This window comes from Siniperca chuatsi, linkage group LG10, assembly GCF_020085105.1.
Source record: "Siniperca chuatsi isolate FFG_IHB_CAS linkage group LG10, ASM2008510v1, whole genome shotgun sequence".
Taxonomy (NCBI): Eukaryota; Metazoa; Chordata; class Actinopteri; order Centrarchiformes; family Sinipercidae; genus Siniperca; species Siniperca chuatsi.
This window is the reverse complement of record NC_058051.1, coordinates 11,423,666-11,683,954: the sequence shown is the minus strand read 5'-3', so window position 1 is coordinate 11,683,954 and position 260,289 is coordinate 11,423,666. Positions and strand designations below refer to the sequence as shown.

The 260,289-nt window shown below is 39.3% G+C and overlaps 11 protein-coding genes and 2 long non-coding RNA genes across 18 annotated transcripts in view; 6 read left to right on the top strand and 7 right to left on the bottom strand.

The window, feature by feature from the left end:
- The window catches only part of nsun5 (NOP2/Sun RNA methyltransferase 5), a 7,688-nt gene extending 1,633 nt beyond the window's left edge, over window positions 1-6,055 (top strand). The window contains exons 2-4 of the mRNA XM_044210388.1: window positions 4,020-4,230; window positions 4,954-5,118; window positions 5,744-6,055. Of these exons, the coding sequence (XP_044066323.1) occupies window positions 4,020-4,230; window positions 4,954-5,118; window positions 5,744-5,927 (560 nt within the window). The 3' untranslated portion in view covers window positions 5,928-6,055. The remainder of the gene's footprint in view (window positions 1-4,019; window positions 4,231-4,953; window positions 5,119-5,743) is intronic.
- On the top strand, window positions 6,052-12,734 carry LOC122882711 (uncharacterized oxidoreductase At1g06690, chloroplastic-like). The gene is made up of 8 exons (XM_044210393.1): window positions 6,052-6,415; window positions 6,604-6,754; window positions 7,276-7,376; window positions 9,045-9,131; window positions 10,120-10,267; window positions 10,910-10,989; window positions 11,105-11,198; window positions 11,762-12,734. The coding sequence occupies exons 2-8, from the start codon at window positions 6,643-6,645 to the stop codon at window positions 12,184-12,186; spliced, it is 1,047 nt and encodes a 348-aa protein (XP_044066328.1). The 5' UTR covers window positions 6,052-6,415; window positions 6,604-6,642; the 3' UTR covers window positions 12,187-12,734.
- Window positions 12,735-16,897: 4,163 nt separating this feature from the next.
- On the bottom strand, window positions 16,898-34,029 carry LOC122882707 (transketolase-like). The gene is made up of 14 exons (XM_044210384.1): window positions 33,611-34,029; window positions 30,977-31,094; window positions 29,965-30,078; window positions 28,878-28,975; window positions 25,722-25,913; window positions 25,101-25,219; window positions 23,665-23,861; window positions 23,247-23,411; window positions 21,981-22,137; window positions 20,803-20,933; window positions 20,525-20,608; window positions 20,180-20,273; window positions 19,935-20,057; window positions 16,898-17,696 (listed from the first exon to the last, which is right to left on the bottom strand). The coding sequence occupies exons 1-14, from the start codon at window positions 33,715-33,717 to the stop codon at window positions 17,509-17,511; spliced, it is 1,887 nt and encodes a 628-aa protein (XP_044066319.1). The 5' UTR covers window positions 33,718-34,029; the 3' UTR covers window positions 16,898-17,508.
- Window positions 34,030-35,908: 1,879 nt separating this feature from the next.
- Window positions 35,909-48,205, bottom strand: dcp1a (decapping mRNA 1A). The gene is made up of 9 exons (XM_044210387.1): window positions 47,979-48,205; window positions 47,564-47,604; window positions 46,461-46,588; window positions 43,530-43,596; window positions 43,181-43,319; window positions 42,587-42,682; window positions 40,193-40,807; window positions 39,786-40,007; window positions 35,909-38,582 (listed from the first exon to the last, which is right to left on the bottom strand). The coding sequence occupies exons 1-9, from the start codon at window positions 48,108-48,110 to the stop codon at window positions 38,502-38,504; spliced, it is 1,521 nt and encodes a 506-aa protein (XP_044066322.1). The 5' UTR covers window positions 48,111-48,205; the 3' UTR covers window positions 35,909-38,501.
- A 117-nt stretch (window positions 48,206-48,322) lies between these two features.
- Window positions 48,323-167,414, top strand: cacna1db (calcium channel, voltage-dependent, L type, alpha 1D subunit, b). Of its 2 annotated transcripts, none has more exons than XM_044210380.1 (51): window positions 48,323-49,304; window positions 53,268-53,736; window positions 54,334-54,439; window positions 109,459-109,598; window positions 110,099-110,241; window positions 114,408-114,560; window positions 116,673-116,869; window positions 119,109-119,212; window positions 119,553-119,722; window positions 126,458-126,532; window positions 128,550-128,637; window positions 128,849-128,875; window positions 129,424-129,584; window positions 129,719-129,944; window positions 130,868-131,075; window positions 131,624-131,744; window positions 131,948-132,062; window positions 132,211-132,271; window positions 132,432-132,492; window positions 133,294-133,438; window positions 133,697-133,826; window positions 135,070-135,129; window positions 136,795-136,901; window positions 137,096-137,183; window positions 137,332-137,439; window positions 137,582-137,634; window positions 137,747-137,893; window positions 138,241-138,442; window positions 138,839-138,997; window positions 139,499-139,609; window positions 140,841-140,918; window positions 141,611-141,694; window positions 146,455-146,496; window positions 149,778-149,906; window positions 150,252-150,317; window positions 150,510-150,601; window positions 150,720-150,879; window positions 151,006-151,133; window positions 151,364-151,460; window positions 151,655-151,757; window positions 152,575-152,676; window positions 156,949-157,085; window positions 158,279-158,395; window positions 159,080-159,534; window positions 161,577-161,603; window positions 161,940-162,080; window positions 162,430-162,584; window positions 163,357-163,469; window positions 163,607-163,762; window positions 164,275-164,460; window positions 165,090-167,414. In XM_044210380.1, exons 1-51 carry the CDS (start codon window positions 49,271-49,273, stop codon window positions 165,393-165,395), a joined length of 6,843 nt encoding a protein of 2,280 aa, XP_044066315.1. In that variant the 5' UTR covers window positions 48,323-49,270; the 3' UTR covers window positions 165,396-167,414. The 2 variants fall into 2 exon arrangements, with proteins under 2 accessions (XP_044066315.1, XP_044066316.1); XM_044210381.1 differs by lacking the exons at window positions 48,323-49,304; window positions 135,070-135,129 and adding exons at window positions 50,040-50,344; window positions 135,216-135,275.
- LOC122882712 lies at window positions 72,095-73,264 on the top strand. The gene is made up of 2 exons (XM_044210394.1): window positions 72,095-72,542; window positions 72,643-73,264. The coding sequence occupies exons 1-2, from the start codon at window positions 72,095-72,097 to the stop codon at window positions 73,047-73,049; spliced, it is 855 nt and encodes a 284-aa protein (XP_044066329.1). The 3' UTR covers window positions 73,050-73,264.
- Window positions 96,663-102,737, bottom strand: LOC122882714. The gene is made up of 2 exons (XR_006379444.1): window positions 102,423-102,737; window positions 96,663-98,158 (listed from the first exon to the last, which is right to left on the bottom strand). It is a non-coding gene; the product is annotated as an uncharacterized LOC122882714 (long non-coding RNA).
- Window positions 167,415-169,354: 1,940 nt separating the features above from the next.
- Window positions 169,355-181,756, bottom strand: chdh (choline dehydrogenase). Of its 2 annotated transcripts, none has more exons than XM_044210382.1 (10): window positions 181,654-181,756; window positions 180,036-180,498; window positions 179,245-179,475; window positions 177,888-178,054; window positions 177,583-177,734; window positions 176,738-176,867; window positions 176,305-176,439; window positions 174,990-175,132; window positions 173,618-173,720; window positions 169,355-173,245 (listed from the first exon to the last, which is right to left on the bottom strand). In XM_044210382.1, exons 2-10 carry the CDS (start codon window positions 180,467-180,469, stop codon window positions 172,827-172,829), a joined length of 1,914 nt encoding a protein of 637 aa, XP_044066317.1. In that variant the 5' UTR covers window positions 180,470-180,498; window positions 181,654-181,756; the 3' UTR covers window positions 169,355-172,826. The 2 variants fall into 2 exon arrangements, with proteins under 2 accessions (XP_044066317.1, XP_044066318.1); XM_044210383.1 differs by having other exon boundaries at window positions 181,617-181,692.
- LOC122882710 lies at window positions 181,732-190,172 on the top strand. 4 transcript variants are annotated; one of them, XM_044210389.1, is made up of 11 exons: window positions 181,732-181,770; window positions 181,856-181,936; window positions 182,028-182,052; window positions 182,619-182,732; window positions 183,975-184,084; window positions 184,240-184,366; window positions 186,521-186,556; window positions 186,672-186,689; window positions 186,810-186,914; window positions 187,673-187,956; window positions 188,253-190,172. In XM_044210389.1, exons 2-11 carry the CDS (start codon window positions 181,871-181,873, stop codon window positions 188,679-188,681), a joined length of 1,314 nt encoding a protein of 437 aa, XP_044066324.1. In that variant the 5' UTR covers window positions 181,732-181,770; window positions 181,856-181,870; the 3' UTR covers window positions 188,682-190,172. The 4 variants fall into 4 exon arrangements, with proteins under 4 accessions (XP_044066324.1, XP_044066325.1, XP_044066326.1 ...); XM_044210390.1 differs by lacking the exon at window positions 181,732-181,770 and having other exon boundaries at window positions 181,777-181,936; window positions 186,524-186,556; XM_044210391.1 differs by lacking the exon at window positions 181,732-181,770 and having other exon boundaries at window positions 181,777-181,936; window positions 187,673-187,947.
- Window positions 190,173-191,077: 905 nt separating this feature from the next.
- On the top strand, window positions 191,078-198,902 carry actr8 (actin related protein 8). Its single transcript, XM_044210378.1, has 13 exons — window positions 191,078-191,452; window positions 193,058-193,228; window positions 193,334-193,444; window positions 193,888-193,992; window positions 194,158-194,331; window positions 194,838-194,931; window positions 195,096-195,228; window positions 195,774-195,927; window positions 196,128-196,223; window positions 196,394-196,534; window positions 196,656-196,965; window positions 197,799-197,962; window positions 198,155-198,902. Exons 1-13 carry the CDS (start codon window positions 191,318-191,320, stop codon window positions 198,296-198,298), a joined length of 1,932 nt encoding a protein of 643 aa, XP_044066313.1. The 5' UTR covers window positions 191,078-191,317; the 3' UTR covers window positions 198,299-198,902.
- selenok (selenoprotein K) lies at window positions 198,896-202,324 on the bottom strand. Its single transcript, XM_044210379.1, has 5 exons — window positions 201,995-202,324; window positions 201,265-201,355; window positions 200,573-200,647; window positions 199,907-200,002; window positions 198,896-199,671 (listed from the first exon to the last, which is right to left on the bottom strand). The coding sequence occupies exons 1-5, from the start codon at window positions 202,011-202,013 to the stop codon at window positions 199,668-199,670; spliced, it is 285 nt and encodes a 94-aa protein (XP_044066314.1). The 5' UTR covers window positions 202,014-202,324; the 3' UTR covers window positions 198,896-199,667.
- Window positions 202,325-206,119: 3,795 nt separating this feature from the next.
- Window positions 206,120-208,898, bottom strand: LOC122883452. Its single transcript, XM_044212163.1, has 2 exons — window positions 208,818-208,898; window positions 206,120-208,347 (listed from the first exon to the last, which is right to left on the bottom strand). Exon 2 carries the CDS (start codon window positions 208,123-208,125, stop codon window positions 207,451-207,453), a length of 675 nt encoding a protein of 224 aa, XP_044068098.1. The 5' UTR covers window positions 208,126-208,347; window positions 208,818-208,898; the 3' UTR covers window positions 206,120-207,450.
- A 665-nt stretch (window positions 208,899-209,563) lies between these two features.
- On the bottom strand, window positions 209,564-211,402 carry LOC122882903. The gene is made up of 2 exons (XR_006379492.1): window positions 211,270-211,402; window positions 209,564-210,849 (listed from the first exon to the last, which is right to left on the bottom strand). It is a non-coding gene; the product is annotated as an uncharacterized LOC122882903 (long non-coding RNA).
- Between the last annotated feature and the right edge of the window lie 48,887 nt (window positions 211,403-260,289).

The following is a 260,289-nucleotide window of genomic DNA, read 5'->3' as shown; positions in this document are numbered from 1 at the left end:
AAAAAAATAAAAATCACATGTACATGTACAAGTATTCACAGCCTTTGCCATGACACTCAAAACTGAGCTCAGGTGCATCCTGTTTCGACTGATCATCCTTGAGATGTTTCTACAACTTGATTGGAGTCGACCTATGGTAAATTCAGTTGATTGGACATGATTTGAAAAGGCACACACCTGTCTGTATAAGGTCCCACAGTTAACAGTGCATGTCAGAGCACAAACCAAGCCATGAAGTCCAAGGAATTGTCTGTAGACCTCCGAGACAGGACTGTATCGAGGTGCACATCTGGGGAAGGGTACAGAAAAATGTCTGCAGTATTGAAGGTCCCAATGAGCACAGTGGCCTCAAACATCTGTAAATGGAAGAAGTTTGGAACCACCAGGACTCTTCCTAGAGCTGACCGGGATCGGGGGAGAAGGGCCTTAGTCAGGGAAGTGACCAAGAATCCAATGGTCACTCTGACAGAGCTCCAGCATTTCTCTGTGGAGAGAGGAGAACCTTCCAGAAGAACAACCATCTCTGCAGCACTCCACTAATCAGGCCTGTATGATAGACTGGCCAGACGGAAGCCACTCCTCAGTGAAAGGCACATGACAGCCCGCCTGGAGTTTGCCAAAAGGCACCTGAAGGACTCTCAGACCATGAGAAACTAAATTCTCTGGTCTGATGAAACAAAGATTGAACTCTTCACCTCAAAGGTTCATCTTCCAACAGGACAATGACCCTAAGCACACAGCCAAGATAACAAAGCAGTGGCTACCGGACAACTCTGTGAATGTCCTTGAGTGGCCCAGCCAAAGCCCAGACTTGAACCCTACTGAACATCTCTGGAGAGATCTGAAAATGGCTGTGCACCGACGCCCCTCCATCCAACCTGATGGAGCTTGAGAGGTCCTGCAAAGAAGAATGGGAGAAACTGCCCAAAAATACAGTTGTGCTCAAAAGTTATATTAAATATACTTGTAAAGAACATGTATGTCATGGCAGTTTGAGTTTCCAGTAATTACTACAACTCTTAATTTTCTGAAACATTTTCTTTTCAAAAAGTCATGAAATTGACTTCATTTATGACTTTAATATAGGTCTTCTTAAAATGTGACCAAAACTACTGGGTCAAATATATATACGGCAATGTTAATATTTGGTTAAATGTCCCTTGGCCATTTTCACCTCGATTAGGCACTTTTGGTAGCCATCCACAGGCTTCTGGTTGAATCTTTGACCACTCCTCTTGACAGATTTGGTGCAGTTCAGCTAAATTTGTTGGCTTTCTGACACGGACTTGTTTCTTCAGCAAAGTCCACATGTTCTTGATGGGGTTCAAGTCAGGACATTGGGAAGGCCATTCTAACACTTTAATTCTAGCTTGATTTAGCCATTCCTTTACCACCTTTGTGTGTTTGGGGTCATTGTCCTGTTGAAACACCCAACTGCGTCCAAGTCGCAACCTTCTGGCTGATGATTTTAGGTTTCCCTGAAGAATTTGAAGGTAATCCTCCTCCTTCATTATTCCAGTCACTTTCTGTAAAGCACCAGTTCCACTGGCAGCAAAACAGCCCCACAGCATAATACTACCACCACCATGCTTGACGGTAGTTATGGTGTTTTTGGGGTTAAAGGCTTCACCTTTTCTCCTCTAAACATATGTCTGGTCATTGTGGCCAAATAACTTGGTTTTTGTTTCATCTGACCACAGAAATTTCCTCCAGAAGGCCTTTTGTTTGTCCATGTGATCAGCAGCAAACTTCAGTCGAGCCTTAAGGTGCCGCTTCTGGAGCAAGGGCTTCCTTCTTGCATGGCAGCCTCTCAGCCCATGGCGATGTAAAACATGCTTAACTGTGGACACTGACACCTGTGTTCCAGCAGCTTCTAATTCATTGCAGACCTGCTTTTTGGTGGTTCTTGGTCAACTCCTGACCATCCTGACCAATTTTCTCTCAGCAGCAGTTGATCGCTTGCGTGGTCTTCCTGATCGTGGCAGTGACACAACTGTGCCATGCACTATATACTTACAAACAATTGTTTGCACAGTGAATCTTGGGACCTGTAGCTGCTTTGAAATGGCTCCAAGTGACTTTCCTGACTTGTTCAAGTCAATGATCCGCTTCTTCAGATCCATGCTGAGCTCCTTAGACTTGCCCATCATAGTGTTTATGGTTGAGTCTAATGAGTGTATCAGACTAGCCCTATTTAAATGGACTCAGAAAAGTCACCAGCTGTAGACAATCAGAAGCACTCATGAGAAGTTAAAGAGGTCATGTCACAAAGCAAATTTGATTGACACAACTTTCTAAATCACCACAATCAATCGTTGAAGTTGCTGTATGTATATTTTTGACCCAGTAGTTTTAGTCACATTTTCAGAAGACCTATAATAGTCATAAATGAAGCAAATTTCATGACTGATTTTTTTGTGACAAAGAAGTATGTGCTCCAATGATTCCATCACAGAAAATTAAGAGTTGATGTAATTATTGGAAACTCAAACGGCCATGACATACATGTTCTTTACAAGTGTAAGTAAACTTTTGACCACAAATGTAGGTGTGCCAAGCTTGTAGCGTCATACTCAAAGACTTGAGGCTGTAATTGGTGCCAAAGGTGCTTCAACAAAGTATTGAGCATAGGCTGTGAATACTTATTTACATGTGATTTATTTATTTATTTTTTTCCCCTGTTTTTTAAATAATAAAAAAACATTTGCAAAGATTTCAAACAAACTTCTTTCACGTTGTCATTATCGGGTATTGTTTGTAGAGTTTTGGGGAAAATAATGAATGTAATCCATTTTGGAATAAGGCTGTAACATAAAATGTGTAAAAAGTGAAGCGCTGTGAATACTTTCCAGATGCACTGTACCTTGTGACCCGTCAGAGGGACCTTACCCCTAGGTTTGGAACCACCGGACAAAACTACCTGACTGCATCTAACGTAGATAAACAGGCTCCATGACCAGCTACAACAGTAAAATGCTGCATACATGTTGCATCAGTATTAAAAATCTAATGTCAAATATGATAATGTATTAGTCACAGGGGACATTTTACTGCAGAACAAGTACTGTCTTTGATACTTTAAGTATATTTTGCTGATAACACCGTAAATCTATAGCTGAAAATCGCAGTGGTAAATCAGGGCTTTTAAAAGGCTCGGAGAGAGTCGACATGCTGAAAGTTGGAAGCATCAATGCGTGCAAAAATTAAAATATCTGTTGCAGCTTCTGATGCTCATATGTTGCCAAACGCACATAGAGAGCAAAAGACAAATATAGGTATGAGCAACATGTTCTGAGCTCAGTATCAATGATGTGATACCCAATGTTTCATCCACTTTCTCTGGCTTTCGCTTCTACCAAAATGTTGATTGTAATATTAGGGCTGCAACTAACGTTTATTTTAATTATCGATTAATCTGCCCATTATTTTCTCTGCCCTGTGTAATTTCCGAGAGCCCGAGGTGATGTCTTCAAAAGTCATGTTTTGTCTGACAAACCGTCAAAACATCCAAAGCTAGTCAGTTTACTATCAAGTATGACAAAGAAAAACAGAATTTTCACATTTAAGGAGCATGAAAGCAGCAAATGTTTGCCTTATTTGCTTAAAACATGACTAAAACGATCAATCAATTATCAAGATAGTTGTATTGTATAGTAACTCATCTTCTGTCGATCGATTAATCGATAAATTTAATAATTACAGCTCTACATTTTACTTAACATCATGTTGTTTGTTTTTCTAATTGTTGTTCAAGTCAAAGAAGCAGGTGTGCAAAGAGGAAACTGATCAGAAACCTGTTTACATTCCACAAATAGTCTGAATATCCCTGCTAGCATATTGATGTTTCTCACAACCTGAATATAATGTAGGATTTGTCTGCATTTCTGTAACCAGTATGTGTAGTTTACATGCAGAAGCAAGGAATCAAAATCTGATCATAACCAGAATACTAGTGTACCTATATACAAACAAATTAGGATTTAAATATAATTTCTATAATCTGTGTGTGTGGGGTCCAGGTATGGTGTGTCTCCGGGACAATGCCTCCTCTGCTGACCAGGAGAAGGATCACGCTCGTCTGGCCGCCTTGGCCTCCTTCCAGCTGCGGTGCCTGAACCACGGCCTCCGGTTTCCTCGCTTGAAGCGCCTGGTCTACTCCACCTGCTCCATCCACAGCCAGGAGAACGAAGAAGTCGTAACGGCCTGTCTGCAGCAGAACCCCGGCTTCAGGTAGCAACAGTCCACTTTCACTAAATCAAAATAAACCTATCAATGTTTTTTATTATACCTGCAAATATTTGAGCATGTGCTTTTTCCAGTATTCTCTTTTTATATTGGCTGTCTGGGTCATGCATTTGCACCCTTTCCTTGATTCGAATTTGGTCTGTTTTAAAGAGAACTTCAGTCTTCCATGATGTTTCAGCAGAAAAATCATTGGGGAAACACTGTTGTACTGTCTGTAACTGTACACGCTGTGCAGATGGGCCAGGTGGAGATTGTATTCATATATTGATATTTGTTAGATAAATAATAAATTAGCTCTGATATATCATTTCTATAATCCATTTGGAGCTCCCTCATTGCTCTTGGAATACAAAAAGTACAAAAGTATATCATGAGAATTTCATTGAAGTCTGCCACTCTAGCATCTACAAATGTTGACCTGTTATTGGTCTTTCAGTACATTGATGATATTTACCAGCCAGTGTCATACAACATAGTCTTTAAAACTACAATTAAAACGTATTGTCTTTTCATATATATTTTTAGTTGATTCCCTTCAGTGATCTAAATGTTTTTCTGACTCTCCACTCTGCCATTATTATAATTGAAACACAGTTTGAGGATATGGAATCAGCTATCAGTCCCTGAACGTGCAGGTATTACTGTTGGACTTCAGAAATCAATTTCGGTGGAACTGTTCCCTGAATGCGTTTGGGTTTTCCCCTCCAGGCTGGTTCCTCTGCTGGCTCAGTGGCCTGAACGAGGCCTGGAGCCGCTCACTCAGTGTCTGCGTGCCAGCACCACCAAGACCCGCACACACGGCTTCTTCGTGGCTCTGCTGGAGAAACACAGTGAGGCTGGGAATAAGAAGCAGGAGCCATTGGTTCAGATAAGGTAAATACTGGGATGTCATGTAAAATTATTAATATGTAATAAATCCTACTGTTATAATTAAAAGTCCTATTTGCTCAGGATTAGTAATTCCAAAGGACATCCAATCATTTTATCTACATGCAAATGTGTCACATCTCTAAATTATAATGCTGTTTTAACGCCTGTAATTTGTAAAATGCTAATTATCTAGACTACATATTTTGGGCATTCATTCATATTCTTCTCTGATTTAATTAATTTAGCTATTTAGTTATTTGTTTTTGGTGTATGATTTCTACTTCTACATGTGTGCTTCAGTCATCATCCTGTCACAAAAAATGGAGACAGTTCATCCAAGAGTTGAATGTATCTTTTGTGCAATTGTTGTTTTTGTTGTTGTTTCGTTTTGTTAAAATCTTGAGCTTGAAATGGAATTTGTGTTTTTAATTTAGGTTCCTAAATTAGGTTCCTTTTGTTGCACTAGTCTTTTGAAACAGGACAGTTGTCACAATTTTTTACTTACAAATAAATATCACAAAACTTTATGAGCACAAACTATTTTTTTACAAGTTTTTAAAACATATGAACAACCATTGTATTCAGAAATTAGATGAGCAAGTTGACTTTTCTGTCTGCTCTGTCATAGCGACCCGGAGGCGACACCACACAGGCTGTCCACCTGTGAGAAGAGACCTGCATCTTCAGAAGAAGAGTCTGAAGCTTCAGAGACCGAGGACAAACTGACACCTGCAGAAGGGCGGGCTGACGAGCCTGGCAAGAAGAAGAGGAGAAAGAGGAAGAAGAAGAAGAAGGCAGCAACAGTGGAGTGATAAGAAATTTAAACTGGGACTGCTACAGCATGTTGTCTGGAGAGAATGCTTTATGTAGGGTGCTCTATTCATTTCTAATAGGGACGTGGAATGTAACTGAAAAGTAAAGAGATTTTTTTTTTATTGTATCACGTCTCTGTGCCTCATTATTGCCAGATGTTATGCAAGCTCTAGGTTTCTTTCCTTACATGTTTTTAATGTTTTTTTTTGTTTGTTTGTTTTTTGTTTTTTCCAGAAACAGGTTTATGTGTTTTGTGTTTATCCAGAGAAGTGACCGTTTTTATCCAGTAGGGGGCGGGAAACCAGCAATCAACCTGCTGAAGAAGAAGTTTATTTCCGGCTAAACAGAGTCCCCTATTGGTTGAAACACTCTTGGCTTTTGTAACACACTTACGCAAAATATTTTGTAACTGTTTGATGCTGTTGTAGCGACCTTTTTAGTTTGGTTTGCTGGTAGTGGGTCGGGTACATCTTGTAGGAAACGTAAAGTAAGTCATTTCTATTCATGTAGATTATTTTATGTTAATGCATTGACCTGAGTGATACTGCAGGGTATAAAGTTGACCGTCAACTCTAAAATGATGCGACAAAAACAACCCAAACACTTCAACTATTTTGTTTGCCTTTTATATAACATGGAATAAAGAGTTATTATGTAGCTGTGTTCAAACCGCAGGCCGCTTCTCGCAGCTTCTTCCCCGGCACTGGCAGCAGGATGTCTCCGGTGCCCAAAGTGAGACTGTCCGGAGGTCTGGAGATCTGCCGGGTTCTGAATGGAATGTGGCAGGTGTCCGGGGCGCACGGAGCAGTAGATCAAGCCCAAGCAGGTAAACATTAACCCGGATACCATGGAAAAATTGCAGGCAAATTGAAAACATCTAAGTGTTTTTGGAACTCTGTGGATTAGGATCACTAGCTTGGAATAGAAAACATGTTCTATAGACTTTTTCGTTTCTGATGTAATTTATGAGACATCTAATCATCTGGTAAAGACACCATGAAGTCATCAAATTAGATTTTATATCCTTGTCAAACCCGGGTGTGTCAGTTTAGAAAAGCAATTGCGAAAACACAGGAAGGAAATACATTTTTAGCTTATAGACTGCACTCCAGTTTGGCTATGGAAAATCATGGATAATTACACCAGGGCCATGTTGCTAGGATCAGTCAAGTTTCTTTGTAGTCAAAGGAGACAACCTACAAACGATTTCAGGGTCTCTTTTAACCTCAGTCAGTGAGTGCGCATAGGTGGTGCAGTAAAGCTGTGTCTTACAGTGTAACAGAGGCTGGAAAAAGTTTGAACAATGTCAGAAAAGTGTGTATAAATGTTTCCCTCTTGTCTCTCCAGTTGAGGCCATGCAGGCCTACGTAGACGCTGGTCTGACCACATTTGACATGGCAGACATTTATGGGCCTGCAGAGGAAATATTTGGACAGTTCAACGGCCAGGTTGCACAAATACACTCAGACATACACACGTTTCAAGGTAGCAATGTTTATGAGCAAGTGTGATCAAATAAGCACTTAATTTGCACACACATGCACACCGTCTTACGTGCTGTTTTGGTCAGTTTCCCTCTTTTCAATACAAGACATTATTATAAGGGTTGTATTCAAACGGTGACAATGTGGCAATAACAAATATATATTTTGAGTCATGTTTTTCAGTTTGGTTGTGAGGAATTTTAAATAAACCTCATTGTTGGGTGAAAGCTATTTAACTCCAGTTTTACCATTTAAATAAATAATTACTGTTGGTAACTGTAAAGTAATTAATGTCAACAAAGGTCCCTGACAAGAATTCTACTGTTTTCTCTGATTTCACTGTTTTAAAAATATGGGATTAATCCTACTCCATTGGTTGGAAAAAAGAATCCTTATAAAACTGAATTAATGAATTTGAAAATGAAAAGCTGCAATGCACAATTTGGAGATGCAACGTTTTTACTCAACTTAAGAAACATATTTCTAAATGAAGTGGAACATCACATGTTGATGTGTAACTGGCCTGCTAGTCTGTGACCACAATTCGCACGACTAGCGTTAGTTATTGTTATGGAGACTATAGTTTGCAAAGTTTAATTGATAACTAGAATAATCTGTAGATACATCAGTCATAGAACACAGTGGAGACACTACATCTTGCCTGATTATTATTATTTTTCTGGCCTGATTAAGCTGCCGAAAACACAAGAGGGAGCTGATGTACTGCTGTAGATTGAAGATGGCGCTCCACAGAGGCCGCTGTGTGTGTGTGTGTGTGTGTGTGTGAGTGACATTTACAAGAAAGAGGAAGCAAGAAACAGACAGAGAACAAGAAAAGAAAAAACAGGCTGCTGGTGGAAAAATCTTGTGACAGCATTCCCAGGATTATGTTTGGGAATAATGCTGAAGCAAAAACTCAGAAAAGCATTTAAATAGTTGAATTTTTGTTTGTTGGCATATAAGCCAAAAATAAATGTCCTGCTTCCTTGATTGAGGTAAGTGTGATGGACACAGTTGTCATTGTCATTCATATGGTGTATTCCTATAAGTTCAGTCCTGCCTGTTTTTCCCCCCATCCAGCTGTTAGTGTCTGTGTTCTCCACAGAGTTGCAGATACTCAACACACACACCTTAAGAAATGCTCTCATACTGCACTCACACGCACAAACATTCACAAAAGCATGAAAAATAGCTGATGCTTTCTTTCTCTGCCTTTCTTTACTACTCTCTCACACACACACACACACACACACACACACACACACACACACACACACACACACACAGGTCCTGATCAGATCAGAGTTTTTGTGGCTGATGTGCAGTGACAGTCTAATGGTATCGACTGTGGTCTCAGCTGTTCACCCGGAGTAACATGCAGAGAGCTCTTCTCTCATCCAACCAGCTTTTCTCTCTCTCACATTTTAACTCATTAAAAATGCTTTCCAGGTTTTTTGTAACTCCTGCTTTACATTTGCTTTACAGTATTTTTGGCAGTACAAAACCGTAAAAAACAATTGTGCAGTATTTAATAGATTATAATAGATAAGTAAGCTACAGAAACAAGATATAGCTCAATTCAAATGTTTTGAGTTTGTAATAATAATTTTTATGACTTTGTCTGGTCTGTAGCGGAAGTGCAAATCCTCTGGGAATGACATCCCAGCTCTGCAGAGTCTGACCAAATATGTGCCAAGACCAGGACCAATGGACCGCAAGGTGAGCTGCTGACAAATGGGTCAAGACAAGAGTGACACTCACACTTGTCTTCTGTGTTTTACAGTGAGAATAAGTTTATCCACTGGAGAACAGTGTGTGTCTTTTATAAATAACCGGGGCATCACCTTACCGGTCTACTTAACAAATGTAAAGCTACATTTGAAAATTCTCAGGAAATTTGAGCTCTTTGTTGGCGTTGTGTCCTCTTAAATTATTCCCTCTATGTCCTTCAGATTTTATTTGTGGTGTCATGTGTTCTAAAATGATTGTTCTGAAAACACAGTATCCATACAATGTATTGCAATTGCGTACAATTTACAGGATTTTATTTGCAGCTACAGTATACTAGACAATCAGCAGTAAACAAAGATAAGCAACCCAAGATCATGTTTCTTTTTATGTTAAATTATTTAGATTGTCAGATTCACAGCTAAACACAGAAAATGTATGCACATGTCAGAGCTATAACAATATGTAGGCCAGATATATTGGATATATCAGCTGATAAATAACAAGAAAATTGCAGTACAGAAATGCCAAACTAGGTTTGAGGTAGAAACAGTGTCACCATGACATAGTTTGTTGACCAGAGAGCACTGACATGTTGATTTTTCAACTGTAAAATGTCGTGCTCAGTATTTATCTTGGTCACACACAGAAAAAAAGAATCTATGAAATCTGTGTCAAGATTGTTTATGTTATGTGTTTATTTAAAAAAAAAAAGTACTATTAGCTGATATATCGGATTTTCCCAAATTCCCAAATATCAATATCGGTATCACCCTCAAAAAAATCCAGCATCGGTCGGGCTATACTTTGGTTTTGTCTGGCATTGTATATGCGTGTTGATGTATGCAGACTCTGAATCTGGAAATTAAGGTTGAATAAAACTCTGCTTGTTAAATGGGTTTAAATGTTTTTATTTTTGAAAGGGTCAGTTTTACTGTTGAAAGGAGGAATAGGGGTTGAAGTTTCTCTCTGTGTGCAGGTGGTGGAGAAGGCGCTGCAACGCTCCATGACCCGCATGCAGGTGGACAGTCTGGACTGTGTTCAGTTCCACTGGTGGGACTATAGAGACAAAAGATACCTGGATGCACTGGGACACCTCTCCGACCTGCAGCAGGAGGGACTTATACGTACGTATACACAATACATACTGTAAACATGTACAGATAAACATACAAAATAAGCTTAACTCTAGCTTTTTTACAGAGCTTTCAACTGCATCTCATGGTCTTCATCATCAGCTGTTGGAGTCATTATTAATGTTAACACAAGGTCCACTTACTTGGTGTTTCCAAGGCTTTTAACCACATTTCAACTACAACTCCATCTAATTAAGTTTACTGTTAAAAATTTGCTACCATGTATTCACTATTACGTCTACTTTTTTTGATAAAGTTTATTATTCATCTATGAAATATCAAATCATAATAATTAATAATAATTAAAGGAATCATGCCAGAAATGTTATGTGATTATGTTAAAAACAAAATCTAACCAATGTGTCATTATTGGATTAGTTTAACTCTTGAATATCAATATTAGCAGCAGACTTAAAAAAAAAAAAAAAAAAGTAAAAATTGGGCCCTAATGGTGGTCACACACACCTAGGAGGATTCACATATATTCTCTGACGGCAGTACAGTATGTCTCAAGTGTCAAAAAAGTAAAGTGGATCTGTTTCTTGTTGTTCGTTCCCATTATCTGGGATCTTTATTTTTATTCTGAGAAGACTTCAAGGTCTTCTGTTCACCTGTTTCCTCTTTTTTCCTCAGGAGAGCTCGCCCTCACTAACTTTGACACACAGAGGCTGGAGGAGATTACCAACAGAGGCATCCGCATCTCAAGCAACCAGGTAACACTTCCACCTGCATGTTAGTATAATACTCCATCAGACTCTCATGATTTCTCTCCTCACCTTCAGTGCATCTATTAACCATGTATCTGTATTTATTTTGTCTGTCATGCAGGTTCAGTACTCTGTGATTGACCAGCGACCCGCAGCGAAGATGGAGCAGTTCTGTCTGGCTAACAACATTCAGCTCCTTACTTATGGCACTCTGGGTGAGATACAACACATTTCTTTAAATCCAGTCATTATATATGAATCTTTTTATCTGTTTCATTACTTAAACACATGAATATCACTCCAGTAGAGGAATTACAAAGGTTTACTTCATGTTTTATGGTGTAAGCAGCACATTTACCATTATGGTGTAAAGATGTAAAATGGTGGGTTTCTAAAAATGGAGTCAGTCGACGTGACAACACATCCTCTCCTCTCTCCTCTGCCCTCCCCCTCTATCATATTTACTCCTTCCTCTCCCTCCATCTCTGCATCCCATCCTCCTCCCGACCTCAATGGTCTCCATATCTGCCCTCTTTTTTTCTCCATTGCTTCTCCCCTCCCTCCATGTTTTTTCTCTCCACCTTCTCTCGCATCACCCACTTCCTCCTCTCTGAGCTTCTCCATCTCATCTACTCTCTTACTTCTTACATCCCTTTATTACTGCTGCCTCCTCCTGTTCCTCCCAATTCTCCTATCACTCCACCCTGGATTCCTCCTCCATCTGCCTCTCTCCTTCATCCCTCCTTCCACTTTTTTTCCTTCATCACTATCCTCTTAGCTGGAGGTCTACTGTCAGAGCGTTATCTGGGGAAGGCGGAGCCTAATTCAAGGGCGGAGCTCTACACCGCCTCCCTCTCTAAGTACAAGAACATGATCAACACTTGGGGTGGCTGGAGCCTTTTCCAGGACCTCCTTGTTACCTTGGAGGCCACTGCCAAGAGACACGACTGCTCAGTGGCCAGCGTGGCAACGCGTTATGTGCTGGATTGCCCTGCGGTGGGCGGGGTCATTGTGGGCTGTCGGCTAGGCATCACAGGGGCAGGGCAACACATCAGTGACAGTCTGCGTAGCTGCAACCCTGACCTGAAGCTGACAGCAGAAGATCTCACCGCCATTGACGCAGTGGCACGGCGTTCCAGGGACCTCATGGCACTCATCGGGGACTGCGGGATGAGTACCGAAGCTGAAGGGGGGGCTGGCTGACTGGATGTGACAGATGGGGTGAGGAGGAGTAAAGTAAGAGAAACATGAAACGTCTCAGACAGAACAGCCCCATAGTAAAAAAAATAAATAAATAAATTAAATGCAACTGCTGATGAAAATCATTACAATTCTTTCCTGAAATATTTGCTGATTTTGATCCATATTTGTTTCTGCACACAAAGACTGTAGCTGCTGTTCTGTTATACATTATAAAACACTTTTCTCCTGCAGCGCATTCTTACACTGCTTAAGTGCTTTTTAATGTGGGAGAGAAGCTTTTCCTTCAGGCTTGAATACAGTTGCACTGCACTGCACAAACACACAGTAATCAGTGTTTAAGTGTCTAGTAAGTCTTTTAGTTACAGAATTAAGAGAATGTTCAGTGTCTCTCCTCAGTTGTCTTAACTATAATTTTAGGCTTTTTGCTACAATATAATTCTATATTATGTACATAATAAGATATGGTGTCAAATTAATGGAATTTTGAGCTTTTCTAGTTCGAGTTGAATTTAATGTTCAAGCTGAATTAAAATCACTTGTTTAGTTTTTCTCATGTCATTTTTCAATGCCTTCAGCATCAGAAATTATATTCCAGTCAGCTCTGTATTCTCTCAGTATTAGTGTGGTCCCAAATGTCTGAGCAGATATATCTCAATATGAGACAGTGTACTGTACATTGATATTCCTTTGTGTCTGAGAAACTGGCCATGAGGTAGACTGTTAATGAGTGTGTATGTATAGGGGGGCGGGGGCTCAGTGAAGTGAAGGAAGTGAGGAACCCTGTAGCACTGTCTGGCCCTACGTATGACGAGACAAAGTGTACAGACACACAAATGTTACAGAAATATTAGGCTCCAATCATTGTATAAAATTTACTTTTATGTGGGTGAGTGCATAAGTAGTGTGTGTTTGTTATGTACAGGCTGTATGTAATTAATTCATGTGCGGGTTTTGAAGGCAATGAAGTAGCAGCAATTTAGCTTGACAGGAGGTGTATGAGCCACTCCACATGTGTTCATATGTACTATAATGTGTGTGTGTTGGTTTGTCTGTGCATTAGCGGAGAAGAATACATATGACAGATTGACAGATATACAGACACATGCTTAGATGACCGTCAGACAGAAACGCCCAGCCTGTCTGCATCCCCAGCACCTACAGTGAATGTGTATGTACAGTATGAACATATACACACATACTGTGCATGCACACACACAATCTGTCAGTCCATTAAATGTTTCTCCCTCACACACACACACACACAGCTGACACACTGTCCACTTCAAAGACCAGACAGACTCTATCACATGCAATCTTCTGTGGTTCTTCTTACCACCTGGAGTTCAGTCAGTACAGTGTACAAAGGACTGTGAAGTACAGTAAGACAACACTGTTAGTTACAAGGACAAAGGGGATCTTATTGTAATCCTGCATATGGCTGCTAGACACTTAATATGCACACATTTAGAAACACTCTAAAACAACTGCTTACCTTTTCTGTCTACATTTAAGAAACATTTATATAAAATCATCCAGATTTCTCAGATCCAGGAAGAAATGGCAGAACTAAAGAGGTCTGCTGACATGAGAATAAACCCTGGCTAAAATCCAAAAATTCAGAAACAAGTAAAAGTATCAGTTACTTGGTTATAAAAATAAAAAACATGTATTTTATATCAGTATGTAACTGCTGACATATTTCTACCTCCATTTTTGTAGAGGTTGAAGGATTACAAGTTCCTCTACAGGTTCAAATAATTTTCAGAACTACTGTGTTTATGAAGGCATCAAAAAATCCACTTGAATATCTCAAAAATCACAATGATTAAGCTAGTTCTTGCAACACTTTGAAGATACAAGGGTAGCAACTAGGCAATTTAGCAATTAAATAGGAAAACTAAGTACAGTCAAACTGTCATTTTCAAATCTTGTTTCCTAATTTGTTTCCCATCTAACTGTCAAGAGTTTTTAGCCGTTGTATCATTCATTTAGGCAACAGAATATGGTATCAGTGATCATAAATGTTAACATTGAGTTACTGCTGAACCCTCCTTGGGAACTCATGTTAATTTGCTAAATTTCAAAGCCCAGTCTAACTAAATCTGCACACTTATTGGTGTCTCAGATGCTCAAGCACATGTAAGCGCTTTGAGTGGTCAGAGGACTAGAAAGGCGCTATACAAGTACAGTCCATTACGTACACTTGCTGCAGCCTGCGTGAGTCTTTCAATAGGCTTTTCAATTATTAACACACATTAAATATGCACACAGCATGGTGGATGTAGGCTTGTGTGATCCTACAGACTTCAACCAGTCATCAGGGCACATTAACCTAACCTTAACCAACACACAGACTGCATAAGGTCTAGAGCTGAGCTCTATATACAGAACTGTACATGTCTAAGGACCCACAAGTAATTTTCTGCTTACGGACTGTCCCTAAAGATTAGTCAGAGATGGTTAGAAAAGTCTTCAGGATTGCTGCTCCTGAATGGAAGACCTGCATTATATTTAAAATACTAATTATAGTATTATTAGTTTAAAGCAATTATTTGTCCTGCAGAAAGTGAACATGTTGGAGGTTCATTTTTTATTGTTAAAGTTTAATTCATAAACAGTAAAACACACCTTTGCTCAAGTCAGTACACTCAAGAGTTTCACTGCTACAGCCTTAAGTGGCCTGGTTATTATAGCTAATGTTGGATTATGTTACCAAACTTTACATACCATAAATACTGCTGCATAAGAGACCATACTAAGCAGTTTACCAAAATTCTGACTTTTCTGACTCTATTATTACACTATGTTTTAGCATTTATCATTAACAGTTATGGTCACTTGTGGGCACCATTCAGCTTAAGTTACATAAGCACACTTTTAAAGTGCCCTGTGGAGTTTTCTTGTAAACAAACAAAAGTTATGTTTACATTCAGTGTTACTCACAAAAATGCATTGTGTGCATCCTTTAACTAACAAATGTGTTGAATGCATTTCCTTCCTTATAAAACATTTGGAAAGCCTATTTTGTAAGTATTTAAATCCAGCAATTCCTCTTCCCTGCCTTTGTTGGCGAATTGGTGCATATCTTGGCATTGGCAAACTTTACAACAGTGGAATAGTGTGAAACCATAGGCAAGAGTGTGTGCCGTGTCACCCGCGCATGAAACGAATAAAATGGAGACCCACTCATAGATAAACTCTGCTGGAAACCTTTAAGTGTTCAAAATATAAAAAAAATGTCTTACACATGACCTTAAAGATCCCTCTATACATGTATTAAAAGCTACAAATAGTTTGCTTGGAACAATAATGTGTGTCTGATATGCTTTTTTCCGCATCTACTCCTTTTAGCTCATTAGAAATTCCAGAATCTATGAATATGCTAATTTTGTTCATTTTCCTGCTGGACACAAAATGTCTCCTACTTCACTGTAAAGTCCATTCTCAGTGTATGTGCAGTTTCTACATCACACTTGTATAAGTTGCAAATTGGACCAGGATTGGCTTCAAAACTATTTGTGATGTCAAATCATGCTCGTAGGCCCACAATTCGTAGCACAGAGAAACATTCCACTTTCAGCAGATGAATGTGAAAACAGCCTTCTAATATCAACTCTGCACAAACATCCAACTGTAGGAACAAGAAGAAAAACATATTTTTGAGTGTAGGGAGATTTCAAATTATAAGCCTTTTTACAGGAGAAAAAGCACAGGTGTTAATAAGATTAATGATGGCTCTGTTCTATTTATGTGTCCCAGTAAGTCATGACAGTGAGCCAGCATGCACAATACAAGGACCCTGAAACTGAACAGCTAAATGGAATTTAGCCATCATTAATTTTATTATTTACATCTGCGCTGTTCTTACTGTGACATTTCAAAATCTCTTGCTCTAAAGAAAAATGTTTTATTAGTTAAAACCTGATGTTTCTGCCAAATACTGGCCACACTAGCAGGCATCTTCAATTTGTATACACACCAAGTGAAGATGCTGTTATTCTTAGGTTGAGCCATGCGAATACTTGCATGTTAACATGTAAACATGTAGCATATAACTTTTTGCATGTTGTAATGCTAACATGCTAATTTGACATGCAAACTCCAATATTAGTTAGCGTGAAATACTGGAATTAGCCCTAGCATGTTAGCATTCATACAGTTAGCTAACAATATATCTGCTAGCATACCTACCTTATGCTATACTACTACTATACTATGCTGCCTGTGTTACATGTTAAAGTTAATTAGCATGTTAAAAGCACAGTTAGCATAGTGACAGGAATTTGGTCTTTATATTTTGAGGTATCTTGCAGTGTACTTACTTGTTTTGAATAATTGGGAATTTTGACCTTTAGGTGGCGCTGCATGAAAACTTTGTCATCATCACTATAGCTATCCCCTGCTAGCTTGACTAAAAATGAAGGGTCTTTATCAAAAGTTTCTGCCATGAGCTACAGAGGCAATAAAACTTCTTCAGTCCTAATATAGCTTAAGAAAATTATGGATGTGCAGAGGCAGAACATTATCCCCTTTGCTGAATTTTCTTGTACTCAGTACGCAACCATGAAAAATACATTGTTTTCCAGGATGTAAGCTAATAGGATGACATAAAAATACAGAAAGCAGGTTTTGTACAATGTTTCTTTCAATGTGAAAATTGACCCTTGTTTCATGCAACCACAACCCACAAGAAAGACCTCAAACACAGGTATTGTGAAGAAACCATCCCTTTATTGGAGAGAAGCAGTCCCATCCAAGTCAGGGTCAAAAGGGTTAAAAACAGTCAGTGCTCAAACAGACCAAACCAGAGTTTCTCCACACCCTGCTGGATCTAGTGGGGTGGGATTTACAAAGTCATACTGGGTGCAGACGTATAAAACGCCGCGCTGAAGTAGTGAGAGGGGTTCCACAGAAAATATAAAAAGATTTCACTTTACTCCAAACCACGTTAACTGCTTTTACTGGAACACTACAGCAGTACCAGAACTTTCTCAGGGAGGTAGGAAAGAGTTAGAGGGTGTGGATGTGTGTGTGTGTGTGTGTGAAGGGGAGGGGTGTGTTTACTGAACTCACAAACTGATGGGGTAAAAATCTGGGGTCTCAAAACCACATAGATGACAGTTAAAGAGAAAAACCATGTTATCTTTTAATTTTTTTTTTATCAAATGCTTTAGATCGTTTTATGAGGAGAGCGTGAGTGGGCCAGAAGTGCTTTCCCTCCTTCTGTGTTGGTTTATTTGTTTATTGTCTCCATGGTGATCACCAGTTAACCACGGAGTCCTTCACCACATTGTTGCCGCTACTGCCCCTGTTGCAACGTTCTTACTTGGCGTTGGCGGAGCTACTGAGCACCTTACGGACTGCCTGAGCGATGCCGTCACGGTCAATGCCAAAGATTCGGAGTAGCTCATGGGGCTTGCCGCTGCGGGGCACCTGGGAAACCGCCAAGCGGTGGACGGTGAAGCCGGTCTCATTCACTACCGCCGAGCACACTGCCTCACCTAGACCACCTGAAGAATCAGAATAAAGAGCAGTCAGGACTATGGATTAAAGGGTCAGTTCACTAAAATCCTACACACAAAATAGTTTTTTCTAGAATTTCTCCTAATATTCAGATTGATGTCTCTCATTTGTTCTTTAATCTTCCACCTTTCCTTCTTTTGAGTTCCACCCTTCTGTCATATCAAATCTCTCACACCTCCATGGGCGATTGAGCTCTGCAGCGATGTGATGTGGAATGACAGGACGGACGCGGCCCTCCCTTGGCTTTCTCACTCCTCCCGTCTCACTTTCACCCCTTTAAGACTCTCCTCTCACTCCATCCTCCCCTTCTCTCTGCCTGCAAGTCAATTCCTTGGAACAACACGCTTTATAACTATTTGTGGAGTTTTAAAATGTGAAATTTGCCGTAGTATTTTAAAATTGCAAACTGCTCAGATCTTGTGTCATAAATTGGTGTAGTACGTGAATTTGTTATATATTAACTAGTAAAACACGGCACTGTGAACATTAGTACAGTAGTATTGTAATGTACACATTATAGGGAGCATGTATAGTCGTGCATCATTTGGGCTAGCTTTGTGCTAACTTTTCTGTGGCTCCATCAGACTCTTGGGATATGTTGTGATCTCTCCAAAATGAAATCAAACAAAAAAATCTTCAGAGAGGTGAAAGGGTCTAGAGAGCCCTTCTATTGAGAGGAATATTACCCTCTGCATAACATTTACCCATCTGTACACCACATCCCCCAGTTCCCTGGATACCACGTGGTTTCCACCCTCTGCCAAGTGCCAGCACACCACCCCCCACAAATACACTCACACACACAAATACATACAACTGCCAAAAATGCTACGTTCTTGGACAGCTTTCCTTTATATCTGCAACTTGCATGAGCACGCATGGACATATCACAACTCCTGTTAAGCTTTTACATTTTTCTTTACATGTAATCAACTACTCACATGAATCTGAATATATGTGTGTGTGTGTGTGTGTGTGTGTGTGTGTGTGTGATTGAAGGTAGGGGTGCTAAAGCACTGATCAAACACCACTGTTGTCTCCCTTTTTTTGTTTGGCTCTATCATGGCAAGTAGACAAAGGTAATCTCAAAGGGCCGAGAAAGCAGCTACATGTAGGACAACAAAAACGCAAACAAACACAGTAAGAGAGAGAAGGGGAGAGAGAGAATAGAGAAAGCAAATTCTGGACACTCGTTTTTGTCATGCTGGTAATATATGTAGGTCAGCAAGAGCCCGAAGGCCAGAGCTGAAATTAAGAAACCCTGACAGGCTCTCCTAGGTCCTCCTCTTCCACCCTCCCTCTTCTCTTCCCCCTCCATATACTGTTATGCTGTTTATCTATTCCACAGTATATATTTATTCCGTCTCTCTCTTTACACCCACAACCTGCACCCAAAGTCTCTGCCACACACAGTTCCTCATGCTGTTTTCTCTCCTCCCTTGCTCAGAGTCCAGCCTTTCTCAGAGCTTCTCTATCTGCAGACAGACCTTTGTCCTTTTCTGCTCCAGGCATTTTTATTCATGAGTTAATACACAAGCAGCTGCATAATAATCCTTATGTCTGCTTGTTAAAGCTCTCTTGCTAATGCCATGGACTCCACACTGGTGTGACTGTCCCGATTTTAGTTGGACATGATTATAAAATTCAGATTTATGTAGTAGAATGGCACTTTATATTGCTCTATATTATTTGGACCTGTTGAAAAGTATCACGTTAACTTATTTCGGAATGTCATTATATGTGACGTAGCATCATGTAGCAACATTCTGCATCCAGAAATGTAAGGGTCACGGGAATTGAGATTACTTTGTTAATTTGCCATTTGTGACAATGCATTTCTGGCATTTTATGGTAATAGTATATCTATTTATGGGACAATATAAATCAATACCACCAATATCAAATCTTAATTTCAGGAATATACCGCAGGAAACAAATGGGGTTTAAAATGCGCTTTCATAATTCACACTGATATGGCTGAATTTACATGAAATTTAAATTTTTAAATGCTTATTTTGATCTATTGGAGGGTCTGCAGTGGAAATAGGCAGGATAGATAGACCGAGGATAAGGACATGTGACAAGTCAGAGTTGAACCCTGGATGTTGTAAGCTGAAATGCACCTTGCTTGATCAGGTTAAGAATATGTAAAAGAAAATAATTTAGCCATATCTAGATGTTCCAAATTTGTTTTGGAAGGGAATTTGTGATTCCAGACTCCTCACCTTCATAGTAGTGGTCCTCCACTGTGATGATGCGTCCTCTGGTGGCCCTGGCGTTGTCGATGATGGTCTTGGAATCCAGGGGTTTGATGGTGAACGGGTCAATCACACGGATGTTAATTCTTTCTGAGGGAGGAGAGAGGAAGGAGGAGGATGCACCTCAGTCAAACTGATTGTTCATTATACTTTTGATGCTGACATGGGTTGGCTTCTTTTGTTTTTGTCTTTCTTGCTCTCTTTCTCTGTACCTTTCTTCAGCTGTTCAGCAGCAGCAAGAGACTCATGGAGGGTCACTCCTGCTCCAATCACAGTCACATGGTCGTCATTGGTTTTATACACAACCTGAATGGGAAGGGAATTTATATTTGTATGTAGACTCGACACAGTCTCGCCAGATTAGTCATTTGCAATAACAATGAGGGATAAAATAGAAAAATAATGATGAGTTTGAAGAATACATTTAAAATGGTGTCATATCATGTTTGTCTTCCATCTTCTTTCCAAAAATCACAATTTTGGACTGCTGAAGGTTGTGCTGTGCATTTAGATCATACTGTGAAATAGGATGGTGGTGGGAAAACGCTGCTACAAACCTTAGCCTGACCAACATGGAAGTCCTCATTGCAGTTGTAGATGATGTTGTTCTCTGGGCGGCTTGTTCGGATGAAACACAAACCCTGAAGCAAACCAGAAATAATCTACATGGGTCTGTACTTTTTAAACACAAAAACTGTGGAAGGTTGGATCCCATACAACTCAATATGATAGAGCTTATCTGGCTTTTACTCTGCTCTGAACCTTTAGAATTTTTCTTTTCAGGATTTGAATTTTTAATTATTTTTTATTTCTTATTGCAGGCGACTATGGGTACCTTTGTGTTGGCAGCAAGCTCCACAGCTTTCTCAGTGGAGACACCGTCACTAGGGTAGAAGACGGTTGCCGTGGGAATGGCTCTAAACATGGCAAGATCCTCCAGACCCATCTGAGAAGGTCCGTCCTCACCTAAATATACACACATATCAGCACCAAACGGACAATTGCCAGGTAAGTAAGACTCATATGTAAAATAAATTCTGGTAGACTGGCATGCATTCAGTCTGGAAAGGTGGGCATGCAATGTACCTGAAGAGGTAGAGGAGAAGGAGAAAGGGGAGGAGGAGGAGGAAGAGGTGAAAGAGAATCAGGCCGCTCTGTCATCACCTCCATGAGACAGAGAGAGGGAGGTGGGGAGGAGGAAGAGTGCTGATACCAGGAGAGGAAGATGGACAACAGAATAACAGAGGAGGTGAGAAGATGGGGGGAAAAAGGTTTAGGATTCAGGATAATTAAAACCAAGACATACTGAGGAGAGGTTCAATTCACTCTAGTGAAATTAAAGAAGCAAAATGTGATAAAACAATAAAGAATGAAATATTTTCCACAGAGAGCTTGTTCAACAACAAAATGTCAGCTTGGGTTAATTTTCATTTGTCATGCATTGTACACATTTTGGATTTACTTTGACCAAGCTATTATAAAAATAAATAAATATAAAAATCTTATCAGTTTGACTTGTTTTTGTATCCTTCAGTGGGCTGAATCAATCCAAAAGCAAAACTACATTTAAGAAAAAGGTGTTTTGAGAGGAAAGGCGGGTCACAGTGAAGGTCATAATGAGTGCCGTTACTTCAATTTATGGGTCAAATATCACTGAGGCTGTGATTGGTTTAATTTGGAAGACCAGTAGAACATATAATTTGAATGTTAACAGGAGTGTATGAAATAATAATTAACTATAATATTGGTTACAGTGGCTAGCATACACGATCGCTCCACAACAGTAAAAACTCAGCACAGATTATGACAGCTGTTAAATGCTGACAAAATGTTCATTATCCTAATTTGTAATCATAATATCATGTTTATTTTCCATCTCTCATCTCAATGTCAATGTACTGTATAACAATGATACCAACAAGAAGGGGTTAAAGGACTTCAAAATTAATTATTATTAGGTCAAAGGTCAGTTCTTTCAGATAGTGAGTGTTGAAAAGAGAGACAGGAACTGACCAATAGAGACACCACAGTGGGAGCCGCAGAGGTTGATGTTGCTCTCAGAGATGGCGGCCATGCGGAGCTGGTCGTAGGCCCGGGTGAAGAATGTGGCGAAGGTGCTGGCAAACACCACATTACGGTCCCGCACAGCACAACCTATCGCCACGCTTACCTGCAGGAGAGCAGAGCGAAAAAGAAAGGAGGGAAAAGGAGGAGGTGACGAGAAGACAGAGTGATGGCTTAGAAAAACTTTGGTTTATGACTGAATGCTTCCAAAAGTAATCACATTGCAAGGAAAGGAATTCTGGCACAATTTCACCTACTCGCAAGGTGCATGGAGAAGGGAAAAAGTCTGAAGAGGTCACAACTCCAGCAAAATGTTTAGTATAAAGAACAACTTTACTGTGAGACCAAGGTTTCGGCTTGTGGCCAATTGTTGTTTATACTACAAGTGATGCTGGAGTTTTGACCTTTTAAAACTAATCACATCTCCATCAGCCTCCACTGTACTTTGTGTTTAGTGGTAATTAGCAATGCTCACATGCTAAACTAAGATGGAGACTATGGTAAACTAAACCTGCTTAGTATCAGCCTGTTAGCATTTAACTCAAAGTACAGTGTCACAGAGCTGCTAGCGTAGCTGTAGCCTCTTGTTTAAATAAGCCATCAAAAACAAAATAGTATTTTACATGTTTTACAGTTGCTGGACTCTACACATACTGCTGAATGCTACATTCTGTACATACAAAAATGATTTACTCATTCATGAGGTTAAAACAAAACAATTCTTTAAGATGTGATCCATTGTCAACAAGACATTTGAATATGACATTTGATAATGCAAATATCAAAATTAATACAATTCATAATATGAAATACTTTTTTAAAAATAGTGATCATTCAAGCTATTTATTTATTGAAAAGTTTCAATAGCCACTATGATGTACTCAAGGATGACAGACGGTAGCATTTATCTGCAGGCTGTAACTTTTTATTGTACTAAAAACAATCTATATTCAACTAGCAATTTAAGCATCTGGTCAATTTGGAAATATGCAGGTTGGTCGTGGTCTCCTTTTATTTTTAGAAAGTTTACTTACAGAAAAATAATAACTGGACCGATGTTAATGCACTAGACCTAGCTGTAAGGATTTTTTTGATGTATTGTAATTGTAATGTGTACTGTTTCAGCAACATTTTACTTTCACATACTTCTTCACAGTTTGGGCACTGGTCCAAAACCTCTCCAGCCATCTAATGAGAGAGCCAACATCTCCTTACCATGTTCTGCTCTGCGATGTAGCACTCCACGTAGCGGTTGGGGTGTTCGTTCTTAAAGAGCTCGGAGAAGGTGGAGTTCTTGGTGTCTCCATCCAGAGCCACCACATGCTCGTTGTAACGGCCTAGCTTGGCCAGAGCCATGCCATACGCCTTCCTTGTAGCAATCTGGTTACACAGGGACAATGAGACAACCAATCAATTAACTACAATCAATACAGACAGATTATTTGCTGATATATATTAGATACCCCGGCTTGGCTGAAGCTTTGTTGTATTCTATCTATAAAGTTGTGCCATTAAGTCAAATTTATTTGTTTTGGCCAATATTGCACACAATTTAAAACCTGAATGATTAAGTTTTTAAGATATTTCAAGACATCGGAGCTTGCCACCACTGGTCTGCCACCACTGATCATACCTTGTCTCCAGTTTTGTAGCTGGGTGCACTCGGCATGCGGATGTTGCGGAGGCTGACAGGTGATGCATCCTCATTGGGGGGAGCAGGATAGAGGCGCTTGTTACAGTTTATGATGCGGCTCTGCAGCTCCTTGATCACGCTGTCAGCCATGTCTTTGGCCAGGGGTTTACCGTGCCAACCCATCTTATCCTCAGCCGCTGAAAAACACACACAAACACAACTAAGGACTAGAGCAAACAAGTACAACTATAAAGTATAATACATGCAAGAGAGGAAGTTATAATAACAAACTTATGCACCACTACTATTGTTAGATTGTGGTCAAAGTTGCTGCATAAACTGTGCACGTGTGTCATCTTCACCCTTTCCATGTGTCCATGAGTTAAAAGTGGCAGATATAGTAGAGCTAAACTGATAAAACATAATCCTGTGACGATTAGAAATTAGGTTACTAATTGGACCTTCAGAGATGACCTGTATGTACTTGTGGTATTGAGGAAGTTTAAATAAAAATTTTGACCCACCTGACAATATAAAGTACATCTGCTCTACAAACCAAATTCCTCCTGATATCCTGCAAACTTATCTCCCCCACATGTATGTGCAATATAAACAAACATAAAAATAACATGGCCAGCTGTCGCACTGATAACAATTGTCCACTTGAGTGGGTCACAACAGGCTACTTCAAAAAGGTAAAAAGGTTAGAATCAAGAGGCCACAGGGTTATAACAACACGATTTTGGACACAATCTTATGTACATACTCATCTCTTAGACACACACACCTTGCTGTGATAACGACCGTCTTTTTATCTTTCTTTGTATCTCTCTGTCTCTCACACGAACACACGTGGTCACAAACACTCCCCTTTACTGTTATCACAACACAAGCACAATGGGCTGTTGCTGCGGGTGTATCCTACACATTCTGAGGGATTACTGAGCTGCAGCAGCTAAAGCACTAAAGCACTCCCTGGATTACAGCGAGTTGGGGCCCCTCTGCACTGATGGTGGGTCCCCGGGGGCAGTTAAGAAAACTTCTGACAGAAATATCATTCCCAGTTAGTTGTCACCATTTTAGCCAACATTTAGAAACAGGTTTGTGGAGCAGGTTAGCAATAAAGGCCAGATGTCATGGTTATGAAACATGGTGCATGTTATGGTTACTTTGAATTGTTCTGCTAGAAATACGGTATGTCACAGAGTTTGATATCCAAATTTGAAACAAAGACATCTAGACACAAAATAATGACAGAATTATGGCACTTCCACTATATACTATTTAGGAATTATTGAGTAACAACCAATTTTTTTAATCAAAAAGGAAAGAACACATTAGAACTTTACTTAAATTCTACGCATTACACGATAAAACCACACTGATAATTAACCTCACATACTGTGGATCAATGTGTGTGTGACTGATTATTGTACCTGGGATGCCTTTTCCCTTGATAGTCTTGGCAATGATGGCAAGTGGCTGGTGGCGAGGCTGACTCAGCACCTTACACAGCTCCTCCACACTGTGGCCGTCCACAATGATGGCATGCCAGCTGGGAAAACAGAGGAGATCAAACTTTAAATGCATGTTTTCTCAACTTTGATTTTTGCAGTATATGTACTTTTCAATGTTGGTGCACAAAGTTACACTATATCTCATGAACAAAGTCACATGCTGACAAAAACACAAAAAATATAAAACAAGGACACTATAACTGGAATGAATTATGTCATTATTGAGTAATCTGAAGATATTTTTTTGATTCACTGATTAATCATTTAGTCTACAAAATGTCAGAAAATAGTGAAAAATATCCATCGCAATTTCCCATAGCCCAAGGTGATGTCTTAAAAAGGCTTGTTTTGTCCAAAACAATTAAAAACCCAATTATATAAAACGGAGAAAAGCAATAAATCCCAATTTATGAGCCAGAACCAGCGAATATTTGCCATTTTTCCTCCATAATTGACAAGCAATTAATTGATTACCCTCTGAGTCCTCACCTCACCCTCTGACTCCCCCCTGGTCTCACCCTCTGACTCCCCCCTGCTCACCCAAAGGCCTCACAGCGTCGCTGGTACTTCTCCACATGGTGTTGGAGTGGAGCCGGGTCGCTCTGACCTAGGCGGTTGATGTCCAAGATGGCCACCAGGTTGTCTAGCTGGTAGTATGAGGCGAAGGCCATGGCCTCCCACACTGAGCCCTCGGACAGCTCTCCATCACCCAGCAGACAGAACACCCGATAGCTACAACAAGAGAGAGAGATTTCATGTTTTAAGTACATTTAGAGCCTATACAGATAGATTGTTAGAAAGAGATGAATAAATAGTGGAGAGGGGTAATTTTACATATCAGCTCCATTTTCCCTCTTCGCACATCTTCCCATCCTCTGACTCCCCTTATAGGGCTCAATGTGACAGCTGACCCTTACACCTAAACATACACAAACACCCCCCCTCCCCACTGAGCTCTGATCATCCTCACTCGTTGCCCATGGCGTAACGACTCCTGACAGCTTTCCAGTCAAATAGACACATTCTCATTAAAGCTGGAAGATAGGCCGAGACACGCCACATTACACCACGCATTCCAACCCCAAGCGCAAAGAAAAAACACACGGTGCAGAAAGAAAAGAGAGGAAGAAGGGAAGAAAGAGAAGAGAGGAATTCCACAGGAGGCGGAGAGGGAGAGAAAAGAGGTATATGAATAGTGCTGATTTCTAAACCCTGCAGGTTGGTTTCTGAAATATGTCCGCTCCTCCTCTGAAACCATATCCATAATGATATATACAGATGCATTGAACCAAAACTGGAAAAAGTTATTATGACCGATCATTTCAGCAACTGATGACTTTCCTTGATATTTCAGTTTAGTACTAGCAGGTGTTAAAGTACGATATACGGGAAGAGTGGGTGTTGAATTTTTCAAATGGCAGATAACTCATCTTTTAGATCTTTTTGAAATTTTTAAAATCTTTAACTGAGAATTAGGTCCATAACAAATGCAGTTAACCCTGTATTAGAATAAAGAAACAGCAGGGTTAGGAAGGTAAGGCTCCTCTCTGTTGATTTGCTGATAATCATCAAGTTTGCATTTAATGAATTATCCAATCTCAGTAATGTTTTGTAATCATCTTTAGTTGCTTTACCGTATCTGGAGGACATACAGTATAAAAGCACATCAAAACTGTGAAAAATTACAAAGTTCAGGTCATTTTCAGGTTTGTAAACAAAAATTTCTTCTGTCACATTTTTACTAAAATGTAGAATACCTACCACACAAGTCTGAAGGGCATCCAGTACAACTACAGCAGGTTGAGGCAGTGCTTTAGCTACAGGAGTAAAGTAATCCCTCATTAGATGTGAGGAGTGTGTGAGTGTGCTACTTCCTTTCATCCTGTCTTTGCAAGGTGAGAATAACAGATCAAGACAAGGTGATACTTCTCCTTGAAAATAGCCCGAACCCGTCCAACTGGCGTGCGCGCGCACACACACACACCTACACCTAACTCACATTTTGTGTCACCCACACCATGACACCCTGCCAACACAAACCCAACCAAGAACAAACTTCCACTCAATACACTGGGTGATAAGTTACATTATCCTCTGGGTTTGGTGCAAAGCCTGAACGAGCATAAGGAGGAACCCTGCATGTGTTTGATCCAACAATCTCATATTTACATGTTTGCAACTGCAGAATATTAAACCAGAGTCACATAAGCATGAAGCAATGAACAACGTCAGTTATTCAGTCTCGCTGATAAGTGTATTTGTATTTGGTTAATTCATGTATTGTATTTTAATAAACCCCACCCTCAGAGAAGCTGACAGGTTTATAGGAACTACAGTTTGACCAGAAATAATATAAAATGCAACATTTTCCATTACAGTTTGCAGATGCTTTTGTATATTTGCTGCTCCACTCCAGTATGTGTGTGTGTGCCTCTAGGAGGGGTTGATGTAGTTGCCATTTAGCAGTTTTTATCTCAGATTATGTTATGAACCCAGTGATGCAGCCTTCTAAGTGAATGTTGAGCCGTTATGTTGCAGCGAATTAGCTTGACAAGCTGTTCCGAGCATCGCAGGGGGAAACACATCTGCCTTTGTGTATGCACGCACATTCACATGTATGGTGTATACAATATAATCTACCATGTATACATAGATGCAACAGAAGCACAGCACAGGATTTTGCCATTTTTTGGAGAGAAGATGAGGGTAAAGGGTGAGGCAGAGTGATGGGGGAGAACTGTGCTCTTGCATGTGTGATTATTAGAGCAGAAACAATCGAATGCACACAGAATGCAGAGTGAGAGATATCAAGGGCAGCCAACTCAGACTGCAAGTATGGCATTCCCTGACCGCCTGTTTCACTGCATCTGTTGTGCGTAAAAACAAAAATGCCTTTGAACGATTTCATTGTGGACAGAAGAGAGGGAGACAGTCTCAAACTATGTTCCTGAAATTCAGATTTCAGCTTGGATGCTTTTGTATCACATCCATGTTCTATGAAAATGTGAATGGAATGTGTTGTGTCCCATGGCAGGACACACCCATGTTGCTCTCTCTATTGTTGGACTGAAAACCACGCAGGTCTTTCTAGATCACACTAGAACAAAGGAGACACATGAGGATTGATCTGCAACCCTGCTAACATTCAGCTGAGTAGTAGATGATCACTGTGCATTTCAGGCCTGTTAATCTACTGTGATGTAAATATGTTTGAAACCATTAGCATTAGATATAAAAGACACAGCTGCAGAAGTCTGCACTCTGTTTTTCAATACATTTAAATTGTTTTTTTAAATTAATCCCTATCACTGATTTCTTTTACGACTTGATCTCTTCTTGGAGTCGCTTCTGATCTCAGATTACTAAGCAGATACCCTCATTGATCCTGATATGAAGGTAACACTGATTAGAGGTCAGCTCTCCTGGCTTTCTGAGTGGCTGCCTAAATGTCAACGCAGACCAGGCCTGTCAGGTACAGTTTGATGCAAAGCTGCAGGTTGAAATGTCACGTCAGCACGGCTTGCTGCAGCGTACATTATGTCATGCATAATTTCATACCATCTACCTTAATATATGCAGATGCAAGCTGGGTTGCTGTGCTCCTTCATGTATGTCTTGTGCATGTTGGAGAGTCTCTGCGTGAGGTCATTTTCTTTTCAAGGACAGTGTGTGTGTGTGTGTGTTTGTGTATATTACCTGGCCTTGTCAAAGTATTTTCCAGTGTAGGCCATTCCACAGGCTGCTCCCAGCCCCTGACCCAGTGACCCAGTGGCCACATCCACAAACTGCTGCTTCTGTTAGCAAGCACACACACAAAATATGCAACTTACTTTACAGAGTGTAGGAGAGTTTAGGTTTGCAAACACAGAAAGCATGAAATAGTGAAGTAGTGGATGGATTATTTTTTATTTCTTAGTGTGCAAGACAAAACAGCGACGGTCATGTTGTCAAGACAGTAGCTACAGTCTGTGTCTAGCAGTGTTTCAGTATCTGGGTTTAAGTGAACACAGTGTCATTAATGTCTGCAGCAGAGGAGAAAGGAGGCGAGGACAGACCATCTCTGTTACACAAGAACATCTTTGTCACTATGTCCCTGCCAGCATACAGTTTGTTATCTGTGTGTTCATGTCTCTCTGTATGTACAGAATGTACAGCAAATATACATGTTATATTCTAAAGCAGTCATATGTCATGAGTCAAGCTCCAAGCAGAGTTTGATAGACGGCTATATGCAGGAAGAGGCCAGAAGTCAAAGTCAAACTTTACCTCAGTGTTCATTTACTGGTATAATCGTACATGTTTTAAATATTGGCTGTCACATCATCTGTTTACTGTCAAAATACCCCAAATCAACACATAGAATGGTAGTGTAAGTGTTTTAATGTATTCCTAATGCATGTGTTGATATGTCGGAATAAATTACTTTCGGACCCAGAACTTCCTGCAGGTCTGGGTTAAAGCTGTCATGATATCAGATTTTCACTACACGATTATCATGACCAAAAGAATTCACGATATCTATAGAAAATTTGAAAAAGAAAGTTAGCTAGCTAAAAACTAGCTAGTTACGGTGTCTTCTTTTTTATGCTGTATGGCGGGTGGCCCGCCACCAACTCTGACAAAGCCAGAACGGAAAGAAATGGAAATTATTTAAGAGGCGCTGGATTATTTACACGATATTATCATATGTGTATTATTAACTTATCAATATTTCATTTTTAAATGTCACGATTATCGTCAATACCGGTATATTGCGACACCCCTAGTCTGAATGTCACCTCACCGGCACAGGGTGCCCCTCCAAGATGGAGTCGACCTTGCGGAGGTTGAGGAGCTCGTTCTCTTTCAGGTAGCCCGTCTCCGCCCACACAGCGTACAGCACAGGGGCTGCATGGCCCTGAGGAGGCAGAGGTGAAAGATCAAAGGTTAGAGTGTAAGATCACATACTGTATACCTGATTTGCTGGTGCAGGAGCTACAAGTGCTATCACAGTTTATAAAACGCTCATCAATTTTAGGGAGCTATATGGTCCTGTTTTTATGCCTCCAATGCATTTTTTTTTTTAAAACTACCTTTCCTGCACACCTGAACAAAGAGCTTCCTGCTAAACGAAATATGAGAGAACGAACATTTTAATTCTGAAGTGTATGTGCTCAAATTAGGCATGACATTTGGTAAAGTAAAGTCTAGAATTTGTCACTGGCACCTATAGACATCAAGTGATTAATCACATCACAATTAAACATGGGTGAAAAATTTAATATGATCACAGATATGTCATAACCGTGAAAAAGCAAGTAAGTTGAATAAATACAGTGTGGAGTGAAAGAACAGGACATTTTCTGTTTTACCGAAGAGCTGAACAAATATACACACAAACACACAGCAAGAATAAACCCATATACTAAGGAATTTCACACATCAATGCACTGCTCATTACTCTCTACTACTAGTTTGTACAGTCTGCTTACAGACGTTTGAGCTACTTAAATCAAAATTTCCAGTCAGGTTTGAAACTTGTTTCAGAGCTCATTTATTAGATAACCTGGAAACAGGAAATCCATCAACTACACAACTTTAATTCTTATTTTTGTGGCAGAGTAATGAATGTAGAACAGCTTTATATAAAGATATTTGGACATTGGTGACACTATCATAAAAAAATATTGATATATGCACTTTTCTGTCACCTTATAATTGGTAAATTAATTGTTTTAGATGTCCCCTGTCTGTGTTGTCTCTGTGCATGCATCAGGATAACACCTGCCACCCATATGGCTACATGTGGATGTTACCTTGGAGAGGATGAAGCGATCATTGCTGGGGCTACGGGGGTTTTCAGGTCGGTACTTCATGGTATGAAAGAACAGCACAGACATGATCTCTGCCACGCTGCAACATGATGTGGGATGACTGCAACAAAATGATGCCGTGAGAGGAATTAGACACACAGCAATCCAATGAAAAATTTTATGTGACTCCTGATTCCTCTGTTCAAATCCATAAGCAGGGCATACTGTACATGCACACAGATGCAAAAGAGAAGGGAGACAAAAAGGCAGACATAAAAAAAGAGACAAAGTGGCAATCAGAAGTGGAATCTGACTCTTTGTCACCTTCGATCTAGTGGGTTAATTCATGCCAGACCAACTGTAGTCAGAGAGTTATGTAAGACAGACAGTACGCTAGTCAGACTGACTTCATCAGGGTCAGACAGTCAGTAAGTACATATACAGTATCGCTCTCTCTCTCTCAAAGACACAAATAAAGTGTAAATGTATTTGGAGGATGTCTTTCTTTCTTTCTTTTGCTCTCTCTCATACAAGCATACATTTAATACAAAGACATCATTCAATGTGTAGTGCCAAACTGTTAAAATCAAGACAATTGAACACAGAACAGGTTGTAGTTATGAGTTTTATGTCTTGACTGTTATTCTTCTCTTTATTTTCAAACCACATACCAATAATACCTCACTCAGGCCTCTTCCATGAAGGCCTTTTCCCTCACTCTCCTGAAATGGGATCAAATAATAAAATAAAACAAATAAAATAAAAAAAAATAGTAAGAGTTGAATAATCATAAAGTTATGTGGGATAAAGGATGTTCTATGAAAGAGTGAAAGGTGACTGATGTTATATTTATGGATGATACTGTTGAAACATAAACACTTGCTGTGATAAAATAATTAAGAATTTTTAAGAATTAATAAAAGCCTGGGATAAACAGAAAAGGGTAGGCTACAGTCACTGTTTATTCTGTGCATGTTTCAGTTATTATCAACTGTCCAACATCTCAATAGACCTATGACCAGTGCTTATTTTGTGTGTTTATGTAATTGATGAAAAAAAAAAAAGAGACAGATGAGAAATCAATGGTGTCCTGTCAAGAGAGAAGATAAATATTTGAAATGTATTTTTGAGTATTTTTATTATTATTAAACAAATCCAGTAATTTTCCTTTTTTCAAAAGTGCAGGGTTTACAGTACATCAGCCTCCTCATTACATCACTACTATCTCTCCTCCAATCTGTCACCAGACAGACTGTAGAAAGAAGAGCTGAGCCTTAGGAGTTTAAATGGGCCTTTTCTACACAGGACACAGCTATTCAAGAAACATTATTCTGTATGTGGTTTAAGTTTGCAAGCTCAAACTGGAAGTTCTTTAATATTTAAACCAACTTTGAATAAGCTACTTAAGGCTCAGTCCTACAGTTACTAGGAACAAATGTGCTTCAGGTTTAAGTCCACTTATTTGTACAGAAAGCTCAGCTACAGAGAAAGAAAAGTAGCCTACCTAGATCTCAGTCACCAATAATCAATTATAGGAAATAACTCAAATAACTCGTCATAATGCCAAGGGAAGCAAAACAAGACAATATATGGACAGTAACATACTGCAGTCATAACAGGCCTGTCTAATGTAACTACTCAACCCTGCTAAGTGTTTATACTTTGTGTAGCCTTTGGCATGCAGAAATTACAGTTTCACGTATCCTATGGTTTATTTTCATTTGAATCTGTTATTTTCTATCACTCCAAAAACGTTGCAGCGCGTTTGTCAATTCGGATTTTATTTTGAAATTTATCACCGGACGTATTTTATTTTATTGTATTTTTTTTTTTTTAATGATTGCTACTTGACATTTGTGTAACAAGCTGCGGGGAGAAGAAGCACGTCCGTGCGTTTCCCGGTTCCATTCTGCCGTCTCCACACACCACGTCGCCCTAAGAGCATGGATGTCCGAGCAGCACCACTGGCTGCACGGGATCATGCACCGATCCTGTCCCCGCTCCTCCTCTGATCACAGAGTACTCGAAGGGTTAGAGCGGAGCACTGGCGCACCTGCAGCAGTCTATGCAGAGCCTCCAAATCCGACACAATTTAATAAATGTTTTATGATTTGAAGGGAAGGTTGTGCAAAGCAAACACGCCTGTTAATTAAATGCATTAAGTCTAATTGCTGTCAGAAACTTAACACGCTAGTAGACTTAAATCCAGATGCGAAAATGACAAGTAAATAAACTCTGCCTCTACACCCAACTCCTCCCCTTTCTCGAAAAGTGCGTAAATTACACACAACGCATGTTGGCGCATAACTGTTTTACGCACAGCGAAAATAAGATAAGCAGACGACATTTACTGTAAAGATCACCAGTTTTGGCACACCATAAAGGGCGCAAATATTCTGCAATATAAAACACCCATTATGTAGCTTTATACTACTGGTCCTCTTCTGCGGACAGTCAGTTCATCAGGAAGTCGTCTTTATGTGATCCATTCCCACGTATCTACTTTATAATTTGTCCATTAAAGAGACAAGGGCGTGAATCATACAGTAACTGGCCCAGGATAGTAACCATGTTTTGTTGCGTAATACTATTTTATAACTCCAGCTCGGTTTAACCTCTCCATATTCCTCCTCTTACCCGCTGCCCGCTGCAGTTGTCGCCTTGATGGAGTTGATCCGAAGGCGGGTGGCGATGTTCCTGAGCGCCTGCACCGTCTGCTGGTCCGGTTTATGGTAGTCCTCCATCTGGCCGATGAACCGAAGAACACACGCACGCACACACAAGTCGGTTAAATGGAGTAAAGAGTTAAAAGTCCCCGGTCTGCTGTCCCGCGAATAAAGCCGATGTGCAGTGGACGATGGCAGGGGTTAAAAAGAGACAGTGTTAAACCTGAGAAGGAGAGAGAGGAAGGTGGGGGCGTGTTTGCAAGCAAATCCTACGAATATGGCTAATCTAGGGCTAAAAGAAGCCTACAGTTACTCCAAACTATCACGCATGAGCATAGCCAGTAAGAGAAAGGCTTTGGGACCAAGGCCACACGCACAGCCGTGCACGCTCACACACAGTCCGGCACACACTGGTCAGGGACGCTCAGCCTCACTAGCTCCATAATGTATCACGATATTTTTTGATGGAACTTAGAAAACAGACAGAAATTCAAGAGTGAAAATAAACAGGGAAACATCTAATAAAACAATCAAATGTGTACACTGTTGCGACCATTGCAAGATTAATTCATTATAAACAGCCCGAATTGTAAAATATTACAAAACCTTAGTATGTGGCTGCACAGTTGAGGCATGATTTGAAACTATGGATAAATTAAAGTATATATAAATAAATAAATGTGTGAATAAATGAATAATAAATACACAAATAAATCGAACATTTATATATTTAGTTTCTTATTTCATTTGAGATATATATATGCGCTCACTTCATACTATTGGACTTTCTTGTAGTTGCACCATGTGGCCGTATATCGGTAATGCCCACTGTAACTGCAGTACGTACTGTATACATCTTGGCTTATGCATATCTACCCCTCACTATTATTTATATATAACCTCTACATACATCACTCTGCACTTTACTGCCTTTTGCACATCTGGTTAGATGCTGAACTGCATTTCTATGCAATGACAATAAAGTTGAATCTAATCTAACCAAGAAACCTCCTTTAATAAATATGATGTTTGAACAAATTTGTATTTATAAAAAAAAGGAGGATAAGGCATTCAAATTTAGGCTTTTACAGTGAGCACCATGTAAATAAGGACTATGTCCAAACAAAGAATGAACACCCCTTTCAGTAAAAGCGCAGAATGATACTGTATGCTTGGCTTGAACATTACATAATAGTATTTTTTTGTGGATCTAAGTACAGGATGTTCAATGGGCTTCTTCATGACAAAACCTTGTCAGAGGAGAGTCTAATGTATATGTATTCTGGTGTTCTCTCTTTAAACAATAAAATTTACCTATCCTGTGAAGTTACAGCATTTAGATGAAGACACGCAGTAAGAGTGCCGTGCAAAAGGAAGGATCACAAATGACAGTAATCTCACCTTAATGACATTTTCCACTGAGGCTGACCTGATTAGCTGGAGTACCAACCAGCTACTCCTGCAACATGCACTTACATGCCATTCAGATAATGGCTGACACAGCTGGCAGAAGATACATTTTTACAATCCAAGTAGAGTGTTATTTTGCCTTTTGCATTTGATTTGACAGTTATAAATGTTCATTTGAGAAGACTAACCTTTTCTCTTGTGATCTTGAGAAATCCAAAGGCTGCCTGAGTGACTCTTGCCACTGGCTGAGACTAACTTCCTCATTTAGCCAGCAGGGGACCTGAGAAGGGTGATTCAAAGGGGAAATAACATTGTCCTGGCCAATCTAGTTAATCACTATCTCCCTACCGAAAAGGAGACACATTTGTTTTGTCACTTAAACCCAGAGTGATCAAGTTCTCTGATGAAATTAACCCTTGCATGGGCCAGATAGCAACTGATTACAATTTAATGTTGACAGAGATACAACCATAGACTGTTGAGTACATCAGATTAACAGTAAGCATCTAGTGATATCTGGTGGTCAAACAGAGAAACTACACCATTCTCCTGTACTTCTGAAAATTAAGGAAATGTCACGTTTGAGGAAACCATTTGTCGAAATGGATAGAAAAACAAAACAAAAAACAACAACTTCGTAATGTAGTTAGATTCTCTTAATGTGTATGGTACAAAACTGTTACAAAACAGAAAAAAGGAGTAAATTAGGAACCTTCGTTAGAAAATGCAAATTTTGACTCAAAATCATTCGGTTTATAAACATACAAAAATAAAAGTCAAACTCCTGTTTAATCTTTAAAGCTTATTTCCAAAGCTGATAAACACAGCAGCTCTTCCCGATAGCAAACAAAAACAGACACATTTTCAAATTTTTAATATCATAAAACAGCCATAATAAACCAAATAATGCAGTGACAACAAGTTCTTAGAAAATTAATGTAATTTGCAAAGACTTTCCCAAAATCTTATTTCTGGCCAAGAAGATAAATTATACCAAAGCGTAAAATAACCTTAAAATCTTAAATATGTGACCAGGATTAAAAAACTCTACATTTCAATCATTCTTCCTGTGTGCGTTTATTTAACCAACACATGCCAGAAGTGTTGGCAAGATGACCTCTGAAATGAAAAATTATAACAGGGCAATGAACAATGAAGTACAAATTATTTGCAAAATAAAAATGGAAAGAAAAACATGGTTAACAGTTAGTACTAAAAGCATGTGGATGTGAGTTCAACTTAAATATGCAGGACACAGAAGAAAACAAGATTGGCACATACTGCGAGTAAACACCAAATACATTCAAATAGCAGGACCAAATGCAAAGTCGTGGTGTCACACTCAAAACAGGTATTTACGCAAAAATTAATATTGTCCTTCAGCTATTAATAAATTGTTGATTACATGATTTTTTGCATGTTCCACGAGTGACATGAACATTTTCAATAAGAGCCGTAATTTCTGCAATTCATGTAGTTTACAAAATAAAAAAGGAAAACATCTACTTTCCACGTCTATTTCCATCTGGAATGACTTGATATATTGATCGCTTAGAGAACTATAGTATAGACATCTGAACAGTAACGTGTGAAAAAGTAACCTGATCATCAATGAGCTGACTACTGGTGTCAAACATCACTGTACCAGTTGTTAGAAAACCTTACAACTTAAATTTTCATGCTTTCACATTATTCACACTGTTTTAATGGTCTTGTATGTGCTGAACATTGTGACAACAGGAGTAGTGCCCTGTTGTGTGTTCAAAAATGCACACATAAACCTTTTTTCCCTCCTAAATATTTGAAAGCTGATTTTCCGATGTACATTAGATTTGTCATCAGTTTTCTTTGGTCACCAACAGCATCAATAGTCACTCAGCGTTGCACGAGGAGACAGATGTGCTTCTTCCTGTTCTCACTGCAGTCTGCAGGGTTTACAGTTCTGTGCTGCAGTAGTGTTTTACTGCAAAAACCAAAAAAAATACCACAATTTGTTTTGTCTTTAAGTCTTTGTGACTTAAGACATAACTGTGGCCTAGAATTAATTTTTTTAAAATTTAGAAACAGGAATGGAGGCCACTGATATTTTTCATCGGTAGTTTAGATTACTGGTAGGGGGAACTGATGACTGATATGCTTTTGATAGCTTCAGTATGTTCAATAGTGAAGCTATCAAAAGCATATCAGTCATCAGTTCCCCCTATTTTCTAATAATCCAAATATAGCAATTTTTGTGTTTTGTGCTCATATTTAAATTATAGATCAGTTGCAGGACCAGAACCCAGAGGTTCAGATAAACTTCTTCTACTGTACCATCTTAAAATATCCCACAATGCTGGTATACATAAAGGCATTGCGACTATTGGCTATTGCACGTTCCCCTCCAAGAACATCAAGTACTGTGAGCTCAGCTAGTGGCGGAGAGATGAACGACACAAACAAGGAGAAGGACAAAGAGAGAGAAATACGGAGAAAGGAAAGGTAGCAAATAAGCTGGTTTGTACGATCGTCTGTGTGTCTTTATCAACATGTCACAGTCTCTAACATAACATTAAAAAAGGCAGCCGAGAGGAACTCATTCTTAGTTTAAGCTCTAAGCTGCAAGTGCTTCTCCAAACAATCTCCTCCTTACTAAGAGACACTGACAAACACAAAATGCCACAAAAACTGTAACGGTTGTTCGATGTCTCTGTGGTGTTAGCAAAAATATACAGACCTCAGCATTATTTTAAGGGAGAAGGTTCAATAAGTGAAAGAAGGAAAATGAGTAGTCCTTTTCAACACCACACAGTGGGACAGTTTGTCTGCAAAGACCAACAAAACAGTTCTGAGGTCCTCAGCACAGAAGTCTTTTTCTTAATATGCAGTTGGAGTGTATGTTCCCATACTTTCGCACTGCGAGAACTCCAAAGACATGACATGAATAAGAGAAGCAGCATCTGTGAGTCTCATAATGTTCAAGCTGCAAAATCGTCTGTTCTCAAGGTCAAAAGTCAAACGATTTGAGGTCAACGAAGCTCCACTGTGGTCCCATCCTCAAGTGAATTAAACCAGCAGCAGCCAAACTTTACCAGTACGTATCATATTTATAAAGTAAAAATGAAAACTCAAGGCCACACTGGGAGGTTCTATCTCATCCTTCTCTCCCACAGTAGCTCTTGTTTGACATAAGCGGACAAAAAGTCTATCCAAGATTACGAGAGTAGCCAGGACAGCGTCAGTGTTCAGGTGAGAACTCAAAAAATAAGTTCTGAGTAAGGAACAGAGGGTTAAATGGTGTGTGCATGCTATAATAACCCTCAGAACACAGATTGGTTTTGAAGAGTTGTGACGTACAGTGTGTTAAAAACCTGTTATCTGCACTTGTTTTAACTCCCATTAGCTTCTGGATTCTTCACAGGTCATAAAGGGGTCGGAGCACTGAAAGTAACAGTGGTGATGGCTGAAGTAGACTATAGCTTCATGTTGCTAAAGTCCTGAGGCAGACTCTGCAGGTAAGCATCATGAATGGCACTGAGGAAGTCTGGGTCATTCTAGACAGGGAGGAAGTAAACAAGAGAGGAATGAACACCCTAAACCTGAGCGTGTTTGTCTGCACACAATAAGATAACAGATTTTTCACTGAAATTCAACCTTTTCATTGGAAACATAGAAATTGAAAACTGTTAATACATCTAAAATTACTTTGATGGTGGTAAATAAATCTTACTGATTCACCTTAAAACACTCAAAATTCAACAGCAGCATCTCTTTTCAGAATCAGGGTCTCCGTTACTCAGGATTATTCACACAACACCATGTCAATTGTTTCCTTAGCAGCAGTGTCTTCAGAAAAAAGGAGTTCTAAGGAAAACTGTAGATAGTGAGGTCTGTAGATTACCCTGAGTGACAGGAATATCGTTTCTCGAAAGACAAGTTGCTACTGAATTATCTAAAATGTAATTTTTCAATGATGTGAGCACCACAAATGAAATTTCATTCACCTCGACCATATTGGGGCAGAGGCAAAAGGCAGATCTCTCTAAAACTCAACTTTGCTGTTTTTGACCAAAAAGTTCTGGGAATTGTGGAACCAGAGGAACTAAACTCAGGAACTAAAATTCTCTTTAAGGCATTCTTGTTTGCGTTGCCACCGCATCTGAAGAACTGTGAAGATTTGGCAAAGCAGTCCAATGACGGATTAAAAACAGAGCGGCATTTGATACACAATTTTCACACATAAGAAAACAACAGAATTGTCATATTGTTTGCATTTACCGTTGTGCAACTCTGATGTTTGAGTGGATGTAATGAATGAGTGAAAAAGAGAAATGCAGACATAGAAAAGGAGACTTAAAACTCCTGAGGGAAACTCCATCTCCAAAGTAGTAAATCTGAGTGTTTGATGGTTAGTTTTACCCCTGGAACAGGGTTTTGCTACCAGGAACTATCATACAAGAACTAAATTTAGTCCCTGGATCCCCCAGTCGAAAGGCAGGGTTAGTTCCTGAGTTCCTCAAAAGGTTCTTGGTCCCTCGGGAATGTTCCTGCGGTGGAGATGCCCTAAAATGATACCAAAACTACAAACTTACTAGCTTTTCTTTTTTTTGTATGGGTGAACCGGCCCTTTAACTTTATAATAGTCTTTTCATTTGAAAATTGTAATGGTAAGGTAAGGAGAACAGCTTTAGCTTAGACTTTTTCCACTCCAACATGCCAACAGTATAGCTTTTTTGCATTTTATGCCCTTGGTGTACCTTAATGAGGTGTATCAGAGTCTCCTGTAGCTGTGATTTGCTGCAGGGGGCATGTGGAGACTCTAAAACTCCTACAGAGGTGGAGGAGGGCTCAGACGGGGCAGGAGGGACCACTGATGCTGCTGTTGTTGTCTTATTGATGGACTGCTGGAAGGCGCTGGGGGAGAGAAGCACAGAAATCTCCGGCCCTGGAACAGCAAGACCTGGACTCATGGGGACGGCCTGAGAATAGAAAAGGAAAGACAGGGAGAGACAAAGAAGAACAAATGACACAAAAAAATCTACATGCTGGATTATAATGTAATCTCTCTTGGTATAAAAGTATATGTGAGAGACATGACACTGGTGAGCGTGATATCAGCAAATAGATCCACAAAAACAGCTGGTAAGAAAACCGTTGAACTCACAGACATTGGTTTGATCAGGTTTGAAGGCTGAGAGAAAACATCTATCTCCTTGTTGTGCTGGAGAGGGGGTTTCCCCATGGGCTCTTGAAAGCTGCGGGGTGGGAACAGCGTGCTTGGCAGGAAGTTGGGTGCGAGGATGGGTTTGTGGATGTCCGAATTAACACATGGCACTGCCGGTTTGAGTGTGCTGAGTACCTCCTGTCCCAAATAGGCTGTAGGAACTGCAGATGGTGCTGCAGGACCAGAGGGAGCAGCATGAGGCTCTGAGCCAGCTGGAGGCACCATGAGAGGGGAGACTGAGCACAGAGGTTGGGGGTCTGACCTGGGGACGGCCGACTGGAAAACAGGAGTGGGGTGTAGTGCGTACTGAGCTGGGAGCAGGCCAGGGGCTTGGTGCTGATGCTTTGACCTGGGGTCTTTGGCTGCGAGGTGGGGAAGGAGTGGGTTTTGGTGGGCTGGAGTGGGATAAGACTGGTTCTGGAGGTAAGCAGTGGAGGGGTCACTGGAAGCAGTGGTGGTGTTCTGTGCGGGCATGGTGGGTATAGAGGGGTCCTTAGGGAGGGACGAGCCAAAGAGCTCCTCAACTGTGATCTGCTTCACCATTGTATGAGAGCTCTGGTGGGTAAAAAGAACAAATCTGTGAGCTGGATTGAAATCATGCACATATAAAGAGGTGCTGAAACACTTAAGTCAAATCGACAGAAAATCAATCAACAGCAGTTTCTTAAATGTGAGGATTTGCAATAACTACTTTTGTTGGATGATAATATTGCCCCAGAAAAATTGCGATAAACAATATCATTGTCATTTTAAGACCATTTTATGCCACTGATATAATGATAATATAATAGCATAATAATGCAAGTACACCGTTTCAAAGACCAATGAACTTTTAAGCTGCCTGAGCTCCGCCCATGGTGAAATTCAGACATAGAGAGCAGATGACAAGAGGACAGAAGCAGTGCAACCAGAAATGACAGCAAAAGGTGTCTCAGACTCAGCATAGTTTTTTTCTGTAACATTTGGCTTAGGCACTGTGAAAAACAAACAAACACAAACAAAAAAACGCTTAGGCGTTGTGCCCAAGTCTTATAATGTAAGGAAAACCCTGCTGTTTATTCTGGCATCGTGTTAGTTAAAATGTTGGTGACATTCTTATCAAAATAAACATGCATGTAAACACAACGGGCAATATCGTACGATATATGGACATAAACTTGATCATTTTTGCTGACCTCGATAAGTCGATAAAGTAATTATCGTGACAGGCCTACAGAATGCCAAATTGGACTCTGGGAATTTATGATGGGCATGGTTCACTATTTTCTGACATTTGATATATAAAGCAATTGATTAATTAAAAAAACAATCATAAGGGGAGGAAATAAGGGGAGCCCTCGTGGCTTAGGGGTAAGATGCCAACCATGAACAGTCTAATAATGGCATAAAAATGACAAGAGATTTGTTAGTGTTGGAGCTGATATTTTGCTAACTGGGAGCTGGATCCAAAATAGAACCACCTATTGGAACCCAAACAAAAGGGAGGCAAAATCAGTATCATCTATAAAATGTGGTGACATTAAACTACAAACTGCTGCCCGACACTTGTTACTGCGTGACAGGTTTGATGAGCTACAAATCAAAATTGAGCTGGCCTCAACTTCTTTCAGTGCTCCAATGACGCGGTGGAGAGGCAACCAATCATATGTTTTTGTTTCACCATTTCTGGTCCCCTTCTCTCTCCCCACAATTACTGTTCTGTTCCTTCTTAAAAAAATGGTAGAAAAACTTAACTATGTCAACGAGCACTTGAGCAACACTTCAACGGCGAATCTGCAACAATGTAGCTGGCCACACTTGGCCGTTTTGTAGCTTTGTCACCTTAATCTGAACACAGCATTAGACTCTCAGGCTTACTGCAATTTGAACATAAAGAGGCAGTGCTCAGCTCCTTCCCGATTGAATTCCTAGATATACATCAAGAAAATGCATTTTGCATATCATTGTATCAAAACACTGCCCTTATCTGCTCACATAAAGTAATCTTCGTAATCGTAGTCAAACTCAGTTGTCAAAAAAAGTCAGCCCCTCGCCTCATACAAACCATGGAGGTAAAATAACTTGCACTAGTGGCAGTGACATCGGTTGGATGAGTTATTCTGGCTGGCTGTTTGCAGCATAACCAGCAGCTTTCTGTAGCCAAATGCTCAAATGTATATGGGGTGACAGTGACACCTGAGATAAAACCTTGCACCTTCTTTTTGTCCTCCTCCACAGTCTCTGTATGTAGGAGTTAACAGGATGACAACGCTCTCAAAATAAAATGATGTACATAAATGAATAAATATCAGACCATAAATGTTTTTTGCACAAGTGCTTGTGTAATGTATGTACCTTTTCAGGTTGTGGTGTGCTGTGCGCATGCTCTGTGGCGTTGATAGCTGCTTTCACATTAGGCTCTGCAGACACATCTGTTTCACCTGCCTGAGCCTGCATCTCACACACACACACACACACACACACACACACACACGCAAACAGGCACAAATAAATTAAATGGTATTTAAAACTTTTCAAAAAGAGCCAGAGGATAAATATTTATGGAATAGGCATAAATTCAGATTTCACCTCTTGATGCTTAAACAGACGCCCCCAAACCTAAAATAATCTCTGATTTAGTACTACTGTAATCTCAGATATGCATGTGTGTGACTCATGAGTTTGTATCTGTTGAGTCAGACTTGTGAAAGTGTTTCAGTCAGTGTTTAAGAGGTATGGATGGAATAAAGAACCATCCAGAACTGATTCCTCAGATTCTAGGTTGGTGTTTGAGTGTGCAGTTTTACATGTACAGTCTGTGATCTAAATTCATGTTTTTGTAAGTATAATCGGCAATGAAATATAAAACATATATAAAACATATTTGCTCATCTAAGAACCCAATATCATGTTATGTTTGCATCTGCAAGTGTGTGTTTGCCTCCTCACTCTCTGGTATTCCTCCTTGGCTTTGCTGAGCAGTTCCAGGATGTCGATGGGCCGTGGTTCAGCGACACCATTGGTCCTCCGTGGCTCTGCCCTCTCTGGCGACTCTCTCTGGGCCTGGTCTGCTTCTTGTTTCACAATCCTGGGGGAGAATTAAAGTGCGACATATAGTCTACACAACTAACTGTCATTTGCTTTGTCAAATGTGTATGTGTATTTACATACTCCTTGTGACGAAAGCAGAGCTGCTTCTAAAGCGAACACCTAATGGGTGAAAAAACTTAGACAAGCTAACATTGAAGTGCTGTACTATCTCATCCAAACACAAATATACACATGTACGGCTACTTACTTGACCATCAGCTTAGCGATGCGTTGACAGTCGCTCTTGTCATAGAACCAAATGCTGTAGATACCCACTGCAAGAAAAACACAAATACTGCTTATTACACTGAGTAGCAGAAGCAGCATTAGACAAAATGTTTATAACCAACCAATATAACTATTTGTAAGATTTTACAATTTGTTTGAAATCATTAATTTAGTCTACAGAGTTTTGTAAAACAATACTCTGATCATACCATCCCAATACAGTTAGACTGAAAGTCAATATAAGATAATACTGAGTTATTGCCCAGGCCTACTCTATATGACTGGACCTTAGCATTTATCACTATTATTAGTCTCAATGCAGCATATCAACTGGGCAGCTTTCCCAGGTGCTGTAAGAAGCTGCCAGTTCAAATTAATGTAGTTTTAAAAACAATCAATAATTAATTCTACTAAGTGCTAAAAGCACAGTATAAAAACCATGAATCACTGCAACTATAATGTAGAGCATCTGTGCTCAATTTAATGATCGTGTGTCTGCCCAAGAAGAAAATGAATGGAAAATGTTTTCAATCTATTCTCGATAATCAGGAGGCTGTTGAACAGTTAATGGTGAAGTGTCATTAGTGTCATTAGCTATGTTAAGACATTTTTTGCTCAGTGGGCTCACAAAACGAAACAAACAGTAATAATTAACAACACATTCACCATCACCAGGCTGAGGACTTGTTGCACAAAAAATGTTAAATAAAAACAAACTGTCAGCAGTTTTTGTTGAAACAATAGTTAGCTCATTTTACATTGCTTGTGTGTCACTTGTGCGTGTGTGTGTGTTTGTGATGGAACACTGGCATATTCAAGGACCCTCAAGAGGTTGAGGTAACCTAGCAACCTGAGTGTTTGCCTCCCTGCAGCATCTACTGCTCCAAGGGGAATATGGAGAGATGTAAACAGGTTTGAGTGTCTAAGTACACTGGTCTCTCTAAACAGCATTCTCTAAGTTTGAGCACACTTGTCAGCCTCAGGCTTTGTGGATCTAGAGAGGCTTGGAGAAAGACACAAATAACCATTATTTATCAACACCTCTCTGAAGAATAACAACCTCCCTGTGTTGGACTCTTTGCTCTTCAATCAAACTTCTATCTTGCTCCTGATCAGCCTTCATCATTCCTTCTTTGCTCTTCCTAGTTCACAGCAGAGGGAGGAGTCTCAGAATCATCTTGAAGATATTTCTCTCTCTCTCTTAAGATCAGAAACCTGGAATCTACACCACAACAACCACACCTTCAAAAGAGGCGCACACACAAACAACAAACACAGACACTACATGCTGACCAATGCATGTCTGAGAACTACCAAAGGATCCTAAGCCAAGTTGCGTTACCGAAGAGCACAAATGGACTGAAAAAACCTGAGTGAGAGAACTACACAAGCAGTCAAAACCAACCAATGGAATAAAAACCAGGAGAGGACACTATCAGAGAAAATTTACTCCGACCAGTCTTCCAGAGGTGAAGCATCTTCAACAAAACCTGAGGAATATTGTCAACCAGTGTTTTACTTAACAACTGTACCCAATTTTAATCAGTCTGCAACTCAACTCACTCTGAGGAATTAAAATGCTAACACCACCACTTGTGCTTAAGTGAAGTTACCGGAGAAGCGGCTCTGGCCTGAACACTAACAAGAAGTTACATAATGTCTTCCATACCAGCAAGGCTGATGGGCAAACCAAGTCCAAAAGGGGAGCAGTCTACTTTTACGTTGACCCTGGCCATGTTATTTTTTCTTATAAGCAAACAAATGGGAAAACAGTCAAATTCCTTATTCATTGCCTTGATGAAACTCCTGTTCAGACTTATGATAGATTACCTCGGTGGCAGTGCTGTCAGTTACTTTCTAAAGATCTGAGGAATTTCATCACTCCTTTCTTTTCACCTTACTTCCTGTTGAACTCTTTTTCATAAGGGTAGAAGAGTCACCTCACTGGATAAAGCCATCAGCAAAAGCACAAGTTATATAATCAAATTTATATCAAGAAGTAGTCAGATTCATAATCAAATCCATAGGTCTTTTTGGCTGTTGCCCCAATGCAGAATGATATCAACGGTGGCCAAACCAAGCTGAAACTGTTGCCGTCTGGTAGGCCTGCATGAGGTCATGAGTGGAAAAAGCTCTCCAAAAGAAGTTCTCTTGATAAATGCAACTCCAAGATGCCAAAATGACTTCAAGCAAAAGGGAAAAGAGATGTTCCAGAGAACGTTGGGGAGGTGTTTGTTCAGCATTTTCAGAGGTACCATTATGTTCTGTTCCATTTAATGTGTGTGTGAGATAGTGAATGTCAAAAACACCTATACAGCTATCTACTTGCTAAGTATGCACAGTGTATACATTTCTTTGACAGAATCTTCTGTGATATAACAGTGTTTCATGGTAGTTAAGCAGAAACCTTGTAACATAAACAGATTCTGTTGCTAAGAAACTATGCATGATATCCCCACTGATAGAGGATTTCTGACATTTTGCACAGCATTTGTAATGGTGTAAATGGTAAATGGACTGTACTTGTATGGCAACTACTCAGAGCACTTTACACTATGACAACAGTTCGATAAGCATTTTCTTTTGGACGATATCTCACATTACTCATCATGCAGATTCTTAAAATTCATCTAGGATTGGTATGGGGCTGGGCCTCACCTGCAACTAGCCTTATATATTGGACACATGGCCCTTGATGGCTTGCTGCCTTTAACTTGCCTGGTAGCTCACCTGCTAGAGCATGTACCATTAAGGCTGAGTCCCTACCGCACCCTTTGCTGCATGTCCCCCCCCTGCCTTTCCTGTCTGTATCTACAGCTGTCACTGTCCAATAAAGGCAAAATCACAGAAATATGTCTGTACTGTGTATGACATCTACTGTTTTAGAGGTTCCATTCTACACAATACTCACAGTTGCCGTTCCTATAGAGCAGGAAGGGATCCTGCAGCTGGAACTCCAGGTCTTTGTTGATCGGCTCCACCAGGTTCTCCGTGTTCAGTCGGTTCATGATGGTGAAGCCATGGTGAGGCGAGGCAGACCTTAGATGAACAAAAATGACGAACACTGTAAAATAATACTCTGGCAGTACAAAACATAACCATTACCTCCCTGATCACACTTTACATTTCCCTGTGAACTATATTTAGCAAAAGCCTAAAAAACTTACTTTGACTTTTTAACTGATTGTTTTTCATGACAAAACACTAGCAAACTTTTTTTGACCCTGCATTACATTGAAATATAATAAACTAAATTACAATACTGAAAAGTAAAGCAATCTTATAAATAAATATATCACTGGTAACTGAAGAAACTAAATTGTTTGGTTATGGAAGATGACATTTGGACCCCTCTGTAAACTGTTATGAAGGACTGCAACTGACAGACAGATTTTTTCATTATTGCTTAATCAATTAATTAGTTCTGTAACTAACTGATGTATTATTTTAAGTTTATTTTAAAATTAGTTTAATAAAGAATGACATATGGCCATCATAAGTTACCAGAGCCAAAGCTGGTGTCTTAAAGTTGCTTATTTAGTTTGATCCACAGCCAAAAAACCTGAATGTAAAGAGAAAGGCAAATAAATCCTCATACTTAAAAGTCATGACTTAGTATATATTAATTGTTAAGTGTAATAAACGACTTAAACAATTGATCCGGCACGAAATTTTAAATTAATTTTAAATATGATATTAATATTAATATTTGAACATAATTGTTTCCTTTCTAATCAGTTTATGGTTTTCTTTCAATGTCGAAGCTATCACCTTAAGTCTAATAAAGTACCACCGTGTGCACAACGCTGTAATAAACAAAAAACAAGAGGAACGTAAGATACGTCTTTAAACGAACCGCAGTTAATGTTTGTTTACAAAGACTGCGGCCTACACACGTGCGCACTGCGTAGAATACGTCAAATGGCAGCGGAAACAAACGTAACTCTAAACATGTAACATAAACAACCTTCATGGTCGTCATATTAAATTATTAAAAACATTTTATGTGCTTACCTTGCATAAACAAACAGGGTGCCCTCGATTTCGGTCTTCTCCTGAAATTATAATTGACATTATGTGTCAAAAACAACACCCGCTAAACCAAAACGTGCTGAATAATAGCAACGATAGCTGACTGTTAGCGTTAATAGACAACTTATGTTAGCTCAGGTAACGTTAAGATAACGCTAACTTTATCGAAAAACTAATCAAAACACTAACATAATACCACTGGTATCAAAGCAGTATGTTTGTGAACATAAATAGATAAGTTGCAGTTTGACGAATATTAACATATTTCTTAGTGTTTTTTTACGTTTTTATCGAAGAGCTAGCATTAGCATGCTAGCGTTAAGTGAATACTTAACGTTAGCTAGCACACTTTTGAGGGCTATCCACGAAACAGTTTCGGGTGTTTTAACAAACTTACCCATTCGTTCGCTTTGGAATTGAAGTTATAGAGAGCCACCTGGCCGGTTACATCAAGCAGTTTGTTTATGTATGGGTCTTGTCTCTGTAGAGCTGCTAAGCTCATCATATGTCCAGAATTTACGGTCTCCATCTTGGATGTGATTGTTGCACCCGCACGGACGGATTTCTCCAGACACTTAACTATAAAACTTCCGCTTTCCCCGAAAATCACTTCTCTGTGAATATCATCTGTAACGTAAATTAGGTAATTTCCAATTTGTTAAAAACGAAATGTTTTCCAGTGTATTACAGATAAATTCAATGATTGACCTTCATGTGATGACAAAAATATTATTTGTTTTAAGGTGCAAACCTAGCAACAATGGACAATCATTTTGCCAAATGCTTATTTGCTGTGTGACTGTGTTCCTATTAAATTAAATTAAACAAAACCAATACAAACTAGCTAAACAACTGATTAAGTATTGCTACTATAGTTTAATTAAACGGTTAATTAAGAGGTTAAAGTCGTATTAATACGGGGAACAACTATGACACTGTAGACACCAGAGATGGGCTAGTTGTGATGATTATTAGTCACATTTGACTTTCGCAATAATAAAGTGGACCAAAGACTGTTATTATTTTTTCTAATGAAAGACCATTAAAGGCCATGTATCTGCAGAAAAAATATTGCCAGTATCTTCATGCTACATAAATACCACAGGGCTGCGCTGCAATACTTTTTTTGGAGCCCAATCTGACATGTGTTCTTTAATCTGAGAACCATGTCCATGCATGTTTTACTGAGTTAGGGTTTCACTCAGCGTGAAGTAGTTGTTTGCAGTTTAAGTGAATTTACAAGATTTCTGTAGTTTTGTTAAATCCTGATTTGGTTTACGCAGCCTAAACAAAATGACACACTGGTAGTGACTAAACAATTATAAATGATAGATCGATTTAAACTCAGTAGGCTATGTTCTGGAAGGGTCCCCTGTATAGGCCTATTTATTTTAATTATTGGGGTAGAATACTTTAAAACCATCAACTTCGAAAAAAAGACATAGGGCCTACAATTCTCTGATTCTAATGAGCTGCAGCTGCCTGCCTTTGTTGAGGGAACATTGGAGCAGGGATTATAATCGGAGGATTACGCGCTACCGTGAAACTGTTATCCTCCATACAGGCACAGGTAATCCAATCACTGGTAACCTTCCAGCACAGCTCCGACAACTCATTTCCTCTCGAATCGCCGCGGAGTGAGGGTAGAAGACGGCACTATGAGGCCCCAGAGAAGAGCCAGGTGACAGCATGCCGTTCATTATAAGGGGAAGACCCCTGAGGGGTAAGTCCAAGGACCTGGAATACAGTTAACTCCTCAGTAGCTTAACCGGATGGATAGGATGAGGGCATGGTGTTTATCCTCCTATTCAGAAATTACCCTGACAGGGGAAAGTCATAGTAAGAGACTGCCATCATCTGTGTTTAACTACTTTTCCACTGATCTGAATGGTTTCTTTTGTATTATAATGGATCATAGACTGATATGACTGCATTTAAAGCAATAAACTGAAACATGGACAGAAATATAGATTAGGCAGATTCAATAGGCCTACATGTTCATGGTCTACAAATGGCCAACAACATGTATGAGCCTACTCACTTTCCAATGCCAAGCTTTGTTCGCTTATATGATGTTCTTAATTTGCGGGCGTCTCTCTGTTTGTTTGTTTTACTGTGTCACATGCTGCTTAATTTATACAAACATTGTTAATACAATTTATGCAACTAGATCTAATTAGCAACAGACTGACTGCTTGTTGGCTTGTTGTTTATTGTCAGCTCCCCAGTTTTATATAGATGGATTTCTCGTCTCCACATAACATCCAATGTATTCGTGACTGTTGTTTTAATGCTTTTAAATCATTAGCTATAACTGCCTGAAAACATTTGGCAGTCCTGCCAGACTTCATTTAATGTTTAATACGCGCTTTTGACCTTTAATGTGCAGCAACAGGTGCATGTCCAGTTTGAATGTGATTCCAGTAGGCCTATAGGCTACTGCAACCCCTGATTACTCTAAATATCTATCCATCCCCAGCCATAGTGAGAATTATTGACAGCAGTGGATTGACTGCTGCTGTCAGCGCGTCCTCTCGGATCCGCCGTGAATCTGCAGGCAGGCACCCGGATGTGGCGAAAATGTTTGGTGCTCCTCTCAGGGTTTGCGCTCGTAAAACATTTTATAATTCAGGTTAACGCCTCGTTTCTGGCTCGCGCGTCGACACCACTGGATGTTTTTTTTCCCCCAACGATGAGTTGGATTTAAAAAGGATCTTTTCAATGTGGATTCGAGGATGCAAGAAGCAGATGAACAGTCTGAAGGTAAAAACCGTGCGTGGAGCGCAGGAGGAGAGTTGGAGCGCTGCGAGAGGGGGCGAGAGCGCTCGTTTGGTTTATTCTCTACATGTCCGGTCACTGTATGTGATTATATGCTCTGAGTCGTGTCTGCTTCTAGTTTTTTCCCAATTTATTTTAGTCCACAGATTGAGTAGCCTACTATTAACATTGTAGCCTTAGCGCTTGTTCTTGGCTGCATGATTGTAATGACAGCAGTCATCAAATCCATTGGGAAACGAGTTGCGGCTACTTCTCCCAAAAATAGTTGACTATGTTTAGTCTAATATTATGATCAAGTGGTCGTTTTGGAACCATGTGACAGTGATGTCTTGGATTTGTGCGCCCCCCCCCCCATGAACCGAGAGACGCTAATCAACTTTTCAAGTAAATCCCGTTAGTTTTATTAAAATCACTTTCTACGGTTCAGAAGTGGTCCAAACAAAATCTGTAGCCTACTGTTTTAAAAAGCCACCACAGGACAAAGTAAAGTTGAGAACAGCAACAGAGAGTCAACCTAGGTGTTATCCAGCAATGTGTGACAGATGTGTTGGGATAATTCCAATTACATCCCAGAAATGTCAGATCATGTTATTTTTTGATGGTATGATCATCATTAAACAGGCTGCACTTATTATTTTGCACCTGTGGTGATGTTATGTCATGGGAGGAGGGTTGGCTGAATTATGATCCTCCTCATTCAGATTAGAAATTGTGAATTTGTCTTGAAATATCTTTTCTAAGGATATCCCACCTGTTTGATCAGACTGACTTTGGGAAAATTCAAGTGAAGGTGACATTTTCACTGATAATAATTTTGATACATTTTCTTGCTCAGTATGATATTTTTATCTTTCAAATGCATGCTCAGTGTTATCTTAACATTAACCATTTTTTAATAAGAAAAAGCCTGACCTTAATTAAACGGTAAATATAATATAATATAATGAATAGCAAATCACTTGAATTCAGGTAACACATCAAAGATTAAAGATCAAGACTCTGACATGGAATTTGGTGCAGACTTTCTGTTAGCAATATTTTTTAAATCTCTGCTTTGCTTTGGTTTACTAGCCATTTATTCACCCTTTCTACCAGTTGTTTATGAGGGGCTTCATTCATCTTTCTCACTGTGTGTCTTTCTCCCTCTCACTCAATCTGAAGAGTTATGATGCTTTTAAGATACATTTATGGTGAATGATAAGTGTTTTGATTTGATCATCTCAGTGTGAGAGCTGTTTTAGGTGGATGACATGAAGTGTTGGTTAGCTGTGACAGTAGTCCCCGCTGATTCTCCTGTGGAGTTGCAGTGAACCAAAGTGACTGTGTCAAGGGCACTGTCTTCTTTTTCACTAGTGGTTTGCATTGATTTTAATGACTCTCTCTGCAGGGTGTCCTGCTCTCTCTCCCTGTCTCTTTCACAGTCCCTTTAAATCAATCCTTTTCTTCTTCTTCTTTTTCTTCTTCTTCTTCTTTCTTTTCACTGCCCAGCTTATTTCTACATCTTCACCTTCAAATTCAAGTTCAACTTTCATCTTCTTTTGTCCTGATGGACAGTTACATTCATTTTTACATTCATCATGGCTAGTATTAAAGTTGTACAGGCAGGCTTTTAATGTGAAATTACACTGCTCTTATCTTCAGAAATGACAAAATGAGTATCTCCAGTCCCCTAATTTAAACTATATATTTTTCCAGTTTTCCCCAAATTAAATTATGGCACTTCTCTGCTCACTGAAATTGAAAGCTTGTCATTTTAAGTTGAAATATAGATCATCTCTTAACTCACAGCAAGTGAGCACTCTGTATTGAGAAAGACTCACAAATTCTTATGTCTTTCCCCTTTGTTGTAAAAAAGCACCAGCTGTAGTACCACTTAAGTGTTTGTGCTGTTACCTAATATTATTACTCATGTTGTGTGATTTATAGGTATTGAGGTTTATATTTTCCAGTTATGTATCACTGCCATTTGTAGCCACCAACATGCAAAATTTCCCAATGAAGTTTTTAAAAACTGCATAAAGATGTACGACACTGATGAAAGGTATCAGTGCAGAGTAAAGACTGATTAATCAACATGGCCAATATTAGCTTTTTGCAGATATATTGCTATCAATATATCCTGTCCAATAAGTAACAAGAAATAGCTGTATAGAAATGCTAAAGATGTATTTGAGGTTATATACTGTAGAAACAGTGTGTCCATTACATAGTTTTACCACCTGAGAGCACTGATGAAAGTTTATTTTTTGACTGTAAAATGTCCCGCTCAGGACATTTCTTGGTCCCAAATTCTTTAAAAAACTAATTTATAGGATCTTTATCAAAAATGTTTGTGTATGTTATGTGTTTATGTACCATTCCCTCTACTATTGGTTATCAGTTATGTGATGGCTGTATATATACTTAGTATAACATTGTTGATTTAGCTCTTCTGGAAAGCATTTTGTCAAATATAAACTTATTATGTCCTTATAGGCCTATTCTAAAACAATTTCAGCAGTATATGACATTAAATCTGTGGTAAATTACACCTATAGTTTTGAGTTGTTAATGTTAAAGCTGCTATGTGTAGAATTTGAAAATGCTCAAATTTGGTGCCCCCCAGTGGTTGCATCAAAAACGACACAGTGACAGACAGCAATGTACGTAGCAATGACTGGGGGGGAATGGGCTGAGAGCAACACGTGGATTGCATTTTCATTAGGATTGTTTAATTATTTCTACAAATAAAAACTCAGGCAATCAGAAGAATGCTATAAAAAGCTAGCTAGTTTCCTGAAATGCACTGACACAACATCAGCTGTTGCATGGGGAACATGATGTTTGTAGGTATTTTTGTTTAGACTCACACGCACAGCCTCAAAATTTTATAACCATTTTGTCTCTGTTTCCCACCCTCTCACTCCAGGGGCACAGTATGCCAACAACAGAAGGACCACTCCCTCTACTGATGCCTCGGCGCTCTGGTCAGAAAGCCACACCCGTCTGCACCAGCTCCATCCACCAGAGCCCCTGCAGGCCCCACCCAGCACTGGCCAGCCCGTCGGCTCCTCTTATGGCCTCCTCGGGGCCAACAGTGGCATTCAGGGCCCCGGTGGCACTGGTTCCGGTGTCAGCCCAGTCCTCGCTTGGCATGCCGCCATTAGCGCTGCTCGGCAAGCACAGGGCGATGATGCAAAGCCCGACATGAATTCACGGCCCTCAGTTTGCACCACTGGACCACCTCCTGTGGGCTCACTGGCGCAGAGGAAGAGGCAGCAGTATGCCAAAAGCAAAAAGCAGGGAGGATCTTCCAACAGCAGACCACCCAGAGCTCTGTTCTGCCTCAGCCTCAACAACCCGATCCGCAGGGCGTGCATCAGCCTGGTGGAGTGGAAGTATCCTTTAGCCCAGAGATAGAGGCTCTGGTTGAATGGATAGATGGATGGTTGGGGGGGGGGGGTTAATGAATGAATGTATAACTTGAAACAATGGAAATGGCCTGAAGGCTGCAAGTGCTGGACTTTAAATACGTAGAAGGTAAAGCTGGGAAAGCTTAAATGAAATGTGAGATGATCGGTTCGGTTGATTGATGAATGATTTCATGAGATAGACAGATTAACGGATAAATGAGTAAATTAATAAATAATACAACAAAGATGCTTTAACTCTTTGTTATTAGCTGAATTTAGAGAAACTTAGAATCTGCCTAATAAGCTTTAAGCATTCTTAAATTGTTGCATTTAATTGCACTATTATATTACTGATGTGTTATTTTATTTAAGACAAAATGCAGGGATTCACCAAAAAAATGACACACTATAAGCGCACAATATAAGCACTATTGTCATCAACTTATTCTACTTAAATGTACAAAGCCCTGCTATGTCCAAGGATTCACTAACTTCTAAAACTCTGATACCATTAGCTTTTTTTTTTTTAAGTGTCTCTCTTTGAGATAACTGTGTTCCTTAACAGTCTGTGTCTCTTTTCAGACCATTTGATATCTTTATACTGCTGTCTATTTTTGCCAACTGTGTGGCCTTAGCCATCTACATCCCCTTCCCCGGAGATGACTCCAACTCTACCAACCAAGAACTGGTGAGTGGCACTGGAAAATACAGAAACAAGGATTGGTGGTATAATTGATAAACTGGGGTTTGCTGAAATATATTGTACATCCCTCATTACACTGTACTGCAATGTATATATCCCTGTTGTTGTAAAAAGCACACGACAGCAGAATATACTGTGTGATGGTACAGATCAGCATGTTCAAAGGATTTCAAGGGTTTGGTCAGGGGTCAGAAGTAACACGTTGGCCAAAATAGTTGGAATGGGCATAAGTGCACTTTATAGCTTAACCATAACCTGTACTATCTGTTAGAGTATTAAAGGCTGTTTTTAAATAGAAAAGACATACATGTAAAAACAGTGGAAATAGGGAGATCAGCAAAAATGTCTTTTTAGTTGACATTTTAGTTTACTGGTGTGAAACAACATGCACTTAGAAGCACAGAGAACATTCAGAATAGGCTTGGTGTTGCACCTGGTTTTGTTTGAATAAAAGAGATGCAGTCATATAAGGTTTTTCTTTTTTCTCTGCATTAAAATCAGGAAATTGTCTCAAAAGTCATTTCACCAAAAATACTAATGAACATATTTTCTTACTTAACCCTAGTGCATAACAAGCCATGCAGATTGTTTTGGTTTTATTGCCCAAGTTTTGAAATAGTCGCCCCTTAGAATTCTGCCTCCACCTCAATATCATGAAGAAAAAATTGATTTCATGTGTTGTGCTGACAGCATTTAAACATTGTTTTTAAAAAAATCTAAGAGCAGCTATTATTTTCAAATAATTAAAAACAATGTCCCTGTTTTTCTGGAAAATCCACAAACCTCATAGTCAGCAGGTTTCATTAGAACTATTTTCTACCACAGTTCTACCATTATTGCTTTGTGAGGAAGTATGTTTTTTTGTAATTTGGGTGAATTGGTCCTTTAAAAATACCTTTAATGGTTTACTTTAAAGGGATGAAGCAGCCGATACAAAGGTGGCTTTGATTTTTTTCATGGCTTTGCATATTTCTTTGCTCTGTAGGTGGTTCTGCAGATGTTGCTTACTGAATGTGCAGCAAAGGTTAAAGGAGTTTTTTTTAACACGTGCACTGTGCTGCTAGCTGCTCGTGCCACTATTTGTCATCAGCCAGATTACACACAAAGGCTAGTCACAACACCTTTGCATGAGTGTGATTGGCTTGACGTCTGGGTTGCGTCAAAGGGCTTTCCCGGCAATATTTGGATGGATGTGTCAGGTTTCATTGTTTTGTTGACACACAAATACTGGTGTACACACATACACACACAGCCAGCGGGGTCATCCCTCTGTGTGTCACAGCAGCTCCCCATGGTGCGAGAGCATCACTGAGGTGAAAAGACAGAGATGCACTGAGAGATTAAAACCAGATTTGATGCCTCTATAATTATAGTGTAATTTGACAGCATCAAACTATTAACAAAATGTATGTATGTATGAATCCAACTCAGATCTAAATATGTATTACGCTCAAATGATATTCTTGTTGAAATCTACAGCAAAGCAACAAGGTGATGATGTCCAATAGCTAACGGTTTCCAGTGCTTGAAAAGCCAAACAGAACAAAATGAAGTGAAGACAAACTGCAGTTTATTATTATATTCTCTTATTGGAAATGAAGTCCGGAAGCAACCAGTAGAGGCCAGAGGGCAGATCAGTATGAAGTAGAATGCTGTTTGGAGTCCCAACACATCACATCTTCACATCTGTTGAATTAAACTGAACTAGACTGTTAACACCAGAGAAGGTCAGTGAAGAAGGTGAAAGAGCGCAGATAGACAGGTCCATAATGCTCAGTTGAAGTTATGGCGGAGATTTAACCTCCCACTCCCACCCTCCATCTTTTCCCAAACTGTCAAAATGTTGTTTAATCCATTTGGAACAGCAGACAACTGGGCTTTTCACAGTGACTTTTCTCACTCTGTCTGACCTTTTCTGTTGTGATAAACCTCAGGCATCTGGCTGTTCAAACAAGTCAAAACAAATGCTAATAAGGATTTACAAGTTCAACGTATGCACAGGTGCAATTTCTGGATCTTTAACCTTAACAAAGTAATAACTTTAAACCCAAAAGTTGGCTTTGATTTCTTACCAGTCTTGTATTTGTAGTCAGAACAGAACTAGACAGAACAAATGAAGTCTGTATAAATGACAAACAGAACATTTTTAAATTGGCTGTGTGACTGCAGTATATAAATGGCGACAACCCAGAATTAAGATAAAATAATATAAGGAAAGCTTCTGCTCTTGTGATTTTTTGTGTTTGTTCAGGTCACTTCACTGAAAATTTTTTCACCTCAGATTTTATTATAAGAAGAGCAGTATAATTTTTTTGGTAGTAGCTTAATCATTTAAGTGTAGCAATGTCCTCAGTGGGCTTTGTCATGCAGTGCAAACATTTGCTTTTTTCTCTGAGGCTGGCAAGGTACCAATGTGTGTATGTGTGTATGTGTGTGTGTGCGTGTGTGTTTTTGTGTGCCTATGTGGAGTGAACGAGTGAGAGCCGGGGACTGAGAAACGTAACATGTTCCCTCAACAGATGGGGATTATTCACGCTGTCCAAGTCTACGCTCATCACTCACTGCCCAATGTACAGTGTGTGTGTGTGTGTGTGTGTGTGAAAGTATGAATGTTTGTGCAGCTTTTTGCTGAGAGAATGTAAGAGTCACACGTGACTGCTCTTTTCTGCTTTCAGAAATTGTCAATAACAACAATTCTATGTACTGTAGATAGCACTGTCCTCATTTCATTGTGGTTGTTGTGGTTGATATACTGTAGTTTTACCTAGAATTGGTAGTGAATGTGTGAGTTAATTTTGGTCATGACACTCCAATCTTCCTCAAGATGCTTTCAAAAGGCTGTGAAACTTTGTGCTCAAATTCTGTTCAAATTCTAAAAGCTCCTTCACTAGGTGAGGGAACTTTTACATTGCGCAGGTCTTCTCTTATTAGAGAACAAGCCAAGGCTAAACAGTTGGGACAGTTTTTTGCTTACTAATGAAGTGGTCCTTTGGTCCATGTTAAAGGATTACTCCACTGAAAACCAGTATTTCAATTTGAGAAAAGTATCAAAGTGTTCATAGCAACTTCTCAACTACTCCTGCAGCATAATCCATTTCTCCTCCGTCCACCCATCTGCTCATTATGTTCCAAACACTCATATCTGAGACCAAAATATGGCTAAATGCATTACTTCAATTTGTTAAGCAAACATAGTTGTGTGCGACATATACATTTAGAGAACATTAACAACATGTATTCTATAGGTCATAATAGGTGCTGCAATGCAAATACTTTGATACATTAGAAAGTGTTTTCTTTTCTTATTCATTCAAGTTCTGGAGAACATGGGTTGTCTTTCTCACCTCAGTAGTATTACTGCTTCACCCTTTTTTAGAGAGCGTGTAGGTGTTGTTTGATCGGCTCCTTCAAAGCAAAGGATGGGAAAGAGGAAGAGAAATAGGCAGCTGGGGTTCACAGCTACTGCCACTGAAATAAGTCCTCACATGAACTTGACATGAAAATCAGTAGAAAGTAGTGTTATTTTTTATTTTCTTTTGTCAACTCTTAGGAAATTATATCTATATGCACCTCAAATTAATAATAACAATTAATAATAATAACAATAATAATCACAATACTGTTGCACTTCAGTAGTTCTCCACATTATTAAATCAGTTGTGGATTCTGGTGTTTGCTGCTTAGCTCATTAGATTTCATGCTGCAGCTTTAAAATCACCATGCAATGGTAATTTTGTGTGTTTTAGCCTATTAAACATGAATTGGGTATACTTAACATTACTTAGCTCCCAACTGGATTACTGGAACAATGACATAAAAATAAACAAAACATTCACTGTGTTTTAAGATGAACCCAATGGCTGCATGAATCATGTGAAAATAATCTAAAAATGGGTGGGATCATTTGGAAAAAGTACTGCAGTAATGTAAATATATTTGATAAAACATGCCCCATTTAAACCGGCACCTTTCAAGTCTTTTTGCTAAGCACCAGTTCTGTCCCCTTGTTTTAGATAAGAATTTTCATCCCATTCATACAAGAAGAACATATCATTTAGGCCTGTTGTTGAACTCACAAGTGTTTTCAGTGAATAAATGTCACTGCTCGTAGTGGGTTTGTGAGATCTGTGTAATTGTGTATTTGAGTATGTGTTTTATTTTATATAAGAGCATGTGTGCGAGTGTGCATTAGAGAGTGTGTGTGTGTGTGTGTGTGTGTGTGTGTGTGTGAGGAGGCTGAGGGATTAAACTGGGCAGTGGATTAGTCGTCAGTAAATGAGTGGAGGTTGAAGAGAGAGAGGGGGAAAGAGAGAGATAGATGGGATGATGTAGGGCGGGAGCTTACAAGTGGGAGGGTCGACTGACAGAAAGGAGATTTTAATGAGCACTGTCATGTGACTGACTAGATTTCTAATCTATCTCTCTCTCGCTCTCTCTCTCTATCTATTTGCAAAATTAATGTCTTTTTATGTTTATTTTATTACATTTAGTCATGTCCAAAAAACATTAATCTCAAACAAAGAGCAGAGGTGCTCTGCATCAGATTTAGCTATGAGCTACTTTTCATTTGGTGTAAAACTGAACTCCAAGGCGCTCAAATTGATTCAAATCCCAAATTTAATATAATATGATCATGCTTGTGTGAATTTTTTCTTAGTTTTGACCTTTTGTTTGATCCTATATGTCCTGCTCTATCTTCATCTCTCCATTACTCTCAGATTACTAATTCTGTCTTTCTGTCTACTTAACTACCTCAATCTCTTCCTACGCTTTCCATTCTTGTTTTCCTCTCTGTTTTCTCTCCTCTGTCAGTTCTTCTTTTCTCTATTCAACCCACCCCACCTCCTTTTCTCTAATCTATCCCTTCCACCTCATCTTCCTGTGTAGAGTGGAGAATGATTAATATCATATTAAGGCTGTTAGTGATTTACCAGACTTATGACGGCCCCTTTGACCGCTAGCTGACTAACATACACTGCTGATCAGCTCATAATCCCATAAGAGTTCTATATGAATCTGTATGTATGAGTATAGGATTAAGAGGCGAGGTGTGTGTGTGTATGTGTGTCTCTGAGTGAATGGCTTAAAGGCATGTATGTACCTTAAAGTGGACATACTCAGTCAGTTCAGTGAAAACTGACTAGGACAATATGATCATGATATAAAGTCTATATGTGATTGAGGGTATAGTTATACGGTCTTTTTTTGAGAGAATAGCAACAAATTATTGGATAAATCATGTAAAAATGCTACAGACTAATCCAGGCAACCAGGTAGAGGTAAGCTTGCACAATTACTGTGGTGGCATCTTGCAGGGCATCCTATAGGACTTGATAGAAATACTGTCAAAAAATTGCAATATGTATTGTAAGCTTAAAAACAACTTTTCATCCAAATTTAGCCAGTTATAATCGATGCCTCAATGTCTTATTGGGCTGTGCTGTTACTGTTTGCCCCCACAATGGCAAACTTCAACTTTGAAAAAATAACAGAAAGTAATAACCACAAATGTCTGCTCTATGAAAATAATTTCCTATCATCACTGTGAAGTATTTATTCTCAGTCTGAAAACATGATGTTACTCTCTCTCTACTTGCAAAGAGGCTAATTCCATTCTTTTACCAGCCTATATGTTTCAGATTTCCATCAAATGGAAATATACTAGATGTCTTGTGCACAATTTCATAAACATTTCCCAAAATTTCAGCCTGATATATTTGGTATATTTGGAATCTCCGCTAAAGTGTAAGATAAAGTTCTGTGAGTTTGAAGTTTGCGAAGATGAGTTTGTAATGTCTAACCCACATGCAAGCTGCTGCTTGTTAAGGGTTTCTTAAGTCTTAAAATTAATTCTGACTAGGACCAAGTCACTACAAAGCACTGTTACATCTGTCCCATAGAGGTTATTTTTCTCCCAAAGCCACTATCATAAGAAATTTCAGATCAGTGTTTTTAGACTGAACAACATACACATTCACATATGCTACCTTTATCGGTAAGAAGGGGTCATCTGATGATGAAAACTCCAACCATCCATCCTTTCACTGTCAGTGAAACTGCATTCAGTTCACCTATGCCACTGCCGTAACAACGGCATCAATTAGTGACAGATTAGTACACAGGCTGAATTATATACAAGGTCATGTGTGTAAGAGTAAATCTGATCAGGGCAGAGTGTGTGTCAGCTTTTTGGGCCATTAGGTGTGTCATTGCTTAAACATTTATGATGCAACTGAAAAACCAAAATGACATACAGTACCTGCTTTCACCAAATCCTCCCTGCCTGGCTAGGACTCTAAACATGTCAAAATATTATAGGGGACTTTTGTCAGAGCAGTGAAAGGACTTCTGGTTTGGTTTATATCAGTGTTCAGAACTTGATGTGCCTATGTATCCTGCTGTCGAATTAAAGTGGGTGGTAATAGACAAAAATGCAACATTAATATTGTGATAATCTCTGTATAATTATGGTGCAATATGAACTAAACATCACATCATTTAAAATAAAATGCATATTCATTATAAAGAGTAAAATAGTTTCTCCAGTTTTTTTTCCTAGAACACAATCCTATAATTAAAAAAAGAGATATATTCTAAGGGCATTTTAGATCTCAGTGTTTTTTTTAGATCTTTGAATCACAGTGAATAATATGATAATTTTCTTATAAGTAAAGAAGATGTTGACTCATTACCTAGCTCTATCTGAGCTGTACCTGCTGTATATAGAGACTTGGCATGAAATGAAGGTAGAAGGTGTGATAGTCAGTACTAGAGAACATTTATTGTAAGTGCTATAGTGCTTGGGCAGTTTGAGGATATTTTAAATTGCTAATAGTCTGTGGATAATTAACAACAATGAAAAGAAGTGGACATATAATGAACAGACTATAACTTTATAGTATATAGAATATATAGAATATTATAGAATATACTTACTTATATATTATAAGCAGCATATATAAGCATATATATTATTTATATATATAATATTATACTATATCATAAAATGAAGTTTCCCATTGTGCTGACCCAGTTAACCTGACTGGTTGTGTACGCATTCTGTCCTCATTTTTGGAGTCCATTTTAACTGCATGTGGGTGAGCCTTCACATGAACAGCATGAGTCAGAGATCAAAGGGTAAATAATATTTTGGCTAATGCAGGGCTGGATATTGGAGTTGAAAGCATGGTAACAAGACAAATAATTTTCTGTTTAAAACCATAGGCAGACTCTGCAGCAAGGGTGTTGCACTATGCCTGAGCTTAGTCATGACATCAAGTCAAAGCACACGGCAGAAAACATCCAGACTTCACCCTAATGTCATTCACTTCAAATGTGAAACTGATTCTCATAAACCTGCCAGCAAAAATGAAATCTCCATGGTAATTCTTTCCGGTTTAGCTAAATTTCAGCTCCAGTTTTGTGATTTTAAATGTATTTCAGAGTCCTCGTGGGTTTAAGGTCTCAGGCTGTTTTGTTTCAATCAATTTGCAGATGTATCGAGATCACTGACAACATATTAAACCTTGTCAGGCAGAGTGCCTTTTGTTTCTCACTAGTTTCAGACAAAAGTCCTTTCTAGAATTTAGCCTTGATGGGATTCATTTTACAGGAGAAAGTTTGGAAATATACTTTTAACCACTATAATTATCTAATTTAGTGCAATTTGAGTATTTGCCCAAGAAAAGTACCAGAACCTTTAAACTGTTCTTAAACACAGCACTTAATGTGCCTGTACCTACTGTGTTTCATAAGTGCAATAGCTATTTTCTAATAATAAGAATGTATTTTTTTCAGACATACAGCTTATGTTTATAGTGTTATAGCATCTTGAAAGTGATATGGACAACAATCCATCAAAACAAATACATGAAGAGAGCAGGGCTCCTGTCATAGGTAAAGCGTTTTGTAATGTCACATAGTATAAAGTGATTCTTTTGTCTGTACATTTCTCTTCACTGTGATTCAGAAAGATGTTTGAGTTGGTTGTATAACAGCAATCATAAGACCTGAATGCTGTAAGGTGGGCAGGTTAATTCAAAACAGCAGTACAGGAGTGAGTTCATTCAGTTGTATGTGTGTGTGTGTTCATATGTGTGTTGTTTATCAGTCAAAGCACAGGCTGTATATTTGTGACCTTAGTGCATGAAAACATTCCCCAGAAGAAGATACATCTGCCCAAACTGTGCTGTGTGTGTACATGTGTGGGTTTTCATTTGTGTTTTTGCGTTTATGTGCATCTATTCATACAGTCTAGTATGCCTGTTTGTGTGTATATCTATAACTTGTACGCACAGTCTGCATACACTTGTGTATATGTGTATGTGCGTGTGTTGCAATCATGTATGATGTGTTTTTTTTCGTTTGCATGTGTTCGGCTCCCCGTTTGCGTTTGCGTGTGTGATTCTGAGAACAGAATGTCAGGTTGCGTCATTTTTCTCTCAGTAAGGGATTAAAGGTTTAGAGAGGAAAATGAGAGTCACACTAAGCAGCACACTGCTCCATCAAGCACGAGTGTGTGTATGTGTGTGTGTGTGGGGGGGTCTTTTTCTTTGCACGTCTTTGTTTGTATATGTGTGTTGTAAAGAAAGACAAAGAGAGAGAGATACAGACATGCCCCAGAATTCAGAAGTTGTATTTTGCAGTGAGGGCTGGGCAATAATTTAATATTACGAACTTTCCGTGAAATCGTAGTGAGTTTATATCATCATAACACATTTTAAAAAATTGTGTTGACAGTGGAACACATTGCATTGAACAACAGTTTTTATGTGATTCTGCTTACGTTTTCCATATTGTGATATATGTTAGAAAAACATTTTTTGATACCGTATTGGGTCAGCTGTCATTTTAAAGCATCTAAAACAAGAGAGAGAGAAAGAGAGAGATCATTTGATTGTATTGGTGACTACTAGGGCAGCGTGTGACTGGTTGTTGACCTAGCAAGTTGTCAGCCTTTAGGGCAGTATTTTGATACAACCATACACAGTAAAACACACTATATACGCATCCTCACACACACTCTGCACTTCCAACTGTTTGCCATTTTGTAATAATTTGTGTCTTCAGTCTGTTTGCACGCAAGTGTGTGTGCTTGTCTATACTGGATGTGTGTGTTGGTGGGTGTAAGGAAGGATGTAGGTGTCTTTATATGTGAGTGTGCAGTATGTGAGGTGAAGCCCTCTCATTAACAGCCAGGCACAGAAAAGCATAGATGGTGTGTGTGTTTGTGTGTGTGTGTCTGGTACATGTTTGGATACTGAAATGGATTTTATTAAAAGATTGTTCTAGGTAACGGTGAAGACAGTCGTGCCACACCTGTGAATCACAAAACTCATAAAATGAACACATGGCTCTATTCCTGTTATAAAGTTAGAAAAATAAATGAACACATCCCCAACACAATGTTTTATTTCAGTGGTCAGTGTTTTATTGTATCGTTCAAAGTTAAGGATTACATTCCTGCCAAGTGTCAGTTGGTTAGGGGTGGATACACATTCAGATCATTTGGCCAATTATAGTAATTCCTGATGACTGATTAGGCCATGTTGGACCAAGTCCATTCCTATCTGGGTCACTTGGTGTTGACAGGAGATAAAATCATAGTATGTGGTGTTAAAGGATTCTAACCATTTGCCTTCCAATTAAGTCATTGCTTGTTGTACCCTCTCAGATTATTATAAACACTGGAACATTTTTACGACTGGAATCAGGACCGTTAGCAGTTAGCCCATTAGCCCTAGAAATGACGTCCATATTGGACGATTCTGCCCCTCATGATATACATCCAATGCCAAAGCTTAGTGCAAATGGAGGAAATAGTGTGTCCTTTATATAGCAAAACAGAAAGTAAGGGTGTGGATGTCGAGGTGGTGAATGGGTGTGTGGCGAGCCTGACTTTTATACAAGGGACTGGAGTTTTCCGTCCCATGACAGTAATCAGCATTTGCCTTTTTATGAATCATAACCACAATCTTTCTATAACCTTAACCCAGGGTTTTAGTTGTTTAACCCTATAGATACCTTAACCATAGTCTATTTAACATTACCACAATCTTTCCCTAACCCTAACCATACTGTCGTTGCCATGCACAGGTGATGTAGACAGGGGTCATTTTAAAATGTTTGCATTGGATGTAAAAGAAAAACATTGTAACTTTAAAGTAGCTAAGCCACTAAATGTTGCACTAGAGCACCAGCATCTCAGACCAAAACAAATGGGCCCCACAGCCCACCAGACTCCATTGAGAAAAACAGTAATTTTACCCCGCAGCTCATCGTAAAACACATTTCATTCAAACTGGACAGAAACAAAATAAAACTCACGAAAACCGTCTTTGTTAGTCTTTCCACTGTTCCAACAACCACCAGCTCTGGTTTGGTCAACATAAACCCTTAATTCACCGAAATATTCTGGCTCTACACCTCAGCCGGCAGCCGCAAAAACAGGCTGTAATGGCTGCTGGGGACAAATGCGCAGTCAAAGTACGTCAACTAAAAGTGCTTATTTTTGCCACTGACATGCTCAGATTGTTATTCTTTGTCGGACAACATTATGGAAAGGAGCCCTACAGAAAGAAACCTTTTTGTTAAAAAGTAAGATCCTTTTTTTAATTCAGAAACAGCTGTTGTATTGCTCTTGCTCACCACCAGGCAAAGATAAAATAACAATAATTTTACCTTGTTGATCATCGTAAAACACACTTCATTCAAACTGGACAGAGGCCGGACTGGCTACCACAACAAAGAACAGAGAAGCTTGGATGACGAGAGATGGAGGTAGTGTGATGTCAATCTCTGCTCAGGACGCCTTAACTCCACTATATCTTTAAAATAATTGTTTGCTGCTATATTAATGTACAGAATCTCATTTACAGAACCTTTAATCCAGGGTTTTGCAGAATTGTCTGGCAATAGGATTGCGAGATTTTATGACCCAAACATAAATAAATAAATATATAAACATAACTGAATACAGAACAAAATGAGCAAACCACATTGCTTTTGGAATTTCACTGACTCAGACTGTAGAAAACAAGAATTTTTAGAGCTGTTTACTTCCTGTACAGTGTGGATCCACACAGGAACACAGTATGCTTTATTCTTCACTTCAACTTTTCAGGTAAGACCTTTTTGTCTATCATGCAACCTGCAATTAGACCATGCAATCCTCAATTAAAATTAAAACATGAAAATTATCAGGAATGCATTAGGAGGTTGTCACACATTTTCACACAGGAACAATTTGAATGAAATAGAAATTGTATAATAGAATAGAAATTAGAGAGGTGTATATACAATATACACTATACACAATAATTTAGACTATATCAGTGCAATGTGCAAATATTTGTGCAAGAAGTCCAGTAGTGCCACTCAGGCAATGTGTGAACTATAGCCTATATATAGTATAAGTATAGGTATGAATAATAAGTACAAAATACTGTACATATTAATATAATAAAGTATATAATGTAATGCGATATATGTAATATACACACACAATATACAGTAAGATTACAATACTATGAAGTATATATAATAGAAGTCGAATTGAATACTTTGATATAGCATATACTAACTAATATAAAGGCACAAACAGTTTCACAGTTGAATTTCTGGTGTAAAATTTCATACATTGTGAGAGGAGGTTTTATCCATATCATCCTACCCTACGCAGGCCAAAGTCAGACAGAGGGAACATAGTGGTTAATAAACATTTTAATCAAGTCTTCACACTGTTTTTCATCCAGATGTCCACCAAATGACACTTGGTGTTCCACTGTTTGTACCCGTAAAGTGAGGAGAATGGAACAACAGGCTGTGTTTTCTACACTGTGATCAGATAAAAAGTGATCACACTGGCCTTTGACAGAAATAGAACAAGTCCTAAAATTAGTTCATTAAAAGCATAAAATACGTTTTGGAGGATGTTGAATCAAACAGACTCTACAGGATATGAGTGGATAATAAAGATGGGACTGTATTTTTGTTTTTTTTACTACTTTGTTACTGTCATTTGATTATATTTCAACAAATCTATCTGTAGGAGACTTTTGAGCATTTGATCAACATCCCAAGGCTCACCTCTTGATTTGCCAGATTGGCAGATACCTGCAGCATTGAGGGACAGTGAGTGGGTGGGATAGTGTGAAGAAGACCATAGTTAATGTTCTTAAAGCTTCATTAACCCTGTTGGTTTACACTCTGTTAAAGCTCACTCACTTTCCACGTGTCAGGTCTGTGTATGTGTGTGTGTCTTCTGAAATGTCAACAGCAGTTTTAATGCTTTAGGATGTGTGTGTGTGTGTGTTCATCCTGGGTCGATTGCCATGCAGATAGACAGTGTTGTTGGGGCTGGGCAACCACACCATGAGCACGAAAGAAGGTTCATGCATGAATCTTGTGTAAATGTATTTGGTAATCTTGTGTGTTGTTAACAAAGGAAATGCAATATGTTCAAGGTTATCATCTGTTATGTGTGTATGTGTATGTATGTTGAAATGTGCGTGTGTATGTGTTAGTACTAAAATGATTAATCAATTAATCAATAACCAATAACGAAACACTAATTGATGACTATTTTGATAATAGAGGAATAGTGCGAATCTGTCGTTAATCAAGTAAAAACATTTTCTTGTTACAGCTTCTAAAATGTAGCAATGTGCTGCTTTTCTCCATTTTAAATCACTGTTAATAGAATGTTGTTAATTGGATTGAGAAGGGTGTCAGGGCTTGATGCTAACTTTTTTCCCAAGGCGCACATGTGCTCCTAAGTTGAAAAATGTAGGAGCACATAAAGAACTTTGGGAGCGCAATGAAAATGGATCAAATAATTTTTTCCTAAATAAAGGGATATGAGGAGACATTTACAAGCAAAATTATTTAATTTATTTGAATAAAGTACACTGTTTTTAATTATTTCTGCTTCAAACTGTATTTATTTAATAATCATGTAACTTTAAACTACTTTAAATGGTATAAATGATATGAACGGTATGAACACATCTATAACTAGAAGGGCACTTGGAGAGTGCAGACCTTCGCCAAGGCCAATAGTCCAGTGGCCTCCTCCCCCAAGGAAATTTGATGTTATCTGACTAAAAACTATTCATTTTCACATAAAGCCATGTAGCCAATTATTATGACAATAATTATTAAAAAACACACAGGTTGTAGTTTTCACATTACACTCAGACATCAGCAAGAAAATAAGTGAAACTGATGAACTAAGCCTAATGCCCTAAATTCTGTAATCCTTCACCATTTTGTGAATGATCGCACTGAGTGCCATAAAAAATAATAATCATAAAATAACACTGGTTAAACAAGGCTTATAGTGAAGGGATTTGATAGGATTGTATCTTTATCTTATCCATACTCTCATCAGCTCAGCTCTTTATCATTACTAAAGAAATGTTTTTCATTCATCATTTTTAATAATGCATAAATTCAGAAAAGGATTAGAATTGATTTATATTTTAAATATAACTAAATATTGTTTCTTGAGCAGCAACAGTGAAGTTCACAACAGAAAGTCACTATATACACTCAATATTATCTCACTGGAAACAAATCTAAAATGTCAGTAAAAATAGATGAATTTACCAAATTTTAAGATTCTTGATTAACTAAGATAAACCGTTAGGCTACATACCATGGATGTATAAAGAGAACATACAGAAAAGTTTCATTTTAGTTTGTTTGTAACAATTTGCTATTATCTTAACAAGCACACTGTAGTTGTAACAATAACCGTGGACAAAGCAGATGGAAATATCGCTTGGTTCACTGCAAGGGCGCTGGATTCATTTCAGAAGTGTGTGTTTTCACATCAGATCATTCAAATCCACACGTAGCCTACACATAAATCATCCACCCACCCAAACAAATTATATTCTTCGATTTAGAGACCCACACCGACATGGACATTTCTCTCCACTGCTACCGATCCCTGTAGGCTATATTGCCTTTTAAATTATATCAAAGGTGCAAGTAATGTCACAGCAAATATCGTGGGACATTTAGGCAGCATCACTAATAGGATAAAAGCACACCACTCACCTCAGCCAGTTGTCTGGTCTTGCTTGAACATAAGGACTCTACATGTGGACTTTTGCAAGACTTCCCCATTCTACTCCAGCTTTTACCTCTCTACTCTACTCCAGCGTATTCTCCCCATCTCTGTGCTTCATCTACTCAAACGGTCTACGGAACAGTAAGACTGGTAGTACAGTAGCAATAGCCAGTATTCAGCCTATTACTAATCCATATCCTCACCTGTTACCTGCATACCTGTTTACTCCGTGCTGTAATCCAATAAACCATTATCGTTTCCTGATCGGTGTCTCCTGCCTATCTGTACGTAACAGAAGACCTGACCCTCACCGTAGGATTACAGCATGAGCTCCACAGACCCCTTCCAAGAACTGGTGGATGGTCTATGACAATTACTATCCACCAATCCACCTACATCCACACCAGCCATCACTTCAGTCACTTCCGCAGTCACTCCTTCACCTCTGGTGTCTGCCAGTCCCATGGCCAAACCAGCGGTTGGGCAGAATCTATGTGGTCACAAAACGGACCTGTCACCCAATCTCTCCACAACTTCACCACACAATTCAGAGAGGTGTTTGGCATCCCAGCAGGTGATTCATTGGCCGGTGAGCAACTGTACCACTTAAAACAGGGTTCCAAATCCATCAACGATTATGCACTCCGGTTCAGGACTGCCAGCCGCGAGAGTCACTCATCACCACGTATCTTCAGGGGTTGGATCCCAGGGTGCGGTTGCATCTTGCTGCATACGAGGATACCATCGGCCTCGAACGATTCATCCAGCTCTCCATTCGTATGCAGTCGTGTCTGGAAGAACACCAGGAGCACCATCTCTCCGCCAGCCGGAATCCATCAGCCCTCCAGAACCAGGTCTCGAACCCATGCAACTGGAAAATAACCAGTTAATACTAGCTGAGCAGCAGAAGCGGCTGTCCCGGGGCCTATGCTTGTACTGTGGTGCCACGGGGCATGTCATTTTGACATGCCACATTCGTCCTCCCTGTCCCACGGTGAGTACCATCATTCCTTCCTTAAATAAAATGAAGCCACTTTCCACCATTGTGAGACTTACTGCGGTCGATGTCTCCAATCCAGCCCATGCTCTCCTTGACTCCGGGTCAGCCGGCAACTTCATCTCTGGTTTCCTCTGCCGCCAGCTCAAGCTCATGACAAAAACAACACCGTCCATATACCAAATCCATTCTGTGACAGGTCAAGCTCTCAGCTGTAAGCGTGTCCAGTAGAGTGCTGGCCCAGTCATACTTCAGGTTGGATTATTACACGTGGAACATTTACATTTTCTGGTTCTGGAGGATTCCACCACTGATGTGATCCTAGGGCGCCCATGGTTGGAACAGTATAATCATTTCTTCATTCATCAATCATTTCTTGGACCACTGGTGAAATCCTGAAGTGGGGCGACTCCTGTTTCCCAGACTGTTTCCCTCACCGACCTCAGCCTCCTGCGCCTCGCTCTGAGACGCTTCCACTGTACTTCATCTCCATCGAGAGCCTGGTTGAGAAGCAGTCAGTGGACATTCCGTCGTGTTACGCCCCCTTCAGTGATGTTTTCTGCCCGAAGAAAGCCTCTAAGCTGCCGCCATGGGACTGTGCTATCAACCTACTGCTGGGTGAGCCAGTGCCCCACGGGAAAATATACCCGTTATCCATCCCGGAGCAGATGGCCATGGAGGAGTACATCAAGGAAGCATTACAGCAAGGCTACATCCGCCCTTCTACTTCCCCTGCTGCTTCAAGCTTCTTCATGGCCAAAAAGAACAGAGGCTTGTGGCCTTGTGTTGACTACCGGGGTCTCAACAGAATAGCCGTCAAGTTCTGGTACCCTCTTCCCCTCATCCCAGTGGCTCTAGAACATATCCGTGGTGCCACTGTTTTTACCAAGTTGGACCTCCGCAGCGCTTACAACCTCATTCGGATATGTGAGGGGGACGAGTGGAAGACAGCCTTCGTGACACCTACAGGGCACTATGACTACTGCGTAATGCCTTACGGCCTGGTCAACGCCCCCTCCATATTCCAGGATTTCATCCATGAGGTGCTCCAGGAGTTCCTCCACAAGTTTGTCCAAGTGTAAATCGATGATATCCTGATCTACTGACGGAGCATGGTCGAACATCGGCACCACGTTGCGGAGTCCTGAAACGCCTGAGGGATTTCCAGCTCTTCCTCAAAGCTGAGAAATGTTCCTTCCATCAACCCTCAGTGCAGTTCCTTGGATACATCATTAGCAGCAGAGGCATCCAGATGGACGAGGGGAAGGTAGAAACCATAAGGACCTGGCCCACTCCATTCACCATCAAGGAACTCCAACGATTCCTCGGATTCGCCAACTTCTACCGAAGATTCATCCACGATTACAGCTCCATAGTATATCCACTCACCAATCTGCTACGTAACAAGCCCAAGTCTCTGTCCTGGTCACCAGCCACAGACGAGGCCTTCAACACGTTGAAAGAAGCATTCACCAGCACACCACTCCTCGTTCACTCAGATCCAGAGAAGCCTTTAATCGTGGAAGTAGATGCCTCAACAACAGGGGTAGGAGCGGTGCTCTCTCAGGAGGAGGGGAATCCAGCCAGACTCTATCCATGTGCCTTGTTCTCCCACAAACTCAGCCCGGCGGAGAGGAACTACGACATCGGCAACAGGGAACTTCTGGCCATTAAACTGGCCCTGGAAGAGTGGAGGCATTGACTGGAGGGTGCTAAGCACCCCTTTACAGTACTCACCAACCACAAGAATCTGCAATACCTCAGAGACACAAAAAGGTTAAACCCACGCCAAGCCCGTTGGGCATTATTCTTTACCCGTTTCCATTTCCGTATCACCTACCGTCCTGGTCCCAAAAATGTGAAAGCAGATATCAGAAAGCATTATCTCGCCTACACTCATCCGAGGAGATCAATGAAGACATTGAGCCCATCATCCCTAGTAAAGTTATTGTCAGTCCCATACAATGGTCTGAAACTTTGGTGCCCTCCTCCAATGCCTCTGCCAATGCTCCACCAGGCTGTCCTCCAGGCTTGCAATATGTCTGCAGAACTCAGCGCACTCCACTCATTCACTCCTCCCACACATCTCTGGGCGCTGGCCACCCAGGGGCCAATGAAACCCTCTCGCTGCTTAGGGAACACTTCTGGTGGCCAAACATGGCTAGAGACGTGAGAAGGTATGTACAGGGATGTCAGGAATGCGCCATCTCAAAGAGCCCTCGCCACCTTCCCACCAGCAAGCTACTTCCTCTGCCCATTCCCAACAGACCCAGGTCACACCTGGGAGTGGATTTCATCACCAACTTGCCTGCCTCTGACAATAATACCTGCATCCTGGTGGTGGTCGACCGATTCTCAAAATCCTGCAGACTGATACCCCTCAAGGGATTACCCACAGCCATGGAGATGGCTGAACTGCTGTTCAACCATGTGTTCCACTATTACGGAATCCCTGAAGACATAGTGTCTGCCCGGGGACCTCCGTTCATTTCACGAGTGTGGAGAGCCTTCTTCTCCCTCCTAGGTGTGACCGTGAGCCTCTCATCAGGATACCATCCGCAGTCGAATGGGCAGACTGAGATCCAAGATCCAAGAGCTCGGCTGGTTCCTACGTACCTTCTGCTATGGCCACCAGGACTCTTGGAACCAGTTCCTGGGTTGGGCCAAGTACGCCCAGAACTCCCTCCATCAATCTATTACTGGACTCACTCCCTTACAGTGCGTACTCGGCTACCAACCCCCTCTCTTCCCGTGGTCAGGAGAACCATCGGAGGTACCTGCAGTAGTCTACTGGTTCCGAGAGCGAGAGGGTCTGGGATGCAGCTCACCATCAGCTGCAACGAGTTTGTCGCAGACGCAGGATGACGGTCTACCTGAGACGATCCACTGCCCCAGTCTTTCAACCTGGTCAGAAGGTCTGGCTGTCGACCAGGGACATCAGAATGCGCCTACCCTGCAAGAAGCTAAGTCCCAGATTCATTGGTCCCTTCACCATCACCAAGCAAATCAACCCGGTCACTTACCAGCTCCAATTACCACCTCGGTACAGAATTCACCCAACTTTCCATGTGTCCCTCCTCAAACCTCACCACTCTTCCGTTTCTGTTTCCACAGAGCCTGGCGTAACAGCTGAACCCCCCCTTCCTCTCATCCTGGAGGATGGAGTAGTGTACCCGGTCAATGAGATCCTGGACTCCCAGCACTGTGGTGGTCTACCGGAATACCTGGTAGACTGGGAGGACTATGGTCCCGAGGAGCGCTCATGGGTAGACACAACATCCTTGAACCCTCTCTGCTCAACGCCTTTCACGCCACTCATCCGGATCGACCTGCTCCCCGTGGAAGAGGAAGACCACCAAGGCGTCGGGGTCCTCGACCCTCGGGAGCTGGCCGTGGGGAGGGGGGTACTGTCACAGACACGCCAGGCTCCACCAGTCACAGCGCACTCCCACACCAGAGTACTAATCACACACACCTGGTCCCTATCACACACCTGCTCGCCATCAGCACCTTATCACTAATAGGATAAAAGCACACCACTCACCTCAGCCAGTTGTCCGGTCTCGTTTGAACATAAGGACTCTATATGGACTTTGCAAGACTTCCCCATTCTACTCCAGCATTTACCTCTCTACTCTACCTTTTAATCCCTTATGAACCTTTACTTAGCTTGAGACCTTCGGGCAGGGGTCTGTTTGTTCCTGAGTCCAGGATGAAAACTAAGGGGGACAGAGCTTTTGCCACCAGGGCCCCGAGGCTCTGGAACAACTTGTCTGAAGAAATTAGGTTGACTGATATTTTATCATTCACTGTGGTATTTTATGTCTCTCTCTGTGAAGCACTTTGTACTTTGTATTGATAAGTGCTCTATAAATAAAGTTTAATTATTTATTATTATTATAAAAGCCCAGGTGCAATTAATAATATGTAACTGAGCCATCGTTAATGTAATTAATTACTGTGATTTTCCTGCTATGACATGTCAAAATGTCTGCTGTGAAAAAGGTCTGTTGATTAGTCATTAATAATATACTAATCATTAGTTTCAGGCCTAGGGACTGTCCAAAAAATATATAGTGTAAATATGTAGTGTGCTGTTAATGCTTGTGAGTGTGTGTGAATGAGAGTATTCAGTAACCTTTTTTCAATCAAGAAATTGTGATCTAACAGAAAATTTTGAACGTGATCTTTGATCACAAGTGTAAGTTTGCACATTTGAGTGTTTCGTAATTTTGTAAGTAGCATAAATTTTGTTTAGAACCCCTGTATCTGTGTGTATGTGTATCTGTGTGTGTGTGCTTGTGTGTGTGCAGTCACTGTTAGTGAGCCTCAGGACATCTGTGATCATACATCTTTATTAGAGTGCAGTCCCATCATTGTGAGTCATTTCCTTCCTTCTCTGAGCTGTCACTCCTCTTCATCATTATCATGTGTTAAATATAGACTCTCTGTATAACTACAGCAAACATGCTCACAAATATACTGTCTGTTAAATTGAAAAGAACACAAACTCTCATTGAAGAAGACTGAAATATTTGTTTCAGTGGATGAGAGCACAATACTCATCAGAAAATGTTTTTCTGATGTTTGCCTGTAACACCAGCTGGAGGGAAAAATGCTCCAGGGGCTTTACAGGTTTTTTAGGCCGTAAGGTGACAGATGCCCAGATGTCAGGAGGCCTGTTGGACTGAATGCTTAGCACCCAAAGGCCCAGGGACCACAGCCACTGCAGGGAATGTGGGACACAAACACATAAGCACACACTCTCTCTCTCTCTCTCTTAGTCGCTGTCTCACAGTCACACACAAACACACACACAGACAAACACATAGACACTTTGTATTCCAAAACCACACTTTGTTCAGACATTAGCCACAGAACAGAGCACACTTAATGAATGCAGTGTTAAGTTTTGTACACCAGGGAAAAAACACACTGGACTTGACCCAAATCACTGTCTGCTGAGTAGAAGCAGACAGATGAAAAGACAAGATGCAAAAGCAAATAATATTCATTTTATACACATTTAAGTGAAGCACAGGTTAGTATACCACATTCCACATGAGTCTGCATTTGATGTTATGGCCAGATATTGTGTTTGATTGAACAAAGGAAAAAAAGTAGATTTTCACTGCATCTGTCTTAAAATATATATCTAGTTATAAGGACATTTACTTCAGCAGTTTTTTTTTGTGTAGAAATAGCAACAAGTATTGAATAAAGTAAGAAAGTAAGAAACACTCAAACATTCAAAAAATGAAGATATCTGTTTTTAAATGCTATGTAACGTTTCATCATTCAATAACTGTGCAGAAGTGCAGATTTATTTGTTGTTATTGTCTGGATAATCATTCATCATCCTTTGAAAAAGTAACGTGATTCATTTTGCACCAGAAAACATTTTGTTCAGTTCTGTAGGTGTTCTGTGTTTCAAATGATACATGTAAATTATTCAAACTAAACTGTTCAAAATTAATAATGAAAGTGGCAGTAGATTGAATGACCAGGAAATGTGATGAAGAGATTATCTGTTAAAGCTAAGCAGGTTTATGGCTTGTGGGATAAATCAGAACTTCTCCTTTATGGCAGGATTCTTGGCTGTGCAAGTCAAGAACTAGCATTTAAACCTGCAGAATGTTTGTTTGGCTGAAATCTTTTATTGGCAAGTTTCACTGGAGACTGTGACTGTTAGAAAACTTTGATATTATTTTACTGATCTATCAAAGCAAGGCTAGCCTGGATGAGATTGTCACAGTGCCTACAGTGGGAGTACAACTGTAATTACTTTCTTTAGCGTTTCAAAATGACTCTAGCTTGTAGTTAAATAACTTTTAAAATTTTTGTAATTTAAAATTGCTGTGCCATAGGACTTTAAGCATTTCAAACATTTCAAATTAAAGGGTTTTCCCTCTATCACCATTACCTCATTCTCTTTACTTTCACTGCAACCTCAACCTAAGCCTAAAATATTGCAGACCCATTATATTGTGTTTTTCTTATGTTTAAGTCCCCTAAAATGTCAGACCTTGACTTTACTGACTTCTATTGGTGCAAAGTTTGTCCCTAGAGAGGTGTTTTCACATTCCTCTACTGAAAAGGGAGATGTCTTTACACTTCCCTAAAATCTGAGATTCAAATTTACTCCGGGCAAGCTAGATTTGGTATGTCCCAAATTCGAAAGACAATTGCAATGCCACCAGCAAAGAAACCTGAAACTTCCAGCGCAGAGTGGACTTTTCATTACAGAGAGTGAGAGTTAGCGTAGTGAAAGTTTTGAAAGCAAACATGTTAGAGTGTGCAGTTTTTGGATGTAAACCGGACCCTGGAGCTTCCTTCTACTATCTACTAACGTTATAAAATAACAATGTAAACACACTGTAACATTGTAACAGATATTATTGTATGTTTCATATCCACTAATGCTGTGTCAGCCATGGCCAGATACAAGCTAACAAACAACATAAACAAATATAAGATGCTAAGTACAATTACCATTCTGATATGTCTGCTAGTCGCCGATTTTGGTGCACAATAGACTCATCTGGGTCTGACTGAGGCTCAAACATGTATGACTGACTCTCACTGATGTTTCCTCTAACTCTAGCCATCCTGACGCGCACCGCTCTCTCACCATAGATGTATAGTAAGAACATGTCTCTCACCCACATCCATGCTCTCACTCACTGGTCAACCTGACACCGGTCAACCTAACACGCAGTGGTGGTGATCATGGCATTAACAGATCCAGAATTTCTCAATGAGGGAGAAAGAGCAGATTTTTTTTACTTTTTATATGGGATAACCATCCTAAACAAAATATTAATCATAGCAGAGTACTTTTACATACTTTAAAACGTGTCTGGAGGGGAACTTTAAGAATGCTCTAAAGATCCAACTTAGGAGTAAAAAAGTCTTTTTTATCAAGCGAAGTGTAAGCGTAACCTTTAAAAGCAGCTCTCAAGCGATGACATGATTAATCACACTGCTCAGAGCAGGAATAGCCACAAGGATTTGCACTACATTTGCCATATTGTTCATGATTTGTCAGTGATATGTTTTTCGCAAAAATATATGTACAGTAATTTAATTTTAAAGTTAATTTTATTTGTGTGAAAGCCTTAATACCTCCAGTCGCAATTTTCATGTGAAATTAAACACAATCTAATATATCAACAATGTATAAATATATAAATAGGGATGAAATAATAGGACTTTGGCTCAAATGAAAACAAAAAGAAATAAGCAGCTACCCTACATATTGCTTCAGCTAACATATTCATCATGATTAATGATATTTTGTACAATCACTCTAGAACATGTCTCACATGGTTTTTGCTCACCTGTATTTCTGTAATAAAGTCATCTAGGATCTTCTCTTATTACTAACATAAGAGATCTCTGGAGCTCTCTTGAATTGAAGAGCATTTTTAAGTCAAAAGAAAGTTGATAAATATGGAGCGCCTCCATTGGGGGTTAAGACACCGACCATGAACCACGATGGCCCCACTTTGTTTTCAGTTTGGGCAAACCTTCAGCTTTCATCATCAACATAAGCAACATTCGTGTCACAAAGAAAACCACTTACTTGCTTATGCCATGGTGCAAGTATCCTAACCAAAATTCAACATTACTGTACTTGCACTGGATCTGTGTTGTTTAAGTACGTGTCTTGTTAAATTGGGCTTTAAATATGTGTAATTTCATATGCATGTGCTGTTTTTTACTCATTTCACTCATGATGTAGGGGCTGTGTGGTTGAGATATGGTATGTGTGTTTGTGTATTATTTTGTGGAAAAACAACTGTGATGTGAGAGTGCGGATGCTAATTTGTGCTTCCTCCAGCCTAAATTGCCATGCATGTACTGTATATGTATTTTAACTGAGTGTTTATATTCATCGTGTTGCTCCTTCACTTCATTTTATATACAACACAGCCTGCTGCCGTGACAACTGTGACCATGGAGACTCGTGGAGTATCTGAGGAGGAGGTTCTGAACAAGAGTTAGAAAAGACAAAGAGCAGAGAAGAGAGATCGACTGAGAGGAGGAAGAGAGGAACAGGAAATAGAGAAAAGAGCAGAGATAAGAGTAAGGAAAATGGGATGACAGAAGGAGGGAGTAGAGAAGAGGTTAAGATTGTAGGTGATGAACGGATGAAGGGGAGTATAAGGACAGGATAAGAGAGGGAAGAATTAAAGAGGAGGAGAGAAAGGTGAAATTAGAACAGGAAGAAGAGGAGGGGCGTAAAAAGAGAGAAGAGAATGAGAGAGGAGGGATGATGAGAGATGAGAAGACAGAGGTGAAACGAGATGAACTTTGTTTTTTATCTCTTTCTCTCATCCTTTCTTTTGAATGAGACCTGCTGTTTATCTGTTATTAACATGTTTAATCTCACTCAACTGCTAATTGAATTAATGCTGTTTTGAGCAGCTTTGATCAGCTGCAATAATGTGTGTGTGTGTGTTCTGTGTATTGTCACTTACTTACGCATGTAAACTGTTGAAGACACACTACCATACACATGATTGTTTTCATTTTATAGCGAGGCAGATCTCTGATGCTGCTGCGGTCGTCGATCTTAATACCAACTCTGGATTATTAAGTAGCTTTTGGTGGTCAGCCAGTACTGATGCTGGCTTTTTTGACATTGGGATTAGGAATATCCACAACTAAAAATAGACACTAGCTAGTATGTGGTTAATTGGAAAACCAGTAGCGAGAACAGGAAGTCACAGAGGCCTCACTGAGCTGCTCGATAAACGCTGTCTGGACTGATGCTGCCTTAAAGCTAGGATACAAATAGACATGAACATGGATTGAAATACAAATAGTCTGATTCTGGCATTTATTTTGTTATTCACTTTCAAATGAACAAATAATGGCTACAAAACCTGTACCTATTTTCCTTTTTCATTCTGATGAATAACTAAGTAACTAAAATTGTTAGTTATAGACTCGTTAATAGTCAACTGTTTGCCATCAATCTAAACCAGTGGTATAGCAAGGTAACCATAGCAACAGTGCTTCATGCTACATTACCAGTAAGCCCATTTGTGACCTCAGCACAGCGTATGTTACTCCGTGATTTGGTCACATTGGGTTCCCTACGCAAACCTTAGGGGAAAAATCTAAATGTTGTTATCTGATCGTATCTGTTATCGAGTAGGGGGTTGAATCTTTAAAGGCATTTTCATGATCCCACAGATGTCTTTTGTCTGCCTGGAAATATAAAATTGTCCGGGGTGAAACTAACGTTTAAATCCAATATTTCCCCAGCTTGCCCCTCAACTGCCTCGGCCTGCACTGTGGACTTAAAGTCCCAGCAAAGAAGAAGAGCAGAGCGGAGCAGTGCAGTCTGTAGAAATGTTGGGTTTAAATGGTGATTTTGCCTCGTGAAAACTATTTTATCATTCCTGGCAGATAGTAGATATCCATGAGATCACAAAAATACCTTTGACGATATAACCGGCTGCTCGATAACAGGTAAAAAATAATGTTATGACTTCTCCCCTAAGGTTTGCATAGGGAACATTATATGACCACTTCATGGAGTAACGTGCGAGTACTGAGGTCACAAACCTTGAACTTGAACCTTGAAAGGTGGTTACGTTATCAGTTAATTTGTGAAATCAACAATGGGTTAAGCAAACTACGAAAATGGATGACAACTTCAACACAGCCTGCCTTGTTTTTCTTTGATTAGTGGCTGTGTTATAAGCACTGTGGCACACTCAAAGGTGTCCTAATGAGAAAAATATCAGGACAAAAGGCTTTCTTCTTTTTATCCATGGTGCTCTGCCAACAGAGTTGCATTTAACAACTTCACTGCACATCATTTTGACAGTCCATTGTGGCATCAAACTATAATTCTGATCCTTAAGAAGAGTAATGTACTGTAGGGTATTCATGCCAGCCTTGTTTTAAATCTCACATAATCTTTTTTATCACAATGTACCATTGTGGCTTGATTCACCAGAGCTCCAAATCTCTGGTTTTCTGATGACTCTTTAAATGTTTGAATGTTTTAGTGTGTCAAACTTTGATAAATCTAAAATATCTGCTCCCTCCATAAACCTCAATATCCTCTAAGTGGTATAGTGAAAGAGTCCATCCATTACTGATGGGTCAAGCTTTCTCTCGATGAAGTGCTTTCTCCTGCTTAGGACAAGGATTTACCATATTCAGCATTTTGGCAAAAAGGGAAAATATAAGGCCTCTTAAAATGGGTATTTCTGCAAGTCTAATCTGTTGCAGTTGTGTTACGGCCTTTTTGCATTAGAGAAGATGTCTATGTATTTTTACACAATTTGCCTTGCTGTAATAAGAGACAGAAGCTGATAATTCCCAGCAGCTAACAACCAGGCATCATCTAAAAAGATGGTGTTTTTTTCTTGAAAAGTTTTCAAAGACATTTATACAACCTTTGTACCATAAACAAAAAGGGTATTTCAAGTCTTTGGTCAGTAATTAGTTTATATCTGGGAATATTTAGTGTGTATGTGAATGGATTGGGTTTGGCTCAAAGGAGATGTAAAATAGACTTGATAATATATCCTGTCCATCAAAAATATACATATACATTAAATGAGTCTCAGGCAAGACTTATTAGTTTAATAATTAGCAAGTGGCAATTACAGTGTTCTCTGTATTCATATTGTATGTCATCTACATCGAACATGACATCACAAGACAGACAAACCTATATCTGGGGGTTTGAGACAGATGTGGAGATAGAGAAATGGGAAAAAAACAGAAACAGACAGGGAGAAAGATAGAGGAAGACAGAGGAATAGGGATGCCAAAAAGGGAGAGACATGAGGGAAGCAGACATGCTGTAGAAGAGAGGTGGTAGGCTGACAATATAAATCACATCCCTGTGTTTCTCTGCTCCTGTCCTACTGTGTGCTCCGAGACAAAGTAGGATTATTGACAGTCTTCATTTCTTTCTTCCTTGCTTGATTTCTTCCTGTCCTGGAAGACTTCAACAGAGGATAACACGGAGAAAGTGGCAATAGGCTGCATGTAGATTCAACATAAACCCAAATGAGCCAAACTTTTTCTGCAGCTTACAACAGCGTTGGAAACTTTTTCTTGGGTGAAACAATGTAGGTAGGAGCTATGTGGGACGACAGATTATTCATAGTATATTCTCATTTCTTTTTTCTGTCCTTCTTGCATTCTGTACATCCAGTCCTGAAAGTGACAGGTCGGATGTCAACCTGTTTCTCGATTAGACCAGGTTTACAGTAAATCAAACCAGAATGTTTTTTTTTTAGGATTTCATGTGACCTATCTTGTGCGTTGTCGTGCAGGATCATTTAGACTTTGTGTTGCCTGACACACTGCATTTTACCAAATTGTTGTGTTGTTTATGAAAATGACTTGAAATCCTCAGACTGTGCAGCTCTAACCTGCAGTAAACAGACAGGGGAGGTGAAGATAATTAATGTACCATTGAAGCATCTGTAATGTAACCAGTTTCTCATGAATATAACATGCAAAGAGAGAGATGGACAGACGAGCAAAAAATACCTAATTCCTCTATTTACAGGGTGTACTCTATGCATGTGTGTGTGTGTGTGTGAGTGATGATAATCCTACCATACTTTTGAAATTGACCATTTTAAAAGAAGCTTAGCATATATTATAAATTTAGATGGGTGTAAAAGGGCTTTTGCATCAAAGGAGAGATGCTGTAGATTTAAGAAAAACACTCCACTCTTGTCAGAATAAGAAGAGCACTAATGGTGGTGATACTGGTTGCTATGCTGTAGCAATGAGCAGCAAATCCTCAGCCTTTCTGGCACTCATTAATCTTATTAAGACCAATGGGAACACAGGCTAATAGGACTTGATTAGCCTGCTTCTGGCCGCCTGGCTGATTCACCTACACGCACCCGTTCAGTTGCACATGGCCGCACACACACTAGCACACTTTTAGAATCACACTGACACACTTTCACACACTCTCATGTGAGCATATGCAGACATCCACAAAAATATCTTCATGCATAAACACTTGCAGGGTTTCTCCGAGAAAGCTGGTTAGCAGAGGTGATACAGAATGTTTGGGCAGAAAGAAAGGCAGAGCTGAGGCACTGTGCGTCTCAGAGTCAGAGTCATTATATCAACTCGAAGGTACTGAGGTTTAAATAGAAGCCTAGCCAGCAAATATAAGTTGTAATATAACTTCAGACTAACTATAACTCTCATGCTTGACCGTCAGAGCTGCTTGTTTGCTCCTGTGTGCTGAGTTATTACTCATACATCCACAGCTGATTATGACATATTGAGTCATTTGCCTCCAATTTACCCAATGTTGCTCTGATTAATTACCATCATGTGAATATAGGAAGTATGATCAGTCACTGAATTTATGAATATATGGCTTTTGCTGTGTGAAATAGTGCGTGTGCTCTTTTTTTGGCCATGCTAGCAGTATGGCTCAAGGGATGGCAATCTCAGTCTGTCAGTCTGTCGGTCGGTCGGGCCACCACTTTGACATCAGCAGAGGAGGTTCTTGATTGCGCCCTGACTCCACTATAAAGAGCTGAAGGAAACCTTGATTTAACAAGGCAAAATATGACACACGTGTTTTACTGTCATCATTTGGTCCTGAGCAGAGAAGACATGATACCCTATGATCGTCTGGTCTTTATTAATGTCATAGTTAATTTAAGGTGCTGTAGGTGCTGAACAACGTGATTGAATACAAATAAAGTTTTATTTTAAAATAAAGTGCTATAAAAAGCGACTTCCTGTTTACATCATGTGACTCAGGCTGCAGCTCTTGGTCACAGACAGAGCATTATAGGATGCTACAACACCTATGGGGTGAGGGATGACCAGGGTTAGACTGAACGCACACACACACACACACACACACACACACACACACACACACATACACACACACTGATCTGAGCCACATGGCATTGAGTGTTATGTCAGCTCGTGTTATCGTCACTGAGGGTAGTGGCATAGAGTGAACCTGCATCTGCTCTGTGTGTGTGTGTGTGTGTGTTTGTGTGTGTGTGTGTGATGCTCCCAGCTGATCTATTTGGCAGGTCAGGCATGATGGTGGTGGCGGGCCAGCCCTTGTCTCTGATCAATTTAAGTACACACACACACACACACACACACACACACACACATATACCGGTATATACAGTTGTAACAAGGGGGACTACAGTCACCTGAAAAACACAAAGCAAATCCGTTACAGTACTGAACTCAAGGTGTCCATGAACAGCCAGACAGAAAAGAAAATGTGTTTGTAAGTACAGCAGTTATTTGTAGAACGTCACTCTTTTATTGTACAGCTAACATACAGTTAACAACACTGCCCCTGTCACCTCCTATCACTCATTCTCGCTCTCTCTCCCTGGATATCTCAGTCCTGCCAGATTATTTGCTGCCTCAGGTAACTGGGTGACTAGAATAGTCCCACACTTACTATGTGACTTAAAGTTGTTCACATACTGTGATCCTGGCTGGATTATTTGTTTTGTAAAAGTATAAAATATATATTGTTTATGGTTGCTGTTCTCAGAACAATTGGCACTGTTAACCCTGACGAGTTGACTTTTACTTACAAAAATCTAAGGCAACATATTGCCTTAAAAAATTTAACTAATCAATAATAGAGAAAATAATTTGTTTGTGTGAAATTGACTTGAACACTAATAGACTGAAAGTAACAATTTGAGTTCAATACATTAAAAGCCAAGTTATTTGTACTTAAAGTTTACCATTTACTACAGGTAAATGGTAAATGGACTATACTTGTATAGCGCCTTTCTACTCTTCCGACCACTTAAAGTGCTTTACACTACATGTTACATTCACCCCACTCACACACCTTCATACACTGATGGCAGAGGCTACCATGCAAGATGCCAACTGTTCATCAGAAAGAAACTAATCATTCCCACACATCAATTTGAGATTTGGTTGCCCAAGGATACTTTGTCATGCAGGCTGGGGGAAGGGATCGAGCTGCCGATCTTCCAATTAGTGGGCCTGCTCTACCTCTAAGCCACAGCCGCACCGGTAGGCTTGGACACAAAACACATCAAAAATTCTTCCTTAAAAATTCAAAACAAGCCAACTTTCAAAAAGCACCAGTTGAAAGTGACTAACGTTAATTACATTACTTAAATATGTTGATAATAATTGTGCAATTGTGTGTCATTTAGCTACAATAAAATTCACAGACATTTATATTTTTCGGACTTTTTAACTCATTTTGAAACAATTTGTCAGTTAAGCCTGAATATGAAAAAAAGATGAAAGGAGACTTCATTGCAGTCAGTGGTCAATGTTAAATAGAAAAAATGGTGGTGTTTTTGACTGCAGATAACTCAGATAGTCCAGACAACTTAGCCAGTGCTGATGCAAAAGCACCTTTAGTGAGATACAGACCAACAATGTGACAATGTGGGGAAGCAAACTTGGCAGTTGTTTTCTTTGTCATTAAACAAGCCCTGATCATGCCCAGACAAGTTGAGTGAATTAGCCAATTAGAAGCTTGCAAAGTGCTGCAGTGCTGATAATGGGGTGTGATCTTGGATAAAAATGTATATAAAATATAAAATGTATATGAAGTCAGTGTTCAACTTATAGATGCTACTGAAAACAATGATCCCTTCTTAATAGTACAATTGTCACACACACCTGCTCCCTATCACACTCCTGCTCCCCATCAGCACCTAATCACAGCCAGCATAAAAGCCCAACACTCACCTCAGCCAGTTGTCCGACCTTGTTGATCTAAGGACTCCACATGCAAGTCTTCATAACCTCTACAGTCCACTCCAGTGTGTTCCTACCCCAGCATGTTCCCCACTCCATCCTACACCAGCGAGGTATCCACTCCATTCCACTCCAACAGGCTTCCCCTTCTCCATACCTGCTTACCTGTCTGTTCTGGCTGTAATCAAAATAAACATACATCTGTCTCCCTATCGGTGTCTCCTACCTCTCTGTCCGTAACAACAATATACTAACATTGGTTAAGTAATGCAGTCAAACTCAATATTTTTTGGCAATATTAATTAAAATTTTTTCAGAAACAAAATCCGGGCTAACAGTGTGGGAAGGAATTTAGTGAGTTAGCAAAGTTGACTGAAAGATTTAACCATAAAATGTCTTTAAAAAAACTGCACTCATAGACATTTGTGCATTTTTTTTCAATAGATATGGGTTTGGTTAGCCATTTTGCTGGGAGAACGTATTCTACACAGCGACATGTAAATTTCTGATAATGTGATCAAATTCAGATCAAATTTTTTTGTATTTTTACTTGTAGAATGTGTACAGAGGTTGTATATGGACCAACTTTGGCATTTCTTTGACAGTAACATCACAATGAATTGATTTATTAATACGTATTCTTTACACATTGACTAATGAATTTATTTTATTTCAGTGTTTAGTCTCAAAAATTTGGTTCAAGCAGCACTAACAAAAGTTTTATTTCAAGGGATTTAACTTGAGTATTCATTTTATGTTGATCACAATACATAATATCTTATCTAATATCATATATTCATATACTGTAGATGCTGATATTTTTAAATCTGATATAGTGATTTTTATGTGATCACTGCTATTGCTGAGCTATACAAAGAAGTAGTTAATATAGAACAAAGTCAAAAGAAGGCAAGAAGATCTCAGTGGTCTATCAGTCATTTTATGCATGTTTGTTAATTTTTGTGTATTCATGAGTGTGTATCTGTGTTTTTATTTGTGTGTGTGCTTACATTTTAATGCACGACAGTTGTCCTCAGCTTCAGTTAATCTGTGGCTCAGCCTGCCTGATTCATGGTCCTGTTCAAGAAACTTTAACACTTACACATGTTTGTCCTTCCATACTTGTGAGGCTCCTCATTGACATAATGCACTCTCAAGCTCTAACCTTAACCATCACAACTACATGCCTAACCTCAACACTGCCCCTAAACTTAAACCTAATTCTAACATTTCCCCTAAAACCAAGTCTTAACCAAACAGCCCTTTGAAGAAGTGAAGACCCAACAAAATGTCCTCACTCTCCAAAAATGTCGTCTTTCTTCAATCAGTCCTCACAAAGATAGAAGTTAAAGATCACACACTTCTCAACAATGTCAGAATGAATATCCAAATGAAAACTATCTCCTACAAAGACAGTCCTAATTGAACACTCTTTTTTTATATTGCACTATTTTAGTAAACACAAATCTGTCTCGCATTCTTTCTTTCAGTTTGTTAAACAACAGCTGACTCTCAGTATGTGCTTAACATAAACAAAAGACCGATGGCAAGAAGGGATGGAGGAGAAGTAAGGGTGGCAGAGAGTATTCTCTTCCTTCAGGCTAACAGCAAAGCAACTGAGAACACAATTACAAAATTACTTAGAGGAAGATAATACACTCTTTATTAATAATCAATGGATGGAACAATATTGAGTATCTAAACAGCTTTTGAGCCATATAAACACTCATTACAACTAACTTGAAACTTTTTCACAATGTAGTCACAGTGACGTTGCTTTTGGTTCAAGTAATTTTGTTAGTCTTAATCAGTCTTTGGTTATAAGAGGACCAAATACATGTGGGTCAAAGCAAGCATAAATCTCAGCTGGTGAACTACTGTATCAAGTGCTGGTTGTCACTTTTTAGCCAAATCAAAATGTGTTATAGCTAATTGTGAAAGCTGGTCATCATCACAGCGCGAACAATGTTTTATAAGAGGCAAATAAACCAATTCAAGACATTTGAAATTGTTCTGCAAGAGGCTTTTCACCTCAGCAGGGACTGAAGCTGCTCTGGTTGCTTAAAAAATATGTTTTAATTTAATGTTGTCATTTTGTAAGACGATCTATGAGGCCATTTGTTACGTACAGAGTGGCAGGAGACACCGATAGGGTGACAGATGTATGTTTATTGGATTATAGCCAGAACAGACAGGTAAGCAGGTATGGTGAAGGGGAAGCCCGTTGGAGTAGGATGGAGAGGGAACCACGCAGGAGTTGGATCCCGCTGGAGTGAAGACTCGCTGGAGTGAAGACTTGCTGGAGTGGGAGATCGCTGGAGTTGGAGATCGCTGGAGTGGAATGTAGGCGTGATAAAGAATCGCATGTGGAATCCTTAGATCAATGAGGTCGGACAACTGGCTGAGGTGAGTGTTGGGCTTTTATGCTGGGTTCCAGCCCGGGAAAGGAGATGACTGCGATCCAGCGGCGACTAGGGGCTGGTGCTGCTGTGATCCAGCCGGGAAAGGAGGCGACTGCGATCCAACAGGGAGTCCAGGGGGCTGCTGCGATCCAGCCAGGAAAGGAGACAACTGCGATCCAGCAGGGAGTCCAGGGGCTGCTGCGATCCAGCCGGGAAAGGAGGCGACTGCGATCCAGCAGGGAGTCCAGGTGGCTGCTGCGATCCAGCCGGGAAAGGAGGTGTCTGCAATCCAGCTGCGACAAGGGGTTGGTGCTGCTGCGATCCAGCAGGGAGTGATGGTTGCTGCAATCCAGCAGGGAGTGATGATCGCCGCAGCGCAGGAACTGGAGACAGTAGTGGAGTTGGTGGGTCGCTGTGTGGCGGTGCAGGTGAGCAACTGGGCAGTGGGGCAGCGGTGAGTTGCTGGTTAGTAGGCTGATGACTGGCAGGCTGGGGTGTAGACTGATGATTGGCAGGCTGGAGTGCAATCTGGTGACTGCATGGACCACCTCGAGCCAGACCCCGGGTGCCCCGGTATGGATTTGGATCTGTGGGCTGCTTATCTAGCGTCAATAGATTCAACATTTTTGAAAATACGCTTTGCTTTCCTGCCTAGAGTTAGATGATAATGTTGATACCAATGTCTGTAGGTTAAATATGAAGCTACTGTCAGAAGTTAGCTTAGCTTAGTTAGTTAACTTAGCTTAGCACAAAGACTAGAAATGGGGAGATAGATAGGTAGATAGATAGACAGATAGATGCTTTATTGATCCTGAGGGAAATTTAGGCATCCACTAGCTTATACTTAAGTGCTGCGATCATGGCATTATTTTAGATAGACTGAGGCACTGGGTGGGCATATCTGGCATTGCACTAGACTGATTCTCATCTTACATTTGTCCAATAGGAAATTCTGTGTCACCATTAATAGCTACATGTCATCCATTTCCCATATCAACTACGGTGTGCCACAAGGTTCAATTCTGGGACCAAAACTGTTATCCTTATATATGCTCCCCTTGGGTGATGTCCGCATGTCCGTATTTCTTTTCATTGTTATGCGGATGACACTCAATTGTACCTCCCTGTCAAGCCCACTGACCTTAGTACGAGTTCTCTGCAGGACTGCCTGTCTGACATAAAAAATTGGATGTCGATACATTTTCTACAGCTCAACTCAAATAAAACTGAAATCCTTGTTATTGGGCCACAACATATCACTAGACTGCAGACTGTACAGAACTCAGCTACCAGGCTTTTAACCAGGACCAAGAGGTACGATCAAATCACACCTGTTTTAACCTCTTTACATTGGCTCCCTGTTTGTTTTAGGATTGATTTTATGATCTTATTGATTACTTTTAAGGCTCTTCATGGCCTGGCTCCAGATTATATTTTAGACCTTTTAATCCCTTATGAATCTTTACGTAGTTTAAGATCATTGGGCAGGGATCTTATGGCTAGTGTCCAGGATGAAAACTAAGGGGGACAGAGCTTTTGCCATCAGGGCCCTGAGGCTCTGGAACAACTTGCCCGAAGAAATTAGGTTGTCTAAGTCAGTGTCTTCTTTTAAGTCTCTTCTCAAAATGCATTTTTATCGGAGAGCATATCCTGATCTTACCTGAGCTGTCTGTTTATTTTATTGTTTTTATGTATTTTATTTATTTTATATTTTATCATTCACTGTAGTATTTTATTTTTCTCTCTGTGAAGCACTTTGTACTTTGTTTTGATAAGTGCTCTATAAATAAAGTTTTATTATTTATTTGTTATTATAGGACACATACCAAACACCAATACACACAAGAATATAAGAATAAAAACACAGCAGTGAAGTGATAGTCTAGCCACCAGAACTACTACAGAGAGCTGTCACTATGATAGAGTATATGCTAATGGTGATAGTGCAAATGTAAAGGTGCTTAACAGTACAGGTAGTGCAAATTTATAGTTAGTAAAAAGTAAAAACAGTGCAAGAATTGTGCGTAAGGCAAAATGGTAAATGGTAAATGGACTGTACTTATATATATCGCCTTTCTAGTCTTTTCCGACTACTCAAAGCGCTTCAACTACAAATCACATTCACCCACATTCATACATTAATGGCAGGTGCCATCAGTTCAAAGAAATTAAATCATTCACACACTCACACACCGAAGGCGCCAGCTCTGTCCAAAGATAACAAAATCTGCCTCCCAGCACCCCTAAAGCTCACTAAATAACACATTATAGCTTATACCTCAATGCAAAAACTATGTGTAAAAACTACAATTTGTGAAGTCTCCACTCACATTGACAACAAGAAGTCGGCGCTCTCAGCCAAGAAATAATGCCCGTAAAAACATGTAATAGAAAATGTTTATTTCTTGAGATGCACCTATGGACCTTGTTTTGTTGGGAAAACCAATAGGGAGGTAAAGCTCAGGATAAGTAAACATGAAGTGGATTTAGTGTTAGTGTTAAATTGCTATTTAGACACTTAGGAGTCAAGCACTCTAAGGTGTAGAGATAGTAAACTCCAGCAAACTTCTGCTTCAAAACTCTCTCTCAAGGGAATTAAATTGAATTATACTCAAAACTTAATTGTGGGGTTCCTGATAACCAATGCAAAACAATTAACAGAAGGAAATACCCAAAATAATAATATAAACAACCATGTCAATATCAATTGATGTCTAACACATGGGATCATTTGAGATTTATTTTAAAATGTCAACTATACACATCACAGAAAAACACACACTGGGGTTGAACATGAACAAATGTACACTACCAGTCAAATTTTGACTACATCTGCTTGATACCTGGTTATTCATTGTCCATGTGGGAGTATGGTGCTTAGCCTCTCCGGAAACACTGTAGCGACGGTGTCGGCGGTTGGTAAAACTCGAAAACCCGCCGTTGGATGTTACTGTTGTTGATGTAGCTTAGCATAAGCACCAGCTGGCAGTGGGTGGAAATGTCAGTTGTCTCGTCTGCTTGAATGGCTATAAAATCAGTGCTCTTTACTTACTCCAGAATGTCATCCTTTAGCACTGACAGCATGCAGTCCAGCAGCTCGTTTTGTACCGTCTTTGATGTGCCTTTAAAAACTCCTTCTATTGACCAGCCGCCACTGGGGCTAACATTGTATTCAAGTCAATCTAAATATGGCATGAAGAGGAATAGTTGTCATCTGTTTGCTAACATAACTAATTGTATTGTTTTGTGTTACTTCTCAATCATATTTGTGAGGAGTTGGTGTTTCTTTTTCTTTTTATTTAGACTGCTATGGACACATATTCAAACATTTAAATACACTGCATTGTTGTCCAAGAAGTGCCTTTGTCTATTTATGCTATAACTATGTTTTGTAAATGCCACATTACTGTACAAAAATAATAATAATAATAATAATAATAATAATAATGATACTATTAATAATACTCTTTATTTATAGAGCATAAATCCTTGTTACAAAGTGCTTCACAAAGGCAGCAAAATAAAACACACGTCAAGGTATCTGGTTTTCAATAGATTTTTGGTTAAGGCAAGTAAAAAGGCTGTTGCAGTAATCCAGGCGTGACGAGATGAAAAGTTAAGATAGATCGTATTTTTGAAATGTTTCTAAGATGATAAAAACACAATTGCACAAGCTATTACTGTTAGTATCCATGGAAGAAATTAGAAAACTAATCCTAAATCAGACAGAAAAAATCACATTCAGATAATTAATTAGGTGGTCATGTGTGGTGGGATAGTGCAAATAATTTCTTGTTAGTATAACTGCAAAGATTCACACAACATAATGTGGCACTTGCAGAGTACACCCAACTCACCACTGCTGCTACCAGTTTCTCTTATTGGAGAAAACAGTAATACATTCTTACCATTTTACAGCCTGATGCAGATTGTACAATACAATAACCACACAAACAACTGCATTATCATACAATCTGATTCACTAACCCTGCAATAAATCCTACCTTTGTGAAGCTTATCGTGTTCATTTTATGTTGGGAATGAAAAAGGTCAAAATGTTTTTCTTTTGAGGTTGCAGTTTATTGTGTTGTGTTGGAGGACAATGATTTTGTTTTTTTAGATTAGGTCTGCAAAATGCAAAACAAGCCTGGAGAGGATTTTTTTTATTTATTAGATTTATTTCTGAGTTCACCTGGGGTTCACAAAGGTTATCAGTGAGCTGATAAACTGCCATTCTTTATTTCAGACTTCCTATTTCTTTGTGTGTCCTTAAACCATCTATTACCCTGATAGTTTATTTTTTCAGTCCCTATCATTTTCTTTTTCTCCTCCTTTTTACTCTCCTCCTTTCTTCCCCTCACCTTTTCTCTTTTTTTTGCGGTTTCATTATCTGTTCCTCATCCTTCTTCCTTTTTGACTCTCTGCCCTGCTGTGATCTGGTAAAGGTCTAATCCTTTACTTCATCAAATGATTGGTTGCAGTTTTCCAAGCCAAGGTCAAAATCCACAAAATAGTTTTAGAAAAGGATAACATCATTTCAAACTGTATTTCCCTCCATCACACATAAACCATCCCGCGCAAACTTTACATTTAGCCAGCCTACATTTTCCCCTGATGAAAGACATTTGGTCAGATGTTATGTGGCAACTGAAAATGTTGTAATATCTCAAACGCAGTCCTTGATTATAATCACTATTTAAATGTTGTAAATATAATAAGAATGTGGTAATTTAATAAATGAAATCACATTAAATTAACTGCAGATTATGGCTTCTTTGGGGTCTAACATGTGTGCAACAATGATGTAACTAATAATAACATGGGAGCTGCACTCAAGCTATGTAACATCAGCATCACCAACTACGACGGCTCCACAGCCAGGTTTTGGAACATGAGCAATAACCCAGCAAGGAATTCATTGGCCCATCATGACTACCAATCCAACATCCCAGGCCGGTACGGTTGGATTCACCAGACAGTGCTACACGTCTAGAGATCACTTCCTGGGGACTTCAGCATGCAAACAGATTGTCACTACAACATGCAGCACCGGGTGGAACAAGGGAGCCCGAAGCGAATGCAGGGGACCTTAGCCATACATCGCTCAGCTGAATCTGACTGACACCACCAGCTTACACCGCCCAGGAAGCGACAATCCCATTGTCCTGATGCCTACGGAGGATGGATTTGGATCCCTAAGAGAGCACGTGTGGGTATGTGGACAACATGTTTATCAATCCCTCAGACCGGGGTGGTGTGGCACCTCCTACCTTGCTAAGCTGATAACATCTGTGAACCTTCTACCCACCATCACTCATTTTCACACCCACTATGCTCACTATTACTTACCACACAGAGCACGGCGATCCACTACGAGAGTGTCACCAGGGGAGAAAGGAATCAGTGGCATCCTCCCCTGGTGGGGGACTGTGAATAATGCACACAAGATAGACCACCTGGCCATAGATCTTGAGAACTTGACGGCACTGGTAGAGGTAGGGTTTTCCACTCTCACTCCTACCATGCAGGGGATCAAAAACGTGGCCCTGCAGAACAGAATGGCTTTGGACTTGATGCTGGCTAGTCAAGGAGGACTTTGTCATATTATTGGGACTGATTGCGGCACCTATGTTCCAGACATCACAGACAATATGACTCATGTTGTTTCCCATCTGAACGACCTACTGCATGAGGAGAAAAGCCTAGGCTCCCAGAGTGTGGAAGGATGGGATATGTGGTCATGGCTGACTATGGGAGGATGGAAGAATGTGTTGATGAAAATGCTGGCACCCGTGCTCCTAGTTATTGTGCTCTTCCTCCTTTTGACCTGCTGTGTAATTCCCTGCTTCAGATCAATGATTGCTACAGCAATTAAATCATCTATGGGTCAGTATATGAATATGCCAATAGAAACATCCAGCTCTGTTGAATGGATTCCACCGTTTGACAATGAGATGATTTGAGGAGAATAAAGCTGCATGTAGCCACACTGCTGCTTCAGAGAATTTAGAATAAAATGCTCATGTATGCTCATATATTACTGCTAGAGCTATTTACCTAATGGTTACAGTTATAATAATAATAATAGTTCTGTTGTTTTGCTGATTCACGCATGCTTATTGGTTATAACCTAGGGTTTTAGTTTAGTCTCATAAAATTTTTTAGTTCATTCCTATTTGTGTCCAGTTACAATGATAAGGATTGCTAATGACTATTGAATTGAAGTTTGCTGGATAAGCTAATGATAAGTATATGTGGGGTTTTTCTTCCTCTGACACTTGAGGTTTTCCCCACTTGTCTGGTTGTTAGATTTTTCCTTTCCTACCTAATGTTTGTTCTTAATTATTTTGATTAGTATTTTTAAGATGATTTTATGCTAAAAAGGGAGGAATTGTAATGGCAAGAACAAACAGACTCTCTGATATAATAGCATACAGATATTATTTTAATTGTTTGGCGTCAATACTTCACCTGTGTATGATTGTTTGGACTGCGAGATGAGAACAGTACACTGATAATGATGACATGGAACCACAAATTATCCTATTGACTGTTATGTCCAGACTTCAGGGACACTCTTCTCCCCGGGTTGAGGAGTCTGACCCTGAAGACTGGATAAATAACTAATGCTCCTTTTTTCTCTGTACTCATTCAGAGCAGATTATACTGATGTATGTTTTTGCTGCTGTGAGTCCGTCTGCAGACGCTTGAAGTAAACCTACAGAAAGACAAGTGATTGCCTTGAATGTTTCTTTATTCCGAAGGAATTGCCACTACACTACCAACTCAACTAATCACCCCTTCATGGAGTATCAATCACTGGTTAATGTGACAATTTGATTGTATGATCAAGGAATTTGTTTTTTGACTTATTCACTGCATGTTTTTGTTCTTTTAAGATTAAATTTATTATAGCACTGTGCATGAGCTGGTAGGTGTTTGGTGAAGGACACCAGGACACCTTGTTACCAAGGTCTTGAGTTAATGATTTAATTAGATTTCAGAGGTGCCATAATTTGTTTTTATTTTGTTTTAGCAGCCTATTTTGTTGAAGTAGGTGTTGCCTTGGTGGTGTTTGGTTTTTAAATCGCTCTCGGTTTAAACTCTGCTGTTTCACACTGACTTGGCTTCTAGTTCTACCACCAAGTGGTAATAATGGTAACCTGGTTAAAACACTCTCAAACTGTTGGCAGTCAGCACTGAATGCACATAATTAAAATTCTATATGAAAATGCTGCAGTGTATTGACTGTTTGTGCATTTTGAGATGAAATCAAAACTTGATTACATTAGAAGAACAGAATTATTCAATGAGGGAAAATAGCTGACACAGCACAGTGTTACTTTGGTTGTGTTTACATGCACACTCTTGCCTGTTTATGGTCAGCTCTGTGTGTTGTGAACAAACCAACTAGCCAACAGTTTGCAAGGCTGTGGTTGAGATGCATGCATTGCAAGCCCACTTTTTTGGTTGGAAGGAGAAACACACCTACTTTGAAACATTATGAAAGACTTGGATATCAACAGTTTTTTGGATACGCGCAAATATCGAAAAGCCAACCTTTTCGAGAAGGTGGTTGAACGAATGAAAGAGGGAGGCTGTGTTCGCACAGTCGAACAAGTCTGCCACCGGTGGAAAACTTCTATCCTATTTTGATGCAAAGAAGCATACTAAGATTCCTGAGTAGGAATATTGTCTTTTTCAGAATAAGGGCAAAAACAGGCAATCATTCATTCCAAAAATAATTTTAGGATTTTCAGTCTGGAAGAGGGTTGAAAATGTAATGCAAGACTAAAGGCAGCCCAGTAAGTTGTGCATTTGTCCTGTCAAGTGTAGGAAAGGTTCATGTTGATGTCTGAGTGCAGGAAAGACCTGTCAATCAACTATTGTACAGCTCTATCTCAAAAGTGGTGATTGTGGTTTAGCCAGGCTAATAGGTCAATCAATAAAGCCGTGATAATAGAGAGGATAAGGCTGACTGGCATGTAGCAGAACCCTAAATGTCTTCATATTCACGTCACACCTCTATCGGAGTGTTTTAAACTCAAACCGTAGAGACAGTTACCGAATTGACTCCTCCTGACTGAAAACATGCTCCAGAGGCTCTGTGTATCTAAAAACATCATGTAGAGCATTTTGTTCTTCTTCTGTACAGAGACTGTGAGTTCTCTTGACTTCAGCAAGCTAAATTTGTTATCCAGCTCCCAAAACAGGTAATTTGGGAGCTTACAGGATGCACTACTCCTCCATAAATCACTTAAGTTGCTTTGTTTTGTCTCTGCTTTGTGTAACTGGTCCTGTGTAGTGCTGTTGTTAGTGGCGAGTAAACACACCTTAAAGCCATGGAAGGTAAAGTTTAAGGGAAAGGAGGACAAATGCACTCAGTCCTCCTACCTTCACTACAAACGTAGCCAGTGGCAATTAACTACTGTATACTTTGAGCTGGGGTTGGATGGGCATAATGCAAAAACTGTGAGGCAAAGACCTTTTCAATCAAGGTAAACACACCCCTAAACATATGTTTGCACCTTTAAGGCTTTAAGAGCAATGATTTTTAAAATCACCACCAACCCACACATAAGAAGAATTTAAATTAGCTATTGAGACCATAAGTACTAGTAGAATGTAGAAAAAAATGTAGTGGAGCTATATTTTTTAAATTAAAACAAAATGTATAACGACTCAGAAATGAATGGAAAACTGATTTCCATCAAGTCCAAAAAACAGGCAGGGGGTCAAAAACCAGGCAGGCAGGCAGGCAGATCGGGAAGACAAAACCAAAGAAGGGTAGGCAAAGAATCTTCAGGCATGGTAAACACAGGGCAAAAAACATGAAAGATAGTCTCTATCAAGGTGGACTCGTGACAAAATGTGAACCTACTTAAAACATCTTTAATAATGGTCACTCACCTTTTACGTGTGTTGCTCAGATTTAAAGGCATTTGCTGGCTACGAAAGATTTGTAATGTATTTTTTGAAAATATTTAAGTTAAAGGACTGAGCATTCACTGGAGTGCATCAGTGGAAACTCCTCTTTATCTGACTGGGTATGCTGTACCGGAGGCAGTTGTCTTGAGTATCCCAACTTCAAGTCTCATTCTCTGCCCACACATGAACAAGCCTGATTTCCATGGCAACGTTATCCCTATCACAGCTGTACTACAAGCACAGAAGGAGATTATGCACAAGTGCAGTGTTCCTCACTGGGCTTGGACACAGGGAAAAAAGAACAGACCCAATAACTTTAACTGTTTCATTTATTCTTTTGGGGAGCAGTTTACATGAAACCAAACAAAACCAAACATGAACAGCTCTCTATAGTAGCTCTTCAGCATACCAATATGGGCATTGCATTTGTCTCCTCCCCAGTTCTAACAGAAAAAAAGGTTGTCTAGAGAAGAGTGTTTACAGGGTTCGGGTGCCACTTGTAGTCTCTCTCTCCACCTCCTGGTCAGCACTCAACCCCACTCTAATTCCATCTCACAGAATCAGTTTTAGGCCTGCGCCACGTGTTACTCTCACACTCTCTTACACTTACCATCCAGGGATGTGAAAAATAAAAGGGATTTAATGTTTATTATGTAACATCATGCCATGTTGTCAGAAAAATCTTACTCAAAGACAACAGAGTCACAGGAATCTTAATCCTCAAGGTATTTTACTTGCCGCAAGGAGTCAATACATGCACCTCAACAGTACAGAATTGACTGCCTGTAAGCAGTCAACAGTAATCTTTTATACACATAGAAAAACAAGTTACACCCTAAGGTTGCACAGCAGCTAACCATTCCAGCCTGAAGTCAGTTTGACCTTGTGTGGTTCTTATCTTCAAAGGTGATGTTCCGGTTCTGTTACTTCTCTGTGCTTTAATGATGTGAGGGGTTGGGAATACAGAGTTTATTGTGTTCAACAGTTTAAAATTTTGAATTTTTCCATCATTTTCCTGCTGTTTAAACTTTAGCACACTCAAGACAAACATCAGTTAAAAGAAAAGTTTTTTATTTAGGATAATATCACACATAAACACTTTTCTAGTACAAAATAAGTTTTATCTAATCTAAGCACCATATACTGTGAAATAAAAGGAATATAAATCTCACACGACACTGTGTACTTCCATAATTTACATCAGCATGTTACACTTCGATAGATTTTCATAACCTGCATCATTATTTGTTCACTTCAGTGTCAAATGAGGCACACTTTGTTTTAATTTGGAGTTTCTTCATCATAGTCATAATCCTTGGTTTGTATTTGTTGATACATTGTCTTTGTCATTGCTATATCAAACAATGCTGAAGGAGGCCTCTGATACAGGGGATGCAGCAACACCTACACACTGCCATCAGGGCCACGGCAACTGCTAAGGAGACTAGGAGAGAAGATATTAGCCCACTCCATTTTCTGAACCAGGATTCAAGGAAATGGATCATCTATGCCAGCGTTTTCAGCTAGTTCTTCTGAGAGGGCAGTGAGACCCTCTTAGGCCCTGGTAATGCTCCCATCAGGTGCTGTATTATTAGGAATAAAAGTACAGCAAAGTGTTCCAAACATTTCATAAACACCACCTTTTTCAGTCAACAACATGTCCAAAGCCATTCTGTTTTGCCACACCATCAGAGAGGTAGGGCCTGGCTGTTCAGCTATACCTTTTACTGCATCTCTGGTGTAGTTCACAAACCTCTGTTGATTATAGTACAGATAATTAATCCAATCCACATTATTATTTATTGTTGCCCACCAGAACAGGGAAGATTCAATTGAGGTCTGGCTGTTGAACATGCTATACAGTTGCTTATTCTTGTCTGTTGGGCAGTGTATATCATCCTAAGATGGGGTTTGTTCTATTGTTGTTCTCATCTCATACCATAAGATTGGAAATACTATTATCAGATCAACAGTTGTAAAACAACAGATTGTACCCCAGAGTTCCACAGAGCCCTGGATGCCTAAATGGATGCCAAGGTTTTTGTCTATCCATATTCTTGGGGTACCTTCTGGGGGTTCAGTACTGTTTTACTCTACAACTACGTCACCTCTAAATGACTGGGATCTTAATTGTTCACTGGGTTTGAGACGGCCCGCTAAGTATTTAGTAATGAGCCCCTTTGTAGCCTTTCCCCCAGTCACCGGCAGGCCAGTAATTTAAGAGCCTCCAGTCTGATCTGCCCCTTCAGGCAACCCAAATACCCTTTACAGTGTGACAGACTCAATTCAATTCTATTTTATTTATATAGCGCCAATTCATAACAGAAGTTATCTCATTGCGCTTTTCCTATAGAGCAGGTCTAGACCATACTCTGCCAGATGGATCCAGGTGGTTCTTTCAGCAACTTTGACAGCAGTTGGGGTGGTGAGGAGGACTTGGAATGGGCCTTCCCACCGCGGGCTGGACCAGGTTTTCCTTTTTATGACCTTAGTCAGCACCCAGTCGCCTGGCTGTACCACTGGATCCGCAGGACTTGGTGTTGCTTCTGGAATAGAATTAACAGAAGAGATCTCTTTCTTTGTTAACATTTGTACCATGTAATCAGCTAATGTTTGCTCTCTCTCTTCTTCAGGTCTGTCAAATGGTTTTAGCTGTGGTAGCCTGTATGGTCTTCCATACATCATTTCAAATGGGGTTAAGCCTGATGATGTTGGTGTGACATGCATATTTAGCACCAACAGAGGGAGACAGTACAACCAGTTTGTTCCTGTCTCTTCCATGGTTTTGTTTAGCTTAGATTTGATAATTCCTTTGTGTCTTTCTACCAAACCTGCAGATTGTGGGTGATATGCACAATGGTTCTTTAGTTTAATGTTTAGTGTTTGTAAATAGTGTCATCTCACTCATGGCACAAAGTGTGTTCCATTATCACTGTAAATTTTCTTCGGAATGCCATATCTTGGTGCTATTTCTTTTACTATTGCTTTTGCTACTGTTATAGCATCAGGGTGTGGACACGAAAATACTTCTACCCATTTTGTGAACATATCAATTATTACCAGGCAGTATTTCTTTCCCTCACACTTATTTAGTTATATGAAGTCCATACAAATGTGTTGGAATGGAAATTGAGGTTTTGGAAATAGCCCTCTTTGGTCTCACATTTCCTTGTGGATTGTGCTTCGTGCAGATAATACAGGTCAAACAAAATTTGAGTAATTGAGTAATTTGAGAAGCCATATGCTGTAAATACTTTCTCAATTGTTGCTACCATCCCTCCTGTTGAGACATGACAAGGTCCAGGGCTCAATAATGCAGCATATTTAAATAAGCTGTGTGGTAGGATGGGTTTCCCTTCTGGTCAAGAATAGGGTTATATCTCTGTTTAATTTTGCTCCTTTGTTTTCCCACTTTCTCTTTTCTGTTGCAGGTGCTGTTGTTTGCATGTCTTTCAGCACTTGGTGATCAATGTATGTGTCTTGAGGTTCTGTGAGGAAAGTGTCAGCTGTTAATGTGGCTGCTTTTTTAGCTTCTACATCAGCTTTGTTGTTTCCTATTGAAATGAAATCTGTCCCTCGTGTATGTGCAGCACATTTACAAATTGCTACTTTTTTAGGTAGAATAGCAGTTAGTAAATCTAATATAAGATCTTTGTGGTTTATTGGTTTTCCCATAGATGTAACCATACCTCTGTTCTTCCACTGCTGTGCAAAAACATGTATGATGGAAAATGCATATTGGCTATCAGTGTAAACGTAGGCTATTTTATCTCTAGCTTGTTTGCATGCTTCTGTTAATGCTACCAACTCGGCTGCTTGTGCAGAGTAATGTTTTGGGAGTGGTTTAGCTGTTAATCAGAATCAGAATCAGAAATACTTTATTGATCCCCGAGGGGAAACTCTTTTGTTACAGCAGCTCACTATCACGTCAGTGCACACAGGAATAGAAGTACTAAGCAAAAAATATAATACACTATAATACAGGTCAGAAAATAAATTAAGTACCAAGTGGGTATAAGAATAAAATTAAAATAAGTGTGAAGTACAAAGTGGATTTACTGGTTGATAAAAATAATACAGTATAAAGTAATAGTGCATGAACTGTCAAGTGTAGCTTATTAAGATTATGATGAGATGGAGGATATTGGACAGCAGTAATAGAGGTATGAATAAATATCAATAAATAGGGAATTTTAAACTGAAAAGAGTATATTGCACAGGAGTATTAACACAGAATATTGCACAATTATGTCAAGTTTTGCAGAGATGTTAATGATCAATGTCCAATTTAATGGCTTAGGGTCATATGGACTAACACTTAGAGGGAGGAGTTAAAGAGTTTGACTTCTATTGTTACTACTGCATAGCCTGTAGCATTAGTGCCATCTGGATTTTTCCTACTTGAACCATCTACAAACATTGTCATTTCTGGGTTTAGGTAGGGGGTGTCAGTCAGTTCTGGTTGTGGCAAGACATTTTCTGTTATATCTGTTAAACAATTGTGTGGTGTACCATCAGTTTCCACTGGCAACAGTGTTGATGGATACAAAGTGGTACATCTTTCTATCGTTAGGTGTGGTTGTGATTGCAACACAGTCATACACGAGAGGTGTCTAGATGGTGAAAAATATGAAATCTTATTTTGCAGTAGGATTACTGCTACTGCATGATGCACTTTCAGTGTCAGTGGATGGAACAACACCACTGAGGCTGAGGCCTGCACAGCCATTGATGCAGCTACAGCTTGAACACATGGTGGTAAAGCTCTTGCTACAGCGTCTAGTTTGGTTGAGTAGTAAGCTATTGATCTTTGTTTTTCACCATGGGTTTGAGTTAACACTGACGTCATGCAGCAATCTTTACAGGCTACAGTCCGGGTAAATTATTTTATATAGTCAGGTAGACCTAAAACTGCTGTGCTTACTAGTAATTGCTTTATTTTAACAAATGCTTCTTCTGCTTCTGGTGTCCAGTTTATAGGATCTGATGCTGACAGTGTGTCATAAATTAGGCCTGACAGTGGCGCTGTGACAGCTACATAGTTTGATACCCAACTTCTGTAGAAATTCTTCATTGCTTAAAAATGACATAATTTGTCGTTTTGTTTTTGGTTTTAGGAGCTTGCAATAGTGCTGTTTTTCTGGATTCATCCAAATGTCTTCCTGCTTGTGAGAGATTGTAACCCAACTATTTAACAGTTGTTTGCCACAATTATAGCTTACTTTTGCTGACTTTATGCCCTTGCTCTGCCAGAAAGTTTAGTAGAGCTAATGTGTCAGTTTTGCAGTCTTCATGATTTGGAGAAGTGAGTAAGATATCATCAACATGAGGCAAGATTTGGCTGCCTCTAGGGGGCATGAATTTTGCTAGATTAGCTGACATTGTCTGACAAAAAATAGTTGGTGATTCACAGTAACCTTGGGCTAACCTGGTATAAGTATATCTTTTCATTTTATAAGTAAATGCAAACCAAAATTGACTATCTGGGTGTATTGGGATTGAGAAAAAGGCATTATTATATCACAGACTGAAAAATACTTATTTTCTGGTCTTAGATCATTGAGCAATGTGTGCGGGTCTGGCACAGTAGGTGCTCATGGCATCATTGCTTTATTTACAGCTTGCAAAAGATCTTTTATAATAGGTTCTATCTCTGCTTCAGCTTCAGGTTTAAGTGGATATTGTCTCTGGTGTGGACGGAGTGATGACTATGGTGTTATTTTTACAGGTTCTACTCCCTTGTGATTAACTGAACCATTAATAAACAGTATACTCTTTTGATGAGCTTTACAGTTTTTTTTCCAGTACAGTGTTTATCTCTTTTTCTCTTCTCATCTTGTTCTCACACATACTGGGAGGGGAGGGATTTTCATTTACACACAAGCAATCACTCACACACACGCATGCACGCATTTTAGCAGCATAGAAAATACAGGTCTTTCAAAGCTGCACTATCACCAGCTGTCTTTTATCTTTTATATATGTATATATATATATATATACCGTATATATAGTCCTGTTCTTAATTCCTATTTCTTTTTTATGCCTTCCTTTTGCTTATTTACCTCACTCAACCAAGCTCTTGCCTCTGCATGGCCATTCTGCTTATGCTTTTTTCCATTTTTACCACATTCCTTCTCTATTTCCTGCACTAGTTTTGCACATTCTGGTACACTTAATTTTCCTGAAAACCCATACTTTTTTCTCCACTTGTTTAAGTATGTCACATTCCTTTCATTTTTCTGCAACATGTACTTCCCATCGCCTGTTAACTCTTCACTTTCCTCTTTACAACATTTGTTTCCCATGTTTTCATCTTGCTCTCCCCTTTAACAGCCAGTCAGTTTGTATGGAGTTCAGCCGAGCAACTGACCCAGTCAGTAAGACACTGTTTGCGTTGTCACCGTTATGTTTCCAGACACTGTTATCTACCTCCCACACTTTAAGGCACACATACACAATATGATTACATACACAAGTTTTTAAGTAAGTTATTCAATTTTTCTGTGTTTTTGTTCTTTTTTCCTGATCCAGAACTCTTTTTTTTCTCTCTATCTTTAATGTGCGCACAGAGTTATTTATTCCTGTAGTCTTCTCACATAGACTATGGACTATTCTTTGATCTTTTTCCGCTATACCAACATGGAGTAATGTTTCTCTGATTCTTTTTTTCTGCTAGATAGACAATATGTATAGCTTGTACATATTTCTAAAGTGGTTAATCAAAACATCATCACCGTTTCAGCATCATGTTTGGTATTTGGATCAGTAGTTTTTTTTCCGTATTTATTTATTTTATTTTTCTCTTACCTGAGAGTCCAGTGAGTCTGTGATGCTCTAGGATCCTGTCACCCTTCCCCCTCCAGTGGGTCCTGGCCTCTTTTCGACAGCAATTCAGCTGGAGGGCTTTTGTTTAAGGACTCCCAGACTCCACCGTGCACGGTTTCAGTTCCCAACCCTGGATGGAGGAAAGGTTATTGGTATCTGGCTCAAAGGACCAAGTTGTCAGAAAAATCTTACTCAAAGACGACAGAGTCACTGGAATCTTTATCCTCAAAGTATTTTACTTGCCACAAGGAGTCAATACATGCACCTCAACAGTACAGAATTGACTGCCTGTAAGCAGTCAACAGTAATCTTTTATACACATAGAAAACAAGTCACACCCCAAGGTTGCATAGTAGCTAACCATTCCAGCGTGAGGTCAGTTTGACCTTGTGTGGTTCTTATCGTCAAAGATGATGGTTCCGGTTCTGCTACTTTTCTGTTTATTGTGTTCAACAGTTTAACATTTTGAATTTTTCCATCATTTCCCTCCTGTTTAAACTTTAGCACACTCAAGACAAACATTAGTTTAAAAAAAAGTTATTTAGGATAATATCACACAACACTTTGCTAGTACAAAATAAGTTTTATCTAATCTAAGCACCATATACTGTGAAATAAAAGGGATATAAATCTTCACATGACACTGTGTACTTCCATAATTTACATCAGCATGTTACACTTCGATAGATTTTCATAACCTGTATCATTATTTGTTCACTTCAGTGTCAAATGAGGCACACTTTGTTTTAATTTGGAGTTTCTTCATCATAGTTATAATCCTCAGTTTATATTTCTTGATACATTGTCTTTGTCATTGCTGTATCGCATGTGTATTATAGCTATCATGAGGTATCTAATAGGGCAGAGTGCAAAGACGACTGTATTACTTTTCTGCCTATAGATATTAAATCCACTCATGTACCATGAATGGAGGAGGGGAGGGGAAGTTACATGCACATCATGTATCCTCATATTATTTTTTAGTTTCCTAAACTATGGGCTTAAATGCTAAATGAGCTTCTGATGGGTCAGCCTTTAGTTTGCTGAAACCCTGGAATACAGTGGACTTGGGCATTTAGGAAAGGGTCTACTGATTGTAAATGTGTGTAAAATTGAACTCTGATTTTTATATAGCCCTTCATCTCAAATACATTTTTGAAATTTCATATTTTTTTCTCTTTCTGTTGATTTTGTTTTTGAACACTTGGCAGTTTTGTTAGGTGTTCATGTAACTGCTTATTCTTCCATGTGCATTGTTTCTATTGTGTGTGTGCATTTCTCTCTGTGTGTTAATTCAGTATGTAAGATCATGTGCTTTTGTTTGTCTCCATTGTCCTGCAGTAATCTCCATTCTTCAGATACAGCCTTGTTGATTATCAGCTTTACTCCCGGGTCACAACCTGAATGCAGTTGACTGAATTTACCACAGACAGATACACACACATACGTACACACACTTTGTCAGCTGTTCATTAAGCAGAGGAGCGGACATTTCAGACCTATGTAAATAGGAGGTTGGAGCAAGAATGTTAAATTGGATGGAGGCAGGTGTGTGTTCAAGGCTCTTATCAGTGTGAAACAGCTCTGAGTCATGGCGCTTGTTGACCTTAACAGGTCATTACCCAGCAACTGTAATGGCACACTACTCAGCTTACACCAGTTAACAATTCGGAGCCAGACAAAGACAGAGCTATTGTAGAAAAATCAATATTTACACGACAGCTGAGTTGTTTATCTGAAGCATCTGGGGTATTCTGCAGTATAAAAGGACCATAGCAGTGATTTTGCATGCTTTATGTTTTGGCCCATTCACTAAGAATCAGAAATATTTTACATTACTGCTGAATATTTTGCAAACCACGCTGAAATCTTTCAGCTTATTTAGGTCTGTATGGTAGGAAAATCAAATGGCAGACTCTTGCTTGAATTGTCTAATTCATCATTGGGAGTTATAATTGTTTTGACGTAACACAATGCTTTGTAATCAGTCTGAACTTCAACTGCATTACTACACAACAATATCATGACTTTGAAAAACAAGAGTCTACAGCCATGCTAGTGGCTCTGTGAGGCTGTACTTAGCTCAGGCACACTGGTGCTTTGAGCCCAAAGTTAACGTCAGCATTCTAACATGTACACAATGACAATGCAAACATGCTGATGTTTAGCAGGTGTAATGTTTACCGTGCTCACCTTCTTAGTTTACAGTGTTTTCATGCTAACATTTGACACACCAATTTCATTACTATTCATCCTGAGGGAGATACGAATGTGTGTACCAAATTTCATGGCAATCCATCCAATAGTTGTGACATTTCACTAAAACACACAAATTTCAACCTCATGGTGGCGCAAGATGACAAGTCACCAAAGTTAGTAGGATTCATCCTCTGGGAACAATGAATGTCTGTACAAAATGTCATGGCACCCATCTTATAGTTGTTTGAGATATTTCAGTCTGGACCAAAGTTATGCCATCTCTAGAGCCAAGCCATTAGCATGGTTCAAAATGTATGCACACGTGATGTTCATTGTGATGGATTACACAACTCAAGAAAGTTTAAAGAGACCACAAATTGATTTTTATACTTTATGGAAATAAATGAAAATCGATGACTGCCTGAAAAGAAGACGACATTAAATTAAACTCCATGCAATGATAAATAGTCATGCAGTTATGGAGCTAAAACTAGCAAAAACAAACTGGTGGTAGCTGTTTATACAATGGCTGCTGTGTAAGTGCACAGCCAAACTGTGGCTGTGTCTAAGTCGCCATTGCCAGGACTGTCTATGATCCCTGTATGAAACTGTCTGTCTGGTCGGCTTGGCTTTCAGAAGTGTGTGTACTACTGCAGGTCTCTCTGTCCGCATGTGTGGGAGTGAAGTCTGAGTGTGCGTGTTACTGTCGTCGTCAGTGTCTTTCAGTGTGCATAAATGTGTCTGTGTGAGTCAATGTGCAATTTGTGTGTTTGTGTCCTTTAAATCAACAAGAGAAGTGCTTAGCTTAATGGGCCTTAAAACTTGCCGACTCACTAACCTTTTGCATTGAGGGAGGCAGTGAAAGAGAGAGAGAGAGAATGTGTGTGTGGGAGAGACAGAGAGAGAAAGGGAGCGAAAAGTGAGATATGTAGGAGAGTGAAAGGTGTGTGAGAGAGAAAGAAAGTGGAGGTGAGAAAGTGAAATAATGTGTAAGAACAATAACTAAATGTGTGTGGAATTGTCCAAATTCAGGGACTTGTTTCCATTACCAGACACATTGTTACCATGGAAACATGCTGATGATGCAGCAGGGCATACAGTATGACTGAAGAGTTTTCATCTTTGGGATGATTGGTTTTTTGGCCCTGAAATATATTCTAACATAACATAACATCTTTGTTGAGTTAAGTTGTCATTGCTTTGGTGTTTCTGCACTGCATTTCCCAGAGATCATCTGTCAATCAAATAGTGCCGGTAATACTGTAACATCTTTTACCTTGGATTTTGTTCTGATGAGTTTCTTTGTCTGTTGTTCATCCACTGTGACCATCACTGTTCATGCTAAGTACCTAGTTCTTAATTTATTGCAAACTTATTCCAAACTACTAATGTAAAATGCATCACTTCCTGTGCTGTGTTTATGAGGGTCATTGGAAAGCATCAAAATGTGGTCCAAGGCATAAAGGCTCTAATTTCATACAGGTCTTCTCCACCCACATCCCTCCAAAAAAGCCCAGTGTTACATGTTTCACAATGCTGCTGCTAGATGAAAACCTTGAGCTCATAAAAGGTATCTTTTGAGTTTTAGCTTTGCTTACAAAATGAAAGCCACGATTGTTCAAGTTCTTATATGAGGTTTGAATGGATTTTATCTGTGAACACTACAGTATGCCCATGAAACTAAAGAACCATGTAAATTTTTATATCAAGAAAAAATGTGAAAATTACATGTTTTGTGTCCTTCCAGCATCAGTGAAAAACTATACCCTCTGACTTTAAAACACATATCATATCTTAAAGTGGAAGACATGGACAGTATGTCAATGTATTTAACAACATGATATGTTCAATTGCATATATATGGATATTTTTACCCTCAAAACTGAACCAGAAAGTGTCTCCATGTCTTCAGAAAAAAATATTTCAAATATCCCTACAGATCTACATTAGTCTGTAGTGAAAAACTCATGGTGGAATGAATGCGACATATTTGTAGTCTACCTTTTATACAATATCTTATTCATGAAGTTTTGTGTCTTTTTTCTTTAATAAATAAAATGATTGCTTAAAGACCTTGTTGTTTGATCTCAAGTCTCAGAAACCTGGACCAAACCAATGTCATATTAAGGCTCTGACTCAGAAAATGGGACATGACACACATATACCTACAGCCAGACATTTACTCCACCCACTCATGAGATTCACTTCCTTCCTTGCATGCAGATTTCAGATCTGATATATTCATAATTTACCTCTCTTCCCTTTTGCTCCCTCTCCTATCTATGTCATTATTAAATTAATTCAGCCCTGCATTTTTGCTGCTATTCTTGCTACATCACTAAGCTTTATTATGCAAATATAGGGTGTGATAACATATGCATGCATTTACAAAGATACATACAAACATATTATACCAGGCTGCATTGGCTTAAAAGCACTTGTGCACTTACAAATATATACCTCAAATACTAGTCAGCTCTATCAGCATGTGTGTGTGTGTGTGTGCTTGCGTGAGTGTCAGCAGTACATATTAAAACATAATTCATTATTTTAACATTGTCACTGAGCTGACAATTTGGTCAATCAATCAATGCAGAAAATGTCTGATTTTGTATGCCCCAAGCACCCATGTTTGTTGTTTTTGTAATAAAAACAAATCTATGTTTTTGCTCTCATTTGCCACACAGCTGAGGAGGTCTGAGATTCAGTATAAGACATGGTGGACTAATGTTATACACTGTTTGACTGCTGCAGTCAATTTTTATTGACCACTAATTTATTTATTTTTTTTCAGTATTCCAGTCAGCATGTCCTCTAGAGGTGATGTGCAAATCTCAGCATGCAGGGGACATTTCTTGAAAGTACCAAACAGTGCATAAGTTCATGTTAAATTTTGGATTGGCATTGAAACTGTGGGTATTGTGGTAAAGCTCAGGTTGAGTGTGTCATACCAGGAATGCAATTTTTGACACTTTGTTGGAGACCTGATTTTACTGTAAGTCAGCAGGAGTCATGAGGCTGTGGATCTAATCAAAGTCTTTGACAAAACAGAAACCAGTTACCATGTCAACTGCTGTGGTAACCAGGGAAAATGTTATGTTTTTTTTCCTTTTTTTAATTATTATTCAATTTGTGCATTTACAGACAAGGTGCCACCACTCCAAAACAAACACAAGGTGTATAATAAAAGAAAACAAAAATTAACAAGAGAAACAAAAAACAAATTCAAACAAATAAAAAACAACCTCCCCTTCCCCCACCCCTGCATAATATTGGTCAGAATAAAATTATAGACAGACAGGGAGACAGACAAACTCCATGGGTTTATAATAAGTCTAAACAGGTATTGATGTACAACATGAATATACATTGTTATGTATATATGGAAAAAAAGAAAAGAGAGATGAAAAAGAGAGAAAAATAAATTAAGGTGTTTGAGGTTTTATTTCACTGGCAGATTTAGTGCTTTTAGAAAGGGGGGCCAGGTGTCATGAAATTTAGCTGTTTTAGCTTTTTGGTAGATGCAGTGATTTCTTCCACTGAGAGATGTTTTGCCAACAAATTAAGCCAATTTGACGTTGTTATTTTGTGTCTGTATTTCCAGTTGAGGAATACTGTCTTTTTTGCGGGGGTCAAGGTGATGAATATGGCATTGTGGTGTTTGTGTAGGTGGCTGATGGGTGTGAGGTCTCCTAAAAGGCAGAGGGAAGGGGAAGGTAGAATGGTGTGGCCTAGGATTTGGGAGATGATAGTTATTATGTTATTCCAGAAGTTGTGGGTTGTTGTGCAAAGCCATACTGAGTGAAAGTAGTTGTCTATGGTGTTGAGAGTGTACTGGGGACATTATATTGAATGATCTGTAATCTGGAGTTCATCAAGAAGATGTTATTGCAAATTTGTTTACAGAGGGTTGCACCAATATTAATTGATAAATCTTTTTCCCAATCTGTAGTGGGGACGGTGATGGTGGAGTCTTGGGTTGATGATTGAACAGTAGTACCATCATCATCCTCATCATAACCATTGTTACAACAATTGTTGACCTTGTGATTCTTATTTCAGGGTTTGGGTAGTAAATAACAATATTCTCATCATAATCAATGTAGGTTGCAAAAATCATAGTGTAATTGGTGCTGTTATACATAACCCTCATGGTTCATTGGAGATGGCTTCACCATATTGAATAATAAGACATAATAAATTCCTGAATAAACAGATACACAGACCCCCCGAGCCCCCAGTGCTGCCCATGGAATGGCATATAGTGTGTGTGTGTGACAGAGAGAGAGAGGGATAGAGACAGAGAGCCAGAGAGAGAGAGAGACTCGGATGCAGATAGACAAACTACATCAGTGGGGAAAGTTAGGAGACAGTACTTTCCCAGTGTGCATGAGCTTAAAGTGTCATTAACTATAACAGTTCATAAAGTTAATGAAATGCGGCTCGACGAGAGAGTGTACACACACAATGTGGGCCTAGATCATCTAGATTAAAAAAAGCCAGGGTGTAACTCTACAGTCATGAAAAAGTTGGCCCTGGATGTACGGTTTATCGACCACTAGTGCTACTTGTCGTCCATTATTCCGGTGAGCGGGCACAGTTTTTTTTACACCTTTCTTTTAGTTTGTTGTAATGCATTATACCTATTTGCCTCATTGCCTCTTATTTTGGCAACCACCATGCACATTATTTGACCCACCGGGAATCTCTTTGGTAAAGTTTAGGTAAACTTGGATGAATAAACTTTTCTTCTTCTTTTCTCTTTCTTTTATTTTCCCCACTTTCTCCCTTTTTTCTATTCTTCCTTTCCTCTATACAGGAAACAGTAGAATATGCCTTCCTGATCATTTTCACTATAGAGACATTTCTGAAGATTATTGCCTATGGCTTGGTCATGCACCAAAACTCCTATGTCAGAAACGGCTGGAACATGCTGGACTTTGTCATCGTCATAGTGGGGTGAGTTCATAGGTAGCACATAATATGTACATGCAAACACATGCAGTCAAAGGCATAAATACACACACAGTCACATAGTTTATTATTTCTAACATACACTTAAGCTTAAACCAAACACACTATCTCTCAATCCATCCCTCATGTACTTTGACACACAATCACACACACAAACACACACATAGCCATGTTGAGAGTGATGGTTTATCAGTAGACCACCTGGCCTTAGTAGGACTTCAATGTAAAGATGAGGTGTGTAAAAAACTAAAGGTAAATACGCACAGACATAAGGGACACACACATAAAGACACAAAGTACAAAGAGGATAGATGGCTTTCTTCTTTGCTTTCTGTCTCTTTTGCTTTCATCTCTTTTGCTCTGTTTTTATGACATCAATGTCACTGCTGTTTTCTACCTCTTTCTCTTTCTCTCTCAAACCTCTGCCTCCCTCTCCCTTTACTTCTCCTCTTTCTCTCTTCCCCATTTCCTTCTCTCCTCTCCAGGTTGTTCAGTGTGGTTCTGGAGATGATAACCAAAGACGCTGACTCTGGCGGCCAGTCTGGAGGCAAACCTGGGGGGTTTGATGTCAAGGCCCTCCGAGCCTTTCGCGTGCTACGACCCCTTCGCCTTGTCTCAGGAGTTCCCAGTGAGTTAACACGCAGCTGTTTTTAGGTCTTAAGCAGTTATAAGCAAGTCTCAAGTTAAGTCACTTGTCCTCATTTTTTAAACTTAAAATCCCTGCGCACCCACACAAGTGTTTAGACCTTCAATCAGGTTGACGTTGGGTGGAGCTATGCTGGGATTACCCCATTTACACTTAGTCCCAACATCTGTCTTGGGTGGATCAGATAGCTATCCAATCTCAAAGAAGCTAAGTTTAAATGCATCCAAGAAGCATTCAAGACGGATTGAAATGTGATTGCTCACATGCATTGACACATTTTAGCCAGATGTTGAAAAGGTGTAAATACATACATAAGAGATGCCAAATATGTGTACTGTAATTGTACAGTATATCCATTGAATGGTGGCATCCTTGCTGCAAGTGAAACTACCTTCACTAGAATTTCATTTGGACAAATAAGGCAATTCCGACCAGAGGTAGAGGTAGAGGTAATTCAGTGTGGAATCTTAGGTGGAAATATGGGATGCTCTTCTCTACTGATGTCCTGCATTGTGATTTACTGTAGGCTGATAATTAGTACAGTTTTTTAAGGTCTTGATTAGTGCAGATATAGATAGAGTATTTCTGCTGTACACAACTTAAGGGAACATGTGTTCCCTAATACTATTGAGCTGCTATCTTCACTGATGTTTAACCCATCCCAGCGATTTTGTGAGGAAATACTTTTTTAGTGTTCCTACTTCCCCTTAATCTAACTCTACTTCTACGATTTCTTACTTCAGTTGCATTTACAGTCTTGAAGGGGGTGCTACACTGAAAAAACAGATTTCTTATGTTTCCCAGAATGATTTATTTTTTATTTTTTAGAGTTTAATTTCTATAGTGCAGAAAGTTGGTTTTTTTTCAGTCAAGAAAAGCAAGTCTTGGCCACAAAACACATAACAGTAAGACACAAAACATGTCTTGTTGTATTGCATCTGTCTGTACTGAGGCTACTAAAGTATCTCTATATCCCTTCCCCTTCCATGATGCATTTGTCCCCTTATGATTTTTTATTGTTGTTATGTTTATCCATTGAGCTCCATCGACTGGCCACAGAAACAAGAGTGAGTGAGACATGTCATCCAAGAGAAATGTTTTGGTACTGCTTGATTTTTGAGTTATTGTGTTTTTCTGATTTTTGGTTCAGCTCCACTGAAGTCTAGTGCAAAGTCAGTCACTATGACAACTAAAATATCCAAACTTAAAGGACTGTATTTTAAACATTTGATAGGCAGTTGGAATGTTCTTGGCCTCTTTGTACATTCAATCGATTTAAATGAATCAATCCTGTTTTCTTCTACTTGAGCATACAGTATTTAAATATTTAACTGCTGTTTTGTTTTATTTTTATGGTTACATAATCACAGAGACTATATCAAATTATAACAATTTCCCCCTCTGCTAATAGGGTTGACAGGCTAACTTGGGAATGGGTGGCTGAGGGCAGAGCGCTGCTGGGGAATTCAGTGGGTGATCCTGAATGATGCACTTTCTGATTGCACTTTCTGCTTAATTCTGGTGTGACATTACCTATCACACGATTGGATTTTTGACAATTTGTAATACTCAGGTGAGAAACCGTTTACCATTTAATCTCACATTACCAGGATCAGTAGCATAACAAAGAAATGCAACAGTGAAATTGCTTAAATTCATGATTGTGATATTCACATGTCACATGTCATACCAGATTATTTGAGTGTTTGGTGAGTGTTAGTTTAGCAAAAAAAAATACTGAGGAAACAGATTTCATTGTTTTGTTATTGGCATTAGTGTCTTTCTGTTTATCATAACTTAAGCTAACTTTTAGCCAGTTACTCTTGGCAACAAATGCTGGGGCAGCGCGCCATATGACCATAACCTACCACACAAGAAACTGTACTTCTGTCTCTTAATGTTTTTGTTTATCCTGCTTGGAAAAGACAAGAACCGCCTGAGAAGAACAGAATGAAGCGCATACCTTTCAAGGACACAAATACTTTTGCAAAAATGTAAAGACTGCCGTTGGCAATGAACAGTAGTTCGTTAACTGACATAACTCCACTCACTTTTTGGCAGATTCTAACATTAGCTGGTTTAACTTAGCCTTATCTCACATATCCCACACCAATACAGTGCAGGGCAGCTGCATTTGTGAGAATGGAGGCTCCACAGGTAGCTAAATGTTCTTCAAAGTCAGTGGGAACAAGAATAAGTAATTTAACATTACTGTTTAATTTAACTGTTTTTATATACCGTATAATGATAATAGTATATCATTATTTTAGTGCACTCAAAAGACAAACATGGCTTGTATCTCAAGAAAACATGCAACTCAAAAGAGCCATCATGCAAAACATGTAAGCTATCGCCAGGCTGTCAGCCCAGTAGCTTGTACAGTAACTTTACAGTAGCTGTTTGTCAAGGTGCTTTGAGGAAGGCCATTCAGAGTGAGTAATGGGTATTGTATGGACAGTCTCAACACATAGGGTATTCTTGATAGTAAAAGCGTCTTCCTTAGCTAAGTCATTTTCATGGTAGACATTTCATTGTGTCATAAAAGGACAACCACAGGTGTAATTAAAAACATGAATAATGGCTGCATTTTATCGAGGGGTACCAGTTGTTGTCCATGCTGGGTCACTGGCATGGCTCATTGGAACACTTGGATAAACAATTATTGTTATCATTAATCATTAATATTATTAGTTACACCTGTGCTTTTTCTGATATTACAAGTGAAAATGTCTGGTTTGAAAAAACATATAATGATTCATTGTATTTGAATGATTTCTGTCTCTAAATACACATGTACACATTTGTCACACATGTTAAACATCCACAGTAAAATCAGTTTACCAAAATAGATAGATAAGATAAGAAAGATAAAAAGCAGTGATTAAAATCCAAAATATATCAATCTGCACATCTGTTTCCACTGTTATACATCTAATTTTTTTACCTTAAAAATTTTAAAACTTCACTTCCTGCAAAGAAAACATCAGATTAGTCCCTACTTTTCACCCAGGAAATACTGCTTCCTTCACTGTTGTCAGCACACATTTGACCTTATATGAGGTTGCCCTAGTGTCTGCATTATTTGAGTTGCCATAGCAACGTATCGTTCACCGGTCTCAGGGAGGAAAGGACCTCTGGGAAAGATGGAGTTGAACTGAGCTGAAACGACATTTTGAGTTCTATTCTAGTTTAACATTTGTCTTTGTTGGATGGTATATGCAGTTTAATTAAGCTGTAATATTTTGGCTTGTTTGCTGATGCCACAGAGGCAGATTTGTTGGCTTTCATGTCTATTCAGTGGTATCATGAGGCTTTGAGAGGTATAGATAATGTCATTATGATAACTGATAGATTAGATAAATTGCATGTGTTATTGCAGTGCCAGCTGCCAGCTACATAACCATCTACTCAACGCTGGCTGGTCTGCCACATTTATTAGAGCTGAAACGATTAATTGATTAGTCAGTCGAAAAAAGAAATCAGCAACTATTTTGATAATTGACTAATGTTGAGTGATTTTTCAAGCAAAAAATGTCAAACATTGCATAGTTGCAGATCTTCAATTGTGAGCATTTGCTGCTTTTCTTTGTCTTCTGTGATTATGTCTTTAGGTTTTGTACTGTTGGTCAGACAAAATAAGCAATTTAGTGACATCGCCATGGGCTTTAGGAAATTGTGATGAGCATTTTTGACATTTTTTTTTGACTAAATAATTTAATTGAGAAAATAATTGGAAGAAGAATCTGTTATGAAAATAATTGTTAGTTATAGGCCTCATTTTTATATCTAAATGACTGGAGTTAGAGGGGAAAAATTATTGCAGGGCTGTTGACTGACTAACAAAAAGAAAGCAGATGTTAATTTAAGTGAACGCTTCTGGTATTTTAGTTTGAGATACTTGTATCTGAAGATATTCTTCTCTTGATCTAATGTTACGCAACATATATGTTTTGAGTGGGCATAAATGTCTGCTAAGCACATATTTAAGGTTTATGGTTTGTTTATTAATTCAGATAAGGCACAAATATCCTGTTGTTGCTTTTCTCATATGGGTGGCAACTCAAATTTGGGAAACCCTGTGTCTGTGTGTGTGTGTGTGTGTGTGTGTGTGTGTTCCCTCTGACCTTGACTTCTGTGTATGTTTGCAGGTTTACAGGTGGTTTTAAACTCCATTATTAAAGCCATGGTTCCCCTGCTTCACATCGCTTTGCTGGTCCTCTTCGTCATTATCATCTACGCCATCATCGGCTTGGAGCTCTTCATTGGCAAAATGCATGCCACGTGCTACGTGATACAAACAGGTATGGTTTCTGTTGAGTCGTTTTTTCCCCACTGTTTGCCATGAGACTTGCCTGGGGAATTTGATGCAATTAATTCAAAGGGTGATTTTTACCCTTTAAAGGGCCAGTGTATAGGATTTAGTGGCATGTAGCGGTGAAATTGCAGTTTGCAACCATTAGAATACCGCTCACATCACATATCCCTTCCAAGCATGTAGGAAAAACTACGGTGGCCGCAAAACTCGCGAAAAATGCGAACTGCCATATTTAGAGCCAGTGTTTGGTTTGTCTGTTCTGGGCTACTGTAGAAACATGGCGGTGCAGCATGGCGATCTCCGTGGAAGGGACCCGTTCCCTATGTTGATAAAAACGGCTTATTCTAAGGTAATGAAAACACAACGATTCTTATTTTAAGGTCATTATACACTGATGAAAACTTACTTATAAATATTATATTAAATTTCTGCCAGTAGCTCCCCCATTTATCTTACACAATGGATTTTTTAAATTGAGCCCCACATCCAACCTACAGTATGAACAGGCGTATACATTTCATTCTAGGATAGATACAGGATTTAATACCTGAGAATGAATAGACACATGTACCTTGTATGTGAATGGTGACAAACTACTGAAAACAGGACAGAACAACAGATGGCAGATTAAATCCAGTGATTAAATGACTAATATCTGGCTATTATGTAAACAGGCTTGACCTTTACTCTAGCATTGCTTCCAGCATGGCAGAATTATTGAAGAAGTAAGGATAAATTGATGGATGGTTGTCAGTCATAACTTCAAGTACTGTATGTACATATATACATACACACATGCATAAAACCACATATCATATTCTAAAATGGCTGACGGACAGGAGCATAGCAGCTTAAGTTACAGGCAGTGGTGGGCTATACAGCAATACGACAGCAATTTTCATGGACTGTCACTCTCTGTTTCCCTCTCTCTCTCACACACCTTTCACCGAATCTCCCCCTCTTTCCGTCTCTTTCTCGCTTTGATCTGTTTGCATCTACTTGTGGACGTCAGGAGAAGCATTGTAGACTTACGTCGAGAGGTCATGACAGAGCGAGATGGAAGCTCGCTTTAATCCTCCCTCATTCGTGTCTGTACTGTTTGCCCTGAGAATAACACTTACCTTATGGTTTTTATGTGTGTGCAGGTGGGGGTGGGGGTGGGGATATTTGTTGACAGCAAAACAAGGATGGATGTGTGAATTTGTGTGTGTGTGTTTTGTCGATATTTTAAAAAGGAGGGGAAGTTTTACAGGTTGTGGGGCTCATCTACTATGCATATATGTGTGTGTGTGTTGGGGGGGGGGGTGTTTTCAGTGTCTCTGTGTATCACTTTCAGCAATGGTTCTATAATGCTCATATAATGACAGAAAATCTAGTAATAAAGTGTAACCTACAGTCTTACAAAAGAATAAAATATTAGCGTAATAGGAGGTTAATACAAGGTTTGGGATAACCAGTGAAAGGAGATGATAAAATAGTATGATTAAGACCAGTCTCAAAATGGCAGTGCTGTAACATGTACTGTAAGTAGCGAAAGTCTATTAGTAAGAAAGAAATTCAGTAAAAAAAAAGAGTTATGAGGTGAGATTTAAGAACAGAGAAAGGCGTAATTTTAGGCTGTTGCAAAGCAGAGGCATCAGTGCAGCAGAAGCACACTCAGCCTCAGACAGCCAAAAGACCTAAACTGGCAGAATCTCTGAAGACAGTAGGGGGTGAGATGTTCACTACACCATGTACATTCTTGTATGTAATAGAGATACTATAAGAAAGATTCTAAAATAAATGGACAACCAATGCCAAGATGCTAAGATTTTTGGAAGGCTTTTATATTGTTAGCATATGTGCAAATAAAGCAGTGTGCTGTTGTTTTTATGTCATGTCAGTGTTTCCATGTTGACTACACACCTCTCTACAATAGGATCAAGTCATCTTATATGACAATATACTTAATATGCTAGGCTTGTGAAGTGTTTTAAACCATGAATTAATGATATTAGTGTCATTGGTTTTAGTTCAGTTTTAATGTTTTGTTAGCCTTTGCCATGCACCAGTAGAAATAGTGTTGATTAGTAGATTCATCTGTCATCTGTGCCCCCAGGTGCCCTCATGGAAGAAGAGTCCACGCCGTGTGCAGTGTCAGGGCACGGCCGTCATTGCCTGCTCAATGGTACAGTTTGCAGAGAGGGCTGGCAAGGCCCCAACAACGGCATCACCAACTTTGACAATTTTTTGTTTGCCATGCTCACTGTGTTCCAGTGCATCACCATGGAGGGCTGGACAGATGTTCTCTACTGGGTAATCTGCCACTCTGAATCAAAATTACTCTGATGAAGCCCAAATGGGGCACCATATTTTTGGTTTATTAATCCATGTGTCTCACTTTTGAGATTTTTGATTTTGACAGAACCTTGTGAAATATTGTGTTACTTCCAGCATGTTTGAAACTATGGTGATTCTGGGAAATCTTGACAAAAATGATGCATGTCATCTTGGGAATTTTCAAGATTACAGATGAAAAGAAGGTAACATATTTGTCATGATTGCCCCCTATAGAATTGCCTTATTTGCTAGAAAGGGAATTTGAAGGTTTCTTTAGTTTAGATTATGAAATATGTAATATTTTATCTCAGAAATATTAAAGGATGGTAGTATTCCAATTGATTTAAGTCTTGTCTTGGCAAGTTTGTTATCAATTGAGTTGTTAAAACAAGACAGCTGAAAGTACCTTAAATAAGACATTACCATTGTATTATTAAATTCACATTGCAGATTACTGTAACATGGACAAAATTAACAAGATGACATACAAAAGTGTTATATTTCATACAGGACACAATCACAATGATGATGTCTAAAGATAAATGAGAAGGTTTGAGGCCCTTAATATATAAAATCATCTTAATGTACATTCTATTACTGTCTCTCCTACAAATTCAAGCTACATGATTTTTTTATTACAAAGAAGTCCTCATTGAGAGCTGTGACCTGAGCCTGAACCATCACCCTTCTTTTAGTTGATAACAAGTATTTTAAAACTAAAAAAAGGCAGGCGCACTTCAAAACCCTCAGCTTCTCATTAGCAAAATTCACCAACAGCTTTTAATTAGCCAAAACACTCAGCATTGAAGCTCAACTCAGAATTAGTTTTCATCACAATCCACCCATGCCCTTTTATTGATGGAGACCCTCATCTATGAAATAATAAACCTCTCTCCCTCCTTGTCTTTCTCTGTCATCCTCTCTGCCCTTCTCTCTCTCTCATTCTTTACTTATTACTTACTCTTAATGCAAGTATGTGTTACCATGGCAATCCCATGCTAATACTGCTGTTAAAATGGTGAAGGAAGGAGACTCGATAAACCTAAAAAAAGGCTAGATTGATGGACAGGTGGATAGATTAAATCTGACCTCTGACCTTTCCTATAAAAATCCATTAAGTATCGCCTCAGGGTGGGTGGCTGTGTATAATGCTGTTGCTGGAGACAGAGTTTGGACTTTGTGTAGTCTCTGCCGTGCCAGCTGGTGTGGTTTTTTTTAGTGTTTAAGCAGAATTGCATGCATGTACATAGGGTGAAGAAAAGCTACATGTCAAGTGTGTAGAGATTATTTGGACTGTGTAAAAACCCAGCTGTGTGGTTATAAATGGAGCAATTCCAACTATCAACTCTTAATGTCTCTTTGCCAAACAGCTCTGTTAAAAGGCTATTTAGCTCTGCAGTGTGGGCATTTTCCACAGCCACATTACTAATATATATCTCATCTTCTAATACCTCCTCTACTCATTACTAACCCAGTTGTCTCTCTCATGGTGCCCTCTAGTGGTCACAGTTCCGGCTCCAGTTTTAGTTGTAGCTCAGAGTTGAAGATCTCGTTTCTTTTGAATGACATTGATTCAGTTCATAGGTGATAATATGTATTGAATCTGTGTATAAAGGTGCAGGTGAGTATAGATGGTTTTTACTGGCAGAAGCTGTGAAAAATAGCAGGTACCCACAATTATCCCAGGCCATTAGTCATTAATACTTGAACAGCTGCAACACAGTGGGAATTGTTGGGTCTCTGAAAAATAATATAATAGTACGGTGTAGACCTGCTCTATATGAAAAGTGCAATGAGATAACTTCTGTTATGAATTAGCTCTATATAAATAAAATTTAATTAAATTAAAAACACAAAGCCACCTATCAAACCAAAAATTTGGTAGAATTATACTACATACTCATTTACACTGATCTTTGTGAATGTCTACAGAGTAAACGTAAGACCATCTTCTCTTCCTCTTTTCGTTTTCTGTCCTGTAATTTCCAGATAGGTCTTTGAGTCTCTTTGGATTTACTAGAGTAAAACAGTTCAATTCACTAAGACAAGTTTTATGAAACAGGAAAGAAGTGTATACATATGTGAATTTTAAAATGAAAAAATTTAAATAAAAAAAGAAGAGAATGTGCACAATTATGAAAACATGTAATATGAATAAACAAGGTCTAATATGTGTAATCTTCTTTTCTTCTTTTCTGCTTGTGTTTCTATTTAGATGAATGATGCAATGGGCTTTGAGCTGCCGTGGGTCTACTTTGTCAGTCTTGTCATTTTTGGATCCTTCTTTGTTCTCAACTTGGTTTTGGGTGTGTTGAGCGGGTAGGTTTTGAGTCTGCCTGTGTTTGCTTTTTGCTGTTTTTTGCCAATATGTTGTCCTTTTTTCATTTTATGTAACCTATGACTTGTTTTGATGTGCTAAACTCCACCAATTGGTTACAAACACTAGGGATATTTTCAGAAACTATCGGAAATGGTTCAATATGTTTTCATTTTTCAAATATAAGTAACCATATAACTGTCAGTTCTGTGAGCCTGAACAGGATAAGCAAGTTTAGAAAAAAGAAAAAAAAGATTGATTGTTTGGTGCTTGTCAGGCACAAAAGCATCTGTGTACAAATCTGACTCAGATTTGACTATCATTATGCTCTGCCCTGTCCAGAGAGTTTTCCAAAGAGCGAGAGAAGGCCAAGGCTCGGGGAGATTTCCAGAAGCTACGTGAGAAGCAGCAGTTAGAGGAAGACCTGAAGGGCTACCTAGACTGGATCACCCAGGCCGAGGACATCGACCCAGAGAACGAGGAGGAGGGCGATGCAGAGGGCAAGCGGAACCGTGAGTTACCTGGATATAATTAATTTTGTCCCTCTATCCTTGTCGAAAGCATGGAAATGAAGAATGCAATCAGAGCTATGAGTTTAAAGAGTTTCCCCTCAGGGATCAAGTATTTCTGATTCTGAGTTACCAAGCCTTAAAGGGACAGTTCACTCCAAAATCAAAAATACATATTTTCCCTTACCTGTAGTGCTATTTATCCATCTAGATTGTTTTGGTGTAAGTTCACGAGTTTTGGAGATTGTCTGCAATTTTTTTAATATAATGGAACTAGTTAATTCTGACTCTTTCTCTGGCAAAATGATACTTTACTACTATTACTGAGTGAAGCACGTAAAGGGATATTATTACAGTAGTCCTCTTAAGACATGTTCTTATTTTCTATTTTTTTGCTAGTTTACAATGCCTTTATATCTTACATTGCTGCCACAAAATTGAATTGATCAATGCAGACATAAACTCTCTCCAGGTCAGGGCAGTTGTGATCCCCTTTCTGTGGAACCACCAACCATGTGTGCTACTCAGAGGGTACTGTTGAACGTTGAAATACTGCCCATCCAGTATGTTTTTTTCCTGGATTAGTGCTACAGGATAAAAAAAAAACTCCTTGAGGTGGCGCAACAGTGCTGTGAAGTAAGCGACTTCAGCCATGGTAGCGACTTCAGAAATAGCACTAAAAAAGTGGGCGACAGCAGTGCTATGATTTTTGGTCTTTTCTATGGCGTGGCCTTGTGTGTGCTGGTCACCATGACAACACATGGGTAAATGTAGATGTTTGGTGTGTGTGTGTGTGCATATGAGAGAGAACATTTTGCTTATTCTGATCTGGAGGAGGCTTATTGTGGGAACAGGATGTTTTTACCCTGCTTGGTTTTCCAATGAGACAATCATTAATACAGAATTCAAATAACTAGACTCCATTCACACGTACATTTCTGTGTCTTTCTTTATCCTGTATTCCACAATTAAAGTCGTCTTCTCATCCTCATATCAGTTCAACCTGTTTCACTGATAGTAGTACTTTGTGAATCTGTAAAAGTAATGTGATTTGATTTCATGAAAATCTTTTTTGAACCTCTTTTTTGCAATACGATTCCTCTTCTTTGCCTCTTCTTTTTGTTGTAGAATGCTTTAATAATATATGTACAATGTAGGAGATGTGGGGCATGTGGTGTCAGAAAAAGTGTGGTTTTGTTGTAGCACCACCCTGCACAGCGAGGTTTAGGGTGGTAAGATCTTTTAGTTTGATTAGATGGAGGGAACAGGTGTGTGCTGCCTTACTGTGCACTCTGTAGCAGTTGACAGTCTCTCATTTTCTGTTTCTACATAATACATTTATTTGCTGTTATAGGTTACAGACTCTTTCTATGCTAAAACAATAATAGGTTTTGTTTTAAGTGCAAGTTTTAGTGTAATCTCATCTACTGTGTGTCCTCAAATTAAGCCTGTAATTTGCCTCTTTTGAATTTTGCTAGGCCATTTGTCGTATACCAACAGATGGAGCAGGAGCACAAGCAGCAGTTTGGAGTGACAGCATGCTTTGTGTTATTTAATTTACAATTCAAATATTTTACTTGTGTTTTTTTTTTTACTTTCAAAAACACTATACTTGCTGCAAAAATACACCCACCCCCAATATGTCAATTAATGGGCTGAAGGCAACACAAACTATTGTCTACAGCCAATTAGAATACTTTTAAAGATGCTAGAGTTGATCTCTAATCATGTGGCAGCATAACAATAATACATACATGTGTGTATATAATTTCCAATAATGTTCTTCATAACATTACACAAGAAAACAGCAAAAGAAAGAAAGAAAGACACTTTTGTATTTTAGATTTAAAAGATTCTACACAATACAGCTCCTAATTTTTGTAACAGCGTTCCTCTTCTTTGTTTACTTCTATTCCTTGTGGATGACTGGATGACAGCACAGACAGATGAGTTCACTCACTCCTTTGTTCTTCAGCCTGAGACACAAAACTCCTTAATATTATCACTTAGAGAAAATGTTTTCATGCTCATGCTCAACCACATCCTGGATTGTTTTGAATGTTTTCCTCACCCAGTCGCTTTGTTTTAGGTGCACTCTGCTTCACATATTGTAAATGTACAGTAGTTATATTTACCTTTCCAGTTCATTTATAGCTCCTTTATTGTCATTTGCACTTATTTGATATAAGTCTAGTTCAAATAATGATGGCATATAGATGTCCGCACTGCTTTTAGCATATGTAACTTGCTGTTAGGAGTCAGCTGGAATATACAAGTTATTTGGTTATTCTTTTTTGTATAAAATTACAAAGGCGAAAAATTATTTACCTGTGTCAAGATATCTTCCATCACAGCAGGGTCATTCAGATTTAGATAGGAGCTTTTTCTCACCAGACTCAGTCTTATTAATTGCTTTGTCATGATAAACATTCATTATCAAATTAAAATTTCTGGTCGACTGATAAATGGTACCATTTATCAATTTGAATAATAAAAGAGAAAAATTTGGTAGTTACAGCTTCTATCTGTTGCATCTTTTCAGGCAGCTATGGTGCAAGAAAACCTTAGCTTTGCTTACTGTGGACCTCTACTGTTACTATTTTATTACTGGTTATTTACTGTTACTCGTATCGTTCTTGCGTCAATAAGGCCAGTACTCCAAAAACACAAACCCATCGTCAGCAGTTCATCAACACTGCATGTTAACTTTCCAAACAGTTTCATGAAAATTTCAAAGGTGTTACATTTTATTTTCATTCCATAACTTGATATTGTGGTTGATACCCACATACATACATGCATACTGTACATACATACACACACACGTATATATATATATATATATATATATATATATATATATATATATATATATATATATATATATATATATATATATCAGATATATATATGATCAGAAGATTAATTTTTATATTTGTTTGCTTTTTGTTTGTTTTTATGTGTGACTTAATATTTGAAGCTATTGAAATTGCTTATTAGATTATACAATAGCTGTCAGTCTTTTCGGCTCATTTAATAAACATCTTGTGTATACTGTCAGTGAATTGAGAAGTATAAGGAATGACTTAATTTCTTGTGTCTGCAGAAGTTATTTAAAAATCTGTTCATATCTTGATTTTAGGGTATTTCATATACCATTCTTTGCTGCTCAGTTCTTGCTAATTTGTTTTGGCTTGTTTTGAATATACAAATTATTGAGAATAATGTAAATTATTAGTCATGCTGTGTAATGATTGGAAAATATACTGTGGTTTTGTTATAGTACCGGTTTGTGCTACTTCTGTAGGGGGTCTCCCTTTCTGTTTCATGAGATGAAGTAAACAGATGTGTGCTGCTTTGCTCTGCTCACTGCAACAGTCTCCAGTAGGGTTGGCTGATGGCTGACAGTCATCGACCACTGAGCCCTCTACCATCGTAACCTTGTGATTTAAAAGCCGCCGCCATTTAGCACCTTAGAACTGATGAATATGTATTTTAAGGAGTGTCAGCCAGAGAGTGCAAAAATGAAGGATGGGTTTATTCTAATTATTATAATAGCTCCTTACGCCTGATTTACTAAAGGAAAAACAGCTTATTTAATCACACAATTACGGCCCAGCGAAAGCATGCTTTAATGTAGGCGCAAACATAATTTATTTATTTGTTTTTTAAATCTACTTGGTTTGCGCCTGCCTTAGTAAATCAGGGGGTAAGTCTTTATAAAGTCTCTTGACTTTGATGATCTGTAGTGGTAGTGTCAGGGCACAGGTAGTACTGCAGAAATTATTTGTCATTGTGTCTAGGGGAATTAATTAACACTAAGCCTTGTGGCTATACCAGCTACTAACAGACTGCTATTATTCTCAACAAAGAAATTCCTTGTCATACCTGCAGCACTCTAACTTTCTTGCTTTCATGTTTCCTTCCTCCTCTCTCTTTCTCAACATTAGAGCTCATCTTTTTAGCTGTGACCAGCAGCTTTATAGCTCTCTCTGTCGCTTGGTCGGTTAGTTGGCCACAGTTTTCACCCTAGGAGGCTGAAATTTGTCATGGAGGTCAAGTGTGTGTGTGTGTGTGTGTGTGTGTGTGTGTGTGTGTGTGTGTGTGTGTGTGTGTGTTTGTGTTCATGATAGTTGGCTAAAAGGCCTGGCAATGGGAGTGGCTGAAGCTGTGCCCTATAGCAACCGCAACTTTCTGTCTATAAGGCTGAAATTTGCCATGAAGGTCAGTGTTTGTGAGGTTGTGTGTTTGTGAAAACATGAACGTGTGGATGTAGGTGCATACGTGGTTGCAGCTTTTGCGAAATCGCACTTGTTTTGTAATGTGTAAGAAGAGGTTCTTTGTCTCCTCTTCCTTGTAAAAGACCTTTGCAGTGACAGACTTGCATATTGATTAGATTTTAGGTAAAAATGACTTAGTTTGACTTTGTAACATTACATTTCAGCATATTCCGGTATATATCATTGTCTTGGCAGTAAAAGCACTTCACATATGGATCTCATGATTCATGTACATAAAATAACTTAATTAAGATTAAGATTGTCTGAACATCAATTAATAGAAAAGTATAGTAAACACTAGTGTTTACTCGTGTCACTCACAATGCTGTATATACTCTAATCACAAGGAAATCACGATACATAGTAGAAGAAATTATATAACTTGCATTGTATGTTCTCTGTTTCTGTCTTTTAGTCTGTGAGTAGATTTGCAGCTGTTGAAATTACTTCTTAGGTTACACATTAATCTCTTACCTCGCTTTCATTGATGTCATGCAAAGTGGTATCAGGCTTTTCAGTTTCATACTGATTGATGTATCCTCAGGCAGGGAGTTCCACAGCTGAGGGGCCCGGACAGCAAAGGCCTGGTCACCTTTATTGACAAGTTGAGATTTTGGAATCATTGGTAAGGCCCTGCCAGAGGATCTCAAGCAGCGATCAGGCTCATAGGGAGTTGTGCCACCCTATCTGAGAGCTTGTGTATCTTATAATTTAAATGTAGTTTTCCATACATTTAATACATTTTGAAGTACTACTATTTTTCATCAAATATGAGCAAGTAAAAATATATGTCTTGTAAGTTAATACAAGAAGTAACTAGTGACCATCATGCAATGGGATCACATCAGCTGCGCCGCCAAGTCGGTGTGTATGGTGCAGTGGTACACATGACATGAAAGAAGTGAGTTTGGCGAAACAGTTGAAATGTGCCAGATTTATTCTATGTGCCTAAGAAGCCACTGACTCAGCCTGACGTATTTCCTCAGACAGGGTGTTCCAGAGCCTCGGGACTCTTACTTCAAAAGCTCTGTCCCCCTTAGTCTTCAGCCGAGAGTCTGGAACACCTTGCCAGAGGATCAAGGTGCCAGCAGGGGATAAAAGATCTAAGATGGAGGAGTCAGACCATTTAGTGACTTATACATTTATAAGTTAAAAGCACCTTAAAATCAATTCTAAAACGTACTGGAAGCCAGTGTAAAGATGCTAAAACCAGGGTGATGGGTTCAAACCTGTTTACTCTGGTTAAAAGCCTGGCAGCTGAGTTCTGTACTGTCTGTAGCCGATCTACAGTTTTTCTGTGTAGGCATGTAAAAAGGCTGTTACAGTAATCCAGGTGTAATGAGATAAAAGCATGTAAAATAGTTTCTATGTCTTAAAACTTAACATAGTATGAATTGTGGCAATGTTCCACAGTTGATAAAAGCAATTTTGTAGTTTGCAGTTTTGTAATGTGCTGCTCAAATCTTTCTTACATTATAACTGAAAACCTGGACTGGAGCCTGGTTGTGTGATTAATGACTCACACAGTGTCCTGATCATAATCAATTTGAATGTGGGTAAATCACTAGAAACCCATCTGCTCCTTGTAAAGAATGCGTGTGCAGTGAGCCTTGTTGTGAGCCTTAGTTATAGTAAGTGTGTGAATAAGTCTATTGTTTTGGCCTGCGGTGCTGTTGTTTGCAGCCTCGCCTCTTTTATACTCCTACAGTGCCTTAAAACCATTCACAGGGTGGTCAGTGCATATGTACCTGTCAGTTTTAAATCCTCCAGTAATTGCCCTGCTTTTACCTTTTCTGTTGTTGTTGTAGATTAGACACCCAAGAAAGCACACTAACTTTCTCTCCTTGATTCCTGCAGTGTCTGTGTGCCTTGTAAAAAACTGTCTGTAGATTGCTGCTAACATTAGTTTTTTTCCTTCTGCCTCCTGCCAACAGTTGTTCTCTTCTCTGCCTTCTATCTTCTGTTTTCTTAATGAAGTCTTGTTTATTGCTAATCCTTTCTAGTCTAACATTGTATCAATAGTTACTCTGTCCAGAAATAATAGACCTGAACTTAGATACGACCGATATTGGATTTTTGAGGCGGATATCATTGAGAATTGAGTATGGTTACTTTTTTTTAAAGAATTATGACCACGATATATTTATTGAGCACTTTCCTGTTAAGTGCCAAACATGCCCTTCATGCTAGAAGTGAATATAACAGATGAATTTTACTGTAATAGGACAACATAGTCCAGGCTCAGATTCTGCAGTCAGTCTGTTATGCCAAGAGGATATTACTGTATGTCCTGTACACTCGTTTTGTAGCTTTACTGGACATGTTAGCTGTGTCTGTACTGTAGTTTGTATTGCAGCTGTCTCTTGCCGTACATTCCTCTCTCTCTTGTTCTGCTGTGTACTGACTCATTGCTTCTTCTGCTGTCTGGCTGTGTGAACTGCATGTTGGTAACACCAAGGGGTCACGCTGGCTGACCTCACTGAGAAGAAGAAAGGAAAGTTTGGCTGGTTCACTCAGTCCACAGAGACACATGGTAAATGTGTTTGCGTGTGTGCGAGTGTCTAGGAGTGTGTGTTTTTTTTACGCATGTTCACAACAGTTCATCTTTGTCCTGGAGGTTGCCTCTGCTTGGATGTGCTTTGCTAATGCTTTTGTTTGTTATTGCATTTTGTGTTTGTGTGCCCTTTGTTTCATTAATCAACATTTGAGCCTTACCATATCATAAGCATTCATATCATTTCATCTAACACACATACCTTATCATCCATTATCTCTGAACTCCTTTGGATTACATTGTTCCCTACTAGCAAACAAAGCCTTGTTGCTAGTGAAATGAATCAACACTTTGTACTGTAGAACAGATGAAAGGCATATAGGGGGAAAATCTTCTTGTCAAATGTCAGCCAAATGTCACAATGGAGGGGGATGTTTACCGAACAGCAACATCTTCTCAGGAAGCAACTAGGTTGATGGAAAATGGCTTTCAATTTAAGGAACAATAAGACTAATATTACAAATAAAACACTCATACAACAGAGATTGCCATTCATCTTGAACATAATTTAATTTTTTAGCATTTTACTGACGCAGAAGCACATGTACAGTAGCATCTTCAAAGTGTTATACATGACAAAGTCTTAAATAAATTATGCAAATGTATGTGAATTTAGATGTTTCCAGCCAATTCTTTGCCACAAGACATGCTTGACATGCTTTACATCAACATTTTTAAAATTTTGACCAGGAAATGAAACTTGTTTTTTTGCCAGCAAAATTTATTTAGCTCATGTTTATTTTAGTACCAGTTTAAATATTGTATCCTGACACACCTTGTAATATATAGTAATGTATAGAAATACATTAGTGTTTTCAGTTATTCTCATGACTGAATTGACATGAATTGTCAAAGTATTTGTTTTCAGATCTCTCATCCAATCATAATAATTTTGAATTCCTTTCATTTGTCACTTAAATACATTGTTATGCCTGGACAGTATGTATGATTTGCAATATACTGTATGTTGTAACCCTGTGACTATGTAACTAATACTTGCTGCAGCATACAGACCTGGACCAAATAGTTTGATCAAACATTTCAACTAGACAATGTAGTCAGTACTGAAAAGATTCAACATTCAACACAAGTAACCTTTACCAAGTAACCTTTAATCTGAGTAACAATATTTGTATTCCCATATTTGTGTTTCTAATTGATAAATCGTTTTAAAAAATGACAAGAATTATTTACAAAGTCCAATTTGACTCAGGTCTGGCAGCATGTACTCACTGTGACTTGATCTATGCAGAAACCTTCAAATTTATCATTTTGCAGTGTTCACAAAGCAGGACAGTTGGTTTCACATGGTTCAACTCCAAGTTTCAGGGGTCATTCCCAAATTGGGTACCCTCAGTCCCTATCTTTGAGAACCAAATATTCTGTAATTAAGGAATAACCTGTGCCAGAATTTCCTTTTCATTAATGTCAAACTTTGAGAAGGAGTCACCCCAGCATTTTCTATTAACGCCTTAATTTATTGTTTTTGTTTTCTGGTGGTTTGGCTTGGCCTATAATTTATGTGACGTGTGAAAGAAAGATTAAATTTTAGCTGACACATCTACAAGCGGAAAAGGTAAAATTGGAGACTCAGTGCTTACAATCAATAGCTAAGATCTAAAAATATGAGTTTATTGTATAGTGCTTAAAAGAACTGGTTTTGTTCATTTTGCAGCTCCGTTTTGTAATAGTATCAGTCGAATATGTGATTCTCCATACAGTAGATTATTTAATTGTTTCTTGTATTCTTTTCAACATCTTTTTCTTTCTGTATTTAAAAAAAATGCATTTGACTTAAAACATATTTCATCACGCTGGAACCAAGCCAAACCAAAAATGCATGGGTGTCAATATAAAACTCTATCATAATGTGAAATTTAGTGGTGAAACCTGTTTTACATCAGGACATCATTTTTATATCCCAAAGCTCTTTGCTAACTCGGCACCTTATCATCTCACGTTACTTTTTTGTGTGTATGTGTGTGTGATACCACAGCGAGCATGCCCGCTAGTGAGACAGAGTCGGTGAACACAGAGAATCACACTGGAGTGGAGGACAAATCACCCTGCTGTGGACCGCTGTGGTGAGTGTGACATTATTATTATGATGAGCTAATAAAAAGAGTTTGACCTCTTATTATTGAGCAGATAAAGGCCAGTTGATAGACACAATGGCTATGTTACATATTAAAAATGACTATGTTACATATTAAAAATGTGAGTCAAACACAGAGTGCACAATTGCACATGTTGTTACACGTTATTCAAAGTTGCCTCATCTTTTATTCTTCCCAGTCAAAAAATTACTAAGTCAAAGTGCAGGTTAGTACCTTGGTACTGTATGACACTGCATGGTAGATACCTCCTCATTCATTTATTTGATTCAACTCATCTTGCATGGCTCATTCTTACCTCGTATTTGAATTGCTCAGATCCCCAATGTTTTCATGTATTCTTTTTGCGGGAGATCTAATGTCTGTCATGTTATGTTTTATTTCTGACCAACCAGTCTTTATCCTCATCTTGCTGCAATTTCATCATTGTGTTTTTTCCCCCTTTTTACTCACCTAAAATCCACCCCAGTCCTCTTTACAATTAGTTTTTGTCCAGTTTTGTTGTGCTTTCATTTTATTTCACCACATGTACAACTATATACTTGAGAAATAAAACTTAATCAAATACATATATCTGAAGTCCAAAGTCAGAAGAGTTATTTCCAAAATGTGTTAAATTCAATAAAATTTTCCACTAACTCTAAAAGAAATATTAGGTTTTATTATGGCTTATTAAGTATTACTTAGGAACTAAACTCTTCTGAATATGGCCGTATACATCCTGGCCATTGATACTAAAGTGGAACTATTTGTCAGTCGTCAGTGGCGACGGTGGAACCGTTTCTGCCGCAGGAAGTGTCGTGCAGCCGTGAAATCGGTGACGTTTTATTGGCTGGTCATCATCTTGGTGTTCCTCAACACTCTCACCATCGCTTCTGAGCACTACAACCAGCCAGACTGGCTGACTGAAGTACAGGGTATCTATTTTGCTCTATTCTGTTCTGTTTGGTTGTAAAACACTGTATTCAGGTCAGTTTTCTTGACTTGACTGTTCAATTATGAGATGTTTGATAATTTCTTCCTGAAGTAAGCCCTCTCTTCTCCTCTCCAGATGTAGCCAACAAAGTTCTCCTGGCAATGTTCACCTTGGAGATGCTAGTGAAGATGTACAGTTTGGGCCTGCAGGCCTACTTTGTGTCCCTATTTAACCGCTTTGACTGTTTCGTGGTGTGTGGAGGCATCATAGAGACCATCCTGGTGGAGCTGGCCATCATGTCTCCGCTGGGTATCTCCGTTTTTCGCTGCGTACGACTCCTTAGAATCTTCAAGGTTACACGGTAAGCAGCACGAAGTGTTATCTGGATGTGTTAGAGGTGACTTAAATATATCAGGCCATATTCTTTTTTTTTAAATAAACTAGGGAATATAGTGCTTTTTATAGGTTATTTGATTGGAGGTGCACTGGTTTTTCAATTTTCAGTACTATTCAGACTTGGGCATTAAGCAGGCCATAACAGTGGCAAAACTCGTCCTAAAGTTGTAAAGGTTTTGATTTGCTATCAATATGGATACTCCACTAAGAGAGTTCACGCCAGGTGGTGTTTGGATGCTGTTGTGATCTGATGTAGTCACATTAAAAAAATATTTTCAAAAATAAAACAGCTAACTGATAGGTCAGACAGGATTTTAAGTCCAGTCTCTGACTGACATGATGTGTGACCTATTATCCAATCCAGAAAAAGTTCCCCATTGAACTTCGTATTAGAGTTTTATAATGAGAGTAGCTAGTTGTTTTCACCTTTTTCCTTACTGGATGTCAAAATGTGATGTACCAAATGAGGACACATGTAGATTGTCTGTGATATGAGTCTATCAGTGGCTGCTGTCACTCCAACTGAGGGGCACACCGTGCTTTAGGGGTTAAGATGGTGATCATGAACCGCAATATCCCTGGTTTGAATCCTAGTGGGGACCCATGTTGCATCTCTTCCTTCCTCATTTTCTGTAATTTCTCCCCCTAATAAAGGCAATGTCCCAAAAATAATAACAAACTAAAATAACGGCTGATGCAAGAAATAGTTAGAAATGTATGTCCACGCTGAATATGGTCTCCATGCCTTGTCTAACCAATTTAAACATTACCGTATTTGTCCCTCATTACCTTCACAGGTGTGTGTGTGTGTGTGTGTGTGTGTGTGTGTGTGATTGGCTTTCTGTGTGTCTCTCCTTCTGTTAACTTTTATATTGTTTTCCTCTCCAGTCATTGGGCATCTCTTAGTAACCTGGTGGCCTCTCTGCTCAACTCCATGAAGTCCATCGCCTCCTTGTTGCTGCTGCTCTTCCTCTTCATCATCATTTTCTCCCTGCTTGGCATGCAGCTTTTTGGGGGAAAGTTCAACTTTGACGAGACTGTGACCAAAAGGAGCACGTTTGATAACTTCCCCCAGGCCCTGCTCACTGTGTTCCAGGTGAGTGTGAACAACATCAACATTTTTACTCAACCACACAGTGTAAGCTATGAGGTTTTAAAGCCAGACATCTTGGCATCTGACAAAGAAATAATTGGGCCCTATTTTAATTGAGCAAGCGCCACGCCTAACGCAAAGTGGTAGGTCTTGGGTGCCTGGACGGTGTAGGCATCTCCAAGCGCACCTGCTTTTTTAGTTCATGTAGGTGCCGCAGCGCAAAGTGCTAAAGGGCTGAGTGGAGTGGAATATAAATCGAAGGGTATAGTGATGATAAATAAACTTTCATCTTAGCTCTAAAACATCTGTGCCATTCACAGCAATGCATGACAACAACAGCTCAACAAATGGAAACTGTTAATTAGTACAATGACGATAGAAATAAATAATAAAAAAAATAGTTTGGTGTAGTCCTTTATATGATTGCATCAATCTTCTGCTTTTTCAGTCTTAATTCTACCCTACCTAACTTTGGAAATTGTTGCATCATGGCAGACATTTTCATAGAATAAATGATTGAAATGGCTTCCACTGTATATTGTGTTTGTCAGATCTTGACAGGAGAAGACTGGAATACGGTGATGTATGACGGTATCATGGCGTACGGTGGTCCGGCCTCCTCTGGAATGGTGGTCTGCATTTATTTCATCATCCTCTTCATCTGTGGAAACTGTATCCTACTGGCCACAAACACACACACATGCTCACACAGTTGTCATACATAAAACACACACAAAGATAAATCCACATTCTCACGCTTGCATGCGTAAAAAGTTGTGTTTTAATATTGAACCAGTTGATGTTGTTCCATATTCTTAAAGCCCAGGTGGGTTTTTCATGTTGGTCAGTGTTTTCTCCTTAAGTCACATAACCAGACATACTGCTAAACGTCTTCTTGGCCATTGCTGTTGACAACCTGGCAGACGCAGAGAGCCTCAACACAGCACAGAAGGAGGAAGAAGAGGCCAGGAAGAGGAAGAATAGTGCCAAGTACAGCTTAGGACGTCTCAATATTTCACATTTTCTGTTCAATTGTTTTTGTAGACATTTGTCACATTTGTCACAAGCACTTTCTATTGGCAGAAAAAAATAGCCTTCTGCCTTGTTAGTTACTCCCTGTTTTATCTGTCCCTAACAGGAATGCAAGCACAGATAAGAAGAGAGTTGAAATAATAGAAGGCAAGGATGGAGAGAACACGGTAAAGGACAAAGAAAAGCTCTCCATAAATCATGCAAATTGTATTATTAAGAGAATGTAACAGATAGCATCCACCTGTCTTAAATTGCATTATTTATATAGTTTTAATTTCAGTAATTATACATTTTTATAATGCTAAACCTGTAAATCACTGTGTGTAGGTGCCAGCAGAGGTCTTGCTGGAGGAAGACAAAGAGTCGTATCCTACCATCGACTCTCCAGGTAAAAGTGACTCCTCTTGATTGAGGAGAAGGACCCAAATTGGGGTCCACAAATAATCCATCAATTCATCCAATTCCATGGTTTTGTGATGACTAGAAGTTTGAACAATGAAAAAAATTATGTGTTATTTCACCAACTACAGTCGAGTTGAGTTAGGATTGTGGAACAAATTCCAGCTTTACCTACTGGCAAGATACAGGGAGAAGGAAGGCAAAGATGAGAACTCCAACAGTACCTGCAGTACTGAGAACAACTTTATTGACCATAACATAAAGTTCTTAAGACAACAAATGCTGATGGAGTTTTCATTTTCAAGACCACATTTATAGAAAGGCAGCAAAACCTTTTCCGGTGGAGGTTTACACAGAAAGTGAATTTAGGGAAATATATGAAGTAACATTTTGATATTAGAAATTGCTTTGGTGATAGTTGAACGAGATCTAACGAAGTTCCCTGTCCATATTGTATCATGCAGCACACACTGTTACTGCACTGAATATGGGATTTTGAATATCTGGTACACATCAAGAGAGATATAAAACGTATCAGTAATTATGCAAATGCACTAATATTGATTAGAAATTATATTGTACAATTCAGCAAGGTTTTGCAATAAACTCGACACACCATAAAAACAAAATTTAAAAGAAGATAAAACATAATTTTGTACATTGATACTGCACATTTACAACAGTTTAAAGCAGTTAATGTAAAAATGAGATCAGTTGCCATAAGCATCAGTAATAAAAAAGGATTGTTTTCATATTAAAGGAGTAAAATAACTCCAGTTCTGTTTCCTAGTGTGTGACGATGACGACAATAATGACGGCCTCCCAGAAGTCCCGTCAGGGCTCCGCTCTCAGAGGCTGTCTGAACTCAGCATCAAAGAGAAGACTCCGCCCATCCCGGTGGGCAGCGCCTTCTTCATCTTCAGCAGCACTAACCCGTGAGTCTTAGTTATGCTTTTTGCTGATATCGATACTGATGCACAGGAACCAGTCTACGTGTTCAGTGTAACACAAATAACAAAAACAACTCTAAGATCAGTAATAGCAGAAGCAAAAAGCTAAAATTAAAGATGTGTCACAAAACCAGACTTGCTGTTACACTGACTGTACATCCTCTACCTCTGTGCCTCTTTCTGTCTACTCACTTTTCCTTTCTGTCTTCTACTTCTCCTTCTTTGTTTTACTTAATGCTGTAGGTTTCGCGTATTCTGCCATAAGCTGATCAACCATCAGATCTTCACCAACCTCATCCTGGTTTTCATCATGCTCAGCTCTGTCTCTCTTGCTGCTGAGGACCCAATACGCAACTTCTCTGCTCGCAATATTGTACGTAAACAACCACTGGGACCGTAGTCTTTAACTGTCCTAAAAGGCTACCCCATGTTTTTTACTCATTATATTTGGAGGGTTTATTTGTCTCATTGTAGCTGACAATCAGCATTTATCTGAGAGGACATTTTGACATGTCACAATATTTTCCTATTGCGCAATATTTTCCTATAGTGAATTTTCTTTTCTCTTTTTGTTTTAAATAATAAATTATTTATGGCTGAGTTCCATTTAGCTGCCTCCGTTTCAGGGTCCTGGTATTGTGCAGTCTGTTACACTGTCATGACTTACTGGGACACTTATAGAATAGAACCAAGCCATCGTTAATGTTATTAGTAACAACTGAAAAGTCCAAATGTCTGCTGTGAAAATGCTTATGGAAAGCATGATTTGGCAAATGACAATCAAATAACATAACATTTTTACCACCAGTCTTAGCTACATAGAAACACAAAGTACATAGGCAGCATTTTGCATACTGGGAAGTTAGGTATATTTAAAGGTATATTAACCAATATGTGCAGTAGTTATTTTGATTAGATTTTTTCTTAAAGGCCACACCAATTTGCACATTTCTTGCTCCCCTAATTAACCAATATATATCACTGCCACACAATACTGTATCAGAAACTTGCTTGTTTCTACAATTGCTGTCCCATTCCCATTTTCCACTTTTCCACAGTGAATTAATATATTGTAGGACCTTATACTGTACCTTATTATAGTATTATATACCTACAAACCTAAACAAGCCACACAGCCCAAATGGTAACTTCAAATGTAATACTTAGGAATGATGTAATATGATGACAAATTACTGACAACACAATTGTGGCACTAACTGTAGGCAGAAGATGTAACTTTGACAAGTCTAGCTTTCTCTGGATTAAATTCTTGCTCACTAATGTTAAGGAGATGTAGTTTTATTTCACTTTTAAGTTTTAATTCCTCACATTCTTTGTTCAGAGAAGACCTGCTGCTGTTAAACAAACTTGAGAATTTTATTTGGGTGACAATTCAAATCTCTCAACTTATGGATAAGACACTCTTTTCTGGTACAGTGCCAATTTGTTACACTGATAACACCATTTTACATTAAAATCTTGCCTCATGCAGCTTTAATATACCAGTAGTTAGTTTTCATCTGTGTTTGTCTCTTACTGTATATATATACTGTATCTTACTGTGCTGTTATCCTGGAATTACTTGATGACTTGAACTTGTGCATTGCCTCTTGCAGATACTTGGTTATTTTGACTATGCTTTCACCGCAATCTTTACTGTTGAGATCCTGTTGAAGGTAAATGACCTTTGTGCTGTGTTGTGCTGTGCTGGGTAGAGCTTCAGTAACCCTGCGTGCTTATGTCACTCTGATTGCCTCCTCAGATCCTAGGCTATGCAGACTATGTCTTCACTAGTATGTTTACATTTGAGATCCTTATTAAGGTAAACAATAAAAACTGTTGCGCTGCCTCTGCTACAACCCACCACTTCCAAGCTTGCTGCACACGTCCTTCTTCCCCTCATTTTTGGTCAAAATGGCCACCTGCTTGTCTTGTTGTCATGGCGCCAATCCGTAAAGTAGAGATCATGCGTTTTCGTCAGATATTTTTTTGTCTGTCAGTCACCTTTCCATCACGGCCCACTTCCCCTCTTCATCCTCGACCAGTTTATGGACCAGTGGCTCTCCAGAGTACAACTTCTTGTTTGACTGTTACCAAATATTACAGTAATATACATACAATTTTTACTTTATGAAAAATTTAAAATATATGCTTGATTGGCACAATGACTCTGGTGGCATTTTGAAACCTTTTGAAACTTTGAATCTTTGTCAATACCATTGATTAATAGAGTCCCATATTTTTGAACAACAAACATTTCTTGATTTTTAATTAGAAGGATATTTGTTAAATTTAAAGTATTATGGACTGTGGAGAGATGAACTTGAACTTGAACTAACATCAAGCTTTATATCCCACCTCCTGATTGCATACTGTACACACAGATTTGCCCCCTTCCTTATTTTTTTCATGTTTGTTTTGGCTAATGGACTTACAAAGAATGTGCTTGAAGAAATCCACAAAAATCAGGAACTATGTTATTATTTTGCCTTACCCCTTTGCTCGCTGCATGCCTGCACCAGGTAAATCTCATGTATTATAGCTTAAGCCTAAAATTCGATCAGGAGAAGATTAGAAGATTAAAGCCCCTGTTTCCTGGAAAGTGTTTATAGTACATTCCCTGGTTTAATCTGTACCGGAAATGAGTGTAGTGGCTTTTGAATAATGCTCCCCATGTTTTGTCTGAACATTTTGCATTGTTTATGATCTGTGTGTGTGTGTGTGTGTGTGTGTGTGTGTGTGTGTGTGTGTATGTAGTACTGCACATATATGCGTCTTTGACCACAGTATTTTTAAGAGCTTTTAAGTGTTTTCAAAGTTGAATTTGTGAGTTTGAATCGAATCCAGGCTTACCTTGTCAGTTTATTTTTTGTTTCAAATGTTTTAAATATTGAACCAAACATATTAGAAATATTGCTTGAAACTATTGTTGCATAAATAATATTACAAGTACTAATCTGTTTATATGTGTGCTTGCTATAGGTAACATAATTACGTAACATAATTAACATAACAGCTTAATTTCAATGCAGGATCAACTGGGACACTGCAAATAAAATTACGTTGTGCATTGTTTTCATGAACACTCATGTTTGAAATGCTAAATAAATGTGAATGTAAGGAGAGGAAGAAAATACAAAATTTGTCAAAACCTTTTTGGTACATACAAAATGTTCTTTTGAAAATTGATACTGTAAATCGATTTTAGTAACAGATCATTTAGATAGTAATATCAGTCATTTAAATCCCATTTCAGCCTGACTTGAAGCTGTTTCAGTGTGTGTGTGTTTGATGGCACATCTGTCTTCTTTTGTCCTGACTGTTGTCTCTCCTGTGTCCAGATGACAGCGTTTGGAGCATTCCTTCATAAAGGGGCGTTCTGTAGGAACTACTTCAACCTTTTAGACCTGCTGGTCGTTGGTGTGTCTCTGGTCTCCTTCGGCATTCAGTATGTATCATTCAATAGTTTTTTAATGTCTTAGTTGAAATGTATCATTGAGTGACTGTGTTGTATTTTTGCCATAATATATAAACATTGCTCTTTGCTCTGCAAGTGGCAGGGCTTAAAGGAATGCCTCTATGACAACATGTCCTTGAAATTGCTCAGCTGAATCCATTGGTGTGTTTTGCTGTCTTCCATAGGTCCTCTGCAATCTCAGTGGTGAAGATTCTCCGTGTTTTGAGAGTCCTCCGTCCACTCAGGGCCATCAACAGAGCCAAGGGACTAAAGGTCAGAATAACAATAACACAACATGATGCAGTGTGTGTGTTTTCCATGAGAATATGTCCCCAAGTATATTTGTGCATGCATGTGCCTTTGCTTCTGATACAGTACTGTGTATTCCTACCAACAACGTATAATTGTGTGTCCTTGGCAGCACGTGGTCCAGTGTGTGTTTGTGGCCATCAGGACCATCGGTAACATCATGATTGTTACCACGCTGCTGCAATTCATGTTCGCTTGTATCGGAGTGCAGCTTTTCAAGGTACAGTGAAGAGATGGAAAGAGAGAACCCACCATCTGGGTTGGGTCACAACCAAATCAACTGGCCCTTCTAGTCTAAAGCAAAAATAAAAAGTTTTAAACAAAGAGCTGACTTTCTCTGTTGTTTTTTTTCTTTTACAAAGGGAAAGTTTTATCGCTGCACCGATGATGCAAAGTCCAGCCCAGAGGAGTGCAAGTGAGTTTTTTTGATTCTTCATGGTTTCCAACTTTGGACATTGGCCTGAATGAGTGTGTCTGTGTATGTGCTTGTGTGTATATGTGGTTAATATTTCATCTTTAAATCACAGAGGTACCTACATTCTCTATCACAATGGGGACGCAGCGCTGCCCATGGTGAAAGAGAGGATCTGGTACAACAGTGACTTCAACTTTGACAATGTCCTCATGGCCATGATGGCTCTTTTTACTGTCTCCACCTTCGAAGGATGGCCCACGTAAGTACTGCTTTGCGTCTGAGGTAGAATTCAGATTTGACTATCTATGGAGAATAACAGCAAGACTCTAGATTTATTTAATGTTTGATAATTTCACCTTTATCTCTGTCTAAACAAAAGTAAAGAGTTACAGCCGCCCTCTCTAAGTCTATTATGTCTATAATTTGACAATTTTGCGTGTATGAATGTGCACTTGAGCATGCATTAGTATATATATTAGTATACATAGGCTTAAAGTACACTATGTAGTATCTTTAAACAAACGAAACTTACAGATAGAGTTGATACATGTATGAATAATTACTGGTCATTATCTTGACTTGTGTGTGTTTTGTGTGTCCCTGCAGTCTGCTGTACAAGGCCATTGACTCCAACAGAGAGAACATGGGTCCCATCTACAACTACCGCATCGAGATCTCCATCTTCTTCATCATCTACATCATCATCATCGCCTTCTTCATGATGAACATCTTTGTCGGTTTCGTTATTGTCACCTTTCAGGAGCAGGGAGAGAAGGAGTACAAGAACTGCGAGCTGGACAAGAACCAGGTAGGGGGGTCCTATTGCGTTTGTGTGTTTGTGTATGATGTTGCTGTGTATTGGTGCTTTTACTGAACATTTTAAATTTTGTAGGAAAAAATCTGTTCATATCAAACTATTAAGCATGTGTTCCACGGAAGAATATGTGTGCTACAAATAGACATTTGTTGATCCCATCCAAATGGATCTGCCTAATTAATGATGCATCTGTTCATCATTTTTACTTTTTTGCTTTCAACAGAAATGGACGTCCATTTGTGTTTAAATCTGATGAAACATCTTTTTTATCTTATTACTGATTAGTGCAAAGAGTGCCTGCATCTTTTACAGAAGAAGGCATGTTATACTTGTTCATGAGTCTGTTTGTCTGTCTGTTTCTCTATTCCACTCTTACCACTACCGCAGCGTCAGTGTGTGGAATATGCTCTTAAAGCTCGTCCTCTGAGGCGCTACATCCCCAAAAATCCCTACCAGTACAAGTTCTGGTATGTGGTCAACTCTACTGGCTTTGAGTACGTCATGTTTGTCCTAATCATCCTCAACACCCTGTGTCTGGCCATTCAGGTAAGTGCTCTTCATTTAGTCCTTTAGGTAAAATTGACATAAACTAGCTAGTGAATCTACCATAATCACATTGACAATGATTAATGCATGCATCTGGGAATGTAAAAGATTTAGTTTGAATTTTCTCAATGCTGCACGCAGTTAAAGTTATCTAACTTCCATGTCTTGTAAAATTAAGAAATTTTACTCTCATGTTTTCCTCAAAACCCATCAAAATATAACCACTAATATGATGTTTTCTCACTTAAAAGATCTAATCTCCATGTGGTATACATAATTTTGTTTGTAATAATTTATTGCAGCCTTAAAGATCTGGGTTACCGCCTTTATATGCTGCAAAAAGCAAAATCAGTAAAACTGAGTTTAAGGGAATTCACCCTCTACCTATTATACAGTGTATGGCAACTACTAAATACAGATACACTTAAAATACAGTACATGTATTATTAATACATTTTTGTTTTATATTTCTGATCAGTCTGTCTGTCTGCCTCTTTCCAGCACCATGGTCAGTCTCATCTGTTTAACTATGCCATGGACATCCTCAACATGGTCTTCACTGGGGTTTTCACTGTGGAGATGATCCTCAAGCTCATCGCCTTCAAACCCAGAGTAAGTATCCTCCTCTCCTCTCCTCTGCTCTCCTCTGCTCTGCTCTCCTCTCCTCTCCTCTGCTCTGCTCTGCTCTCCTCTGCTCTGCTCTCCTCTCCTCTCCTCTGCTCTGCTCTCCTCTTCTCTCCTCTCCTCTCCTCTCCTCTCCTCTCCTCTCCTCTGCTCTGCTCTGCTCTCCTCTGCTCTGCTCTCCTCTCCTCTCCTCTGCTCTGCTCTCCTCTTCTCTCCTCTCCTCTCCTCTCCTCTCCTCTCCTCTCCTCTCCTCTCCTCTGCTCTGCTCTCCTCTCCTCTCCTCTGCTCTGCTCTCCTCTTCTCTCCTCTCCTCTCCTCTCCTCTCCTCTCCTCTCCTCTCCTCTGCTCTGCTCTGCTCTGCTCTCCTCTGCTCTGCTATGCTCTCCTCTGCTCTGCTCTCCTCTCCTCTCCTCTGCTCTGCTCTCCTCTCCTCTCCTCTCCTCTCCTCTCCTCTCCTCTCCTCTGCTCTCCTCTCCTCTCCTCTCCTCTGCTCTGCTCTCCTCTCCTCTCCTCTCCTCTCCTCTCCTCTCCTCTGCTCTGCTATGCTCTCCTCTGCTCTGCTCTCCTCTCCTCTCCTCTGCTCTCCTCTCCTCTCCTCTCCTCTCCTCTCCTCTGCTCTGCTATGCTCTCCTCTGCTCTGCTCTGCTCTCCTCTCCTCTCCTCTCCTCTCCTCTCCTCTGCTCTGCTCTCCTCTCCTCTCCTCTCCTCTCCTCTCCTCTCCTCTCCTCTCCTCTCCTCTGCTCTCCTCTCCTCTCCTCTCCTCTCTTCTCCTCTCCTCTGCTCTGCTCTGCTCTGCTCTCCTCTCCTCTCCTCTCTGGCATAAGAGTTTGTTTGTAGATAATTGCAGATGCTGCAATATTTGCATTATTTAAGCAAATATATGCAAAACTACCATCAGTTCCTTAAATCATCTTGTTTAGAGTTTTCCCTTTTAAATCTCCCTTTATATTTTATCCTTAAGAAGGTTCATGTTTTTGAGTTTTTATGTGTAAAAAAAAAGCACTGCATTTTTCCCTTTAACCCAGCCCCCACTCTTCCTGTCCCTTTACCCCAATTTTCACCTCTTTGCCCACTGGCTGTGACCCCTCTTCCATTTATTCCTTATCGTCACCCTCCATTACTCCTCACTCTAATTTCTCTACCTCTTATACTTTCCTGCATCCTCCCCTCTCCTGCCTTCACCTCTTATCCTGCTGGCTGTGCATGCTGCCATATTCAGGGCTATGTCGGGGACGCCTGGAATGTCTTCGATGCTCTGGTGGTGATTGGCAGTGTAGTCGACATCATACTCAGCCAGGTAGACAGACGTCAGTATGTACAACTCTGTCATTACCTCTTCCTGCTCTCCCACTGCTGCGGCCACTTTCCTTTTTTCCTTCCTTCACATCTTTCCTCCTTCCCTTCCTTCCTGTCTTAATTTTGTGTTATGTTTTTAGGTTGGCTTGAGCCAATTTCTGCTCATGAAGCAAGTCTGTTGAATCTGTTGTGGACTTGATGGTTGATGAGCACCATAGACAAAATACATGCTGATGGGCTGGAAACATTTCCATAAGCTACCTGCATCTACAACTAAACAGTGTTAAATGCCAAAATATGCATTACATTAAGCCACTGCTCCGTACTTCAAATACAAATTGTTTAGTTTTAAGTCTATGGTGGCCATTTCTTTCAGCCTGCCACTGCACCAGTGAGAGTAAAACTCTTTTGAAAGGGAAAACTAATGACAGATGGTTAATTTATAGTATAGAATAGCTACGTTTTAAAATGAATATTTCTATAAATTAAACAAGTTAGTACTCTCACAGACTCAGTGGCAGGAAGAATTTGACTTTCAACCTCACTCTCTTATATCAAATCACAACTTTTTGATGTTCTCCTCTTTCTATCTCTCATAATTTCTCTTTTTTTTTACCTCTTCTTCCTTTTCTTTCTTGCTCTGTTGTCTCTCTCTTTCTTTTTTCTTTGTGTCTTTGTTGCTTGTGCTTGCAGAACTATTTTGCTGATGCATGGAACACGTTTGATGCCTTAATTGTTGTGGGTAGCGTGGTTGACATTGCCATCACTGAGATCAATGTAAGTAGTCATTTATCTCACATGTCTTACTGTGATGCTTCCAGCCAGAGGGCCTTGCTCATGCATCAGGGTTTCATTCAAGATCACAACTTTCTTTGTCTTGCATAAATTAATGTTCCTCACAAACCCAGCAGCTAAAGCAACCCAGCATAAAACCACAGTTTCATGATACAGTAAAATTGTGATGACCTCAATTAACTAATACCGTTTGACACTCGCTTTTAAAATGTATGTTTAAGTTGAACCGCTCTATGTTGAGAACCATGATGCTCCTCTCCACATTAAATAATTCTTTAACTGAACAGAAATAAAGAAATAAAGTGAAGGGAGCCTTTCACATGTATTACGATGTTTAATGGTGCTGTACAATCCCCTCTGGTGCAAATGAAAACTACAGGTTGTGAACATACACTAGATTTACAGTATTTGAATATTGATCTGTTGATGACATTTATCAAATATACAGTACACTTAAAAAAGTATATATATATATATATATATATATATATATATTTTTTTTTTTTTTTTTTACAATGGATTGATAAAATAGTTTAAAGCTTTTAAATAGTTTTTAGGAACTTGTTTTTGAATGCAGCTCAGTTATTATTTCAAAATCTTGAATGTGATGATTTTGTGGCAAATTGATTTGCTTGTGCCTTTAAGGCCACTCTGTGTCCTGGGTTGCAGCTGCTGTTAAGACTGACTACATGCTTACTCCAGGCTTGTCCATATGAAGATGTTTGTTTTCCTGTCAGTCTCTTGTTTTGAGTGAATGTTTGAAGTAAAGAACACACTGTACCCCATCATTGATCAAACTGTACCATATGATGTAATGCACAAAATAAATATTGCACACAGAAAGCCTGGATATTACCTGTGTGAGTTAGAGCAACAGATAAATATTCAATTCAATTCAATTTTATTTATATAGCGCCAATTCATAACAGAAGTTATCTCATTGTGCTTTTCCTATAGAGCAGGTCTAGACCGAGAGGGAGGCACAATGCAAAGACCACGTAGATTTCTTTTTTTATTATAGTAAAATAGTAATTATAGTGTAGTAATAATAGTAATATCAGTAACAGAGCCAATAACAACAACTGTAGTAGCAGTTGTCGAGCAGGAACACGGGGGCAGCAGTTGGCCCACAACCACAGATCCAGTCTCTGCAGCTCCGGAGGGAGAAATACCTGCTGAAAGTGACAAAAGGAGAGAGGAGAGAGATATATACAGTGGTGTGAAAAAGTGTTTGCCCCCTTCCTGATATCTTATTTTTTTGCATGTTTGTCACACTTAAATGTTTCAGATCATCAAACAAATTTAAATGTATGAAGGTTGTTATTAAGGGAAAACAAAATCCAAACCTACATGGCCCTGTGTGAAATAGTAAGTGCCCCACCTGTTAAAACATAACTGTTGTTTATCACACCTGAGTTAAAAAAAACATTAAGGCTTGTCTCATTTTTGCCAGAAAACATCTTGATGATCCCCAAGACTTTTGGGAAAATACTCTGTGGACTGACGAGATAAAAGCTGAAGTTTTTGGAAGGTGTGTGTCCCATTACATCTGGTGTAAAAGTAACACCGCATTTCAGAAAAAGAACATCATACCAACTGTAAAATATGGTGGTGGTAGTGTGATGGTCTGGGGCTGTTTTGCTGCTTCAGGACCTGGAAGACTTGCTGTGATAAATGGAACCATGAATTCTGCTGTCTACCAAAAACTCCTGAAGGAGAATGTCCAGCCATCTGTTCGTGACCTCAAGCTGAAGCGAACTTGGGTTCTGCAGCAGGACAATGATTCAAAACACACCAGCAAGTCCACCTCTGAATGGCTGAAGAAGAACAAAATGAAGACTTTGGAGTGGCCTAGTCAAAGTCCTGACCTGAATCCTATTGAGATGCTGTGGCATGACCTTAAAAAGGCAGTTCATGCTCTAAAACCCTCCAATGTGGCTGAATTGCAACAATTCTGCAAGTATGAATGGGCCACAATTCTTCCACAACGCTGTAAAAGACTCATTGCAAGTTATCGCAAACGCTTGATTGCAGTTGTTGCTGCTAAGGGTGGCCCAACCAGTTATTAGGTTTAAGGGGCAATCACTATTTCACACAAGGCCATGTAGGTTTGGATTTTGTTTCCCCTTAATAATAACAACCTTCATTTAAAAACTGCATTTTGTATTTACTTGTGTTATCTTTGACTAATATTTAAATTTGTTTGATGATCTGAAACGTTTAAGTGTGACAAACATGCAAAAAAATACGAAATCAGGAAGGGGGCAAACACTTTTTCACACCACTGTATATATAAATATACCCAAAAGCACTTTCTGAATATGTGCTGTACGGTTCTGCAACTTAAACAATACCAGTATATATATTTTTTTTATTTTTTAATATCATTTTTAAATATAATCTTTCCTGCACACAGCCATCATATTTGGAGATATCAGATCATTTCCCTCCCTTCGCAAGAAAACACTTACTCCCATTACTTTTTATACACTATGAAAAACAACTTAAAACTTCATCAAGCTATTTAAACCATCACACTAAACAGGGTACCTTAGTTTTATTCATAAAGTCAGTTTAATCCATATTTCATTGTTTTGAGTGTCTTCTTTAATTAGTGCAATGAGATAACTTCTGTTATGAATTGTCGCTATATAAATAAAATAAAATTGAATTCTTTAGTGTGCTCTGCTACATTACATTACATTAATTTGGCGCTTACAATAAGTGCATTCAAACTATGCAGGAGCAAGAGTTAGCTATCATCCAAAATTTGGGTTTTTTGGAATGAGATATAAGTAAGCGCTAGCAAGGGTTGTTGAGAAGCAGTCTGCAGCATACGATGGGCAGTGACTCCACTGTCCTGACTTCAGTGGGGATCTCATTCTAGGCCAGCTCCAGAGAGCCAGTGTAGTGAACGGAGAAGAGGAGTGGTGTTAAATGTCAGGTTCAATATATTTAGAAGTCTGATGGCAGATGCAGGGGCTCCAGCAAGGAGGGAGCTGCAGTAGTCCAGGTGGGAGATAACAAGCACATGGATGAGCACCAAGGCCACCTCCCTGGGGAGGAAGGGGCCAATCCTCCAGATATTATAAAGGAGGAATTGGCAGGAACGGGCTAATGCTGCAATGTTTGCAGAGAACAACAGTTTGTCCCTCAGGGTCACTCCCAGGTTCCTCACTGTCCGAGTTGGCACCACCATGGTGTTATCAATGGTGATGGACAGGTCTTGTGAGGGGACCTTTTCCCCTGGAGGAACACAAGCTCAGTCTTGTCCAGGTTGAGCTTTAGATGGTGCCTTGACATTCACTCCAAAATGTCAAAGCAATGCTTGCTTCCACCTGAGTGTCAGATGGGGGGAATGACAAGAATAGCTGGGTGTCATAGGCATAGCAGTGGTAGGAAAAGCCAGGCGAGTGTATTGGAGAGCCCAGGATGGAGCCTTGTGGAACTCCTGTTGTCAGGCCATGTGGTTAAAACACTGATCCTTTCATGTCACCTGGTACAATAGGATGGACCTGTCAGAAAGGACAGAGAGAGTGCAGAGCCTGAGACACTAAATCATTTGAGAGTGGAGAGGAGGATCTTGAGGTTGATGACAGTAACTGTCATCAAGAAGAGATTTGTGTCTGTGCCAGAAAATAATAAAAAAAAAAACCCCAAGAACTTTGCAAACAGTTTTAATTACATAAATATCTTTTTTATTTAGGATGCCAATGTTATCCAGGACACCAGTTAATTTAAATCAGGCTTGATATTGAAAGGTCATATAATTTAAAAGCAATGGAAATCACTTAAGTGTTTTAAATATATAATTACATCTAGGATGACTTAAATAATCATTAGGTGAAATGTAAAATATATATGGGAAAATTGTATGTAGGCAGTAGCAATGATGTTTTGTAAAACAAAATCAGCATTTTTATGGTGCCAGTGACTTTAAAATTTGGCATCGAAAATAACATTTTTCATTGAAAACAAAACTTTCTCTCCTTAGTATGCAGATTATATGTAAATCATGTCCTCCTTGCCCCTCTCCTCAGACCCCTCCTGTCCACGCCAAAATGGTGACAAAAAGTTGAAAATGAAAACCAGTGACACTGAGAAAAACAATGAAATGAAGAAAAATCAGAACATTGTCATTGATAAACACATCAGAATGCAAAAAATATCAAAATAAAATGTCTGTGCTCCATTTTTCCGTGAAACTTTTTTTCAGTGCCAATACAACTTTTTTCCAGTACAAATGTTTCAATGCCAATGTTTCCCTTTTCAGTTCCAGTTTTTTTTTCAATGCCAAATTTTCTTTGCAATGCCAAATTCAAAGTCACTGTCCTGGCTCCATACGTTTTTTTTTAAGAAGGTGTATCATTGCTTTCTCCTTATTGTCAGTGTTAACAGTTAAGCTATACTACAGTATTTTGATAAAGAACACATTTTCCTTCAGCATTCAATGCTTGCATTTCATATCTGGTGTTACTGCTGAGAATATGTGGTAAAGCTTTTGCATGACAGGCTTTCCGCTTTACAATGATGATGTTCTTGTTTGTAGTATAAATTGCAATGCTGTGTTGTTGTTCTTTAAGTGAAGGTGCTTCTGAGTGTTTTTTTTATGTAATTACATGTTGAATAAATCAAAAGTAATGATGATATGTGATGTTTGCAGCAGCACTGACTCGTGAACGGTTTGGTGCTGTACAGCTGGTTTGTGTAACTCGGATTAACTTTAGGCTTTTGGTTTCAAGTCGGCAGCCATTCCTGTCGTCAAGGTGATAGTGGAGCCAGGGGTAAGAAGAAGCCCCTCCTTTTTTATTAAAGCTCGTCACCCTACTGTGATCATCCAAAAGTCAAAGCATCAAGATCTTTCGTTGTCACTCTCTGTTGCTCACTTACTGATGAAAACACTGGTCTCACTTATTCACTCTCAATGTTTGTCAAAGTCTTGTTTTGAATTCATCTAATTTTGTTGCATTTTGGCTCCAGTTTCATGGTTCAGCTGACTTTTTTTGTCGAGACCTTGGCCTGTCTGGGTGCATGGCATGACACAGAGGAACAGATAACATTGTATGGTCTTTTGTCTCATTTCTTCATTTCAACATAGCTTGCCCAAGTGTTTGCAATCAGATTACCAACATTGTAAAGTCAGTGCACTGTTTTGAGTTTAAATTTCTTGACAAGGGTCTTGTGTGATTGTACTGTAACATGGCAGTAAAATATCTAGCTTGATGTTGGTAACAACTGTAAAAAATCAATTACAGTTTGTCTTTTGGTTTGTTTGTCTTTGGACTACAGATTCTGTCTCGTTTTTGCCTGTTTTGAATCAATCATCCAGAGTTTTACTGTATCTTTAAGTCCTCCAGGTCTGTTCATGGCATGGTGTTTAAGAAACAGTTACTCTGCATGCACATTGATTGTTGTCATTGCAAAGATGCAAAAAGATGACAAATGGGAACATTTCTTCATAACGATTTTATCCACTTTTACGTTGCTTGTTAGCTAATATAACTCATACATGATGATTGAAAGAATGCATGTACAGTGGTGTGAAAAAGTGTTTGCCCCCTTCCTGATTTCTTATATTTTGCATGTTTGTTACACTTAAATGTTTCAGATCATCAAACTAATTTAAATATTAGTTAAATATGTGTTAAAGATAACACAAGTAAACACAAAATAAATTGGGAAGGCAGACACCATCTCCACATTTAAGAGTAGGCTTAAGCCTTTCCTCTTTGATAAAGCTTATAGTTAGGGCTGGCTTGGGTGAGTCCTGAAACATATTCTAGTTATGCTGCTATAGTCCTAGACTACCGGGAGACTTCCCATGATGCACCTCTTTCCTCTCTCCTCCTCTCCCTCTCCATCTGTATGCATTTTTATCCCATTACTGCATGTTACTAACTCAACATCTTCTCTCTCCCGTAGTTTTGTGCTTTCTCGATTCTCTCCTCTCTCCTTCTGTTGCTTTCAGCAGGTATTACTGCCTCCGGAGTTGCAGAGACTGGATCTGTGATTGTGGGCCACCTGCTGCCCCCGTGTTCCTGCTTGACAACTGCTACTACAGTTGTTGTTATTGGCTCTGTGACTAATACTGACATTATTTTTCCTATAGCTGTCATTCCTATTATTATTAATTTATTAATATTAACACTATAATTACTATTCTACTATTTATTAAAAAATAAATTCTAGGTGGTATTTGCATTGTGCTCCCCCTCCCTCTCTCTCTCTCTCTCTCTCTCTCTCTCTCTCTCTCTCTCTCTCTATCTCTTTGTCACTCTCTCTCTCTCTCTCTCTCTCTCTCTCTCTCTCTCAAAACCTAACACGGCGGCGGCGAATGGCCACCCACCATTGAGTCTGGTTCTGTCCAAGATTTCTGCCTCTTAAAGGAAGTTTTTCCTTGCCTGTCACCAAATGCTTGCTCATGGTGGGATTTGTTGGGTCTCTGTAATTAATATTATAACGAGTACAGTCTAGACCTGCTCTATAGGATAACTGCAATGAAATAACTTCTGTTATGAATTGGCACTATATAAATAAAATTGAATTGAATTGAATTGAAACACTTTATTGAAAATACAGTTTTTAAATGAAGGTTGTTATTAGGGAAAACAAAATCCAAACCTACATGGCCCTGTGTGAAAAAGTGATTGCCCCACCTGTTAAAACATAACTTAACTGTGGTTTATCACACCTGAGTTCAATTTCTCTAGTCACACCCAGGCCTGATTACTGCCACACCTGTTCTCAATCAAGAAATCACTTAAATAGGTCCTGCCTGACAGTGAAGTGAAGTAGACCAAAAGATCTTCAAAAGCTAGATATCATGCCGAGATCCAAAGAAATTCAGGAACAAATGAGAAAGAAAGTAATTGAGATCTATCAGTCTGGAAAAGGTTATAAAGCCATTTCTAAAGCTTTGGGACTCCAGCGAACCACAGTGAGATCCATTATCCACAAATGGCGAAAAACATGGAACAGTGGTGAACCTTCCCAGGAGTGGCCGGCCGACCAAAATTACCCCAACAGCGCAGCGACGACTCATCCAAGAGGTCACAAAGACCATGACGAAAACCGCTGCTGAACAAAAAGAACATTAAGGCTCATCTCATTTTTGCCAGAAAACATCTTGATGATCCCCAAGACTTTTGGGAAAATACTCTGTGGACTGACGAGACAAAAGTTAAACTTTTTGGAAGGTGTGTGTCCCATTACATCTGGTGTAAAAGTAACACCGCATTTCAGAAAAAGAACATCATACCAACTGTAAAATATGGTGGTGGTAGTGTGATGGTCTGGGGCTGTTTTGCTGCTTCAGGACCTGGAAGACTTGCTGTGATAAATGGAACCATGAATTCTGCTGTCTACCAAAAACTCCTGAAGGAGAATGTCCAACCATCTGTTCGTGACCTCAAGCTGAAGCGAACTTGGGTTCTGCAGCAGGACAATGATCCAAAACACACCAGCAAGTCCACCTCTGAATGGCTGAAGAAGAACAAAATGAAGACTTTGGAGTGGCCTAGTCAAAGTCCTGACCTGAATCCTATTGAGATGCTGTGGCATGACCTTAAAAAGGCAGTTCATGCTCTAAAACCCTCCAATGTGGCTAAATTACAACAATTCTGCAAATATGAGTGGGCCACAATTCTTCCACAGCGCTGTAAAAGACTCATTGCAAGTTATCGCAAACGCTTGATTGCAGTTGTTGCTGCTAAGGGTGGCCCAACCAGTTATTAGGTTTAAGGGGCAATCACTATTTCACACAAGGCCATGTAGGTTTGGATTTTGTTTCCCTTAATAATAACAACCTTCATTTAAAAACTGCATTTTGTATTTACTTGTGTTATCTTTGACTAATATTTAAATTTGTTTGATGATCTGAAACGTTTAAGTGTGACAAACATGCAAATAAATAAAAAATCAGGAAGGGGGCAAACACTTTTTCACACCACTGTATGACTGACTGCATGAATGAATTGGTAGTACAGATCTTTATCACTGTCTGTGTTTGGATGTTACACCTTCTGTATTTTCATCCCCTAATCACTCTCCACGTCCTCCACTTCAGAACACGGAGGACAGTGCTCGCATCTCAATCACCTTCTTCCGCCTGTTCAGAGTGATGCGATTAGTCAAACTGCTGAGCAGGGGGGAGGGCATCAGGACTCTGCTGTGGACCTTCATCAAGTCCTTTCAGGTGAGACTATAACATATGCTGCCAATAAACATCCTTCTTTAATCTGCAATATTATAAACCAATAAGATAAGAGATTACACTTGGCATGTTAGGTTTAAGGTGGGAGGTCTAACCCTCTGAAAATGGTTGCTGGTTATAACCACAGTTCATGGGTAGAAGTTTGTAGGATCAGAAGAACAGAAATTTGTGTGGTAATTTTGCAACAGGGTGGGGCTAGTTGCACAAGAAATCAACATCTTGTGTTGTAATTATGGTTTGATAATGCACATCAGTCAAATTAGAGACTGCAGAGTGTTCCAGTGTTAAGTAAGTGTCTCACTCTTTCCTCTTTTTTTCCCCACCCAGGCTCTTCCCTATGTTGCACTCCTAATAGCCATGCTGTTCTTCATCTATGCTGTAATTGGAATGCAGGTAATATGGTCTATATTCTTGAAAATCTAAACCAGAAAATGATGGTAACCTGTTAGACACCCTGCAGGATATGTGTTGATATGTGTTTTCATTGTGTAACACTGAATTTTGCAATCATCATTTTATTATTGTCTTGTCCAGAATTTGAGAGCAGGCTGGCTGATTCTTTGACATTTCTTTGTCTGCTTTTAGGTGTTTGGAAAAATAGCCATGGTGGATGGAACACAAATCAACCGCAACAACAACTTTCAAACCTTTCCTCAAGCTGTCCTGATGCTCTTCAGGTGTTTGTGCTTGTGTAGCTTAAATTGTTGGTTACAAGCCATTATACGTCATCATACATGCATTAATACATTCCCTCACTCTGCTCCTGTGTTAATGTTGTTTTTTGTTCTATGTTAGGTGTGCCACAGGTGAGGCCTGGCAGGAGATCATGCTGGCCTGTCTACCAGGGAAGCTGTGTGATTCAGAGTCGGACTACAACCCCGGAGAGGAGAGAACCTGCGGCAGCGGCTTCGCCATTATCTACTTCATTAGCTTCTACATGCTCTGTGCTTTCCTGGTAATCTTCAGACATTTCACTGTGTTCAGTGCCAGTAATGTTTGAGCACAGACTTGAACATGCACATTCCTGTGTACAATGAAATACAACAAAAAATGCAAACATTTTTGCGTGTCCTGGTTTCAGATCATCAACCTATTTGTAGCTGTCATCATGGATAACTTTGACTATCTGACTCGTGATTGGTCTATTCTTGGGCCACATCACCTGGATGAGTTTAAAAGGATCTGGTCCGAATATGACCCTGAAGCCAAGTGAGTACTCAGGACCCATTTTGGAGAGAACTATCACCAAAATGTATGTATACTGTATACTACTGCTAAGAAATATTTATGTCAATGCATGGGGATGGTGATTGTTTTGTAACAGCCAAAATACCTTTGATGTCTCTCTGAAGTGCACTAACTGATCATCTGTATGTGGTGGTAGTGAAGACTGTGCTCAGTGGTATAATGCCTTTTCTTTGAATGTATCTTGTTGTCAGGGGCAGGATAAAGCACCTTGATGTGGTGACTCTGCTGAGGAGGATCCAGCCTCCGCTGGGCTTCGGCAAGCTCTGCCCTCACAGAGTGGCCTGTAAGGTGGGTTTCCACAACTCAACGACACACTTACATCTATACAGAAATAGAGAAATGCGTGACCACTGTTGTGGTGAATGCTGAGGGTGACAAAAATACACTTTTGTAAATCTTTGACATATAAATGCATAGATTTCACAGTATTAATTTCACATTTGATGTATCCTTGTTAATCTGTACTTCGAATTCTGTTGCAGCGTCTGGTGGCGATGAACATGCCCCTGAACAGTGATGGGACTGTCATGTTTAATGCCACCTTGTTTGCTCTGGTCCGCACTGCTCTCAAGATTAAGACTGAGGGTGAGGATTGTTGCTATTTGGTTGAGCTTTTTTTGAGCTGTGCATTGCCAATCTCTACAGTAAAAAAGAGGTATGAGGTACAGTATGAAATACATTTCATTTTAAAACCACAAGGTAAGAAGACGGAGCACAAGTGATTAACTTGGAGTGTACTTTTGTGTGTACTGTAGCTTCCAGGCATAAAAGCTACTTGAGGTGACAGCCCAGAGAAACCACTAAATATTTGTTATTTGGTCAGTTATTCACCCATGATCCACAATGACTCCAGGAGTCATGAAAGTATTTTTTCAAGTTGAGTTTACTCATGTATAGCATGAGCGAAACACAAGCCTTTACTTTGACATTTATTATAGTACTGCGTCAGTCTATTGGACTCCTTGTGGTCAGGGAGCCCATATGCTAATTCAACATTTTGCCACAAGAGGGAGATAAAGATGTCCAATAAGTAGTCTCCTGCATGGCCAACAGGGCTCTTAACATTTGATATACCTAACACAGCATCAAAAGTACAATTCAGATTGTCACAACAGCATGATTGATTCTGACCATTTACTTTTATACTCAATTTCCTGTTCATAAGACTGAAGGCATTTTGTGCTTAATCACATTTTATTAATTTATAATCAGGAATTTTGTGTATTCAGTATAACTACAAATGAGACTTGTGAAAAGATTTGTGGTGTGAGCTTTGTGTCTGTGAGAAAGAGAGAGGTACCATTTAATACACCAATATATTCATCAGTTACTGGGTGCTTTCAAGCAAAGTAACCTTACAGTTATATGTCCTTTTCTGTCCACCTTTTCTGGTATTTCCAAGGTAACCTGGAGCAAGCGAATGAGGAGCTTCGAGCTGTGATCAAGAAGATCTGGAAGAGGACCAGCATGAAGCTGCTGGACCAAGTGGTGCCTGCTGCAGGCGGTCAGTGGTCATTACACACACACACAGGCACACATGGGCAACACTCTGCATAAACAGTGCTCATCATTTGCTTTTCACCATCGCAGTTCAAACAGTAACCTCACTCTTCCTGTGTATTTTATTTTCACTCATTTGATTTGAATACACGCTGCTTCTCATTTGTATTTTCCTAAGAATTTATAATGGCAACTTCACATGTGGACTACAGTATATTTGAATGACCACAGCTGCCACTAGACTGAAATAGTCTTAAGGTTATGTAATATTCATTTACATCTGTTAGTGCAGATTTGCATTGACAGAGAGGGCCACAATACAAACAATTCTATGTCCATGTATTAATAGAAGGAGGAAGGATATCAAACAATGGACCAAGGAAGGCATTTGAATGCATATATTTTATTCCCTTAATTTGAATTTAAAAAAGGAAGTCAGTGAATTATGTTCACACATCAGGATATAGTCTCAGTTCTTTTTTGCCACTATATTACTGTGCATCAACAAGGAATCACTTAACACTTCATTTCAAATTTCTAATTTTCTTCCACACGGAGGCAGATGCTATGACCATCTTGAGTTAATGTCAGTTACAATTAATTCCACTACTGACAAGTTTTCAGAACAGCTATTGCCACCTTTCAAGTCTACATAGTGGTAATGTTTAATACACAAAAGCTAGATTTTGGGAGGTGTATCACTTTAAAATACATGTGTTGAGGGTGAATCCAATACAGGCCTTCAGCATCCTGTTTTTGCTTTTCTGAAGCAGCGAGGCCCACTTGCTGACCACATCCAACAAATTGAGATAGACAGGGGAACAAACCCTTGCACGGTACTTTCTCTTCATTTCACAGAAACTATACTTATCGCTGACAGTTTAACTGCTGTCTCTATCATAATCCCACAGGTTTTTTTTTATCATTTATCTTGCTGTCTCTGGTTCTGCATTCTCTCTTCCTCTAGCTCTCCCTCTCTGTCACATAGATACATATATCAGATTAGAAAAAAAAGCTGAGTAAATATTTGTAATTAAATGCTGATCTTTTTATTTGCTGATACAGGCCAAGCCTAGGCACATTCATTCATACCTCAAACGTAAGGTGATCTGTGCATTTCCTTCATGAACAACTTTATTTGCATGCATCAATTACAGAATCTGCAGAATGTGTATCGAAATGAAAGCCAAGCTGAGATAATTTTGTGCCGTATTTGTTAATATCAGGTCATTCATGGCTGCTCTGACATTCTTGCCGACTATTAAGAGCAGTTACAGAACAGAATACATTTTTAGATCTGACGCTTTTATTGCTCACAATGATGATGGGCTTTTAAGTAACTTTAATTCATACTTCAAGCATACTTCTTGAACTGAAAGTTTAAAAAAAAGAGTTATGCAACCTCTTTGTTGGAAAGTTTTAGTAATTTCCAGGTTAGAGGTTTTCACACAGACAAGTACATCATCAAAACATGATGCACTTGTCTGCGTGATTACTATTATTTGCTTAACCTATTGTTCATACCACTTAAGACCAGAAAGAAAACTGCTGAATATGAGCAAGAGTTCAGAGTGTGGTTTGCCCTCATTTAATTTATCGTACAGTCATGCAAACCTTTACAAATTCCATTATCAGATTTCAACCTCCACATCCTCCTCTTTATACCCATACAACTGCAGGTAGTTGAATCTTTTGTGGTTGTTAATGTGGATTATGTTTTCACCTTACACAAAGAATTATTATTATTAGAGGACTGAGGATAGGCACACCTGCATTTTTGAATGACTGTTTTACATAATTCCCCACTAGGTATGAATGTAGCCTCAGTCTACCATGTACATACAGCTTCCTCTAGTTGTGTCCATGTAGTTTTTTTCCATTGTCCTTCTATGCTTACAACACTTCATTCTGCTGTGTTTTAGAACATGTCAAACTTAATTTAACTGCATGTCTTTGTTTGTATTAGTTTGCTAACCCCTCTTCTCGTTTTTTAAAATCTTTTCTGCTAAGCCTTTCTCTTGCACAGCTTCCTCTGCTTTCAGTAGAGTGCTCAGTCAGTCGCTGGCCTTCTACTCTTCTCTTTCTGCCGTCCTGAGCTCTCTGGGGCAGTTCTGTTTTAGTCTGGTGGCATGAAACTACTGATACCTCTTTCTTGAAAAGTTCAGGCTCTGCCCAGAAAGAGAATCTGCTTTCGCCTGTGGGCACAAAATGTACTGTACATTGATGCCCCCACGCCAGGTTGATAAAATCTTACTCTCGTATCAAGTGAGTCAGTTAAACACAGTCCTAAAGTGTTACTGCTTCTTTGGAGTCTCACATGTGTCAACTCAATTATTGAAATGAAAATATGTCAAAATGAGGCAGATCACTTGCTTCAAAACATAAATCATCAAAAGACAAACTAAGGTATTTTATGAAAATATGATATATCTGATAAATAATCACATTCATGTACATCTGAAAATCTGGATTAGAGACTATCAGATGTCCTTTGCATGTTACGTAGTTTAGTGAATGTGGTAAACATCAGCAAGTTCTGATTTAGACAAAAAAAATAAATGTTACTATCATGAATATGTTTTTGGTCACAGGTTTTCTTTCTGAACAGAGCCTTTCATAATTTCTCTCTGGCTGTGCCGGGTGATGTAGAGAAATGTGTCAGCTGCTTTAAGATGGATCATCATCAGATCAGACCCATCACCCTTATTTATTTATTTTTTTCTACAGTTGGATGGAATGATTCTTCCATCTTAAAGCATATATTCCACTGACATTTGTGACCTATGTATATACTCATTTCCTCTGAAGGAAAGGTGGCAAAGAAGAAAGAAACCCACATTTCCTACACACCGCGATTCAGCCTCTTGTTTTTAATTTAGTCTCTCTCCCCTTTCTGCTTCAGCACCCACTTGTCTGAGTGAATCAGACCCATGCTTGATTAGCCTCCCTGCATGGCAGATAGTTTGTGTAGTCACAGCTTTCTCTCTGGCTAAATGTAGTTTGTGTGTTCTCCCTCGAAAGGGGAGCTGTGGATCTGATCTTTGCTGCTCCTCTATACTTACTTCCTTCTTGCATGTGCTTCTCGCTACAGATCATGTTGTTTTTCTGGCATATATACAGAGATATAAAACACCTCTGCTTGTCTGGTAGATGTTTAATGTAGTTCTGCAGTCTGTTTTTGTGTGGTAGTAACTGGTTAGACTTATTTGAATTAACAGTAAATATGTCTCTGTTTCATAAATTACTGAAATATAAACTTATCACCAATTGAAGTGAATTGTGATTTTGGTACATTAGAAGGTATGAGGTCAAGAGGGTTCATATGCACTCACTTGCATGAGCAATTGTGTGTGCATGCATGTTTTTTTTGTGTATGCATATAAGAGGAGTGTTTCATAACCACATACATGTATTTTCAGAGATGAAGCAAGAACTTATCAGTTATCGGGTTAACCCTGCTGCGCATGTTTGATTGTGTGTGTAAATGCCAATCACATTCTTACAGATTCTTAAAGACTTTTGAAATGACATTCAGCTCTGTCATCAGAGCACCTGAACCAACTTCACATGCATTTACTTCCGATATTTAAATAGTGCTAGGCATAACGTTTAGCAACACCTTTGTTGAATTTTTTAAAGTTTGAATTGAAAGGGAATTTAACAGTGCTTTGCTTTGTGTCAACACAGCCGTAATTCAGGGCCTGATCCATGATACAATGCAGTGGGCAATAACATAGTATTATGTCCAGATAAGTCATAAAGACCACAGTTTCTTTGATGTGTTCCTGAAAAATTACTTTATGATGCAGTGGTGTGTGTGCTGGTTTGTTGTGATCCTCTTGAAATGGTGTTTCCTAGCCAGACAGTTGTGATAATGCTCAAGCAGTGAGGATTTATGGCATTTCATGAACATGTCTTTTCATAGTATTTTATTTCATTGTCAAGATATTGTCTTTTCATACAACCTTCGGCAGCGGCAGCTTCGGTGCTTCATCATTGTGATGTTTTATTGTTAATGTTATTTATTGTTAACTTCCGTTTTGATACTTGTTTTATTGTTAATGTTATTTATTGTTAACTTCCGTTTTGATACTTTTAGTGCAATTTGACTTTTCTGGCAAGTCTTTTTGTTCTCTTAGATGGTGAGATAGTAGAGGGTAAGATCTGCTTTGAGGGATTTTATTTTTTAAATGTTATGGATACATACAGAGTTTCAGTGTTGAGGTATTTTGGTGTTGATCTGGGAGGCTTTCGTGTGTCTGGTCTGTTCACTCAGATGACGAGGTAACAGTGGGGAAGTTCTATGCCACCTTCCTGATACAGGACTACTTCAGGAAGTTCAAGAGGCGCAAAGAGCAAGGTCTTGTAGGAAGGCGCTCATGGGAGAGGCTCAACACCACCATGGCTCTACAGGCAAGTACAATGTATCATGTTTATGTTCATGGGAATCACATAGATTCACTCCACCAGTGCATTGCACAAATCATTGATTGAATGTTATTAAACTTCATTCTAAATTAGAGCCACTTCTGAGATAATTGTCTGTGTTGCTGAAGCTCAGCACTCACTCAACTCTGTCTCTGAAAACCAAAAATCAAGTTAGAAAAATGTGTTCATAGGCTCACATTTAGATTGTAATAGCCACATCACACAAAGTCAGCCCATTATCATTATAAAATCATTCTATCAGAGCATTCATGCCCAGGCAAGGCTTAGAAAAACTTGTTCACACTTTTGAAAGATGCAGATTGGAATATTGTCTTTTTCTTGTCTGTATTGTCTTTTAGTCTTTCCTCAGGTCTCCCTAAAAAGCCCCTCGGGCATCTTCAGCGTATTAAGAAATAGTTTTGTTGTTGAAGACATCACCCCAAACTGAGGTCTCTGTACTGACTTCCAGTGGGTCATTTAAAGGGCCGGTTCATCCAAATTACAAACAAACAAATTTTCTCACTTATCACGAGCGAAATCAAGCCATGCAGACAGTTTTGATGAATTTGTCCGTGTTTTGAGATATCTTTCTCTGAGATTCCCGTCTCCACCCTAGTATAATGAAGGTGAACTGAATTTCTTTTGTGGTGCTCACAGCATTGAAAAATCACATTAGAAACATGAAGGAGCAACACCTTCCTCTGCAAAAAGTTACACAAAGTCCTAGCTACTCTGAATAATCCAGTACACCGTGTCAAGTTTTCATACAAAAGAAATAGTTACTATAAGAACTTTTGACAGTATATCTTGTGGATTATCCAGAGTAACAGAGTAACCTGGACAAGTAAAACCAAAACTATCTGCATGGTGAATACCACAGTAAGTAAGAAAATGTGTTTTTTTGTAATTTCGGTAAAGTGACCATTTAGTTGCTCTGCATTTCTTGTTTTTTTGCTCTGACTCTGATTACCTTTACAACCATGTTAACAGTGTTCATTAATCACTCTGTAATCACTGTTATCTCAATGGAGCTGTAACGGTCTGGGCAGAGACAAGTTTGCACCTGAAAAAACTGAAATGTTCGCCAACATAAACATAAACACCAGATAGAGATACGAATGTGGATAAAAAGCCTGTAATGGCTGGTAGGTTTGGTATTATAGCTGCTCTCTTTGCAGGCCGGTCTGCGCACGCTGCATGACATTGGACCAGAGATTCGTCGAGCCATATCATGTGACCTGCAACAGGAGGGGCTAGTAGATGCTAATGCAGAGGAAGAAGAGGAAATCTACAGGGTAAACATTGTTGAAGATCCTTTTCAGACACGTTTTAAGACATGTAAAAATACTCTGATTTGTTTTTTTCACAATAAAACATTAAATGACCTTGTTAAAATATCTATCCAGAATCTATGAATATGCATAGAATTTGTTTAGTTTTTTGTGTGTTTATTTTTTTGTTATTGAAGGGACATTTCAATAACACCTGACCATTTTGTAATTAAGAGTTTGTTACTAGTTAGTATGCGAGAAACTGAAATAGAAAACTAAAAGTAATGGCAGTAGTAAGAATGCACTTGACCAAACCTACTGAAAAAAAAAAGACAAGAACATCCACAATTCTAGGACCACGTATGAAAAAATTGTTGTTAACAATATCCACTTTTATATAATTAATAGTGTTCAATAACTAGTGTTCAATCTGTTTAAACGAACACATTTGAAAACATGACAAGAGTGTCGATGAAGGGTTTTTTGAGCTGATCTGATAGAGAAGTGGGGGTATGGGAGACAAAAAAGGTTGAGAACTACTGCTTTAAAAAAATCAACATGTTATTTATCAGGGAATTGTTTAAAATGTTGCATACTAATGCAAGTTGTCATATTTTTTGTTTTGGCCAGCATCTTTATGAGTTACTTACTGTGTTTATTACTGCTGTTTTGTCTCAGTCCTCTCTGGTTTCTGGTGTCTCTCTGCAGCGTAATGGCAGTCTTTTTGGGAACCATGTCAACCATGCCAGTGCGGATCAGCAAGGCTACTCCCACCCGACCACTGTCACCCAACGACCGTTACAGATCCTGCCCTTCTCCTGCAGTGCCTCAGTTGAACCCACCAAAAGAGGAAGAAGAGCCAGCAACGACGACAGAGGAGGGGAGACAGACATGAACTCTTCACCTATCCAGTATAATCATCATTATCACACCCCTCATCCGTCTAATTATCCTCACTGTATTTCCACTTGCCATCAATCGCCAATACCCTCCAATGCCAACCTCAACAATGCCAATGTGCCCTCACTTCTCTCCATGACCAATGGGAGGCAGCAGAAGTGTTTGTTAAGGCGAGACTGTCCATCCTCCACCAAAAATGGATCATCAGTGTCCACTTGCAGCAAAGGAGTACACGACAAGCCTTGGAAGTCACACTCCACAGGGTCAGTGGATTGAGACCTAAAAGTGATCTTAAAATGTAATAAACACAAACAGTTTCCTATTATTGCATTTATTATGTATGTAACCTGCATGGGGCTGGAGAAGAGGTGAGTCCTTTCTGTTAAAAGAGTACTCCACAGATTTAGCACTGCACTCCTGTCACATCATGGACAGTTTAAAAAAAGGATCAAAATCGATGCAGCAGAACCAGAGATATATTTTTTAAGCCATGCATTCCTTATCCACAATGCAACTTGATTGCTGACAGTTCTGTCACAGGCCCAATTCCAATCCGGCCCCTACACCCTCTCCCTACCCACTCTCACTCCGTTCGCGTGGAGGGTCCGCCACATTAAGTGTCGTTTCAAACCAATAAGCCTTAAGTGGGAATGGGTTATACCCTCCAACACTGAGTCTGCATCGATGCAGGCTTACAAACCATGCTCCTCTCAAGTGCAGCGCCTCTTTTGTGTATGGAGGAAATGCCACATACCTCTTAATGTGAGTTCTGTGCGGTTAAGGATAAGTAATCAATTGTCTTACTTCAAACAGACATTTGATAGACTATTTTCGTGCACAGAATTATTGTTACATTGTATTTTGGAACAAACATGCCATTGTGTACCCGAGAAAACGGTAGCCTACACTGTTGATTTATTCTTTATTTGGATCCCTTCCATAAAGTGGTCACTAGTCTTCTTGGGGTCCACACAAAAACAATAAAAAAAACAACAATTTAAAATCACACAGTATCAATAAGATAAGAAACTGCAATATAAGCCAAATATGAATAATAAGTGAAATGACTCTACATATGAAACAATAAGTAGCACAAAACACACGGCACTAATAAATAAATAAAAACTCACAAAAAGGTTCCAAACCAGCAATAATAAAATAACATCTATGTGAGATTCATCAGTTTTTGTTTTAGTGACTTTTTGAAAGCAAATCTGTTTTTGATCTGTCTGATGGTGGGGAGTATATTCCAGGCAGAAGAAGCCCTGTAAAGTCCAGTCATCATAGTGATGTGTCATATACCCATGACAAAAAACCTACTAAATACTAGTTTTTCACAAAAGAAGTGTGGTGTATTATTCCAGATGCAGTTTGCATGCATAACAGAACAGATTGCCTGTGTTGTGCAATTTCAAGGACTGTGGAAAAAACCAAGGACCTAATCAGATTAAGAATAGCAACTCTGTCACGGAGTGGGAGGGTGTAGGGGCCAGATTGGAATTGGGCCTCAGATTCAGGTGTGTTATGCTAGTAGCATAATATATTGCTCTATCCTGCATTTATGCACATACTCTATATCCTGCACTTGCTTATTGCACTTCTGGTTAGACCTAAACTGCATTTTGTTGCCTTGTACTTGTACATGTGTAATGACAATAAAGTTGAATCTAATCTAGTGGCTAATGTAGCTTCGAGCCGCTAGCCTCAAATAGAGATGAGGAGCGGGCTACAGAGGTATGGTAAGCTCATTTCTTAAGAGATTTTTTCATTTTCAAACTTCAAAGTCTTCAGCTCCAACCGACTCAATAACATCACTTGAGGCAATCGATCAGACTCTGCCTACACAGCTGATTGCAAAAGAGCACCTTCATGGGTAACGTTTCCTGTCCCAAAGAGCATTTTCATTGAAAACAAATAACTTTTAACATATTAACTTTCATATTTAATTTAATTTACTATAGTATGTATACTGAACTGTTGGCAAGCAGATATGAGCTCAAGCAAAAAAACATTTATTTTCAGTAGGTACTGAAAAGACTTATTGTCCCTAAACTGATATAGAATAATTATATATTATTTATAGAATAATTATATCCTGTAGAATGAAGCCATTTCTTAATAAGAATCACATACTGTTTGGTAACACTGCCTTCCCCACTTGTACAAAAATCTACTTTTGTAAGCTTTTTAATTTGTGTCCTCTTGTCTTTTGTCATTGCATGGAACCTCTCTTCTCCTTCCTTTCCTGCTCTCCTGTTGCAAATAATCTTGTCTGTCTGACTGACCCCTTCATTCCTTGGAGCAGGACACGCTACTATGAAGCCTACATTAGGTATGTGCATGATGTAACCACTTGACAGAGCTTTGTTTCACAATATGCTGTTTTTGGTGGTGGTTGTGTCGCAATACATGCTGTGAAAGCTTCTTACTTGCAACCAAAAAGAGTCAATTTGTGTAAGTTTCAATACATGTGATAGTGAATGAGCACTGTGGGGAAATGCAACTCTGAGGCCTCATGATGTTTCAGTAAAATCGGTGTTTCACAGTATTAATGTATGTGCTTTATTGCACTGTATCTGCATAAAACTTAAAATAACTCTTACGTATGTATAATTGTCATATTTGTACTGGTAGTCAACTCATTGTATCTTTGGCATTTTGATGCCAGGTCAGAAAGCGGCGGTGGACTCTATCCCACCATTCGCCGAGAGGAGCCAGGGGGCGGGGACAGCGATGACGAGCGAGGCTCAGGGGAGTACTACAGTGGGGAGGATTTTTACGAGGATGACATCATGCTCACAAGGGACAGGTACTGTGACGGCAACTACAACTGTCAGCTTAACTTGATCTGAGGGAAGACTGACAGCAAAACTATATTATGATATATATTATTATATTATACTAAGTATATTGTTATATAATTTTCTTTCTGAGTTGCAGCCACTATTATCTAGAATAGGCACTTGGTGCATCACTGGCAACATGCTCACCAGTCACAACATAATAACAATGTACTCATTTGCTACTCGTTTCCAACTTTTTTCCCCTCCAAATATTTGTATTCATTATATAAGAGTTAAATAGTTGCTTCTTTTTTTGGGCTAGATCACTTTGATAAAGTTTGCAAAGATGTAAAATTTGTATCTATTGTTTCACAGGTTGTCCAACAAGGACAACCATGATGCAGAAGGAGACTCTGACCTTGAGGTTTCCAGGGGCGACCACCAGCCTGGTTATTATGACGATGACCAACAGCCGATCTACCAAGATGGCAGGCGATCACCCAGGAGATGGTTTTTACCCTCACCTCAAGGTGGTGTGCCACAGCATAACAATGTAGTTTATTTAATTATTTGTAGAATTTGTGTTGAGTTATTGAGCATTGATTGAGATTCCCTGACACTGTCAGATTTAAAGGTGGGGTATGCGATTCTGGAGAAATCCAATGCCATGACAAATAGAATAGTGATAGAATAGAATAGTGATAGAATAGTGTTGTGTGGCTCGGTCCGAGCCACTTTGTTTATTTCCCACTTACAGAGTCAGGGCTGTGTACAAACACAGGATTTTATTTCAGCGCACACTGAACGGACAGCTAGCGGACCGTGAGGAGATATTCGCTGAATTTGACAAAAAGACGTGTATTGGATTAGAATCGCATATCCCACATTTAATGTTTGACCATTTTATATGTTATTCAGATTAAATCATTTCTGAAGTTGGATGTTAATTGGAGCTCCTTCGTGATTGTTGATTCAGTTCTGAAAAAGTGTTGCACATATTGATAAACTGGGCTGATTCACTTATTCATTTATTCACAATATTGAACTAAGTTGTGTTACTGCCAGTCAGATTTAGTTTATTGTAATTGCACAGTACAAGTACTAATATAATGAAAAGGTCAATTGGATTAGTATGTGTTATTACTATATTATATGTATGTTTTAATGGTGCAAAAAATTAGCTTTTCTTGTGTTTCATCTAACTTTGTTCTAGAATAATTATCACAGGATTTATTTTTTCTGTAAGTTACGAGAGTTGGAGTCCAGAGAGTTATAATTTTCAGTTATTGTCTGTTCTCTCAGCCTCCAGCAGACCAACATTCAGTTTTGAGTGTCTTCGCAAAAGAAGTAGTCAGGATGAGGCTCCTCCCTCTCCATCCTGCACAGCTCTTCCACTACACCTGATGCAGCAACAGGTACACACTCACCCCCTCAAACCTTTTTCTGTATTATAATTGTTACAATTGTAGGAATAGCACCTGTAAGAGACCTGTTTTGTCTCTACTCCCTACCCCAAAATGTCGGCCTTAATTGATTCTTCTTCATCATCAAGACCTGTGAACTCCAACCTCAGGTAATGGCGGTGGCCGGTCTTGATGCCAGCGGAATTCACCACCTGTCTCCTGCACGGTCGCAATGCTCCTGGGCCACGCCTCCTGCCTCACCCATCAGCCGTGACTGCTCGCCCTGCTACACACCACTCATACAGGTCTGGTTCACTGTGTGATAAAAGACCACATTTTAAGATAAATCAGAGGTTGTCTAGCATTTGACCAAGATTAGATAAATATTGTCTGACAGTTAATGTTAACAGTACTTGCCCAAGTATAAAGGTTGTTCACAGCAATGTTCGTGAAATTTGAACAAACTCTAGAAAAGTTTTTAGTGAGCTTAACCGGTTTGAAAAACCATAAAGATTCATCTCAAATGAGTAACCTTTAGAAAGACCTGATTTTTATATTAATTTTCAAGATTTACTGTTACTTTAGTGCTACCATCAAGAAAACTAGACCCATATAACTAATTTGGAACTGGACCAAACTACTATGCAAAAATGTGCTCATTTCTGTTAATGGCAAGACTGGTTTAGTAAGATAAAATTAGCATATTTATCAGTGCTTTTTGACAAAATATATAGTTTAAAAATGTAAAAATGTACACGTGTGTGTGTGTGTGTGTGTGTGTGTGTGTGTGTGTGTGTGTGTGCATGTTTGTACTCAGGTGGACTGGCGCAGTTCCGGCAGCGTGGGCAGCATCCCCGCAGTGGTGAAGAGGAGTTTGTGGTATACAGACAGCCAGGAAGGTCCTCCCAGCCGCAGCCTCTCTCCGTCACGTCTGCAGTTACCTGCAGAGAGCTGCTCACACTTCCTGCAGAAGAGAGGCAGTGCCAACAGTCTGGTGGAGGCTGTGAGTAAAAACGCTGGCTCTGTTGAGTTGTTTTTTAATCCACGGACTCTCCAAAATTAAGACTACAGACCACATCTGATAAGATTTCATTGATATGTCTGTGGAGAAATACATAAAAACACACACACAGTCATTCTCTGATTTGCATATTTGATTTTTATATTTCTTTGTGAATTAGATTAGGGATACAATGATACAATACTATGATTGTTTAATATATGAAATGTCAAAAATAATGACCAGTGCAATTTTATTTTTACATTTTTTAGCATTGATATGCAGCCAAAAAACCCAAACTATTAACTTTATAATTATATCAAACCAGAGAACAAGCCAATCTTAGCATCTGTGAAGCTGAAAGTGAATGTTCTGTCACTTGATCAACAATTTGACTACAGATTGTTTCAGCTCTACAGAAATGAAATAAAAGTATTTCTACATTTTCCAGGGACTCCACTGTGAGAACCACCTGCATAAACTGGCTCAAGCTCACACACATCTACATGCACACACAATTAAGATAGCCACAAATGTTCCTGAGACTGCCAGAATCTGACATTATGTGAATTCTGGTGCAAATTGATGGACAAATTCTTTTTCTTCACATCACCAGTTTTCATTGTTCTCAGGTGTTGATCTCCGAGGGTCTGGGGAAATATGCCAGGGACCCCAAGTTTGTGTCAGTGACCAAACACGAAATTGCAGACGCCTGCGAGATGACCATCGATGAGATGGACAGTGCTGCTAGTAACCTCCTGAACGGGAGTATGGATAAAGGCAACACTGGGGGGACAGGGAACGTCAGTTCGGACCCACATGCCACCGCGCATCTTAGAGACCACAGTATCGGTGACTACAGCGACGAGGAGCCGTACGTGGCTGTGAAATGCGAGGAGGACCTAACAGACGAGATGATATGCATCACATCGCTATAGCAGCGGCTCACACTGGATTATTTAGGTTTTTTCAATTGAATTTTGACTACTATTCCACAGTGAGGGGATGTCTCTGTTCAAGTGCATCCTGCTATACGAAAATGTAAAACATGGATGGATAAGAGAACAAAGTGCCTTGTTTTCTCTTTCTGTGGAGTGGAGAATGGAAACATAGGAGAGGTTAGAGAAATGGAGGAATTCATGAAAGAGCTGAGAATACATTCAGCAAATATAGAAACCAGAGAGAATCAATCTACCTGCCGGCCCACCTGTCATTTAGCAGGAATTCAGGATACTCCCTGGAGGTTATTTTCCATTTTCTTTATTAAAGTGGTTTGATACAGCAGAATAACCTGGCAGCCTCACAAAGCTGGCCCAAAGCTCATAAGTTAGTTTTTCCAACAACATCCAGTGAGGAGTCCAGCAGCTGAAAGCCAGACAGTTATGTAATGACGATGTAATAACATTTACGTTAGGTGTGCAGTCTGTAAGTCTTTAAGTACTTGGTTATTCATATTTTATATTGTTTTGGCTCTGTACTGCAGCACATTGGATTTGAAATGAAACAACAACTTTGATGGCTTTAATTTGAGGGTGTTTGCATCCATGTTGGGTGAACAATGTTGGGATTGTGGGCCCGTCATTGTTCTGCTGCACTAAAATAGCCCTGCACTTTGAGCCCTGCACTGCTCACTCAATATGAAGAGTCAATCAAAAATGTGTCACCGTTCTAAACACTTACAGACTGCACTGAATGAAATTCTTGCATCAGATTTATTCAGAAACGGATTTTACTGAACGAATTTAACAGACCAGTGAGTGGTGTTGGGGTCACATTGATGTCTCAAAGAGTGAAAGTGGCTTTGCAAAGCTGCATTTGTCCTGCTGCAAAATGTCTTTGGCTATCCAGTGAGTCCAAGATTCCCTATATTCAGCTGCATTTAATTTCATGTATATATGTGTGATTTTAACCTTTAGTGGTCAGATACAGTTTTGATCTGCCACTGGTTATTTACATTACATTTCTGGCCTCCATGACTCAAATAATACAAAAAAACGTTATATATAATATTTTTTTGTTAATGTATTTCTCAGTACAGAGTGACGATCAGGCTGATCCAAGGCCATCACAGTCGGTAGGTATGAATCTGGGAGCTGCTCGGGGTTCACAGTACAGGGTTTCAGGGTTAAATGTTACTTGTGTACGTGACTCAGTACTTGACTTGAAAAGGAAATGACATATCAATGAAAAAAGACTTCAGACGTCCTCAGGCATATCCTTCTGTTTCTCGTGCACTCTGATATGACACACAAAGCAACATACTGTAAGTCCTTCCCCCTTTATACCAACAACAGAGACACTAAATTGACACTAATTTTACTAACTTGATTACTTTAAACACCCTGAAAATAAAGGGAAATTTAGGATGATACTGCAACGTCACAGACTTGTTTCCATAGTGATCCTTAACTTTTATCAAAGTCCCTTGAAAACTGTGAGGAGAGACCATTTCATTGTTACAAACTCACTCAGAATATGCAATGATTCACTTTACTTGGACCTGCTTTAGACCATTTGAACGTGAAGTTATGAAAATAAGACAAACTGTCTGAATGTTCACGCTGACAAAATATTAACAACTGTTGAGGAAATGTTTATATTTCTATATGACATACAGTATAATGCTGTGTCACATTGATCTTACTAGTCAGGTATGTGAAACTGCTGCATGACACTAAGACTACTAATATGTTTTAAATTCCTCATCTGCCACCATTCCTGGGAAAAAAATAAGAAAAACAAGAAAACAAAGACGATGCAGACTGCCGCATAACTGAAGCACAAAGTCATCACGACAGCATCATATGTCTGACATTAGTCTTAAGTCATCTTTAGCTCAATCTTTTACTGCCTCGACAGCTGGAAAGTATTGCCTTTAGGCCACTTCAGTTCCGTGAATTGCACGTTACATTTAATGGGTTTCATCTGCTGACCAGTAATGAAATTAAGTGGAATTTCTCACAGGCATCTGAGTGCTGAGCCAGATGAAGTAAGTAGATCTCCAACACAAAGGTCTAGCAGATATTTGCTGTTTGTCACCATCTATATATTGTATATTTACGCCACAACAGAAAGGGAAACTATATTTTCTGAATTTCCTTACAATATATAAATTCAGTATATTGTTGTTGGGTATATATAATGTGTTTTTGGAATGAAATGATTGATGTTAGCTGTTGCCTTTTATGTGTAGGATTTCCTTTTGTTCTAACACCAGTCTGAGTGCACAAGATGTCTAAAACAGCTGCTGTCTGTGAAGGGAGAACTTCACAACTGCTCGTAGATAAAAACACTGAAGAGAAGCAACATTTCTCACCACTAACCAGTGTTTGTCTACCACTGCCAACTGTAGTAATGTCTTCAGGTCAACTTTTACAAACCAACACTGGGTCGTGGCAGGGCAATCTTGTTTTTCTTTTTTTCCTCAATCTAAATACTGTTGTCAGGGCAACATGTTTGTTCTGTGCAATCAAAGGGCTCCTTCAGGTATAAAACCAAAACAAGGGATCATTAAGTGCATTTACACGCACATCAATATTCAAATGTTATTCCAGATACATTGATCTCTTTCCATTTTAAAGTTGTTGTTGTTGTAGTGTACACCATTTCTTGTGTACAATAAGGACAAACATTTGATGCCAATATTGAAAGGACAGTTCGTTATTGTTTTTTCTTGCATACAGATGATACCGATATACAGGTTCATTTAAACTACAGTAGGATATGAGCTGGTATCTGGAATATGTACTGTAAATGCACTCATTTCTTCTTCTCTGGAAGATTCATATATATATATATATATATATATATATATATATATATATATATATATATATATATATATACACACTTAATTACAGGTTTTAATGGCCAATACAGCTGATAAATATGACGTATGCATTTTCTAATTGCATGACAATTGTGTTTAAGACTTTTAACAAATGTTATTGCTATTACCTCTGTAACTATCCTGGTGTGTTGGTTAACGTGTCTGGGAAACTGTGGCAAAGGCTGCATTTGCACAAAAGGGAAAAAAGATATTTAAAGTTGTAATAAGGTCAAATATTTTCATGTAAATCATTTTCTGCAGTGATCTGATTGGTTAATGGTGATACCTCCAAAAACTCCAAAGACAGGAAAGTCATCTCAGTGTTTGACTGACAGGTGATCTCTGGAATGTGTAGCACTGAAATCTGAACATCCAACTTCAGAAAAGAATCAAGAATCCCACAATTCACACACAAATACCACTTTAAAATCTCTTCATTTTGTGTAAATACAGCCAGAGATTCAGTATGTTTTGGATTGTAACGACCTTAAATATTAAAAATATTTACTTAAGCACTTCAAAAGCCATATTACACACATGCTGTAAGTAGAAAATTTGTATTTGCTGCATATCCCTCTGAAACACGTTTCTGTGCAGCCATTAGCATAGGACGGACACTGGTTATTGTGGGGCTCAAACCTGTGATGGTTTCTCTGAACACCGGACATCCTGCTCAAGAGTCGGCCATGTTTTCCTCAGCACCGATAGGAGCTTCTTTCTAGAGTACGACATTTACACGTTGAGGACGGGGAGGACAGTGATGGGAGAAATGGATACTATATACGAGATAAAAACCAATTTTTTAATGAAAAAGGAATTAGTCAATCAGTGTTATCACTGATTAGTTTTACAAATATTACTGTTTTAATAAAATCTACACTGATTGGCCAACACTGCACAACTTTGTACAGTCCAGATTTACTTTATAAGTCCCCACAACATGTCAGATGCTCAGTGACAGATAATAACATCAGAAAGAATAGACTTATTTTCACAGTACAGCTACCCAAATACATAAAAAATTAGAGTTATCAAAAGAAACTAAGTGACAGAAAAAACACACAAAGCTTTGTTGTGCAACTGACAGCTTTATTTTTTTCGTACTGTTCCAATGCTTTACAGATGTCTATGAAACAACGTATACAATCTGTACAGTGTTTGTAAAAAGTAAGTGATGAACTTGAAGATTTCTGCTTTCTATCCATTTGTTGTTTGGAAATTTAAAAATATAGTTCTATCTACTTTGTAGCATAACTACTAGTACCTTATAGATTTTGTACCAATGGAAAACAAAAACCCTGTTTTGTACATTTGAATTCTTGCCTGAAATGACAATGAACCTGCTGAGGATTTTTGTAAGGATCACTGAATAAAGTCACGAGGACAAGGTCCGGACGGTTTGAAGTGTTTGTTTACAATCAAGAAGAAAAAACAAACAAACATGCCAACATACGCTGCAAGAATTTTCACAATCAATTTCCCTTTACGATCCCCGTGTTACTCCTTCATTAGGATACAAATGATTCAAACATTCATGTAATATTGTACAACACTGCATATAATGTAAACAATAACTGTCATATTTCATAGTGTAGTGAAAATCATAATTCATTCTAGCACTTGGCGTTTTCCATTAGAGCTGATAACAAAAGAATGTGAAGTTAATCTAAATCAATACTTCATGTATAAATTAGAGGAAGATTTTCAGTGAAGCTGATTCTAAAATCTAAACACCACATACTGTATATACAGTAATTCACACTGACATCAGAATATAATGATCTTACAGGCACCAACGGTCTCTGATCAGTTATACACAGTCATCTTCAAAAGCTTTATAAACATCCTCAATACATTTAGAAAAAATGTATATACACAAGAATGACACTGAAAATGTGTTTTAGTGTAGTTTAGTTTTTAGTCATTTTAGTGTTATTTTACATAAAGAGCAGTTCAACACTAGATCTATACTAGCCAGATTTGATATTCTGAGCTATAATTTGCATTTAATGCTACTTAGATTAAACAGCTAACAGACTGGCCTGAACCAAAAGGCAACTAAAAGCTGTGAGCTGTAATACTTGAGGATTGAACAGCAAAGGTAAAGCCATAACATGGATCACCCAAAGCAACCAACAGCATGACGACTCTCACAAAGGATCAGTTTTAATCTTCTATTGTATGTATGCAGTGATGCCAAGCATTTAAAAAGGTTGTTCCTTTAACTGCTTCAAGTCAAGACTATGATTGTGTTATGAAATCATATTTTGGGGGCAATGCAAAACTCTAATTCCAGCCTTGTTGAGTTTGAACCACTGTTTGATTGTCCTCTCTCGAACTCCTGTTTACTTCTGTTCTGGAGTTGAACGTGTTTCTCTGCTCATATCTGTGAGGGATTTTATCTCTACTGTTGTCTTGTCAACAAAGCAAGAATACCACAAATAATGGTTTCCCAACATGAGAACATTCATTTTCTTCCTGTAAGTATGAGGATTGTAGCCCTGCACATGGATCCTACCACAGTTTAAAAACTGACTCTGGTATGGTTTCTTGGTCCTAACCCAGGGTTTGGAAACAATGTATGCAACTAAATTCAAGTTCACACCAGATTTTTAGGCAAACCCCTTCCAGATGTGTACGAAACTGCCAGTGAGAAAGCACCCTCAGGTCTAAGTCAGTTCCGAGACCAGGACCAGTTGAGTTTGAGTCCTGAGCAAATCAAATCTAACTCTGGACCCAGACAAAAGCAGAAAAACAACTCTGAGCACGTCTTTGAAAATGTTAAAATAATGCTAGTGGGGTGCTATTGAGCTGTGTCAGCTTTTGCCCATCTGTTCCATCTCTTTGTTATTGCTTCTGTAGGTAATGAGATGAATCACAGCTTTACACTGATGCAGAAACACCTGGTTGCCAAATGCATGTGTCTGTTACATCAACAACTTGATGAATCTCAAGTTTTTACAGTGGAGGGACTACATACCCTGGAATTTTCAAGAGTACAGCATGGGGATATGGCTCCAACAAACTGTGTTTTAAAACTCTAATGTGAAACAAGACGAGAAGACACTAAATTACTCTTTTTTCTTTTTTTACAAGTGGAATTAAATGTACTCTTGTTTATCTTCTTGCTGATTTAAAATGCGTGCAACAAACCAACAAAAACTGTATTTTATCAAAATGTTGAATCGGCAATGTTTTACAACAGAAGAGGGATGTTACCTAGGTGATGACTGATCTGAACAGACAAAACAAAAAGTGCTGCTGAGACTGTATGAGTAAGCAGTCTGCATGAAACTGAGGTTACTGATCAGCAGTCAGATAACAAGAGCAATGATCAGTCATGATCATGATCGTCATGGCTTGGGTGTTGGCTGAATGCCGCTGTGAACAATATTTGGTGACGAGATACAATCTAGAAAGGCTGATGTAAAAACACTACAAACAAAATGAAACAAATGAATATGAGTAGCACATGAGTGTACAGTGGTGTTTTCTTTCCATTTTAAAAATATAGACCCTATTAAAAACATTTCATGTATCGTGGAATTTCAACCTCGCCGTGGATTAACTCAGTATAATAGAGTGTGGTTGAAATGTTATATAAGCAATGTCAGTTTTAAAGGAAAGGCAAGTATTTTAAGGCATTATTTATGTCAGAGTTGTTTTGTAAGGCTTAAAATTCACTGTAGTCTTGTGTAGTTTGTAAGACATATGACCTTCAGAGCGCACACACACACACACACACACACTAACATGTAAAAGTTGCTGCACTGTTCATATTCAACAAGGTAATGCCAGGTAAATTAAGTAAAATTTTCCGAGGTACAATTTTCCATTACATTCAGAGTGACTAGAACAATGAGGCAGGAAAAAAAGTGTGGGTCAGTTCTATAAAGTTCCGTTGAATTGCAAGTAAAATCAAGTGTCTGTTAAATCAAATCTGATGATCTTCAAATATGATGATCTTCAGAATTGGCCAGTCCATTCAGGTAACCTGAGCAAACACTTGGTTTTAGTCATTGAAAGCTCACTAACTAGGCATGGGAGGAAACCATTTTCATGGTGCCTGCAAGTTTCATCATATTAGCTCTAAGATTACTAAAGAAATACATAATTCAGAATGGAAAATAAGACTAAATTCATCAATGAAAAAATAAGGAAGTGACAGAGCCACTGTTTCCTAATCAGACGACAGTCAGGACGTCAAATTAAATACTTGTAAAACTCAATTTCATATATAAACTATATTCATCACCATTATGGCCTTGAATTAAGATCGCGTAGATCAGCCCTTCATAATTTTTGTTAACCTGTGACTACAAATCTAACAGTTGTGTGCAAATCAGATGTGTTAACAAGACAACATACTCACATTATTATTACAATATCAGATCAAGGGCAAAATTATCAGCTGTTCACTCCTGTTGTTGCCTAATGACTGATTATGTTGTGAACTGTTTCTGACCCACACGTACCCTTTACTCGTGTGCTAAATGTTGCCAGCTGTTAACCCTGTCCTTCAGCTCCTCCTTCTCTTTGTTCATCTCTGTGTATCGAGTGTTGGCGGTCGGTACACGGGAACCCCTGGGTCAACGAGAGGAGGGCGACCTCTGATGATGTCAGCAGCCTTCTCTGCCATCATGATGGTTGGAGCATTCAGGTTGCCGCTGACGATGCTGGGCATGATGGAGGCGTCGACCACACGCAGCCGCTCCAGACCCAGAACACGCGTGTTCGAGTCGACGACCACCATCGGGTCGGATGGCGAGCCCATCTTGCAGGTGCAGGATGGGTGGTAGGCGCTGTCAGCTTTTTGGCGGACAAAAGCATCGATGTCGGCGTTGGATTGGACCTGTGGACCGGGCTGGACTTCGGGACCCCGGAAAGTGTCGAAAGCTTTCTGGGCAAAAATCTCTCTGGAGAGTTTGACAGACTCCCTGAACTCCCACACGTCAATATCTGAGAGGAGAAGAAACAGAGGATGAATCAGAAATTCTGCTAAATTAGCAGTATGCCATTCAACCCAATTTTCAACCATGCTGAGATACACTTGACACTAATAGATATTATTATTATAATATTTATTTATTTACAGTAATGAAGGCAGTAAGTACAAATTTTTCACATTAAAGTGATCCTTCCAAATGGGGGCTCAGCCTTCAGATGAAAAGTAAAAGTCAAAAGTCAAAGCAAAATGTCAAGCAAAGTACATCCAGACTGTATGAGAACACCTATGATGTTTGAGAAAGTATATTCTCTTGGGAGATTCTCTTGAAGTTCTCAAAACCTTTGATGGATTTGGTACTTGACAGTTCAGTGACGGAATCTTACCAGTGGAGAGATAGTTGGGCTGCAGAAGCGGGTGATCCAAAGGGTTGGCGCTCTTCAGCTTCATCCAGCCGATACTGGTGCTTCTCATTGGTCCGACATGAACCTACAACACAAACAAAAACGCTAATTTTTGAGGTATGTTTTAAATGTAGTTATATTTGTATATAAACAACTGTATATATTGTTTTATTTTATGTTACCCTATTTTAATATTAATTTAATTATCTGTTATGTTCTATGTGTGTAGCATGAAGGGACTACAAACTTTCATTCTATTATACAACCTTGTGTTGTAAAATGAGAAATAAATGACCTTGTACCTTCTATATTCACACTTACATGCTATACATACTGTACTCTTATAATTCCCTCTTCATACCCCATTAATTACAGTGTAGTCATGCTAGGAAGGTATGGCTTCAAGGCCAGAATGGAGAGGAGAGGAAGAATGATTACAGCGACCAGTAACTTCTTCATCATATGCATAGCATTAGCTCCAGTTTGTGCCTCTCATATATTACCATTAAATTCCAGTCACAGAACAAAGCATTGTTGTTTCCCGAAATAATTAACACCCAGTGATCTTTGAAAGACCCAGAAGGTTGTTTAACACCACACATTGCTTTTCTGAAGTTATTTCCAGAATCCTCAGACTTTCTAACCGCCTGGATGAAAAAATATTCTGTCTGCTGCACAATAAAAAGATTTTTAACCCATTTCTCAAGTTGCCACTAAATTTCCTATCAAGGTAGCTGGAAATGACACATATGTCCTTGCTCTTTTTGGAATAAGAAAGACACAAACCTGCTATTTTGTATGAAAATTAAATAATACAATGCAACATCAAAATAGATAAGCATAACTGATAATAAAACTTAATTTTGCTTGAGAACTTCAGAAATGGGTTAAAATATTTTTTATTGCCAGAATATTTATTCATCCAGATGTTTAGAAGAGTTTTTGAGGTTTGCTGAAATACCAAAATCAGAACAGCAGTAAGTGTTATTAAAAGGGTTTTTAAAAATCATCAGGTATTAATGCTTAGCTCTGTGACTCAGAGGCACACACTGGGGCTAGTATGGCATGTGACTATTGTATTAAGGTAGACTAAGCTCCTGTTGTTTCATTAAATTTTCTGAGGTAACTGTGGTTTTCAGTGGAATGCATGTGTGCCATTATACTGAAAACCACTAACTAACACTCCTCTGTGTCTTGTGTCATTGTGAATGGGTGAATGTTGGCTTGTGTTGTAAGGCGTTTTGAGTGGTTGGTAGACTAAAATAAAATGCAGTCCATTTATTGTGTATAAACAACACTTTCAGATTAAACCTCCATCATGTCCTCCACCTGCACAAAAAATAGCCACACACACCTGATACGCCTCTATCTTGGAGGAAACTCGTCCATGATCAATGACCTGAGAGGGCAGGAAGTGAAACTGGATGTCGGGGTGTGTGACGTGTGGTCGACTGCGGATGAACCCTCCGCTTTCTAAGTGGGCTGTTGCTCCGTAACCTAGGGGACGATCGTCATGGTAAGTGAGATGGTGGGACACTGTGTTATCAGACTCAAGACCAGATGACAGATACTCATACATACAATCTGAGTGTTTATGGCAGTTTATATTGGCAAACTGTGTGTTTTTGTGATATTTCAATCTCTGTATTGTACTGATTGTCGGTGTGTCTGATGTTGCCTGTGGTGTGATCACTTCTAGCAAGCTCATCCACCAGCCCACAATCTGTATTCTGTGCCAGTTAACATCACATTTCATCAAATGATTTGTGAGTCCTGATAAAGAAAGCTCTTTAAAAGATCCCTATGAATACTGCAGACAACAGCTGTAATTTACAAACTGTTGCCAAATAGCAAATGAGTGCATGTGTGGCTGACAACTGGCTCTCTACCCTGGATCATGTATTACAACCTGCCTGCCTGTAGCCTTTGAAAAGAACCAATGCTGCAGGCTGACACACCCTGATAAGAACTACAACTGTCAGCCGCAAGATTCAAAGCCTACTGTTTCCTGTGGTGTACAAGACTATGGTGAGCAGTGGATGTTTGTGCTAAATTATGAGTATTTGGGTCATAAGACATTTTTAGTTTGTCTTGTAAAACCTCCTCTAAAAAACAGAATATTGTTATAGATGAGCAGACAGGTAGCTACAATGATGGGTAACTTTTCATTTTGTGTTTCTCCTGTTTATAATAGCAAGATGGGTAACCTGCCTTTCTTTCTTTTCTTTCATAGAAAAGTCAGTCAATAGATTTATTTTTCTTTTGTTTAGTTATATTAGCAGTACCCACCCTGGAGTTAGTTACTAATTCCTTGCATCTGGCTGGTTATTCATTTAGGGACGGAAACAGAATTCCACAAAATAAATGACCTGATCAGACTGTGGAGAACCGTGCTGTGAATATTTGCATGTTAATGAGGAAAAGCAGTTTTCTTCAAACAAGATACAGAGTTTGTATTAACCCATACCTGTCTATAACTGATATTTCCTGTATTAATAACAGGCATACATTAAGTGAGATTTACTTGAAGGAAGGGGACTTGAAATGATTTGAACCCATTTTCAAGAATAATGTCTGTTCAGTGATATAAACCCACAAAAATTCACTATTTTTGTAGAACATTTGGAAGAATGTGTATGTTCCATGCATGCATAGGTGCCTTTGGTTACCAGTGAACTGGGCGAGCCACTCCAGGCCTATCTTAACCATGTGAAAAGGTTTCTGGGCCTTGTACAGGGTGATGGGCTGAGTGCACTGCTGCTGGATGTACAGTTCCAAATGATCCTGCAAGTTACTGCCAACACCTGAGAAGAGAGGAAGACAAAGAGAGGCATGAATACCAGTCATTATAATACTATGCACTCCAGGTATGGTCTGTTTGTAAGCATGGAACAAGGGAAAATGAATCACTCTATCAGTGTTAGAGGTGTTTGTTGTGTTTATGTGCTTATATTAAATAACTGTATTAAACCTGCATCTTCAGTTTATGAAGTCAGATTTTTAAAAAATATATTATATATAATAATATATTTCAGATTGGTGAAATGAAACTTTAAAATGCATACATGGTTAAAAAAACATCTCTTAGTGCACAAAATGTACCTGGTAAGTGCTGAACTACAGGGATGTCGAGTTGTTTCAGGTCATCGGCGTTTCCCACCCCAGAGAGCATGAGAAGCTGAGGGGAGTTGATGGCTCCTCCACTTAATATCACCTCTTTATCAGCAAACACCTGAAGAGAGACCAGAAAACCTGATGAGTGAAGCATCAAACAAGATTAAGAGTCTACAGCCATGCTAGCAGCTCTGTGATTAGGCACAGCAGTGCTTTGAGATTAATGCTAACATCAGCATGCTAACACGCTCACAATTACAATTATAACGTGGAAATTTCAACCGGAAGAGTCATCAAATGACTGGACTGATTTTCTAAGTGAACATTCTGACCTGCTAGCCATGGTAGATGAAAAGTGAGGGGATTACCAAAGTCATTCTCTGGGCAACATCCATGTCTGTACCAAATTTCATGGCAATCCATTCAAAAATTGTCAAGATAGTTCACCAAAAACCAAAAATGTCAACATCATGGTGACAGAGGAAAAGTCAGGGGATTGCCAAAGTCACTAGGATTCATCCTGAGGACCCTGAATGTCTGTACAAAATTTTGAGCCAATCCATCCAGTAGTTGGTGAGGTATTTCAGTCTGAACCAAAATGGTGGACCAACCGACCAACACTGCCATCCCTAGAGCCACGCCACTAGCGTGGCTGAAAAGATTCTATGCTTAATAATACATGAGTAAGTAAGTAAGTGAAAAGATAAATTAGGATTAGGATTGGTGACGAATTTTGTGTGTTACTCAAAAATGTCTTTATTAGTATCACCTTTCATGACATAATTTTATTTCCCCCCCATCTTGTAAATTGATGGAAATTCTATCCATCTCACCCTTTTCTTTTGTCCATTCTGTGTGTATTCCACGCCCATGGCACGGTGGCCATCAAACAGGATCTTGGTGGTCAGGCAGCGTACCTCCGTCTTCAGGTTGGGTCGACCCAGGACGGGTCTCAGGTAGGCACTGGCTGTGCTCCACCTCTTTCCTGGACAGATTTGGGCAGTGAGATGTAGACAATATTAAAGGGTTGGTTCATAAAAGATGTATAAATACTGCATTGAAATTACATGTGTTCTCAATGGTTATTTGTTAATCATGTATATATCAAATAGTTTTAGTAGTTCCTTTTTCCTTGAACCTTTATGAATGGTCATGTCCATCCAGCCCAGGCCCTCCTGCTGGTATCCGTTCATGTCATCAGTGAAGGGGTATCCTGCCTGCTGCCCCGCCTCAATAAAAGCCTTGTGAAGGGGATGGTTGGTCTTCCCTCTAGACACATGAAGAGGTCCGCTGCCTCCCCGGTACCTTCAGTATACACAAGAAACACAAATTTAATGTGTCACAAAGATGAGAGCGGTTCCATTTCAAAATACAACATTTCTATCTGTGGAAATCACATATAGGTATTCAATGATCAATATTGTAAAGATATGAATCATTTATTACCAGCAGTGCTACCTTTCTGTAGACAGTTGTGTACATGTAGTTATCAGATAACTCAGAACATGAATGAAAAACATAAATGTACCGAGACACTTGCCTGCATTTATTTTGTAAAACAATCTTTATATTTCTAAAATTTATTAGATCAAAACCATTTCCAAAGCTGTTTAATATGAACATTAGACACAATATAAGAATGTGAAAATGTGCTCACTGGGACTGACTTAAACTTCTAATTCCTGCACGTAGCTACTGTTATCTGTACAATGCTAGCTGATTTAACAAAAAAGGCTTTTTCATTGGTGACTTCACGGAGATTCTAAACCAAACCTCATGTCAGATGGATTACGCAAATGTTAAGCCTTTCCATTTATAGTTTTTTAACCAAAAAACGTGAAGCGGCTTGCACCTCCACAATTCCTGAATACCGACAACAATCAGGCTTGGGATTGATCTTATGTTGAATATGTGTTTGTCTTGCTGCTAAGTTTAAACACAAACAAATGGACAAGACTTGGTGGTGCAGCACTCGGTAAAAGCATTACATTAATCTAAAACTGCAGGATAAGCTTCCCATGGAGGCATGGCGTGATAAAGTTCTATTACAGTGCATAGTACATAATAAAATCAGATTTCCGTCATTCACTATGACTATATCACTTCCACCTGCGATATCTGTTCCCAAACCACACAAGTATTTATCATCCTATTTTTAAAAAGGATTTTCATATCTGAGCTGCCATCTACCGTCTTCATTTGCATGTGCTTCCTGGTTTCCCAGTTTCTTGTGCCGAAATTAGATTGGTGACGCACTGCATTAATCTTTGATGCTAATGTGGCCACGTTCTGCTTGATAAGATCTTTATTGTGTTACTGTACATTTCCAAGCAAAATCTGATCACCCAGGACGATTTTGAAGCCTGGTGAATCTAGTGCTGCCAGAGTTAGGGTTCCCTTCAAACTTGGTCCATGCACTCTAAAATTATTTGAACATAAGTCATAAGGCACTCCAAGATGACTCCACATGTCTTCCAGATATTTTTGTTGGGTACCTGTTTTCTCCCAGCTCATGGTACTGAGCCCTCTTGAAGTAAGGCAGACAGTGTTCATAATCCCAGCCCTCGGCCCCCTCTCTCTGCCAGCGGTTGTAGTCTTCAGCGTGTCCACGGATGTACACCATGGCGTTGAGGGAAGAGGACCCGCCCCAGACACGGCCCCTCGGCCAGTACATCACCCGGTCGTCCATGTGGGCCTGAGGTAAAGTGTGGTAGTACCAGTTATACCTGAGAAGAAATTAAAGGAAATATAGCACGACATCAAAATGGAACCGATCTGTCTGCTTATCAGTTCTGGACAACAACAGTTTAATAATGTTATTTTATTGAGGCTGATATAAAAATGCTGGACTAATATGTTGCACTAATGTGATACAAGGATGATTAATTTTTTAAAATTACTTAAATATTCACTTTTCATTTATTGTGGCTTTAATAGTCTAAAATAACATAAAATCATATTTGACATTTTGTTCATTTCTAGAAACTAAGTAATAATTATTTTTCTTCTGTAATGAGAGAGCAGATTTCCCTCTTTCATATTTACAAAAACTGTAACTTGAGTAAACTGCATGATGATAGTTTTGATGATAGATTTAAAGTGGAGTTTCCGCGTGTTGGTAAAAAGTCACATCAAGTCAAAATGTTACACGTTTTCTTAATTTGTGTTGAAGTGATTTGTTTTTGCACACACATGGAAATAGTGTAGTGTGTAGTAATGAATGACAGACACTAAAGCAAACAAAATAGTTGTATATGTCTGCACTGCAATGATTTAACTACTGTACTTGTCATCACAGAGGTTGTAGGTCACCGCAGCTGGCATGTGGATCTTCCATGATAGTCGTAAGCTGCCTAGGAACTTGTCCTTCGGCCCAGCCTCCAGCAGCAGCACAGACTCATGGGCATCCTCGCTGAGGCGGTTGGCAAGAACGCAGCCTGCTGACCCTGCCCCAACAATGATATAACTGTAGGAAGGTGTTTTCTGATTGTCTGTAGGTGATGATGAAGCATTCCAATGAGCAGCTGTTGCACTAAAGCATCTGTAATAGTTGAGGGAGGAGGAGAAGGAAAAGGACCGGCCCCCGTTTCTGGTCCTAGGGACAAATTGACATTCTGGAAAACAGGTAAACTGGCACCTGCCATAATTCATAAATCTCCCTCGAGTTGTGGTCACAACTCGCCGGGCTCCAATTTGGCCTAATGTGGCCAAAGAGAACATCCTGGTTCCGGGAGGGTTTTCTTCATTCACTGTAAATCACAACAACACACATTAAAGGACGCACTGAAGAGGGCAAGCTGGAACTGGAACTGAAACATGTATATCTTATGGTGCTGAATGAAATTTACATGTCCAAAAGTAACACTCATCAAAGAGTTTCCCCTTAGGGATCAATAAAGTATTTCTGTATTCCTGCTTTTTTCCTCACTTTCCTCTCAGGACTTCCGTACTCAATGCTGTTGGGGAGAGAAGTTTATGTTTCTCTCTTAACCTTTGATTCTTTAAGTACCAAATGCTTAAATATAATTTGGGCAAATAGAGAGAGTCTTGTGTGTCTCAACGACTCATCTCCTCTCTGCTGCAGTCTCACGTTGTGATTTAGACCCCATGACCATACCTAGTCAGTTGAAAAGGAAATGTGATGTCATTTTGTGCAGAGGAGCAACAGAAAAGATTGTGTCTGCGTGTGGAAATGTGTATCATTTTTACCATTCTGTGTAAAGCGTTACAGAGCAAAGGCTGCAATAAACTGTCTGGTCTTGTACATATTTTATTTAAGGGCTATATATGTTACACTATTGTATAGACTGAAATGTCGTAAATACCTTCTAAATCAGACACCAAAGAAAATTCACAAATGGGGAACAGCAGGATGTCTGCAATTTTCACTAACGTCCAAACGTATCTTTTCAGGCTGAATTTGATGTTAACGATAAAAGGCCAATTTCGCAACCACTAGCTTATCAGTGCAAAGGTCTGGGGTCTATAGGTCTGCTACAGTACCTAGCTACATTTGTAGACACATTTTTGCTGGATTAAAACACATTTAAAATGTTTCAAACGCTTTAAAATATGTTTGAACTGTATTTAAAATCGTTAGAGGTATTAGGCTGATGTTGAACGCACTGTTGAAACTACTTTCGGGACTTAACTAGCTAACGTTACGTTTGTTTAGGTCTAACGTTACTATTTATGTCCGAAGCCCACAGTTATCTGCAGGTTACAGAAGGGCGAAGAAACAACTGAATGTAACTTTACAAACTACGTTTAATTTAAACCGAGGTGGTGCCGAAGTAGTTTGCTGCCAACAAAGACAAAACGACACTGTGAACAGTTGCATTTAGCGACAGAAAATAGCAGACTTTACCGTTCTTTATTTACTGAAACTGGACGCCCAAACTCACCCGAATCAACGACACGGTCAACTGCTCTGAACACTGGGCGGAGCTTAGTGGGCTGTGTCTATAAGTTAACGGGACAGCACAAAGTGTATCACTATACTGAGCGTTAATATACCGCAGGTAGTTCAGTCAGTTTTGAAGATGCTGTGGATTGTAAAAGTGTACGTATCCCTCATTGTTTAATTTTTTTTAACCTTTTTTTTAGACCAGCCAGGTGTTGATGATGTGGGGAGTTACACTGGTTTTCTTCTCCTATGTCGCGTCCCTGGTGACATCAAATGACATTGTAAGTTATCGATTTTAGCAAGTGAGCCATTAATCGTTTCAGTTACAATTAAAAGTGATTTAAGTGATCTAATTCTGGGATTTCTTTGCAGATCATGGAGTGTCTTGAATTTCATGGTATGTTGTGATGTTTATAATGTCTGACCTCTAATGTCATTGTTGGTTTAAAAGCTACACTTGTTGCCAATACCAATTATCCTAAGCTTTCAGCTTTCTCTTTTGCTCAAAAAGACTTTACATGGAATTTAGATCATAATTAAACACTAAAATTTCGCATTAATTTGATTTAGGGCTGGCAGCTCTTTTAGCCAGGATGACACAAGTGGAAATTCCATTACCTCCAAATAAAAACTAATGAATATAAAGAATATATGAAATAAAATTGCATTGCCAGATTTAATTTTTTTACGTAGGCCAGGGGTAAACTACAGAAGTTTATTTAAAATACCTGACTAAAATTGAAAGGGTTTTCAACACATTTTACAACTCAGAGTTCCAGATTCTTGTCAATGTGAATATAATGTTTTTACATTGAGCATTCTCTGCAACACAAACTGTAACAGAAAATACAATACACTTCAACAGCTGAATTAACAGTGAACATTTGATTAAATCTCAGAGAATAATAATATGCACATTATAAACGTGTGGACAGTGAGCACCACTGTTGTCTCTTGTTCCAGATTTCCCTCCTACAAACAGTGCCTCTCCATCATTCCTGGCAGACTTGAAAGTGGAAGGGGTGACAGTGGAACAAACATGTATGCTGAACATAAGCTGGGCAATCAATATTGATGGTAGGAGACAACACTTTTATTTTTTAAACATGGACATTTATAGAACCACGTGATGTTGTTGACTGTAAGACAGTTTTACCAATACAGTTGACTAAACACTTAGGAAACATAATCTCTGACATGGCATCTTCAGAACTGATCATTAAATATATCTTTTAAATACAAGAACGTAGCTTACTGATTATTACTCATTAACTGTTAAAACAACAAACATTTTGCTACAATGTTATCCATTAACAGATTCTCTTCATTTTTTTTACTTGACAAACAGGACTTTATTCTGATTGAGTTGACATTAGGCAAAAGGTAACACGTTTATAATTAAATATTTTAGCTGGTACACACTCAAAATATGCAGAAGTGAAAATCCCCAGAACTGGACATAAGTGAAATATATATATATATATATATATATATATATATATATATATATATATATATATATATATAGATGAAACATAGCATAATATGATACAACACAACAGATGGTTAAACAGTGGCATATACAACAGAAAACAATCACTGTGACAGTTAACCCATATGGAGATTGCTAAGATTAAACAACAACAATACGTAGGGTTATTGGTAAGTTATGAGGACACAGTGGTGCATGTGTTGGTACAATGGTGTGGCATTAGTGTTGCTGGTTACTATGGGTTAATTTTGTCTATGAGTGGTAGGGTGTGTGTGTGTGTGTAAATGTTTGTATGTATGTGTGTGGAGTTGTGGGATATGTAGTTGTGTGGAAGGGTAAACAGGAGAAAAGAAAGGATGAGAGATCAATTAGATGGTATATAATGGAAGTGGGGCTTCTTGGGTTGGATTTGAGAGTGGAGGCCACCAGGTTCTCAGTCCAGCCCCACATCCCACAGCATGTATTTCCCCCTCTGGGATAACCTTAATGTTAACATTTTTAATACTAAGAGGATTTAATATTGGCAGGATATCTCTGCCAATAGCTGCTCCCAGACCTTCCAGATGGGGCTAGCTTATAATAAAGTGCATGTGCGTGTGTGAATGTGTGGGGGGGGAATTATTAGAAAAAAATAATAAATTAACACATCATGTGAAAGGGACAAAAACACGCGATAAACACGAATAAATAAAATATGGATGAATAGACCTTCACTGCACTTACTGTCTTTAGTGAGGCAGGATGACACTGACTTTTATCTGAAGGCCAACGCTGACCAACTGATATTTTTAATTCTATAAACCCTGATATTTTCTGTCTCTCTGCAGCTAGTATTGAATATCTGACAGGCACTCGGATCGTGATTGAGGCGGAATCAACATACCACTGTAAATACAACCCACCTTTGGCCAAGACAAACCTCACTGGGTCAATGCAGGTATAATGGATGGAATCTTGACTAGAAGTGATAATGTTTAATCAGTGATTGTCTGCACAGCATGAGTTTGAAATGATGGACCTACCAAAGTATATGTGAGGTTGATTATTGATAGATTAAATTTAATGTGATGATTGTTGTCTTTTCAAATCTAGAAATGGTTTCATTATTTAGTAAAAGCAAGCTATGGCTCCACCAATATCCAAGTTGCCAATCTCCCTTTGCCTTTCGACGAACACCCTTACAAACTGTTTAAAATCACAGTGCCTCGGCCAGAACAGCGTAAGTAAATTTTTTAATTCTCTACTGTTTTGATACTTAAAAAGCAAAGGCAGAAAAAAAAGTTTGATATCCACATGGTGAGGCATTAAACTCAGTCAAAAGTATTTAGTTACAGTTTTTCTCCATTGGTTTGATTTTTGAAACAGAAATTACATTCTCAAAACTCTAAGATAATTTGGCAAAACAGCCTTACAGTTCAGCACAACACTATAGCTCACTTGGAAAAGCTCATATCTCTACCAAAACTGTTCACTCATGGTTCAAAACTAAATTCCTTTTCCATATAAAGAGTCAGTGCCACAGAAATGGCAAAGATCCTTCTCAATTGCTTTGGCTCATTTCTCAAAACAGACCGGACATTCTCAACAGTCTCTGTGCTTTTGTCAAACTAATGTGGATGGTTCGGCACAACACCATGGTTCACCTGCAAAAGCTCATACCTCTCCTAAAACATTTTACTCATGTGTCAAAACTAAATTTCCTTCTCAGTCAGTGCCCCCAAAAGGCTTCGTCCCTTTGGCATTGTGTAAGCACTGCAAGTCAAAATGTTTAGATGTTTTGTCACTATGGCACAATGGTTACTGTACTGTTTTTTTTTCTCTAGCTAACAGAATACAATCGTGTAAATAAAACTGAAAAAAAGAAATATGATTTTAGGGTAAGAGTAGCCTCCAAGGTTTGACATCACACATTGCACCCATACTGCCAAGGAAATTGTAACCATTTTTATTCACACAAGAAAAAAGAAAAAAGAAAAAAGTAAAAAGAAAATGTATACAGCATAATATTCTGTAATATAAACACACAAACAAAAAACAATGAAAATTATATGCAGCCTACAGTGCTGTAAAGAAAGGTTCTTTACTGGTCGCTGTCCTCACCCTCCCTCTCCTGGCCACCGTCCTCACCCTCCTGGCCATCCACACGCTGCTGTCCGTCTGGCCACAGATTCTCGTCCACATAACAGCGTATATTCTCCCTTGCGATGCAACGTGGGAAGAAACGACGTGCATGTCTCAACCATCCCCTACAGTTATCACCTGTAATATCGTCACACGCTGCATCCATTGCATGGAGCAGGGACCTCTGATCTTGAGCCCTACGCTCATACACCCTCCACCTCCAAGCGGAGAAAAACTCCTCAATAGGATTGAGGAAAGGAGAGTAAGGTGGTAGGAAAACCATGACCATCCTTGGATGAGTCGTGAACCAGGCCCTGATGAGCGGGCCATTATTTGCCATCACCATGTTACAGATCTCTTGTTCTTGTTGTTCACTAAGAAATTTTCTTCTGCCACCCGTGCAAGGTTGACGTCCAATCCTAGACATAGAATTCAAAGGACACTTCATTCGTAATGTATACCTTATGTATTCCTTACAGAATGAGTTACCTATGCAATTATATTGTTATTTTACTTACAGTAACTTTACCACAATTCTAATGCATCACTGCACAGTGACTGTAATACTACTGTAAACTATTCCATAGTTTATTTTCTCCAATGTTTTTCTAGTCATTTTTAGTATCATAATAGGAATAGGTAAATGTGTAAATAAATATATTTCTTGGTCTATGCACAGTGTCCTGTCTTATACAACATATAATTCCATCATTGACTGACAACATACCTGTTTTCCCTGCGAAAGGTTTGGATGATGGAGGAGACTGTTGAGCGAGGCACATTAGGCTGCACTCAACGACCTGCCTCCGCCATTGTGAGGCCATGGTTGATGACATGGTCTATAATTGTGGCCCGAAAAGGATGTACTGAGACATTGAGACATGTACTTAGACATTTGCAAAATGAATTTGAAATTGAATTCTGTTGTGAACAATTGCCAAGTGGTTTAGAGGTTTGTCCATGTAGTTTTGAGAATGTAATTTCTGTTTCAAGAAATGAGCCAAACCAATAGAGAAAAACTGTAATATCTCCATAACATTGCACTCAAACTATTTTATTTTAATTAGCACATGATAATGAAATATTACATTTTTAAGACTTATCATCAAAACATGTGATGGGTACAACATATGTAAGAGATATAAATGTGATTTGTAATCTCAGTAATGGCTGCTATGTTGTTTCCATAGAAGCAGCATGATGTGAAAAGTATTAATAAAGTAAATGTTTGAAACCTTCTTTGTTTTTTTAGCAGGTGTTAAACGATTTACTCCTCAAGTTCCTATAGGTGAGCAGTCTCATTTGCTTGTGCATTTGTGTATGTGTATATAATGTATAATACCTTATAACAAAGATGGTAATTATTCTATCTTTAACATTACTTTTTAAATATTTCACTACAGTTGAGCTCACTACTTCAGGTAAGACTCCACAATTACTTAAAGCACTGTCATTACATACACTGAATCAGTTCAATCTCAATATAATTACATGAAGTACAATGAGGAATGTGTTTTGTTTGTATGTGTTTGTGTGTGCAGACTTGAGAAAAGAAGTCCCTGGTAATATCAACATCACTTACATAGCGGTGGCCATTTTTGGAGGACTGGCCAGTGTGATGATCCTGAGTTCCTGCTACATAGTCTGTAAATACAACACTTGTTTAACGTCCATTTAGTGGGAAGAGGACCTGGGAACCAAATTTGCAGATAATAAATGGGAATAGATGCTCAACTTAATGCACTCTTCTATGTGCACACAACATGGTTTACCTCATTGCTAAATTTGATTTAGAATGTATTATAAAATCAAATTAGCTACATTTACATTACTGCACTCTATGGGGACACGTGCATGGTCCTGTCTCTTTCTCTCCTCTCTTTGGGTGATGCTCGCGCTGTCATCAACAGAGATGTTTATTGGCTTGACATGATCTACCCATTGAGGAGGGGGCCCCCTGTTCTGTGTTATGTCTCCCAGCAAAAAAAATCAAAAATGGATTTGCGGGGCCCTACACAATTGCGTATCCAAAGGGTGGGCTGGGCATGCTTGTAGCAGATGCACAGGCTCACTTGCCAATCTTGCACACATGCTTTGGATATGCCCTCAGTTATTTGGCCATTGGACCAAAATATTTGAAACTTGCTTCCCAACCTATTTACAGCGACCTTTCTGTCACAAAGGAGCTTAGCTTTAACTACTCTTCTGATTAAACATCTTGCTATCTTGCAAGGGAAATATGCTTTACCTCCTAGATTTGAAGGTTGGGGAAAAGAAGTACTGAAACATATTGAGTTTGGGCTCACTACAAGCTTTCCATACAAAATTATTTAAAATGTTTGACACTGTTGCCTGGTGCTGGAGATAACTAACCTCTCCTTTCCAATAATTTCTTACTCCCCAGATAAAGTCTGTGGCGCTAACGTTGCCACATCATTGGGTTTCAAAAGGTTGCCTACATCTCCCATGGTTCCTGTCCCTGTGCTCGTGGTGTACCCTGCAGAGAATTCAGCCTTCCAGCAGGCCGTGGTGGCCCTGGCAGAGTTCCTGCAGTGGCAAGGTGGCTGCAAGGTGGCTGTCGACATGTGGCAGCAGGGGAAGATCGCAGAGCTGGGGCCAATGCGCTGGCTGGCAGAACAGGCCGGGGCTGCAGACCGAGTGCTCATCGTCTGCCCACAGGTAGCGATTGTAAGTTGTCGGTAATATTTATAATTTATTTCTTGCTGTCTGACTAGGAGTGATTTTAGTGATGATCATTTATATTGTATTGTTGGTAATATGATGTCACCTAGTCATCTGGACTCCTGCATCTTTACGTCAAGGACCACAATAAGGATTTTATTGTGTCATCCTTGACACTGGGCACTGCCTGGAGTTCACTCAGAGCAATCCATGACATTTTCTAGTTGTGTGTGATTTATTGTCCTCTCTCTCATAATGTCAAATAAACTAAAACTGAGCTCTCTTCTCTAATCTTCTCTCAGCCCTCTTCACAGCTCAGGCACTCTCCTCCCAACCACAGCTTCCCAGAACCCTCCATCCCAGCTGCGGCTCACGACCTTTACCCCCTAATTCTCAACATGGTGGCGAGCCACGCAAAGAGCGCCAGCAACTTGGCTAAGTTCTGGGTGGTGCAGCTGGGTGAGCAGCAGGACAAGACGCCTAGTAACTTGGCACTGGAACTGAGGGCCTGCAAGACTTTTTGTTTGATGAATGACTTGAACAAGCTGTGCAGGAGTCTTCATACTCAGAGGCAGGATGACAAGATATCAGATCTGACCTTCAGACCAGGGATTGCCCACAGTGAAAAGAGTACAATGAAGTTAAGGGAAGCTGTAGAAAAGCTAGGCAGACATCAGCCAAGCATTTTCAGACAGGTGGAACTATTGAAATCTGTGGTTACCACTATTTGAACATCTGTAATGAAAATGTTTACATTGGTGGATAAAGTTGATTAGTGAACAGCTGACCCCTTAATTGCTTATTGTTTTCTAAAATGCATTACTTTTGTTACCAAAACACTGGCTTGGACACCACAGGGTGGATATGTGTCTCTGCCAGTATTTCATTTGTGGTTTGCAGCACTGCATACTGTAGCCTATTGTTCTATTTTGTAATAAAGTTTTCTAAAGGTGAGGAAACCTGCCTCAAACATACTCTGTCATCATCATCAGGTAGAAATTGTAAACTGCTTCAAGGCCAGTAAACACTAGCACAAAGAAAGAAAAAGGCATTTTTTTTGTACAATAGATTCAAGAAATAATGTATTTGTTTGTTTCATCTACAATCCTTAAATATCAATTAAAGAGAAAGAGGTGGTTTGTAGCAGAATTGATTTTCTAATCACCTACCAATTAAAACTAAAGGCCGCATGCTCTATTACATTATATATTCCAATCCCTCAGGATTTTATGTTTATTTTATAAGATACAATATATTGGTGGAATTTTGACCACTCTGATTGAAAATCACTAACACATTTGTTTTTATGTCAGCATGTTGTGATTTGACAGTTTGTATGATTTCTTAATCTAGTCTCCATTTATTCAACCAAATGTTAAATGGTGGCCAGATGGGGCTTTTCTATGTGGAGTAGTTTGCCTGTTCTCCAGTTTCCTCCCACAGTACAGGACTGGAACTACTGGAAGTTGTTTGATGTAAGTGTGTTTTTGTCTGTCTCTCTCTGTTAGCCCTGTGTTAGACTGGGCAGCTCTCCAGGGTACCCTTCTTTATCAGTGCATGCTGGGGTAGACATAAGTGGGTATAACAATTGATGGTTGTATGTTGCCCTTCAAATTGTGTTTGTATTTAAAGAACACTTTAACTATTATGTCCAGTAGCATATTGTGGCTAATGTTAGTAAGCTTTAGATACAATGGCAAGAAAAAGTATGTGAACCTTTTGGAATTTCATGGTTTTCTGAATAAATTTGTCATAAAATGTGATCTGATCTTCATCTAAGTCAAGGGTATTGACAAACAATGTGTCTAAAAATAATTACATAAAAAAAATCTGCTCTTTCATGTCTTTATTGAGCTAAAATTCCTCCTCAATGATGTGCAGGTCTGAACCACAGCTACAGGAAGCGGCTGGTTGAGGTTATTGCTGCCGGGGGGAAAATGACAAATTTATTCAGAAAACCATGAAATTCCAAAAGGTTCACATACTTTTTCTTGCCACTGTAGATACTGTTGTATATGACTCTTCTCTGCTTGTGCTTTTGTTATGCTACATTTTAGCATTTGCCATTTGCAAAAGTTACATAGTCTTGCTTTAATATTGACTGTCTGAGTTGAGTGAGGTCATTATATTTTTATTTGTCCTTGTCCTGTCCAAAATACAGCAGCACAGTGCATAGTTAGGCTACAGTATGTCTACATGAAAATTAAAGCAATTTAAATATATTTGACAGCGGAGTAGCTCTGCCTTAGTAAAACATTACCTGCATCACAGGTTATTACGGTACGGAGCCCCCAAAAGGTCATGGCGAGAAGTTTTTAAGGACTACTTTTGCGTTCCCTCGCAATACTTTTACTCTTCCGTTTCTTCTGAGCCATATGTCTCTTTGTAATGGAAGGTAGTGTGGAGATTCTCAAGTTAAAGCATTTAGCATAGTTTATAGACACCTCACCTTACATGATGTCCATTGCAAAGATGTTAGATAACATTATCAAACTTCTGGGTAGAAGCTGTATGTATTAGGAACATCAATTAGTGCTCCACACTTATAGCAACAGGTCTTCTACCTGAACCTGTTTTAGCATTTAAGGTTACTTTAACTGGACCCTGTGCAAAACGCTTTGAACTGGGGTTCAGTACAGTACAGAGTATGCTACAGTAACTGTTCGCGAATGAAACCGACAGCATCCTGCAGATTACATTACTGCTTTCTTCTGGAGAGACCTCTTGATCGAAGAATTTGTTTAATTTTACTTTCACTAATTACAAAAACATGCATGCCCATTGAGCAGTAGTACTATATCAACATACTTAATGCCCAGTTCAAAGTAAAATTCAATGAGCTGATATACTGTTGCGTTGTGCTGGGAGCAACTGAGCGGAAGTAGAAATATGGCTCTCAAGGAATGGAAGAAGAAAAGTATAGCGAGGTAACGCAAAATTTACTGCGAGAGAATGCAAAAGTAGTCCTCAAAACAATTCTCGCCGTGACCTTTAGGGGGCTCCGTAGGTTTTCTTTGACGCTTTCCTATAATATTTCTGGAATAGGGGTGTCACTGTGGATCTATTTTGTCAGAAAGGGGGGCCTTTTAACCCATTTGTACCCAGGGGTCCACTCACTGAGTCTTATACCATCCATGCATTTGCCATTATTTGTCATGCACCTGTCAGACGAGAAGCAGTGCCAAGAAAAAAAAAACTCTTTTGACAAATAGAAATCTCCATTTTGTACCATGTGACCAAACACGGAAGTAGAATCTACCGCTGCAACAACTTTTGCGTGTGGTTGCCTTTTGAAGCACTTCAGAAGCACTGGAAGGTCGCGACTCGTTATTTCTGACTATTTAGTCGATTGAATTTAACAGTAAACATGACTCAAGCTGAGAAAGAGCAGGACAACGGGAAGGAGAAAGAAAAAGAACGAGACAAGGAGAAAGAGAAGGAGCAACAGCGCGGGGTGAAAAGACCCATCGCTCCTCCGGCCGTCCCAGAGCCCCTTCAGGAGGTGAGATGGGAAGTCGAGGGTTTCATCTGTTGTGTAATGCTTTTATTTCTATCCCCCAAAGTTCTGGGCTGACATGGGCATAATATCAATTAGTTGAACTCATCTGTTACTTGGAAGGGGACACATTTAGTAAGTAGATTATTTTCATTATTGCTTAAACTGTGGATTGTTCTTTCGGGTAATCGTATACTCAACAAAATGTCAGAGGTTTTGCCAAAGCACAGTACTAGTTACAATAGCCCCAAATTGATGTCTTCAGATACTTCATTTGACCACCGCGACTGAAACGTGGTCAAAGGTGGTCAGTTTACACTGAGATGAAAAGCAAGCGCGTCTTTGTGAGAAGTTATCAGCTGGGTCATTCCGTCAGAAATCAATCACTTTCTGACCTCACCACCCCTTTCGATTTGAACGATCCCCCCCCTACATGTTAACCCATACTAGAGAATGTTAGAACGTGGTCTGATTAACCAGAATGACCAACCATTCAGGAGACAGGGGCCCTCAAAGTTGACCCACTTGGACTCCCACCCCACCTAAAGACAGATATCTTCTTCAAAAATAAGTATAACAGTATGGTTCTCTGATCATCGGAAAGCTTACAGACAAGGTTTCCCACAATATCAATACTTTTGGTCCAAAATAAATGAATGTGCATGCAAATTAAGTGATTGTTTTTTTTGTCCTTAAACCTTAATCTCAGAAATTGAAGTTTTCACATGGTGGCTTCCTTATTATGTTATTTAATTTTGATTTTCAGTTTTCCACTCATGTGATGATAAACAAATGGGAAAACTGAACTGAATATTTGAAATGAAACACAAAATCATAATCTACATTAAGGTTTCATGTGTTAGACTGACCTGTTTCAGTGCCTAATCATTTTAGGTCTAGACGAACATTAGAAATACCTTTTTAAATGCTTAATTGTTGGCAGTTTAAAAACGCCCTCCCTCGATAAACTCTTTTGGAGGTCAATAGCTTTGATTAGGTAGAAGGTTTCCCCAAAGTTGGACAGTCAATGTCAAGTTTTTGTATAACCAAATCATACACTATATGGACAGTATGTGGACACCCCTGTTGTGTACTTTTGGTTTTGGGTTGTTTTTCATGGTTTGAACTTAATCTTAATCTTAATGCTACAGTATACATATATATATATATAATATTTTAGACATTAATGTGTGTCCAACATTGTGGCAGCAGTTTGGGGAAGACCCTTTCCTGTTTCAACACGACAATGTCCCTGTGCACAGTTTGAGGTACATAGAGAAATGGTTTGTGGAAGAAGTCGACTGGCCTCAACCCCATCACCTATGGGATGAACTGAAGGCTGACTGTGAGCCAGGCCTTATCACCCAACATCAGTGGCCGACCTGACTAAAGCTCTTGTGGCTGAATGGGAGCAAATCCCTGAAATCTCAGAAGAGTGGAGGCTGCTGTTTCAGAATATTAATGCCCATGGTTTTGTTATGAGATGCTGAGCAATCACATATGGGTGTAATGTTCAGGTGACAACATACTTTGCAGTGTATTCCTTCTTCTGTTGTACATGACATGGCTATGCTTATCCTGATCATGTCAAAATATTCCTCTTTTTTACAGCAAATACAGAGCAATTTTGTAGTCGTCATCCACCCTGGTTCAAGGACACTCTGCATTGGCCGAGCAACAGACACTCTTCCGGTGACAGTCCCACATGTGATAGCACGCAGACATAAGCAAAGTGGACAGCCAAGATATGAAGATGCCTGGCTGTTGAGAGAAGGTCTAAATGTACGTCACTCATGACCAGATACACCCACAGTACAGTCTTTTATTCTGTGTCTCCAGTGTACTGTCATTTTTCATTTGCCCTCATTGCTTCTTTTTCTTCTTCAGAAACCAGAGAGCAATGAGCAGAGGCAGAATGGGCTTAAAATGGTCGACCAAGCCATCTGGTCCAAGAAGATGTCAAACGGAGTGCGGAGGACACCCGTGTCCGCTGAACAGGTGTGCATTATGAAAGAGAGAAACAGGAAGAGAGAGAATTGTTGCATATGTAATATGCAATGTGATACTGTTCCATGCTTATGGGAAAGAGAAATATGGTGAGAAATAGAAAGATGGGAGAAAATGATTTCGTGACCTCTGCAGTCATTGCAAATGAAAACAATTTACAGGAGTTAACTGGCACCTAAACATTTCAAACCTTGTTATTTGCTCTTTTTTGACAGGAATCTTAAGCACTTTGGGCTGCATGGCTTGTTTGAAAGGTGCTATAGTTAATAAAGGGCTGATTGGTTGATTTAAAGTAAAATGAATGACTGTAGTGTTGTGCTAGTGTCTAGTGCTGTATGCTTTCATATGCAGAAATGTATAGAAGAATCTATTTTTTATACCTGTTTGTATGTGTGTGTGCGCGTGTGTGTGTGTGTGTGTGTGTGTGTGTTAAGGCCAGAGCTTATAACTGTCAGATCCGTCCGGCAGTACTAGACAGCAGTTCCAGGGTGAAGTGGACCAACACAGCCCACCATCCTCCTCATCTGGTGGGAGAGGAGGTCAGTGCATGTGTCTGATAACTCCTATAAAATAAGACATCTAAAACTGTTTGCATTACCTAAGCTCTTTTTTAACTCTTTCTCCTTTAAACGTTTTATCCATTTTTCTTTATCTTGCTTTCTCTCTCTCTCCCCCCCAAACCCTTCCATTCTGCCATCATGCAGGCTCTTTATGTGAATCCATCCGACTGTTACAACATCCACTGGCCTATAGTCAGAGGTCAGCTCAATGTGCACGCCGGTCCTGGAGGCTCACTGACCGCCGTCCTGGCTGATCTCGAGACGATCTGGAGTCACATCATTCAAAAGCAACTGGATATCCCCCTCAAAGACTTAAAGGTAGGAGAAACATCCTTACCTCTTCATATCACTTTCTTCTGTGGGGGAAAGCTGAAAGTACTCTGCAACATGTTGAGACTAGAAATAATAACTGTTGTAAATCACTGAAAGAAGACCGATGACGAAAGGCTTATAATAATAGTATTATTAAATTGTATTATTTAGCACTGTACGTAAAAGTTTATTCAATGTGATCAACTAAAAGGCACAAAAAGAAGGAACAATAAAATGTTAATAAAAATGCAAGAAAAAGTACAAAATGAATGCATGCAAAATCTTTAGCATTACCAAGAAGCACATCTATAGGAAGGATCATTTTACGTACGTTAAAGGGCAAAGATGAATCAACAAAAACACACTGAAGAGTTAGAGTTGAATAAGAAAAAAACAAACGTTGTACTCAGTAAACCTTGAAAATTAGTTCAAACTAGTAGGACTAGTAGTAGTAGGATAGTGGAAACGCTTTTCTTCTCACCTTAATGCTTTGCTTTGTGACTGGTTGCCAGTATTACAGATGCATCCTATTGGTTCCTGACATCAACAACAGGCAGCACATCAAAGAAGTTGTCAACATGCTGCTGCTTAATATGGGCTTCTCAGGTATTACACACATATATACATGTATGGCTGTGCACACAACAAAAACATGACACATATACATTGTTATATTCTGCCATTGCCTATTCACGGTAGGCTAAGGAACCATCCAATCTTTCTCTCTTGCCAACACCTTACCCAACCTGTGTTTGTGTGTGTGTGTGTAGCGATCATTGTGCACCAGGAGTCGGTATGTGCTACATTCGGCAGTGGGTTGAGCAGTGCTTGTGTCGTGGATGTAGGAGACCAGAAGACCAGTCTTTGTTGTGTAGAGGACGGAGTGTCCCACCGGAACTCCAGGTGTGGCTGAGAACCACTTTTATGCTTAATTTATGTCTATGAAAAAATTAATAATCATCCAAGTTATAATTGCAGATATCATGGATCCGTTTTCCACATGAAACCCAGAACAGTGACATACAGTAGATAACAATAGTGAATGTTTCATTCATGTTGACATCTTGTTTTTAGTGCAACATGTTGCATTTTATTATATGGAGCCCCCGAAGGGTCATGGTGAGAATTTTGTTTCAGAATAATTTTTTTTTTTTTTGCATTCCCTCAAATTTTTGCATTCCTCTTGATCCATAGGAACACTTTTGGGAAACGCTCTGCAAATACTACAGAAAGGAGAGACGTGCGCTGCGGTCTACTTCATGTTACTTAATACTAATACAGCTTAGTCTTTCTATATGGAATTGAGGGAATGCAAAACATATTGCGAGGGAACGCAAAATTTATTGCAAGGTAACACAAAAGAATTTCAGAAAACAAATTCACATGTGACCTCTCAGGGACTCCGTAGTATTACATTGTGTGTTCTATCTGTTTGTTGGACTTTGCAGGCTGTGTTTGGCATACGGTGGCTCAGATGTGACCCGTACTTTCTTCTGGCTCCTGCAGAGGGCGGGCTTTCCCTACAGAGAATGTCAGCTGTCCAGCAGACTGGACTGTCAGCTCCTGCAGCATCTGAAAGAGACCTTCTGCCATCTAGACCAAGTGTGTGTTGGACAGGGGGTGGGGTCTTTGTGTTTAGAGGGACTAATGGAGAACTGTAGCTTTTACATTGATCCGTTTCAGTAAAGCGTTAGCACCTTTGTTTCTGTTTAGATCACCATAGTTGTTCTTAAGAATGGACAAGGAAATCTGCAGTTATTCAAATTAATTCCAAAATGTGTCTATCCATGTATTCATAACAGGACATATCAGGACTACAAGATCATGAATTCCAGACACGTTTCCCAGAAGCCCCAGCTCTTCTTTACCAGGTTCGACTAGGGGATGAGAAATTACAGGTAATAGTTCAAATAGTAATGAAAAACTATATTTTTTAAGACTGGTGCTGAAATACTTTTTACATTATTCTTTCTCCAGCTTGTATACTAGAATTACTTTTCAGCTATGGCTCTATTTTTGTCTCTCCCCCTTGTGTTTTCTGGCTCGTATGTGTGTATACATATGTTAGGCACCCATGGGTCTTTTCTACCCGACCACATTTGGCATTGTAGGTCAGAAGATGACAACACTTCAGTACCGTTCCCAAGGCGACTCAGAGGATCCTCATGATGAACACTACCTGCTGGCCACACAGAGCAAACAGGACCAGGTAACACACACTCACACAGAGATATGCACACTTTTCACACACTGTATTATATACAATTTCTTCAGATAGAAGCTCAGTGGTTCTTGTCATCTTTTGATTAGTCTCCCATTTTCTTCACCAGTCCTCCAAATCTGCTGAGAACCGAAAAGCTATTTCCAGACCAGGTGGAGGTTTGGATGGTGAGATGAGCGGTCAGGGAGGGATCGGGGAGCTCTCTGACCTGCCCAGGGGCTGTGGGAGTGGCAGCAGTGGAGGTGGGACGAAGGGGGAGATGGAGTTTGGGCCTGCCCAGGGGGAGTGTCTGATGGGGGCAGGAGAGGTGGAAGAGCCCCTGTCTGCTCACCTCTCCAGGAAGACTGCCATCATGAGCCAGTTTGAGAGCAAAGCACTGGGCTTGGATAAGGCCATCCTGCATAGCATCGACTGCTGTGGTAAGAAAGGACTAAGTAGGGATAGTAAGCAGGGAGAGACATAAAGATTTAAAAGAGAGTAAAAAATTAAGTACTCAAAGGAGTTCTCAGAAATTGGGTCACAAAATGGTAATAGTACAGTGGTCCTGATATCTCAATGCACTGCAACTTAAGACAACACACCCAAATGGAGAAAACATAACCAAATTAAGAAAACATCTTCACCAATTTGACAACACGTGCAGAATTTAGAAAAAATGCTGCAAATAGAGAAAACACAACCAAATACAGAAACGCGCTCCAAAAACAGAAAACGACCAAATACAGAAACGCTGCAAGTAGCATAGATGACAATGGAAACTGTTCACTAAAAAGTGAACATGGCTGGGACACACTTGTTGTTGCTATGGTTTGTGACTCATGAAGTCATTTGAAGTCAGCTATCCGTAAGTGGTGTGTGTTTGTTGTTGTTCATTACCTTTTAATGTCCCCTGGAAGCAGTTTCCATTGTCGTCTGTGCTATTTGCAGCGTTTCTGTATTTTGTTGTGTTTTGTGTACTTGCAGTGTGTTTCTGAAGTTGGTTGTGTTTTCTCTTTGCAGCATTTTTTCTAAATGCTGTGCATGTGTTGTCAAAGTGGTGAAGATGTTTTCTTAATTTGCTGTGCGTTGAGCTCTCAGGGCCACTGTAAAATTGTGAGGAACTATATAAAAAAAAAATACTATATAAAATCTTTTATATGGTATCTTTTTTTTATTTACATGGAAGTAAAAAACAAAGGATGTGGAGGAGGACAGATGTTTTACTGTGCTCAGGATGTCTTGTTTTAGCTCACCTTGTCTTTTTTATTGACAGCATCAGACGAAACCAAACGCAAGATGTACAGCTCCATCCTGGTAGTGGGAGGAGGGCTCATGTTTCATGGTGCTCAGGAGTTTCTCCTTCACCGCATCATCAACAAGATGCCGCCCTCATTCAGAAGGCTAGTAGACAACGTGGAAGTTATTACACGGCCAAAGGTAACCTGGGATATGTTGTACATAGTCATAGAATATGATACAGATTTGCCTATGCAAGTAGTAGCATGGTGTTCAGTGGCCTTAATTTTTTTGTATTTCCATGTATGTGTTAGTAAGATGAGAGCTACACACAACATACTGTATATACACAGCTCCTCTAATGTACTGTATATTGATGTGCATGTACTCTAGGACATGGACCCTCGGCTGATATCATGGAAGGGGGGGGCAGTGCTGGCATGTCTGGACACCACTCAGGAGATGTGGATCCACCAGAGGGAGTGGCAGCGCTTTGGTGTCCGAATGCTCCGCGAGAGAGCTGCCTTTGTCTGGTGAAACCAAACAGATTTTACTTGAATCTAACACCATGTCTAACATGAGCAGCACGTTAGCAGAGCAGCAGCAGCTTCAGTGCTCCATCTGTGTCTACACAGGATATGTTCAAGCCAAGTATTGAGTGTAGGTCAGCTTTGGCAGTGCTCAGAGCCCCAACACGCAATCACTGTAGTTAGGAAAAGTTAAGAAAAGTAAGGTTTTGCTCCAAAATTAAACATGCAGAAAGATTTAGCAAATGATAAAACTCTTGATCACTTGATCAAATTCATACAGTAGATAATGCAGTGTTTTGGAAAGAAAACCTGTTTTTCTAGAGGCAAAAATTAAAATGAGGGCACTATCTCTGCATAGTGGCAAAGTATATGAACAATATCACTTTGACAATTATAGCACTGCTAACACCATGTTGAAAATTGTCACCAAAAAATCTGTCTGGGTGTTTCATCCATAAAAAACCCAAATAAGGTCATTGTTTTGTAACTTGAACACACTTTAATAGAAGAGGGAGTTTACTTGTTAATATTCTGTAAATAATACTGCAATTCTCCCATGTTTATGGAAGTTTGGATCTGTGTAAATAAACCCATCACACTTGGATACACAATGGTTGTATTTTATTGAAACAAACAAAATCCACCTTTTTTTGGAGTTCTGAACACATTGAATATAAACACAAGGTTGCATCCAGTATGAGATATAATACATAATCTCTCTTCACAAACCCAGTAACTCAATGCTTTTACATCTTACACACATTATGCAACTGTTGCAGCAGAGTTAACAGTGACAAATGCCTCTCCACCTGCTCTACCATAATCCACATTATATTTCAGACAAAATTGTGTACTTCTTAGATTTAATATTTTATAATATTGTATAATATCTTCTCACATTATCAATATTGAGGCACAGTCAAAAGTATGCCATCTCATTGTTGTCAGTATTGTCCAGCTCTACATAGAGGCAAGTTGTGTCATTGCAAAGTGTGACAGTAATGCAACACAACAAACTCAAAAGTAACATGTTTTTACAATACACATTTTTATTCCGACAGAAGGATACAAAAAAAGACTAACTACATGAAGGATAATCATGAGATGTCAGTGACACAGATCTCTAGGAGACTGGTGTGACAGGAAAGGGGAAGGGCAGAAGCAGGAAAAAGGGAGGAAATGATGCAGATAGCTGCTGTATCAGCCATTCTGGCCCCTACGTGTAGGAATTCCCAGAAAGGCGTCAAAAAACTGCTTGTGGCAGCGGCAGCCGATGAAGAGGGGCTTCACAGCACCGTGACGTCACCATCTTTATTTAGGTTCTCAGCAAACGGACACTGTGCCAGGCCCCACGCCTACACTGGATGTGTAGGCGTTTACCTAGAGAGAAGTGAGGGTTATACAATGGAGGAGTAACCACCTCACCTCATGTCCAAATATTTCTTGGGCAATTAAAAAAAATACTTGGAAATATTTACATTCTTAACAACTTGTAGGTTTTAGGTTACTTGTTAGATTAAACCCCTTATCTCACATTGTGATCAGAATAGAAGGTACAAGATATCAACGAGGGGTTTATCAGAGTAATGTTTCATTCAGAATCCCCCCCCCTCACCTTCCTCATCCTCCTCCACCCATTGGTGGAGCATTGGGACCAGCACCATGGGATATTCTTCCCATCCGTCTTCTGCCACCAGGGGGACCTGGAGGACTGCAAAAGCAAGCAACAGAGAGGGAACAATGGTATGAAATCAGGCTACAGAAAGGTCTTAAAAAGGTAATATTAACTTCTTTATTGTTGTTTTCATTATTTTCTTGCCTATATCAGATATTTGATTCGATCACTTTTATTTAACCTGGAGTGCAAGGGATGGGCAACATAAATGAGAAACACACTCCCTTCCTGAAATACACTTACTACAACTCACTATGCTGCAATTCACTCACAACTGCTGTAGTGGGCAACAGCATAAGATAATATATAAATGAACTATTTTTAAATAAGCTTCTAGTAACCAGTGGGTTTTTATGTATGGATCCAAAAAGGACAGAAAAAAAGATGTTTACACAATAAACCGACTAAACTGTTTTCTTACAGTTTAACAGGATACCCCTTTCCAAATAAAATCCTCTGGTAGTTCCTACATGTGACAAGTACATGGTACCACACAGACTACACTCCCACTATTAGATTATGTTCAATGTTTATGATAGAGGGACAAGTAGGGCATGTCCCCAGTGTGTGTGACAGTAGAGAAATGACTGTGCCCCAGGGACCTACCCTCTGCCATCAGTAAAGCGTGATGAACCATACATCCCATCCTTTGTCATGTCAGGGTGAACCAATGTCTTAAAACTGGTAGAGGACAAAGAAGATCAGAGTAGACGGCAGTGTTATGTGGTGATACAAAAACATTGCTGTTTCTTTGATTTATGACAAAACATCTGCAAAACAAATTACATTCCCATCTGTCTCAGCATCCACCTCATTAGCAAATGTTCGCATGCTAATGCCCTAAATTAAAATGGTAAACATGGTAAACATTATACATGCTAAACATCAGCATGTTAGCATTGTCATTGTGAGTATGTTAGGATACTGACATTAACATTAGCTCATATATACCCTCACAGAACCGCTAGCATGAGTGTAAACATAGTCTTGTAAGTATCTCACTATTCCACCACTTTACATTTCTAGTTTTACTACCAACAGGTTAACAATATTTAAACAAAAGAAATCCAATATTATGTGGCTCCTCTCATCACTCAAGGAAGACTGCGGAGTTACAGCACCTTTTGAAATCTGAAAAACATAACTGACAACACAATCCTTAATGAACCTCATAAAAAAAACCTTCAAAAGTAGTTCACATGTAGATTACATTGTTTGAAAGGTCATACGTCAATTCTAGTTAACAATGTGACCTTTTGGTTTCCTTGATTCCATGCTTGTGTGACTGACTGACTTACAACAGACCGATAAACTCCAGTGCGCCCCAGAAGAGATCGACCAATAAGGACAGTCGCCATGGTGACTGGCTCCTGCTGTCCAGGACCTGACCTGAGAGAGACAGCAGGGATCAGGTGATGGAAGACAGAATAACTTGTGAGGTTATTCACATTTAAAAGCAAGAGTGTAACGATTCACATCCTCCTTAGTTTACCAGTTAATAGTTTAACCAGTTTTACTCTGTTATACTGACATTCACTACACTTCGTACACAAGAGTCGTACTGAGCCTAAAAACGAGAAACAACACAGCAGGACCCCGTTAAAAGCATCTTATGGCTTAAAATGTTCTTAGTCCCATCGTAAGTCTGAGGGCTAAGACCATCAGCCTTAAGATGCATTTGCCTGTTACATATTCAATGCAACACACTCAGTAAACTAACCTTATTGCAATTAACACTGAAATTATACGCCGAATAATGCAGAAACACTAGTAGATACCCTCTTATAGAAGTCTCGCTTGATTAATTCAGCAGTTCTTCCTGCTACGCAGATCCAGCCAGGCTAAACTTGCTAACAAGCTAGTTAGCTAGGTAAGTTTAGCCTAACGCTCTGCTACCATTACACCATTCCTGTTGAAGTGATGTGTTTTAACTGACAGTGTTCGACAGAGAAAACTATATCTACAGGAAAGCTACATATTCGTTCTGAAGATGAGAAAACGGTTGAAGACACAAGACAAACCACTCACCGTTGGACACGTACACCATCTTTTAGAAAGACACAACACAGCTTCCACAGCTGTGTTTACGCGCTGCACTTCCGGGTCCGTTATTGCGTCATCTTCTCTCTTCTTTGTTTAACGGCAGCTTGCGTCCTAGGTGTTGCCTTGTTGCCATCTACTGGAGTCTTACAGTGTCCGTATTAGGGTGGCCAGAATGTCCTGAAAAATTCGGGACAGTCCCGAATTACGAGCAATTATCCCGAATCCCGTCCTGTTCGTCCCGAAAATGAACGGCTATAGTAATAGATAATATTAACAAGCTAAAACGAGAACTGTCTGTATCCTGTAAGACTCGACTTGACTTGAGACTTGAAAGCAAAAATGCTGAGGAGACCTGACTTGGTTACACAGTAATATTGTGTATTTTGGAGCGCTGCCAAATTGTCATGAATACCATACCGGAGATGCGCACAAAAAGCTGCTGCTGCTGACACCAGAATAAAAAGATTCTAAATTCAATTGAGAGAACGCTTTTATTAAATTATCAATTTAATTAAGTGCCAAAATTATGTGACGGGTCTGATTGCAGCCGCGGCGGCGTGTTCCTGTCGCACATGACTGGAACGCCCACGTAGATCATTGGTTAACGTTAAAACGGAACGCCAGTTTGTTCTCAAGTCTTTTCTGGTAAGTAGCAGAGAGCCTCTCCCAACACAAGGGGGCAATGCAACCATAAGGGGGCACAAGCCAGTGTCTTCTTGTGCCAGTCCCAAGTCTGGATAAATGCAGAGGGTTGTGTCAGGAAGGGCATCCGACGTAAAACACATGCCAAATTAAAAATGCGAATCGTGACAATGACTTCCATACCGGATCGGTCGGGGCATGAGTTAACAACGACCGCCACCGGTGCTGTTGACCTACAGGGTACCGGTGGAAATTGGACTACTGTTGGTCGAAGACAAAGAAGGAGAGGAGGAAGGTGTGTTCGTAGGCAGAGAGAGAAGAGGAAAGCTAAGAATGTAGGACTGACAGTAGGGACTTTGAATGTTGGGACTATGACAGGGAAGGCTAGAGAGTTGATTGACATGATGCAGAGAAGGAAGGTGGACATACTGTGTGTCCAGGAGACCAGGTGGAAAGGTAGCAAGGCTAGAAGCTTAGGAGCAGGGTTCAAGTTGTTCTACCATGGGTCAGATAGGAAGAGAAACGGAGTAGGTTATCCTGAAAGAGGAGTTTGTGAGGAATGTTCTAGAGGTGAAAAGACTATCAGAGGAGCTAAGACAGACTCTGGGTGGTCAGGAAGTGCTCCCAGATGACTGGACCACTACAGCTACTGTGATCAGGGAGACAGGTAGGAGGGTACTCGGTGTGTCATCTGGAAAGTGGACAAGGAGACTTGGTGGTGGAACGAGGAAGTGCAGGAGTGTATACAGAGAAAGAGGTTAGCTAAGAAGAAGTGGGACACTGAGAGGACTGAAGAGAGTAGACAGGAGTACAGGGAGATGCAGCGTAAGGTGAAGGTAGAGGTGGCAAAGGCCAAACAAAGAGCATATGAGGACTTGTATGCTTGGTTGGACACTAAAGAGGGAGAGGTGGATTTGTACAGGTTGGCCAGACAAAGAGATAGAGATGGGAAGGATGTGCAGCAGGTTAGGGTGATTAAAGATAAGGATGGTAATGTATTGACAGGTGCCAGGAGTGTGATGGGAAGATGGAAGGAGTACTTTGAAGAGTTGATGAATGAGGAAAATGAAAGGGAACGAAGAGTAGAAGAAGTGACTGGTGTGGAGCAGGAAGTAGCAAAGATTAGCAAGAGTGAAGTGAGGAGGATGTTGAAGAGGATGATAAGTGGAAAGGCAGTTGGTCCTGATGACATACCTGTGGAGGTATGGAAGTGTCTAGGAGAGGTGGCAGTAGAGTTTCTGACTAGTTTGTTTAACAAGATCTTGGAGAGTGAGAGGATGCCCGAGGAATGGAGGAGAAGTGTACTGGTGCCAATTTTTAAGAACAAGGGAGATGTGCAGAGCTGTGGCAACTACACAGGAATAAAGCTGATGAGCCATACAATGAAGTTGTGGGAAAGAGTAGTGGAAGCTAGGCTAAGGGCAGAGGTGAGCATTTGTGAGCAGCAATATGGTTTCATGCCTAGAAAGAGTACAACAGATGCAATATTTGCTTTGAGGATGCTGATGGAGAAGTACAGAGAAGGTCATAGGGAGTTGCATTGTGTCTTCGTAGATTTAGAGAAAGCATATGACAGGGTGCCGAGAGAGGAGCTGTGGTATTGTATGAGGAAGTCTGGAGTGGCAGAGAAGTATGTTAGAGTGGTGCAGGACAAGTATGAGAGCTGTAAGACCGTGGTGAGGTGTGCTGTAGGTGTGACAGAGGAGTTCAAGGTGGAGGTGGGTCTGCATCAAGGATCGGCTCTGAGCCCCTTCTTGTTTGCTCTGGTGATGGACAGGCTGACAGATGAGGTTAGACAGGAATCTCCATGGACTATGATGTTTGCGGATGACATCGTGATTTGTAGTGAGAGCAGGGAGCAGGTGGAGGAAAATCTAGAGAGATGGAGGTCTGCTCTGGAAAACAGAGGAATGAAGCTTAGCCGCAGTAAGACAGAATACATGTGTGTCAATGAGAGGGACCCAGGTGGAACGGTGAGGTTACAGGGAGCATGAGGTGAAGAAGGTGCAGGACTTTAAGTACTTAGGGTCAACGGTTCAGAGCAATGGAGACTGTGGAAAAGAGGTGAAGAGGCGAGTGCAAGCAGGTTGGAACGGGTGGAGAAAAGTGTCAGGTGTGTTGTGTGATAAAAGAGTATCAACAAGAATGAAAGGAAAGGTATTCAAGACCTGGTGAGACCAGCGATGTTATACAGCTTAGAGACAGTGGCACTGAAGAAAAGACAAGAGGCAGAGCTGGAGGTAGCAGAGCTTAAGATGTTGAGGTTCTCTTTGGGAGTGACGAGGAAGGACAGGATCAGGAATGAGTACATCAGAGGGACAGCTCATGTTAGATGTTTTGTAGATAAAGTCAGAGAGGCCAGATTGAGGTGGTTTGGACATGTTCAGAGGAGAGACTGTGAATATATTGGTAGAAGGATGCTGAGGTTGGAGCTGCCAGGCAGGAGGTCTAGAGGAAGACCAAAGAGGAGATTTATGGATGTAGTGAGAGAGGACATGAAGTTAATTGGTGTGAGTGAAGTGGATGCAGAGGACAGGGTTAGATGGAGGCACATGATTTGCTGTGGTGACCCCTGAAAGGGAACAGCCGAAAGGAAAAGAAGAAGCAGTGAGCCTCTCCCAACTGCTAATGTTTTGAACGGTAGAAATACAGGTTTGGTGTTTTAAAATTACAAAAGTGGTACATATATATAACGGGAGGAAGTGGAGACACGTTGTCCATCTTTATATACAGTCTATGCTAATGGCCAGCAGGGGACGACTCCACTGGTTGCAATAAGCTGGTAATGCAAGTATAGTATAGAATTGTTTAGACGTCTATGAGAAAATGACCCTACTTCTCACTTGATTTTCCTAATGAGTTTATGGTCTCAGTCGCTAGTTTCAAGTCTTTTTCAATACAGCATGATGATCATTTTGTAAATTATGGTCACATTTAGAGTTAAATATACGATAAAGCAGGGTATGCTTTAGGGCGTGGCTACCATGTGATTGACAACTCGCTACTACGGTCGCTACCACAGTGACCTGTTAATCAGGATAGAGGCGGCGCACTGTGTACATTTAAAGGATTGACTGAATGCTCATATAAACACAGGAGCAACTCGTTGACTCAAAAAGTCTGAGTTCTCAAACAAGATTAAGCAGGTCTTTGTAAAATCACTTGAAACCACTTTTTAGTATTCAGACTTTGAAAGAGATATGCTTTTTACAAAGACCTAAGAACGAGCACAGTGTTAGGCAACAATAAGCATTCATTTATCATTTGTTTGCTTTTGTGGCTTCCTTGCTTATAATTGCTTTGAATTGTGCACCATCATAAAAAAAACAACAAAAACCCTCACAAATTAATCACTGCAGCTTTTCTTGGACTCTACAACTGCCAGAGTTAGCACTCTCAACCTCTGTTGACAGCCAATACCAGAGCAGATTATATTTTTACTATAACAAAAAATACAGACAACTTGTGTACTTTTCTGTGTTTTAATATGCAGTACAAACATTACATATGTTGTCTGATGCTTTGTGTCTCACTCCTATCCCTGCCACAGCTATGCACATGCAGGTGCTACAAATGTGAAATTTAGTATACAAAAGCAAGAGGTGGCATGGGAGGGATGTGACGATTCAGATTCAATACCTTATTGTGGGGTAATCAATTATCATTCAATACATTTGCAGCAAAAAGTAAGTAGTGCCGGTGAATGTGCCAAATGTTCCATTTCATTGTATCATTTTACATTTTATAAAAGTAGACAAAAGTGCTTCATCTGCACTTAGTTTGGCTTTTGGATTTGGGTAGAGCCTGGGTGAAGCTGAGATGGGATGAGCCAGCAGCAACCACTGCAGTTCAGCATGATAGCCTGAGAAACCTGTCAACTGAGCCCCAAAACATATAGTACTTCTCTTTAGGGCTTAATATCCTCATAATTAAACATTACATTTAAAAAAAAAATCACCACCAAGACATGTTAGAAGACTATATCTATATATAATAAAAATTCATTCATATTTCAAAAAGTAAGCTGTTCTATACAGTATGACTTTTTGAGACAGTAGAGGAACTATATTTTAAGACTCTTACGGGATTGTAGTTGCTGCTTGGTTTCACACTTTATCCACAAGAGGTTTTTCTGGTACATATAACTTCAAAAAGGCCATGCTTTACAGTACAACACAAACGATCAGATATGGTGTAAAACAGCTGATATCATCTCAGCATGGCATTGGTCTACATATTAGGAACAAACCGTCAATTTTCCGATTCATTATCTGTACTGAATTTAGTGTTTTGCATTGAACAATATTCTAAAATACTGTTAAACATCAACAGTATGGATATTTTAAACTATTTAGGTTAATTCTCAACAGTCTACATTGAAGTTTTGTTGGCTTGTAAACCAGGAAAAGTGAAGAAGCTTGGGAAAAGCCTGAATATTGCACCATGATGCATTCATGCAAAATAAATAATCAAAACTAAAAACTGAAATGTTATTACAGATCCATGGGCAGTAAGCAACTTGGTTCTGTCCAAGGTTTCTGCCCTTTTAAAGGAAGTTTTTCCTTGCCACTGTCGCCAAATGCTTGCTCATGGTGGGATTTGTTGGGTGTGTAATTAATATTATAAAGAGTACGGTCTAGACCTGCTCTATAGGAAAAGTGCAATGAGATAACTTCTGTATGAATTGGCGCTATATAAATAAAATTGGATTGAATTAAGGGGGGAAGGCATTCTGTGGTTTTCCCTTAACATGACCAATCCGGATGTTGGATGGCTGAAATACAACACACTATACCATGTTATTCCTTTTCACTTGTCTGGAATTCAGGTCCTGTGCTCTCTTCACCCGGCTTTTGTGTGCTGTACTCTTCTTCATCGACTTGGGGTTCAGGTTGTATTCTCTCTTCAGATGTTTCTGTGTTGTACTCTTCGACACTAGCCTGGGGTTCAGACATTGTTTTGTCTTCCACAGGCTTTTGTGTGCCACACTCTTTGTCATTTGTTTGCATTTCAGGTCTTGTGCTCTCTTCACCAGGTTTTTGTGTGTCACACTCTTTGTCAGGTTCAGGTTTAGCGTTCTTTACATCTGGCTTTTGCGTGTCAGTCTTGGTCTCTGGATTCCGATTGGCTGCTCCTCTAAAAATACCAGCTTTGTGAAGCTCGCGCCGTATAGTTTTTACTGAGACGGTGTGAGAGAGGTGTCTATTCAACTCTGTGGTTATTTTTGAGGCAGTAAACTCAGGGTGTTCATCAACTATCCTGAGAAGTGTCTGTCGATCCTTTTCAGTGAGCTTTGACTTGCGCCCGCTGTTTTTCTTTGCTGATGCTGTCCGTCCATGTTTGACATATACGGTCATGACTCTGGAGACTGTTCCTCTCGCCACATTAAACAGCTGAGCAGTTTTTGTGACAGATGCACCTGATAGTCGTGCAGCAACTATCTGGCATCTTTCAAACTCTGTTAAGTCACTCATATTGCTATGAACACTCCTATAAAAGTGTTGACTGTCTCTTTTGGAGTCGACAGACAATCCCAAATGACAGGCAGGCAGCAAGCTCTGTAATTGCTACTTAGGTGTTCCAAAGTCCTCTGTCATATGGTGTTTGCATTATTTTGTACACTGATGCAGGGAGAGCCAGAGTAGGGAAAAATCCACTGCTGATAAGCTGTTGATATGCACTGTGTGCTCGTTGGTCTATAAATGGATAAAAAAGGAAGAATAAGAAATACCAGAAATAAAAATTTTAAAACACTATATTTGTTTGATACACCAACACTCATTTGTAGATGGTAGATGTTCTGTATTAATCTGAATCCAGTATCAGGACTCACACAACCATCGTGTGGGAGCCAATGTTCCCTGATGTAGGGGCTGGACAAAATAAACGGAACACTTTACAGTACAGGGAAATTACCCAGCAGCAGCTAACACACATTTAGAGAAGCTCATTAGCGTTAGTTAGGTTTTTGTTGACAGTCAAAGGTGTTCAATCAACTCAATGGTAACGTTAACGTCAATTTAGGTTAGCCAGGTAGCAAGCTACTAGATTAGCTTCCATCAACAAAATACATATTCAGAATAGTGTTTCCATTTTAATGCAGTTTAAAGACAAATGAAACACATTAGATTGTGCGCTGATTATGGTGTGTTGTAACGTTACTTACATCTAGAATTGTGCAACGTAGTGAGCCTGTCCACTGCTACAGTAACAGCTGTTTGTGTTTCACTGGGGAGAGAATTAGTACTACCGGTCAGAGGATTTCAGAATAAAAGCACGCTGTAAAGTATTCCGTAAATGAAATACGCTGTTAAAGTAAAAAAAAAAAAAAAATCAGTTTTTTTTTTTTTACTTTAACAGCGTATTTTGTATGAAACGAAAACAACTGAGCAGTTAACAGCAGTGCAATACACTCTTTATAGTACTGTCCGTGGCACTTGCGTGAAAAGCATTTTTTTAAAGCTTCCTTCTGCTTTTGATGGTACAGGGGATGGGAAGAATAATGTAAATTCTACATTACATTGCATTTATTTAGCTGATGCTTTTATCTAAAGCTTACAATAAGTGCTTTTCAGCCATGTGGATACAATCCAAAAATTGCAAGAATCATGCATGAAAAGTCTCTTATTCTGAGGTAACCAAATTAGGGCTGCAACTAATGATTATTTTCATTATTGATTAACCTCACGAGGGAGACTTATGAATTACAAAGAAACAGCTTTGCAACCAGAGGTCGTTTTTGAATCAGTCAACGGCCACTTTGTTCTTCTTGTTCTGCTGCTGCTTCTGATGGTCATGGCAGACTGAAGGTCAAAATATTATGACGAGAGTTTTTTGTAAGGGGGTCAAATGCATACACAACTTGTGGTCAGAACAGTGATCCAACACAGGAAAAGGATGGAAGACAGAGACTGGCAGGAGATCATAGATGTATTTTCTCTTACTGAAATTATTGCACAGTATTGATACATTGGTAATATTGCTCCACAAACACAGACAAAAATACAGCACATTTTTGTGAATTTGAATGAACAGGTCCGCTTCAACACCTTTACTTCTCTCTAAATTCTTTCTATTCCCTTTCAGTTTTTTTGTCTTTATTCCTTCTCAACTAAACAAAATGTCTCATCGTTCAGAAATCCGTACACAAATACCAGTACATAGACCTTAGTGGAAACTGTCAGTTTGAAAAAAACTGCTTAATGCCAGCACACAGGGGAAAAAACTCATTGCTTTCAAAATAGAATCAGAAATACTTTGATTCCCGAGGGGAAACTCTTTCAAAATAAGAATGTGCAGTATGGACATTTCTCTCTGTTCCCATTGTTCTATTTCTTATTTGGATAAATTATCAATTAAAGTTTTTTTGATGTTTCATTGTATGCACATGGTATAATGGTGTTGCTTTATCCAAAATCCACCACATTTTTTGGTGTTATTTTCCATGTGTCCCCCTCCTCATCAATAAGCTGGACAAAAACATTTGACAGCTGCAGCCATACAGACAGATGATAGCTGCCACTGGTTTAAACTGAACTAAAGTTAGTGAAGCTTATAAAATATAATCAAAAAAGCTTGAAACATTCAAAAGTGAACAAAATTGTGGTTTAAATGAAGGCATCCTGTGGCTTTATGCAAACATTAACCCGTCTAAATGCAATAGAAAGTTTGAAATACAGCTTATCAGACCAAATTACTCCTTGTCTTTGGTCTGGGGTTCAGGTCTTGTGCTCTCTTCATCAGGGTTTGCTGTGTCAACCTCAGAGTCAGATACTGGTTTCCCACTGGCAGCTCCTCCATTAGCACCAGCTTTTGTCAGTCTTATCCTTTTTGTCTGTGGCTCGTGCCTACTGTTCTTCTTTGCAGATGCAGTATGTCCGTGTTTGTTATAAACACTCATGACTTTGAGGACAGTTCGACTTGATACATCACATAACTGGGCAGTCTTTCTGACAGAAAGACCTGCAAGTTGGGCCCCAACTATTTGGCCTCTGTTAAAGTCTGTTAACTCACTCATACTTGAAGTGGAGTTGTTGACTGTCTCTTCTCAATCAAGCTAATAATTGAGCTGCCTCTGTAGCTGTGATGTAATTACTTACAAAGTTGAATCTGTTTTTCACGTGGTGTTTCCCCTTATTTTGTCCACTGAAATGCAGAGTGTATGGGGATATCATTGGCAACACTGTGTCCTGGTCAGTCTATAAATGGATGGAAAAAGGGATAAGAAATACCAGAAATTCACATCTCATACATTACATTTCTTTGAAACACCAGTATGAGGACTCACAACCACCGTATGGGAGCTAACGTCACCGGAGGCAGTTAACTACAACTACATGGCCTGGACAAAATAAACGAAACACTTTGCAGTACAGTTACCCAGCAGCAGCTAACACACATTTAGCTCATTAGCGTTAGCTCGGTTTTTGCTGACAGTCAATAGTTTTAAATCAACTCGACGTTAATTGTCGATGTTGTACTTTAGGCTAACCAGGTAGCACGCAGCTAGATTAGCTTCCATCAACAAAATACATATTCAGAATATACTGTTACCATTTTAAAGCCATTTAAAGGCAACTAAAATACATTGTGCACTGATTATGGCGTGCTGTACTTACATCTACAATTGTAGTCAGCCTGTCCACCGCTACTTTATCACAGAGGTGTTTCTTCTTCTTTTCTTCTTTGGATTAGGCAGACTAGACGCTACAATGGCGTATTGCTGCCCTCTGCTGTTTGTCATTAATGTTCCTTTTGACAGTTACCGCCCCCCCACCCTCCCCCCATTTAGTCCAATATTGTACAGATATTCCATTAGTTTCTTCATTTTAGTCTAGTTAACCAGACTGATTAAAGTATGCAGAGCAAAAACAGTTTCTCCAGCTGCTCCCAGTTCTTTGACAGCTTCCTCCTTTGAAATGAGTAATTCTTACACTGGATGAGGATGTGTTTTACTGTCTCTGAGCCGCCACACTCACATTTGCCATCTGAGTGTTTCCCAATCAGAGCCAGCCCACTCCTAAGCCCACAATGCCTAAGCCTCAACCTGGTTATGACAACTGAATCTTTCCTTTTGTAGGCAATATTACTTTTTGCTTTTTCTACTCTTTTCTGTAATGTAAAGTAAGACCACCCCTTCTTTTCTTTGTCCCATGTATTCTGCAACATTTCTTTGACTGACTTGTTTATGATTGAAGTGGATTCTGACAGTCCGTATTGTAGGGCAATTTCTATTCTATCCTCATGAGCAGCATTCTTTACCAAGTAATCTGCTTCCTCGTTTCCCTCTACACCCATGTGTGCTGGTACCCATATAAAACCCACCTCACATCCTGCTTTGTTAATTCTGTATAATTTTTGATCAATCTCTGTCAGGTCTGGATTTGTTTCCTCTTATTGTAGTTAAAGCTGCTGCTGAATCACTACATATGGTTTATTGTCCTCTACCCACCAAAGTGCCCATAATATTGCCAGCATCTCTGCTGTGAATACTGACATCTGATCTGAAATTCTATGTCCTTTTTTAATTCTTAATTAATGGATACTCCAAATGCCACTTTCCCACTCTCTGGATCCTTTGATCCATCTGTATAAATCTGTAAATACAATCTCCATTCTTGTTGCAGGTGGGTCTCAACTTCCTTGGCACACATTAATAATACCAATTTCCTCCACTTTAGATTTTAGCTTATTTCCAAAGTTGTATTTTTTACTTTTCTCGCTCTTCCCAGGAATTCCCAATGTTGATCTAGCAGGCATTTTGCTGGAAATGTTTCACCATGTCCTTTTATTTTCATCAAGTATTTCAATTCAAGTTTATATCGTCTCATTTCCAAGGACATCTCTCCCATCTCTATCAACAGGTCAGGTATTGGAGAAGTGCGAAATGCCCCACTACATAGTCTCAAGGCTTTAGCTTATACTATATCCATTTTTTAGTCACTATAGGGGCTGCTGATTCATAAGCCATGTATCCATAATCAATAACTGATATAATCATTGCTCTATATATCATCATAATTGACTTTCTGTCAGCCCCCCAGTCAGATCCTGCCACACACCTAAGAATTTTTTTTTTCACACTTCAATGAAACCTTTTCTATGTATACTTTCCAAGTCATCCTTTCATCGAACCACATTCTGAGAAACTTAAAGTTTTTGCTGTTTTTTGTTTGTTTTACCATATATTTGCAGATTCTGATTAGGCAATTTCTTTTTATACCACCATATCATGTGTTTTGTTTATGGATATTTTGAAGCCCCAATCATTGGCCCACTCAATCACCTTATCCAGAGCTCGTTGAATTTGGGTGAAAACATAGGAGAGGTTCCTCCCTCGCTTCCAGATGGCCTCGTCGTCTGCAAATAATGAAAGACCAAATTCTTTTCCCACTCTGCTAAATGTTCCATTGACTAAAATATTGAAAAGGACAGGGCTAATAACACTCCCCTGGGGGGTTCCATTCTCCACCTCAAGTTCCCCAGATAACTCATCACTCTGGTATGGCACATAGCATTTTTATTAGTCTGTCTGTTATCATCTGTTCCAATATTTTACATAGTACAGAGGTCAGGGCAATGGGCCTATAAGAACTAGGGTTATTCGGTTCATTCCTGGGTTTCAAAATTGGGATTACTACAGCATGTTTCCACTCCTTTGGAAGACAACCAATCTTCCACACGTTATTGATTACTGCTAGCATTTCCTCTAGCACCAGCCCTCCAGTGTGTTTAAAAAGTTGATATCTCAATACATCTCTACCTGGAGTGGTATCTTTGCCCTGATTTATAGCTCTTTTTAATTCCTCTAATGTGAAAAACAGATTAATAGCACCAGAATTTTCCCAATTAATTTGTAATTTATTCTGTTGTTAGTTTAATATTTCCCCTCTCGCTTACACCATTTGAACTATGAATTTTTTGGAATTCTTTTGCCAACATATTTGCTTTTCCTTTATGCAGCCTCAACACCATTGAGGTGGAGGACAGGAATTGTGAACTGCTGAAATACTTCTGTCATTCTATGAACTAAATTCCAGATCTTTTTTTATGGGTGTTTCAGGTCCCAATTTACTACAGAAGACCTTCTAGCTGTTTTTCTTTGCTTCTTTTATTACACGTCTAGCTTTGACTCTAAGTCTGTTGTATTCAATAGCATAGCTCTCTATCGGATGGATGCCTTTTAAACTTTTTATATGCTCTATTTCTGGTTCGGACTGCAGAGTTACATTCCTCATTCCACCATGGGAACATTGTTCCTCTTTGGGGATTTTTTTCCTTGGGGATAGTCTTAGATGCAGCTGACCATATTAGCTTAGTTAGTGAGCTACTCCACTTGTCTACCCCTTGATTGGTTCCTCAATTAAGCATCTACCAAATCTGCTTATTATTGGCACATGATCCCTTCCCATTGTATTCTTATCCATTATTTCCCACCCACTGATTAATGCCAATTCTGCTGACGTAATTATGATATCTACAGAGGATGAAGTTGCCCGGTTTGTTTTAAACCATGTTGGCTGGCCATCATTTAATATAATTAGATTGTTCTTATCTATAAAATCTTACCAAACGCTTCCGTTTCTATCTCTATTCTTTCTTCCCCATAGTTCATAATGGATCAGCCTCACATCCCGCCCTCTACACGTCCACATTCAACCATAAATGGTCAATGCAAAGCACCACATGAATATTGATGCCTTTTTACGTGAATCATGGCAACAACAGCCTAGGGGAAGACAAAAAAAAAAAAAAAAAATTCTCACACAAATCGAGGTGCTTGTGAGGTGGAGGTTAGAAAGCACATATTGTTTGATAGCCACAGCAGCGGGGTCACAATCAAAAGGATACGCATCCATCATGCAACATTACGCACGAGTGTCACCACAGTATTTATATCTTTACAGCAATCAATTGGTTTGAATGTTTACGATAACGTGGACCTATAATTAACGTTTGATAGTAAGTGAAATTAAATGTGTGAGAGGCATCAGTATACAATCTGGCTTCAATTCACCACCTCACCATCTGTGTCGCCAATTTCCCCTGTCTCCAAAATGTGCATATGGGTCAGTGTTTACTTACAGGTGCGCACATTTTCCCGTCAATTTTGTTTTCGCCCCTTTCAGGCCTCGTTTTGCGCGTACGCAACGGTTATAAATGAGACCCCTTCTGATTAGGAGAGACGGCATTCATCCCACTTTGGATGGAGCAGCTCTCATAGGCTATCTAGAAATCTGACTGAGTTTATCAGTGGACCAAACCCATGACAACTCAGATTTGAACTCAGGAGGCAGAGTTGCAGTCCTACACGCTTCTCTGCGCTTCCAGAGCAGTTACCCACCCAAACCTCCTTAGTGATGGTGTCTGCCCCCCAACCACTTAAATGAATAAAACCAAAAGTTAACAGAAGAGGAGTTATACATAAAAACCTAAACAAAAATGCTGAAATAGCACAACAAAATAGGAGAATTAAATGTGGACTCTTAAACATCAGATCTCTGTCATTTAAAGCTGAACGATTTAATATCAGAGTACAATATTGACTTATTTTGTCTTACTGAAACCTGGCTGGGTCATGAAGAATATGTTAGCCTAAATGAATCCACTCCAGCAGTAATATGAGATAAAATTATTACTGATAGATTAACATATTAGCTCCACTTTAACTTTAAACAATTTGAACTCAGGTTAACTGCTTTATATACTGTACTGATGGGTAGTTTAATCATTGCATCATATTTTATAAGCTAATCAAATGATTTGTGATGTAAAATCATGACCAACTTCATTTTCAACTCTGATCTCTACTTAGAGTTTTGAAGCACCCACACACTTGTTTGTTGATGTTTTTATGTTTTGTCTGATATATTGGTTTTTGATACATTGGTCTTGGAGAAACACTCATTCATTCAGTTGTATTTTTATGGTTGACATGACAAATAAGCTTGAAACATGAATCTCTACAGTAACTATAAAATAAAACTCTCAGATAAGAGTAAAAAGTACAACATTTCCCTCTGAAACAAGTTGTTGTTGCTGATGTTGATAATACATGTTCACTGTCTTTTTCTTGTCCTGTCTCTTTAAGTGAGTGGGGAAATCGGAATCTGAAAGAACTGATCTCAAATACCATTCATGAATGAATGACAAAATAAATGTGCTTTGGAGATAGTAGTGTCCATATATTTTAAGGAAAGAACCATCACTGTTTCGCAATGATCCCTTGACATTTAGGAATATTGTTTCCACTTTATGGCCACCAGAGAGCAGCAGAGACAGTAGAATGATAAAAAAAGAAAGTGAGATATTGAAATTATGAAATGAGATATTCACAGCATCTGGCTGCGCTACCTTCTCATTAACAAACTAACAGTGATAATATACTATTCCTTATTTTGATAAGGACCTTTCTGACCCCATGAGGAACCCCTTAGGTTCCCAGACCTCCCTTTGGGAAAGACTAATGAATTAAAAAGAAACAGCTCTACCACTTGGAAGGCTCTGTGTCTTTGAAGCAGCTTGTTACCGCACTGGTGTTCCTCTGCTGCTGCATCTGATGGCCATGACCCCAGACTGAAGGTCAAAGGTCAAAAGTTCAGACAAAACAGGGCCTGTAGGCCTACTCCTGAGAACTGACCCATGCAGAGGGGTCAAAGTTCATACACAACAGTCAGGCGGACAGAACAGTAATCCCACATAGTAACATGAGGAGCAAGAGAGATGGTAAGGACAGTATTAATGAAGTGTATTTTTCCTCATTCTTATATCATTCAACTGACACTATAGTGAGATGAAATTGTGACCTGCAGCTGGATAAATAACTTCAACTTTTTTCCCTTCCATTATCTCTTCTTTTCTCCAAGGTCAGCACTTCTTCTTCCCTCTTCAGTCCTTTCCAGGTTTTCTACCTGAATCCATATCACCCCTATTCCTTTACACCAAATGATAAAGAATTCACACTCTTCAGAAACACCCATAAACAGATACATGAAGACGTAATGGATTGCAACCAGCATGCAGTTGTCAGCTTAATGTCGATTAATGTCAGTAAAACTCCACAGGGAAACTCTCAGCACTTGTTGACCGTTGGAATGTGCTGTGTGGATTTTTCTCTATTTCCATCACTCGCTTTCTATCTTTTGACTTGTCTCAAATATCATTCACAAGTTTAAATGCTTTGAGTATGTAGTGAAGACTTGTTTTAGTGGAAAGTTAAAGGAAAAATCCACAATACTTTTTTCAAAGTATAGTGTTTTCATTCAAAATGCGAAGGAAAAAGTCCACTGCAGATACTGCATGATTGACATTTTTGATGCAGCTTTAGTTACTATAATTACAGTTCACAGTGATTACTGCATATTCCTGGATGATCAGCTGTCCTCAGATGGTGGCTCTCCCTGTTGTGTACAGGTAGCTGGAGAGATCAGTTGTCTAATGTAGAGCAAAGGTATTTCCATATAAGAAAACATGAGAGGAAAGGAAACGCTATTGTGCTGTGTGGTGCCTGATCTTTCTTGTTTTTACACACTGAAGCACTGCAGACTCTCCAATCAGCTGAAATAAAGCATCCTTCAAATGTGTTGCTTTTACATATCCATCATTGTGGCTTATTACAGGTTACTGTTTAATAAATGTTGTGTCATTGTTTCGCTTATTTCTGTGTTTTGTCTGCAAGACATGTTTGATTTTTAGGATATAGAGTTATCAACTGACCCCCCTTTTTCCCAGAAGTATGGCCACATTCGAATGGAAGTATGATGATACTGACACATCCTTCTCTTATAATCCTAGGTGGATCAAGGTTATTTGCTTTGGTACACTGAATAATCGCTGCCTCACCTCCCAGTTTTTGAGACTAGGCACCCACTGCGCATATGCTCAAGGTTTTAAAAAGCTGGCCAATTCGTTTTTAAATTCTTCAGAAACAGGAGGAAATCTTAAAAATCTACATTTGAGAAAATAATATTTTGCCAGCGGAATCAAATTGTTTACAGGATATTCAAGCTTCGTTGAGCAACGGCCAATGGTGAAACTCCAAGACTCGGCCGACCAATGGTGTAACTTCATCACTCACTCACTCAGTAAGTCAGGGGCAAACTTTTGCATTTATGGGGCTGGCCCCGCTTTGCTGCTTTGCTCCAGCCAAAAAAATAAGTGCCACAAAAATGTACAACAACAAAATACAAAATAAATAACTACAAAAAAATTAAAGCTGTCACTGGAAACAAAATACTGTAAATGAATGGTTAAAAAATCCAGAACTTCCGCTAAGAGCAAAAAGTTAATTTGTCATTTTTCCAGGTTTACTTAGAGCAAAGAGGACTGCAAGGATCTTGCACACTGATATCACCTATAGGGAAAGCTATATACCTGCCAACACTCCCGTGCAAAGTTTGTCAAAATCTAGATTTACTCAGAATCTTTTGGTGCTTTTTGAAGTCAGTGAATCAGTTTGAAGCATTACCAGTGAGTAATGGCTTTAATTAAAACTCTGACAAATCTTAGCAAAGGGCTCTAAAAACAGTGGAGCCCCTATCTGCTCAGTGAATAGTGAGCGACATGGTGATAAAATAAAACCCTGGATGACTGTGACCCGTTCATCCGTTGTTTCTATGAATTATTTTGTGAGTGCAGTGTTGCGGTTGACATACTTTTTCTCAAACTGTTATATTCATTCACTCATTTTGTACATTTCTCAAAATGAGTCAATAACTCATAGAGAACAGGCATAAAGTTGACTTCTACATCATGTGATTTAGGATGGAGTTTTACTTTCAGATTATAAATTAGGTGTAAATCATTTTAGTTTATGGTTAAAAGATTTTTAACAGATTTTCTTCCCATTTTTTCCCAGCAATGCTCTGTCACACAGCTACTTTGTACATTGTTTCCTGAGCAAATTTAAAAGTGTGTGTGTATGTGTGTGTGTAGCAGGACTCTGAATTGCTGGTGTCCTCGCAGGACCCCCTATACTTTGTCTGGTTTATTAACAGGGGAAACAACTGAATAACTGTGGTCACATTCATCTCTTTGCAACACACCTCACTTTAACACACAAAAACACACACTCAGACACACATATGCATATCCACACTTAACATACACACAGGTGTGCATGCAAACACTCATCCATCATTTTGACAATCAATTGCTGGTCACACACACCTACACACGTACACGCACACACACATGAGCAGACCCCTGTTGCTAATGTTCTTCCACTTAGACTGTGTTTTCGCAAGACTGTAATGGATGAGTCCATTGGTGTTAAATAGTGGGGTCGGCTATTTTTCACACCCTCACTTGGCCAAAAGTGGGCTGGCGCTCTCACAATAAGAAGAGCTTTCAACACAGTCATCGCTTAACATGATGAAATATATGGAAACAAGTTCACACACTCTGCAGAGCACACAGTTAGTTATACGTCTGTTACCATACATTTGAATTTTCAAGTGCAAATGAAATGAAAATGGCATATGTGCTGCTATATATATAATCTAATTTAAAAGACAGGCAAATACAAGTCAAGACAGTGGACATGTCCCCTGCACAAACATATATATTATTTAAAAAATGTATAATAAAAAAACAGGAGAAACTGCAGACATAGGACGGAAACATCGCCCGCTCAAGCTCCCGGTCCCGTTTCCAACTCCCCCTCCCTTCTAATTTAAACCGATTTAATTAACCAGCAAGCAGCTCAGCAGAAACATGAAGGGCCGATCATACAGAGATGCGTTGCTAGAAACGCTTCGCGAGCAAAAAGTTTCCCTATGGTTTTCCTGTTCCTGTTCTTGTTTTTCTAGTGGTTTTTAATGCACATAAAAGTAGGTGAAGTAAAATATTCTCAACTTTTCAGCGCAAGGCGCAGAGTTACCCCACTCATCAATGTCACACTTATCCCAGGCAGCCAATCAAATCAAGCAAAAGGCGGGCTTTACTACTTCAACCACTTTCTTCCTGTTTTGACGCCGGTAGATGTGATAGGACAAGAGGTTGATAGTGGTATTTAATTATGATGAACTTATAGAATTCAAGGTCACCCCATTATTCAAATACTAATCGGCAAACGCATGCATGGAGTTGCTTGAGCAGCCAGGTGAATCTTTCTGGCAAGTATAATGCCATTTACTATGCTGATAACTAGCTAGCTAGTTAGCTCTTGGACTGTGAGAGAGATCGCCCAGGTATGCAGCCCTGCTCCACAGGTGCACCAGCTGTTTTGCCCGACTCACTTTGCCAAGGCGTTTTTGAGGCGGCTGTAGCGATGCGTCACTGTGTGACCGCCCCATTGGGGCAATGTCCAACCCCCTCCCCCAACACACTGTGTTGCCAACTTAGCGACTTTTCAGACCCTCTTAGTAACTATATTTCTAAAAAGCGACAAGCGACAAATCTAGTGAGATAGTCAGACCATCAGGGGAAAATTAGAAATATACACAAATCTATTATATTGTAGGCTAATTTATTCCCATGCATGCTGCTCAGAGTAATCAGAGTAAAGCATAGCGTCTCTCCCTCTCCTCTCACGCAGTGGGACTCTCTGTGTCTCTGTCGCTCTGAAACTTTGAGACAACACAGAAGGAGAACAGAGAGGTAGGTATAGACAACACAGAAGGAGGTGGGTTGGTAGAGAACATAGTTGCAGCAGACTTTGTAGTGATGAAAAGATCATTTCCTTCACTTGCCACTAGCGAACCGACTCATGAACGACTCTTTTGATTATGTATTTTTTAATAGGCTACACCACCCCTCAAGGTCCAGCTCGGAGATATTTGTCCCCCCCAACAAAATGAGCAGGCTATTGAGCTTTCTTTCTTTCTTTGCTTCTTTCTTTCACCCCTTCTATTTACCTTTCTACCCTCCCTAATTACTGCAGCTAAGTGGGTTTCAGCTGTTAATGGTTATTGGAGATTAGATATGAGCCAGTGCTTGGCTGATCTGTGTATCTAGACTTATTATTTGGCTCCAACTGATAAGGGAAAAAAAGAAAATTGCCAGGAGGGATTGGGACTGGTCTGTGTGTGTAAGGGTGGATAATGATAGTCAATAGGAAACAGTGGACAAATAACTTAATTACAAATTAGGAGGAGATTAGAATAAGACTGACAAGCAGAAGAGAAGAAGGAGGAACCAGAGAGGAGGAAACAAATTATTTTTTTGTGTGTATTCACATGGAAAATAGTGTGAAAAGCTCTTTATGGAAATATTGACCACTACCATGTCAGTTGTTTGAAGTGGCACTTAGTCAGAGTCAGTATTCAAACTGAACGCATCAGTCACATTCAATGTATTTTATTTGTTTTCCTTCCAATAACAGCTTCTGGCAACTAAAGCATAATTAAGATTTTTATGGTTGTGTTTACATTGGGTAAAGATTGTGGTCCCCATATTTGGCTTTTTCAATATTTAACCAAAACCACTATCTTTGCCAATATAACCAGGTGTTAATTTTCATATTTTATAATAATATACAGTATAGTTTGTATGAAAAATGTTAATCTGTAAAGTAACTAACTATAGCTGTAAATTATATGATATGCATTTCCCTCTGAAATGTTGTGGAGTCGAAATATAACATGGCATAAAAACGAAATATTCTTAAGTAAAAGTTCTTCAAAACCGTACATAATTACAGCACTTGAGTAAATGTACTTAGTTACATTCCACCACTGGGGGAGGATGAAGGAGAGAGAGAATGCTCATATGTTCAGTTATTCTGTCATAAATGTCATTAAATGCCTTGTGTTTATGTCAGTCAACATAATATATAAGCAGATGCAGGAAATTACGTGTTATCTTAATGAGATTTCAGGAATGACAAACCAAAAAACATTCCTGGAGCTCCTAATTCTTATCAACTCTCTGTTTGGTGTTCATCCTCTCTGAGTAGGTGTAGTGGATGGGAAGACAATGTCATGAAAAAATGTGGAGAAAGCAAAGAGTAAAGGTGAGTAGAAGGTGAGGAGCGATGGATGGGACAAACTGAGGTAAAAGAAGAAGAGGACAGACGACTGTATGAATGTGACCTCTCTGAGGGAGAACTAAACTGCTTTTTGCCACTGAAAGGGTCAAAGGTCAGAGTCCATCCTTTAGGGAAATGATCACGCACCATGTCCTCATGAATCATCATGGCAGCTTATAACTAAGTGTATGTGTGTGTAGTATTCCCATATGCGCTTATTAGTGTGTTTGCTCATGACTGTGTATGTGTATGAGTGTGTGTCCAGTTTTCCATCAGTTTTCACTGATGAATGAAAAGCACTTTCCTTTGGAGTTCAGAGGTTAAATTCTTCCACTGGAAACATTTAGACACTCAAACTTCTTTCAGGCACACCTGGGAACACCCCCCCCCTAAACACACACACACAAAAAGCAGAGCAGAGCAGCACTGCTAGCACACCGACCAGCTGAATAATGTCCTGGACATGAGTAAATCCAGACTGGCTTCAAGTGTCTATTCAGAGCCGCCGCACCCCACACAGAATGGGACTACAGGGGCAGATGATCCACTAATCGCACAGAAGACACAGGCTGAATGTTAAAGGTATGCTCTTCCAGAGATGTGATCAGGATAATAAAAAAGCAGGACATTCTGAAGGAAATTCAGTAAAGCACAAACTATCACATTAGACACAATGAATTATGCAACAGTGTTGTTTGGTTATATATTAGTGTTGCTTGTGTTTGACATGCATTGTAAAGGAAACATTATAGATATTACTCTGCTTTAGACCCCAGGATTTACAACAATACTACAACCTCAAAAATCATCATTAGACGACTGCATATTCTGTTTTTCTTTTTTCAGTGCTGTAGCTTTTGTCTCCTGACAACAGAAAAACACCTTAAAATAGTAAGTGAAAGTGAAACACAGACATTTCTCTCAGGGGAAGATGATCTGTCCAGTAATTCAACATTACATGCAAAAGCCTGCCTTCTATACTGTTGCATCTACAGTATCTGTTTGAGGTGGTTTTGCCGACAGCAATAAACAGCATGGCTACAGCTAAACTGACGCTCGTCTACAGACACACACACACACATTGAAGAGCCTCTCGTTGTAGAGGCAACGCTACAACACAGAAATTGAAATGATTAAACTGAAGCTATTAGAGTATTAACTAAGAGATGTTTTGTTGCTTTGACTTGAGCAGAGCAGCCAATTCTCAATGGCAGTGCACCTGTCTTGCATCTCAGTATGGGTCTTTTTCATGTGAGTGCACATTAACACGTATTAACATGAATATCTCCAGGGGCAAAACCTAAGCCCATACTCTTAGAATAAAAAGTGCAGAATTACCTTAAACTGTCAGATAATCTGCTCTGCATGAAAAACAATAAAGGCAGCCTACTGGTTCTCTTAAAACCTGAATATGTGAATTATAAATACATTCAGACTATTTATAATTTCTATCAAATAAAGATAAGGCTAATTGTTTTCAGTTTTTAATGGGTTCCAGCTAAAAATAAAATTTTCATAAGGAAAACATGACAGACAGGTTTACACTGATTTTCATGAGGGTTTTATGTCCCCATGCATCCATGAGATGTTGCGCTTCCTGCTGCAAGAAGACAATGTTCAGTTTACAGTAAATGAGGCCCTCTTACGGCGGAGACAGGAAATTCTGTGTTAGAAGAGAAAAATGGAAAGAAAACACACGTCTGCTGCTAATTATACCCCATGGTCTCACAGAATAATAATAATAAGAAAACAATAAATCAATCAAGTATTAGGGAAAAAAACAAAAAAACCCTCAATATTAGTAGCAATTGTGGCAATATTAGTTGCACGTCTAACCACATTATTAATTCAAACACAATACAGTGCAATTGTAATTTTATTTTCTTTAAAAAAAAAAAATGTTTGTTTTTTATTTTCAAAATAAACACAGTTTCGAATTCTTTTTTTGAAAAGAAAAAATTCCCTTGGTATAGAGCAACGAGGATGTGGTATAAACCATTTCATGTAGTACAGACAATGAGGAATTGCTTCAAAGGGCAATTTAAGAAATTGCTAGCAGTACTATTTTAAGTATGAAAAGTGGCACTTGATTTGCCTGGTAAAATTGTATTTTTATTTATTTTTACAATTGTTCTATAATTAGTTATCTTTTCCTTATTTCTTTATTTCTAAGCTAATTTATTTGTAATGTGCCTGTAATTGAGCTCTTAATTGTGGGTTGTTGCATATGACTATCCAACAAACAAATATGGACTCATTATGGAGTACACACACAGAACCACACGATGCTGATAATATGAACACAGTGCAGCAACGTACTTCAGCCTGTAAATAAAAAGATAATGTTGTACCTTCAGACTTCTTTTGGGTTGCTTTTAGGGTTAAAGTTAGGTTAAGGTTTAGGTTAGGGTTAAGGTTCGACAGGCTATTCTGATGGACCAGAGTAAAAGGGGCTAGGGAATTAATGTCATCTACAGAAAGTCCCCATAAGGACACCAAAGATTGTGTTCGTGTGAGTGTGTTCAGTTTCCAGGTCATTACCAAATAATAGCAACTTCCTCTCCTCTAACAGCATATGGCAGGTGAAGAGTGAAGCGTCAGCTATCGACCAAGTTAAGTGGGACTGGTCTCACCTCAGTCCCTTGTCTCTCTCTCTTTCACTTCCGTCTTTTTCACTTTCACCTCCGTCATGTCTCTCACTCTCTTTCTGCCTTTGTATATATTTTATTATTAGAGCAGTATTTGCATCACCTTTTCAAAGACTTACAAAACATCTGCAGAACAAAATGTGAATCAGTGTGTGCTTCCATCAGCTGCTGTTACATGAAAATTCTGTGTGAAAGATTGGGAGGATGGAACAGGATCAAATAATTAAAAATATTTGGAAAGTGACCATGCTATCAACATAATTAATCCTCTAAGTTAAACATTAAAGCTGAAATACTCACCTCATTGTGAATTATTCCTAATTTAAAACTACATGTTCATTTTCTGCATCTGAATTACAGTCTCCCAGTCACCCAGGATGCATGTTAACACCAGATTTAGAGGCATTGAGTGGGCTTTTAGGTGACATTTTATGCACAGCTGTATCCCAGCAGTGCTTATATAGTTCAGGTTGATGTTTCCACGCAAAGTCCATGAGTCTCTGTGGAATGTCAGGCTGATGTACCATCTGATTCCTTAATCTCACAGTGAAGGCCTTCTTTGTTCCTGAATTTTCATATCATCTCCATCAGTCTGCCAGCACACACACACACACACACCATACCAGTAGTCACCTAGGAGAAGATAACAGCAGGCCAATCACTCTGATGCCTGCCAGGTCCTCTGTCACTGCTGGAGGGGTGGGGGGTTGCTAACTGGCGATGAAAGAGAGACAAGAAAGGGATTATAAGTATGAGGGGGGAAAAAACAAACAGAGATTGAGAGAGTTACTGATGCGACCTGAGATATCATGTAATTACACTTCTGGCTAAAATAAACTTATCTTGTTGGTAACCCACAGTCTGATTGGTCTATTAACTCATTTTGCCTGTTCACCTGTCTCTCTCACACACTACTTAAACTAATCCCAAACCCCTGCCTCTCTTCAGCATGCTGCATCATTCCATCATGTAAATCGTAACATCACTCTTAATCCTTTAAAACCCTCTCTCACCTCAGATTCAAGTTATGGGCAGTAAAATATCACACAGCACCATATTTCACAGCACAACATGGGGTTCAACTCTCTGATAAACTTAGTGCTGTCAGTGTCTTGGCTATGAATCTGTCCCTAACTGGACAGATTCACAGCCATAGATTTGTTCTGCAGATTGTCTTAAACAACATTTTAACAAGTAAACTTCAACAGATTGTAAACTGATTATGATTTTTTTGCCCCTCTATAGTGCCAAAGGATGACAGTTGGTCAGTCAGTCAGATAACAAGATATGTTGACAGCTCTGAATGAGCCTGAGCCTGAACTGTCTCTCTTCCTGAGCCTGAATCTATTTCTGCTTTTCAGTCAGTGTCTGTTCAGGCATCTCATAACATATATTTGTCTCTCAGACACCCTGTAGCTGTCTCTCTATCTGAGCCTCAGATTTCCATGACATTTTTTCCAACCTGCAGATAATTGATTACCTGTATTCAGCGACATAACTGACTGGAATTCTCAAAGATCTAATCTGATTGCTTGTTACTGTTTTGTTAGCTTTGCTCAAAATATTATACAGTGGGAGGATGGACAGAAAAATATATTCTGTCATTTGTTCATGCTCTTTAAAAATGAATGCAATATAATAAATCTAAACAATTTCCCAAGGTGGTTTAAAGATTAGACTAAACTCCGTGCTGATCACACTTCAGGAATTAAAGGACTCTGGCTAAATAGTATAGTATAAATATAGACTCTTATAACAATCCACAACACACAAACAAACAAGACAGATTTAGAAGTCTGCACCAAAGTCACAGAAACTCACTGTTGGGTGGGACTGCAACCTTTCTCTCATAGATCAACCCTGTTTCCCAGAAATTATGTTTATATACTACTAATTAAACTCTCTCCCTCCTAACCAGGCACACATATGGTGATGTATATACTTTAAAAATTCAGAAAGTGTTTTAGTTCAAGTTTTTGGTGTTTTTGTCACACTCTGTTGAGTTGAGCTTGTCCACCAGAAGATTTTGGCCTTTGTGTGTGTGTGTGTGTAGGTGTGTGTATGTGTATGTGTTTGTGTTTTAGCATCCCATGTGTCTATCAGCAGGGAGCCACATCCATGCTTATGTGTGTTTTATGTTTCTTTGTGTTGCAGGCTGTGGCCCCAAACCGTCTCATTAACCAAACTTTACCCACAGGAAGGAGAGCTTAACAAAAGAATAAAGAAAATAAAAGCAGAGGAGCAGAGAAGGAAGTCACAGGAATGGAAAAAGAATAAAGACAGAGAGAGAGGAGAGAAAGGGACAGAAAAGCAAAGTGAAAATAGATTAAGGAGATTATAGCAACATGTGATTTCCCACATAGTGATTTTCATGAAATCAGTGTGAGATGTATCCACTATATCAAATCCCTTAGAAATAAGTGATTCTTTGTAGCCAGTCTGAGTCTGAGTGGGCAGTTTGTGTTTGTGAAAAGAAACAGAACAAAATGACACTGGAGCACTGAAATTGGATATATTCTACACATACCAATAGTTATATACGATATACATTCAATATTTTTCAAATACTAAATACTTTAGGTAGGAATAGTTGGGTCTCTGTAAATAATATTATAAAGAGTACTGTCTAGACCTGTTCTATAGGACAAGTGCAATGAGATGAGTTATGAATTGGCGCTATATAAATAAAATTTAATTTAATTGAATTATGTTTTGATAAAATGTGGGTTGCTTTTTTTATGGTAAACTAATAAGACGTAATAAGCCATACTTTGTATCGACTATAACAGTCTGTGGACTGATTTCTATGTAAAGGACTTGGGTCGGAAAATCCAAAGGATGTGATGTTTATGTGCGCTCCCGTGTGCCTTCTCTCTCCGCTTCCCCACAGTGTCAACAGTGTGTGACTGTGACATTAGCTAACTTTAGCTTAGAAATGGAGTCCGCTAACATCAACAAATGACCGGCACCCACTACAAAACAGAGTCCAACACAAATTCCAAAGTCAAAGCTAACACAATAACAATATATGCGATATTGTGGTTTTATCTGGGGAGTGTTAGCTTAGTAATTTATTTTCCAGCATTCAGTGTTCATTTCAGCGTCTTGTGTATGCCACTTTCGGCCAATGACTAAGATGATGCTCGCTTGCGCCTACGGAGCAACAGTTTGCTGACTGCAGTTCACTTATCGGCCAAAGGTGTCATTATTAACAAGGGTTTTGTGAAAGTCAGTATTACCCAGCCTGTGAAAACAGTTGCATTATGTCAGCTTGTGCTTGGACAGTACAATTTTTTATTTTTTAAAAGGAAAGTGCTTTTGCAAACATGAGACGTGGAGTCTGAAAGACTGACTCTTGTGAGTCAACTTTATGGAAGTGCAATACAAAAATACTCTTTTATGGGTGGTAGGCAGAAGGTTGAGGATAGTTAACAGATATAAAGACATGAGGAGAGAGAAGTAGGAGCTGGAAGGGGTGAGTCAGGGTGGAAGGGTAATGAGGGTTCAGTGAGCTGCATGGGTAATAAAATGACATGGAGTGGAGCAGTGAACAGGTGCTGACCATGTGTAAACAGTGTAAAGGCAGTGAAATCACACACACACACACACACACACACACACACACTGAATCTCTGCCTCTCCCACACATGCTGTTGGACAAAAACATAGCACAGGTCTGCAGGGTCATGTGCGTCTGTCATTTTGTATGTTTGCATTGTGTGTATGTGGACCTCATGAGTGGCGATGCATGATGGAGTAAGATTGAAGAGGTTTGAAATTCCTGCATTTCTATGGGGAGTCTTCTCAAGTATTTACCTTCCACACACCATGCTTTTATATTCTGAAACACACACACAGACTCTCAAAATGCCTGACACGCACAGTGCCAGTAGTCACACTGGACCACTGGCACTCCACAGATGAATTTGTTCATTTGTGGGACTTTAACAGAACTTTTTATTATGAGACTGCATGTTCTTTTGTTCTGTAAATAAAGGAAAGCCATATAACTTCCTTTCCCACAATCCTCCAGACTTCACACCTGCGAACTCACCCTGGCCAGCTATCATTGGCCAGTCTGACCTGTGATGTCACCAGGTCAATTAAAGGATCAGGCCATTGTTCTCTCTCTCCTCTTGGCCTCTTCACTGCAGCCAGACAGCAAGAGCTGTCCTCCAGCGAGTCCTGCTTGGAGGAGACACACAGCAGTAAACTCTCTGATTTAAAGCAGCGCTGCGAAAGCCTGCGTAAGATTTCTGCAACAAAGCTTAGTTAGCGCCAACAGTCTATCAGCTAACTTTAAGAAGCAACTAAGGAAGTTACCGCCGTGCTAACTGTAAGGAGACCACAGAACAGAGCGATCAGCTTCCTCCTATCTGCACAATGTGCTACTTGCACAATCATTTCTGTGTTCCACTTATTACTGCTTGACTGTTCAGCAATGGTGACGTTCTACACCAGCTGTTTACAAGAGCTGCCAAAGCTTAACATCACAGATGCTCATCGGATTTTCCGTACCAATAAAGCACCTACAAATTAGACAAAGGATTTAAATTATATGCTGCATCATATATACGCAACTGCGAAGGTGAGAAGAAAACAACTTTTATCTGACTACCTAGCTAACTCAAATGCTAGCGTTAGCTCTAGTTGTAAGTTATGTTGCAAGTTTGCTAACTTACCAGTTTCTAACTTATCTAACGTTAGGTAACACTACGTGCTTTATCCGGTTTTAATTCTCTACAACATTATAACATGTTTTCTTAACCAGCCTTGACTATTGTTGGCATTTTATGTTAATTAACGTTATTCTTGTTGTTAGCCTAACGTTATGCCTAACGTTACTTGCTATGTGTAAAGTGTCATGGATGTGTAAGATGTGTTGACGTGAGTAATACATATAATGCTAACGAGAGTTTTATTCAGTGTCAAATAAAGACAGACTGACAGGGCAGGTCAGCGTGAAAGCCTTGTGCTACAGGTCATTGAGGAAGAGTAAGGCACCACACAGTATAAGTGTAGGCTGGAAGCTGTGTAACTTTGTTCATCTATGTTCAGTGGGATTCAGTTAAGCATTAACCAAGTGAATTCATAAAGGCAACTTGAATGTTTGTGTCTCCCTACTTTATCACACCTAATTTGATTGGTCAGATAATTTGATCAAGTTACAATTAATAAGGATGAGATGGAAACGTATGTGTTTTGGTGATCAGAAACAAATATACATTAAGTGAACACTGTTAAAATATACCATCTTTGCAATATAGTTATTAAGGAAGGTTAAGTTTTTTATAGTAGGGACACAAGGTAACTAAGCATTCAGAAAGGTAGGCTTCTTCTAGGAGCATAGTTCAGTAACAACAAGACACTTTTAAACTCATAATAACCTATTGGCTGTTTTCCATGAAGCAGAGGTTATATTCCTAATCAGTATTTTTTTTATTCTTTCTTCTTAGATTAAGCTTTGCGATTCATCACCAGTGGTGTTGACACACAACCATTGTTACTGTGTGGCAGGCACTGTTCTGTGCAATCACACAGTGGCATTGCTGTTCAGCACATTATTCACAGTTCAGCATGCCAGTTGTGACCTCAGGACCCATCAACTCCATGGTCTTCACCAAGCCAGTACCAAATAGGATGGTCCAGACTGAAGTAAGGTAATTTGAGCTGTAAAATGTTGTGTCCTGTGTTGTTACAATTGCTGTATTCCTTACCTTTTATTATCCCATATTAATGTGCTGTAGTACCTTAACAATTCTTTGTAATAATAGAGGCATATGCAAAATTTAGTATTGAGGACAGGCCACTTGTGACCACGATGAACATGGGACCTGACAAGCCCCTTGTGGAGAGTGCCTTCAGGTTGGTGCAGGAAGGCAGTGTTCTGTCATATCAGCAGCCTGCTGTGACATCCCAGTACATCACACTACACCATGTCTGACGATATGCGCCATCGGTCTAAGCCGCCATTTTTAATCCAAGCAGCCATTTTGGATCACCAAATTATGTCATTTTAGGTAATTTTGATTATAGTTATTAATTTAATTATTAATCAGAGTTCCAAATTGATAGTTTAGAATATTTTATGAGACTCAATCAATTGATTTGTGTGTGTATGTGTTTGTGTGTGTGTGTGTGTATGTCTGTGTTTAAATTTAGGATTATAGTGATGTTTAGTCCTGCAATTTAATTTGTGGTCTTCTCTGTTTATTTTTGTTTGGAAACCAACAGCTAAGTGTGTCTTAGGGACTGTGTCCACCAAAACGTTTTTTTCCTGAGGCCAGCATATTTTTTAAATTGTTTGCAATGGGAGCGCCGCGCATTTACACAGCATAGTCCAGCCCTACATGTTTGAGCTGTCTGATTTGGAATCAGATCAAGCCCTGCCATCTGAAAATTCTTCATTTCAGTTGGTCACTGAATGGTGATTTATATAATTCTTTGCTAGCCATATTCCTCCTGAGTAGAATAGTTAGCATACACATGCAAAGTTTGCTAAGATGCCCCTGTTTGTCATGAATGAATGAATGCAATGCAAAATGAGGGCTCTGTAGCATTAGCTAATGCCATCCAACAGCTGACAATAGATGCTCTGTGGCCAGCACTAAACCCCTGCGGCTGACGCTCAACACCCGTGGCCGTCAATAACCTCCCTCGGTTGACACTCAACACCCTCAGCCTAAACAAAAGACTGCGGCTGCCAATACTCACCGCGCACGACACTCACTCGTGATCAAATTCTCTGCAGGTTTTAACCCTTGTGGAAAATAAAAGAATGACACGTTGTCATCCTCACCGGTGGATGTGCACCCATGGACAGCACAAACAAGCATGATGGGGGAAAGAGCAGGGAGAGAGAGAGGGGGTGAGAGAGAGAGATAGCGAGATAGAGACGAATAAGTAGTTGTGTTGAGTTGTCTCAGACTCAAAGAGGCAGATTGAGTGGGAGCCAGCCAAGAGGTTTTGTTGCAACTGTGTATGTAAACTGGATTTTTTATGTTTGGTTGAACGTGGAATTAATTGCGTAATTTCCGTAATACATATCAGAGCATAGCCACGCCCGATTCAAACCCAACCCAAACACTCGAATTTGGATTGAAACTAATTTTTAGATTTTGTTATGTACATAAGACCATAAATTACATAGTTAGGCTATTGTGGATTTGGGTTTCCAGTGGCTATTGAAATATAACTAATGAGATTCTGATGCAATGATATGGAAAAAAAGTTGTTGGTTTCTGTCATTTATGTTGTTATGCCTATAAAATGCCCTGATACATATATGTATGTATACACATAATAAACTACACTATATTTACAAAGGAAGATATATAGTTCTTTTTTTCTTCCTTCAGTGCTGCTGGTACTGTAGTCTCTAATTTTTATTCTACCTTGTTCTATTTAGTTACCTATATTATTTTTTTATTCTATTCTAATTTAACAAAAAGTGGGAACTGAGACTGTAACTTAGGAAGATCCACTTGACTTGTCTAACTCGGACTGCTGAAGTGTCACATAAGCTTCAGCTAAACATTGGAATGTATTCTTGCACAAAATGAAGACTTTGAAGATTTTGTCCCCCATCTCTTCTATTGGAAGCACATCAGGAAGGGATCTGTTGGCCGGTATACACAAGAGGAATGATTACAGCAAGTAAAAAACGTTTAAATGCATATGGACACCTGACTATTGTTTTAAGACACACTTGAAAAAAATGTGAATTTATTCTTTAAGGTGGGGTTAAGCTTGAAAATAACTAGATTGTATGACATGTTGTCCGACAGCCGAGACTTATTCACCTTTCTTTCCATCTGGATCCAAATGATGAAAAAGTGCAGTGGGTTTTGTTGTACCGTGTTTCATAGAGAGGAAGTCTGCAGCTGAATTGTTCATTCTCCAGATCCAGGACCCCCTCCAGTACACGGTAAAATGATGTGATGTTGAAACAGCACTTTTAGACTGACAGACACGGTTATAGTCATGGTGGTTGAGCCTGATGGGAGAAATTATTCCCATTAATGTCCTTCATATTGTAGAGAGAAGAGAAGAGGAAAACTGAAATAAGAGAAAAGACTGGCCCCTTATATATGTATTTATTCTGTAGGTTTACTATACTATTTCATCCAGTTCACTTTCATCTGCGGGACTGCTATGGTTACACAACATAAGCAATGATTTTGACACCAGTTTCCTCCGAATAATTTAGGAACCAATTTTAGCCTTCCCACAGCTAACCGTTCAGTCTCCAAACCAAACACTGAGAAATAAAATGTCAAATACCCTGAACATTATATTCAGGTTTAAGAGATTATGATGTAAGTTCAAATAAGTAACTGTTTCTCGTCCTGGGGCCAATTCACATACTACCCAAAACATACAGGGTGGTATACTTAAAATAGGCACAGGACCAACACACCTTTTTATATATTTCACATGTAACGAAAGAGTTTCCCCTCGGGGATCAATAAAGTATTTGGTCTGGTCATAGATTACAAAAACAGTGATAACTATAAATGATTCCTATAACACACACAAACACATGCACACCCAGACCTTTAACTGTTCATCAAACACTTAATGTCTCTCTTTCACAGCCAAATGTATGTGCATGCTGGCATGTGTGTGCAAGTCTGTGCGCATGTGTGTAAGCATTTGAATGTAGGGGGTAATGAATTACACCCGTGAAGGACAGGCCGGAATGAAAGCTGGAGTAAGAGCATGAGCAATGGAAGGGAAAATTAGTACTTAAAGGAAAAGTGTAGCAACCAGCATATTTAAGGCCTCTTTGCACGAGCTGTCTCATTACATCTATAAACCTAATTCTCGCAATTAAACTTTTAGTTCTGGGTCCACATCAAAGACCTCATAAAAACAACAGACCTGCTTGATTCATTCAGGATCTTTCCTGTTTCGGCTTCTTTCTCTCCATACCATTGATCTGCTGCGGCTAATTGACAACACAGTCAGAGCGCCTCACGCTCTTTCTGTCTTGCTCTGCCTCTGTCTCTGAAGATTTGTTTTGGTTAGAGAGTGGCCCCAGCAAGCCTTGAACTGAATGAATGAATAAGTGTTTGTGAGGATTTGCTGAATGGACTTTGTGTGCGTGTGTGAATGTCACCGCTTTAGAAGTGAAAAACGTTTCCTTCTGCAGTGATGAAGAGTTTTTTTTAAATCTATGTTTCGACACATTACACGCTTTGTTAAATGGTTTTTGCTGGTGTTATTTTTTAGTAATTTAGATCACTCTGTCAGCTAATGGATTAATAATTAATCATATTTGATTGGCTGATTTGACAGAAAAAAATAGCCATTTGGTTACTCCTGCATACAATGAAACACACACAAACACATACACATACAGATCTCTATGGTTTCTTACATTTTCTTAAAATAAGATTAGAGGTTCTCATATACTTCTGAGCCCAAAGTGCTGTTTTACCCCAAAACAAGAAGAACCTCTCTCTTTTCAAATTAAATCACATACATGAGAGCAAAAGGGCCTAGCCCCAACAGACTGTAAGGAAATGGGACTGAAATGGATGCCAGTCCAGGTGTACTTTCTCCTTATCCAGCTCTGAACCAGCTTGGAAAACCACAGCTTAAAATTCCAAGTAGTACAACATTCATGTCTTTTCTTGGATTTTTTTTTTCTTTGTTAGCATGAAAAATACAGGCCTCTAATTTCCAAAAACCCCCCGCAATCCTTAAAGAAAACTCAGGGCACAAGCATGCATTAGTTTGACTAATTGAGTTTTGCAGTTTCTATCAGTTTATCAGTAATCATGGCACAACACAGTGCAAACTCCACTGAACCAGGATGAGTGCATTAAAAGGAGGTGGAATACAGTATCAGCGGTTGGTCATTGATTGCCAATAAAATGAGCTCCTCACATCCCTTTGATAGCATCCGACATTTTAATGAGCCAGAAGGACTGTCCAGACTGGCCTCTGAAGACAATCGTTTGGAAGACACTTATATACAGCACCCTAAACATGAATATACATCTGATTTATAATAACAACAATCTCACTCTCAACTTAAACCATAAAAATTGGTCTTTGTGTTTTTGTTTGAGGTGGTCTGAGTAGGCAAATATGCAAGCACGATTTCATGCCAAAACAAGTACCAACATTACACTATGCCACCTGATCTGCATAAACACAATCTCAGTTGCACCACATCCACACATGGTGCAAGCACATTTATTTAGAGCCACAAGACTACCAAAGAGACATTTATGAATTTTTTTTAGCTGTGGTCAACAAAAAAGCAAGACAAACAAGGCATTCAGTAGATCAAGGTTTTCCAGAAAGTAGTAGTTTTCCAGGAAATCTAAGTTTATGGGATATTTAACCATCTACTATGTGCCAAACCCCAACCCTTATCCTTACCCTAACCTGAACATAAATCATAATCTTAAACTCTAAATCTAAGCTTAACCTTAACCCTGAAACCAAGTTTTAACCCTCAAAAAGCCCTTTAGAGAAATAAGTACTGTCCAGAATGCCCTCACTTTTCCAAAATGTCTTTACTCTTTAAGTCTAAAACTTGGTCCTCACAAAGAGAGAAGTGACTGAAGAGAAGAGACTGACACACACAGAAATCTCAAAGCTGGCTGTAGAACTGTGATTTATTGTCCTCCACTTTCTCTTTGTTACTTCTCTCTCCTTCATCTGTTTGTGTCAAAACTAAATATTTAAAGTCTCTTTAATAGTTAACCTGAACATTCATTCAGAACAGTGATTTGTTACTTTACCATCTGTTCTTGTGCGTCTCTTTTTACCAGGCTATTTGGTTCCCCGATGTAAACCCCATTCACCGGCAGGGTCATATATGTGAGGTGCGCTTGATTTACATCGTCAGGCACATCAGAACTGCTTTAACAGTTCAAAAGGAAGGTGTGATGGTGCAGTGATTTAGTAAGCTGCAGTAAAGCGAGTGCAACTCAAGTATTTAAAATATTTACACTCTGACATTGTGTGAATGAATGAAAATAAGAGCTTTCAGCACCCTCCACTTCCACCACTCCATAGGTCTGCCCTGCAGCATGGACAGACAAAGCGAATTAGACTCTATAGCTGCTGCTTTGCAGGTATCACATGTGTGTGTGTGTGAGTGTGTAGCTCTTTGGTGCAAAGTGTTATGTCATATAATACTTTGGCCAACAGATGAAACATATTGTGTGTTTGCCTGTGTGTCTGTTTGGGTTGTAGCACAGTTTGTACATCTAAGTTGTGTGTGTGTGTGTTTGTGTGTGCGTTTATTCTAGCTGTCATTTAATCCATCCAGCCTCAGGTTGCTCCGCTCCCACCCTGCGCGTCCACTGTGCCTCTCACAGACCAATCACATTTCACATTCCTCCACCTTCCCAGGATCTCGGGGACCCAGGGAGCACGGCTGCGGGGCGTTACCATGGCGTTGGGGTGATGAGGTCACCACCCTTTGGTACTTCAGTGATTTGATGAGAGCTGATGGTGTTAGACAGGAAGGCATAAAGAGAGAGAGACAGAGAGAGGGAGGAAGAGCATTAAAACACCCACCATTAAAAAATGTACCCTCCATTAAAGCATTTGTATGTTATTTGAATGCACACACACACACACACACATGTTTATACATCTATAATTGTGAGAACCCTCTTTGACACAATTGCATTTCCTAACATAATGCCTGACCCCAACCCTTAAACCTAGCCTACTTCTAACCTTAACCCTAAAATCAAGTCCTAACCCTCAAACAGCCCTTTTGGGAAGTTAGAGCTGTCCAGAAATGTCTTCACTCCCACAGTCTAAAACTCAAATCCATCCTCACAAAGATAGACATATAAGAGCACACACACATACACCACGTCACCCTCTGACTCTCGCACTGATCATGGCAGCCTTGTACTCGATGCTACTTGGTATACACTTGACATGCTTTTAAACATTTAAAAACAGCAAGGTTTTTCTAAAAAAATGGTTGCTTTGCCAAATTAGCCTTCTGGGTAGTTAGTCAGTAAATCCAACCCAAACCAACCAATTTCTTTGGGTTATTGAGATCAGTCTTTTTCCTTATCCACATTGATGGTAGAATGTGTTGTACTGTATGTTGCAGAGGAAAAAAGATGAGATGCTTGATAAGATGTAATCTCATCAGTAAGTAATCTGTAAGAAGAAAGCCAGCCTGTCTCCTCTCACTATCTGATTTGTCTATATTTGCACCATGAATGAGTGTCCATAGTGATCACCTGTCAAACATAATGTAAACAAAGAGTGGTGGTTAACATAACACGCCTTACCACCAGCAGCTATCCCTGGCTATCATGCTAGTAAAAAATAAATGTGAGCATGTCAGAGAATAGACCATCAAGATGGTCATGGTTTAGCTCATCGTTGTGTTTGGAGTGCAGCACCGTGTTCTTTAAGACTCACTAAAGAAGATCTATATCACTGCCACTTTGTTTTCAAAGTCCTGTTGAAACTGTAGTGGAACAGATGTCAGGGTTAAGGCTGCAAGAAATATTGCAGCCAATGGCTGTAACCTCAGTTTGGGCCCTAGTGTTTACCAGTGTTGGTGGTTACAGAAATATAGTACTTTTAGCAGTAATGAAGTAATATAACACATTAATAATAGGATTTCGGTAATATTATTACATTTACTATCTCAAGTAACGCGTTACTGCCTGAAATGAAGTGTTTATTGTTTTTTTTAAGAATTCATCCACAGTGATCTGCATGACTGGGCCAGATCTGCACTCTGGAGGAGAGCCATCATTAGGTTAGAAAATATCACCCATCACTGGATTTGTAATGAAATGCAATAAACTTGAGCCTCTGTGCTTTGATTACCCGCAATGAAACAACATTATCTTCTTCCATTTTATAATGCCTAGTTGTACTTCTGCAGTTATTTTGGTGAAAGTAACGCGAAAGTAGTGTAATCAGTAACACATTACTCTACACAGACAGTAATATTGTGTTGGGAATTATAATGGCGTAAAGGGGCATCAAATTGTGTAAGTGCAATCAATTAATTTTGGCTATCAGAATTCTCAAAGATAATACAAAAAACCCAAAACATAATTAATATTAAAGTTCCTTGGGGCACCACCCTTAAAGAAGGGAACATGATAGCCAATTAATTAATTCAGTCTCATAAAATATGCTAAACTATCAATTTGGAACTCCGATTAATAATTAAATTTATAACCAAAATTACCATCAATGGCTAGTAAAAGTTGAAGGTTGGAGTTTAACATAGAAAAGGTTGGCAGAATTCACTCTTGTGCAGCATTAAAGAAACAAGCATGTATATCCACAAGCATTTATTAAAAAGATAATAAAAGTAAAACAAACAATTAACCTAATTAAAATGTACTTTAAACAGGTGTGTGTGTGAGTGTGTGGGTGTGTGTAGGAGGAAGACAAAAATGGTTGCTTGCGGGTAGCTGAAAGCTGGGTCCATGGGCGGAGTTCATACATACATACATGTGAATACATACCTGGAGGAATGTGAGAGAGTTCACTGGCTCACGTTTCATAATAAAAGTTCAGTTTAGGTCACACAAATGAACAAATTCATCTATAAAGTCCCAGTGGTCCCAATGATTTTAAAGTAACTTCTTACTTTCAAATGAAAGTAACTAGTAATATGTAATATATTCCATTTTGAAACTAACTTGCCCAGTAATGGTGATGAGGGAAAATATTAGCAGACTTTTTGTTAATTGTCTTGCCACTTTAACATCCACCAAGAGGGTAGCATAAATACATTGTTAAAAACAATACATTCAGACAACATAAACAAGCTAAGACAACTGTCACAAACTACAAAACAGTAGAGATAGTATCCAGTTTACAGTACATAAAGATTGCCATTGTCCTATTGGCTTCCAGTGGAATTATATTTATGTGGTTTCTAATGTCTGTTTGCTGCAAATGGAGTAGGATCTTGTTCATCAGAAAACATAAAAAACAAACAGAGAAACATGGTTATCAGTTATTTTACTATATAAGTCAGATTTGAAAACTTCATATTGCTAACTCCATCCATCCATCCAGCCATCCCTCCAAGCCATCCCAACCACATTCTGCAGCTCTTTGTGATGAATCATGAGGGGTTCCCAGGCCATATGGGATATATAGTCCCTCCAGTGTGGTCTGGGTGGGCCCCAAGGTCTGCTCTTTAGAGCCACAGGGAGCCGTCCAGGAGGCATCCTGATCAGATACTGAACCACCTTTTTAACGCAAAAGAGCAGCAGTTCTATTCTGAGCAGATATTTGAGCTCCTCTCCCTATCCTCAAACATTGCGAACTATTTTTGAATATTCAAACATGAAGATCCCCTTGAAAGAACTAAATCTGATATGCTGTAATGCCACTACTGACTACATATTGTCTCAAATAATTTAGCACACACATTTAGTATCTTGAACACACATGACACTACTCAACACCAGTAAATCCTCATAGACAGATAATGGGATGGACTGTGCATGGCTGACAGTTGTGTGTTCATGTGTGCACTGTGTGATTTTGAATTTGGGTTGAAGCCAAAGAAGCACTTAAAGGATCAGAAAAGAGTTTACAGAGTAAGTAAATCTTTTCGGCCTCTCCTTGTTCTATTTAGTCTTATCATAATGCATTGTATTCTACTGAAAGCTTCTGATCTAATATTTCTCTATTTCCTCATTTATCTCCTGTCACACACATGGGTGGGGAAACCGGCCTGTGTCTGTTTGTCATATGACCCACTTTATTTGTTGCACTGGTGGGTTTTTATAGGCTCGTCAAACATATTTAATCTGGAAAGATCTAAATTATGATTGATTCATAATGCAATAGCTGCATCTGCTTCTCTCATCTCACTCATTGTCACTCTCCTTCTCTTCCTTATTTTATTATTATTTCTCTTCCTTATTTTTTTCTTTTGCGTCCTGTTTTCTTGGTAAATTCATGAGGTTATCACACAGCCAACATGTGTTTCCATGTATCGGCTCCCCTTTCATGTGAAGCACACGCAAAGAACATACAGCAGTGACCTTTTATTTATGATCCATGATCAGCCTGTTCTCTCTCTCTCTCTCTCTCTCTCTCTCACACACACACACACACACACACACACACACACACACACACACACACACACACACACACACACACACACCCACATATATATCAATACACACACTTGCTGAGAGATAGAGTGCAGACAGTCAGGATTGAGAAGAGAGCCATGGAGTGCTGAAGGATATATGACCAGTCCTGTCACAGAAAATCCACACATAAACTTACGATTTCAAACACACAAGCATATGCACACTATTGCATGTAAGGGAAAGAACCAAATGTAAAATGTGGTGTTGTTGTGTATATACGACCCACACACAAAGTTTTATATCAACAGGAAAATAAAAATAAAAACAGTTTCTAAATTTCTCCAAATGACATTTTTCAAATAGTATTTTCTTGTGGGACATTTGCACATTACATGGTTTATAAAAAATGGAATTTGACATTTTGAAATAGTAGATTTCTACACCACTGACAAGGTCACTGGGTTCAGTCTATTTTTAAAACAGTTGTTTATATTTAATACTAAAAGATGCACTATACAAATTGTGTATCATGACTGACAAAATAATAGTTTCTGTCAAAGTCTTTCAGGAAGCCACAATCAAGTGAAATTGAACAAGATTAAGTAAGTTAGTGAGTTTTTGTTTTGATTTGTTTACATGACAATGCTATTGCAAATTAAATTTGATCAGTAATTAAGAATAAGGGACAAATACATCTCAAACAGTATGGCCCAGAAAGGAATTAAAGAATATGTATTTTTTAAGGCCTTAGGTTGATCTTTTAATCAAAAACTGCTGTGCAATGAAAGAAGAGTTAGTGACAAGATAAAGAACAGCAGGAATGTTATGAATTATACTGTGACAAAAATAGGTGAAGGAACCCATAGTTAATTTACAAGACAAATGTATTATAATGAGATCTTCGACGTATACATAAAGATAACAAAAAACAGTGATGACTCATAGGGAGGTTGTATTTGGGGAACAAACATATTATGAAGCCTCATGTGCGTGCAGCAGTGTCATATTTATGCAGAGATGTTGTGCTTAGCTTGTCTGATTCTCTTTGTTGTGACTCAGTTCATTTCATCCAGATATCTCATGTGTCCAAGACATATCACTGACAAACTGACCCAAATGAATGTCTCTTGGGGAGAGCTGCAGCGTGCCGTCTTGCCAAGGACAGGAAACCCTGGAAAGAGCTCATTGTAAAGTTATGTCTCTGTCACTGAGGAGAAAAGTGGTGAAGAAAGATATATGCTGCATGACTTGTACAGTAAAGGCTTTAATCAGCTTTGGACCATGTTTAGCCCCAATTATGTGGTTTGTAAACATATTTAGATGAAACCCGAAGTGTATATTGAGTCACACATTTGTATGTTGGGTTTTTAAACCACAATAGCCTTGAAAAGTTGCCTGGATTAATAATAATATGATACTTTTGATCCTTTAGGAAAGTTTAATTCCTCCTCCCTCCGGTAAGATCAGAGGACGTCAGCAACACAGCCACTCAGCGTCCACCTAAAGTGGAAGAATATGCTGTCTGGTAAGTGGTCTTAATTACATGTGGTGTCTTCTAAGCTGGCTAGTTAGTCACTACACATCTGGGTCACCTGGGTTTTGTTCAGAATTGTAAGGTGACCGGCAGCTTCACTGTGAGGATGGGACTGTTGGAGTGCTGCATGTGCTTCAAGTGTTGATTGTCAGTAAATACATCCAAAATGTCTTGTTTTCTATTTCTACATGTGTCGAATACAGAAGATGAAACGTGTGGCTGTGGTGACCTTCGAGTACTTTGACAAAACTGGGCTGAGTAGCAGAAAGTAATATAACTAACTATAACTAACTAATGAGTAATTAGTAACGTAATATGATTATCTTTTCAACAAGTAATATGTAATTGATTTTTTCAAAAGCTTTAACCCAACACTCTGCTCCAGGCAGACATGATGTATGTGATCTTGAACTGTAATCACCAATTGTTGAGAGAGTCAGGTTTGATCCAAAACTAAGTTCCAAGGCCAAGTCAAGATAGAGACAGGGCAAACTTGAGTCAGTGTCAACAGCAAAACCAAAATAGTGGGCGGATAGTTCAAAAGTGGTATTAAATGTGATATCTAACAGTAATTTTTCAAAAGAATGGAGACAGGGCATGTTATTATTCTGATGCAATTCTTTGAGTTTATTTCTGTTAGCCTTTGGCCGAAATACAAGTCAAGAACACAAAAAAAATCAGACCAAAATAAATTTGATTGGAGACTAAGAAAAGTCCACTACATCTAAGTGGTCTTGACATGTTGAACTGGTGTCAGAGTCTTGTAGCGTGCATTCAGTCTCAGTAATCTTATTTATATAAGCACAGCCATGTATTATAGAGTCATGGTCAGGACTTGTGTGTTTGTCATGGGTAATCAACACTTTCCACTTTGTGTGTGTCTGTGTTTCCTGCAGGTAGCTTACATCAGACTTAACAATTATGTTGTCTTTCCATGGCCACTGCTCTGCATCATGGAGATTCCTTCCTTCTTTTTCTCTCTCTCTCTCACACACACACACACACACACACACACACACACACACACACACACACACACACACACACACACAGGGTAGTGTTGATTAACAGTGCCCAAACACAGCGTGTATGATGAGGGTCGCCTGCAGCCTGCAGGTAAACAGTAATTGTTTCCAGATTTTGTGTGTGTGTGTGTGTGTATGTGTTTGTGTCTGCTGGTTAAAGGTGCATGGGATTCCACTTGTTTTGTACAATTGCATCCATAATCTTCATAAAAAAAAACCGTTTAATTTTAAAAACATAAATCTATCTTGCTTGGTTTCTATATTTCCTACATTTTGTGCATTCTAGTCAACGTCAGAGCAACTTACAATTGCTAATACATAGAAAACATATTTATTTTCTGCGTATGTATCTTCTTTATTCCCTGCCTCCTTTCCTTCTGGTGGATGTTTCTATCCACTTAGTCTTGCATTACAACCACTACGCTCATTTTGCTAAATGTGACGCTTCAGGTAATCAAACCCAAAAACCTTAACTCTGTGGCTCTCAGGCCATGCTTCACCTATCACCTATGCGTCACTTCGGGAATCATATTTGACTTGACCCAGACTTTAAACTGACCTTCGTTCCTTCTGTTAAACTGTGACCTTCAGGCCTGTGGATACACACGTGTTAAAACAACATTTATCACCTCTGAAATAGCTGCTGTTCCCCGAGCGCTGTCCTCATTTCTTTTCATCCCTTCCTCCTGCCTTCATTCTTCTCTCTTCCCTTGTGGATTTTTTTTCTTCTTTGTCCATTTTTCCTATCTTCACCTCCATTTTTGTCTTGTCCTCTTCTTATGTTCCTTTTCTTTTGACTCTTTCCCTCTGGGGTTATAAATCAGAAGAAGTGAAGCGGTGTGGAGGAACAGTGTTGAGGGTCAGTGCCTTGGGAACCCTCTTTTCTATTAATCCCATTGGGACCTCCAGATTTAATATACCATCAACAGTACTCTGTCTCAGTCTCTTCATCTGTCTCTGTTCATCTTTTCTACTATTTCTCCCTTTTTCTTTCTTCAGCTGGTTCTGTATTTTATGTTTAATGGGTTAGTGAAGGTCAGAGACATGACAGCTGCAACCTCAGCTGAACTTTGTTGGAAATGGATGGTTTGATTAAATCATAGATTCTGTAAGATAAAGATTTTGTTCAGGCTCAGTTCATTCCAAGCAAGAATTTAACAGCCAGTGATGTGCATGCGAAGGCCAAAATCAACACCAGCTCATGTCAGATAACATTTTAAAAGCAGGACACAAGTGCATTGTAAAAGTTCCTGTTTGCACCTGGAGTACAAATATCCTCTCAATGTTAATAGTTTTTTTTTGCACGTTTTCAAAAATGGTGCTGATCATCATATCATTAGAGGTGTTTCTAATGACGCCACTGCATTAAAGCAACATTAGGCAACTATTTTACCTTAAAATAACAGGTTCAAAATAATTTTGATGGTACACTGACTTAGGGAGAACAATTCCCACCATGAGCAAGCACTTGGCAACAGTGGCAAAACTTCCTTTTAAGAGGCAGAAACCGCCATCTGCCGCTGCCGGTTGGGTTGAGAGAGAGAGAGAGCAGGAGGTAAGAGAGCATACAGTCATGCAAACTCCACATAGAATTTTAAAATAATAATAATGTAATTGTAGTGTAATATTAATATTAATAAAATAATAATAGTAATAATAATGATAGGACTAATAATAATAATTGTAGTAGCAGGTGTTGAGCAGGAACATGGGCCAGTAGGTGGCTTGCAATCATAGATCCAGACTCTGCAGCTCCAGAGGCAGAAATACATGCTGAAGTGACAGAAGGAGAGAGGAGAGAGACGAGAAAGCACAAAACTACGAGAGAGAAGATGTCGAGTTGGGAAAATGCATTAATGGGATAAGAAATATGTATTTATGACAGTGGTGTAAAAGTGAATTGTACTCCGAAACTGTAGAGGCACCATGTCACAAAAAATACCAGTTCTTGCATAATAGGTCTTTAAGTCAGTGTCAAAATAGCTATTTATTAGTGACAGTAATTTCTTGATTTGCTTTTAACAGGTTACAGGTTACATCTTCAGATTTGGACTTTGTAAACCATACAACACTGTTGTCCATACTGACAGTAATATTTTTTTTTGAAAAACAGCAATTACACGGCTAACATCTTAGCTCTCTGTCATAGAACAACTGAAACTTTGCAAAACTGCAAACAATGGAGAAATTTGGGAAGCAGTGCTGTATGTATAAGGCTACAACAAGCAATGTTGTAAGAAATGTCTCAACTTTATTCAAAAATTGAACAAGGAAGTAGAGTATATCACAAAACACTGTCAATGGCGAAGTCACAGAAGGCAGGCAGAACTACGTGTGAACTACTGAAGGGAGTGCTATTACAGCAACCTCAAACTTGCCTCCTACATCCTTGGGGAAGTAAAGCTTGTTTCGTTTGGAGGGTAAGATTATTTACATCAAGTTTGCACAACCAGCTTCTTAAAATCCAGCATGTCACATTGCATCCACTATTTTAGTATCCCACAAGCTGCAGTAAGGATTGACCTTTTCATTGTGTATTTTTACATAAATATCTTGCCCAGTGTAGCTTGATGATTATAGACTATGATATATTAAAGAGAGACTTGAATACCTCTTCTCTTGAAGAGGAGCAACTCTGCTGTTACCAAACAGGAGTGGAATTCAACTAATCTTTATCATAAAAATGTTTGAAGTCTGAAATAAATGCATAGATTTAAATAAAAAATGGTCACAAAAGGGAAAAGTTCCATGAACTTAAAATGGATGCACCGTCAAGCAGGTTAGGTGTTTGAATGAAGTGGTGAACAAGTACTGAACTTACTGAAAAATAAATTAAGACATGTACGGTAAATCATTAAGCCAATACATTCTGGCTATATAACCTTTATTATTGTAATAAATCACAATACAAAATACAATGCAAAAAAGTTTGGGATAGATGCAGAGATTTAAATCAATGTTGACTGGCACAAAACCCCTGGAAACAAAAGAAATATGGAACAGCAGCAGGTTCATATGTCCAACATAAGTTCTCTGACTCTTGGGACATAAATCAGCTAAACTAATCATTGATTCGGTATGCGGGACTAAATTCCCACAAAACATTTTCCAAGCCCTTTACAAATTCCCCACAGGACAGACCAACATACCCAGGGAATGATTATCATGTTTCTTAAAGTGTGATTAATGTTCAAAATGTTCAAACATACACTGCAAATCACTCCCTTTCACTGTCTGATATACCTGCAGGCTTAATGCAGCTGTGGGTGCTGTAGATGGTTTGGTTATAACTGAGAGAGCATGTGTCTGGATTGTACAGTATAGTATATGCCTGCTAGTAAATTAGTCAATGTATTCATATCGACTGAACCAAATTTTAAGTGTCAGCAAATAAGCATATCATTTCATGGTAGTCTTATAACATATATTCCCTTGCAATACTTTTCTCTTCCATTCCTTCTGAGCTGTATGTCTATTTGTAATGGAGGGTTGTGTGGAGATTCTCAAGTTAATGCATTTAGCATTAAAGAAGTTAGCTAGATAGTTATTAGTGCAAAACAAAGTCACTAAAACAGCGACATCGTGACAGTTGCATCAGCACCATGGACACCACTATACATCAAACAAGCACCTGTGCAGCTGATTTTGTCACCCCTGTGCCTTCAGTGACGCTTTCCCTCCTTGCTGCGCACCAACACTCAACATCTGACCCAAGTGATCTGCCCCAGTGGGGTGCCTGATAGATCACGTGGCCAGGTCCAGAATAAGCACAAACTTCATTTAATTTCCTTTGGTTTTAGGCAAAAGATAACAGCAGGCTACTCTATCTATCTATCTATCTATCTATCTATCTATCTATCTATCTATCTATCTATCTATCTATCTATCTATCTATCTATCTATCTATCTATCTATCTATCTATCTATCTATCTATCTATCTATCTATCTATCTATCTATCTATCTATCTATCTATAGCAAGCATAGCCAATGACAATATTTTTGAAGAGATGCAGTAGGGACAGATAATATAGACAGTGAAAAGAACGTGCCAAGAACGTGGATTTCTGTGTTTTTAATTCACACGAAAAATGGAAAAACAAAAATAATGCATTGTTTATCCTGTTTTCAAACAAGTTGAACACAGGAATTTTGAGAAACTGAATTTGAAAACTGAATTCCGAACTGAATTTAGAACTCTAAATTTGAAACTATTAAATTCAGATTCAGTTTGTGCTGGCACAAAAATAACTCCATGTGCCAGGTGCAGGAGCAGGTCAGATATTTTCATTTATATCTGAAGAGAGAGAAAACATACAGAGCCTGATTTCTCTGTGCTCGACAGTGATGGAAAGATTACAGTGAATAGCCTTTCTGTTTTTGTGTAAATCAGAACCTCAGTAAAATCTACCAGGCTTATAAAGTGAGCTCTGAGACTGTCCTGCGCCTCTCATACACAAATAAATTCTCGGGGAGGTTTCTGATCTTCTGCAGTGTTGTATATATAAAGGCTGGTAAGCGCTTAAAGGCAAATACCAGATGAACTTAGAAAAGCACATACCAGCTTTGAAATTTGTTATTCCTGGGTCCCTGGGACAGACCGTTCAGCCTCTGTGAACATGAACGACTCTCTTCCAAAGCCACAAGCCAGAGGAGAGGAGCAGAAAAATGTAATGTCATTAAGATGTATAACCTGGAGCTGCACTCCTGATACTAAATGGAGGTCTGACTCTGTGGGAAATACTTGTCTAAACTTTTACATTCAGCGGGGCTTCTGACTACAGCTGTGTTTTTAGTTTGGCGACTGATCCTCAGAGAATCATACTGTTATCTGTCAGAGTCACCTCCTTACTAATTAATGTGTTCAGTGGGTGAAATTACACATATTTGATTTGTTTAGGTTGTGAACATAAACACGCTAGAGCTAGTGAACTACTATTAAGAAAACCACCATGTTGTACTTTATTCTCAATGCTGCTGTACGTCAACACTCCGCTCTCTTGTTTACACACTATGTACATGGGAGATATTAATACAAACTAATGATTAATAAAAAGATAATAAATAATAATAATAATAAACTATTATGAGATTCAGAAATTAGTAAAATGACATAATGTAAAACTACCAGAGAGATGCAACATTCCTTGTCTTGCTGTAATTACTTCCTTCAAGGCAATCATTTTCTCAGTCCTGTTTGTGTGTCTGTTACTAAGCAAAATATCTATAAAACATGTTGACTGATTTCAGTGAGATTAGTAGATGAGCCAAAGAAAATGGGTTTTTGGGAACCAGGAATATTTTTACAGAATTTCTTAAAATGTGCTCTCTGCTCGTGATTTCTGTTTTTTATTTAAATTTTTTGTGTGATTCTTTCAATTATCGTACGACAAATGCAGTTAAAAACCATAGTTATTACAATTGTTAGTACTGTTATTGCGATCATTTCTCAAAATTAACAAACCACTTTTTCTGAACACCTTTCCCGCAGCCAAATAAATCAGCTGACTGAGAGCATTCACACACACAGAATCTCTGTGACCCAAACATCTCGTTGCTGTCAAGCTTTTAAAACTATTCCTTTCTCTGCTGCTCTCAGCTGTGATTTTGATGTCAATGCACCCATTCTATCCCATTCACCTCCAGTTTTCATCAGAAGCAGCTGTGAGCTCATCTGGAATACTGCTCCGGATCACATTAATCCAGAAAGGCTGTTCACTCCTTCACCACCACCAGTGACTAGACTCCAGTCAGTTGAAATTCGAAATTTCAAGGGAAACTTTTTTCATATCAGAAAAAATATGGATTTCTGGAGAATTTTAACTTTAATGCAATGCATGCTGGGAAGTATACTGAATTAGCTTAAATAAAAAGCTATAATGTTAAACAATTTAAACTTGAAACTGACAAACTTATCTAATTATAGTGAGTTAATAATAAAAAGGTTTATTTAATATAACTTATAAGATTTTTATTTTGTTAAGGCTAGCTTGATTTGTTGGCAGAATTTAAATATTAACTTTAAATGCTGATAATTTAGTTCAAGTTTCTAAGGCCTGTAGTTCCACCATCTCAGGGCAGATGATGTTGCTTGAGACCGGAAAAGTCTCTTTTAAACCCTTTAAAAGGGATGTTGAAGAAACAGGTCCAGAGGTCTAATAAGTGCAAAAAAGGTTGAATTTATTAACAAAATGATTACTGAAACACTGGACCCCGGGAAATTCAACAAAAATTAAATTAAGAAATTCAGCAAGCTGCCACCTTCTTACTCCCTCGTACTCCAGTTAATGGCATTTTACCTTCTCATGCTCGCCTAAAATATCTGTTGCTTGTGGTAATTTCTAAATTTTAAATTTCAAAATTATGATTTATTGGTGATGTATTGATTTTAAATTGCAACACCTGGCACCTTGTCACAGCCTGTCATGTCCTCACCATCCCATAATCACCCACACCTGCTCCTAATTACACTCCTGCCCTTAATCAGCCCCAATCACACCCAGGATAAAATCACTCCACTCTCCCCACTCAGTGTCCAACCTCGTTTGTGGATAGGACTCCATACACCAGACTATCCCTGTGTCTCTCCAGTTCCCCGTGTGTTTTCCAGTCCTCCGTGTCATCGCCAGTCCTCCGTGGTTTCTCCATTTCTCCTTGGTCTCTCAGGTCTCCTGTGGCTTCCCTCCGGTAAACCTTCCCAGATCCACTCTACCTATCTCCACACACTCCACTGCTGGCTGTCATCATAAATATAGACATTCCAGTTCCATCTCGGTGTCCTCTGCCTGTTAGTCCGTGACAGAAGGTTGGACCTAAAACCGCTATGAGGACAGCCAGCGTTTCCGACGACCCTTTCCTCCACCTGAGTGGTCTGGCCGAACGTTACCTCCTCAGCCTCCCTTCACCTCCTTTAACAGCTGCCGAGTTGGTACAGCCTAGGATCTTCTCGGGCTCTGCGGGTGACTGTGAGGAGTTTCTGGTGAGGTGCAGCCTGGTTTTGCTCCTGTCCCCGTCCCAGTTTCCGACTGAGCGATCTCGGGTGGCCTTCATGGTGCTCCGGCTGGCCGGCCCGGCGCTGTACTGGGCGGGATCCCTGGCGGCACGGGAAGAGGCGGTCCTCCACTCTCTGGGCCAGTTCTTGGCGCTGTTCGGCCAGGAGTTTGGCCCGCCAAACATGTGGTCGCCAGCCCATCCCCAACCCGTTTGCTCGCCTGCCTCCAGCCCTGAGGCCCAGCCGCCGCCGCCGCCTGCCTCCAGCCCTGAGGCCCAGCCGCCGCCGTCCATCTCTAGAGGGTCCCAGCCTTCGCCGTCCGTCTCTAGAGGGTCCCAGCCTTCGCCGTCCGTCTCCAGAGGGTCCCAAGGCTCCACTCCGGCTTCCAGCCCGGAGGTCCGCCAGCCGCCTGAATCCCCAGGCTCCTCTCCGGCTTCCAGCCCGGAGGTCCGGCCGCCAGAGTCGCCAGTCTCCTCTCCGGCTTCCAGCCCGGAGGTCAGCCATCAGCCAGAGTCCGCTCCGGCTTCCAGCCCGGAGGTCAGCGGTCAGCCAGAGTCCTCTCCGGTTTCTAGCCCGGAGGTCTCCTCTCCAGTCTCCTCTCCGGCCTCCAGCCGTCTCCAAGCCCCTGGTCGGCCGCCAGAGTCCGCGATGGCCTCCCCCTGTCTCCAAGGTCTTGATCGTCCACCCGGCGTGACCGGACTCTGGCCGGCTCCCCGGATCAGCGTGCTCCCTGGGGACGGGCCACCGCGTTGGGGGGAGGGGGGTTTCGGCCCTCGGGAGCTGGCCGTGGGGGGGGGGCACTGTCACAGCCTGTCATGTCCTCACGAGCCCATAATCACCCACACCTGCTCCTAATTACACTCCTGCCCTTAATCAGCCCCAATCACACCCAGGATAAAATCACTCCACTCTCCACACTCAGTGTCCAACCTCGTTTGTGGATAGGACTCCATACACCAGACTATCCCTGTGTCTCTCCAGTTCCCTGTGGTCTCTCCAGTTCCCTGTGTGTTCTCCAGTCCTCCGTGTCATCGCCAGTCCTCCGTGGTTTCTCCATTTCTCCTTGGTCTCTCAGGTCTCCCGTGGCTTCCCTCCGGTAAACCTTCCCAGATCCACTCTACCTATCTCCACACTCTCCACTGCTGGCTGTCATCATAATTAAAGACATTCCAGTTCCATCTCGGTGTCCTCTGCCTGTTAGTCCGTGACACACCTTTTAAAAAGTGCAATTTTCAGTGCTACAGAAGTACAAATCAATGGAAGAGCAAGCATCATAAATGAGCAAGGAACCCATTCTGAAGAATTCCAGCTAACAATCAAATTCTGAGATTGTTTTCTGTATATGTAAAAGTATGTATTTTTCCTCTCCTTGCAGCTTATCTCTGGGATGCATAAAGTAAAAATCTATGTTTAATCAGAGTAGATTGGATTTACTGAAAGAAATCAACTATCAACTAAAGATTGAGAATGACTTCCGGATGGGAGCCGAAACGTCTTGATTCTGAAAACAGTGTCCAGATGACTACGACTGAAACCTTTTCTACGATAGAACACTCCTGGACGAATGAGGGACTACACCGTCTCATCAACTAAAGAGTTTCACCTCGGGGATCAATAAAGTATTTCTGATTCTGATTTACACGTAAAATTCCCCAAACATGATGCGTAGCTGTCAGGTTTTGGCATAAATTGTAAAATGTTCTGAGCATTTTCCCTGTCAGTACCAGGCAATATAGAGTTTGTCCCTGTGCTAGAGGATGTGAAAGTAGTTTTTTGCTGGATTTTTCCTTTAAAATCCAGCCATGGGAAACATTACTGTGACAACAGACTCCCTGCTGAGCGGACCAAATTAGAGAGCTCTGTTCCAACTATAGTATGGGTGTGTTCTAGCATATGCAAGAGCATGTGTGTTTTGCTGTGTGTGTACCTCTCCCTGTTAGTGTGTGTGTACAGTTCACACACACATAGACATGATCTGGTCTGGATCATTTTTAACATGCATTCCTGCTGTGATCTGTGTATCGGCTGCAGGTTCGTACAAGAATTCAGGATGAGAATTGGTTTGGATGATCTGAGGCTACTGTGATATTCAATCTTCATAACACACAGTGGGCCTGTGTTTATGTGTGTGTGTGTAGGCTTGACGGATTGCGTCTTTGGTAGAGAGATTTGTCACTCAGCAGGGGAGAGCATGGTTAAAACACACACACACACATACTGAACAATGTTGGGTTCAGTTCTGGAGGTGATGAGAGAGAGAGGGGAATAAAGAGTGTGTGTGCTGCAGGTTATGATGGGACCCTCTCTAAGAATGTGTGCATGTGTTTGTAACATGATATAAAAAGTTGATTGTCTGTGAATGTATTCACTTAAAGTGCGAATGCCTATTTTTGAATAATGTACATATATGTATGTATGGGCATGCGTGTGTGCGTATGTACCTTATAATGTGTACTGACAGTAGCGCATGGTGGAGTGATGGGGGTGTAATGCTTCTTGTCACACTGCTGGACATATAAGGAATCCTCTTCATGGTCAAAGTTGCTGATGGACACACACACAGACACACACACACAGTCATGTTTCTATTACTTCAGAGGACATTACATTGACTTACATTAATTTCCTGGAGACTTATCCTAACCCTGACCTTAACCACTACTTGCCTAACTGTAACCCTTATGTAGTCCATCTCTCTTCTAACCTAACCTCAAAAAGTAACTAATCTTATCTTAGGACACTTTTGCCCTGTCCTAAAATAATAATAAAAACAATTATGTCCTCGACTGAGTCATGCACATCTACAATGTAACTTAGAGCAGACTCAGTTTAGATAATTGTGTGATAAAGTAGTGTGAATTTGTGTGCGCCTGTGTGTGTTCCTGTAGGATTGCACTTGTAGTGATGGGTCTGATCATCCTTGCTTTAAAGATGGTGATTACCCCCACTGACCCCAAAGTGAAGACACATCCATTATGGACAAACACACACACACACACACACACACACACACACACACACACACACACACACACACACACACACACACACACACACACACACACACACGCACAAATTCATAAGTCTGGGGGTGTTTCCAGAAGGTTTATGTAGTCAACCTGTGATTTGACTCTGAAGTCAATCCAATGGTATAAACACTCTTAAATCATCACATGATCTCATCAGCACACATGGACACACACACAAACATGAAGAAATACACACAGCCACAGATATGTGAATACAAACAGGGGAGAGAGAGAGAGAGAGAGAGAGAGAGAGAGAGAGAGAGAGAGAGAGAGTGTGTGTCCATGGTCTTATCATCTCCTAAGCAGCGCAAAGGAATTTTATAACAGAGGGATCTGGGAGAGAAGGAGGTGAGGGGGTGAGGAGGTTTAGAAAGGAGGGGTCCAAGAAGTGAAGAGAGGGTTAAGGCAACATATGTGGGGAGAGGAGAGAAGGAAATGAAGCTTGGGGGATACTGGGAGCTGGTTTGGGCTGTTATAAACATCCAAATTGAAGAACAGGGACAAAGACCTAAACTCATCTTTATCTATTTACCTTTAGGCTTATGTTCCTCTTTATGACCTGAATTCATAGTCCATCAGAGGAAATCATGAAAAAGGGTGGACCACTTATGAGTCTGAATTGCACTGGGGAATATACAAGACCCTTGTGAGAGCAAGCTAGTGAGTTCATCCTCAAAACGTTAGTGAATGTCCAACTGGATGAAAGAGACAGAGTTCTAGAGGCATTTTTTGAATTTCCAGCGTAGAGGCACTTAAGCCAAAACTTTTTTTTTTAGTTACTCTTTAACCTAAACCTAACCTTACCCTAACCTTCAACAAAGGTCACCCTTCAACCTTCATTGACGTGATTGGGACTTGCGTTTTGTCCCTAAAAGGAAGACGAGTTCCCACAATGTGACTGTGTAAACAGATTCGACCCAGGTCGCAGTGGATGTTTAAACCACAGTGAGCTTAAAGGAGAAATTGTGTAGTTTGGGAAGCTGTTGGGTGTGCAGCTGCAAACTTTTAGATGTGCTTGCAGCAAATAAGCTGAGTATATAAATAAGTAGGTCAGATCAGTAGGACATTCTCTGTGACAACTTTGCTGTATAGAATTATTGAATATTAATAACATCACATATGGAACAAATAAATGTTATACATAATAAATAAAGATATAAAGATCACACGGGGGAAAAACAGCATTTACATTCCTCCAGGGAGGCAGAGATATTAGCAAAGCTAATTTGTGTCTTTGTGTCACAGATTAGCTTTATATTCATGTCATTCCAGACAGGGGAGTCAAAAGGCAGACACATCAGTAAACAGTGGTGAATCATTAATGACTGTCTCTGATCTGCTCTATGAGGAATACAAAAAAAAAGTATTTTCTGTTTTTATGTAAATCAAGCTGAGATTAATTCATACATGTGTGTGCCGCTGGTTGAGAGAAAGGCAGGAAGGATTTTGGAAGAGAAAAGGCTAAGAGGGGCATGAAAGCAACAGGGAGAGAAGAATAAGAGGAAGGGTTGAATGAGAGAAAAGGAGGATGAGAAAGGGAGGAGGAATGAGAAAAGTGGGACGCTTTCCTGGAGGCCCCATGTCATGAGATTCTCATTATTTACCTCCATGGATACCAAGAGCCCTCCCACTGTCTTTATATTGTCCTTTCTCATCCTTCTTTTCTCCTCTGCCATTATTCTTCTTCCTTCACTTTTTTGCCTCTGTCGGATCCCAAACCTTCCCGCTACACTTTTACTCTTTTTTAATCTCTTCTTTCTTTTTCACTTTTTCTTCTGTAACTTTTCTCTTGACCTCCTTCCTGCTGGTTTTTATTTTCCTCTCTCCTCCTTTTTTCTTTCTTTGTCTCTCGATGGGCTACTGTGAATAAGGGTGGATCCCACCATTATCATCTTGATGCAGCATGGTAATCAGTCATTGCAAAAAGCGGTGATGTTGCCTTTTAAAGTGGTATTGTTCCTTGCTGTAGGGTGCTTAGAAGGGTGTAGAGTTTTTAAAAAGTAGCACCACACTGCCTTGAAAGTTTTTGAGGTTGTGCCATATGGTTCATAAAATAAAAACTACACATATTCTATAAAATGTATATCAGATGCTGGACTGAACATGATCAAAAATCTGTTATTAATCAAGTTATTAACAGAAAGCAGTTAGCGATGTTTCAAGCACACTGCTCCTCATCAGACTGATTATCATCGCACAAAGGGATGCTGAAGTAACCAAAGGTGTACTGTCACATGATCTTGTCAACAGGCAGAAATAGATCAACATCAACTCAAATCCCTAACACATTTAGTGAATACCTTCTATGAAAGAACTATAACTTGTACAGAATAGACATAGTTGGAAGAGGGAGTGGTGTGTATGTGTAAGTCATGTTTATCTGTTACTGTTTTAAATGATGTCACTATACCTCATTCTTTTGAATGTATTGCTCTGAAAGTTAATTTATCTAGCAATAATGCAATTAATGTGGTGGGTATATTCAGACCACCCTCAGCTGTCTCTAGTGCAATTAATAAATTAGCAGACTGACTTGCTTAGTACAGTAACTCATAGATGCTGGTTCTAGGTGACTTTAACCTAAATTGGTTGGAAAAATATTCATAGTCTAGTAATCAAATAGTCTGACAATCTAAATCTGTCACAGCTGATCAAGGAACCAACCAGACCTAATTTGAAGGATCCTTCAAAATCAACATTAATAGATTTGATTCTGTCCAACAGGAGGGATAAAATGACTAGACAGAAATGATCACGCTTGAGAATTATTAGCAAAAGAAATTTAAAAACTAACAAAGGCTTTTTTTTCTCAGTGACCTAGCTGATAGTAATGTACATTGCAACTTGAAAATACCAGATAAAGAATTGGCATTGGGACATTTTACAAATTCATTACTTGCTGTCTTTGATAAACATGTGCATCTTAAAAAGCTCAGGGTTAAAGATAGATCCAGCCCCTGGTTCTCCACAGAATTATAAATGATGTTCAAGGTCAAAGCATACTGCTGAAGCAGCCCATTGTCTGACTTTTAGACAACTCAGAAATAAATGCACATCCTCTTTGAGAAATGCAAAAGCCATTTATCACATATAATTAATCTCTAGCTCTTTTACAAACTGTTGTAAAGCATCAAATGTAAATAAAAACAAATCCTCTATATCTCTTCCTTTTTATGTTACATTTAATGACTGCTTAATAAATAAGACATCAGAGATTTGCCATGCTTTCAACACACATTTTGCTGCTGCTGGGAGTCAGTTTGAAATGGTGTACTCAGGATCTGCTCTCAATAATAAGCCCTTGGCTCATGTGCCCTCCTCAAAGTGTACCTCTCAGTCCACCCTACATCCCTTCACTTCCTCTGTTGTTCACTTCAAACTATCGATTGCAGGAAAGCAACTGGTGAGGATAAACTAGACCTTTATTTTTTAAAGCTTTGTGCCCCATTTATTGCTGAACAAATTACATATGTTTTTAATCTCTCCATTTCTACTGGAGTTATCCCTCAACAAAATTTGCACATGTAGTCCTACTGCATAAGGGTGGTGATAAAAATCAGCTTGATTACTTTCGGCCAATTTCCAAACTGTCCTGACTTGCTAAAGTCCTGGAGTCTCCAGTTAATAATCAGCTCAAATCTTTCCTCTGAAGAAATTCATGGTTTGTCATGGTACAGCTGTTGTCTGTCTGTCCCCCATTTGTTCCCCTCCTATATCTGTGTGTGTGTGTGTGTGTGTGTGTGTGTGTGTGTGTGTACATGCTGGCTGGGTGTGGTCTCCAGTCAACCGCCCTTGAGAATCTGACACACCTGCGACTCATCTGCTGTCACTCACCTGTTTCCCATCCACCAACCAAGACCCTCCAGTATATATACCCGGTTCTCCACTCCAGTCTTCTCCTGATTGTCCATTTGTGCTTGTGGTAAAATGTCTTGGCCACAGAGCCTGATTTTAGAGCGTAGAGCTTTTGCCACTTTAACTCTGTTGGGTCATGCGTTTGGGTCCAGAATCTGTGTCATACAACAGTGTCAAGTCCACACCAATCTGTTTTCATAGCTAAATGTAGTATTGTAGCTGCAATTACTTTGGTTATAAATTATATTGTATCTGCTGTTGACAAAGGGAAATATAGTGTTGCCCTCATGTTGTCGATTTTAACAAAAGCATTTACTATTATTGATCATGCTATGCTCCTACAGAGGTTATTTGATATTGGTTTTGACTTTAAGTCTTATAAATGGTTTCAGGACTACCTGTCTCACAGACAGCAATGTGTGATTTTTGGGAAATGACCGTTTTGTATTTTTACAACTGTCAAAGGGGGTTCCACAAGGTTTGATATTGGGTCCTGTGTTGTTTATAATTTATATTAACAATATTACATTCACTATAACAAATTGTAATGTGGATGTGGATGATACAGTTCTATATTGCTTTAATACTGCACACTCAGCCACTAAAATCTTACAACAAGCCTTTGACAAATTGCAAGATGCACTCTTTAATTTGAAACTAGTCCTGAATGCAAACAAGACTAAATATATGCTATTCTACAGAGCCAGAGATATTGTGGACAATGGAAGGACAATAAAAATTGAATAGTTTGCATATTAGTACTCTGAATGGAGTATTGAGAGGGTCTCGGAGTGTAAATATCATGGTATCTGGCTGGATCAAAGAGTTACGTTTAAGTTTCACATTGACACACTAAAACTGGATTTGTACAGCTGTCTTCTTGTCTGTCTTGGATTATGGTGATATCTCCTAAACCCCTAGACTCAGTTTATCACTCCACCCTAAGATTTATTACCAGTGACAGTTATTTTACTCATCATTGCAGCTTGTAAGAAAAGGTTGGGTGGGCATCTCTAACAGTAAGATGTGACAGGCATTGATTTCTATTTATTTATATAGCCCTTAATGGCAACTTGTCACTTCCTTATTAAACTGGTCCCACAGTCATTATTTGATTTGTTCAGGCTAATGCTCGAAGTCCTGTGTGAAAACATTAAATTTGGCAAAACTGCTTTTAGTTTTTGTGCTGCACACACTTGGAACATTCTACAACACACATTAAAACTAAATGCACGTGTACCTATAGGTCAATTTAAAACCATACAAACTACTCTGCTGTTGAATGTAACTGTTTTTAACTGTGTTCTGTTGTCTATTTTCTCGTTAATTCTTTTCTTTTTTTGTTGTATTTTATTCTGTTTTAACTGTACTCTCGACATAATTGTAAATGAGGGCATACCCTCGATTTCTCGAGATTAAAATAAAAGTTGAAAAGTCCATCCATAGCTATACCCGCTTATCCTTTAGAGGAGGGCTGGAGCCGATCCCAGGAAGAGTTTGACATTTTGGGAAATACGCTCATTCACTTTCTTGCTGAGAGTTAGAGATTGATACCTCTCTCATGTCTGTGCAACAAATATGATGCCATATCCAGAAACCAGTTAGCTTAGCTCCTGGAAGCAGAAGGAAACATCTAGCCTGGTTTTGACTTCCTTGAGTCTTGTCATCACAGTGAGGTTGCCAGGCAAGACTCCAGCAAGTCACCTAACCCCCCGTAAAACCACAACTCGACATGTTTATACTTTGGTTTTTGTAGGGACGACACAAACGAGATATAACATGTTGGTGCTCATAGGCAGATTTTATTACCTTTAGACAGAACCAGGTTAGCGGTTATCCCCTCGTTTTCCAGTTTTATGCGAGAATGAGGTAATTGGCTGCTAGCTGTAGCTTCATATTTAGCATGCAGCATCATAGGTGTCCAATTACACTGTCTGATTACTATAAATTAATCCACACCTTCCAGCCAATCAGAATTGAGAATCTTCAGTGGCCATGGTATAATCATATCTAAAACACACAAGTCTGGATTTTGAACAAGGCTGTTAATAATCTCTTCTACTCATCTCAGACTGAAACAAAATGTAATTTAGCTAGTTTTAAAATTTTCAGTTCTCCATAGTCTGTGAATGAGATACACCAGCAGAATGTGTTTGACCTATACTTTTGGTCATTTTAGTGTTGGAAAATTCCTGAGAATTTTAGTCAGTCTCAAAGATAGAAAAATTTGGTTTAAAATTTCCAAAATAATACACATTCCAGACATTAACATTTCTGGAAGGCCAACAGTATCTGTGAAGGGGGCTCATGTGTGGTGAAGTATTTTTAAGGTGGTGTTGCTCAGTATTATTACTTACATACAAAAACCAGTATGGTTGTATTTTAGTGACGTTTTCACTTAAAACAGTTCAGTTCTTGTAATTTTCTGAGTGATTTGTCAAATTCATGGAACTATTTAATTGGAGAGTGTGATTGTGTTGGTCTCAGGTTTTATAACAGACCACCAACAGGCCACCAAAGATGTGTAATGCAATGATAATCCTGAAGCAAAATGCACAGATTCTTGTTAGTAAACCGTTAACCCACAGAACAGATTTTGTTTTCTTCTTGGGCATTGTCCATTTTTCAAGGCAGAAAGGTAATCCTTTAAAATTGGAATGGTATCCCTTTCATTCTTCAGGGGCTAAAACCAATAATCCTTTAAGTGGGCAGTCTCTTGTTCTCTCTCTCTCTTCATCCTCCCGTTTTAAAAAAGAAGTGTAATCTGCTTTTAGTTTGGTGCTGGATTTGTCCCCATCAGGCATCTGGGGATCTGAGAGCAGGGCTAGATGATGGATGGAGTGCATAAGTGGACGAATTGAAAAGCCTATTGAAAAGAATAGAAAGCAACAGGGAGAAGGAGAGCAAGAAAGAAACAAACACAATGCAAGTGAAACAGAGAAGAGAGAGAGAAAGAGAGAGAGAGAGAGATTGTGGATGATTTTAATGAATTTTTTTTTTATGAATTTTAATGAAACATCTCACAAAACAAAATTAAGGATAGAAAGAAATAATGAAGGATAGATTGAAAGCAATAAGAGATGAGTGAAAGAAAGAAAAGAAGCAAGCATCTCTGAACCAGCATACTGAACTACAAAGGATATTGAGTGGTCAGCAGGAGGAGAGTGATTGTTACTGTGTGTTGAAATGGCTAAACAAGACACACCCACACACACACACACACACACACACACACACACACACACACCTTAGGAAACTGAATCTCCCAGTAGGAGCCAGTGTGGTTTTAACCTTTGACCTTGTGAGCTTGTCTTAGTTATGGCGCAGTTACTTTGGCCGCTGTGAAACCATCAGATACTTGTGGTAAAGTTGTAGCCAGGGAGTGATTATATGTTGTTTAACCACCTACCTGAATGAAGTGCTGTTGAATGGCTCTGTAGTTAATTTTACACAGTGCATTGCATGTAGCAATATATTTCTTGATATTGTGACTCTTTCGGAAATAATGAGAGTTCTGCAGGCACTCATCCATTTTGTTGGGCAAAACTTTTCAAACTTTTGCTGCACATTTTTTAAAAAACTAAATTCTCATCCCTTTCGACTAGACAAACGCTTGACTTATGTGTTGGATGAGGGGAAAAATACAGACAAATCATGTGTGAACCAAGACATGGGATTTTTTTCAACATACCTGTGCACTTGCAAACAAAGTTGTACTACCTCAGCATGCATACTACTGTGATGAAAACGACACTTCAGACTAAAAATCTTACAGTGGGCTTAATCCCCTCCCGTGCATTCCTGCAGAGCCTTCAGAAGACATATGGATCACTGATTTTTCTGATGCATAAGACCCTAATAAAATTCAGAAAGCATTTAAAGGTTCTCTTCTTTTCCTCACATGGGTTCCTTCAGATGGCAGAAAGAACAGAAAGGTTAAAGGTAGAGCAGAGTGGTTTCAGTAAACCCTCTGGAGACAAACCCCCTCACCTCTCTGTTTCCATCCCTCATTTCTTCTGTGGGTGTGTTTGTGTGTGTGTAGAAGACCACTCTGAAGTAGATCCCCCTCGCCTTTCAGTGACTAGTTTGAATGAGACTGCATGCGGCCAGCACAGGGCAGAGGTAATGACTGAGGCTGGGCTTGGTTCACTTTGTGTGTGTGTGTGTGTGTGTGTAGGTATGTGAGGGGATTAGTGGCTTTGGCCGAGGCTGATCTGTGAGTCCCCAGGGAGTCTGCAGAGCCCACCGCTGGACTGCATTTGTGGAATTAATTGTATGAATTATGTGTGTGTGCGTGTCAGACCTACTACTGTGCACACCAAGCTGTCTCTCTCACACTCCATTGAGTTGTGATTAAGACTGTGAAAGAAGTGAAGTACCAACTCTATGTGTGCATGTGGCGTGTGTGTGTTTGTGTGTATACAGTTTGTGTGTGTTAGTTTCTGTATCTGTGTTCTCTATTTTGGGGTCATCATCAATGTCTTCGCTTAGCAACAGACACAACAGA

Coding starts and splice junctions, on each gene's coding strand:
- LOC122883452 (XM_044212163.1), bottom strand. CDS start 208,125: ATGAGTGACTTAACAGAGTTTGAAAGATGCCAGATAGTTGCTGCACGA.
- LOC122882712 (XM_044210394.1), top strand. CDS start 72,095: ATGGGCAGACTGAGATCCAAGATCCAAGAGCTCGGCTGGTTCCTACGT. Junction 72,543..72,642: donor TCACCAAGCAAATCAACCCG/GTCACTTACCAG, acceptor CTGTTTCCACAG/AGCCTGGCGTAACAGCTGAA.
- LOC122882711 (XM_044210393.1), top strand. CDS start 6,643: ATGTCTCCGGTGCCCAAAGTGAGACTGTCCGGAGGTCTGGAGATCTGC. Junction 7,377..9,044: donor TTGGACAGTTCAACGGCCAG/GTTGCACAAATA, acceptor TCTGGTCTGTAG/CGGAAGTGCAAATCCTCTGG. Junction 11,199..11,761: donor CCTTACTTATGGCACTCTGG/GTGAGATACAAC, acceptor CTATCCTCTTAG/CTGGAGGTCTACTGTCAGAG.
- actr8 (XM_044210378.1), top strand. CDS start 191,318: ATGACTCAAGCTGAGAAAGAGCAGGACAACGGGAAGGAGAAAGAAAAA. Junction 193,445..193,887: donor CACCCGTGTCCGCTGAACAG/GTGTGCATTATG, acceptor GTGTGTGTTAAG/GCCAGAGCTTATAACTGTCA. Junction 196,224..196,393: donor TAGGGGATGAGAAATTACAG/GTAATAGTTCAA, acceptor TACATATGTTAG/GCACCCATGGGTCTTTTCTA.
- cacna1db (XM_044210380.1), top strand. CDS start 49,271: ATGCCGTTCATTATAAGGGGAAGACCCCTGAGGG. Junction 119,213..119,552: donor GTTTTGGGTGTGTTGAGCGG/GTAGGTTTTGAG, acceptor TGCCCTGTCCAG/AGAGTTTTCCAAAGAGCGAG. Junction 132,493..133,293: donor TCCTACCATCGACTCTCCAG/GTAAAAGTGACT, acceptor TCTGTTTCCTAG/TGTGTGACGATGACGACAAT.
- LOC122882710 (XM_044210389.1), top strand. CDS start 181,871: ATGATGTGGGGAGTTACACTGGTTTTCTTCTCCTATGTCGCGTCCCTG. Junction 184,367..186,520: donor AGTGCCTCGGCCAGAACAGC/GTAAGTAAATTT, acceptor TTGTTTTTTTAG/CAGGTGTTAAACGATTTACT. Junction 187,957..188,252: donor TCTGCCCACAGGTAGCGATT/GTAAGTTGTCGG, acceptor ATCTTCTCTCAG/CCCTCTTCACAGCTCAGGCA.
- dcp1a (XM_044210387.1), bottom strand. CDS start 48,110: ATGGAGACCGTAAATTCTGGACATATGATGAGCTTAGCAGCTCTACAG. Junction 47,605..47,978: donor ATTCCAAAGCGAACGAATGG/GTAAGTTTGTTA, acceptor TTATAATTTCAG/GAGAAGACCGAAATCGAGGG. Junction 46,589..47,563: donor ACCCTGTTTGTTTATGCAAG/GTAAGCACATAA, acceptor TGTTCATCTAAG/GTCTGCCTCGCCTCACCATG.
- chdh (XM_044210382.1), bottom strand. CDS start 180,469: ATGTTCTCTTTGGCCACATTAGGCCAAATTGGAGCCCGGCGAGTTGTG. Junction 177,735..177,887: donor GGACATGACCATTCATAAAG/GTTCAAGGAAAA, acceptor AAATCTGTCCAG/GAAAGAGGTGGAGCACAGCC. Junction 173,246..173,617: donor GCCCAACTATCTCTCCACTG/GTAAGATTCCGT, acceptor TTCTCCTCTCAG/ATATTGACGTGTGGGAGTTC.
- LOC122882707 (XM_044210384.1), bottom strand. CDS start 33,717: ATGGAGGACTACCATAAACCGGACCAGCAGACGGTGCAGGCGCTCAGG. Junction 28,976..29,964: donor TGGAGGGGCACCCTGTGCCG/GTGAGGTGACAT, acceptor GCTTGCTAACAG/AAGCAGCAGTTTGTGGATGT. Junction 20,058..20,179: donor TGCTGAACAGCTGAAGAAAG/GTACAGAGAAAG, acceptor CTCCTCCCTCAG/AAAGAATTAACATCCGTGTG.